This window comes from Nipponia nippon, unplaced genomic scaffold (assembly GCF_047370975.1).
Source record: "Nipponia nippon isolate SJK-2023a ecotype South Korea unplaced genomic scaffold, ASM4737097v1 scaffold_1, whole genome shotgun sequence".
NCBI lineage: Eukaryota > Metazoa > Chordata > Aves > Pelecaniformes > Threskiornithidae > Nipponia > Nipponia nippon.
In genome coordinates, this window is record NW_028262290.1 from 161,965,485 (window position 1) to 162,230,584 (window position 265,100).

A 265,100-nucleotide genomic window follows, 5' to 3' on the forward strand; every position below is an offset into this window, starting at 1 on the left:
AAAAAAATTTAAAAAATCAAATCCAGATGCAACCTTAAAAACGTAAACTAGTAAAACATTAAGCCATAAAATCAACATAAGTCAGTGGCTGAAGTAATGAACGAAGTGGCAGAGCTGAAGCAGCTGCAGATACATAAGCAAGATTCTTCTCTTCCCAATTTGGAAAGTAAATATTTACTGTGAACCTGTTTGATACCCCAAGGGGTCGCTTTAAAACGCTGCTCTGGGCAGAACTCTCGCCCCTCACCCCAAGCACTGATGGGATCCGCTGGCCGCTGCAGGATTCAAGGCTAAGTCAAACGAGCACAGCAGTATCAATGTTGCTCCCAGCCTCAGTCACAGAAACAGCTTAATGAGCATGGGGGTTATTAAAATACGCTCTTTCCTATTAACGTAACATCAGCCTTTATATTTTCAACAGCCCAATCGATAATTTAATACACTCTTTATTCAATATTTATCCCTGTACCTTTGAGGCACCCCAAAAGCTGATGTCTCTTGGAAGGCTCTTCAAGGTGACGCAGTTTACGATCTGGACCCACTCAGGCGCACAGCTCTGTTCCTGCGCAAGTCACTGAGCAACAGCATCCTGCACTTCGGGTAGTAAGGAATTTCACTGAAAATACATATTTTTAAGACTGAATTTCTAAAATGCTGGTAGAAGGTCACTTAATCAAATGAACAGAGACAGACGTGACCACCATGGTACGAGAGTGTGTCCTTCCTGACATTTCTTGCTTTCAACGAGCAAAAAAATAACCACTTGCAGCAAATCTGAGGGACTGCCTCAGAAAATACTGGTGACAAGGGATTTACCTTGTAAATGACGAGAGGACGAGAGGGAACGGCCTCAAGCTGCGCCAGGGGATGTTTAGGTTGGATATTAGGAAAACTTCTTCACCAAAAGGGCGGTCAGGCACTGGCACAGGCTGCCCAGGGAAGTGGTTGAGTCCCCATCCCTGGAGGTATTTAAAAGCCAGGTAGATGTGGTGCTTAGGGCCATGGTTTAGTGGTGACCTTGGCAGTGCTGGGTTAACGGTTGGACTCAATGATCTTAAGGGTCTTTTCCAACCTTAACGATTCTATGGTTCTATGAGCACGGGGCAGGAATATTGCAATATAACTGAAGGAGGACAACATCCCCAGAAAATAAACCAAGCTCGGTAATTCTGCATTAGTTATAATTACAAGGATAATTGCTCTAATTTTGCAGATATTGCTAAGAATACTGGGAGACCCGTTCATTTCTTTGCAGTGCTTTAACAATTAAAATATGCTTCTGCTTTTCTCAAAACAAGGACCGAAGGAGACGGCCTGCCCTCAGAACGAGCGCGGGCTGGGGAGAGCCCACACGCGTTCCCCCGTGCTGCCCGGCAGCAGGGCTGCGGCGCAGGGCAGAGGACACCGGCCCCGACGCGGCTGCCAGGCTCCGTCACTCTCGTGGCACTGCCCGTGCACAAAGCAGGAAACGGAGTCTGAAACCTCAGCTCCCGCAGATCACCAGGCAGCCGTGGGATTTCGCTGGAATTTAAAAAAAATCCACCAACCCTAGACGTTACTATAGCCATTAAACAGCTTTTAAAATAATAGGAAACATTTGTTTAAGACAGCCTGTAGTCTGAGGCTCTGAGATCTTATTAAATGCTTACAATAGAGCCTTCTTGTATTAAGACACTCAGTCTTTAAATGTATATTTTCTATATTTTCAGTGACAGTGCTTATTACGCAAAGTGCTGGATGCTGTTGCGCGCTGACTCGAGCAGGAACCTCTACACAGTTGCTTTATTTCCCCTTCCGAGTTATAAAAAGTGCTAGACAAAAATTCTTTGCTCCCGGTCGCAGGCTCCGAACACCGATTGCAAGCATCCAGGTTCTGAAGCGGTAAAAGACCCCGCGCGAACAACACCGCGGTCCGAAGGCCCAGCCGGGATAGATTACAAAAGAGCACCTAGCTCTCATGACTTCGCATCACGGCAGCATGAGGGATTTTGCCAGTCTCGTCCAGAACCACTTTTTGGTGCAAGGATTGGTGTAATCGCAAATGGTAATGAACCGTAAGATACTTGGAAACTCGTTCTTCATGGTTTTGCACTTGACTGGAATCAGCCGTTTGAGACGAGCGCCTGAAAGACAGGTCAGACAGGCAGAGGGTTACACAGAGCCACAGCCAGATCCTCTACCCATTTTGTCCCCGCAGCAGCTCGCGCATCACGAGATCCAGGTTTGCTCCTGATTTTGTGTCATCGCATTATCGTGTAACTAGCTCTCACCCTGGAGAGCAAGGTTCTCGGTCCCAAGCCCTCCGCTGAGAACATTTCACTCAAATACAGAGCAGGGCCCCATCTCGCACGCGTAGGGCAGCCTGCGCTGATGGGAGCGATTAAGGCCTAACGAACTGCAGACATAAAAGAACACAGCGCAGTTTTTTGTGGAACGCAAACGGGAGTATACAGTCCCGACTACTTCCAGGTGTGTAGGAAGAGAAAATCAAAAGACTAAGCTGCTTCTAGATGGTCAGCTTTGCTGGGTTATCTCCAGTTCTTTGTCCTCCTACCCTGATTCTCTCAGGCTGCAGACAGTACCCGCCGATTCCAAGGGGCTGCGAGGAATCACTCCGCTAACATAGAACCATAGAATCGTTTAGGCTGGAAAAGACCCTTAAAATCATCCAGTCCAACCGTTAACCCAGCACTGCCAAGCCCACCACTAAACCATGGCCCTAAGCACCACGTCTACCCAGCTTTTAAATACCTCCAGGGATGGGGACTCAACTGCTTCCCTGGGCAGCCTGTGCCAGTGCCTGACTGCCCTTTCCGTGAAGAAGTTTTTCCTAATATCCAACCTAAACCTGCCCTGGCGCAGCTTGAGGCCGTTTCCTCTCGTCCTATCCCTTGTTACTGGGGAGAAGACACTGACCCCCGCCTCGCTACAGCCTCCTTTCAGGCAGTTGTAGAGAGCAATGAGGTCTCCCCTCAGCCTCCTCTTCTCCAGACTAAACAACCCCAGCTCCCTCAGCTGCTCCTCACCAGCCTTGTGCTCCAGACCCTTCACCAGCTTCGTTGCCCTTCTCTGGCCACGCTCCAGCACCTCGATGTCCTTCTGGTAGTGAGGGGCCCAAAATTGAACACAGCACTCAAGGTGCGGCCTCACCAGTGCAGAGTACAGGGGCACTGTCACCTCCCTGGTCCTGCTGGCCATGCCATTCCTGATACAAGCCAGGATGCCGTTGGCCTGCTTTTTCTGAACTGCGTTTTTTGAGGCATGCACAGTCTCAGACAACTTTCCCTGTGACTGCTGCCGCTTGAAGGAGCAGCTCTTCTAAAGAGGAACTTATCATTCTCCATAGGGACACCAGCTACCAGCTAAGCTACGCTGCCCAGTGCAAGTGATGACACCGAGACCTGAATTAGGCAAGAAACCAAGATTTTGTAACTGCAGCACATGCTCACGTAATCCTCGAAGCTCCCAGAACTTGCCACCAAACCCTTCTGTGTCTCAAGTAACTCTGTGATTTCTGTAAGCCTGTACTTACACGCAGGTTTTTACTGGCAGAGGTCAGGTCACTACAGACGGGCATTTCTGTTGTTCTAGTGAAAGCTACGATGCCAACAAAAAACTGGTGAAGAACTAAAAGGGCTTTGCTACAAATCTTGATGACTGGGGGCTGATGCAATGTGCTAGGGGTGTTCAATGGATTAACGGCCGTCATATGAAATTCTTGCATCGGGGAAGATGGAGCTAATTCCCAGCTCTGCCACTGGTTTCCAGTTTAACCTCTGGCACGTCCCCTGTAACACCATGTCAGACACCTCATCTAGAGAAGAGGCTTCACATGCAGACACTCCTACACGTATTACATACCCTCCACGCTATTAGGCTGTGCTGCACTTACTCCCCAGCAACACACAGAAGCGTAGGATAACTAGTGGTTAGAGAAAAGCAATCTGAACAAACCTGACAGAAGTAAACTGACGGCTTTTCAATTCAGAACAAAATACGTAACAGATTTTTCCAATGCAAGTTGAACATTCATTCCATATTTTGTTTACCTATCCACAATACTCAAGGATCTCTGCAAAAAGCTGCACGTTCATCACCTGCTACCCCATTTACTCACACCCTGAATATACTATACTACTTTTCTCTTTAGTAACGTATTTCCTGTGTGGATCTTAAAGCCCTTCAAAGCCTGACGTGCAGCCACAGCGTCTCCGGAGCAGGCAGCGTGAGCCCTGCAGCACAGACAGCTAAGCTGCTCGCTCGCGGTCACGCAGGAGGTCAACGGCAGGGCAAGGAACCAAGTCCAGATCCCTGCCCACAGCACAAAATGACAAAGCCACCGTTCGTTTTAACGGCTGCTTCTAATAGCGATAAATCTCTGTTTGCTTAGTGAAGGGCAAGCCTGGGCGGACTTTCACACACGTGAAACGTAGGTCAGTGGTGAGAACCCAGGTCTGAGACCGAGTGACCGGTTCTGTAACTATCAGTTATTTATTTTCTCCTTTCTTGCCTGTATTTATCTAATCTGTTTCGCCACATCCGAGGCTACCCCTCATTCTGCATTTGTGCAGTGCCCAACAGTACAGCGCTGATCTCCGCTGGAGGTGTTACTGTAATAACAATTACACTGTTGATATGCAATTTTAGATGGGATATTTGTGAGATCTTACCTGGGGAAAGACTAAGAGCAAATTTGGTCTGAAAATCACATTCATCGCTTTCCAGGTAATCATCTGAAATGACAACCACCATCCTCCGACACCTGAAGATAAAGCAGTCAAGGGAGAAAAAAATAAAATGTCAACAGAGATACTTCTCATCCTGACTGGTAGAAGTTCTGTATTCCTTTGAATCGCGCCGGTGGAGACACGAACCCGCCAGCTGTGTTCCAGCAGGAATTAACCACAGAGCCAGGACTACTGACAGACAGATAGGTACGTTACACACAAAAACCTGATTACAGACACACACTTATATACTAGAAATGAAGAAATAGCAAAGTCCAGATTGCCTGTGCAATCTTTGTTAGAGCCTCTCTCTGTATATTACAAACAATGCCCCCTTAATTATCTGCTTACGTGCTGCCTTTATTGACCGAGCATAACCGGTGCTTTTTCATATTAGAACGAACTGGACAGAGCTTTGTTGTATTCTTATTACCGTGAATTCACCTGGTTTCATAAATTTGAGCTTTATTCTCCAATTTGTTGCTTACAGTCACTTGAGGTGCCTGGTTGTAAGCTACACGTTAGGCTCTTTACGGAAGGCTACACTGTACAACAGCCAGGAGAGCGAGGCCTTATGAGGTCTCCGTTAAGGCCAAGCTGCCTCCCTCTGAAAGGCTGATGTTTCAAACCCAAACACCTGCCTTGGGGATTTTCACTCCCTATCTGGGGAGTTGCTTTTATGCCCCACAGCTCCCACCACGCCCGAGTCCCACACAGGCCTGAAGGATCCTTGAAGTCAGTGCCAGAGCCAACAGCAGTGCTGTCCCCTCGCCCTCCACGCTGTGGGGTGGAGCTAACGCAGCCCGGAGCTGTGTTCATTTCCAGCAGCCTGGAGCTGTGTTCGTTTCCAGATCGCCTCCAAAGATGCGACTGCAGGATATTGCAGCCGAGAGAAAAGGCATCAAACGTAAGCATCATCACTAGAGTGGCACCTTCCTCATGAACACAGTGTAGCGACATGTTGGAGAATGCTCGAGACTTCCCTCTGGAGCCAAGAGCATCAAACAAACCCCATAAAGACATCCTTGTGGATTTTTACTGCTTCGCTGGCACCGCACTGCAGACATCATGGTAAAATGAACGTAATGTTCCATTACCCTCAGCTGCCCCAAAGAGCCTCGGTTCACTTACCTCCTTTCTATAAGTTCTCCGCTGATGGACCACACACACGTTCCTGGCAAGACATCCCGATCAAATACACAGAGCTTCAGTTTGAACTCTGTTTGTTCCAGCTCCCTGATCATCTCCTGGACGAACTGAAGGTCTTTCTGACAGTAGCAGATGAAGGCATCAAACATCTCTGTTCCGTTCCCTGAAACCATTAAAAATTTAGCTGTCATCCTCTACTAAAAATGAAGTTAACTCCTGAAGTGAACTTTCACCAGCTCCCACAGACTTTGACTCAGACTCAGGAGCTTTGACAGACAAGCTCTGGCCAAACTTCCAAACGTAATTTAACATTTTACCGGACCAGCTACCCTTCAGCCCAGACCCCTGGCCGTAACAGGGCTGGCAGGAGCTAACAGATGTCTCTGCCTTGACCGCTTTGTTTCACAGTCCGGGCTATTCGCATAAACCCACTTTTGCTGGCAGCGGTTAGGGAAGGGTAGCTGAGATTCAGACATGCAAAATCTGCAGAGGCAGTAACATCCAGCCACAGGGAAGGCGGGGGAGACAGGGTCCGGGAATAATCGGAGGCAGCAGCGTAGCCCAGAGGATGCAGCTCAGAGCCCCGACGCTCTGGGAATTCACTGGGAGTTATGCATCTAAAATATCCTTGTGGCTCTGGGTCCTAGTTCTGTAGTTCAGGTCACAGAGATTCAAACTTCTCAACCAACACCTTCCCACAGGCCCTTCATCCAGCACTATCCTGACATCTGCTGTCCATTGAGCTATGAGGTAGGCCTTGAAATTTGGAAACTGTGATTTTTATGGCTAAGATGTCAAACTTGGGTACCTTAAGTCATATCCTAAGTAAATGGCCCTGTTTTCCAAAGCTGTTAATGGCTGGCAGCTCCTGTTTATTTAGCACTAATCCAAATATTAAAGTGCTATACTTTAAGGGCAATGTTTCTCATAATTAAGTGCCTTAATACTGCTGGATAGTTTCCCACTGTGTTATTTTTTTTCCGTATCAATGTCACTACATATATTTTCAAGTTTTTATGCCAGTTAAAGCCTACCACAGTGAAAAAATAGGTCAGGCTGTAAAAGCTGCTGAGAAAAGCATCAACCCGGCAGGCAGATCCAGCCCAAGAAGCATCCAGTCAAGCAGAAGGGTAACTGTCTGCCAGGTCAATCAAACTGAGGGTACTGCTTTAGGGGCACAGCGCTAACTTGGGGGTCACATCAGGCGAAGCTGCCATGCACAAACACCAGCACATTCGTCTACGGACATTTGGCGAGGTTAATGATGTCCCCACGTACAGCGAAGGTGGACACCCAAAGTCGGACGAGCCAGAGGAGCATCCAAAGAGGTGAGCTGACACATCTCCACTCAGCCTCAGCTGCTGCTCCATCCGCCACAGAACTCTATAGGATGCCCGCTTCCTCAGCCCACGGCTGCACACGCAGCCCAGCGTGCACACGTACGGCTGCATGCGCAGTTAGAAACACAGAAGACTGCGCACGCAGCCCGGCACGCAGTTGCACACGCATATGGCTGCATACGCAGAGCTGCACGCACAGCCCAGCGAGCACACGCAGAGAACTGCGCTTCCTCTCTCCCCCCCTTCACACCCAGCTGTACTTCAAACCCTGCTTCCTTTTTATTCAAGGTGGTTAAATCTGCTGAAGACAGGGCAGCGTAGCCAAGGCACTCAGCTCTGACATCCTTCCCCCTTGACTCCAGCCCGCTGTGCTTTCGGCAGCTGTTGCTCTGTGCCAGGCCGTGCTAAGGGACACGTTTCTGGGAAGTCTCCTCCCATGCATGTCCAGTGGGCTCTCTGCCAGCCTGGTTCTGGGTACAGCGTTCCCCAGGGTTGCTCTTCCTCTCTGCCCTCGGGAACAGGAAAAATGAAAATGCCTGCAGACTACCAGCTGAAGCATTCTGGCCTAGGTTAGGAAAAGTCAGGGGGAATAATGAAAGCAAACAGGTTTTCCGCACTTCTTATGGGGATCTGCTACAGCTGAAGGCAATTCCAATGTGAGGTACCACGCAGCGATGCAATCATGGGCACTTACCGTACGGATCGTCCCTGGTGGTGATGCCCATCAGTTCTGACGTCTTCGGCACACTGCTGTCTACTGCCGGCACTTGAAGCGGCTGGTCCGCCTGCTCCTGCTTTCTTTTCAGGTACTTCTTACAGTCCTCCTCTGCAAAAGGACACACACAACCCATGAGGGAGGCTGCTGCGACAGTGGTTTTACACTGCTGGAGTTCTTTAGAAGAGGAATAGCTATTTCATGGATCAGGGATATCAGAGGGAAAACCCTTGTCTGGTTTTTGGTACCTGTTTATGGACCTGATGTCCTGGAATTTCTCTCACCTTTTTGAGCCTCTTGATGCTGCCTCCTCCACTTCCTCTAGCAATTAATTCCTGAAGCTCACTCTTGCTGTGTAAAGAAGTACTTTCTTTTATTTGTTTTAAACCAATCTCCTCCTATTATCCTTAGTTCTAGTATATCCCAGTACACTTTAAACAGCTTGCATCACGTGTGTAACAGATCTCTGTCTACCATCTGCTCTCATTGTTATGCATTTTGGAGTATTTAAAATCATGAAGTAACTGGGGGAGGCGGATTCTCAATTAGAAGTCTTCATATTGTCTTTTACTAATAAATGTAGGACACACATTAGCCAATTCACACCACCGGCCTTCGTCAGACACAACTGCAGGTGACGGTGAGTACATACACTCACCACGTACAGGAAGACCGTGTAAAATTCTAGCGAGCCCCTGAAACGAGCTTTATGTTGTGCAAGAACTAGTGGAGATCCTCCTTAGCTGGGGCAGAGTGGGTGTGCACATCCCCACTGGGATCACCGAGGGGCAGGCAGGCCTGTCACGTTCGCTGCTGCCAACTTCCCAAACAGAGCAGTGATGGACACAGATCTATTAGAAACAGATTTTGTTTAAAAATGAATGATAAATCTAAATGTAAAGTCTTTGGAGAAGTGACAAGAAACCCTGCAGCCTCTGCCACTCTGCAATATGCAATGACAGAAGAACTTGAAAGTAAAAGGAGATTTGAAACCAGGAATTAACAAAAAGATGAAACTCCCTAGAGCCTTCTCCTTTACTTAAAGAAAAGAAAAATACAAGTATCAATCAGGAAAGTACTGATCGCTCAGAGGGTTTGGCTGGCACAGCTACAGAGATCACTGGCACAACAGCAGCAGCGAGTAAAGGATCTCCTGGTGGTGCAGGACGCGGGTGGGAGCCCGGTACGCAGTGGTTACACAGCCCCAGTCGGTAACGAGCGGGCCTGCAGGAAGCCCAGCTCCTGAAGCCCCCTCCTCTGCTTCTATTGCATAGTTTTGCATCTCGTGACTGGATTATCCCCAGTCTAATAAAGTGTCAGATCTGATCAAAACTTTTCCTGAGGCTGAGGCATTCCCAATCTCTCCTCCCCCTTCCTCCCCAGTCCTGCAGCGGAGAGAAGAATCCGCCGCGTTCTCTACCAAGCAGAAGGTTCAGATTTCAGGTCTTTCCTCACTAAAGCACAAACTCGCGTCCCACCTCTCTGCCAGCTGCCTGTTGCCGTGAGGCGTGTACATTTCGTGTCAGGTACGTCAGTGTCCTTCCAATCATGATTAAAGCCATTTCGAACAGGCCAACAGGTTCAGAAGTTCCACGGGAAGGACTAGCACGCAGGCACATGTGCCTCGGTCCCCTAGGCAGCTGCTTCACAATCCAAAATATTGCTGAATAGGCAAGAACAGGCAATTATTTAAAGGCATGCTAATACTAGTGCTCAACACAGAAACGTTCATTTTAAGTCTGTCTGCTCCATGTCTTCTCTCCTTGCTTCTCCCACCTGCAAAAGTGGCATCTGTGCTGGCCTGACCTGCGTTTTTCTAGGTTGGTGCCCAGAGCTCACCAACACCACTCATGGCTGACACACAACTCTCACCAACACAAGCATTCTCCTGATTCATCTAGTCAAGCCTGCGCGCACAGTTCTGATGTCATCATGCCGTAATCCCAGACCCCGTTTAACCCTACAGGATAAACCTGGGCAAACCTGGGAGCTGGGCAAAGCTTTCAAAACAAAACACCAGAGCCTCATGGTTTTATTACGAGTGCAAACTGGGGGCCCTATCGCACTGAAAGCGCCAGTTGGTCCAGTGAACCCGGATGAAAGGCGTTCAGTAATTTGGCAAGGATTAGTCCCCAGCTGGAAACAGTGCCTGACCATACAAGTTAACGAGAGTGAACAGGGTCAGAGATGACTTTGAAGGCCCATAAAGAAAAAGGATGCAAACCAACACAAAGAAGTAGCAAGAAACTCCCTCAGGTTAAGGTGTCCCGCTCCACCCCGCATCTAACACAGTACAGGCTTTACATTCCTCTAACGGTCAAACAAAAGGCAGAGGCATTGGAGAGGAAGAATAAAAACATGAAACCTAAAGTGCAAAATGATTAGCATGATGAGAAGAGAGAGAAAACGGACCCAGGAACTGTCAAGCAGGAAAGTAGCACTTCTGTAACAGGTCAGGAGGAAACAAAAATCTTCGAGTTTCCGCAGGAAAGAGTTAGCACAAATGTACCGAAGCAAAGAGCTTCACATCCCTAAAGATGATTGTACAACGAAATAAGCTGCTGAGAAAGATCACCCCTGGGGCAGATCTGCTATGATGGAAAAGCTGCACCCTGCAAGTGTCTGTGCTCCGGACAGTGCAACAGGGGAGCTGCTAAACACAGCCCCGCTGTACCGGGCGGCCAGAAGTAGAGCTACTCAAGGCCGCAGGAGGCACTGATTTTTAGCTTCCTAAGCACAGCCAGGAATGGAGCACGCGATGAGACAACAGGGAACTGCTTCTGCAGTAGAAACTACAAACCAAACACCTCCTCTGGAGCTGCACGGCACCAATGAGTTGTGTTTAAGGAGGATGCTGTGTCCCAAAGGAGCCTGGCTGGACACAACCTGGGACACAAGGGCATCAGGTGCCATTTGAGAGATCCCAGAGTGTCCGAGACCTCTGTTCTGGGCTAGCAGGTACGACACCGGACCTACGAATGACCGGTGTCCATCAGGAGGCAGAGGCCACGTGCGATATCCTGAGGCCTCTCAAATGACTTGAGATGCCTTCGTGTGGGCAGCCGAATCGTGCCCTAGATCTGCACCTCCTGTAATGAAAACACAGACCGCAGAAACCTCGGTACTGATGTTTTCTGATTCTGAGCTGAATCCCGCTGCAGGAGTCCCAACGGCACACAAAGATGCCCCTGGCATTAGGAAATACCGTGCATCAGCAGTGCAATCGCCCATTTCCTTTCCTCTTACGAGTGTAAATATCTCCAACCTCTGCAAGAGCTGGGAGCGCTAGCGACAGGTCACAGGCCCTAGCTGCAGTCCTCAGCCAAAAACAACGCAAGAGAGGAATGGCCACGCTGGGTCAGGCCGGGGGCCCATCTACCCTAGCGTCCTGTCCGCAGCAGCAGGCAAAAGCAGATGCCTAGGAGAGAACGTAAGAATAAAATAAGCGTACAGTGATATTTTCCTAAAATAATCTATCTTTTAGGTCTAATCTACAACCTATTTTTATAATCTATCCGTTGGACAATTTGCAGTTAAGGAATTTCCTGAGTCAGAGGCAATATTTTTGTGTTGACTAGCTCTCAGTGGGTTTTTTTTTCCAAGAATTTATCTGTCTCCTCTTATCAGCGTGACCCACCACCGGGCTAACCTTGTGACTTTCCTGAAGCCCAGGTTAGAATCATAGAATCGTTCAGGTTGGAAAAGACCCTTAAGATCATCGAGTCCAACCGTTAACCCAGCGCTGCCAAGGCCACCGCTAAACCATGTCCTCGAGCACCACATCTGCCCGGCTTTTAAATACCTCCAGGGATGGGGACTCAACCACTGCCCTGGGCAGCCTGTGCCAGTGCCTGACCGCCTTTTCGGTGAAGACATTTTTTCTAATATCCAACCTAAAGGAGGTTCCTCCCGCTCGTTCTGCTGTTGTCTACGCAGGCTCTGACAAGGACCGTCCGCCGCATTCCCCTCCAGCGGGCCAGCTCCTGAATTCAGGGCCAGGGGAAGCTGAGGTGATGCTCAACATTTTTGCGAAGCCCGAGCTCTCTCGCACAGCTGGAAGCTTCTGCTTTTTGTTATGAACCTCGGATGGGCGGATCACCAAGCACACTGATTTTTTTGTGTTTTTCGCAAAACCAAGTCTTCAGAGTGCGTTCTTGGTTAGGAAGAACGGCAAGAGTATGGGAAAGTCCTCAATCGCTTCTTTGTCAGGCTCTCTACACAGATGAATTTCTACATCTTCACTTATCTCCGTAAGTAACAGGAAATGAGATTTATTATTTCTTCATCACTAACCCAGTAAACTGTATTATACAACACAGGACTTCAGTGGAGTCTCTGGCTTTGGAAATCCTTCGGCAATGAATTTCCCTTTCTGATGACAGCTGGCTTCCCTCTGAACTTCTGTGATCGTGAAGAACACGAAGGATCTATAAAGAACAAGTTATCAAAACTGCACTGGGACCTTCATACTTCTCACTGACCTATCTCAATTTTTTTCAGTTTGCAAGGAGATTTTTTTTCCCTTCCGTTATCCAGTTAATTATTTTTCCCTTCCATAATCCAGGCGGCACATCCCTCATCTCTCCCTGCAAGTCCCTTCCAGACCCACACATCATAATTTCCACACTGTCCCATGTCCGTGCAAACTGACTCCTGGCTGACCTGACCGAAAGCATCCTTCGACACGCAGAAACTTTTATTATTGAAGGTCTGGGATAAGATGAGGCTCCAGATATTACTTTGCAGGGCTTAGGGCTAGCAGAAATAAGGCTCCTATAAGAACACCGAGGAGGTCACTCCACAGTCTGGGAAGGGCTTTTCTGTTTGCGTGTTTTCTGTTTTTTCTCAGCATCCCCCCGGGACAGAGCAACAAAGCCCGACGCAAACAGCATCGCCCTCCCTCCCAGGCAGCAAGGAAGCACCGAGCTGGGCTGGGCCCGGAGCAAGAGCCGCACGGCAGCGTCCCCGGGAGAAACCCCGAGCCCAGAGCCGGCCGACAGACAGGGCTGCCCCAGGGCGGGACGGGCCCCTGCGGGCTGTGGCAGGCCCTCGCTGCCTGAGGGCCGAGGGGCCCCGCTCCCGCCTCCAGCCTCCCCGTCCACTTCCCGCCCTCGCCTTCCCTCACGCTGGGCCCGCGGCCGCGGAGCCGGGCGGGCCCCCTGAGGGAAGGGGCCGCCCTGAGGGAAGGGGCCCCCCTGAGGGAAGCGGCCGCCCGCGGGAAGGGGTGGGGGGTCCCGCCGCGCCTCACCCACGCTGTCGGCCAGGTCGAGGAGGACGTCGTGGCGGCCCAGGCGGCGGAGGAGGTCGAGGAGGAGGCCGACGGTGGCGCCGCCGGGGCAGCGGCACTGCCAGTCCTCCAGCAGGGCGGCGGTGGGGTCGGGCTGCGCCTCCAGCCGCCGGATCTCCAGGTACTCGCAGCCCAGCGCCTCCGCCAGCGCCGTCCAGTCGGCGGCCGCCGCCGCCCGCGGGTTGAGGTAGAGGCCGAGCCGGCGCCGCACGCTGTAGTTAAGCGCTACCATGGGCACGGCGTGGAGGTCGGGCGGCGACGGGACGGCGACCGGGCCGGGGCCGGCATCGGGGCCGGGGCTGGGATCGGGGCCCGCCGGCGCCGTGGCCATGGCCGTGGCCGCGCCGCTTTCGCAACTTCCCCCCGCTCCGCCGCGCTCCCGCGGCCCTCTCGCTTCCCGCCTCGCCCCGCCTCGCCGCCGCCGCCCGCCCTCCCCGCCCTGCAGCCTCTCCGCAGCGGGGGAGAAGCCTGGCCTTGGGCTCCGCTGCCTGAACCCAGCGGCGGGCAGCCCCGGGCGGGCACTGTGGGTCGGGGGGACGCGTCTGCCGCGGAGGGAACGGCGCTGTCCCCGAACCTGTTTTCCTCTGTTTCCCCCCCAAAATCACCCCGTGACGGCTGCGTTCCCGTCCAGCCCCTCACACAACGGACAGCGGGGTTATCCCCGACAGTGGCGCGTGTTCAAAGATCACTGGATTTGTCTCCTTTTGGTAGAAGAACTTGCTTTTTGTGTTCCATGTCGGTTCTTTTCTCAGTCCAGTCCTGAACCTATCCCTCCACGTCAGCGTTCAAAGAGATTTAATGGAATTACGGTATTACTCTTTACGAAAGAGGCCCAAATGGGTGCCTAGTGGTAATAAATCTGCTGAGAGGGGGCTGCTTTTGGGATTGAGGAGTTCAAACCCGGGCTCTCCGTTGGGTGACAGTGCCCCCCGACAGCACAAACAGGGCTGTCTCCAAATTCCCAAACTCTTCCAGCAAGTACAACGTTCTGCATAAAAACAAAATCCTTAAAATGGCCAGGGAACTGTTTTAGACTGGATTTTGGTGCTGAGTACAAAACCCGGTTCTCAGCTATGAATTGAACAGTTTCCAGCTTCCAGGCTGGTACCAAAAAGAAGCGGGGGGCTGCAAGGGCTCCAGGGCAGTTTTTCAAGAGGAATTTGTTGTTTCTCCAAAGTACTGTAGGAGACAGATAAAAGAACATCCTCTGAAGTCTCACTCTGTCTATAGATCTCTGCTGCATCAGCGGAAATGAGAAAAGAGGAAATATTCCAGTAGTAAAACTTTTAATTGCACAATGGTCGGTAGTTTTAAAGCTTTAAAACACGAAATATTAGCGTAAGAAAGGTCACTAGAAAGAGTTGTGACTGACCACCTGCCACATAAACCATCTGCTCCGGTTTGCAAAGAGAGGTAGAAATTTGGGTGTAACAAACAGCTGTGAGCCCCAGTGCAAAGCAAGAGGCCCTGGAAAAGCAGCCACACCGCCTCCAAACAGAAAGGCCAGGCCATTTTGGTTAATTAAGATTAGTTAGACAGCTCCCTTCAAGCAAAGGACTTTGCGGCGTTGGGTGGCCCACGGTCCGCGGCAGTCAGACCCTCAGCACCAAAGGGCAGCCGCTGCGGGGGAGCTGCCCAAGCGCTCACAGCACCAGCCTAAGCACCCAAGCGAAAATACAAGATCCGACCACCACAATCCGTGCTAATACACAGCCTCCAGGTCCCCACGTCCAGCTCACGGCCCTGGGAACACTGGAAAGGCAGATCCCTAGTTACTCTGTCGTGGCCAGACTTCCATCATGGGCTTGGTTCAAGGAGATGATTAATCCTGGCCTCTTCGGCAGCGAAAGCTCCCACTGAGCGCTGCTCCAGCACGCACCTGGACAGCCTTCTTCATACATCCTTCTTGCGGGAGAAGTAAAAATCGATCCCCCTGTCCTTGTGCCGCGTCGGCGCGTGCGCAGGTCCTCTCCTGCCCCTGGGATGGGGGCTTCTTCCCTGCTGCAAGCGAAAGATGAACAGTGAGATATTTACTGATGCCGCGGAGCAAATCTGATCGCAAAGCAGCCTTGACACGCAGAAAAATGGGCACGTGGCACTTCTACCCCCAAGTCTGCAAAAAGGAGGGGAGGCCTGACAGGCACAGCTTTAGGCTTCGGCTTGGGGAACTAGGGCTTCTGGTAAGATGTGGGCTTGTATTTCCAAAGGGAGAGGTTCTTCTCCAGGCCTCAATAACGTTGGGCCGACAGTCCCTAACAGCAGTATTTAATTTCATGAGCACAGTGTGGTGGTGCAGGCCCACAGAGGCCAAACTGAGCCGGAAAGTTGATCAAAACGAAACTCCTGCCTGACGGAGGAGGTTTTTGGGTTCAAGTTTTGTCACTGCCTCAAACCAGTGTCTCACCGAGGGGTTCCTTCACAGGGTCCTTTCTCTGATCTCAGATGCACTCTTAAGCAGAAAGGTAATAATCCAGGCCCTTCAACAGCACGGCTGGAAGCAGAAGGCTTTGCTTCCGCAAAACTTCCTACTCATGGCGAAGGAATCTGGCCCGAGAAATTTGGTACTGCACTTTGGGATTAAAACCTGAAACGGGTTCTGCATGGGGGAAGGCAAAATGCTGAAAACCCCTTGAAATACGCAACTGTGGGTGACAAACATTTCTTTCTTCCCGTCCATCTCCACCACCACTGACCCTACCTCGACCTACAGAGCACTTTTCCCTCTGTACCCGTCTCCTCCAAGAACAGCGGCCCAGTCAGCAGATACAAGTCTTGACACGTTTCGGGATCCACATCTTAATCTGTCCCCGTTCTAAAGGGGAGATACACCCAAAAAGCAAAGTGCAAGGGCTAGTCCCTGTATTTACTGGTCTTGTTGACTCCAGTTTGGATGCGCTCAAGCATGGTAGGAAGTTTGTTGGGTTTTTGGGTGGTTAGGCCAGCGGAGGCCTTCAGAGGTAGCCCATCCCTCCCTGCTTGCCGTTGGGGCTGGCAGGGCAGGCAGGGCCTGGCGGGCAGGGAAGGAGGCTGGGAAGGACACGCTCTCTCCGTCTAAGCCCTGCTGACTATACCAGGCTGATGGGATAAAGAAGCAGTTACAATTTACATCATTCACCACAGTGGGTATATCTGGCACTACATATAGCCGGAAGGAAAAAACCTGAGTTAGAAATGGACATGAGCCGGCGGCGTGCTCTCGCAGCCCAGAAAGCCAACCATCCCCTGGGCTGCATCCCCCGCAGCGTGGGCAGCAGGGCGAGGGAGGGGATTCTGCCCCTCTGCTCCACTCTGGGGAGACCCCCCTGGAGCCCTGCGACCAGCTCTGGGGTCCTCAGCACGGGAAGGACATGGAGCTGTTGGAGCGGGGCCAGAGGAGGCCACAGAAATGATCCGAGGGATGGAGCACCTCTGCTGTGAGGAAAGGCTGAGAGAGCTGGGGGTGTTCAGCCTGGAGAGGAGAAGGCTGTGGGGAGACCTTAGTGTGGCCTTTCAGTACTTAAAGGGGGCCTACAAGAAAGATGGGGACAGACTTTTTAGCAGGGCCTGTTGCGATAGGACAAGGGGGAATGGTTTTAAACTAAAAGAGGGGAGATTCAGACCAGATATAAGGAAGAAATTTTTTACAATGAGGGTGGTGAAACACTGGAACGGGTTGCCCAGAAAGGTGGGAGATGCCCCATCCTTGGGACCATTCAAGGCCAGGCTGGATGGGGCTCTGAGCCACCTGATCTGGTTGTAGATGTCCCTGCCCATGGCAGGGGGATGGACTGGATGGCCTGTAGAGGTCCCTGACATCCCAAAGCATTCTGTGATCTTATTCTATGAAAAGCTACCTAGAAAATAGTGAACAACACCCTGGCTGCACAGTCGCTGTGCAGAGCTGGACCACCCTCTGCTGTGAGGTAAAGTGACTTTGCATTAAAGCAATCTTTCCCTTTTACACCTGAGAAAGAAGAGCAGAATTCACAGACACTCCTACAGCCACAGAGCAGCTGCCTGGAGCCCTCCCACCCCATCCGAACCTTCCCAGTACTCACGGGCTTCTGGTTGATGTGTCGGCTCCACTCTGGGGCTGTCACAACCGGTTGTGGGTAGGTCTCACCTAGAGTTACTCCCGCCTGGGAGAGAGCAGCACTGTTCAGTGCCCAAGGGGTGTGGATATCCGCTCCCTTTATGCCCTGTAGTTCTGGGACCCACAGCCGGACGTAATCTCCCTGCAAACAGAACCAACGGGACGCGATCCATTCAGTAACCATCTGTAAGTGCTTCCCAGCAAGGGTCCTTCTTAACATGAAGGAAAGAAGCCTGATTTCCAGGTAAAGCAGCTGGTGTACGACAGCATCAGTTACCTCTGCCAAGTCTTGGCCGCTCCTGCTAAACCCTCTACCCAGAATTAGTGCCTAAACACAGAGACCTGGATGCTGGAGCTCTTCTCCCCAGCTCACTCTGCAGGCAGAGGAGAGAGACAGAGGTGCTTTTTTGGTACAGTTCACCTGCCCTATTTAGGACATCGTGAGATGAAGCCTCTCACAAGAAGTCCTTTTTTCTTTCCAGTGACTGAAGCAAACTAGGGTGACTCGCTCAGCTGCACACTCTTGTGCTTGGCAAGATGAACCCCTCCCTCGCCCCTGAATCTCTCCCATTAACTCTGCTGCTGTGTCCCCTACTAGGACTAATTTCTGATTCCTCGCTAAGTCCTGCCAGCTACAGTGCCGAAAGGCTACAGCGCAGCTTGCCATGAAGCAAGATAACAAAAAAAATAGGACTAGTGTGGCCAGCAGGACCAGGGAGGTGACAGTGCCCCTATACTTGGCACTGGTGAGGCGGCACCTCGAGTGCTGTGTTCAGTGTTGGGCCTTCACTACCAGAAGGACATCGAGGTGCTGGAGCGTGGCCAGAGAAGGGCAACGAAGCTGGTGAAGGGTCTGGAGCACAAGGCTTATGAGGAGCGGCTGAGGGAGCTGGGGGTGTTTAGTCTGGAGAAGAGGAGGCTGAGGGGAGACCTTATTGCTCTCTACAACTGCCTGAAAGGAGGCTGTAGCGAGGTGGGGGTTGGTCTCTTCTCCCCAGTAACAAGAGACAGGACGAGAGGAAACAGCCTCAAGCTGCGCCAGGGGAGCTTTAGATTGGATATTAGGAAAATCTTCTTCACGGAAAGGGCAGTCAGGCACTGGCACAGGCTGCCCAGGGAAGTGGTTGAGTCCCCATCCCTGGAGGTATTTAAAAGCCGGGTAGACGTGGTGCTTAGGGACATGGTTTAGTGGTGGGCTTGGCAGTGCTGGGTTAACGGTTGGACTCGATGATCTTAAGGGTCTTTTCCAACCTTAACGATTCTATGGTTCTGTGATTCTATGAAGCTGAGGAACAGGGTGGAAACAGGTAATCCGGTATGTGAACACTGGCTAAGCACATGGAAAGGGCAATTTCTCTGCTCCCACGGCTTACAGAGGACAGTCAGAGGAGTCACAGGTTTAATCTGCTCTCCAGGAGCTCCCGAGGTGGCATGTGAGCAGCTCCGTTTCTCTTGGCGCTTCCGAGTTCTCCAAGAAGCTGCTCTGTGCTCAAGGAAATGGCTGTGTGAGATACGGTGGGATGTGGCTGTTAGCCGGAAGAAATGGTGATGAAACACTAAACACACAGAGCAAGGGCAGGGCAGGGAGGGCGTACAGAGCACCAGCCTCTTCGGGGACAGCAGCAGATTGTAAACGTCAGATCTTCCTGTACAACAATGAGGAACCTGTCTGACTGTTGGCAAGATCACAGAACTGGTTTTGCAGCAGTACCCACACAGCAGATTGATCTCCATTCCCTGACACTATCACATATGCTTTGCTGCACTCTTCATTGTAAGACAGCCAAACAAGACTCACATTGCCATCGTAATCCAGGCCTTGTTTAATCATGTTAAACTTCCTGTTGTCCCGTGGGTCGTTGCCAATACCAGCGCTGTATAACCAGTTGCCGTAATTGCTACAAACGTCATAATCCACCTGGAGATCAGGGGAAGAGAACAGTAAGAAGAGCTGGGCCGGCCCTTGGTGAATCTTCTCTCCCCACCCACCCCTCATCTCAAGGGAAGAATTCCTTGCATGGGAATCGATCTGGCCGCACCGGGGCCATCAGGGCTCTCCCAGGTAGGTACAGCCGTCTGGCTCACAAGAGGCCCATGCTGCATGGCTGGTTTGTACAGCTGCGATCAGCTTCCCAGGCTACTTCACTTCGTGGTCCTTAGGGCAATGAGATCAGTCAAAGTCCAACCAAAGTCCCTCTCTTTCTGCTTCCTTTTTTTAAAAAAATCCTTTTCTTTCTGCCGCCATCTGGCAGACTTCATGACAACTCGCCCTAGCTTTTGAGTGCTCATATTCTAAGAAACAGCCCAGTACATTTCAAATACAAGAGAAAATTCTTCCTGACCAGAGACCACAGACCACAGACTAACAAAATAATCTCTGCAGGTTCTATTCGGCAGATTGGAGAAAAGTCTAACTCAGACTGTACGGAGTGACCACACAGAGCGTATGAACATGCAAGCGATACAAACACTGCAGGTTTTTTTCCCCGCTATACTCGAGCTTCGTCAGGTGATAAGCCTCAGCTCACAGGGACTTGGCAGAGAGAGGTGCTTTACTACGGGAAACACTAGAGCTCCCATGACATACTCATCGTCAAGTTATTCTACATCTAAACAAATAAAAAGCTCTCAAGGATGCTTATGTGAAATGGAGCAAGGCTCCTGAAACGGCCACAAACGAGAGCTGAACATGGTTCAGTCTGAGTGCTCTTCAGCTGGGCAGGGTGGCTGAAATGCAACCACAGAAGCTTTCCAGTTGTAGGACAATTCAAACCTAGCTCAGGAGGGGAGTGGCAGTGATAGCAAACAGGGCATGGGATCTCGGCGCATTCCTAGGAGGGGTGTTCACATTGCGAAAGCGTAGCGCTGGCAGCTGCAGCAGAGAGAGTTTGCAAAGACACGTCACGAAGCAGGTTCAGCGCTGTTCTCTTCTCCCTTTACTGCAGCCGCAGCAACAACCTTTTCACATGGCGATGTTCCCAAAATCTCAGCCACTCCTTAAAGTGAGGAGCTGAACGCACCCAGACGGCAGAAGGCACAGGGGAATGGGCTGTGCCCAGTTCCCTCCCCCTTTCTCTGCAAAGCCGGGGTCAGGGTGATCAATAGCCAGCGATGCTCACTGTGCACCAGGCTTCCCCTTCCCAGCAGCACTTCCTCCAGGCAGTGAGATAAGGAGGGGAAGAAAGATGCCATCGGAGGCCTGATTGTGCGATTAACGTGCAGGAAAGCGTGTGTGGGAGGTGAGGGCAAAGCCAAGGGGGACTGGAGGAGGCAGGCTCATTTCCCCCTCAGCCTTGCCCCTTCCTGGCATTCTCTTCTCTTTGTTTCTCTCCCTCTCCTTGGGGCCTGACCCTGTGAATGAAATCATAGCTGAGATATTTTACAGGACACCAGAGGTCTCTGGCCTTTCCCCTGGCTTCGGTGGGTTGCAGAGAGCTTGCCTTAGTCTCCCTGCCCATCTGGTGTGGATGACAAACACCCTCTTTTTCACAGGCACGTGCAAACACTCGCTGGGCCTTTGCTGGAAGTATCAGAGATGAAATACGCATTGCTTTCCCTTTTTAGAGGCAAGTGAGACCAGTTTCAGTTCTGTACTGGCCTCTACCATTCTATGGCCGTATCTCCCCCATCAAACTTACATCTCCTGTATGTGACTCTGGGGTTGCCACCAGGTTAAAGTAACAGAGCTGTCTAGCAATATATCAGTGTGCCACAAGCTAAAAGGAAGGGACAGAAGGACAGAAGGACCAGCCTGTGCCACACCAACCTACAGTGGCGCTCAGCATCTGGGGCTTCCCGAGATGAAAGGGCTAGTGCAGAGTGCTAAATCCCGCGTCCAGCAAGGCTGGTAACACTCATGCCCATAGGAATAAAGGTAAATAACCCAGGGAGCAGCTTTCTAGTGTGAGACCTTCCAGGTCTTCCTCACTTGGGGAACAGGACCTGGAATCTTCCGTGGCCCTCTGAGTCTGACTGCAAAGTGACCCAAGCTCCTATCTGAGGAAGGCAAGGCTGCTCGCCCGCCAGAGCAAAGCCTCAATTCCTGACTCCCTGCTCTTAATCAGCCGGTGACTTTGAGTACGAGGCTTGCCTGTACATGAAGCAAGCTGCCCTCTCTGTGAAATGAAGTCACCTTTGTAACTACTCTGAAAGCCAGAGCTGATAGATGCCATCAAAAGCCAGATACTACACAACATTCAGAACGGTCCTAGGGGCTCACTGCAGGACAGGCACGCGCAGACGAGTTTGCACATTTGTGTGTGCCGGACCGTTCTGGAGGGGCACTGCGCGTCAGATACAATGCACTCAGGCTGCAGGAATTAGATCATCCATATTGAAATGCAGCCCCTGCTTGGCAAGTCACTGCTACGGAGCTTAGGGCACGCAGGGTATCAGCCATCTTATATGACCCACTGAAACCACAAAAGGAATGCACTCAAGGTAAGATTTTCCATCCCAAATTCCAGTCAGGATATAAAGGATAAAGCCACCACTTTTCTGATACAAGTTCTCTGGTGCCATGTGCTGGGGGCTCTCACTCCTATCTGGAAAAGCATCGCTGCATGGAGCTACCAGCACCACTTTCTGGAGGATGCTGCAGAAGTCCTGCACCATATTACTGTGCAAGCCCCACCACTGCTCGCAGCACTGGTGTGAGGCACAGCACTGGGAAAAGCACCCAGATCTTCCTGTAGATCTCCGCAGCCAAAGCCATGTCAGAGCCCAGCTCCAAGGAAGCTCAAAAAAAAACTACATTCACAAAAAAGGCTCTTTTAATTGCAGGTAATGGTGAGGTGACTGGGCTTTCTCTGTACCTCCAGCCATCCTAGTGAGTAGAGTTTCCTGATTACCAATAGCCTCTTGTATCCTACAGACAAGATCTGTAATGCGAGGCTGATATTAGTCTTTTTCAATCCCTACCGTTCAGTCTGGTGAAGAACAAATGCGGATTATCACCTCCTCAGCCTCAGTTCTCAACGCTCAGGCTGGTGCTACTGGCGGTCTCTCCATCAGTGTCACCCGAGCAACATCAGTATCAACCAAGCAACGATGCACAGAGCTGCGCAGAGGCACAGAGCCCGTGTCTTTGAGCTGGGACTGCCAGCCTGTTCACACCTTCCTAGGAAGACTCTGTGGGGACTGAGGACGGAGAAGCAACCCAGCTATTTAACTGCGCTTGCGTGGCTGCTGATTGGCACGAGAAAGGAATTGGTGCTCCAGTTGGCAGGGAGGCCTGTGACTCACCAGGATGAAGAAGGATGCCTCCAGCCAGGGCGGAGCTCTCTGGAAGCTGATCCAGCTATTGTCCGTACTCGCCTGTTCTTGACTAGATGAATTCCCTGTCCACAGCGATCAATGCAAAGACGCTGTGCCAACACTGCCTTCAGTGGCCAGAACACATTTCTTTTTATGTTCTGTTTCTGGGCTGTCCTCTTCCCCAGCCTCTGGGGTGAGCAAATCACACTGTTAACATAATTTCTGCTAGAAAGTTTTCTCAAGTGTGACAGATCTCTGGCTAAAACCCTGCAAGGAGAATCAAAACTGTCATTGAAAACTTCCTAGCTACATCTTGGTTGATGGATTCCCTTTTCTTACGTGAGCTTTGGGAAGTACACACCATGCAAGCAGGATATGCATGCCTTTTTATCAGCCTGAAAATTACTGATCATCTGCTGTATCTTTCCTTATTAGGCAGAGCTGTCCTCCTGTCTGTCAGTCAGGGCAGGGAGCACAAACAACTCCAGACACACAAAGGGTTCAGTCTTACCAGCAGGTATTCGAACCATTCTGCTCCCATCCTCCAGTCCAGACCCAGGTCCTTGGTGAGAAAGCTGGCGACATTCTGCCGCCCTCTGTTAGACATGAAGCCCGTCGCAGCCAGCTCTCGCATGTTGGCATCCACAAAAGGAACCCCTGTTTTGCCCTCTGCAGAGACAAAAGACAGCGCTGGGATGCGATGACATTATTGGGCACGCATAAACCAACCTGTGGTCACGCATTCACAGCCACCCAGGCAGGTAAGACAGTGCCAGGGTACAGCGCCAGGGAGGGATTTCAGTGAGGTTTAACTGGCGTGCAGCCACTAAGATCCACTGGAAATTAAACGGGAAATGATACTGAAAATTAAAATGAGAATTTCTGGCAAGAAAAAACAAGAAACAGAAAAATCTCAGACTGGACAAACAATGAATCAGGTGGATTGCAGGGAATTTTGCAGAGGAAAAAAAATACAGGCACAACAGTGAGGTGGGCCAAGAACAGAAAAATTCTTGACAGGTGACTAATAGCAGAGAGGAGCGTAGTGGACCAGTCCCCAAGGGTTGGCACCTGAAAAGGAGAGAGCCTTGTCTGTTGTTAAGGGGAAGATTTATTGCACCCGTGTGCACGTGGACACAGATGGCATTAATGTGAAGAAAGCTATACAGGTGTGTATTTCACCGATTCTGATACTTTAATCTGCTAGTCCCTCCAAGTTTTAATTTGAGATATTATGCTTGCTATTCATGTGACAACACAGTTATAAAAACTGAAGAAAAGCAAGGATTTTAAAAGGCTGTGGTATAACGAAAGATGTGATTTATTCTAAGGCTGTTTTAACCTTCTAACCAAAACCAATTGGAAGAACAATTTAGCATCGATAAGAAGGGCTGGTCAGCCTCTGTGTGACTGAACAGAAGGGACCAACAGGTCGTAGACACTTCCACCCGGGCAGGAAGATCTAACTGCGGTGCATCTCACAACGCACGCCCCAGCCGGACAGAGCCTGGCCGTTCATGACACCCTGTGGGCCTGCTCCTGCATGGTGCTCAGTCTCAGAAGAGAAGCCAAGTATCCTGCGTTACCAGCCAAGTGTTTGGTGATAACAGTTTAAATGACAGGGCCTGATCATGCTGACCGTTCCCCTACATAAATCTGAGTTTGCATTAGGGCGCACGTTAGCATGCAGACACGTGGAACCCAAAAGCAGACTTAGCCAAACCTGCGGTTTCTACTGACCTTTCCAACAGTCGAAGAGCTGAAGGTCCTTTTTCCAGGGGACCTCTTTGCTTTGAAGCCCTATTGAGGAAAAAAAAATGAACTGCTAATGAAGACAAATGCTGACACAGGCAGTTATTAATAAAACAATGACAGCCAGAGGCACCTTGGTTGAGACAAGACATTAGGCTGCAGCTAGCCCTCTCAGTGGTATTACAAACAAGCCACCTTCCTTCTGCAAAGGTTTAGAGATGACCTGTTCCTCCTTTCAAGTGTTGCAAAGGGTGTCTCATGCACACGGAGGATGCTCAAGCCCTAACAGATTTTGATTATTTGTTTTGTTGGTGTTTGCTCTTTTTACTTAAAAATGATTCAGGCCTCACAAGTGGCCGGAGACGTGCTCTGGCCCAAGCTAGTATTTTCTTGTTCAGTTTTACTCCAGGACAACGTTTATGTGAAATCTGTTTCTGTAGCAGATACTGAACCCAGAATTACCTGGCAGAAACCCCTGGTAGCACTTTGCTCCTGCAGTGGGGTGGGAACAGATGAGGGGGATGACTTCATGTTTGCAGGGGACCAGTGGCAATTGCAGTCCTCTGTACAGTGGAATGGAGGCAGCAGGGATGACTCGGCTCCAGCTCCAGACATCTAAGCTTAGGGCCACCACTGGCACCCAGTCCATTTGAGACGCTGTAGGGCATTCGAAACAGCCACGTAGGCCTGGCAGACGGGGCACAGGCCCTGACGGAGATGTGCTCCTCTGCAGCCACCGCTGGATGCCAGGCAGACTGCCCTAGGGCGTGTAAAAGAGTGCTGTGTGCTTAGGTGTGGGCAGCTCCGTCACACGGAGAACAGCTCACCCAACGCAGGCATCAGCTGTAGGGTTTCCTGACTGTAGGGACTAGGTATTTGTTGCTGCACTGAGAGTGCAGAGCCCCATTTCATGTGTAGTCACCCACACATAAGCGACTGGGCCTGGAGCTGAATCTCGTTCTGATTCCTATGTAGTGCAAGGCAGGAAAAATATCTGGTTTCTTGGGATTCGCGCTGCTGGGTCAGTTCCTGCTCGGTCCCAGATTCCATGGTGAACTTGGGCAAGCCTGAAGCCCGGATTCTCTCCGAAGGTGGAGTGTCTCCGGAAACAGCATCTTTATTCTTATTGTGCTGCTCTTTTCCACTGACATGTGCTAATACTACACCCCGTATCTAATCAGGTTTGGGGCAAAAGTCTCAGTGTCTATGCTGTGTCCAGCACCGTGGTGCTGAGGCACTTCTGTGCTAATAGTGAGTCCCCAGCAACATCCCGGGGTGGTGACAGAACCGCTACGAGAAGAACATTTGTACAACACAATGCCGACAGCCTTTTCTCTTACTTGCCCTGTTGTAGGACTATACCTTTCCTCTCCAAATATGGTGATCCGTACACACCTCTTAATGAGAAAATCCTTTTGCCATACTTCAGGGCCACAAATCGGAAGTAATCCCGCCACAGCAGTTCAAACAGGACCCTAAAACACAAAGCCATGTCTGTATTTCACTGTGGGTTAGATAAAATTACTGCATGAGGACATTCCTTCCGTAGCACCCATCATTAACACCGTGAGGTTTATTCGCAATGAGCGATTTCAGGTACCTTCCCGTTACACCATTCTTGCCCCAAGCCTCCTTACCCCGCTTGCACCTGGATGACTACAGCGAAAGCAAACTTTGCATGACTCACTTGGGAAGCTTTCCTTAACTCTAGCACAGGAGCAGAATTTCAGGAAACCTATTCCTCATCCATCCCTACTGAGATTTAATTCTCCAAAGAGCAGGGCGAGGACCTGATTCAGCTCCACGCTTCCGCACGAGCAAGCATGTCAGCACATTCCTAAGAGCTTTGCATTGATTTAAGCAATAATCCTTGTAAGGGACTTAAAGGCACCTTTCAAAACTGGTTTTGCAGTGGTCTAGCTCATGAGAGCAGGTGCTAGGCCCACAGAAAATAGACAGTTTTATACAAAAACTTTGATCTAAAAAGAGCTTCTTATAAAATGACGGCACCTCAGCCTCTGAGACCTGCTTCAGCTCTCTGGCGTATTGGAAATATTCTGCTCAGCTGATGTTTAGGCTTACAAGATCTTTCTGAAAATCTGATTACAAAAGAGGACACTGTCCAAATGCTAAAAACTGCTGTCATGATACTGAGGTTCAGTCAGTCCCTCACGTGCAGCCACCATGACCTGTACTTCGCTGTACAATTGACTGCAGCGCCTAGGAGCTTGACAGCTTCTTTTTTATAATTATTTATCACTTTAAAATGCTTAGATCACCATGGCACTCCGGCTGCAGGCAGGCTGGCTGGCTATTAGACAGAAAAACATGAGTATGTTCATTTCCTGAAATCTTTCCTCTCTTAATTGTCTTTGAAGAAAAAAAAAAAAAAGCCTACGCTTCAACAGGCAAAAGGTCGATATTTTATCTGTCATGTGAATTTTAATGACATTGAGTATTTTGTCCAGAATTGTTGGCAATGTTCTGCTTGTTCTTCACCAACCACTGTGCTGTTTGACATGTTGCAAATGTAACAAACCAATACGAAAACACAGTTCTACAGTTTGCACAGCCTTTCTGGTTTGGGTTTGTTCCCATCCAGGTCTAGTGTTAGGCCAGGCTCTAACATGAACCTGCTTCTCCGTAAGAGCTCCCTACCAGGCTCTAATTAACAGCGGCTGGGCAGATGGGGGTGCATGAGCAAGTTCAAGGCCAGCCCCGGGATGGATACACTGACCTCAGCTGTCCCCCAGACTCCTTCAGGACAACCTGCAGGCAGGCGAGCAGCCAGTGGCGGGGTGAGGAAGAGCACGGGTGACAAGGCACGATGCATTAAGCCCGCTTCCCAGTCCCCTCTTCCCCTCTGCTATGGTGCTGTGGCCACGGTCAAGCAGCCGAGCAAGCACGGGGCCGTTTGCTGGACTGTGGCCAGAGATCCTTCTGACACCATGTGATTCGTACAAGTCCCACAGTCGCTGAGCCTTTTGGGTGAAACCCTGCTCACATCCTTGGCGTGAGAAACCCTTTGGCTTTTATTTGTAAATGTTTCTTCTTCCTTCTCATCTAGCCCATAATAACAATACAGAGAGGGATGGTGATGGCTCACAAAGATCAGTTTTAAAATCATGAACCACAATTTCCCAGCAATAATAATAACAACTAGCATTAATAATCTTTACTTATAAAGTGCCTAAAGCCTCTGGATGTCAAAGGCAGACTAATAAATCCCTACTGAAACAGAACTGCAGTGCAACCCAGAGGAACCAGAGAGCAGGCACAGGAAAAACAAACATTAATTAAGAAGAAAGTTAACAAATCACTTTCTCCTGTGCGTGAGATGCCAGCTTCCTTTTCCGAGAAAACAAGCCACAGTGATCGTGCAGCGACATACCAGTATGTGCTCTGATTTGCTGTTCTCTCTTTTTCGTACTTCTGGATCTGCTCATAGATGTATCGAGGTGAAATGCAGCCCAGCGCCAGCCTGAAGGCAGAAGAACGATGTCCTGAATGCAAGGCAGGACTGACAGCTTGATGTCTGCGCCGAGGGAGTGGAGGGGCTGTTTTGTTTAAGAGTTGTTGTCTGAAAACTTTTGCTTGGTTCGCAGTTATGCCACTGACCTCCCAAACAGCTTTACTCAAGTTGTACGACTTTTTTTGCAACTCTGCAATCTCAGAATCAAAATCCGCCCCTCCTCCCAGCACATGACTGTTACAGCAGTCTCCAAGCTACTGAGATAAATAATTTTACAGAAGTTTGACAAATCTTGCCTAAAAGACTTGATCAGCTGGTGACTGAGCACACCAACAACAAACCCAGAAATGGATCTCAAATGTCAGTCTCTACATCATCTGCCGTAGCTGTTCATCAGCCCTCCTTTTACTACAAACCTGTTTATCACATGCCCAGGGCTCCTCTTGCTGCAGTACCTTAGTGTCTCATTTGAGCAACCACAGAAAGCAAGTGAGTTGCTGAAAATCTCAGGCAGGGTAGGAAAACTGGGGAATCAAACCCAGCTCTGGCATTTCGACCCACTGGGCTCCTTCCATTTGCTCCAAATCAGTGCTGTGCAAGACCAGAAAGAGCTTGTAGGCTCCAACCCCATGGCAAAAGGTGACAAGGAACAACTTTTACCTTGATTTTCCTAGAAATCTGGTTTACTGCAATTTCCCACGAGGGCTCGTGGAAACATTTGATGTTCTGATGAATTTTGGAAAACGGGAAGAAAGAGCCTGAAGAGTTTTTGCTGAAATGAGCAGCTCTAACGCTGAGAAATGGCCAGTATGAGGTGGCTGCAATTTGAACCGGTCTGATTTTGATTATCTGACAGAGGAACACTTTGGGGCAGGCAGATCAGGACCATCTGCTCTGGGCAAACAGCCAGCTTCAAAAAACTCGAGTGGAGGCCACCACAGAGAAAGAACTTCTGCAGTGCCAGGGGTCCTGGGATCCCAAAGTGCCACCAGGTGGAGCCATCCACTGCAACCACTGAAGCACAAAGCCAGTTGAAAATAAGAAATCCTGACCTGTAACAGCCTCAAAAAATTGTTTCATATTGCAATTCTGTCGGGAAAATGCTCCAGATGCTCTCAGCGTTAGGCTGAACTGAGTTCTGCTGCTGCAGTTTCAGTTTGGAATTAACTCTGCTCCTTCCAGCACTGGAGACTGAAACGCCGAATTAGAAGTCATCATATTTACCCAAACAAGAGATCCTTTTGCGATAGGAATAATCAGAAATGTCTCTTCACCCCACAGAAAAACAGGATGGCAGTGAGGTGAGGTGACTTGCCCCACAGTATTCAGCAAACCAGGACTGGATCGAATTCTGCTACAGCCCCATGAAGCGCTGAAGCTACCCTTCTTCCCTGGCTGCTCAGCCACCCCAGATACACACATCAGCACAAAGCCAAAGACAAGTTGTGTGTCTCCCCAGTGCCCTGTCCACATCGCTGCTCCCGGCACACTGGGCTTTTGGCACAGTATTGCTACACTTCAGCAATTCCTAATTGCAAGAATGTTCCCAGGGAACTGCTGCCTGAGGCTGCTCTACCCCAACAAAAAGGGCAAGGGAATCACACCCAGACCCCTCCCCATGCCCACTGAGCACTCAGCAGACAGGTAACATCAATTTGGGATGGGAGCAGAGACGGAGCTTCCAGTCTCACAACAAAACTCTTTACCACGGTGCAAATTTAGTTGAGTAATCCATTCCCACCAGTCCATTCCGAGTTTCCTTGTAAGATGCAACCAGGTTCTGTGCAAGCAAAAGAACAAAATGTTTTAGTACTTTACGTACGACCTGCTAAATAGGTTTTCTTTCCTACTGGAGCCAGGGCAATCTGGCAGGGCTGGGCTCCCCCTCATGGCTGCCTGCAAGGATTACAGAGCTGCCAAATTACTGCCTCCAGTGCACAGGAATTAATCAGGCCAGCAGTTTTCATTATAGTTCTGGGATGCGTGTCACAAGCTATGCTCCCCCCTTCAGCCTGCAGCACATCTCTTTCTACAAGCGCTATGAAACGGGCTGTACTGCTCCCTGCCCGTACCCGGCTGACTCCGGATCAATAATCCATGCACAAGCACCAGGGGGACTGGTGGCCGGTTCCCTTCTCCGTGTGGCTGCTTGCTTGGGTTTGAGAACCACAGCGTCTGACAGCACCCAACACTCAGCTGCAGGAAGCCTGATCGCTGTTATTCCTGGGCCACCCACATTTACAGCAGGGTGCAGATCTTCCGTTTTCTGGGCACTCCACTGGCAGTGCAGAGGATATAGGGAAGCCTGATCTCTCCTTGATCCCCTTCCCTGCACAGGTTACAGCTGCTGAAGAACTGTTCTAGCTCACCGGGGGAGACAATATTTGCATAACAAAAAAGAAGGAACAGGTTTTCCAGCACTGATCGTATTAATATTTGACCAAGAGTAGAAGCTATGCATGCTTGTACTGGGTTTGGCTGGGACAGAGTTAATTTTCTTCACAGTAGCTAGTATGGGGCTGTGTGTTGGATTTGTGCTGGAAACAGTGTTGATAACACAGGGATGGTTTAGTTCCTGCTGAGCAGTGCTCACACAGAGTCGAGGCCTTTTCTGCCTCTCCCCCCACCCCACCAGCGAGCAGCTGGGGGTGCACAAGGAGTTGGGAGGGGACACGGCTGGGACAGCTGACCCCAACTGACCAAAGGGATATCCCACACCGTACGATGTCACGCTCAGCATATAAAGCTGGGGAAGAAGGAGGAAGGGGGGGACGTTTGGAGTGATGGCGTTTGTCTTCCCAAGTCACCATTACATGTGATGGAGCCCTGCTTTCCTGGGGATGGCTGAACACCTGCCTGCCGATGGGAAGTAGGGAATGAATTCCTTGTTTTGCTTTGCTTGTGTGCACGGCTTTTGCTTTCGCTATTAAACTGTCTTTATCTCAACCCATGAGTTTGCTCACTTTTACTCTTCCGACTCTCTCCCCCATCCCACTGGTGGGGAGTGAGGGAGCGGCTGGGTGGGGCTGAGCTGCCGGCTGGGGTTAACCCACGACAGATGCTCCCCAACAGCAAGGGAAGGCAGGAACTTCTGTAGAATCCCCCGGGGGCTGTCCCAGTGAGCGCACTGGACACAGCACCCTTCTTAACCCATCTCAGCTGGAGGGGTGCTACCCCCTTTATCCACGAAGCTGCGCAGGGGCCGATGCTGTTGCAAATCAGCACGTGTCTTCGTCTAAATGCACACAAGGCAAATTTAAGGCAGTTTCTCAAACTAGACCAGGAAAAGGTTCAAAAACGGTCAGGATGCACAGATGAAATGCAGTCAGCAGCAGCTTCACTCCACCAATGTGAGGGAGCAAGAAGTAGCTGTAATTATTGGCTGCCAGTTTTTAAACCATACTAGGAACATCCTACTATTTTTAACTGCGGGCAGCAGCTTGGGTTGGTTGTTCCTCACCCCAATTGCAACTGCAGCCCTTCAGGCCACTTTTCACTCCTCCAAAATGGAGGAACTACATTGCTGATGACATGGGACAGGAGAGTAGAAAGGGCAAATCAAGGTAAAGGAGCTAAAAATTTGTCCCAATTCCCAAAAGTTGATGGAAAAAAAAACTTCAGAGGGCTGGCCACTAAACTAGGTTCCTAAGTATTTGGCTTACATTCACAGTTCCTGGATGACTTCTTTTTGATTTAGTTTGTCTCTCTGGAAAACTGAAATAATGCTAATTCCTTCCTTTGTAAAGTGTTATCCAGGAGCTAAGGAAATATTATTAGGAAGTGAAATTGCAGCCTCACCCACTTGCACAGCCGAATGTACAAGGGGGAGGATGCAGACAAGGAAACGTAAGAGTTACCGTGTCCCAAAAGTAATACTGCAGTCTCATTAAAGCCTGGGTCTCTCCTCCACTGCAGGGGAAGGCTGTTCGTGGATCAGTCACAGGATCTGCCACAGAAAACACCGTCCCCTCGTTACCCCCTTGGAAAGCATCTCAGAGGTAGGGAGCTGGAAATCTAGGAATGTTCAGCAGTAGGGATGTCTGCTTTGGGGACATAAAAGATTGTGCCCTGGTCTTCCTTTAAAACAAGGGCCACATCAAACATTAAAAATTACTAAGAGGATGTTTTCCACCCAGCTGCAGGGCAGGGAATTTACCTTCATTTGCTGTACGATTGAACAGAGGGTTAGTTACAGTTTGAAGGGCAACCACTGCCCTTGGGAGGCCTCCGTGTTTTGATTCTCAGTAAGAAACATCTCTACGTAGGATTTCATGGGAGCAACTGCCAAATTAAGTTTTCTTACCGTTCTGTCCCAAATCCTCCATTGTAGGGATGCACCCTTCTTCCACCCCCGGAGCCAGAGGCTTTAGCTGATCTGCCATGCGCAGGGTTGGCCGGACCTTCGCCGCTGATTCCACCGCTTTTCGGAAATGGGTGTAGACATCGGGCAACCTGCACAGATCACAGCGCAGTTAGATCTCCGCAGGATGGCTACCTTGGCCCCTCCACACAGCACCACACAGCTTCCACAGACAGAGGGTTAGCTTTTTAGGCTGCGCCCTCCTGAGGGCCCAGTTCGTATTTGTGACACAGGTTTGCACATCACCTGGCACAAAAGAGGCAGATGCCCCTGGGGCTAGCAGCAATAGGAAGCTCAGTCCTTCACCCAATTTCTTTCTGCTTCTGAGGCAAATGGTGCCTTTTCAATTTAAAGTGTGTCCTGATGGGGCAATCCATGAGGGTGAGATTTATCTCACCTAACTTCTGATTACCCACAAGGCTGACCTCAACGTAAAAGCGTCCAACCTCCCACTGCCTTTTCAGTCAATGGAGAGAAGCAGGCACTTTTATGGCCTGACTTTTCTGCCCTATTTTCTGTATTTTCTGTAGGATACCATGAATCACTCAAGTCCATCACCTACCCCTCAAGTGAATATTGAGGGATCCATGCAGAGTCCACAAGCAAAGGGCTACTGTCATAGGCAGCTGCATTTAGCCAGACAGAGTAACGGAGCAATCCAGTCCAATGTCACAAGGACTTGGCACAGTATCCAAACTGTGCTGGTGGAAGGGCAAAGAGAAATCAGTTCCTCAATAAACGGTCAAACAAACCCCTCGGCTTTATGCATATCAGAGTGTAAATCCTACTAGTACGGAGGGATGAATGTGCCCTTTCCCCTTGATGTGTACGAGCGTGACAGCGCTGTTCATAAAAGCAGATGGACTAACGGGACCAGATGACTAAGATCCCTCCTGAGCTGTTCACTGGAGTGAGAAACAAATGGGACAGTGGAGGAAGAAGTGCCACCACGGAGCAGCCCACCTGGCAACAGGCCCGAAGGGAAGGTCGTCCCGGTGATACAGCGTGGATGCCCAGAATGTCTGAATCTTCACCCCGTGCTGGCTGCACACCTGGCACAGCCCCTCCTCCACATCCAGCTCCTCCTGCGTGGCCTAGGGAGAACAAAACGCAGTGAGGCCACAGCTGCACGGCCTCAGCTCCCGCGTGCACACAGACCCTGGTCCCTGCTCTGGCCCTCCTCCCTCGTCTCCGCATTTAGCTTCATCCCTTTAGAGAGAGTTGCACACAGACAATCTCTTAGTATTTCCCTCTGCCAAACCCCACAAGTGTTTTCACTTCCATTAGTAGCACCAATGCCAGAATAAGGAACTCCTTGATGTACGATGTTGCAGATCTTTTAAGTTTAAATGGACTGGAAAGGCAACCGGGCAAATATAGGTGAAAGAAATCCACTGAGGGTTACTGAATATCGGGATAGCATTCCTGTTTCAAGAAGTACTTGAGCCACAGATTCTTGGGAGGCTGGGAAAGTACGCAGGGGAAGTATCTTTACAGACCTGTCCCACTCCTGTGGTCTTCTCTGGGCATCTGTTATTGGTCACTGTCAGGAAAAAGGCTATGGAGTTAGACGAGGCCTTTTGTTTGGTCCTCTGTGGTTGTTCTTAGTGCTGCATGGAGTAAGGCACTATGGGATGTGTAGGTTGTCAAGTTACAAGGGTTGTAGGCCTAACACCAGCAATATCTGCAGTGCAGGTCACAGACTGATTCCTGCATCAGGCAGTTCTGAGGCCCAGGGTCTGCTAATACTTGAGTGCACCTACGTACATACACGTGTGCGTACACAAAGCCTCCAGACCCAGCGGTTTGGATCCGGAGCCCTCCACTGAATTCAGCAGGCTCTGGGTCAAACCACTTAGCTCAGCAAAGACAGGTCAGTGATGTGCCAACCCCATCGGCAGTCCAGGACCAGACTTGTTTCGTTCTCCAACACACTGGTGGGCAACTGTCTAAATATAGGTGCTGTCAGCTCACCATGGGCCTGTTCTACCCTCGATACAATATGCCCCCTGGCAGCTAGCTCCCTGTGCAAGCAAGGCGCCAGGAAAAGGCAGCTTGATGCAAACAGAAGGAGAAATTAACTCAGCTGACCTAAAATGCCAGTTGCCGGAAAATCCTCTTCCTCAAGACACAGCACTTGCAAGTGATCAATCACAAATAGCCGCTGTCATCCAGCAAGGACTCCCACCCAGACACCTACACCGTCCCCATCCCATTCCCCAAGGTTAACAATACCATAGACAAGAAAGGCTCTGAACGTACAGGATCTACATCACCATTTGGTTGTGGAAGAAACCTCCACAACCTGATTTTATCTTTTAACAATGTCACTCAAATATTTCCCTTACCTCTTCATGGAAAGCCACAGCACTGACAGAGCCCAACTGAGTAATCAGATCACAGACCACATCTTCTGGCTTTCCCTTCCTCACAACCAGGGTACTGCAAACACAAAATATTGGCCTGAATTAGGTTTGATGTTATTGTTATTTATGTGTATAGGAGGCCCTAGTTCTGGCCCAGGCACCCATGTACTAGTTCTCTATGGAGCACGAACAGCATGCGGAGGCAAACAGACAGGATTTGACTAGCCTACATTTTTTAGGACCCAATGAACACATTTTGTAAGCTTCTGGGGCTGAGTTTGTGTCTAACACATTTCTACCACCCCGGATGCCTTAGAAAGGATGACTGGGCACAAAGCCAGGCTGTTACCTAAAAGTAAATCTGTCAGATCTGCTTATACTCACACACTGAGGCTGAGATTCAAGAACTGATTCCTCTTTGAATCCCCCTCACAGGTAGTGGTGGCCTGTGGGCAGACCCCTCTCTACTTTCATGTGGGAGTATTCAGAGGAATTCTTTCTTCTGAATGCCCTGTGCTCGTAAGAGTCAACAAAACTTCCCTCCCACCTTGCAACCTCACCAACTGCCCAGCTGTGTACCCAGGGCACCAGACCAAAAGAGAAGCTGTGGTGAGAAAGCTGGTCAGAGGTGGGTACAGAGGTCTGTGAGGAGCCTCGTATGTGACTCCGTCTCTTTCCCTCTCTCTCTCTCTCTCTCACACACACACACACACACACTACTGTGTCATCTAAAAGAGGCCTGTGCTGGAAAATAATTTCTTGAAGGGGTAGTACAGTGGTTTTTCCAGAATAATTTAAAGCATAACTGAAAAGCTTTTTCAAAGATGAGCTGGGTCTGAAGAAGGCAGGAGCAAGGGGTGCTGCTGAGAGAGCTGTTCCCCTTACATCCTACAGAAAAGCAGGGACCAAGCTGCCCACAGGGAACACCACAGACTGGATGTGGAGGAGATTTCTGTCTACCCCTCTAATCAAGAAGATACCAGGAAGAAGATACCATGAAGAAGATACTTCATGCTTGTGGAAATGGAGCCTAATTGCTCTCTACAACTGCCTGAAAGGAGGTTGTAGCAAGGTGGGGGTCGGTCTCTTCTCCCTAGTAACAAGTGATAGGATGAGAGGAAACGGCCTCAAGCTGCGCCAGGGGAGGTTTAGGTTGGATATTAGGAAAAACTTCTTCACCGAAAGGGTGGTCAAGCATTGGAACAGGCTGCCCAGGGAAGCGGTTGAGTCTCCATCCCTGGAGGTATTTAAAGAACGGATAGATGTGGTGCTCGAGGACATGGTATAGATGGACTTGGCAGTGATAGGTTAATGGTTGGACTCGATGATCTTAAGGATCTTTTCCAACCTGAACGATTCTATGATTCTAAGTCTTAGCATGGCTTTTCACAACCACACATCTCTCACTGCATAAGACCAATCTCTTATCAGCCACTGACAACAGCAGAGCAGCATTCAAGCAGCTCCGAATCTGTTTACTGCAGGGTGTGGGTGCAGATACCCACTGATCAGTTCTTTCAGTCTCCTATAACATTCACCATCTGCATGGTCCACGCTGCACTGCAAATCCAGAGCCATTCCTCTTGCTTCTACTCCCACTGTTATGCTGCTCTCGGACAAGACAGGCTGGCTGACGCATCTTCTGCTAAGTAAAGACAGATGTTATCTGATAATGGGATTCTTCAGCATGTAGACCTTCAAGGCCCTGGTCTACCTGTTATGGTTTCTACAGACATAATGAAGGAGGAATCCCTGAAGACCCCCTTCCCACAGTGCAGCCTACCAAAGAGATTGGGTTTAGCAGGACAGGGCATGAGCAAACTTAACTCTCCAGTCTCACAAGCCAGGATCCATGACGGCCTGTCTCAAGGCAACTCCTAGGGAAAACTCGCTAGGGACAAGGAAGGACGCATGCCACAGTGGCTAGTGTTGTTGCCTACATCTCGGACGACTGCCATTCATATCTTCAGTCGTCAGGACTCTGGGCAAAGCATTCAAGGCTGATGCCCATCTGTGGTATCTGACTTCAAGAAAGCAAAATCTCCAATGGCACACAGTCTGGGTGGCTCTTCGCTCCCTTGCAGGTGCCACAGCAGGTTGTCTGAGCAGCGGCTGTGTATGGCACCTTACCATATGTAACAGAAGGGCTGTGGCCCTCTGAAATGAGCCATCATCAGAGCCCAGAGTATCTGACATGATTTGACTCACAGCACAAATATGTGTTGAAAATGAGAAAGAAAACAAAACCAGACGTGTTATTTGCATGGTGCTTTCTCAACTACCTTCCTTTTTTCTTGAGCGTTTCCCTTAGATCCTTCACGCTTTCCAGCAAAAACCTGAGCCGATGGGGCCCTGTCTTCGGGAAGCCGTAGCAGTGGGTGCCCAGGTAGTGCCGCGGGTCGAAGCAGTAGAGGGGAATAATGAAATCTGCGTTGCTCTGAGCCCAGTGGAGCACCTGGAAACACAGAGAGGGCCATGACAGCTCTCGGGGGCACGATGCAGCGCACACCTCTCCCCAGCCTACCCCACAGCGGGGTTATTTATAAAGAAATACCCGGGGGGCCGCCGGCCGGGCCCTACCTGGTTATCGTGGGCGCGCAGGTCGCAGCGCAGCAGGCAGATGGCCGTCCTCGCCGCCCCCGACATGGTGCCTCGACGGGGCCGGACCCGCCTCACCCGGCCCGGCTCTGTCCTCCCTCAGCCCGGCCCCCTCAGCCGACTCGGCACTGTCCTCCCTCAGCTCGGCGTCCCTCAGCCCGGCCCGGCCCCCTCAGCCCGCCCCGTTCCCGCCTCACCGCCCCGCTTCCCCCTCAGCCCGCCCGGTTCCCGCCTCACCGCCCCGCTTCCCCCTCAGCCCGCCCGGTTCCCGCCTCACCGCCCCGCTTCCCCCTCAGCCCGCCCGGTTCCCGCCTCACCGCCCCGTTTCTCCCTCAGCCCGCCCGGCCAGGGAGGAGCCCTCCCGCCTCCGGCCGCCCCCAGCGCCTCCCCGCGGGCCCGTGGGACGGGCAGGTCCCGTCCCCGCGTCCCGAGAGGGCGGCGGGACCGGGAGGAGCCCTCAGCGGCGTCGGTGAGGGCTGTGCGGGCGCAGCGGAGGCGGCGGCGCGGGAGGCTCGTTTCCCTTGGTCGAAGGTCCCTGCACCTTTCCGTGGCAGCCCCTCACCGGAGCCTACTTATTGCTGAATTTGTGGGTTGTGTTTTTTTTTAACCTCCATAATCTCTTTTATCTTCCACATAACAGCAGCTGGGAGCCACCTCACACAGAAGCGCAGCCCCATTTGTGCCGCCGTGCTGGGGCACAGCCATGGTGAAATCCCTGCAAGGAGCCCCACTCACCCGGCCCTGGCTATTAATACCAATTACTATTTATCCTGTAAGTGCCGAGGCTGCGAGATGGCCGCACCCTTGCCCGCCAGCGTGCGAGCCAGCTCTGCAGATAGCTTGCTCACCTGTTGACTAACAAAAGCTGAGCTGTAGATCAGCAATAATTCGTGTCTTTGTCTTCCAGCGCTGACAGCGGCAGCCGAAATGAAAAGGCTTGCCTCATCCTATAGTTTCCATAAGTCGACGCTAGACACCCGTCATCACACGTCCCTTACTCACTGAATTGTCCCTCAGGATCCTTTTTCTTTGTTTGACAGCTCTCCTATAATAAGAGGAAATACAAAAAAAAAAAAAAAAAACAAAAAACCACAACAACCGCAACCCCTGCTTGGTTCCCTGGCAGAGGTCTCCAGCCACACGCTCCCCTTGTGTAACTCCACTGGTTCTCCTGGGGCGGCAGAGGATGGGGAAGGGGTTACCGTGTCGCAGCAAGGAGCTGGTGACGACTGGGGATCCAGGTTTACAGAAATGAATTGCTTCAGCTCATTTTAAGTACCTGAATTGCTGAAGTGGAGCTTTTGGTGGAGCCACACAGACTCTTAGGTGCTCACCAGAGATTAAACGTGGTACCCGAACCCCAGCGGGTCCCCGGGCTTTATTTCCATCTCCGCCAGGGTTGCAGGTCCTCTGCATGCAATCGTTTGGCTGTGGGAAGTGGTGCCGATTCCCCGTGTGACCCAGATGACACATCACCTCCTGATTCCCTTTCTGTGCAACAAGGGCTCCTTTTCCTGGCTCAGCAGGCTGCAGCCCGCCATAAGAACCGGTGACTCATCCCAGAGGGCTCATGTTTGGTGAAAAAAAACGTAGAGCCAAAACCTTGGCTCGCACCCAAGGAAAACACTTGTCAGCTTGTAGTGCATATGCCATAGAAGCAAACACCTCTCTTCATCGTATTAGAAATGGAGGGGTTTTACGAATCCAGTTTATAAATCTCCCCTGTTCGCCTTTGCCTTCATTTGGACAAGGACAAAGAGTGCAGTTGGCTTCGCTCTTGTTTGCAGTCAGGTCTCCCCCACAATGTCTTGGTCGACATTAAGCTGGGCCAAGTCTGGCAATAATGACATCCTCTTGCAGCTTACTCATGGCTGCTAGACAGCCACCCACTTGCACTGCAACTTAAAGAGGTCTTATTTAATGGGTGTGCAAGAGAGAGGTGCCCTACGGCCTGAAAAGGGTTTATTTCCCATTGGCAAGGAAGGCTGGTTTCCACTAAACAGAAACCTCTGCAACATGAAGAGAAGAGAAAAGATTTTAAACTCTTGATATGCCTATGAGGAAACAGAAGTAGGTTTAAAAGCAAGTGAGTCTCTGACAGCTTTCTATTTGCACAGATATCAAGGATGCAAGGTGTCCAACAGTGCAGTGGTGGCAAGAGCACCACAGAACCATAGAACCATAGAATTGTTCAGGTTGGAAAAGATCTTTAAGATCATCCAGTCCAACTGTTAACCCAGCGCTGCCAAGGCCACCACTAAACCATGTGCTCAAGCACCACATCTACCCGGCTTTTAAATACCTCCAGGGATGGGGACTCAACCACTGCCCTGGGCAGCCTCTTCCAATGCTTGGTAACTCTTTCCGTGAAGAAGTTTTTCCTAATATCCAACCTAAACCTGCCCTGGCACAATTTCAGCCCATTTCCTCTCATCGTATCACTTGTTACTGGGGAGAAGAGACCGACCCCCACCTCGCTACAGCCTCCTTTCAGGCAGTTGTGGAGAGCGATGAGGGCTCCCCTCAGCCTCCTTTTCTCCAGACTAAACACCCCCAGCTCCCTCAGCTGCTCCTCATAAGCCTTGGGCTCCAGACCCTTCACCAGCTTCGTTGCCCTTCTCTGGCCACGCTCCAGCACCTCGATGTCCTTCTTGTAGTGAGGGGCCCAAAACTGACCACAGTACTCGAGGTGCAGCCGCACCATGACAGGCTCTGCACCTACATGGCTGTTAAGTGTCACAGTCTAGGCAGCAAGAGCGGGCAGCAAAACCAGAGGTCCATAAAGGACACAGTTTGCTCAGGCCCAGAACGCAGACCTCCTTACACCCAACACCGCACCCTTTCTCTCACATGGTTGGAGGTCAGTTTTATTTCCTTTGCACTCTTGTAGGAGAGTACAAACCGTGTTGCACACTCAAGCCAGTGCTTTCTAAAATAGTGCTAATCGCATCCAGTCTGGAGTCTACCCTGACAATAAAGGGGTTTTTACTTACTTTTTTACTGTTTTTTACTTACACAGTTGTTTCTTCTTAGATTCTGCATGTACGTCTGCTCAGTCCCTGCTTCTGTGAGACGTTGTGAAATCATCCTCTGAAAATATGTGTAACGGGGGTGTTTAGGAAAAGCGGTAGTGAGGAACACTTTGTTCCAAAATTAGAAAAGAGGAGACCTGGCATTGTGAACTGCGGGCTCTCCAGTCTCCTCGCCTGGATTTTCCATTCAGATGAACACAGTTGAGAAGAACAAAAGCTTTGTTTTTTTTCCACCGACACCTGTCTCTTTACTCCAAGACGGTGTTCCAGCTTTCCATTCTCCCTTTGGGAAGCAGAGCAGCTTTGCCAACAGGCACTGCAACACCAGCAATCTCCACGCCAATATGGAGGGGAACAAGCTTTCCACCGTCATTTTTGTTCTTTTACGTATCCTCCAAGAAACGGCTTCCTTCCTGGAGCCCTGAAGTTGTTACTTAATTCATGGGACATGGGGAGATGTCTGTGAAGTTTGATCAAGTTGCACAGGGGACCTGCGATAAAAGAATTGGATAGCCATGGACTATCCAGACCTAGGGGAAACCTAGGGACCAGGCTAGACAGTACCTAGCAATTGCTTCTTGCAAATTGAACAGCGACATGCGATCCCTTTGTTTCTCAGACACAACCTCATGGGATACCAGGTCTTGGACAGACCCCAACTCCCAAGTAAATAATCACTGAGCGATACTCTTCCGCTTGCTGCTTTGGGTGTCCTTTTTCACTCATTAAAGCCATTTATCGTCTCTTGTTTATTCCCGGAGTTGAGTGTTACAGTCAGAAATGTCTGTTGTACCCGTCTTGGATAACAGCGCCATAGGATTGCACCTCATCACTCCTGCAGTAACCTCTCCTTTTGTGGCTTATGCAGAACAAATCTGTTAGACAGTTTCGTGATGGAGCAACTGGAGGTGGGCCAAGCTTCCTCTCCTCCTCTCCTCTCCTCTCCTCTCCTCTCCTCTCCTCTCCTCTCCTCTCCTCTCCTCTCCTCTCCTCTCCTCTCCTCTCCTCTCCTCTCCTCTCCTCTCCTCTCCTCTCCTCTCCTCTCCTCTCCTCTCCTCTCCTCTCCTCTCCTCTCCTCTCCTCTCCTCTCCTCTCCTCTCCCTTTCTGCAGCTTGCTTGCTGAGTTGGAAGTTCAACAACATGCAAACATCAATATTTTCATTTTCCTAGACAGAAACAGGCTGCGATGAAGCACTGAGGCAAGAGAAGGCAGAAGTCTTCCTCAGTAGTGACAGCGTCCTGTTGAACAGGAACAGTGTTCAAGACAGCAGATAAAGCAGCAGCCGGTCCACCCGTGCACTGCGCAGCACTGCAAACAATAAGGTAGAAGGGGATTATCACACATTAGCTGTGTATTCTTTTGAGAAGTTTTGATTACGTTAAAGGCTAGCACTTTATGGCCTTTCCCCAGGACAATAAAGCTTTTGTCCGATGGACAGTTTGCCTCCAGCATTGCTGTGTCTTTGCATCACCGATTTCAGTCTTTGACGTGTCATCCGTTGATGTCCATGTTCATAAGCATCTGTGCCCAACTTCATTAATGATGCAAGCCACCATCTTCATTCATATGGTATTTCACGTGTTTAAAGTAGCAAATTGGCCTGAATAATTTCCCCTCTCATTTTGGAAGCAACTCCCAACCGTTGCTTCTTTTAAGTCTCTGTGAGAATGACGCCTTTGCATTTAGCTTGTCATGCATGAAAAGATTGACATCATTACTTCATGTTTTACTGAGTCTCCCTCTGAGCCCTTTACAGACTCATGAATCATGTCACCATTAGCTGTTTTCATAAAAGCATAAAGCCTCCACCATCAACATATAGTGCAGCACTGCTCAGAGACACTGTAGTGATTCTGTTACCAGTCCCGCTGTGTCCAAGCATATGCTCTAATATCTCTTCGACTATGACAAGTACCATCTCATTTTCTTGGATTTGAGTAGCGTGCTAAATCCTGTCCACCAGCATGAAACACCTCTTTCTTTTCACGCATATCTGACACACTACGTAGATCTACCTTTCAGCCTTTTGAACCATTGGTAACAGTGGCAACCTGCCTTTAATGCCGAGGCCTCCCACTCCAGAGACAATGCTTTGATGTCTTGACTGCAAAAGACCTGGCACTCTCTTCTGTGGTGGACGCAGAAGGACACAGCCCTGTTCAGAGTTCGGTTCACTGCTGGCATAAATACAGCCACTCTTCTTACTGGTAAGAGACTTTTCCCTGGTGTCATTTGTCATGCCTTCTGGTTTGGAGGGGTCTTGCCATCAGGTACTGTGCAGGGACCATCTGGCCTTGGTTCTGCTATGACCGTTCTTGTAGGAAAACATACAGACCAGTTGCTCTTTGTAGTTCAGCTTGTGACCACTATTCATTAAATCTGTCATTTCCTCTTCTGCCTTTCAGCAGTATTTCCTCCATCAGGAACCTAATGACCCTCTGCAAGCTCTCATCCACCTCCAATTACTGGACCTGTCTGAGGTTTGCCAAGTGGCTTAAGTACTGTTTAGCATCTAGTGTCAGCTACTGCTTACGGCTGTCGTATGGGTTTGCAACACATTCTCACCTGAATTCTATTATGCCCTCAAAATACTACAAAAAATATTGACCCAGGTAAAGGATCAGACATGCACAACTGCAACTGAAGTAGCTTGGTATCAGTCAAGTGTACTCACATCCTTGGCTGCTGTAATTCAACATGGCTTCGATGGAGCTAACCAACGGTTTTGCTTCAACACTCAGTTGACTAAAAATGTCAGTTCGAAAGGCTTTTAAAGCAAAAAAAGAAATTGTGGTTTTGTGGTCACAACTAGAGCTGGGAACATCATGTCTTTCTTGTGTTCTGATACATGCTTCTCCCTATGTTCTTGGAACGGATCATTTCAACCCTCTATCTACAGCAGAATTTCTTCTGCTGTAAAATGGATGTAACATCACTTCCCTATCGCACAGGGCGTTTTGAGTGTTGACTGCCTTCATAATAGAGACCCATCTCTAACGATGCTAATAAAAGCACAGACTATTCTAGACACTAATATTTATACAAGGATACAGTCAAGTCATCTTAGACATTTAAAAACAGAGATCCAAATGTTACCGTCCACTGGGTTAAATCAACAGTCACTAGGCCATTTCTGACATGCAGGCTGTGATGCAAGGACAAGAAGAACTGCAGCCTGGGTGAGTCTCAGCATCTGCCCGGCTCAACAGCATGTCTACAGCAGATACGAGCACCGTCTGGGACAGGGGAAGATGTGAGAGTCCTGCCATGGACAGTGAGGAACATCTGTCCTACACAACATTTTCTTCTTCACATCCCCATTGGATAGAGTTGGTGCATGCTGAGTTTTGTTTTAAGGAAGCAGCAGTTTAGTACGCAGTATTTCTGGGAATCACATAAACACTTTTGCTGGGTAATCATTATCAGAAGGAAATGCCTTTACAAGGGCCTTTGTAGAGGTTTCACATCTATTAGAATTTTCTCTTGGAGACAAACCCCAAGGTCATCGTGGTCCTGCGGCCACCTCCTCCTTCCCCTGCAGAAAGTAAGGTTCTTTGCTGGAGATGGGAGGAACCAACACTGACCAAGGACGTGAAGCACTGGCCCGCAGGCTCAGTATAGAGAGCTTGGTCCTCACCCTGCAGGCGACACTGGCATCATGGTTTGACCATGTCTCGCCAGGGAGAATGGCAAACGAACAGAAATCAAAAAAGAGCTGAGAAAAAAGCCTTCACTTTCTCCACTCCTCCCCAAATCATATTTACTGTGGTCCCCACCAAATTATACCTAAAATAGCTTTTGTCTGTTGCTATTTAGCCATTTAAGTCGGATCTACCAGCTGCATTCACTTGCCCCTATTGTACTATTGCAGTTGGATTGTTGCCATCCTCCCCCCATGGGTTTTCTACAGATCTATATTTCAAAGTTATGGCTCTTGCAAAGCTCTGCCATGTGAGTTCAGACAAGCTAAAAAAAATTAGTCATGTTTCCTCTAGTCCTGCTGCTTTACTAGGCTTCCTATTTGCAATCAAATTATTTTTAATTTTGACTGTGTTCCTATTGTTTGCCAGGAAGATAATCATCTTATCTCGCTGCCGGGATACTTCTCTCCTTTCTCATGTAGTTTCAGATGGATTAAATAAATACCCCTTACACAAAGCACACCAAGCTGGGCAAAAGGGCATTTCACCATTCCTGGCTGATCTGAAATTTAGGAAATGTCTCCTTTTTAGAAAAAAAAAGATGGGAAGGACTCTGACACGCCATAATGGCAGCCGTGCTAATTGTACGCAGTCAGTTAATTTTCATCCATCTCAGAGTAGCTTTATGGGAACACGAGGCTGAAGTTAAAAGTTAGCGAGTGACATTGGCTTGGCCTGCCAGGGCTGAACGAGGGCCACAGATGACAGTCGGCTGAGCTTTTGGGAAGGGAGAAGCCAAAAAATGTCTGAGCGGTCCTGTGGGACCCTTCTGCCCCTTCTTCCAAGGTGAAACCATGGGAAGTGGGGATCCTCCACTGTGCCATCCGTCCGATGAGAAGGCTTTTCACAGGACCACCCATGGATGCTCCTCTCCCCCTCTACGTGTCTGGAGATCGTATCAAAGGGACTTAAATGGGAGCGGGTCAGTTCACTGCATTTTGAGGTCTGATTTTGAGTCCTTTTCAAGGGAAGGATAAATGCCCAGCAAAGCTGAGCAACCAGGCTGCCAGCTCAGAGAGAACCGAACAGGGAGGATCAGGCACCTCTCAGACCTTTCCAGTTTCTCCAGTATCCCCTCCGTGGAGGAACTGGCTTGTTAACACGCAAACGACAGTCGTATGATGGAAAGCTGCATGGACAAGTGACACCACTCGAAACCAAACTGCTCTGTTTTGTGTTTTGTAACCTTCACCCACATACACTTTCCGACTGCTGGATGCTGAGTGGTTTACCTCCAGCTTCCTAATTATTGAAGCGCCGCTGCTGGTGTTTTACCGCAGATGAGGAAATGAGGACATATGGCTTTTGTGATAAGAGATTTATGTGAGCTGTCTGTGCAACAGTGCTGCAACTTTCTATACAAGTCCATTTATAAAACAAAACATGTGTAAACAGTCAGGTTTTGATTGTTTCGGTGATTTCTTCCCCCTCATGACAGATGTAAAGGAAAAACTGTAGGTTTCCACTTGATGCGTGCAGATAAGTTTACGGCCAATGTGAGAGCTCTCAGTTGCGGTAAATCAGTCTCTACTTCCCTTGATTTCTGTCACCTAAAATCCAGCTCCACGTGGGTGGATGGGAAGAAATACAAAGAAACTCAGGCTCGATGGCTGCTCGTACATGATTCACTTTCAGCTGTAGGAGTACAAACATGCCCGAAGGGTTCTGGTAGGAGCTTCTTCCTCAACAATACAGGAAGGAGTGCAGAGTACCGACTGAAACGGCAGCTGTAATCCAGTGATTATAATGGGTGGCTTTAACTACACCCCTGTAGATCGGTTACCTTTCAAATCAGGAGAGGGATTAGAGAAATAGGGTCATATTCTCAAGGAGCAAAACCCTACTGAGGTCAGTGGCAACAAAGAAGAGGGCAGGCTGGATACACATACCTAAACCCGTGTCTGGACCGTGGTCTTTCAGTCCTTCTCTTATCCCGTAGACTCTGCTCGAGAGGAGCCAGTTGCAGGATGGAGAATCTTGGTTCTTTTCAGAAAAAGTATCAAGATTTTGTCTGAACTTTCTGGGAAGATGGGATGGAAACACAGGATGTCCCCTGCGATTTTTGGCTTTCTTGCAGTTTCAGCTGCGAATGCCACAAGGACAGCATTTCTTGTGCTATTTTCCACAATAGTCAGGTGCCAAATGAGTCCATAAATATTCTGGGATAGTTCTGACCTTACCTGAGAAAGTCTAAACGGGGTCTGTTTGCAGACAGGCAGTATAACTCTCCAGGGCTTTCAGCTGCACACCTTTCACCAGTGCGATATAGAGTCACCTTGGAAATAGCGTTTGGAGGACACAAGTTCCAAGCTCCACGCATACGTGAAAAATGCTCACAGAGAAATGCTCTCCGATGACGTTTGCTTAACAACCCACCCAGAAATCAGATCCTCTTCACTTTCACTTTGTCCTTTTTGGAGACGTTTTTCCCTCTGTTTGGGCAGAGAAGGCGAGCCATGGAACGAACACAGCGTAGAAAGTTACATTCACCCATGAAAGCACATGCAACGACTACCAGGAGAAAAAATTCATCCACCCAACTCAATCTCGGTGTAGTCACACCCAGCTCGTTTGAAATACGAGTTAAAATCTGTGTCTTTTGGTTGATCGACACTGCTGGCTGCTGCATGCTGCTTTCCTCTGCCTGTCACACTGAGCCTTCAGCGTTTGCTTCTTAAGATCTGAAAAATCCCTCCTCTCAGCTGCGTGGGGCTAGGTGGGTGGACACAAACGCTGCCACAGAGAGGGCTGGGGGCACCCCTTTGCTCTGACCCCTTCACACAGCAACCTTCTACCCCCGCCAAGATGGGGCGTTGCAGTATTCCCAAGCGGTCGATGGGTGATGGTGCATGGAGAGTGCTCCTCTGCTCGTAGCTCCTCATGCTCTGAACCCTCTCCTCTCGAATGAGGCCCGTGCATTTTATCTTCAAGTGCAAGACTCACCCTTTCCTTTTAAAATATGGTTGCTGCTGCTGCCACCTACCTTTTACGCTGGAGTGGATGCTAGAAATATCCCTGACATGGAGCCTGGGAAGGAGCCCAGGATTTCATCCCCAGCCTGAGGGGGTATAAACACAAGCTCTAACCCACGAAGTTAATCTGTTGTGTGGGCAGGAGGCCTTACCAGCTGTTTGTGAGAAACAGTTTTCTGCCACGGCAGAGGAAAGATTTCAAAACCCATCGAGCCGGAGAGATCACTTGTTGCTCTTACCTGGTTGTGAGGGCTTTCATACAGCAGATCTTGGCATCTGCCCCGCAGAGTTTATGGTTGTATCAGCCAGGGAACATTTCATGTAACAGGAGAGGAAGAGAAAAGCATCCGGGAGGCATGCGGCCCCTCAGCAACAGGGATCTGAACCTGACTCTCAGCCTTCTCAACCACTTTGCACATGTAGAAGTAGAGATGAAGTGCCGTCCCCAAACGTCTGTCCCCAGCAAACCTCTGCATACGTTCAGGCGTGTTCTGGGAACAGCACAAACCCCTCAGGACACGTGTGGTCTGTGGGTCCTGACCAGGTTTATCTAGCAGGTAGTGCCCAAATCAGCAGCCAGAACAGGTGGGAAATGGGGGAACATTTAAGCAAAATAAATGTGGCTTCTCTGCGGGTAGAATCACTAAGAGGGACATAGGATAGCTCTAGCCCTCTTTTTCCACGTGCTTTTCCACAGCAAACCACAGACCTGCGATCAGTCTTGGGTGAGGAGGAGCTGCAGCTGACGTGGGTCTGCCAAGCCCAGGCGCCGCCATGCAGAGGCTTCGGGATCGCAGGCTTGTGTCTATATGTGCTGAAATCCCACCCGAGTCCATTACCAGCTCCAGCCTTCTGCTGTGAAGCAGCACACATTTTCTGAGTGAGTAATTCGTTTCTTTTCTTTACACTGAGCCGGCATTATTCCTTTACAGTTTGCAGACTAAGTATAGGAATGATTTCACCCACCATTGATACGCAGCCATCTCGATGGGAGAGAAAGCCTGACAGACGTCTTACAGCACACAACAGCTTTCTGCTGCAGTTCAGGACAGGAAGCAAGAAAGGATATTATATCAAACAGCAGGCATGGGAGAATTTCAGGTTAGATGGAGCATACTTAGTCACAGAAGAATCGGGTCGGTGCTCTGGGACTTGTGTTCACTTCCTGCAGGAACCCTAACATAGCCCAAAATAGTAGCAGTTAGGTAAAAGCCAAATATCTTCCCCTTTTTCTCCCCACAGCAAATACTAATGCTTATGTCATTAAAGGAGAAGCATAAATAGAACAGCCTGGGGCTGTGATTTGCAAAGTTCTTGGTCTATAGATGAACCATCAGCTTTTCTTATAGCTCACTATTACCCACTTGTTCCATCAAACTTTTCACTGAAGATATTATCAGGATGATACAGCCACTGAAGATATTATCAGGATGATATCCACCCCAACATGTACACCAGTCAGCTAAGAAGAATCAGAGCACACATCTACATATTATACGCGTGGCATGGTTTTCCTCTCGCCCACTGGCACGTGCACCAGCACGGCATGGGACAGCATGCTCCAAAGAATGTTTCCTAATGGCAGTTTGGATGCCGTTTTGGAAAAGAAGGAAGAGTTTGGCTGTATGGGTACAAGGTATGCCATGCCTGTTGTCCTCAGGGACAGGGAATAGCCCCACGTCTATTTTATTTCCCCGTACGGAGCCACTACAACCACTGTCTCCAACACACTGGTTTTACCAGTGCTCTCCACTGTGCGCTGCCTACCAGGTTTTCACTCCTCTCCAGAAACGTGGCGAAGGCTGCCAGCCGGCGTTTGTAGGAGAACACACGAAACTATGCGCAGAGCCACACACCTCCGTCTGTTCTTCTGCCAGGCTTCGTAAATGTGTTCAAGAGCAACCCGAGGAGGCAGAATACGGGGGCAGATCCTTAGCAAGCCCATCAGCGGAGAGCTGTTGACATCAATGGGAAGAGGCTTTGCACACATGACGATCCTCATATTGTTCAGGGACACCCTAGAACTGAAATCCCCGTGCGGGATTCCTTGGGCATCAAACACATTCAGAAAAGAGAAGCCACTTGGAAGGAGTTTTCAGCAGTAATTGGTGCTTGCCTAACCAATTCCCATTAAAACCAGGAGGTTTTAAAGGAGCTGCTGGTCGCTTAGTGCCTTGTAATACTCGAACCTGAAGTCCTGGGGTCCTGTGCCTGGTTCCCAAGGTGAACACATGTGATTTATTTCAGAAAGGCATCTGCAGCACAAGAACTCATTACATACACCCCCGATGGGCAGGAGCCAGACCGTTTCAAATGTGCCAAGTTACCAGAATGTTATTAAAAGCTGTAAGAGTTAGAGGGAAGGTGCAGAGAAAGGCAACCTCCTTCCCAAAGCCAGGTGGCTTAGGCTAGACTTACGCCGCTTCCCAAATGGATGAGGCAAGCTGGAGTCAGAGGTTCCTTCCAGCAACAGCTCGGTCCCCCTGGATGTCTCTCCGTAAGCTGCACAAATATTCTGGGGAGGGGGAGGGAGAGAGAAAAGAGTGAAGCCTATTCAATTACATCAAGATCACGACTGGCCCTAGTAAAATCATTTATGGAGTGAGGGAACCCGGAGCGGTTTCGGCTGGAGCCATCTGCTGTTATTTGGTATATACAGAATTGGTTTCTATGGATTTTATTAATAGGTCACGCGATTGTATACGAGGATGTGAGATCTGAATCTCTCAGGAGGGGTCCCTGGTTGGGGTTTCTATTGCCTTTATAGGCAACAGCTCAAACTTTCTTGAAGCAGCAAGTCCTTAAAAACTGGAGGGGAATGGGTCTGGGTTTAGGACTCTGCTCATTTTTTTCTCTCCTCCCTCAAAATCTTTGTTCCTGTTCCTCTCCACAACACATTTACTAAACGGGGAAACAGGGAAATAATCAGAAAAATATCCTTATCTACTTTTTCCATTGTCTACATGAATTTTCTCTCTTTCCCACCAGTCTGAGCGTACCTGGTACAAAACTCATGTCCCGCTTCCATCTGTCTTTCAGGCACAAGACTCGCGCTGGCCCTTGCTCGGGGGTGAATTTTGCCTTTAAGCTGTCGATGTCTCTCCCTGTACGGAGAGCCAAGTCCAAAGGGATCTGGAGACCCAAAGGAGGCTTGGGACAGGCGGGTGTAAATCTCCCTCCCCTGGGGAGATGCCCACGGAGCTGTTCTGAAGAGCAAGCTGTGACAGCGGGTTAAAACCCCGGGGAACACCCCCCGGGAACACTTTGGCCTAAACTATGGCTCGCTTTTGCTTCAATTCCCCCCAAAAGAGGCAAAACCAAACCAAGTTATCAGAGAGCAAGCCCTTCGCCCCATCTTCACTGGGCTGCGGGTCCCTCCCCGGGCCGGGCCGGGCTCCGGGTCCCCCCGCTACGAGGGCGCCCCCCAGCGGCGCGGCGCGGCGCCCCCAGCTCGGCCCGCTCGCTCGGCGTCGGCGGGGCCAACCCGCCCCCCCCCCCCCCCCCGCCACCCCATTGGTCGAGGCCGCGCCGCGCGTCACCGCTTCCTCCCGCTTTTGTGCACCGCCCCGCGCCCCGCTGCTGCCGCCGCGACGAGCCGAGCCGAGCCGAGCCGAGCCGAGCCGAGCCGAGCCGAGCCGAGCCGGGCCGGGCCGGGCCGGGCCGGGCCAAGCGTCGGGACAGGAGTCGCTAGTCATGGCCCTTCGCGGGTAGCCGCGCCGCCGGACCGGTGAGTCTCTCCTCCCTCCCCGCCCCGGGGACGGGGCGCTCCGCGGGCCGTAGGTCCCTGCAGCCGCTCCGGTGCTGCTCGGGTTCGTTTCGCTCTTTTAAATTTCATTTTTTTTTTTAATTGTCTTTTTCGCAGCGGTCACCGAGAGTTTTGCAGCCGCGCCTGGCTTCGGTGGCTTTTTTTTCTTTCCTCCCCTTCCAGTCGTGGAAGTCGGAGCTTGTCCCTCCGGGCGAGTGGCTGGGCTGGGGGGCGAGCAGGGAGGGGGCCGTGTGCCTGGGTGCGGAGCCCGGCGGGGACCGGCCCCCCCCCCCCCCCCCGGGGGGGTTCACCCTCGTTACCGGGCTCGGGGAACTGTTTTTCCCAGGTTATTCCCTGGTGCCATGAGTCAGCCTGGAAGCCAGTCCCTGCCACCGCTGACAGCGAGCGCCAGGATTAGACCCTGATACAGCCCGTCCCAATATCGGGATCCATTAAACTATCGAGACAGCCGAGGCTGGGTCCTGCTTCGGTGGAAAGCGTCGTCTCCATGCCAGGGAGCTGCGGGAATGCCCGCCGGCCCTCGCCATCCAGCCTCGCCACGAGCAAAGTCCGCCTCGTACGGAGTCGGTGCCGGGCGGTGAGGATGGGGCGAGCAGCGGGGAGGAAGGCTCTGTGGCGGGCACCGACCCCCGTGGGCGAGGGAGGCCAGCACCCGCATGGCGCGGGTGGCCGTGCCGGCGGAGCTGGGAAGTTGGATTTCCACCTGGACGGAGCGAGCGGCTGTCGTGGGGGAGCGGTGCCATGAATCAGGCTGATGCTCCCGGAGTTTTTGCTCTATTGGCATCAAACCTCAGCCCTCCGCAGCCGGGCGGGACGAGGAGCGGAGGTGGGAGCCGTGTGCCAGGGCGAGTGGGCGTGCGGCGGCGGGCTGGCCGGGTCCTGCGCGGCGGCCAAGCGCATCTCTCGCTGGCCCCGGCACAGCTTGGAGAGCGGTTTCCCCCTCGGTTGCTGCTTTTATCCTCCTCTTCAATTCCTGTCTTGCAATCCGGTGGTTTTTGGAAGTAGACCCGCTCCCGGTTCGGTGCAGGGTCCGCATGCGTTGCCGGTGCACGGACCGAAAATCTAGGGCTCGCTTAGGATTTGGAGGCTTGGGATTGGTGCGGAATTTGAGTGATCCCAGGGATTTCCAGGGTCAAGCTCTTTTGCTTTTTTCGGTGAGTGTGAGCGGTTTGGGGGAATTTCCTTCTGTGGCACCTTGTGAATTTATTTCCAGTCCGGCACGTGCAGGATTAATTCCCGGAGTCCTCTCCTCGGGCATATGGGAGATCTGCGGCATTTGGGGGCTTGCCTGTGACTACCTGTGTCTTGCAAATGCCTGCACTGGATGGTACGCTTTCCAGAGCCCCGAATTTGACCCTAGTTATAACCGGGGGGCTCAATGTTTCCCAGGGCTCCTGCAGGTTTGGGGTGCACCTCCACAGCTTAGGAGGTTTAGGAAGGTTTCGCAGCTTGTAAAAGCTCCTCTGTTGGAGGACGTGAGGCTGGACGGGCTGCCAGCCTGGTGGGATGTGGATTTAAAGGCTCTTTTATATCTTGCTTCTCTGAACAGTTTTTGGTACTGCAATTTTTTCCGTGGGTCTTAAATCTCCATCAGAAACCCACAGCTCTGCCCTGTCAACGTGTGCTGGTGAGCGAAGCGTGTCTGTTTTTGGAGGCTGTTAGAGCCCGTGAGGGAGATGTGTTCACGCAAAGGGAGGTAGTCTGGATTTTCACCCAGGATGGAGAAACCGTGTCGTGAAGAGCCGGCGATTACGGCAGCCAGAGGAGCACGGTCCTCTCTCCATCCCTTCTGAAATGTTGCTCTCACTTGATGATGCTTCCTAGTGTTAGCGTGCAGCTTGGACTTGATGTATCATTTTCTGAATTTTCCCATCGGGAAGATGCCGGCGAGGATGGCACGGTGTGCCTGGCTCCCCAGCCCAGCAGTGGGATGGATTGTGCTGCCGCGGCACGAAGGCGATGTGCTTCCAGCCCTGCTCTCCCCAGCTGGACCAGTGTGAAAGCTGGCAGGATTTTCTGTACTGGTTGACCTGGCCTTGCTGTCGGAGACCTGCTGGTGGAGGCCAGAGGGAAGTGAGTCAGGATTTGCTGTTAGAAGGGATATCTTTTATTAGCCTGCTCGGTGAACGCAGGCTGGCTTTGGAGAGTATGAGCCTGTCTACACGCAGAAGCAACAAACCTCAGAGCTGAGAATTAGGAGGGAGCGATGGCTCTGAGCTTACCTTGGCTCTCCTAATTGAGGAGATCATCTGAAAGAAAAGGGGGGGAAAAAAAAGAAGGAAAAAGAGATATTCAACTACAGTTCAGCCTGTGTAGTTCATCTGGTTTAAGAAAACATGTTTTCTCTCTCTACAAATCTCTGGATCCTGACATGCAGCGCAGGAGAGGGACGTGCATCCCACGTGCCAGCCATTCTCAGGAGGTGGCTGGGCCCTTTGCAGCCCGGCTCCTGCGAAGGGGAGCTGCGGGCGACGGGGCTGGGGCTCGCCGATGCCTGACAGCGGCAGGAGGCTGCTGGGCTCGGTCGCTTCCACTCCCTCTTCTGCACGTAGTACAGGCCAAGTGCAGCGTGCGCAGAAATGTGCAGAATGTCAGCTGTGCACCGGGGAGATGGAAAATGCATTACAGAGCCATAAGAAGGGGAATATGGAATTCAACTTTTTTTTTTTTTTTTTTTTTATTTCCTCAGACACTTTTTAGAAAAGCTATAAATTGCGCACTGATCCTGAACCTGGCGGGTTCACTCTCAGTCCCCAGACTTTATTTATTTTCCTATTTAAGCCCCACAAGGGGAAACGGGTGACCAGGCGTTTTCGGCGGGTCCCTCTAGGGAGCAGTTCCCCATCCCCATGTGCGGCCGTGCACACTGGGTCAGGACCGCGTTTGCCTTTGCTGAGTGTGATATGAGATGCAGAGATGACGAATGTCATCTCGATTGTGCCTGAAAAACGCTGTCTCTGCGGGCTTGCCCCGTGCAGCGTGAGCCTTCATCCGACGTGGTGAACGCTGTGGCAAGCATCAGACGGACAAGACCAGTGCTTTTTTGTCTGTGAAGGCGCAAGCAAGCACGTGTGAGCGCGGATATGTGGGTATTTTTGTTTGTTTTCTGTCTGTCCCTGCAGTTCTGATCTGGTTTGGCCAAGTAATCTTCCCATTAGTCACTAAAATGGCACCGGTGTCCAACTGAATCAGTCTGTCCTAGCTCATCTGTAATGATGCAAGAAAGAAAAAGCAAAGATCCTCTTTAAAATAGATGCTCTTCAAAGCCACTGGGAAGCTATTCCCTGCAGAAAACTGATGATGTGGGAAGGGAGAGCAAGGGAAGAACGCTGTCTCAGGGCTAGCGGAGAGTTTCGGGGCTGCAGGCCGGGGGTACATGGCTCCCTGCTTTCTTGCAGCGCTGGGGCTGTTGCTCCAGGAGCTTTCCCTGGAGCCGCAGGGCTTGGGGCCAAGCTGAGCCTGGGATGGTGGAAGATGCAACATCAGCATGGCTCGGCGGTGGAGACCCGTGGAGGAGTTTGGCCCAAAGCCGGGTCACCCGGTGCCGCAGCGGTTGCGGTGGAAAGGTTCAGCGAGCCGAGGGTGTGTGGGTTCACGGTCGAGCCCTGCGGCTGCTCGCAGCTCTTCCATGCTTCCCTATCTCTGTGGACTGGGGTGGGACATGCTATTGCATATCGGTGCTGTGTCTGGTCTCAGGTTCCAGCTTCCATTCCCGGAGCGCTTGGGACATCTGGGAAGGCTACCCAGAGGGTTTGACCTGGACTTTCTGAGACTTTCAGAAGTCAGGGTGAAAGGTATACCTGTAACCCCCTAAAAGAGGGGGATTCAGCTCCCAAATGCATTCCCCAAACACTTTTTCCTACCCTGGAAGATCCTCCTATAAATGTTAGTGGAGACCAAGGGACTCTGAATTTAATGAGAACCTGTAGTAGGCTGGAGCCTGCCTTGCTCTCCTGAGTTAAAACCTGGGTTGGCCACTATTTTGCGCAGAACTAATTGTCACTTCCATGAAAGCTCCCCTAATTTTATACTCTCCACTCTGCAAGATGATCTGGGGCAGCCCCGGGAGGACAAGGCACAGCAGCAATGAAACCCAGGGTGGAGCTGAGCCAGGGTTTGGCACTGTAGAAGCTGCAGGGAACAAAGTCCAGTCGGCAGCGCGTAGTGCGTGCCGTGCCTGGCGGCACGGGCCAGATCCTGGAAGGAGCCGGCCGAGTTACTGCGTGGGCTGCTGTGTAAACAGCGTGTGTGCGGGCCAGGTCCTTGGAGAGGGTGGGAGGATGGCTTGAGTTTTCAGGTAGTGATTAAACACCAAATTGCTTGAAAAAATAGCCCTAGGTGGGTGGATTAGAGGCGCTCTGCAGACCTACTATGGCCAGGAGCTTGCGTGCTGAATAACAAAACGTCATCTGATGGATAGCTACATGATTCGGAGGAAAAAAAGACTGCGCAATTGCTTTGGGAAAATAATTTGTGAGGTAAGAAGTCTTTGTGAAGGAGGTAGGAATGTCTTAAATCCCACACTGCTGAAGGGTGTTTGTGGCCTCTGCAGTGCTTTGAGCGCTCCTGCATGACCAGGACTGTCCTGGAGCGATTGCATTTGTCTTGTCCACGTGAAGGTGTTTCTTGCATAGTGGCTTCCAAGCGCCCACAAATCCCCCAAGGGACTACTGAAAATTTTGAACGTAACAGTTGTTAGCCCGAACATCATGTGCAAAAATGAACATTATTGTGCCACAAGTTCTGTTGCTGCTGGTCTTGATGCAGAGGTTCGGAGGAAGACTTTGGGGTATCTGTTGAGATCTGTCTTCTACGTGGAAGTCCATCGTGATGAGGACAGTGGATTATTTGGATTGCGTAGTGTTTTTGCACTACAGCCTCTTCGGGTTTTTGTGGTTGAGCAGAGGTCAGATCATCGTAATCTAGTTGTAAACTGGAAATAGTGCAGTGCCCTCCATGATAAGAGCTTAAAAAAAATCTGGCAGAGGTGTAATCTTTTCATAGTGTGCTGTTTGCACCTTTTGCTCTGCGAGGTGGCAGCAGTGATGCCCCGTGCCGAGGCATGGGGACCCTGCAGAAGGGTGGTGGGCACAGGGTGGTGGGCACGTTTCTCAAGAACGGGAAAATCTCGCCTCTGATCCGGGTTAAAGGCGCATCCCCTGCGTGGGCCAACCCGAGTGCTGTGGTAAGGAAGACTTGGTCGGGGAAAATGGCTTGGGGAGAAAGTGTAGGGTGAGGTCTGTTACAGCTGGTGGTGAGGGTGAACTGAAGGAAAGGTGTGTGCGTGCCCAGAAACCCCATTTTAAATACCCTCTTCCTTTCAGCCTCTCTCATCTCTTCCTCTCTGCCGCTACCCCGGAGTGCCCTGGGGGGGGACTGTCCCTTTTTTGCATGCTGGCTCAGTGCAGTGTCATCGCAAAGGGCAGCTGATAGTGTTATCTATAGCTGGGTGATGCTGATGGGTTGATAACTCAGCTTGGTATCCGCAGCAGAAATAACGCGGTCGCTGTGGAAGTGGGTGGCTGGAGGGAGGTGTGCGGGCTGGGACGGTGGGGCAGAGCGGTCTGGGAGTGTGTAAGTGATGAACAACCGGTACTTGGAAATCAGAGATTTGGGCTTGGTTCTGTTGAGGTTGGTCAACGCATTGATGTAGTGTGGAGCTGTGGGGCAGGGCTTGTTTTGCTGAACTGGTGAAGCATCCTTCAGTAAAGATACCAGGCTGGGCCAAGCTCCTGGAAAGCTTTCCTTGGTGATGCAAGGTGCTCACACTGCAGCCTTGGTGCCGTCTGTTTGCCTTTCAGCGCAAAACTACAGCGCTGATCCCGCTGCTGCGATCCTTCTGCTGGCTTCCCGCTTGGAGAGCGGCTTTTGGGAAACCTGAGCACCCGATTAATAAACCGGTGGAATGCATTTGCTGCTCCTTGGTCCCTCGGTGCCAGTGCTAACAGAGTAGCAAGTCATTAGAGAAATATGCAAGATATTTCAGTTATTTCTCTTTGGATGGTGCTGGTGGCAAGTAAAAGAGATAAACAGAGGCTGTATTGGGCTGTGCTTAGCTTATTGCATCATTGGTTTTATTGAAAGGTTCAAGGTCCAGCTCTGAACGTTGTTGCTGCCTGAGATAAACCCAGCGCCAGGGTGAACTGAAGCTGTTCCCAAGCTGTGCCATGTTTTGCCAGAAGGAAAAGGGTAGGGAAAGGTGCTGTTTTAGTGCTCTCACTGTGTATTCCCTCTGAATGGTGGCTGCGGGCAGCCAGTTGCAATGCCTTGGAGGAATGATGATGGGGCAAGTCCTGTCATGCTTCTTTCTTGGGTTTTCACTGGAAAACATCATACTTGGCTCCTGTTAACTCCCAGGAGCTGCTCCTCTGATGGTGGCAGCCGGGGGAAGCCCTGCTGGCATCTCCTGTTGCAGCCTTCTGGGTGTTGAAGCTGGGAGGGGACCGTCAGATCTGCCTGGATGTGGGACCACGCAGCCCGATGCTCTCTCCCACTCCCCGTCCTTGGCTCACCCTGGCTTTGCTGGCTGGGGGATCTGCTTCACCGGTGGCCTGGGCTGATGCCCGCTTGCTCCCCATCTTGTGATACAGTCGCTTTTCGCTGTGCTGCCCAGGGAATACGAAGGGCTCCTGGATGGACTTGAGTCATGGGTGGCTCCGACAAAAGGACAGCTGTTTTGTTTTCTGCGTACCCTGATGATGGTCTCTGTTTGAAGACTGGCTTGGCTTCACCTCGCTTGGCTGAAACGATCCCTTGAGCGTGAAGGATTTGAGGAACCATGCCCGCTCTTGCCTGGTTTTGTTTGGGGTGGGGATGCTTGCTGGCGCTCTCCACGATGCTCTCCCCAAGGCGCTGCGTTGTTAAAGATACGCATGACGTGTGTCACTGTGTTACCTGGCTGATGACTCAAGAAAAAGAGAGAAAATGTTTAATCATCGCAATATTTCAGCAATTTCACCTACAGCATTACCAGTGTGACTAACATCTGGTGCGTGCCTGGTCGGCTTCGGGATGGGGCTGTACGGGGTGAGGATGTGTTTTCTGTTTGCAGTTTGTGTTATAGGAGGTGAGGCCAAACAATCGGCTCTTGGACCAGCGTAAAAGGCGCTGAAGGTTGCAACTGTCTTCATCTCTGGAGGGAAAGCTGGGGACAAGCTAGTTCAAGTCTTGGTCTATGTCCAGGAGATCCTGTGGAGGAGAACTTCCCTTTGAGGCCGGCGGTTGGGCTGTCCCGGGGAGGTGGTGTGGCACACTGCGCTTTCGTCCTGGACTGCCACAGAGTCCCAAGGCTGCTGGGGACTTGGATGAGATGGAGCAAGACTTGTAGTACCCAGTTGATCATTACACGGGAAGCTGATTTACCTTTCATAGCATGCATTGCCAGAGAGGTGCAGTTTGGTGTCTCACCTCTGCGGGAGCTTCTTGGACAGCGGTGGGTGTGTGTTTGCTATGGGAGTTGCCAAGAGGTGATGAAGGTGGGAGGTGTTTGTGGAAGAACATGGGATGTGGTGGAAAGGGTCTCCCCTTGCTGCAGGGGGAACCTCTCACCTCCCTGACCTGTCTTGGGCTGGACTTCCAAAACCTCAGCCCTGGGTTTTGACGGATGGGTGCCTTGGACAGGTATGGTTGAAGGGTTCTAGGCTGCATCATGGACACCACCATCTTCATGGCCATGTTCAGGAGTGTCACCGAGGGCTTTGAGTGGTGCCCCTGCAGTAGCCTCCCTCACCCAGAGAGGGTGGTAGGGAAATTATATATATAATACATATTTTGAAAGCCTATTTTTCCCATTGCAGTGCTTGGATAAATTGCATGTATTTTTATTGCATGATTCTTGAGATGGCGGTAGACACAGCGGTGTTCTGCTTAACCGCAGGTTGGCATCCTTCTGGTTATTAGCTTGCAGTCCTTGAGAAATGAGAAGAGCAAGCAATTTGGTCAGGGACTGGTGAAAGCTGAAGTACGTCTTTCACGCGACTGTGTGCATCGAGTCCCGTGTGTGTGCGCTCTGCAGTCACCACGGACCCATGGTTGGAAGGGGTCTGGTGGATGAAGCATCCTGCGATTCTTACTACAAGCCTGCTTGCCCCAGTGTTGGTTTTTGGGCTGGTGGGCAACAGGTTTCCTATCTACCCTGGCTCGTGGGAAGAGCGTGGGTAAGGGACTTGCCTTCTTCTCGCTAATCCCTGCCTCCATCTGTCTCTTCCCGCTCCGTTCGCTGCCCGTAGCGGGCATCTCTGCCTGCTCTGAGCATGGGCTGGGAGGTGGGGCACCGAGAAACACCTCTGCCACGCAGGGATCGGGACCATGGGGGATCCCGGCTGCTGAACGCTTTGCTGAATGCTTTCATAGGACACGCTTTGCATCATGTCCTATAAAACCTCCTGCGAGGTAAACTTGCCGCGAGGCTCTATTTTGGGGCCGTCTCTGATGTAATCTGTCATGAAATGGTCTGCTCTTTGACTTACTGCTGCAAGTCTGGTTGTGGATGGATGACCAGTTGCTTACCTAGCATTACCAAAGCAACGAGTTGTTGCTTTCCATGACTCATGAAAATGCACTGTAGGCTCTCTTAAGAATGGCTGAGATCATTTTTTGGCTGGGTTTGGGCATCTGGTTTCCTTAGCAAATAGCAGTGGGGGTGGAGGGAGGGGGATTTCCAAACTCGTTTCTTTGTATGTGTGATCTGGATTTTTGAGCTCGCCTAATAAAATACTTCATTTGAGAAAGGGGGGGAAAAAAAGACCTGTAACTTCCAGGTCTGTTTAGTTTTCATAGCGTATCTCATTTAGTCATGTTTTGCTATAAAAAGAGAAAAGGTACTAATAACATTACAGAGCCTCATGCTGTATTTTTCCTCTTAAATAAGCAGGCATAGAAACATTACGGGTGGTATTTTTCTTTTAAAGCAAATGCTCCTGGGGAAGGAGGTGCAGAGAAAATTCTGCAAACAAAACCATAATTGCACTGTGTTTTTTTGTTGATAATGTTTGCTCAAATAGAGGACTCTGATTCTATAGGGATGCAGAAAGGTGGAGTATTATGGAGAGGTGTTTTAGTGTTTCGTCAATCTGATTTTTTTTTTTTTAATTAAAAAAATTAATATTTATTTATTTGTAGACCCTTGATTCACTTTCTAGTTTTGTCTGCTCGGTCTAAACGCAGCAGCACTCACATTCCTGAGAACCAAGCGCTGCAAGATGAGCATTAACCAGAGGAGAATCAGAGCGGCGATAGCTGTGTGGTAACTTTTGATAGCAGGAGATCCCCAGGTGTTTTGTAACCTCTGCAACCAGGTTGCTGCAGCCTTTGCAGTATCTTTCCCAAGTCTAGCTACCCTTCGCAGGCACCTGAGAGCAGGCAAAGAGAAGGGAGGGGAAATCCTCCGTAGGCAGAAAGTCTGGAAGGTTTGAATAGGGAGAGATGCGGAGCAGTGGGTTTAATGTGCAGGTGGCGGAAAGAGCAAGGGTTAGGCTTGTCAAACACTGTTTGCAGCAATGTTAGCTGAGTTCAGGAATTTAATAGATGTGGACTGACCTCTTGTGCCGTCCATGTTCTCTGCCAGTGCTCGGCTGTGGTTAAGTTCCCCAGCTGGGGCAGGCAGAAACGTGTCCCAGTGTGCTGCGGGAATGGGTTAGAGCTGCCCAAGGGCTGCAAGGGGCAGCAGCTCAGCCCTGGGAACAGCAGGAACACAGAAGCGTAATGGCCCGGCCATTGGCCAGGGGTGAGCGGGAACAATGCGACTGAACAGGTTTGTGCTCACTTCCTTGTAATCTCAAAGATGAGATAATACAGAAACCCAGAAACGTTTGCCAGCGAGAACAGCGAGGCTTCCTTTTTCTGTCCCCGTGCATGTCCTGCAAGCAGGAACAGCTGACTTGCTGTCGTCTCTGGCTGTACGGCTGATGGAAAGCAAACCCTTCTTGCTCGAGGAACGGCACAGTTGAGCTCAAGTCGGGGGAGATGGGGTTGCTGCCTGCGCAAGCACCCTGCACCAGAAGCTGCTGTGTGCACCACGATTTCTCAGCTTCTTCCTGTTCTCCTCCTCCTTTGAATTTCTCTGCTTCTTATTTAGTTAGTTAGCTTTGGGCAGAGTAGGTAAAGATGACCGATTTAATCAAAAGCATAGGGTTTTACCCCCTTTTCCCATGGATGTTGGCATAGCACACCCCAGATCTGAGTCTTCTAGATCTTGATAGTCGTCTTCCATGCAAAAAAAGGAAATAAATGTGACCTGCGGTCTTCTCTTCATTGTGCTTGTGGATGCTTGAATACAGGGCCAGAGTTCATTGCTCTGAAGTGGTGGCTAGCTGCAGCCCATGTGCCTGTAGTGCCACGCTGGCTAGCACAGCGGGCTGCAGCACTGCCCCTGGGGCTCAGCAGCAGCATAGGATGAGCTCTGTAAGAGCCAACAAAGGCTTTTTCAGAAGGTCAAGTCCTTATTTACAGACTGGTTATTACCATAAGGTATTTCTGCTGGGCAAGACCCATCCGCAGCTATAAATCCGGTAGTTTTGGTGAGGGGAGGATGCCAGCAGATGAGCTGGCGTAGCTGACTTCCAGGGCTTTACCCTGCTTGATGCTGCATAAAATAAGTGGAAGCAAAATTTGGCAGGCTGTTCTGCTGTATTTTTTTTTTTTTTTTAAATTGCTGTGCCTTCATATTGTCCCCCAGTGCATAATGCTCTTTTGACTAGGGAGGCCAGCATCAGGGTACCTCGAAGGGGCTACCGAGTTCCCAGGCAGGTGTTGCTATGAAGGCTGTGTTTTCTCATCTGTAACTTACAGATGGGGATGTTGGAAACCCCCCTCCGCCAAATTAAGTCATTCCCCACCCAGTCTAAGTTTTCCAGTGTATAGTATTGGAGGAAAAGAATCTTGGATCACGTTCTTTCCTCCAAAAAATGAATAATTAAGTTTAAAATAGCGATTTTTTAAAAAAAATATTTTTTTCTATTTCTTTTTGTTTGAGCATTTCAAACTTCATGACTTACACTTCTTTCTTCAACATTTGACATCTACAAGTACTTCTTTTTAACCAAGAAAAAGGAAGTGTGGATTCTGATGTAATCATGTGACTTCAGGAACCGGGTACTTATGAAAAACACGGAATCCTATGAGAATTGGCAATGCTTAGGGTCATCCCCTGGTCCAGCAGCTGAACTAGGAACAGAAGCAAAACCTTCTACTCCTGACTCCCCTTCCAGTGTTGCTTCCCCATCCCTTGGTGTCTGTCTTGCTGCAAGAGATCTAGATTGTGTGGCTTTTGGGTTTTTTATGGCCTGTGGTTTTTTTTTTTTTTATAATTTATATGGTAAAAGATTTTTTTTCCTTACATGGTGAAATTTGCAGATCTGTGATACTGAGGCTCTCAGTTGCTCTTTGGATTATGTGTGAGGATGGTCTCTTGCAGAAACCTTGCATATTGGTGCATGCTTTGCTTGAACACGCTCTGGAGATGCTGGAGTAGTGCAGCTGCTGGACCTTTCTCTGCGTGACTGCGCTTCTTTTGCATTTTAAAACTAGGAGAGGGCCTTGCTGCTGCTAGTGGCATGAATCAATGCCAATGCAAATGGTGATGTAAGCTTTCAATACTTAAGGGGGCTTATAAGAAAGATGGGGACAGACTTTTTAGTAGGGCCTGTTGCAATAGGACAAGGGGATAATGGTTTTTTAGTTAAAAGAGGGGAGATTCAGACTGGATATAAGGAAGAAATTTTTTACGATGAGGGTGGTGAAACACTGGAAGGGGTTGCCCAGAGAGGTGGTAGATGCCCCATCCCTGGAAACACTCAAGGTCGGGTTGGACGGGGCTCTGAGCCACCTGATCTGGTTGGAGATGCTCCTGCTCATTGCAGGGGTGTTGGACTGGATGGCCTTTAAAGGTCCATTCCATTCCATTCCATTCCATTCCATTCCATTCCATTCCATTCCATTCTCTTCTAAGCTGCATTTGATTCTCTTCTCTGCAAACCCTTTGGTTCCTTGCATTTCCCCTTCTGGGTGGTTGTGGGTTTTTTGGGCTATTTTCTGACAGTGTGTTGCAGGAGACTTGAACTAGCTGGTTGATGGAGGGCATGCTTCTGTCTGTTCTCTTGCCAACCTGCTTTCTGCAAAAAAGTAAATTGCGTGCCTCTCCATGTTGGACAGGATTGGGTTTGAGTGCTCAGAGAAGCACAAGTGCTCTGATAACACAGAAACGAGGTTCCTGCGCTGCTTGTGGCTGCTGGGAGAGAAATTGGGGGGACTCGCTTGGGTGCCTCTGAGCTCACTGAAGCCGAACGCCAGGCAAATGCAAGCCCTCTTTTGCTTAACTCTCCTTGGGTAAGTCCTGTTAGTGTGGGCAAAATAACAGCTGGGAAACAAAATGTCTTCAGAGGGCAACGCTCTCCCAACATAAGCAGTCAAGCAAAGCCAGCGTGTTTCTTTACAACGTGGGAGATATTTATCCTGTGGCTAAGCATAAAAGTTAAGAGATGGAAAAGGTCCTATTAGATCATCTCGTCCACCTCCCTGCTGGCGTGCAAGTTCTCTCCCTGGAGTATACTTATTAGTAGGCTGTTGGGCAGACAGGAGTAGTTTACTCAGGGTAGTATAGAAGAGTAGCGGCCAGCCTGTGCAGGTGAGGAGCTCTGCCTGCGCGTGACTCCACTTGCACGTGCACAAGTTGCTTGCGGCAACAGGATTTTGTAGTAAAAGGGCCAAAAGCTCTAGGCTCGACATTCTTTGCATGCTTGGAGCCTTCCCGTTGACTTGCTGGGACTCAGTTTGTGCAGGCGTCAGCTCGTCTTTTTTTAACATTCTAGGAATAAGCTAATTTTACTTTACATTTATGATGGAGTAGGTGGTTTGAAAACTAATAATAATAGGGGAAAAAAAAATTAGAAGCCTTTTGGTAAGGAGAGGTCAGCCAGCTAAACATCTGCAGAGCTGGCCTGGGCTCCGTTGGCCATGATCTATGGCAGTGGTGCATGAAGACTCCCGGAGGAGACGTCAGAAAGGTGCAGGTGGAAATGCTATTGCTATGACAAACAGATCAGTGCTGGAGTTTCAGGCCTGAGCTTGGGGACCATCAACACTGCTTCGTTTATTACTCCTCAGTAACCATAGCACGGCCTCGTGCATGCGTACTTTTTATTTCACGCTCCCTGATTTCATTTGCAGCTCAGAGCACTTAGCATCTCCCAGATGGAAATTGCTGGGTGTTGAGTATAAAGGGACAGATTCTGTCCTTAACTAATTCAGGGAAGGACTAGAGCATGTGCTGAACACACGTCGGGGACGGGAGCAGAAGTTTCATACCTAGGCATGTGCTGAACTGCTTCTCATGTTGACACTGTTGGCTTTTGCATTGAGGATCAATCCACTGGCTCCAAAGGCGTCTCCTGGTCAACACCAGCGTGAGATCAATATTTAGGATTAGAGACCAGGATCGTTCTGTGGTACGGGTGACCAACCAAGCCTGCTCTGCCACCAGCGAGATGTTTTTGCTGGTGGTGGCACTGTGTTGAGCCCCTGGGGCTGTGCTGTGGCCTGATGATCTGTTTCCTGACACTGTGGTGCATTTTGTTATGGAGGTGCTGGAGGTGTTACGGGACATCTCTTGGCTAAGCGATTGCTGTGTTGAATCAGGAGAAGCTGTCCCCTAGATCCGTGGAGGGCAGGAGCGGGCGTTTCACGGTACAGACCGTGTCCCTGGCACCCATGGTCTTTCTCTTGGCATGTTCTGTGGAAGTGACAGTATCGCAGATGACGTTTTCCAGGAAAACTTCCAACACTTGTAAATCAGCTCTGAGATGGGCTTCGCCTCCCTTCCCTCAACAAGACATCTTCTAGGGAGGAGGGCACAGTGCATGCAGGGAGCAAATCTGCCTTATTATTATTTAATTTAGAGAAAATTTGGTCTAAAGATGTAAAAAGCAATTGCAAATGCTGTGTGGACACCACCTCTCCTCATCAATTAGCGGCATTAAACGCTCAGCAGGGAGGATTAATTAGAAAACTGAAATCTTTCCATCGTGACAGCCTTCTGGTTTCCATTGAAATGCAGCCGAAGAACTGGAAAGGCTTCTGTATTTTGTTTTGATATGCAGGCATATATTTCTTTCCATCCTGGAAATTAATTCTGTCTGTCTGTAATGGGACCGTGGGAATCAATATTGAGTTGAACTGTTTTTCTCCAGAGCTTTCTTCTAAAAGTAGTTGACTGTTTCCCCACTGTGCCTAATAAGTGATCTGATTTTGGAGCAGCCGAGCAACTGCTGCTCTGATGGTTTTCCAGTTCAGAAGTGTTGTGCGGCTGCCTTGACAGTTGAGGGTTGGTCCACGGTCTGTTGAGGGTGGTGGGCTTCTCTCTTCTGAAGGTTTTCGGGTCAGACTTCCTCCGAGATGGCTGAGAAGGCCCACAGCCTTCTGCTGCCTACCACTTTCCATTGCACCGCACCAGGCTGGATGCCGTAGGAGAGGAAATTACTCATCGCTCTGCCTCCCTTGCAGACCACTCTTGGCATCGGTGAGCTGTCGTGCTCAGCCTTACGCTCTGCAATGCCCTAAGCTGGGTTAGAGGCAAGATCTGCCTTTTCCTCAGCTTCCTCATCTTTTCTTCCCCCCACCGGGCTGGGGGAATGAAGGAGAGCCAGCACAGCAGCCGTGACCTGCTGCCTTGCACCGGGGGAGCAGGTCACCGTTACCGGATGGCTGCGGGTGGCACAGGTTGGGCAACTTGAGGTTGCTTCTCCTTCTCTGGAAGAAGCTGCCTCTTGTGTGCTGCAGCAAGCGACAGACTATGTGTGGGCTCTGCAGAGCCGCAACCATAGAATCACAGAATGCTTTGGGATGGAAGGGACCTTTAAAGGCCATCCAGTCCATCCCTCCTGCAATGGGCAGGGACATCTACAACCAGACCAGGTTGCTCAGAGGCCCGTCCAGCCTGGCCTTGAATGTTCCAAGGATGGGGCATCTACCACCTCTCTGGGCAACCCGTTCCAGTGTTTCACCACCCTCATTGTAAAAAATTTTTTCCTTATATCTGGTCTGAATCTCCCCTCTTTTAGTTTAAAACCATTCCCCCTTGTTCATGTGAAAATTGGATGGTGAAGGGCTGGCAGGAGAGGCAGGGCAGACCCAGGAGGGCCTGAGCACTTTGAGCCTTGGGCAATCCATATGGCTCCCAGACCTGTAAGGTTGTGTGACCATATGGCCGTGTGCTGCCCAGTCTGGTTCCTGCACTGTTGATGGCTCATTATTTTTATCGTGTTTAGTCACACACGAAGGCAAGCGTACTTGAGTTCATGTGATACTACAAGTCAAGAGGACAAAGAGAACAAAACCTCTGTGAAAGCTGACCCACGTGTTTCTCTTTCATAACCCTGTCACCACCCCACCGACGGCACACACAAACCAGCAGCTTGTGGAGACAGCAGTGTCCTGGGGCTATGCCAAAACACGGTCCTTCTGCCCAAAACCACAAGATATCTTTTAATTTTCACTTGCCACCAAGTGCTCGCTGAGCTCGGCTTCCTCCCCCTGGTCTAATCTCGATCCAGAATTACATGGCAGAAGTGGCGTGGGCAAGAAAAGGACCTTGCAAATTCTGCAGTGGCTCTTGGGGGCTGATCCTCGGGTCTTGGTCTCCCCACATGCTGTGGAGCTCACGCTTCTTGTCCGTGAGGAAGGAGCAAAATAACCAGGTAGCTGCTGAGAGAGCAGAAAGCGGTCAATTAGTCCTCATCCCTCGGCTTCGCAGTCGATTGAAAAGTCGTGTTGTGATCAATCAAATCTAGATGGGCTGCGGGGGTAAGGCTGCAGCTCGTTAAGGAGGACGCTGTGCGCTGGGATGGCTGTGAGAGGGACTATCGATCGCAGCCGGTTGAGGGTAAATGGTGGTATACAAAGGCTGGTAGGACAACTCGTAGGAGATACAGGCATTATCCTGTGTGCTGTCAGCGGGATGTTGCAAGTGAGATAAAGTGAGTCACTAGAAGGTGGGATGAGCGTGGAAGATGGCACAGTGGCTTAAAAGCCCTGGTACTGCCATGAGGTCTTGCTGCCCACTTAGGGCATGGGATGGACCTCCCTCCTTCCCAGTCCAAAGCTTGGTCATTTAGTGTTAACCTCCCTGTTAGAGCATGTTGGACCAGTCATAAAGTTTGTAATGCTTTTGATACTCTTAGAGGTCAAAGCCCCAGAGACAGGGTTGGTTCCTGCCTACCGTTATCCTTGGAGAGAAATGTGTGTCCCAGTCCCCGGTGCAGGTGCCGGCTGTCAAGCCAGGTTCTCCATGGCACGACGCTGGCTTTGCAGCTCTTTGATGTAAAGCTTTGTTGACAGAGACTCTTCATTTCTGATGCTGGATAGCAGATCGGTGCCGCGCAGATGCTTTTCTCCCAATTGCTTTTGCCAGGAAAGGTTTTGCTCTGAGACAGATGCTTTTCAGAGAGCATATTTAATCTGAAGGTTTTAGCAATTCCTCCTTTTTGGTTTCTGCTCCTTCTTCTTCCTCTTTTTTCCCCAGGGACATAGAAGAAAGAGGCCTGAATCCTTACTTTTCCAGATATGCTTTCTTCGTTTAATTTCCCCCCCACAAAGCCTTCAGTCATTTGAGGAGAAACACAAAAAAAAAAAGGCCATGAAAACCTGCAGGAGGAAGAAATTATAACTCTCTTCTGCCGTTGGCTTTTATCTTATACGTAGAGATACACCTTCCCCTTTGCCGTGTTCCCTTAAGGGGGTACGCTCATTGAAATCAGAGGGTTTCTGTTGCTGTAACTTGCATCAGGGTTTTTTCCTGCTTTATAAGTGCACGGATAACTATCGGAAGACATGATTTTGCCCTGTAAAAAGGGAAATGATGCAGAACAGTGCTATCCCCTAGCAAGCGGGGATGTGTGTTTAAATAATCCTGGCTTGGCTGGCTTCTGGGGAGATGGACGTACTGGGTTGCAGGAGATGAGGATCCATTAGACATTGTCACTTCAGTGCCTGCTTTAAAAATTCACATTTAGGCACAGCGTATGGTAGGACTGAGGTGGGCTTTAGGGTGTAATCAGGGGGTCTGCAAATTGGTTGGGCTCTGCTGGTTGCTGGAGGAGGCAGTTCTTCTGTAGCAAGCGCCATTTCAGCAGAGACGCAGTTCTGCGCTGTGCAGACCTTGATGCAAATGCAAAACCAAACAGAGGGGACCATGTGTGTTCTCTGGAAATTTGCTTTGCTTGACTTGTCTGTTATAGATATATAAAAAAATACATTAACTCTGACCTGATAGGGCTGTGTTGTTTGGTTTTTGCTGATGGAAGAGTCCTTTCTAATCCTTTTGATTTGCTTCCTCATTTTATGGGTTTCCAGAAGTTTGAGTTCTGTATGCAAGATCAAAGCTATTTTATATGCCAGTATAAATTACTGATTATTCCACTGAATTTGGTAAAAGGATTATTACTGTAAAGCAAGAAAAGACACTAACTGTAAAGCAAGAAAAGACACTAACTGAAAAAAACCCCAACCTTATTGGAGCATGCTGTCTGCAACATTTCACTTACAAAGTCATTTGCAGGAAGAGGAAGGGTTGAGAGGGGAGAGGTTTTAAGGTCTCAATGGCTGTTTTAAAGGGCTGTCATGGAAGTTAACAGCAGGAATCATGCAGGTGTTAAAGCTCTTATTCTACGTACACGTGCTGGAATCAACAGGATGGCTCAGGAGATTTTTCTTTGGAAGCAGCTGTTGAATACAGCTGCATTGGCTGGGTCGCTGACTAAAGGTATCCTCCATCGTGCGCGCTGGCTCTTAAGCACAGATCTCTTCTCCCAGCAAAACATGTTGTGAAAAAGATTCTTAAGCAGTTTTGGGGTGCCGGGCCCAAAAATGGGGAGAAGAAACCTCAACAGATGCATGTTCATATAGAATTGCTTGTTGGGTTTCGTGCGCTGTAGTGCCCAGAGCACTGGCTTGCTCCTTAGGTGAGCTGTGGAGATGCATGTATATCACTCCTTGCTTAGCAGCCTGATCAGTGCACGCTCAGGAAAGGTTTTTTCCTCCTCCTGTTGGCTCATGCGTTTTGTCCGTTGAGCCTTCTTGGGAGATAGGCCTGCAAACCTGGCCCCGTAACACAAATGTTTGCAAAAAGTCTGTCCCAGTTGCATGCTCATAAACATAGATGCATAGTCTTAAATGGCTACTTTTGACTAACCCTGTGTGACACATCCTAACCTGAGCAGAAAAACTCTATGAGAGCTGGGTCTTATGTGCCTGAAGTGTCACCAAAATGTAGCTGTTCTTTTGTGTAGCCCCTAAATATGGATCCCATTTCCAGGGGAGCTCTATGTGCACCAGGTCAAATGTCCTACAGCATCTAGAACAAAACCATAAGGATGAGGTTGAGATGATTTGAGGAAACCTGTAATATTTCAACGCTCTTTCTTTGCATTTGAGTCCATCTTTGCCAAGCCTGCAGGCTGTTTGACGGAGCTATCAGCATGCATACGTTTGTATTCGCAGTGTTAAAACAATCTCACTTGCTTTGCTGTTGTTTTTAACACTACCCCAGCCCTGGCCTCTGAAGCTTTTTGAAAATAACATTTACAATAATATTTTTAACAGTTCTGTAGTATACAAAACTCCAGCGCCCTGGCAGGACTCCCGGAAACTTGCTGAAAGTTAATGTGGTCAACTCTTAAAAAGGAGAGATTTTTTCCGCTTGACTCTTGCTTGTTAAACTCTCTGAGCCCAACATGTTGTTCCCTGCTGCTTGAAAAAACAAGGAAAGTCCCAATTTTAGCAATGCTAGTTTGAGTAGCTTTCCAGCTGAGCCATATTTCAGGGGCAACTGTGGCTTATTATTATTTTTTTTTACGGCGGTGTGTCCCTACACTTCAAACCAAAGTGTTAAGTGGTGCTCAGGAGGAATAAGTAGGTGCTGCTTTCCCTGGAAGCCTGGGGATGATAAACTGCAGAGGGAAACATCACCTGCAGTAGTGGCAAGACATCCCGGCTTGGAGGCCGTGTTTTATGTTGGATGCTGAGCCTCTGTGGGGTAAGAACAGCCCTTTTGGGGGTAAGTGATGCTGTAAATCCCATTTCACGTCAATGGTAGGCTGCTGGTTACTCCAGCTCTCGATGCTGGACTGTGCTCTTCAAGCTTTCCTAACCTCCATCTTGCATCCTTCCTCCCAGTAAGTCTCTTCCAGTCACGTTTTTGTCTTCCCTCACATCCCGAGAAAAATCGCTCTTCTCCATCCTCTCCTCCCCGCTTTGCTTTCCACAACTTCGATGCACAGAGGCTGGAGTCATGTCTAGCTGGGCAGAAATGTTGCTGTTGTCTCCCTTGAACTCAGTCTTGCTTAATCCCTTCCCAGTCAGGAGTATGGGGTGAAAAGGGAAGAACTGGGATTGATTTTTAAAGTGAATTAACCACCTTGCATATCGTTCTCGCGTGGATACTCCTACTCTGCACTCATGTAGCCATAATGATGTTGAGCTGCTTTGGGTGCAGAATTGAGTTCAGCTCAGTCAAATCAAAGCTGCTTTTTATTCCAGATGAGAGCATCTATACTGGGCTTTCCTGCAGGTTAAGTAACCTCCAGCAGCTTCCTGAGCAGACGGGAGCAGCCAAAGTTTCTTGCGTGCAAGACACAAACCTGGGATATGAGTACGGCATCGCCCCAGCATCCCTGGGAGCTGACGCTTTGCTGAGCTCTTACTTTCGTTGCTTGGTAGGAGGCATTTGTGCACGGTGAGGTTACCAGGGCAGTAGTTTGTACATGACGATGGAGATTTACAGTAGATTTACAGCTGGATCCGCCAGCTGTGGGAGCGGTGGAGTGCGAAGCAGGAGCCCTCTTTCAGATGCTCGCTGGTTTGTGTTGTAAACTGCCGGCACTTGAAGGCTCTGATCAGGGAGCTTAGTGGCAGGAGAAGGGGGATGCTGCTTTGAAGTGTATCAGAATAGAAAAAGGATTTTTCCTTCCCTCCTCCCCCTTATTTTTTCCCTTTTTTCCCCCTGTTTTTTAAGGGAGATAATAAAAGGGCATAATTTGTACTAGAAACAGGAATTTGTCCTTCTGTAACAGGAAGCTGCTGGTATGTATTTTTGGGAAGCCACGGAAATCGCCCGTGTTTGCAGTCCAATTTGAAGGCTGGCTGTGTTCAGGATTGAAGAGATCTTGCTAAAATAGAAAACCTTTTTTCTCCCGTGTATCCGTGGAGATTTCCCGCACCGTGCACAGGGGCTGGTTTGCTCACGAGAGCTGGGCAGTGGGGTCTTGGGGGCTTGCTGTGGCGGAGGTGATGGAGAAAGCACAGGGCAGGGCTCTGCCGATGGAAAGGTCACCTGTTTTTCCAGGATTCATTTGCACGGTTCCTGTAGGTGCATGCTTTTGTAACTAGACAGGGATTGCAAAGGTCTGGAAGGTCTCCAAATAAAGCCATTAGAAAAGTCTGTTACACTGATGGGAGAGTTAGCCGGCGCTAGCCCAGGAGTTTAGGGTTAATCCAGGCTATCTGCAGGTGGCCCTTGGTGCAAACTCTGCACACAGCTTAATTGCTGGAAGCATCGCATCAATTTTGAAAGCAAAATCAGTGAAGATTTGGGCTGTTTCCTGCTCTTGTTGTAACCAGATGGAATTTTTACACTACTTTTTGGTGGTTTTCTGCTCTCTCTTGATCCACTTTTGCATAGACTGACCGGTTCCTTCTCAAGATGGGATTTTAAACCTTTCCAAGTCTGTTAGTTAGTTCCTTGCCTCTTCTTTTGCCTTGAAAACAGACAGTCCTGGGCGGCCGTGGGCTCTTCGGCTAAATGGTGCTGTCCTTGAGAGGAAGCTGCAGCAGCAAAAGGAACAACGCACTTCGGGGCACATGTACGTCTCCGCCTCTGCTGCTTTCTTATCGCTTTCCTTTCCTGCTCGTCTCTCTCAAAATAGGCTGGATAAATATCCTCCTGCTTGCCAGCACCAAGGCGCCAGAGTTGCAGAAAATCATTTTAATCCAGCCTATTCCCGTTCCTGGTTCACTTCAGATGTTTTTAATTGTGTTTAAATTGATTTGACCGAGCTGGGAGATTTTCAAAGTGCCTTTTTCTACTGCTTCTGCCCAGTCTGCGATGCGTAACACTGCAGAATTCATGTCCGTGTCCTGGCACACTCAGCTCTCGTTGGCTGTGGGGCAATGTTGCCCTGCAAGTCAGATGAAGTCCTTGAGATGTCTGTCCATTTACTCACGCTATCACGCAGGTTTATGGCCAAGAAATCTGTGGGCTTATCAGTCAGCTAAAGCGGACTGGTCTTTGCTCATCACTTTTATCCCATTGCTGCTTAAAAGGTGCCCATCTTGAGGTGCGTTATACCTTTGTTCCGTCTAAAATGAGGTTTTCCACTAGTGAGCAGGACTGACTCCACCAGGCTCGGGTTTACACTCTAAGTTTCTTGGTGAGCGAAAAAACCCACCCCTTTGCTGGGCACAGAGCTTTGGCTAAATGCAGCGTGCCAGGTAGCTGAACCCCCTCCTGCATCAGTTTTGGGCAAATTAGCGGATAGCCATGAGGAGCTCTTGGCAACAGGGGCTCTGGAAGGGCTGTAGGGGCACGGCCTGCCAAGAGGGATGTATGGGGCATACGTTCCTGCCGAGAACTGCCCAGACTCAGGGTTTTTTTTTTCCCATGCGGTCAGAGGAAGGCTGGTCCAGCCTTGAGGAACCTTGGCTGGAATTTGGAAGGCCTAAATTTAGGTTTCTGCTTCAATACAGGCTGCCTCTGGGACTGACTTTCCATGTCCTGCTGTCTGTCTGTTCCCCAAGTGAGTGTTATTTCATAGGGATGCTGCAGAATGTAATGCGTTAAAGATGGTATTGCTTTAAGGTTACATTTAATAGTGAAAAAATACATTAAAGGTGTAATGTATTAAAGATGGTCTGCCCTTAACAAAAGGAGACCTGTGGCACAAGTATAAGGTGGTTACTCCAAGATTTTAAAAACAAAAAGGTACCAGGTTTGTAGTGTGTTACCTTTGGGGTGTGGAGAGGAGAGCAGACTTCTGGTCTCAATTCCGAACTAAACGGTTCTCCTCTTTCCTCCAGCCCAGGTGATGGTGGGGAAATGCTTTGTGAAGGGTGGTCCTGTTCGGTCTCTGTCACTGCTGACATGTCAAAATTCATCTGTAAACTCTGTGTATGTTTGTTATTACAGGGTGGATGCTTGAGAGTGGAGGATAAGGTACAAGTGTCTGGGACCGGTGGAATGGAGGCCTGATGTAGATGGAAAGATGGGTAAGAACTGGATTCCCCTGAAGCAATTAATTTTCTGCAGCCTGCTAATTTTGGTTGGGGCTACCAAGCATGACAACAGAGTGGGAGACATTGCCAAGATGGTCTGGCTGAATATTACATTGCTTTCTCATTTTTTTTTTCCCTCCAGTGGTGTCAAAATTGGACAAATTCTCTTCTTACCATCAGTGTGATCTGGTGGGCCATGTTCTAGATGGAGCCTCTTCCCAAATCTGCCTTGTATTTCTAGGCAGAGCATCTTCATTCCCTCTATCTCTTCTCCCAAGGAAGCTTCTGTTTCAAACAGAGCCTGAGTATACTGCTTTTCTAATCGGTGACCTGGATTACGTGCACCTTCTCCCTCTTCCGCTGAACAGTTGTGTATCAGATGCTCTGTGGTGCTGAGGGAGACTTATTTTTTTAAAGTGGAAATTATTTGTAGCTCTGGAGGTACATAAGGATCTTGATCTTATCTCTGCTGCTAAAGAAAACTTGTTATGTCAGAAATCGGGACCGCTTGGAAGTGCTGGACTCTCTCAGTTTTAGCACGTGAATAATCAGATCAGCGGTGTTGTCTCACGTGAGCAGATGAGTGTGAGAGCCCCGGCCTCCTTCAGCTTCTCACGCCATTGGCCATCAAACTTACCACATTACTCTTCCAGATCATACCTTACTTGCAGGAAAATGTCCATGCCCTGCTTCTGTGCTTGTAACCTGTCACAGAGGTGGGACACAGCTGGAGGGACTGCCTGGTGTCTTCTCATCCCTGCTAAAGGGCTTCACAGAAGACGCATGTCTCACTGACAGCAGCACTGATGGGTTTGGCATTCAGCCAGCATTTCATGCATTTATGAGCATGGTAAAGTATGAGAAAGCTCTTTGCAGAATGAACATGGACCACAAAAATAATTCCAAAGTGGTCTACAAGCCATTTTGCCAGCCAGCAGCAGTCCCAGCAACTGTAGGGGTTTCTGCTCCTTTTCTTTAATTTTGCTGAAAAGAGAAAGCTCAGCAGATTGAAGAACAAGGCCAGGTCCTACCTCACATGGGTGTCAGTGCTCGATTAACACGTGGAGCTAATTGAGCTTGGGTTGTCCTGTTGCCATCACCAAAAGAGGCAGGTTACAGAGGAGCCTAAATTCATCTCCTGACATGGCTTCCTGACCTGGTGACCCAAGAAAGGGAAAGAGATCTTGGAGGGTTCCTGGTTGAAGCTGAGAACTTCACTTTTACATTTGCAGCATTTACACAAGTTCACCCAAAACTTTTCAGGGCTGGTTGAAATGGTGCTTAAAAAAAAAGAAAAGGATGTGGGGGGGAATACCAGTAAATTTAGGGATTGTCCTTCCAAACTTGGTAGAAAAGTGATTCAGAGTTTGACAGTGGTTTGAATTTAAAAAATGAAAAATGTGAAGCCACTGCCACACCTTAACCGTTTGTTAAGGAGAAAAAATGTGGAGAAAGGAGAAAAAACATGGAGAAAGGAAAAAAAGCAGTGTTTACCTCATCCCGGCTTTACCTCTCTGCTTTTTTCTCTTTCTCTGTTACCTAGAAGAGAGATTTTGTGGGGAGAGGACTAATTTAAAGCCAAGTAAAAAAAAAAAAAAAAAAGGAAGGGAGTAGAAAGTCCAGACTTACTTCTTCAATATAAAGAATGACAAATTACAGTTTAAAATCCCTGGTGAAAAACCCCACAATTTTTTAGAGACATTTTCACTCTGAAGGTGAAAGCCACTCCCTTGTCAATGCAATATTTTTTTTTTTTTTTGAGAAGGAAAGTTCAGACTTGCTCTGAGCACCACTAGGGAATGAGTTGCTGACTCCAGTCCGGTTCTCAGCAGATAGTGTGATGACTTCTTTTACAGAGAGCACGGTTGATACAAACTGCTCAAGGTGCCTTCAAACTGTCCGCTGTAAACACAATATGGATGCACTGGAGAGGCAGTAACTGTGGGAATACTGTGCACCCTATTGCAAGGCACTGTGACTGTTTTCTGGGAAGGCGAGCGGAATGGGTAGGAGTCTTGTGCAGATTTGCAGTTCTGCTTACACCTGTGTGTGTGGGGAAGGTGCTGTGCATGTCCCCTTCCCAGGTGTCATTGCTTGGAGTGTTGCTGTAGCTCCTCTTAGCATAGCCTCAGTGCCTGTGTAAGGACCAGTTTAGACCTGCCAGGCTGCTTTCAGAAAGGATCATGGTGCGGTCCTGAGTCTGGTCTCTGGCTTGACTGTTGGGGCGAGACGGATGAAGTGATGCCTATCTTGATCAGTGTTACTGAGTGGTGTTTGTTAGTTAAAGGATCGTTGCAACAGCTTTGCTGACGCACAGAAAATCAGGCTAAATTTTGAGGTTTTATTAGTTTCACTTCCCCCCTTCCTTTTAGATGCGTGTTTTTTCCTCTACGCATTGGGATGGGGCAGTGTTTTCAAGGGAAGAGCCGGGAATTTGCAATCATGTCATTGATTCCGTTCTGGTAGACCACAGAGGAGATGCGTTGGATGAGGTGATCTTTGAAGGTCCGGTCCAGGTCTACCTTTCTTCCTAGGAATGTATTTATAGTCTGCTCAGTGTCTCAGAGTTCAGCATAGGACTGTTCACTCCTGGACACATTGTAGGGAAGCTGCATGACCTTGTGTGGGGACCACAAGATGGGAAGTGGGGACTTCTGGCGTCTCCGTGGGCTGCACCTCTGACATAGCAGTTTGGTTGTGTCATGCGGAGCAGTGGTGCTTGGACTAGCCCTCTGCAGCCATGGCATCCCGCCGCTGCAGGTAGGTTCTTCTGCTGTGGCAAGTCCATGACAGTATCTCTATATGTGTCAGCTTGGGGCCAGCCTAAGCAGAGGTCCTTGGCGCTGCGTGGTCTTATGATGTGTAGACGCAGCCACAACCATGTCGATTGACACATATTCTCTTAGTGCTGTCTCTGAATGACCTGGGCATCTCTCTGCAGGATAGATGAGAGGGCTTAATTTCAGCCAGAAGAGCAACTGGGTACAGCATAGGATCTCAGGACGGAATTGTTCTGGTTTTGCTTCACACTTTGGTCCTCAATAAGTCACTTGGGCTCCCATTTAGTGTTGTCCTGGGACAGTTTACTCCAGATGTGTTAACGGTTGTTTTTTGTACTGAAGCATTTGATTTTTTTCTTTGTGTGGAAAAGAAAGGCGGTGAGAACAGTGGGATGGTTGGCATGTGGAAATGGCGTTGGAAAGACTTCGTGATTTCTGGAGGGAGAGATGTGGTCGTGTTGTAGGTGTTCAGTCACTGCTTCAGAAGCTGACCACATGTTTCCTAAGTGGGTCAGGTCTTGGGTACGGAGGTGAAGTGGGGTAAGATGACTGAGCATGGTTCTGAGAGAGACATCTTCAGGAAGGCTGGTCCCCAACACGCCTCGCCAGACACTGATCATCCAAAATGGTGCCGGAGCCTGAAGTGGTTGTCTGCTGTCAGTTTGGTACTGTAATTCCTGCTGGTTGGAAGAATAATGAATTCATTTTTAACATGGTTGTTGGGTTGCCATTCTTCTCAGGCCTCAGAGAGTCCAAGTGACGTGTGCCTCTCACGCTGGTTTTCTCAGCCTTGGTAATGGGAGAAAAATTGGGGTGGAGAACCATGTGCCCTAAAGCAGAATGTCCCACCTCTCGCTCCTGGCACAGAGCAATTGCTCCAGCTCGCAGTCCATTTCCAACTGCCATCTATCCACAAGTGTCAAAGACATCTTTATAATTTAATCAAAATGTAGCTGTGCACTAGTGAGTGCTTATGACACTTCTAAAGATGTCCATGTCTCCAATACAACACAGTGGAAGGACCACGGTCAATGGTGGTTAAAAATTGCTGTGTTTAAATATGACACCGCAGTAAAAGTAATATTAAAAAACTGCAGAAGTTGGTATAAAAAGCACCAGCATGTTTATTGCCTAACGTTTTTCTTTGTGTTTAAAAATGAGCTAAGTATTCTTAATTCTGGTTATGAAATGCTGTGTGTGTGCACGTGTGTTTCTGATGATAAAAAGTCCAGGAACACGTATATATTCTGTTCAGCGTATGTATGCGTAACTCACAGGTTTAGGTCTTTAGTACTTTTCTGGAGCAAATGTGACTTTTGCTTCAGCAGAAAGGTAATCTGAGGTATGGGAGATGGGAGAATGATGCTTATTTACAGTATTGCCTTGACAGAGTGGGTGTGTTTGGAGAAGACGACGCGCAGGCTGGGCTGGCAGAAGGCACAGCAGCTGGCTGAAGGAGGAGGGGGCCTGTTTGCACAGCCATGGTCTGGCCGCTTAACCCAATTTAGTGGTTTTTGGGGGCTGTTGAGACAGAAAGAACGGCCCCAGTTGGATAGGGAGAACAGACCGACTCTCCCTATCCCCATGCATGCAGGCATTGATGTCTCAGCTCTCCCATGCCTTGTTTTCCTCCTTTCTCAATCTAAGGCAATGGTTTTGCTCTTCACTTGCTCTTTGCTCTTCACTTGCTCTTTGCTCTTCACTTGCTCTTTGCTCTTCACTTGCTCTTTGTATGCTGAGAGCTATTAAAAAAGAAAAAAATCAGGTTGAATTGCAGCAGTTTATCTTATAATAAAGCACATCAGGCTTTCTAGCTCAGGTTTTGTTATTTTCGAGAGGTGTCCGAGTTGAGGTGTCCATGTCTCCTTCTCCCTTTCCTGGCACTGTGCCCATTGCACCCAGGGCTCCTGTTTAGGGTCCCGCCAGGAGCTTTGGGCACCTGGGGAATGCGGGACCGGACCTGCATCGCTGTATTTGGGTCGTTGCAGCCGTTACTGCAGCAACAGATGAGGAGTTGACGGGCTCTGGGCTGTGGCTTTGAGCATTGAATGTAGCTGGGCTGGGAGGGAGAAAGAGGTCTTTATGAGCCTGCAAATAACCTTCAAAGGTATCGGAGGCAGTCAGGGGAAATAACTTGCCAGCTATGTTTCTCGCTGGGTAAACATTTTTCTCCTTTCAAGTGTGCTCAAGAGAGGTACGGATTGTGGGGAGAAGTGATATCTTTTATTAGAGGGAACTGATAGAGGTGGAAAAAAACAGGCTGCCTTTTAGGCACATAAGCCCTTCTTCAGAAGGAGTAAATTTTAATCATAGCAGGAAAACAAGCTGGAAAAATAGCCCCAAGTTTAATTTAATTATGTTAATCCATTAAAATAAAAGGTAGCTAGTGTCTGTGGAGCAAAGGGCAGGGTTAGCAAAAAAGCTGTGGAAGTTGTGGAATGAGAGAGAGAAACCAGTACCTGGCGCCTTTGAAGTGGCGAGGAGTTTTGCAGGCAGATGCTGTGGGACAAAATGCATCGTGCCATAAAACCAAACAGCCCCTGTAGTTAATTTTTTTTTAATGCTCAGCGGAGCTATGGGCATACAAAATTTTCCTAAATGTGGCTATTTTTGCTTTTTAAGAGTCTAGCCCCTGCTTGCAGCTCTCCTGGACTAACTAATCTGCAAAAGTAAATGAGAAACCATGGGTTTGTACAAGAGGCAGAGATTGAGCATGGCTTTTCTAGGAAAGCCCTGACTCTCACTGCCATATCCCTGTCTCTGCTTCCCGTCTTCCCCAGGGCCGCCAGTGGGAGCCACCCAGTGCAGGAGCCACTTCAGGGCTGGGAAGCCTTTGGCAGCTGGAGTGGTCGAGGCTGGGTTAAGTTTCTCTTTGGTGCTCCGTAGGGTAAATGCTTGCTCTTTGGCTAACAGAGACTTGCTTATTTAATCTTTGCCATGCTTTAGATCTCTTCATGAGCTTCGGTAGCAGGGGACTGAGCTCTCGTCGTTCCCTGCACGCCTCAAATGGGTTTGCGAACACAGTCTGCGTTATGGTTCCTGCTTCACAGCCAAGTTTAGAGGTGCCTAGAGGCAAGGCGGCGTACCCAGTTACACCTGTGGTAGCCAACAGAATGTGTCGTGGGCCGTGCTGTGGCACTGCGTGCGTGGGTATGGCCAAATTCCTCCCCCAAAATGGGGTGGCCTCATCTGCTTCCATTACAGGGAGCAGCCCAAGGGGTAGGGGAGCTGTCTGGGGCCCGCGAGGTGGCACGGACGAAGCAGGCGGCAAGCTGGCAATTAGCTATGGAAGGTCAGAGGGCAGGGCTTGGGTGCTGGTCTTGCTTAGTTGTCTAAATATAAAAATAGTCTAAGGAGCGTAGAGCCCATCAGAACACCTCCTGTGGGTCCCAGCCCTGCGTGGTGTGCTCGGTGCTGGGGACTGCTTCTGGGCTAGGTGCCATGCTGCTACCCTTTTGGGAGCAAAATCGTGCCTGCTGGGGGCTGGAGAAGAGTTTGAGGGGTGACTTCTTAGAGGGATGGTGGGTATGACTAGCACACCAGGGTCCTGTCCTGTCCCCCATGGCATGGGGACGCGGCTGGGCCTGTGCACCCCGCTGCAGCCCGGGTGCCATCATGGCTGGGCCTGGGCTGAGCCCCGCCGCCCTGTGATGACAGGGTGCGGGGTCAGTCAGCGAGTGCTGGAGAAGCACTGAAACCCTTTATATCACTAGAAAACAGTGTGTCTTTTATTACTGAACCATCACATCTCCTGCTCCAGGATCCAAGTTGCTGGCTGGATACGATGGGCAGCACCTGTTTTCCTCAACTCTGCCCTCTTCAGCAAATCTCCCCCCCGCCACCAAATGCCACCCGATTTTAACCCTGGTGTTTGCCCCGTTAGCCGAGGAGGGTTGAAGGGTGTGGGGTGCCATGGCTGGACCCCGTGGTTGTTACAGGACCCAGTGGCACTGCGCTGCTGGAGGAGGAGGGCTGTGAGAAGGAGGGAGGAGGCCAGGTTTTGTGCCTGAGCCTTTATCTGAAAGCCACAGGATAAACCCCTCAAGGGCAAAGATTTTTGCCCATCTCCAAGCTTTCCAGCTCGGATGCCCACCACGATGCAGCCTCCGAGCAGCTCTCCTCATCCTGTAACGCCAGAGAGTTTGCATGCCCTCATCCCCGAGTTGCTTCACCCTAACCAAATCTGGCTGTCGGGATGTTGCACAGGCTGTATCTGGGGGGGAAAATGGCTTCGTAGCCGGGCTTGGCCGCCCTCCGCGTGTGCGGGGATGTATGGGGGACGTGTGGTGACGAGCGTGCACAGGGATGGGGCCCAGAGGAGGACGGTGAGTTGCAGAGCACGGGAAAGCTCTGCCGGCGCCTCTGATCCCATGGAATTTTACTGCGCACGGCGCTGTCAGAGGGATGGCTATTTTGGGAGCAGAGGGTTGTAATGAACCGCAGACGTAACCCTACTTTCCCTCCCTGCTGAGCTAAACCAAACACCTTTTGGATCCTGAGTCCTTTTCCATCGCAAAAGTCCCTGGTAAATCTCTGGGATGAGGGCATGTCGGTATTATGCCACAGCCCTTCACGTTCATCAAGAGAAGTTTCTGGTATGGTTTGTGGATTAGCCACTGAAACTTCTACATAAGTGGTAACACTTGCCATTCTGGGGCCTCGAAAGGTTTTGGTTTTGGTGTTTGCAAGGTACCGATCACTCAGTGTTTTAAGGGCATCACTCTCGCCTTACCTAAACTGAGGTGAATTCCCAGTAGTGTTCCCTTAGCTTTTTGTTTTCCCTGGGGAAATTCAGAGGGCAGTCGAAGTTCTTCGTTATCACACATACTGTATCTCAATACGTTATGACATAGCATATATATTTGCTAGTTTATTCTCTTTTGTTGTTTTCTCAATGCTCTTACAGACATGTTAAGAGCCCAGTCACTTAATGTTACATTAGAGGTGTTTGTTTATTTGTGTACATGATTATTTTGGGGACTGGTTGGGTCCTGTCCTTGTGCTGATAAGAATTAGTTATATGTACGATATACAGTTTTACTAATTATCATTTAAAAAATAATTGGTTTAGCTTTTTTAAACAGATTTTTGCCTTCCCCTCAAGCCCAATCCTGAGCACTAACTTCTATCCCCTTTTGCAAGGGGATGTAAAGGGAAGGGTTGTTTTTGATCTACAGAGGTTCTCTGATCCATTGACTGTGTAATTTTACCAATAGTTATATGGGTCACCTGAGGGACAGCATGGCGTAGAGGGGGAACAGGAGGCAGGAACTCTCAAAATGAGCTTTACCCCTGAGAAAAGGGTCTGTGAGATAGTATAACTGTGCCCTAAAACCACAGATGGTTTTTATTGGGCATTTGGTGCGATGGACGTCTGGAGCTGTCAAAAGCCTCTGATGGGTTTGGCTTTGTTTCTTTTCACAAAGCCGTTACTGGTTGTGCTATAAAAGCAAAATTCAGAATCCAAAATGACATCATTTGTGGAGAGCAAACGTTTACCATCGATTTGTCAGGTAAAGTATTAATAATCTTCTATACCTATTAGATGGCGCACCCTTTAGCATCGTAACTCCTTGATGAGGAGAAACGTGCTTTCAAGAAACCCCAGCACCTCACAGCATTAGTTATCTATGTGAATTTGTGCGTCCCAAGCTTAAGACGTCAGTGAGCAAACTCCTGCCAAGAAATCCTGCATATCAGAAGGGTCTTTCCTCACTTCCTCATGTATAATTGCTCGGTGTGACCTGCTGAGCTGCGCCCTGGCCTCGCCGCGTACACAGGGGTGACCTTGCCATCCCTTGGGTGGGGTTGCAGGAGGGTGAACGACAGCAGGATCCAGCTGCTGGCGAGCCTTTGCTGATTTGCAAAAAGGAACGGGCTCCGCTGGTGCGTCTGCTGCGGTGCACAGTAATCTGGACTGGGGGAGGGTAATTGGATAATTCTTCTCTTTATCAGATACTGAACGCTGCTCCAGACAGTGGCAAAATGATTTGTGCATGTGGGTTTAATTTCCATGGAGGTTTATCTGCATCTCCGTCACTAGATGGATGCGCGCAGCAATCTGTTTGGCCGCGGGTCATTCACAGCCGGCCCTTCTAAGGGGGGTGAGTTACAAAGCAGTGTTTGTAGCTGCCTGTGAGAGTGTCTGGGTCCCTTCCTATGGGGCTTTTGTTATGGTCCAAGTCAGGCTCTTGAGCTTGAACTTCTAGCTCTCCTTCCTAGTATTGACTGGGACAGTCGCTGTGATAGTGTTTACTTACTAATTGATCCCTTCTGCTATTTAGAATCATGGAATCATTTAGGTTGGAAAAGACCCTTAAGATCGTTGAGTCCATGCTGTCTTCGTACCTCTGCCCCTGGTATTTTGTGCATGGCCTGAATCCTGGTGGCAGGACATGTCTGTTGACGGTGTTTGCAGGTACTGAAGAAACCGAAAACTCCTGGGTTTCTCTTCATCTCCAGGCTTTTTTCCCCTCTAGCTTTTGGAGAAAAGGCAGCGTTTGTCTTCACAAGCAAGTTCTTTGACACCTGCTTTCGCGCAGGTTAGTGCTGTCTAGTTCCCTGGACCAGGAAAGCAAACCCAGGACTGGTATGGCATTGACCTTGTAACGAAGGCAGTGGGCAGCCCAAGTTGCTGTTGGTCCAGTAGACATGAACTGTCACTGTAACACGTGGGCCCAGTTTGCTGTTACCCCATGCTCACACTGCAAGTAGAAATGAAAAGGTGGTGTGGCCATTGAACGTTGTACACTACTCTGATGTTTGCTCTGCTCTTCATAAAGAAAAAAAAAAAGGCAACTAGAAGGAGCTGTAGGAATGAATTAAGGATTATTGTAATGTAAGAAGCTATGTGTTTCCATTTAGTTAGATGAAGAAGGGCTAAAAGGGGATGAGATCGCAGTCTGAATACCTGCAGAAGATGGGGGGGGATTTCTCTTAATAGAGGGGTCTTCAAGGTACAGGGATGTCAGGATCTAATGAGTACAGTACGAAGTGAGCTATACTCAAACTGGAATTGAGAGGTATTTGTTACAGAGAGAGGTTAGTGGAATAAGTGCGTGAGCTCTTCAAGCTGAGACTTTCTGGACAGCTTTCTGAAAGAGGCTGTTTTGTGTGATTCTAGGTCAAGATCATGATGTAGAGGCTGATAAATAAATTTCTGTGGCCTTTGTATACAGCCAGGGAGGCTAGATCAAGTTAAGTCCTTTCTGAATTTAAGCTCCGTTAACGTATTTAGTTCTGGCTGCAGACTTGTGTAGTCTTCGGCAAGACTTTTGTCTGTCCCAGATTCCTGTCCATAAAATGAAACATAAAAATGAGCTCATCTCTCTTTCCAGCTGACAGTTTAGCTGAAAGTCCATCAGGAAGAGACAGCCCTTTGCAGGTGCTGAGCGATGCTGAGGCAGTGAGTCTTGGCTTTCCGTTGAGGGTTCTCTTTGGTAAATGATAAATGTCATATACCAGTGAATCAAATAAATGTATGTTTTCCAAAACCAGAGAAAATGAAAGGCTGATGCCCTTTGTAGGCCAAAATTAAGATTGTTAGTGTCATAGTCATGTGGTTCCATATTTCTTTTCACTATGTTCAATGGTTTTTTTTTTCTTACTATATGTTCAAAGCCTTGCCTTTTGAAAGGGCTTTCGCTGAAGGCGACAGTGTTTCTGTGAGGCTTCCCACCCTGTCCTCATCCCCTCTCAGCCTTCACAGACCTCTCCCCTCTGCCCGGGGATATCCCCAGCAGTTGCATCACCTTCCAGAGAGGTGGATGCTAGCGATGGAGGGTGCTGCTGGAATTTACACAGGCACAACGGCCGAACGGGGGTATCAACGTGACAGTTGCGAAAAGCACAGTGGGATCTTTAGTGACCACAAGCAGTCACGTCTGTGGTTTTACGTTGGATCCAAGCGGAAGCGTATATGACAACGTGCGGCCCCTTCGCTACACGCTCCAGCCTTGCTCAGTAATGACTCAGAGGACAATATTCTTCCCTTCTGCAACACCCAGGATTTTTCCCCGACTTTTCCCAGCCCCGGCTCTGCCTGGTGTGTGAGAAAGGCCAAAATCAGAACTTGCCGCGTTTTACAAGACTCTGTTTTACTTCTGCAGGCTTTTCTGTGTGCTTCATCCAGCTGGTGCCTTTTTTTTTTTTTTTTTTGCAGTGTGGATGGAAGCAGCTTCATGGAACTACCGTAAGCTGCCTCTTAGTAATGACCTATTAGTGAAGCCAACAATAACAGCACTGTCTAGACCATCTGAACACAGCTAAATTATTCCTTTGTCCCGTCTTCATTTGCTTTCTCTCCTGACTGTTGAATTGTTTTGGGTGGTCCATGTTGACCTTCAGGCTCGCTATTTCTCCCTTGCCTTTTTTTTTTTTCCCCTTCTCGTTCAGCAGTCAGCCTGCTGTACTAAGACTGAAACTCCAAGTTCCTCTCTCCCGCACGCACGTTAGAACCGGAGCCGTGTAGCAGTGCCGGAAACGGGTATCTGAAGGGCTGAGAGATGTGTCATCTTGTGGCTTTTTGATTTCACTTTGTAGTTGATTTTACTAAGTGCTGAATGCCCTAGATTCACATTGGTAGTGCCTTGGACCTGTGAGCCTTAACATCTTACAGAACTGAAAACTTGATGAGAGAAGGTACTCTGTTTTTTATAAGATCCTGGCAGAATGGATCAGCGTACTTTTAATGAAGTATAAAACCAACCTTCCCACGTCCGCTGTAGCTCTGCTTGTCATTGCTTCCTGGGAAGGCCTCTTGCCTGACTTCTTCTGTGTGTTCATCTCCTCTATGTGACTATGGATATTTCCCCCTGCCCCCAAACCTTTGGGAAATTAATATCTTTGAGACCTCTAGTATACTTGGTTGGAAGTGGTCCTTGATTGGGTGGGCTGGCGATGTGATCGAATGAGCTTTGTCACACCAAGATGATTTAAAAAGTACAAAATCGGGGTGGTGGTGGGAAGGAGGGAAGAAAGAAATGAGTTTCCTACTAAGGGAAATAGCTGGACATAAAGAAGGAGCTGAGGATGGAAGAAGAGACACTGGGGACAAAGGGACAGTGCCAGACACAATTGATTTTTACAGTTCATTTTTGCTGTCTGTGTAATCAGCTTTTCTTTGTCTTGCTCCTCCATAGTAGAAATATTCCTGTTTACATGTCGTAAGAGCAGGCTTCGTTGTACAAGTAATGCATCCTGCCAACCTACAATACCTTAAGAGAATTTGTACAAAACAGTGCAAGAGTGAAGCTGGGCCAGAAGGTCGTTCAGGAGCAAGAACCTGCTCACGTTGCGCAAAGTCCATGGTTTCCATGAGTCTCCGAGTCCATCTGAGCTCTGTGGATATTTCATTGGTGTTGTGCAACTTGCAGCTGTTTTGCTCTGGAGCCGTGGCAGAGCCTGGGAAGATGTTTGCTGTGTAGTCTCAATGCTGCCTTCTCACAAGGCTGAAGCTTATTTGGGTCCTGCCAGTGCTAGATCAGGAGAACCTGATCTTGCACGTCCCTTGGGCATGGGATTCCTATCGATTCCCTGGCATTTTCCCAGGGGAGAGCCATCCATTCTGCAGCCTCTGCTTGCACAAACCAAGCCAAACGGAGAGCGAGCAGCCTGTGACGCCCCTTTCGCCGGAGAGGCTTGGGAGTGCCATTTGGATTTAATTATCCAGTAAGTTTCAGTGCTTGTTTGAATTTTGACGGAACTGGCTGAGCTGGCTGCTTGTTTCCATGGAACAAAGTTCTCCACCCTTCTTGGGAGTCAGCTCGGAGACCCCAAGAGCAGTAATTAGGATGGGCAAGAGGCTTAGTCTGGAAAGCATCAGTTCCTGTGCAAAGCTGTCATAGAGAGGACTGGGAAGTGTCAGTTTTGCAACCGATGGTGCAAATTGTGCTCCTGCTCTGAAGTTGCTTCAGAGCATGGTGTGGGTTTTTTTCGCTTTGTTTTGAACAGTTGAGGCTTCGGTCATAGTCCCTCTGAAACTGCAGTTCTCTTAGACTAAAAACACGCTGTTAAAAGCAGTTAAAAAGCTACTTAAGCGCACAGAAATACATTACTTCAAGGAAATAACGTATTTCTGCTTGTGCTTAAGTCATGTTCTTTCAGCAGCAGCAAACAACCTTTCTTGTTCATATAGGAAGACGTTTTCTTATCCTATTTTGTAGCAGTGATGGCATAGATGTGTATTTTAGTTTTTTTGACAAGTACACTCATGTTTTTTAATAAAAAAATTCTCAAATGCTCTTCAGAATGCTTCTTTGGCATAGGCTTTTTAGTCGATGGAAGAAAAAGGTGCTGAGTTCACAGCCTAAATATTAGGAATACCTTCTCTTTCCTTCTTTTTTTCTTCTTCTAGTGCCTGATTCCGGACAGCCAGGGCCCAGTTTTACACCACTGATTCTAGGCTGATTAAGTTGATGGTTGGGTATTTCTGAAAACAGGCTAAACTTAATCAGCTGCTGAAAGTGAGTGGATGCTTCTTGCTTTGCTGTGTTGGGAGAGATGCGAAAGGACGCTTCTGGCAGAGATGTGTAGCCTGGCTTTCTAAGGAAACACGACTTTCACAATCATGCAGGTGGGGTTGCAGCACCAGGAATTCTTAAAGCTATGTTTGATGGACTCAAAAGACTGTGTCGCAGAAAGTTTTGACAAAATTGATGGGTAGGTAGAGGAGGAAGACTCAGTTACTGCTTTGAGGGCAATGTAATATAAACCCAGCCTTTCCTGGACATTGGAAGCCCTTTGGTGTTTAAGGAGAAGACAGAAGTCCATAGGAAATTGGCCTTCCTTGCTTTCGCAATCAGCAAACAACTTGTCACAGGTTAGTTTGAATACCCTGACTTGCTGGCCAGCAAAAGCCCCATGTGGTAGGAGGGGCAGCAAGGACATCCAGGTTTTCTGTACACCCTGCAGAGGTGATTTTCAATCGCAGCCTCTCTGCGTTTTGCAGGGTTGCTCACTTCCAGCTTCCTTCTGGTGAAATAACATTGCAACCTCTTGCAACTACTGTTTGTACGAGGGACAAAGTAACCTACCCTGTAGGAATAACACTGAAGCAGTGACCCTGAATACTCATCTCTAGTGGTAGTAGTGATAGGATCCACTTCAGCTCAAAGATCTCTCTTTTTTGATGTCTTCAGTGATGCCATGTGCTCGTCAGACGTCCTAGCAAAAGCATGGTTGATGCTATTGCTCTCGGCCGCACGGTTCATCCTCGCGGGTACCCACGGGATGTGGTGGGAGCTCTCTGGAATGTGGTCTGTGGGGGGTTTGGGCCAGCTCTTGGGGGCTGCCACGTCTTTCTCTTGGGAGGAATGGTGGGAGCAGCTGACAGCACTCCAGAAAACTCTGAAGTTACGTGTTTAGGGACATGGTTTAGAGGTGGACCAGGCAGTTAGGTTAACGGTTGGACTCGATGATCTCAGAGGTCCTTTCCAACCTTAACGATTCTATGATTCTACTCTGTCCCTGTTTGTTGGTTTATCATTATTTTTTATTATTATTACTATTAACCTCCAGCAAACCCTGCTGTCCCTCTTAGGAGTCCTGGAATAACCTTGCAGGGCAGTGGTGGGCTAACCAAAGATGCATCTCCTGGCAGATGCTGCCAGGTAGGTCCAGGGAGGTTTGGGGTGGGAAAGCGGTGGTGAATCGGGTGGTTTTGCTAGCAAAAGCCTGGCTCTGCCACTGCCTGTTGAAGCCCTGTTTCCCCATGACATTAAGGACTGTGTTTTGTGTCAGTGAGTTCAGGAAACTTTTGTTGTCACTCGGGTTGGAAAAAAGAAAGGGGTGAGGGGCATTTTAGAGATTATAGCTCTGGTGGAAAATTCCTGGAGGGTGGTGTGTGGGGCTTTTGGTTTTGTTTTGTTTTGTTTTTTAACTTGTCCCTCCCCCCTTTCCCTTCCCCCTCCATAAAAAAGGGTTTTTTTCATCTTTTTTGTGTTTTTTTTTTTTTTTTTTTTTTTTCCTAGTACAAAATCTGTCTGGAAAACTGTGCTTGTCCCCAGAGGTCCCTTTTAACCAAAAAAAAAACCACCCCAAAAAAGCCCCAACAAAAACCTAACCCAAACTATGGGAACATTTGTGTTGGTTTTTTTTGTTTTTGTTTTTTTTTTTCCTGAACTAGAACTGAAAGTTATCTTTTTCTTGAGTGTTTTCTTGTAGCATTTCAGGTTACACTCCCTGCCGCCCCTCTGAGAAAACATACCTGTGTTTTTAGCGGGTAGGGAAATGTGGAAGGGAAGAGGAATTGCACTTTAATGTACTTTGACATGAATTTTGTTATTTTATTAATTATATATTTATTATTGATTAAATATATATTTATATTCTATTTTAAATATATATACACACACATTGCCTGCAAGAAAATGTAGGCATGTTCCTAATGCCTGATGCAGACATTAAGAGCTCATTTCTGAGCTCTAAAATAAAAGTGACACTGGATTTTAAACATTTTCCCCCATTTTTCCCCTTATTTCTTTAATGAGATGGCTCTGGGTGCACAGCATGCATGAGAAGTCTTTTTCTCACACCTTTTTTTTTTTCACAGCTTCAGTCCTGATACAACCCAGCAGGAGGAGCGGGAAAGAGGAGATGATGTTGTATCGGAGCATGAGGATCCAGGACATATACCTCCCTGGGGAAAGAACCTCAGTATTTGGGTCCAGTCCTGTCCAATTTCATATAGTTTTTGTCATCTTTCACATCTTTGCGGACTTTGAGTTAAACCTGCAGGCTGGCTCGGTGTAGGGGTGGCTCTGTCCCTGGAGACACTTGGTTTTACACAAAACGTGGTAGCTGTATTTGTATTTTTATAATAATAGCCGCCTAATACCTGCCCGTCTTGACTGTGTCATGAACATGGAGCATGCAACGGGTGCTCACACCCTCCTAACGAGTGCGCCGTGCCCTAGGTCTTGATAGGGTTTTTAGTGCTCCTGGTTGGTATTTTGCAATGTACGGTCTGTAGCTGCTTTAAGAGACCACAACCACAGATGTGAAAGTGTTGAAAAGGAGGAGATTGGTTTCAGTTCGAATGGGTCCTTCAAAGCTCTCTAGTTACTGCAGAAATCAGACATACCATACGTGCTCTCAGTGTGTGTCTCTTCTATCCAGCCTAGCTGAGTTTGTTACCTCTTCTAATGAGTTTCTTGCCCTCTCCCATGGTTTCTCACTGGCTCTAGTTTTGAAAATCAATTGTGGCTCTTGAGCGTCTTTCATGAAGAGGGAGGAAAGGAGGAGATGAAGAACTGTGTCGTACTCCATCACCTGCTGCGTGGGCTTTCTGGGCCCTGAAAGGTTTCTGTCCACCTTATACCTCACAAACTGGATCCAGCCCCCTGGACAGTGCGTCTGGCCTGTGGGTCCCTCTCCAAAGGGCCCCATGGGCAGCAGATCTGGGCTACGAGCTGGAGGAGCTGGAGAAGCAGTGGTCACCCACACTCAGCCACTGGCTTTTCTGAGGATCTGTCTGACCTGGTGATGAAGAGACCTGTATTTCCAAGACACGATGGGCTGGGAGGGACTGTGGCATAATCTTCGAATGCCTCTCTTAACAAGAAGGCTAGACATCGTGTCTTTTGACCCATTTCGGTCAAAAGATTGTATTTGCAGTGCTGTATTTTTTCCTCTGCGCTTCCAGGGGCGAGGTTGCCTTCCATACTTCAGTTGTCTCTCCTTCTTTTGCAGATGAAGAAGAAGCTCTGAACTCTATTATGAAGGATTTGGCAGCATTGGGCAAATGTGGGGGGCTGCTGGACAACAACAGGAATAAAAACAGTGTCCACTCCAGCAAACAGGTAAGGCATTGCTTGAGTCCACCTCAAACTCCAGTAGACCAGAGAGGTGGGCATGGCGCTTACCATGCTGGGAGAACAGAGTTGACGTGTTAGAACTGAAGTTAACAAGTGTTGCACGAGCTCAGCACATCAGAAATAACATCGTTTTACCAAGGCATAAGCTTTAGGATCTCTTTTTGAAGAGCTGAAAAGAGGTTACAGGCATCCCTGTATCACAGAGGAGCAATGGCAGAGCAGAGAAGAGCGATACCCCAAATCATTCACAAATATAGCGACAGAGCCTGAAACTGGTTTTAAATCTCAAATCCCACCCCAAGGCACTTCTTTCTCTTGCTTAGCACTGAAAGTAGTAGAACTTGTTACAGGCTATGCAGCTTTAAGATTTGGATTAGTCAAATGTTTTCTATTGATAGCGTTGATGAAATACGGTATTTATCATGTGCACATTTTACTTCAGATATTTGAAAGACAGACTGCCAACTTTGAGCTGTAGACACCCAGGGTCTTTTGGGAAGAATAATGTCATTCTTATATAAAGTGTTTAAATATTAATTATTGGTGTTTATGCTCCTAAAACCAAACATTTTGGCCCTGTTGCGCATTCAGAGTTGATTTGGTGAGCAAAAACGTTGTCCCTTGAGCAATGTCAGAAATTATTCGCTGACACTGATATAATAGCTAAAGTGGATGTAATAGCCTGTTTGTGTATGGAACAAATATTATGCGAACACGAAAGTTGTGAAGAAGGAATTCAGTTGTCAAAATAGCAAGAAAAAAAAAAGAAGGGGAAAATAATTAAGAGGACCGGGAAGCTGCTGGAGAAGCATGCGAGCAAATCTACTTGGAATTCCACTTCTAGTGCTATGGCTTAGAATAAGCTTGCAATCAACTTTGCAACTGCTGAATGCCTAGCAAGGAAGAAAACAAATTGTCATTTACTGTCGTCATGCATATTTTAATGGCACTTGTGCTACTAACAAAGAACTCTGGATGCAGAGGGGAAAAGTGCGCACGTAGCATGTCTGTTTTAAAGTGTGTCCTGGCGGTAGCAGCTGTCCAAGTTGAATCACTGGATTTGTGTTCAGCTCATGCTGAAATAAGTCCAAGATGTTTACAAAACTGACCAGAGAAATTCAGAGCTGGCTCTCTGCAGCTGCAGGCAAAGCAGGGAATCCAACGCAGCTTTGGATGGCTCCAAGGGTAGCATTTTCTGCAAGTTGATGGGTGGGGACCATACCAAGCCACCTCGGGTTGCTTTCAGGATAGCAAAGCTTTTTAGACTTCTCTTAAATAACATACTTATTTCTCACAGTGGGGGAAAATCCCTGCTGTCGTTTTTGAAGACTGTTGCTGTAAATGCTGTAGATACACAGTTAACCAGATAATTAGTTGAAAAGAAGGAAAAGAATAGTTTTCATTGGCTGAACTCTTATCTACAAAAGTTTCATGAAGTTGATGTCTTGCAATCAAACTCATATCCACAGCCCACCCCCTCTGTATCTTCATTTATAAATCACCAACAGAGTTATGTTGTGCTCTGATATCAACTTCAGAATTGTTGGCTGCCGCTTGTGTTTAATTTTATTATATTAGGAATCAAACTTTCCTTCCCAATTACAACATTGATGCTTGCAAAAACGTTGCCTCCTTTATGGTTTTTCTTTTTATCCGTAAGCTCACCAGCCGTAGCCGCGTGCTCATAGTTACTCAGAGATCTCTGATGGAGGAGAAGCAAATAGTCAGCATCCCGCTCTCCTCGTGCATCCGGGGTTGAGGATTCAGACTGACAAGCCCCACGAGATGAAGGGCGTTGGAGTATGTTGAATTGTTGCTTCACTAAATTGGACTAGCTGGAACAAGTCTGGCTCGTGGGACGACGGGAGTCTAGTCTGCGAGGTGGGGAGTGTCCAAAGTAGGTGGAATTAGTGGGGACTTGGTTCATGTTTGCAGCTCAGAAACTTTTAATTGACTTGTTTGGGTCACTTTAAGGTTTTTTTTTTTTTTCCATGTTTTTTAGCACAGAAGTTGATGGGGGGGAAAGATTGCTCTGGAAATGCTGTTGTCATGCCTGTGATTTGTTATTCCTTTAGTACTTGGTGTTCCCTCTTTTTTTTTTTTTCTTTTCTTTCTTTTTTATTTTTTTCTGTGATCAGGTTGGCTGTTTGGGCTGACGGATGCACTGCGCATTCTCCCTTCTTGGAGAGGGAGAGTGAGGCATGGGGCATTTAGATGCTAAATTTTCCTTTTGGGAATCTCATTGTAGGTGTCTCTTATGAGGCCCTGCAGCAACATGCTCACATTGAAATACTTGGGCCTGGACATTCAGTTGTTAGATTAAAAAAAAAAATCTTTTTTTTCTGTGGAAAAATGCTTTTCTGAGGCATGGGAATCCTTTAGTCAGTGTTCCAAATTTCCACTGAAAAGCACTTTGTGGCTTGCAGCAGTTTTTTGGTCCACAGAGAAACACAACCAGAGTGCTATCTCATCCCTGTCTCCTGGAGGGGTTCCTTAGTGCTCTCTTGACAGCAGTTGAAATTTGGAGCCTGGCAGATAGTCTTCCTGGTAGGCCTGGGCCACACAAGAAAGTAGTCTGTGGTTGTGTTTGCTGCACAATATTTCTTCCCAAAAATATCGACAGTTTTGCTTCAGATCGTCTTATGAAATGAACGTCCTTTGGCAAATTGCGTAAAAATCTTTCTTTTCTGAATTTGCTTTCCTTACAAATGAGTTTAGGACTAAGGCCGAGTTTCTGGATGTCTAATGCCTCACGGTAGAACAAGCTGGAGACGAGAAGAGCAGTACTTGGTGCACGGTGCGGGCGAGTTTCCTCCTTTAGGTTGCCCAGGCAGCTGGCAGCAGATGTGATGGCGGAGCTTGAATCTCCCGAGTCCTGGTCCGGTGTGTCGGTCACTACGTTACGCTGCCTTGTGAGAAAACAGGGTAGAGGGATAGAGATGGACACCCTTTTCCTTCCGCATGGAAGTTACAATCTTTAAAACAGAGCCGTTCTTCGGGGACAGAGGGAGCATCCTGACATTGTTCCTAGTGCATCCTCTGCACTGTTATTCCTCCATTATTCCTTTTATCACTCCATTATTCCTTATGCATCCTCTGGCGTGGCTCGAAAGAGTCCTTTCAGGCAGTGTCCTGGACTGGACAGACAAAGGAGTTTGTTTATGGCAGTGGCTCGGAAGAGGGGAAGGAGGAAACGGCAGAATAAAGATCTGCATTGTGATCACTAAGGAAAAAGATGAGTGGGATAAGAAGGGAAACCGCAAAGAATTAGAAATCCCAAACAAAAGCATGGAGGAGAAAGGAGCAATTATATTAACATTTATTTCGCATCTGTCTATGTGCACATCCATTTATTTATATAAATAGCGCTTGACAACTCGCAGTATGAAGTTGGTTGTCAGTGCTGCCTTCGGTCTAATGGCAAGGCATCGGTGTGGGCCTCTATCACAGCTGATGACAGCTAGCAGTTCCTCTGCCACGTTAAATTTTGATTGCAAGTTCTCCCACGGCAATAAAGTCCAAGACTTGCGAGGAACGTTTTCCCATGCACAACAAATGTCAGACTGACCTAAAAGTTGTTCTTTTAGGAAATTACCTCTTTTCTTTGGCAAGTTGGATGCAGGACAAGGCTTGCTCATAACTAGAATAAAAGACAGCTCATGTTCTAGGGCTCTCTGTTTGGAGGTCTCCAAGCAGCCTAAAAGGAGTTTGGCTTTATCACCTCTGTTTTACTGTTGGGGAATATGATGAGAGTCTATAAATATCACCTTGAAGATGGGATTCTCTGGGAGGAGATCTGCAGGGATTGCCCCACCTGCGGTCCAGAAGCAAGGGACCAAGAGGGCAGCAGCACCGGTTGGGAAAGGCTTAGCTGGAGACGGCAAAGGCAGTGGAGTTCCAAGGATCTGGGGAAGAGGCTTTCCCTTGTCTGTGTGTGGAGCTGACTTGGGTGCTAAGAGGGTAATACCAAGGAGAAATCCAGCTGGAAGAAAAGCTATTCCCTGCCAGGTAGGTGGTTTTGGATAAACATTTTGAAGCCTGTGATTTCTCCTGCTGTGTAAACCAAAAATATCTAAAAAAGGGAGCAACGAACCCTCTAGACATCATCTTTCTGCTGGCCTCTGAGCTGCTCACGTGCTGGGCTTGCTTTTTTGGAGGAAAAGAGCTGTAAGGATCCAGGGGGACCAGGCTATCTCGTAACTTCCACCCCCTGAGAGGAGAAGGGGGCAATCCCAGACAAACCCCTTTCTGTCTGATTGCTGAATAACCCGAAGCGCGTGGGGGTTCTGTGCAGATAATTCCTAATGACGAGGATTAGTCATCTCCTATTGCGGTTCAGGGACGCGGTCCAGCTGTCTGGCTTGTAACGAACGTCCCGTTGCTAAAAGCAGGGGCGAGCACAGGACTAATGCAAACAACGTGCACGTCGGGGAGGTGCAGAAGTCCCCTCGGCCTGGCCCTGCGGTGCTGATGTCTCTTGGCCGAAGCCAGAAGTTGAGGAGAAATCCCACCGCTTTGTGGCTTTGTACAAAGGAGTAACTAGAGCACTAATGTTTGAACGCCGCACCGCTCAGCGGGGTTTTCTCACTGTTTCCTAATACAACAAGTAGAAAACGAGAGAAGTGAATATAATCGCTCTGTTTACCCTCCAGCATGCAGAAACGGGTCTCCTTCATTGCCCCTGTTTTACCCAGGGGGGAAAATGAGGCAAAGTAAGTGCCCAAGGTCTCGCGAGTGGCTAAGAGCGAAGCTGGAACGAGCCCCTCTTGGTGCAGCGCTGAAGGGGAGGCCCCTTGTGATGATTTTTCCTGCCTTTCTTGACCTCAGAAGGGTTAATGCTGGAGTCAGAGGCTTTGTCCCAGGTGGTTTGTGAGGCAACCATGGATTTGGATGGAAGGAGTGATCCAAAGGCCCTGTCCCTGTGGTGTCTCAGCATGGGCAAAGCTGTCCTCTGGTTAGGTTTGACAAGAGCAGCTTTAAAAGCGAGCCACAGAGGTGGAATCCGACCAGAACGCTGTTTCTGAGGGCGGCTGAATTTGGGAGGTGGAGAGGACGTGATGGGGGGAAGTCTTTGAACTCGGCGCTCATCCGGGATTTTACAGCGTGGCAGTTTTGGGTGCTTCAGCTCTTGGTGCCACACCAGGGCACGGGCAGACGGGGAGGTGCGGGGCTGTCTCCCCCCCTGGGTCCCTGCCCGCCGTCGGTGGCATCGAGGCGAGGCAGCGAGGGTGTCCCTGCGCCATCGGTCGCCCTTCTCCATGGGCACGGTATTGCTCAGCTTGGACTTGTGCCCCCGATCTGTTCAGCAGCCGAGGGTGCACAGCACCTCCTGTTCCTCCAAAGCCACTTCCATTTTAGGCCTAACCGCATGTTTTCCTGCTCTCCGTGTGTGCTTTTATTACAAACAGCAGTCAGCTCTTCAGGGATCTCTGTATAAGATCATGATTCACCTCGTTTGGAAACACTTTTTTCCATTTTTTTTCCAACGTTTTCCTTAATCTAAACCAGCATGCAGGGCTGCTTGCTCCAGCTCCGGGGGCCGAGCTTGGCCGAGCCCGCCAGGGTGCACGGTCCCCAGCCGAGCGCCTCACGGGCAGAAGTGGTTGTACCCCCTTTCCCCCCCTCCCCGATTCCCATCAGTGCTTCCTCTGAAGCTCGGCAGTTGTGGTCTTTTCGTGAAATTAGAAGTTTTGAGGAAGGAGCTAAAAATACCTCAAGGAAAGCCTGAAAAGATGGTGATGTGTTTGCGGCCACGGCGGTGGCTTTGCTTTTTCCTTTCCGAGGCAGATGGCAAGAAAGAGTAAAATACCATTTGTTAGCGGGGCTGGAGGAAATGCCGGTACAAGTATCTCGGAGAAGAAATTATTCCAGAAACGAAGGGAATTACTGTGGTATTTCCTGTCAGGGTTGTCGCTTATTTTGTTTGTGTCGCAGCAGGGCCTACAGGCGCCAGCCGAGACGCGGGCTCCTCCGTGCCCCATGTCATACGGAAACGCACGTGGAGAGGGGAAAGTTGCTTAGTCCATACGACCCAGGAGATCAAACATCTAAATTTTGTGCTTGGCTCTGCCAGTCAGCTTCATAGAATGAATCACAGAATGGTTTGGGTTGGGAGGGACCTTTAATGATCATCTAGTCCAACCCTTCTGCTGTGGGCAGGGACATCTTCCACTAGATCAGGTTGCTCAAAGCCTCATCCAACCTGATCTTAAACATTTCCAGTGATGGGGCATCCACAACTTCTCTGGGCAACCTGTTCCAGTGCCTCACCACCCTCATCATAAAAAATTTCTTCCTTATATCCAATCTAAATCTACCCTCTTTCGCTTTAAAACTGTTTCCCCTTGTCCTGTCACTACAGGACCTGGAAAAAGTCTCTTCCCATCTTACAAGGCCCCTTCTATGTATTGAAAGGCTGCAATAAGGTCTTCTTGGAGACTTCTCTTCCCTAGGATGGGTTTTTTCTTCACACCCTTAGGAAAAGCACCTCGTGCCTCAGTTTCCCCTGCTTGCTCTGTTACCTGCCTCGGCTTTCACAGTGCTCCATGAAACCGTCAATGAAATCCTCTGCCAGAGCTCAGTGTTTAAGGCTGGTGCGGCATGGCCTTACCCCTCTCCTCCATGCCCTTCTTGGATGTCTCAGCTTGTTCTCCGACACCAACTAGTGACCTTTTGATTGTGGGGAGAACAGGGCTGCCATGAACCTCATTTGACAGCTGATGGCAGGGAGGGTAAATAGCACAACTCGGATTGTGCAAGGAGGAGTCGCTGTTATCTTCATTCCTCAAAAAATTGCAAAAGTGAGTAGGACCCGGCAGCCTCCACCACCTGCACCTCTTCCAGAGCCTGCTCTCAAGCAGTTGCATGTTGTGTTGAGGTCTGTACGCAGGAGATGCTGATCCTGCTTTCCCCTTGATCGTGCGTTTGAGACTCTGGGTGCAGACTTGTGTGAGATTTTGCTCCAGCACTTGGCAGTGCCCCAGGCTCCCTGTGTAATCTCAAACCAGTTGCTCCAAACCAGATTTCCATGGGTGTAAAAAATCACAGCCTGCTCCGGCATTTAGGAAGTGCTTTGTATCCCCCTGGGATTTCCTAATGCTTTGGGCACTGCCCACTTTTTTATTTAATTTTTTTTTTAAAAGGAAAAAAGTATTTGTTGCTGATAGCAGTGGTGAATTCAGCTTTAGCTGTGGGTCAAAAACATGAGCAAGCCAAGGGAAGACTGCAAAATAAAACTGTAACCAACTTTTCAGACTATAGATAAATATATATTTATCCCTCTCCCAAATGCTTGTGAGCTTAAGGTCTTGGTTTCTTTGAGGGAGGCAAGAGGTTAGTGTGTTTTATATCAGAAAAAAAAAAAAAATCCGATTAACAAATGAAGTGGGTTTTCATTCCCCTCTTGCAGCCCATGTGTTTGTTGCTCTGCTCCGAAGCAGAGCGGAGCAGTGCGGGGCAGCTGGCTTACTTCTCTTGGCTTCGGGCCACAGCACATCAGCCCTGTTGTTGATGTAGAAGAAAAGGATGCAGCAGGGTCGTGGCTCTTTCCCCCCCCCCCCCCCCCCCTTTTCTTCTCTCTCTGGAGCTTTATACGAGTGTTTTGACATTTTCCAGCCACAAGCTGTTTTTCCAAACTTATTTGTCTGCGAAATCTGTGTTGCTCAGCATAAACAGGCAGTGCGTGCTACGTCCCAGCTCGCTGCAGCGTTCGGGTCTGTGCTGAAAGTGAAACCTGTGTTTTGAAAGGTTTCCTGCAGCAAGGCCGGAGCTGCGTGAGCTTTTCCCCTTACACGTCCTGCTCCTTTGTAAGGAGAAACCTCGAAAGTTCCTCGCCCTGATTTTTTTCCCTTACTGTAGAGAAGGGCTTTGCAGAGCTACATGCAATGAACCCACGCCGGCTGATTTACTGCCAGCATCCAGGAGGGGTGAACCAGCCAGGCCCTGTTCAGAAAGGCTCGTGCAAATAAAAATTGGCATAAAAGAGCCCATATCTTTTTTCTTTTCCAACAGAGATAATCTAAGGTGGCAATCCCACCCGTATTTGCCTGTCTCTGTGGAATGATTTGGCCCTTCAACACTAGGCTACTTATGGTCATCTCTTCTCCTTTTGAATTTTCGACTGGTTTAGAGTTAGTTTAGTATTTTTACGGGTTGGGCCTGGTTCTAGAAGTGAACCTGGAGTTTGTCCAAACATTGTGGGTCTGGAGAACTGGCTGGAAACACCAAGGTGATGTAAGTGCCTGTTTAGCACAGGCCTGTAACACTACTGGAGTGCCCCATTTGGTGACTGTCCTGGCACCGGTTCTTCCCAGCCTTTCTGGAAACAGAAAATGCCACGAGCAGAAATAAAAAGGATGCGTTTCGGATGATCCAACATGTTTACCCTGAATCTGCTGGGTTTTTTTAAGCTTTTCAACCGAATCGCCTCCAGCCTTGACTTCCTGAACTTCGATGGGTGTTTGCAGAACTCAAGGAGGTGTCAGTTTAAAAATAAACCTAAGGACGCCTGTCCAGCTCATTTTCCTCATTAGAGACAAAGCTGTTTCACTGTGGCTCTGCTTTCCCTCTGAGAGGATGGAAAGTGTGCCTTCACGCGCTGGCAATCCAGGGTTAGAGATAAGGCCCTTGCTCAGGAAGGGCCGTCACCCACCCATTCGGGGATTATCCCTGTGAGATGCAGGCGGTGTGGGACCGAGCCCTCCATGGGTGTTACACCTCGGAGGGAGGCGGAGAGCACTTTTTTCTCCATGGGAGGAAAACCACTATTTGAGGAGGCTTGTGTGCACTAGCGGGGGCAGAGCCCTGGTTAACTGGGGTGATTAAACTGGTCTGGGAAGTAAAGGGGGTTTTGATCTGCCTTGGAGACCATCGGAAAGTCCTGGAATGAGCCAAGGGATGCTAGAGGGGTGCTTGGCTCAGGCTTGGTCTGAGAAGCTGAATGAATGAAAAGGCTCCTTGTGGTCTCGATCGCTGCTAAATATGCACAAATAGAGGATGGGAGAACTGGCTTTTACTAGTCCCAGCGCAGCTGCGTGCCCAGTCTGCCCGTGACTCTGCTGCCTCTTCTTTGGGCAAATTTAATTCTTTCTCTTGAGGTGAGCAACAGGTCAGTTCAGGGTGGGCATTTACTGTGTATAGTGTAGTGATGCCTGATATAATTTGCATTTTGTGTGTCCTAAGAAAATAACAGCCCCCCCCCCCCAGCACTGTTGGCTTTTAAAATCCAGGACTGCCTCTCCACTTCCATTACAGCAGGCTTGCTTTTACTTCTTATTTCTTTGCCCGGGATATTCCTGTGTTCTATTAAACATCCTCTGAGCTTTGCTTGTTGGGTTTCCAACAGAAAAGTACTGGGGTAAAACTATGGGAAGCACTGAAGATGGACAGACATCAGACATTGACATGTTTGCCTCCTTGATAATAGTGCCTTGTTCCCAACTAAGTTCAGAAAGTTCAGAGCATTCAAAATTTTCCACTTTTATTAATGCATTTTATTAAAACTAACAGTTATACAGATGAGTGAGTGTCCTCTTGTTTACAGAACACCTCATTTTCTACAAGCACATTTATCAGCAACGTGGAGTTTCCCCAAAGCCCGTGGAGTTTCCCCAAAGCAGGCAGCTTGGCCCTAAACAGACCAGACGCCCACTGGAGTTAGGGGAGTCTCCCTGGGGACTGCGGCGGCTTTGGGTCTGCGTGTCAGTCTGGGATGCAGTTTAGGACCTAACCATTTTCTGCTTTTTCTTTCAGCAGCGAAATGTCAGGATCAAGTTTGAATATGAAGGAGAGAAAAGGTACGTGCCCAGCCCAGTCCCCCACATGTACAGGGACAAATTACCCTTTTTACCCAACATCGTCCTACTGCCTTCAGCCAGCTGCAGATGAGCTCACAGCAGGATTCGTTCCCCTAAAATCAACTACAGTTTTATATACAAGAGCCTTGCCTCGTCATCCCATTTGCCACAAGTACCTCCTGGGATTTGCACGCAGGCAAAGTAGTTCCAAGCTGGAAGTCATTAAATGCCTCTTACCAGGGACATAGGGTGCACGCTTGGATCCTTTTCTCGTTTTAATTCTTGAGCCCTGCTGAACCACCGCTGAGCTGCAACTCTACACAAATGTGTCCTTTGATTAGCAGCCTATGACACTTGAGATAACCAGATTTTGGGCATGGGTCCCATAAAAATAGAGCTGGGAGTTAAAGCTTGCCCGCCCTTCCCTGCTTGACATTTTCATGGAATCACCTCTGCTTGGTGCTTGGTGACTGTGGCAGGGCAGGACACAGGGCTGGAAACTCGCAGGCTGATGGTCCAAGTTGCATGTTAAAGCCAAAGAAAATTTAAGTAATGTCACCGTAGGGCTAGGCTGTACCTGCTGATATGTACCTATAGAGCTGCTGCATGTGGGGGTACAGGAGAGTCACAGGATGCCCAACTGCATTATTCTCTCTTCCATCCCTCCTCCCTATTCAGAGCCACTTGCTGAAAATGGAGATGATAAATCACTGACCAGTGCCTGATCCTGGGTCTTCTCCAGTGAAGGGCTGCTGGACTTTCTTCTTTTCCACCTGTACCTCACATGAGGGGGAGAAGCAGAGGAGCTGCAGTAGGATTTTTGGTAGATATTCTTGCAGGGTAGGTCAAGCCTCCTCTTGGGCATAGCAGACGAGCAGTATAAGCGTAAAAGCAAGGAACAAGCTTTATGCTTCTTGATAGAAGCATACAGTTCCTTGCTTCTGAACTGTCAGTCTACTCCGAAATTCCAGTATGCTTCTACTAAACTGAGACTATTGTTGTATTTGTTTGTGTATACAGGATTATCCAGTTTCCAAGACCAGTCAAATTCAAAGAAGTGGTGCAGAAGGTCACGGATGCTTTTGGACAGACGATGGACTTAGTCTGCGTGAACAATGAGGTACTCTTCTCCTTATCACTAAGGGAGAGTTTTAGGGTGCCTGGTGCCCACTTCAGAATTGAGCAGTGGTTTGTTCTTAAGGCACTAACTTAGCATTGTACATGGATGTGAAGAAAATTAATCTTATTTTGTGGTTCCCAGCTAGTGAGCGTACAAGAGCTGTTGTCCAGACACAGTTCAGTTGGACTCTCAGACTCCAAGCCAGGCTTGCTCCTTCTCAAAATTATTTCAGTTAAGGCCTATTAAATGGTGACACAGGAACATTGTCTTTTCCCTCGAAGAAGAAATCCCCCTAACTCAAACAGGGGGAGGAATTAAGTAACTGAGATGATGAAGACACTGTCAGTTCAGCTACACAGTCAGCAGCAGTAGATGTTTTCCCGTGAACACCCTTGGGGCAATAGGACCGACTTTCAGAGTATATCTGGCTGGTGAGAGCTCCCACAGGGCAGAGAGGAGAACAGCTGAGACCAAATGGCTTTCTTGAGAGCCGCATGAAGTGACTGTAGGCTACTGCGTGTTTGGTTTGGATGTGAAGCCTTTCTGTCTTGGGGGCAGTTGCAGGAGCACGGTGAAGTCCGGAGCATGAGGGACAGTGCTGCTAACGCAGCGTACTTTTATCCATCGCTGACTTTGTTTCACCCCAAAACCCCAGAACCATGTGCATGTTCTTGTGGTTAGGTCTGCAGTGAAATGTGCATCGCTGTAGGTTCCTCTAGCAGGTCCTGTGGCCACGTACAGGCAGCCAAGAAACCCCCCCTCTGTGATCCTTGCATTTTAAGGCTTGAAGATCTTTCTCCTCCAACCTCCTTCATAGCACAGGCCACTGTGGTTTTCCAACTTCTTTGAGCCCAGCACTGTGTCTGAAAGGACACTGATGAGGACACTGATGAGGGCCTTTACCTAGAAGGGGGCAATCCTTGGCATCTGTTTTGGTGTGCTTAGTGTTTTCTTATGAGGCATCTTGCCATGAACTGGGCAGGCAGCTGGAGCCACTGGACTCTTAAGGTGGGTTTGGCTTTGGGAAGGAGGAGAGTGCCAGATGACAAATAGGTAGGCTTTTAAACACCAATTCTTTTGGATCTGTCCTGACAGCTTGCTTGTTCCAGTATTAATTGTAAAAGACTAACAGCCTTTCATTAAAGTATGAATGGAGAGAGAGGTCATGAAGAGAGTTTTCTCTCTTTTTTTATTCTTTCTTTTTTTCTTCCTTCTGTTTCAATGGAGATTTCATCCACAAAAAGGTTGCTATTCTTTTATAATAGGTACCTCACGATACCAAAGTGTCCGCTGGGTTTTGGCTTTGAATGTGGTCAGGTTTCTAATCTTGGGCATTCTTTGACAGCCCTCCCGGGAAAAGCCTGCCATTGAATTCTCCAGGAATGACTCATTTCATTCCAGGTTTCTTTCCACTGGAAGAGGAATTTTTTCCAGCAACAGCAAACAGAAGCATAAATAATGCATTTTATCCCATGTTAGAGATTGTCTTCCTGGGCATGTGCACAGCACATAGCAGGACCATGAGCAGGCCTTTGGGTAGTCCTAACTTCCTAGGGCTGAGAAGGACCTTCAGTGTTTTGTTTTTCTATGCATAAATATTCCTCCTTGGGGGAACCCACACCTTTGGGAAGAGGTCTGAGCAGTAGTAATTCAGGGTTATCATTGTGGAAACACTATAAACAGACAAAAGTGACCTCTGGGGAGATAGCCTACGTGTCCACATCGTGACACCCCGGCATCTGGCTCCTAGCATGTTCTGGGTCAGGTTTTGAATCTCATGGCTGCAAGTCCCAGAGGTAGCCTGACCACAGACTCATCGCACTTAAATGTTTCACCCTTTCTTCATGCTCAAAGGGAACTGTGCAGTAATTCTTTGTTGCCGTCAGATGTTTCTCTTGCAGTAGCACCTTGTAGACCAAAATTACACTGAGGTCAACAGGCCCCTACAAAAGCTCACTGAATGGCAGTCCCTGTCCCGGTGAAGCAGGAGTCCTGAAGCCAAGATCAGCGAGATGAGCATGCCAGTTGGGTGGAGCAGGGGCACGCATGAATCACATCCTGGTGGGACCATGGAATCAGCGGGCTTGGGCTGGTATAGATAAGAGCGGGGCCTGGCCGTGGGTGTACCACATGGGGCATGTCTGCATGTCTCCACTAGGCTGGGCTCATCTTTCTGATGATCGGGACGGCAAAATCTGGCCTGGCCATGGACAGCACGGCGTGGTGTTTGTGAGACAGTGGGCTGTGTTATGGATTGAAAGACTGGCTTCTACAGCAAATGCTCTGTCTGAATTTGATCTGTATGCACTGCTCAACAGCTGCTCCAGATGTGACTGTTACCTTGCCGTTTGTCCCTTCTCCATCACCAACTTATGACCTTGGGCAGAACACTGAACCTTGGCGTGACGCCAGTTCCCTCCTGCCCTCCCCTTGCTTGTCTCCTCTGATGCTGACCCTCAGCACCATTTTGGAAGGTTAGGGAGAGTTAAAGCCTAGGGAAGTGGTAGAAGCTCCGTTATGGGGGGGAAGGGGGGTGTTTAAAAGCATATTTAACAAACATTTGTCGAGAATTGTTGATGCCAGTTGGTCCTGCATTGGGCAGGAAGATGAACTAATTGACCTCTCAGATTTTTCCCCAACCCTGTTTCCTACTATTCTTTGGCTTTCTGCAGTGTCTTACAGAGTGAGGTCTAGCAATACTGCTGCAGTCGGTGAAAACTCACCCTTTGCACTCACTTTCTTAGACTGCAGTGGATTGACTACCAAGTCCCATACTAAAACATTAGGCTCCAGGGGAGTATACTATTTAAAAGCAAGAAGGAAATCTAATAAGCTCTATTTAGTGAAACTTCTGTGTAGGTAAACTTTGCTGTTCATCATGGCTGCTCGTTCTGTAGACAGAATAAACCCAGTTACTGGCAGTGCACCCTGGCAGTTACTTCCATGGGTTTGCATGAATCTATATTTAATTTCGTGCCTAGTAGATATCTGTTCCTGATACCCATATGTGCCACAGCCTGGAAGCCAAATGGAGCAAAATTTACTTGCCAGGTGTGGGTAATAGGTAAAGCCAAGCTAAATACTGGCTCCAGTCCTTTTTACAGGAGGGCAATTTCTGCCTGATGTTTTTGGCTCCTCCGAAGCAGGCATGCAAACGTGTTAATGTTGTGATATTGGAGTGAGATGGAGTGACCTGCAGAACATTCTGTTCAAAGCAGCAGCTGAGGGACTGCAGCTCTGAACACTTGTGAGGAGCTCAGTAAAAGGATGGGTGAGCAGTGGGACTCTACTTACAGTTCAGAATTAAATTCTGCTTGGTGGCGAAATGAGGGGGAGCAGCTCTCCACCATTCCCAGTTCTGTTTGGGTGAGCATAGGAGAGAGCTTTTCTGCTTGATGCACCTGTGGAGCCCTTGTGAACTTCAAGAGGATTAAGCAGTGCACCAAGAGAATATCCCTTAAGCTCTGCTGCTTAAGGAAGCAGACTGTGAGGACAGCTGCACAGCATTTGGGAGACTTGTTCAATACCATCTTTGTCTGGTATCTGCTGTGACTGCGGGTGATTCATCCAGATCCCAGAGCTTAGCCATGAACCATGGTCTAACCATGTACTCCATTGACCTGCTGAAAACCCTGAATAGTTGATAGCTACCTGGTGAGTACTTTCATTCCTGTCCAAGCCCTGTCCCAGACTGGGAATCTATTTCCAGCCTTGCTTGTGAGGCCCAGCCCAGACAAGACTGGTGTTAGTGTTCTCTGCACAGCCCTCAGCTGGTTAGGTCCCTTGCTTGGGAGGTAAGGGACATCTTCCTGAACTCTTCCCCATCTGGTTTGGCTGAGAACTCAAGTCCCTACAGCCTGTAGGGTATCCCGGGGCAAGGCTTCCTCAAGAGTTCGTCTTGGAATCTTTTTCCTACACACAAATAACTAAGTAGTTGTCAGACAAAGGCTGCACAGCCTGGTTATCCCTCTTCCTCGGCAAATGTGCTAAATGCTTTGCTCTAGAGTCTCTTTTCCTGTCTTTTTGTAGAAATTTCTCAACCACGTTTATGTACCTTACACCAGAAGAGCACTCCTAGCTCAACCTGGAGTTCTTTGCTTAAATATCTTTTGAGAACTGGTGTTGTCTTTCCTCAGCAATTACCACTGCTTCCAGCAATTACACCTGGCAGCTTCCTTTTCTCACCTGTTAATCCTGTTTCTGGATATCTAATTCTCCCATGCAAGCTATAGGGGTCCTGGTTATCTAATTTGGGACTGTAAACTCTACAGAATAGCAGGTTGCATTATACTCAGCTATTGCAGTGCCCCTTTGCAGACCTGGCTTTCAGTATCTCAAAGCTGGGTGCCTAAGCAGGACCACCTGCTATCCCCAGCTGCGGGAGCTTGGCTTTCTTGGTTAAGCCTGATGTTTATCATATGAAATAGGTGGCCTGCATGTGGCTCCGTTCCCTGTCTGCAAAATGGGGATGAAAGATAAGCTTCCTATCACACAGGAGAGGAGAAGCTCAATCCAAACCTTGAAGTGCTCACACTGAAGAAACAGCAGCCACGCAGACATCTAAGATGGAGCTTGGCAGGCTCAGGCTGCAGTCCTTGGGTGGAGGAGGTGACCGTAGCAGTTTCCCAAGGTGAAACCTCATCTCTCTTGGCCAGAGCCCACAGCCTTCCCTTGACCTGGTCATCCCCAAAGTCCTAGCCTCAGTGCACACAGTCTGAGGTGTATTTATGTACAGGACAACAGCCAAACCCCTGGCAACACCCTGGCATCAAAAAGGTAGACACAGGAGGCTTTTGAGTGTCGTCTTCTGGAGCGGTTGACCTGAGGTGTGTTTGCTGTGGCTGGTGGCATGAACCCTGATGACCCAGAGGGCTGAGCTGCCTTTCAGGAGTGTTGGGCAGCTGTGGCTCCCAGTAAGACCCAGTGAGAGCCTGCTGGGAGCTACTTGGTCCCTTCATAGGTGGAAGTGCTATGTAGTTTGGCGCAGGCATGAGTGTAACGTGCTGTGTTGGCTGGATTCAGTGCCAATGCCCGAGGCAACCTACAGAGGCTGAGGACTGTTTTTTGTGAGATTAGGCAGAATGCCCCTGGAGGGGGGACAAAAAGTTGTGTTTTTAATCTTAGCCCAGGGCAGCAGAAGGCCACAGAGCTCCTCTAAAGTGCAGCTGTGTTGGGCATTGGAAGCTTTGCAGGCTGTCTGCAGGACGTGGTACACCACACAGCAATGTCAGGAGGTTCAGATTCCCTCTAGAGATATGAGGGCAATAGTCTGCCACTTACCAGGAAAACATCGGGACCTTTAGCTGCCTGGTAGACACGGCACTGTGGAGCTCTCTCTTCTATTTACCTTATGAAGGGCAAACGCTGAATTTGTCCTGCTGGGAGTCAAAGAAGTGGTTCTTGGAGGGAGAGCAATGCACACCTTTCACATCAAAAGGGAAGACACTCTTGCTTCTGAGATGTTCCCTTATTTCACCTGATGCCCAAACACTAGGGAGATGGTGTCAGTGCGCAGGAACACAGGCTGCAACAGTAGGGAAGGCCACTGAGGATTGCCAGAATAAATCCTTGGGTGCAGCTCACTGCTTTCTTGGAGCACCATTGCATGACCGTCTTCCCAGGAAGAAACCCAGGAAGAATGTGTGGGGCTGTTTTCAGGCCGGGTAGCAGCAGGTCTTGCCTACAAACTCCAAGATCAGAGCAACCCCAGAACAGCAGGCAGCAAGCCTAAGGTTTCATCTCAGCCCTCTCCTCTTTCCACTGGCTGAATTGGTGATATGACCTTTAAGCTTTCTCCTTGCATATGTTTTTTGTTGTGATTTTTTGCGTCTGTTCCTTGGTAGATGAGAACTTGGAAGAAAACGTTAGAGCTCGGCAAGCTGGAGGGCATGGGAGCTTTGTTTTCCATCCACTTTCTCAGGTTCCTCCCTTGTCCCCCGATTCCCAAGCTGTAAGGATCTGGCTTCCTCTGTTTACCCAAAAGTGTGACACTGCCGTGCTCTGGTGTTTGTTTAATCCCTTCCAGCTCCTGATCCCACTGAAATCCCAGGAAGATTTGGACAAAGCGATGGAACAGTTGGAGCTGAGCCCTTCCCTGAAGAGCCTGCGGATCCTCGTGAGCGCTCCAAAGAAAGCGAATGTGAGCCCTTCACCTTCTCTGCTCTTTTGTGTCCGGAGCGAGATGCCTTGTTATTGTGTTGGGGAGTGGAAATGAGTCTCCTGACAGTGCAGAGGAGAGGGGAAGCTGTTGATGAGGGGGGTCAGCCCTGCTCTGGCTCAGCTGCTCGGAAATCCTCCTGTGGTGGCAGCCCAGAGACTGAGCTCAGCTCCCTCTAGCTCCTCCTGCAACCTGTGAAGGGTTAAATACTGTACTGATCCTCAAACAAGGTTAAACCCCAAGAGAACCCCTTGCGCTTTGGGCCGAGGGATGTTGTCACCATTCCTCTGCAGCCTCTCCTCTATATACAGGGTGATGCCCTCGTCCTTGCCATGCTGGGTGGCAATGTGGGGACTGTTCCCTCCGTGTGGTGCTGCAGTGCTAAAGGCCAGGGAGAGCAAACTGGAGAATCCTTCAGCCTCATGCAAGACTGTCTTTTTTCCCATTATTTATTTATTTGTTTTTCCTGAGCTCAGTGGTTTTGCAGTTAAGCCTGTTAGCTTGACCTCGCCTGCACAGAGTGTCTTGCCAAAGCACATGTCGTGCTGCCCCAAGCACAGGCTGTAAAGCAAGGGATTTACTGATGTTGCAACTCCGTTTCTTCCTTGTATTTCCTAGAAGTACCAGGGAGACTGGGAGTCTTCAAACTCATAGTGCTTGTCCTCCTGCTACCTCTGGTGCTCGCAGCCCCTGGAACTTCTCTGCTGCTTTTGAGAGGCTCTCAAAGGGTGCAGGGAGCAGAGTCACAGGGGACCACTGAGCCATCGGCTGGAGTTCCCTAAATCCTGGGCAGAAATGGGGCGATCTGCCCTAGCAACTGCAGGAACATTGCAGTGTTGCAAGTCAGCTACTAAGAGCAGGGCAGCCAGGTAGATTCATGCATACCTTTGAGAGTAGGTCCAACTCTTCCTGAAGCATGTAACCATGCAAGAACATATGGTTCCGAGGTCATACGTAGAATTATCACAAAATCACAGTGCATTGTACCGTGTTAACTTAGTAAGACTTGGCCACTGCCAGTTAAGTTACCAGTTGGATTGTCATTTCCTTGCTTTCCCCCTTACCTGTCTTCCCTAGCAGAGCCTGATCCTCCGCTCTGTTCCTCTGCTCTGTTGCAGAGGAACCGCTGCAGTGCCTAGGCTGCCCCTGAAGTCTGGGGAGTGTGGAGGAGAGGCTCCCATTTTGGGACTGCAGACTTGGGTTCAGGGCAGGGATCAGTCTCTCCATCTACCTGGAAATAATGCCAGTGTGGGAATGGTCTTTTATGTCAAATATCTGTATTTATCATTATCAACTGGAGCTCAATCTTATCTTATTAGAGTATTTTAATAACAGATGTGAATTGTTTGTGAATGATTTTTGGATCACCCTAGATTATATGCGTGTCTTCTATATTTTTTTTTTTTTTTGGTTCTTGGCTGATATGGTCATGGGGAGCCAAATACATGGTTTCACATGGTGTATCTGCAAGGGCTCTGGCAGAGTCTGAATATTCCCTTTGTCTGATTACCAGCTCCTCCAGCCAAACAACAGTAAACAGCACGAAATGAGGATCTCCAGATCCATGGGTGATATCATGGGATCCCTGTACAAGGACTCTGAGAGGACGCGGAAGTATTCAACAGGTCAGTGAAATGCAACACTCTGCGGGGTGGTTTGTGCTGTTACAAGCTGGCCACCATCCCCTTTCTCTTTCCTGTCTCAGCCCTGTAGCTGCTACAGTCTGGACCCCCACCCTGACGTCTCCCACCAGTAGCTCAGTGCAGTCGCTGCTTATCCTCAGCCTGAGGAACAGACTCTGCAAGCTGCACAGGTTGGACGAGGTTGTGCTGAGCAGAGAGTTGCGTCGGGCATGAAAATTAAGAAAAGTAGGGGATCTGAGGTGTAGTTTGAGGGGGGAAATGCAGTGATAAAAATCTTCAGTGAATTCGATGCTACTGAGCTTCATCAAAGTGAAGAGTAAGGATCTAGAGAAAGCCAAGGCTTTTTGAGACCTTGACATACTTATTCCTTTAATCATCTGCTGTCGTTCTCTCGCTGTCTTTCCCCCTTCCCCAGTTAGCAGAATAATGTAGCTGAATGGGCTTGGGTTCCTTAGCTCCTGAGCTGGGACCAGCTCCACCACATAAGGACCAAATATGTGTCTCTGTGCCACCAATCTGTTCTTGTTGGTCTGTGGTAGTTGCTTTTGTGGTTTCTCAGGAGAATGGATGCACGCAGTGTTTTTCAGTGGTCGCGTTTCAGATGAAGGGGAGCATCCCTTTCCTTCAGAGGCACTGGGAGCAGATACCTGCAGCCTCTGAAGCCAGGCTGGCAAATGCCTAGTTTCTTCTTGCAGCCCTGCAGGGACTGGAGTTTGTTCATAGCCTTGTGCGGTCTTTTCTTTGGTTTTCTCTGCTTGAGTTTATGCTTTTCTTGCTTTCTAAAATACTCTGAGCTTTTTGAAATGACAAGTACCCTCGATAAACTGTCTGTAGGACCTTTTGTGTGAAGAACCTTGTAGAATTTTGTAGAGAGCAAGGTGCCTTGTGCAGAACTGGTAAAGCAGCCCGTAGGACTGTATAGCAGGGGTATAATTATTCATATTATAACCTATAGGCAGGATCAATGATCTTGAAATACAGTGAATATTCTCTGCTGCATCTGTGGGTGCTGGTTACAGGGTAATTTCAACAGATCCCTGTTTTCATACAATTATTCGACAAATGGAGAAACAACAGAATCAGAGGCCTTGAGTGAAGTAGGATCCTCCTATAGAAATATACATGAAGATATGCTTCATTCTGCAACGATCCTCTGTACTTATATGGCAGTAACCACTTAAACTCTTTTCTATGGGCAACAAAGAGTATTTTTCTCAAAGGATTTGTCCTTCCTTTGTCTCATAGCCTGTGCTGCCTTGATAACATATCCTGTGGTTTGCTGCATCTCAGACAATGATATGTAGGAAATGTTCTTCTAGGGTAGGTCCAATATAGCCCCTTGTGCAGCCGTGCCCAGATGTTACTGTAGCCAGGGGTGGGTGGTACATGTGCAAGAGCTCGCTTTGGGCCTGTTGTTTGGATGTGCCAGGCATGTCTTTTTCTGTTGTGGTTTTTTTTTTTTCTAGCTCACACGGCTCTTGAGAGTTTGCCCCGAGTCTGGCAGAGTCACTAGATGATTCTGAATGAAATGCACACACAAACACATGGTAAGGCACAGAGCCTCAGCAGAAACTGTGCTTGAGCAAAACATCTCTGCTGCTCTTTTTTGGCACTTGTTAAGCTGTTAACGTAAGCCAGCTAAGAGCTGTGGCACTAGGAGCTGTCACTGATGCGTGAACCCAGAATTGATCCCATGTGTAGCTGTGCTAGCGAGATGAGTTCTTGCGAAGTTAGACTTTCCTACTAGCTTTTATGCCATGTTTTGGCCTTCCCTTACTGTTTTGGAGCTACTGTAATACCAAGAGAGTCCCTGACCAGGTCCCTGCTGACTGTGAGGTGTCCCTGCCTTGAAGAGCATCCCGTAGATAAGGCAGACAAAGGAAGAGACGTCAGCTCTGCAAGGGTGCGAACCTGAGGTACAGATGGGTTTTGAGGGAATCCCTGAATAGCGGAGTGGAAGAATGGGTATAGCGTGCTGGTTTAATCTAGATAATGGAGGAGGAGGACTGGGCAGCACCAGATGTAGGGTGCAGAGTGTGCTAATGTTGGGATCTTCAGGAGAGTCTGCATGCCAATTGCTAATGCACCAAAACCAGGGTCCTCAGTCCTGTTACACAGGTAGCAAAGGTAACCAGTCGTCGCTCTGTTTTTTTCCATGCAGACCGTCAGTCTTGCTCTTAGTTTGAAAAGAGGTTGCGACAAACCCTCTGCATGGTAACAGCACACCAAACCTCTCTTTGGAGTTACCTGGGGTCTGTATGAAGCTACTACAGCCCTACTCAGGAGGTGTTCACAATCCAGCAGATGCAGTTTTTTGATCTCCTGAGTCAGAACTGGGTAATCTAGCAGCTGGGCAGAAACTCCAGTGAGCTGAAAGGGAGAGCGGTGTTTCAAATGGAGCATAAAACTGAAAGTCAGGCAGTAGACAGACAGAGGTGATCCTGTGTTGTGGTTCCCTGAACAGGGGATTTCACTGAACTTGGTGGATAGTCAAAAGGCAGCCTAAGAGGCTGGGATTTCTGTAGGAGCAGCTATTCTTCATTTGCAGTTGCAAGGTATTTCACAGTGTTTACTTCTGCTGTCATCAAAGTGGTTGGTATCAAGAGAGGGTCTTTACTTAGCTTTTTTCTTGAAACCACATTTAAAAGGAGATTTAAAGTGACTTTATAAAAAAAGGTGGTTTCGGGTCACGTTCTCAGTGTTTCTGAGATGTCTCATGGTTTTCTGCTGACTCTGCCATGTTAGCAGCAGCAAAAAATAAAACTGCATGTTATTGGCACAAGCACATTGGAAGGGGGGTTGATGTTCTGGGGAAGATTTGTCTATTTTTGCTTCTGCTGGACAGAAAATGTCTTCACTCCATGTCCCTGAAAAACCTTATACAAAGTCAATATTTTCTTTATTTTTTCCCATAAACTTTTTCAGTGGAAATCCCCCCGCCCCTTTTTTTGGGGGGGGGGGGGGGGGGGAAGTGGAAAACGTTCCAGTCTCTTGGTGACCAGCATCTGCAAATGTTCAGCTCAGTGCCAGGAAACTTTGGCTAAAATCTATTTGGGTTCTGGACTTTCAGATAACTGAGGGTTGTTTTTATTTACTTTGAGGAAATACATGTTTCAGAACATTATGCACAAATTATTCAAGAGCCCCATTCCAGAATCACCATTTCAGTGGAAACACTCCCTGCTAGCACGCTGGGAGGATTTGAATGCAGATCTCCGGAGACGGATGGTACAAAGACTTTGCTGGTGCACAGGCCAGATGACTCTGAGCAACAAAGGCTTGGAGGTGATACCTGTGCCATTAAATTCACAGGGCCAGGACACGAGCACTGGCTGGCTGTGGATGGGGTTGATTAATCATTAGCACATTGCCTGGCCAACCCTGTACCAATGACTGCCGTCCCAGCATTGCCTGGGTACGAGTTGGGGTAGTGTGGGCTAGGGACTTGTTGGAGGAGTTGGGATGGATGAGGCCCCCTCTATTTAGAACCACAGAATCATTTAGGTTGGAAAAGACCCTTAAGATCATCGAGTCCAACCGTTAACCCAGCACTGCCAAGCCCACCACTAAACCATGTCCCTAAGCACCACGTCTACCCAGCTTTTAAATACCTCCAGGGATGGGGACTCAACCACTGCCCTGGGCAGCCTGTGCCAGTGCCTGACTGCCCTTTCAGTGAAGAAGTTTTTCCTAATATCCAACCTAAACTTCCCCTGGCGCAGCGTGAGGCCGTTTCCTCTCATCCCATCGCTTGTTACTGGGGAGAAGAGACCGACCCCCACCTCGCTACAGCCTCCTTTCAGGCAGTTGTAGAGAGCAATGAGGTCTCCCCTCAGCCTCCTCTTCTCCAGACCAAACAACTCCAGCTCCCTCAGCCGCTCCTCACCAGCCTTGTGCTCCAGACCCTTCACCAGCTTCGTTGCCCTTCTCTGGCCACGCTCCAGCACCTCGATGTCCTTCTGGTAGTGAGGGGCCCACTCTTTTGAGAAGAGGAGGAAAATTTGGCTGCGTGCATCATGCCGGCTGCTTTAAGACTAGAAAATGGGCTCTGTCCTGCTTATTAGTATAGAAGTACCCTAAAGTTTGCCTTAAATCAAGATGTAGGATCCATCCTCAGAGGATCAGCATGGAGTGGAGGGAGACTTGTAAGGGTCCCACTGAAAAAGAAGAAATTGAGGGGGATTTTGTCCATCTTCTGACACCTCCCCTTGACAGTCACAGAGTGAGAAATTTCCTGCAGGTTTCTCTCTTCTTCTTGTGCTGCTGCGTCCTGAGCCCCACGTTTCTGCCAGGGCTCAGAGGAACGGCACATCTTGACGTCATGTCCCTCGTTTGGCTCTGCGGTGACGTCACCCCAGGGCTGGGCTCTGCGTGACTGCAGCTGTGAGCATAGGCGGCTGCCAACAAACCCTCCCCAGCTCTGACTTTTAAGGGACTTCTATTCTCCATCAGGACCCCTGCTTGATGCCGATTGGTGATGGATGAAGTTTTGGGAAGGACCTGCCAGGGCAGGGAAAGGGTGAAGCCAGGGAACGCGGAGGCGGAGGGAAGCCAAGCCTGGCACAGGGGAGCTGGCTGTACGTGCAGCACCACAAACTCTGCACATACTGCATGAAAGACACTTCTTAAATAAAAATAACAGAAGGGAACATGAAAGACCCCAGTAGATGCCAGCAGTGACTGTAAGTCTCCGTGCTGGCCTGGTTCACTCTGGTTGGGACATGCTGTGCTCTTGTCTCAAATATATGGCTTTACATTAGTGCATGTAACATGGAGCAGGAATCTCTTCCCAAAATACCTTGCTCCAAAGGGTAACTGAGGTCAGATGCTCAACCGGTGCCAGTCTGCAGTTTCTCTGAGTTCAGGAATCCTGAATAGAGCTGCTGAGATCGGCCAGCATTCAGCTTATAAAGAAGCGCCTCAGAGCCTGCCCCATCCCTGCTGGGTCTGAGGACTGGAGCTGACATGTAATCCTGTAGACCCCAGGAGGACGGTCCCTTGGGGGTCTCCTCTCTCTGCCTCGTGCTGCTGCTGTTTCTTCAGTATTAGGTCAAGCGTGAAGAGCATCCGTGATGTGTCAAACAGGCACATCTGGGCTTGTCTGTCTATTTCTTCCTCTGCCTCTGGGTGGGTAAAGCAGCATTATCTAATATATCCAATATGCCTTGTGTTGCCCCCACTATGAATTAAGCCTGCCATTGAGTCCCACAGTTGCTCTCTCCCCCTGACCCCTATTTTCCATTCCCTCCCCACCAGCAGCACTGGGATTGCCTGAGGTTTTGTTAACGGGGTAGGGCAGGGCTGGAGGGGGGAATCAACCTTGGGCTCCAGGGCTCTGCTCCCGCCACCTCCCCGTGTGTGTCCCGGGTGGATGGGCATGCATGGATGTGAAGCAGCAGCAACAAGTGCTCCTGGAGGTGTGAAGCTGCATAAATTATTTAGAGCAGCTCTTCTACCCGAACAGCCTGGCTGAAAGGGATCTGGTTTAATCCAGCAGTTTCCAGGCGTGCAAAAGCCTGAGCGTTTTGTTTAACTTCCTTGCCTGCTGGGAAATGGCTAGTGTCTTATCCCCTTTTACAGTTTTTGGCAGGAAACATGACTCTGGAAGGTCAAACACAACTGACCTGATGACTGGGAGTAGTTGTTACAGGCAAAGGCTTAATGTGAGATCATGCAAAGTCTTTATGCTTGTGATAAATCTCACTTAACTCTCTGGGTTCAAAATCAAACAGGGCATGTCCAGCTCTTTGTAGAACCCGAGTTGAAGACTTCCTGGGCAGTGGGTGGGTTGTTGCAGCGAGAGATCCCAGCACTGCACGAGCAGACCCACACCTCTTAGCAGCAGTAACAAAACATATATACTCTTCTTAGCAGAGCTAAGATACAGCGGTTACACCACGTCAAATCCTCTAGCAGCTTTTTGGAGCAAGAGCCACCCTAACGTCTTTATGTGGCGTTCTGGATTGACATCTGCTAAGCAAATGAGGGGATGATAACGCAGTGATTTATCCAGGGTGCCCAAACTGTTAAATGGTTAAACATTTGTTTATTTATCTTCAAAGAGAGGATGCCGTACTTCCCAACTGGTTTTGTTTTTAGGGCTGGTGGAAAGCCAGTTCATTATGAGCGCCGCAGCACTCGAGAGATTCTCTCCCCCTGATCTTGGCGTTACTTCAGTTGGGCTTTTTTCGCTGTGTTCTTATCCTGCAGGAAATCTGTGAAGGAGAAAATAGGAAGAAGAAAAAAAAAGTAACTCAAAGCCGTATGATTTTTATTTTTACAATCGGAGCAAGGAGTCTGGAGGGAGATGTACCGTGGGACAGAGATATCTATGTATTTGGTATAAATCCAGCGAGCCTGATTTAGTGATCTTTAATGCTGTGTGACACTGTTAACGTTAGCAGCTCCTGATGCGTATCAGCTTAAGTGAAAGGTGGGGACTTGGACTTGAAGTGTTGATCACGCCGATGGATTTACGCCAGAGATCAATCTGGCACAGTAACTGTGATGCAAAATAGCAGCAGAAGAGGCAGAAGTGTTGTGTTGATTGATCAGCGTTGACTTTTCACGATGCGATAGGCCCCTTCCTGGTACCTTTCTCTTGCAGTATTGTGCTAAGCCTAGGCACGTTGTTACCAAATGGTAGTGACAAACCAAAGAGTTGGCAAGAGTGCCGCAAAAGTGGGTAAGAAGCGTAAGGAAGGGCATCTCCGTGTGCTTTCTAGCTCTCCAAGGATGTGTGCTTTTTAGAAGTCTGCTTAAAACCAAGTTGTTGTGTTGGTGTGAAGGCTCACATTGCACAATACCAACTGGTTAAAGCTCCAGCACAGAGCAGCACGGACCTCCGTCAGCAATTCCTTGCCATGAAGTGATGACAGCCCAGGGATGGAGGGGAGGGACTGCAGAAAGACAAGCGGAGCCAAGCCTGCGCATCTGGGCCAAGCGAGGGCAACGCTCCCTAAATCCTGAAAAGGCACAAGGAATCAGTTAGGGTTGATTTGGGGGAATAATGGGGAGGAATGGGCTGTCGACATCGGTGGAGTTCTCTCCCAGGTGCAAAATAGAAACCCCCTTTGCTAAAGAGGCCTGGTGGGGTGCCTGGGAAAGCCTTGCTCCCTGTGCCGCGGTGCGTGTGATGCACTGCAAAGCCACAGGGTTTTCCAGGTGGCTCTGCCTGGTGTGGAGGCTCTGCCAGCTGCAGGCATGGAGCCACCGGGGCTACAGATGGGGAGACAACCCTCCCTCGGCAGGAGATGGGATGAGCTGATCCCGTAGGTCTTTCCCCTCCCCGTGATTCTTGGGTTTGAGGGCTGGTTTTCCTTCCCCTTTACTTTTGTATAGGGAAGGGAGAGAAAAGAGGGGTATTTGAGTGCAAATTGTTTTCCGTATAAGTAGTGTTTAACTGATGTTGCACCACGTTCACCCGGGCTGTTTCCCAGGTCGCTGACCGAGTCAGTGATGTGATCCAGGGAGGAAATGCCCGGAGGTCAAAGCGGGGAGGTGGGTTTGGATTTGTGTTTTGCTCTGAGATTGCCTGATGGTATTGCAACAAAACTCTGGAGCCCTTTTCTTTTTGGTGTCGACAGAGCACCTGGATACAGTGCACAGCTCTTAGGATCCAGGATAGGTTGAAGGCCAAGTCTGCTAGATGTTGTGTGGCCCCACAGTAACAAACTGTCCCTGTTGCAAAAGCTTTGTAGGATGCCCGTAAACAGTATCACATCTCTAGCTCCTCCATTCCCTTCCACACAAGCTCAAACCCAGCAGCATCTCCAGGAGGTCTGTGATCACTGGAACACCGTCTCTCTCTCCTTGACCCATGCCTTTCCCATGTCCTAGGCTCTTTGCACACTGGCCGGAGCTCTCCACCCCCGGGGAGCGTTCCCGAAGAGCAGCAGCAGATTGCTCGCCAGGGATCCTATACCAGCATCAACAGCGAGGGCGAATTCATCCCTGAGACCATGGATCAAAACGTAAGTGGGGCCGAGGCGCGTGGGTTAAACTGGAACAGCATCAGGCATGAGGGAGGCTGCGCTGCGAGTGCCGGTCCCACCGTTAAATCCCCAGTGAGCCCTGCACATGGGGCTGAGGCCAGTTTTTTCCAGGAGTGAGTGCCCCCGGGCTTGATATGCTCAAGAAACAGCGGGCCCGACATCCAGGAACCCTAAAAGCCAGCTTCAGCAGTGATGGCAATGTGCTCAGGTAGCTCTGGAGGGGCGTAGATCTGGCACACACGTGCATGCCAGCTGCCGGGCCCTCATGGCTGTGGCTGTAGCCTTCTCAGATCCCGGGGACCACGAGGGAGTGTGCCAAGCAACCGATTGCCTGCGATTGCAACAGCCTGGGGATGTCAGCAGCTCTCACTGCTTCCCATGTGCTTTTTTTGCCTGAGCTCTGACTACAGTTCTTGGCTCTGCCCGCAGCCTCTCTCTGTGGTTTTGTCTCTCTCCCTCCCCCGTATATTTTTTTTTCCCTCTCTTAATAAGGAGTTTGTATATTCCAATCCCTCAGTAATAAAAGAGCAGCTAGTTCTTCAGCACACTGATGAGCAATACCTCTTTCTCTAGTCAATTTGGTACCCATGATGGGGGAAACTCTGGAGTGTCGAGGGACCAGAGCGGGAGCAGCTTACATCTCTCTCTCCATTTGCACCTCTGCTCAAACTATAGCTCTGAAGAGCTTAGTGTAGGTCCTATGAAGTCAGCTGGGCTAACTGGGCACACAGTTCATTCTTGCAAAGCTCTTGGAAGGGCAGGACCGGGATGCATAATTTGCAGGAGGGCTGGCCATGCAGGAGGGACATGGAGGGACATCTGGAAGGCACTAAGCTCACTGCAGCAGGCTGCTGTGACAGCCCCCAAGGATCTTGCCTAGGGAGATGTGCATTTCCTACACTCAAATAGCACCCACTAGCTCCACTTTTGTGTGCGGGCTGTGCTAGTGTTTCCATGGCAAAGTTGTGTTTTCAATGGTTTATTATACAGCCATTAATAAAATACGAAGTCACTCCGGGTGAGTCTTGGCAGCATCAGAGTGCAGATGTATCTTGTGCTCCTTGCAGCCAAAAGTTGGCTTTCTATTATTTTCACATGCCTTCCAAACACGTTTGGTAGGATTAAGACAAATTGTGTGTGCGTGCAGGGGGAGGGTCCACATGAACCCCCTCGTGGGTGTAAATCGGCGCAGCTCCACTGGCTTTTCATGGAGCCCCGTTAGCGCTAGCTGAGCTCTGAGCCGGCTCCTGATGAAGGTTCCCAGATGCTCTCCTTGCTTTTCCGCAGCATCACGCTGTGGGTGGCCTGCTGCCCTTCTCTGGCGAGTTAAATGCAGGAAAAAGGGGATTTGGGGATGAGTGTTTTTTTTTTTTTCCTCTTCTCATTGAGCAGCCATGGTTTTCCCCATATGGGCTTTGCCCTCAGAACATCCTTGTGCTGCAGCTTCCATATGTGCCTTGTGGAAAACCACTTACAAGCTAGTGCTTGCTGCCTTTTGGGGGATGCCCCTCTGCAAGCCTGTGGTATAACTGCAGTCTTTGCCTTGAGACCAGCTTGGCAGATGGACAGAGCTTGCTTGGATTCCCAATTTATGCTTTCGAGAAATGAGTCCCTTTCAGCATTGTTTTAACTGCTGGGGGAGGCCTGCCATGGCTGGCAGAGGTGGGGAGCGGGGTCTAGCAGAGGTCTTGCTCCTTTTTGGCTGGTGCACTTTGATGGATGAGGCTTTGGGGTAAAAACTGGGAAGCAGAGAAAAACCTCGCTTTCCAGTTGGGACTGTCCTGCCAAAACAATGCGAGCTGTTATGACAACCGGTTGAGGAGGTCTAACGCAGGAACAGCACATGGAAAAGGAGGCTGTTCCCGTACGTGGGGAAGGAGGAGCGAACGTGGGTCTGGGAGCCAGTGAAGGGTGACTCCACGTGGTGTTTAACCCTCGTTGCTCAGCTTTCCCGGGAATGAGCTGGGCTTGGGGCTGGCTGTGGAGTAGGGGTTAGCGAGTGTCCACAACAGGTCTGCAGCCAGGAGGAAGCATCGTACCGACTGCAGCACAGCGTGGACCTGAGCAAGCTCTGCTCTGCGTAGAAGTGCACATAGCCCCTAGGTTTGCCACTCAATACAAAACCTCTATTGTTACTAACCGGCTATAAATAACCCCATCCAGTACAATGTCTCATCCAGGAAGCAACATAAATGCAGCTTTTGACTCACTGAGCTAGTGAGAGCCAAGCCAGTTCCTCCAGCCAAAAGCCCTGATGATGCTTTGCTTATCACCGGAGAGGAAGGCTGGTCTCGTGTGCCGGGGCAGCTTGGGGAAGTCAGGGGTCCAGGGCTGCAATCCTGGCTGCGGTGCACAATATCCACTCGGCCTTGGGCACATCATTTGTGTCCTGATATTTTTTTAATTATTATTATTATTATTTTTCACAAATACTTTGAGCACTTTGAATCTCATTGACTTCTCAGCATAGTTCAAACACCAGGGTGCTAATTATCTTTGCCTCGGTTTCCCTACTAGCAAATAGCAGTTGGAAAGAAAAATAATCCGGAGAGGGCATCATAAATGGATTTCCATTGGGAAGAAATCTTTTGTTAGGTTGGATCTCATCTCTAGTGGGGCTGGCATCGGTTGGTGTAAATCAGCCGGCCTCAGTGGAACCTTGTTGACCCTGCAGAGGTCTGCTAGTACTGGAGCTTGAAGAACGTGGTTTTATTATTTTCCCTTTTTTTTCACTCCCAGATGCTTGAAGCTTTCATCAGCCCTGATGAGTCGCTGTCTGGGAGCTGCCAGTCGCTGGACAGATCTGTGGACAGGTGAGTCGTGCATATCACCATGTTCACAAGCTGAAATGCAGCCTCCGCTCCATGGCGGGAGAGGAGCGGGGTCAGTGGCATCCCCTGAGGTGCCTGTTGGGATGAGGATGCGCCTGAGAAAAACAAATTTATCCTGAATGCTAAAAACCAGATCCTAGCACAGACTTCTGTGCGATGGTATGATTTGAATTGCAGTAATCTGAGCTGGACAAAGTAGCTGGGGATCTGCGGACAGCCTGGCTTTGTGTGCCCAGGTTTTCTGCTTCAGTCAGATCCCTCTCCTACCCCTCCGGCTTTCTGCAGTCACCGGGTCAATACTCCATTAACCTCTCCATGCCTCCTCCTCCTCCTCGGGCATGCTGTCTGCTTTCCATTGACTGCTTGTGAATTCGGCAGCCCCTGTGCACTGCTAGCAGCCACAGACGTGTCAGTTAGGGTGCTGAGGACACCAGAGGAGCAACAACTAAGTTTAGCTTCTCAGCAGGAAGCAACCAGAACACGTTGTACTAACACAGGCTGCAGTTCAATAGTTGGTGTGGCTGGTTGGTTCAAGCTCACACGTGCGCAGCAACTGTACATTTGCTGCTGTGCGTGGTAGGCTGTGTATAAGACACGGTGTCCTTTTGGGAAGCAATATATATTTTTTTTTTCCATCCGCATCAAAGATTTTCTTTTTTTTTTTTTTCCCCCGTTGCTTTTGCCGTACAGCATCAAGGCTGTGTTCCAGCAGGTCTGCGGTGTGTTGATTTGATTGTGTAGCGTGCTTCGGGTTTGCAGCTCTGTGCGCTTTGGATCTGTCTCAGCATCAAGGTCCATTTCCTTTTTGTGGCTTTTAATAATTTCCTGTGATGTATTTGCTCATTGTTACGGCTGTAGTGAAGCTGGATTCCTTGTGCTCCCAGCCTCAATGCCCCAGCTTCGCTTTTGCATAGACTTTGCAAGGAGGAACAACAGAAGGAGCACAGCCTGGTTATAATGCTTTTTTGTGAACCAAGAGTAGAGCGTTAAGCATGTTTGCAACAGGGTACTATGGCTTGGTTTCCCATACAAAGAAGCAGGCAGCTGTGTTCAGTCATGGGGTCTAGGAGCTGGAAAAGGCACGAGGGCTATATTTTTCAAAGGCAGAAAGAGGAGTAAGTATGACTATTCCTGCAAAGACGTAGCTGAGCCGTTGCTGCCAATTGCTTGAGATGGCATTAGCCTCAAGAGGGCAGAGCTAGTCACCAGGCGTGGTGACCAGTCTGATGCTAAGAAATAACACAACAAATTTCTCATCACCGTAGCAAAGCTGTCGCGATCAGCTTTGACATGAGTAGATTTCAGAGCACTTTACAAAGCAGAGTTCTTCTACTATGCCCATTTTGTTAAAAGGGAGAGTGGAAAAGCAACCTGTCCAGATCACCCTGTTGGCCCTTACAGAGTGAAATTAGGATTGCTGAGATCCTCTCGCAGTGCTTTATCATCCTCTCAGTGTAGTTCAAAGACCTTGAGCCTTGAAGCACCAATCCCTCACCCTTCCCTCCTGGTCTCCTGGGAGGGTTTGTGTGCCCGGTGGTGGTATGGACCCTCCTGTGTAAGGAAGGTCGGGATGATGTTGTGGAGGAGGGGAGACCCGCATAGAATCATAGAATCATTAAGGTTGGAAAAGACCCTTAAGATCATCGAGTCCAACCGTTAATCCAGCACTGCCAAGTCTACCACTAAACCATGTCCTTGAGCACCACATCTACCCATCTTTTAAACACCTCCATGAACCAAGCGTGGCTGAAGGACTCCAGTGTGTACATCTGCAGCAACTAAGCAATGTTCTCAGAAAGCAGAATTGCATGGTTGAACACTTGATGTTGAGAGAAGAGAAATCTGCATCCCTCCTTCTGCGCCGTCTTGTGCATAGGTGTTGTGATGCGATCTTTGGCTACTTCATTTCAGCCTGGTGACTGTGTTTTCTGCAGCATCTCTTTTGTTTGCCACAGGAACAAGCTGTGATCCAGCAAGAAAACAGTCTTCATTCTGGTGCAGGTTGGGGATGGAAGCTCAGTTGGGCAGACTGGGCTGATCAGTGATCAGTGCGTCTCGTCGTATAGCCTGTGCTTTCTGCGTGTAAACACTTCCTAATTCATCCCACAGCCTTTCTGATATAATAAAGTGTATTCTTTTTTTTTTTTTTTTTCATCCCTTTGCAGCCCTCCCTTTACCCAAACCCCTGTTCCTGGAAGGAAGAGCCATCCCAAAGACAGTCTTGATTGCATGGGTAAGCATTCTTGGAGGTTTGTATTTGCTCAAAAGTATAAAAAGCATGTAATAAAGAAACTGGATAAAGGCTATTAGAGGGGTGGCACTGCATGAAAAGTAATTAAAAACAATGAAGCAAACCAGCTCTATTGCTTAGGTTACACTGCAGAATGACCCTGCAATGATCAAACATGAATGTTCTCTAAAATCAAAAGACCCAAAGCATCAAACACAGGCAGGGCTGCTCTTGTCATCATTAACCCTTCTTGGCTCTGCAGCAATGGTGGTAGCACTGAAGAACCTTTGGGCCTGTTTGGGAATCAGTTTACAGCAACAACAGTCCAAACTGGGTAGCAAGGGCCCTGAAATACATGGGTGCAAGCAAGTAAAGCTGTTGAAAGATCAGTGATGAGCTCTGTGTTGGAAGAAAGTGCTGAGGGAGCCTTGCTCTTGTATTTGGAGACAACTGGGAGGTGCTGAGAAGCTGGAAACAGCCTTGTGGCAACACCTTTTGTCTTTGCTAGTACCCGTGAGTTGGACTTTCAGCATCCCGACCTCCTACATAGCAAAACCCGAGTCCCAAACTCTATAGGGAGTTATACCTCTTCCACTTGCATTAATAATCTGTAATACTGCAAGTGCTGTTACAGAAAGTCTATTGGTAACTTGCAAGGATCATAGGTTACTGCTTAATCACTTATAAACGTCCAGCTGGTTAAATCATGGAAACTCTGTAATATTGTAATGACTTCCACTATTAAAAATGAAGAAATGGCAGTCAGCCTGTAGCGTGATAACTCATTTCTGGCCCGAGGCAGGATTTCTAGATTGAAATGTAGAGCTGAAGCTGCAGTCAGTCCATGTCGCTGAAGGTTTTAATACATCCCTAGTGGTAGGGGAGGCATTTTGCTTTGAGACACCACTCGGCATCGTCGCTCACACGTGGCTTGACGAGAACCTCTTGACCTGTCCGTGTTGCTTTTCTTGCTGACCATATTTCAGCCATTATGTGCTCCTCTTGCACGCTGCTGTAATGGGGAAATCATGCTGCAGCACGGCCGGGGCCAGGAATGGTCTCCAAGGAGCGGCTGCTGGCCCCAGGCTAAGACAAACAAACAATCAGAATGGACTGTGTCATTAGAGTTAGATGGAGGAAAAACAGGAGGTGAAAGATGGGGGGGAAATGACAGATATTTTAATCTCAAGTTATTCAGTGCTACCAGCAATGGCTTCCTCTGCTGCGTTTTTTTATTAAAAAAATATGTCCTTATCTCACATGTCCATCCATCTCTCTCATAATCTCCTGTCTGATCTAAACTCTGATGGTCTTTAATCCCTTCTGTATATCCTGTCTATCTTTCTAGCATTTAATCAAAGTAAATATAAAAGTTTGGAGCTCTGAGGGTATAAAATGGTCTCTGGCTTTCAGAGATCAGGAGTTGCATCTGAGAAGAAAGAGGGGAGGTGTTAGCCAAGTCCTGGATTTTTGCATTTCCCTGGAAATAGCTGATATCAGAGCAGAGGTTTTGGAATAGATGGATCTGGGCCTGACCCTGCCTGGCAGTTCTGTTTCCACACTAGTTTTTCTGTTTTCCATGTGCAAATAAGATGTTTAGTGCTCTGTCTTGGAAATCAGGCATGGTCTATGTTAATCCCCTGCCTTTTATTTGAACAGTATGGGCCAGGGTCCATAAAGTCAGCAGTTAAACCTCTTTGCTTTAGGGGGACCAAGACCAGCATGTCTAACCCTTATTTTCGACTAAGGAGTGTGTGGCTGTGGACAGATTTCAGAGTGAGCCTTGGGGAATGTGTGGTCGTGTAAATGAACAGCTTGTCACCTTGTTCTTGCCTGTAATTTAGCGTGAAGACCAGAACGCTTTCCCATAAGAAACGCTCTGGGCATTTGATACTGAGCTGATGTCAGAAATGCGTCTCTTCTTCCCTCCTGACAGATTTCGACATCCCGTTCTGCGAGAGGTTTGGGAAAGGTGGCACCTTCCCGAGGCAGTACCACCTCTCCCAAAGCCGCAAGGACTACAGTGACGGTAAGAAAATGATGGAGGGTCGGGGAGGGAGGTGCTCAGTCCAGGATCTCAGTGGCTTGTGACAGTGCCTAGGACTGGAGAGACTTGGGAGGGAGAATTTTCTAATGAAAGGAGAAGAACCAAGTAATCTGGGATTCACTTGCATATTCTGAAAAGCATGCTCTGTGAGACCTTGCTGGTCTGCTCTTGGGAAGTGCCGAGCATCTACAGCATCTATCACAGTCAGTGCTCAGCTCCTCCTCTGCTTGTACCTAGTGTTTTAACTTAGCCACATGGATGGGTAGCTTTTCTCATCCCTGGCAATATCAGCCTTTCTGTTCCCCTAAATTGCTTGCTTTTGAGGATGCTGGTTTCTCACCGAGCTGTACAAAATGCCCTAGCAATTTCAGGGTAGCAGTATCTGTTCACATCTCTGTTTTAAGCTGGTGAACTCTGAGCTTCAGGGACCACTGCATCACCTCGTTGCTGCTCTGTCTTTTGCTGTGTGAGACTGCAAGTGGTGGGAGGCAAAACTGAATAAGGCTCAAATTCCCTTGGAAAAAAAATACCGAGGACATGCAGACAGCATATTGAGCCTTCCAGACTGAACTTCTTCTCTCAGTGACACCACCCTTGTGCAAGCAGTTATCACGAGATCTGGCATTGCTTGTGTGGTCGTTTGTATTGTGGTCTTAGGGGATGGCAGGGATAATTTGCAGTGTAAATCCCTGCCCGTTCAGAGTTTAATTGTGATTAACAACCAACAAACCCCCTAACATAATTAAACTGTTGCAAACCCCTCTGGAAACATCTGCATTAGATGTAATGCCTAATGCCTGCTGTTAACAACTCTTAAATTGAATTAAAGACGTTCACGGGGCTTTGCTTCAGTTTCATTAAACTTGTTTTGTTTAATTTGAAGAGGTGCATCGCTGGATCTGGGCAGTGATGTGAGAAGGTGGTGATAGGTAGATCCAAGCTGGTGTGTGCGTTCTTGCCATAACTCTCCCCCTTTTCTCCTACAGGCCGGAGGACTTTCCCCAGGAGTTACTTCCCACAGGAGAACCTGTTTCAGCTTGTCCCTTCTAGCCGAACCAAGAGCTTTAATGGGGACAGCAAGCTCAGCACCTTGCAGTATGATGAGTACAGGCCCAAATGGTGGAACAATTGTGAAAAAGGTCTGCAGGTCTTCAGCACCTCCCCTACGAAAGCTAGGAACTGTAAGTCAATCAAAGCCACTAGTGTCTGAGGTCTCAGTACATCTGGGTCTCAACACAAAATTGAGTTACCGTCCCCTGCTGAGTTGATGGGCATCAGCTAAGCTAACCATGTGTGAATGCACCCTGATTCCATCCCCAACACGAGCCGAGCTGTGCCAGCTTACGTCTCAATGAGGAAGATTTAATACAACACACTGTATCTTACCTTGACTTGAGGGCGCGTGTGGGGTCAGCTGGTTTTCGTCACTTGCTGAGTTGCAGAAAATCGCTTTTGTGTTGGACTGTCAACGTGCTCGCACAGCAGAAGCTTCTGGGAGACTTGGGATGCAGGAGCAAATGGCTCTAGAGGTTTTGCAGGCTGCTCTGGTGTTGCAAGACTGCCCATACTGTAGAAATTGGTGCATTCTGGGCCTGTTCAGTGATGGATAACAACCTAGAAATGAGTAATGAGATAAAACTCTTTACTGCTCCCTGCCTGGGTTGCTGCTCAGCCATGCTGTATCCTGCTAACCACTCCTGTAGCAGAGGGAAGTTCAACTTTAGCTAAGAACGCAGTTTCTAGAGGAAGGACTCTAAAGAAATATGACTTTTCTGGGATTGTTTCTGCTTTATACTAATGCAGACTGGGAGACATCCCCCACACACACCAGTAGCACTCGTGCTATTAAAACTGGTTTGTCGTGGTGCCCCTGGGAGAGGGTGGCTCGCTGCTTGCCTCGTTGAGCTCATTGCAAGCCTGATCTGCGCTCTGTAGGGTCAGATGGACCCTGATGCTGAAGCCTCCCTGCTGTGCTCTTCTCTCAACCCTCTCCTCTCTCGTGTAGCCCTGCAGGCACCTGTGAACTGGAGGCTGGGGAAGCTGCTCGGAAGAGGAGCTTTTGGGGAAGTTTATCTCTGCTACGACGCCGACACTGGCCGGGAGCTGTCGGTGAAGCAGGTGCCTTTTGACCCTGACAGTCAAGAGACGAGTAAAGTGAGTACGAGGGCAGGACTGCGTTCCGCAGCACGTTGGGGGATTGTGGGCTGGAGGCTGAGGGTAGAGGTGGCGGAGGGGTCTGTGTCCCTGGCGGAAGGCAGCGTGTAAAGACAGTGTGTGTTGTTTGCCCTCTTCCGTGTGGTCCCCAATGGCTTGTGGCACCAGTCAGTATCCTCTGGTGGCTTCTCTACCTCCCAGTTCCTTGGTCGTGTTGGGCCGCTCTGTCTCGGGTATCATCTCTTGCAGGTCTGTCTGCTCTTCCTTAGTTTCAGCCTTCTTGCTCCCTTCACTTTCTTCCTACTCTGGGCTCCGCATTAGCTTTGCTGGTGTCTTCATTCACACCTTTCCAGAAAAACTCCTTGAGCACGAGTAAATAAGTAAACCTGTCTCAAATCCAAGCCCTTGTGCATCCCATCTCTTGCTCTCCTTACTTGTTTCTTCAGACACTGGAACAGGCTTCCTAGAGAGGTGGTCGATGCCCCAAGCCTGTCAGTGTTTAAGAGGCGTTCGGACAGTGCCCTTAACAACATGCTTTAACTTGGCCAGCCCTGCATTGGTCAGGCAGTGGGACTAGATGATTGTTGTAGGTCCCTTCCAACTGAAATAGTCTATTCTATTCTATTCTATTCTATTCTATTCTATTCTATTCTATTCTATTCTATTCTATTCTATTCTTAGGGCAGCGCTTCTCATTTCTGAGCCTTGTGTGGCTGATGTCCTCATGGGCAGCTTCGCAGGTGCTCTGAAAAGAGTGCTCAGCATCGCGCAATATTTGGATAATATGGCCAAAGTAACCGTTCCCTTTCGTCACGAAGCCCGTCTGTTTTGTTGCAGGAGGTGAATGCCTTGGAATGTGAGATTCAGCTGTTGAAGACTCTCCGTCACGACAGGATAGTGCAGTACTATGGGTGCTTGCGGGATCCTGAGGAGAAGAAACTGTCTATCTTTGTTGAATACATGCCAGGGGTAAGTGTGGTTCCTGCTAAAGATTATCCTGAGAGATGGAGAACAGATTTAGCCTGCCCTGGAGTTTGGTGGAATTTGGATCTGGAGTTAAACTGTTGAGCTGAGCTGCTCTGTATCTGATGAGCCAAAACAAACCAGTGGATGCATCCCTAAGGCTTGGAAAAGCTTAGGTTGTGAGTCAGATGTCATGGTGAAGCCCCTCAACGTGCAGTGGGTGAAATCAAAAGCCTTGAAGGCATGTTTTAGGTTTGAATCCTGCAGCAGGGTGTGTTCACGGTCTGGAATCTGAACTTGGTGAATGTGGGACATGATCCAGATCTGGCTCCAAACGCTGTGGCCTGAGCCCATCCTTAAGTATTTATTGCAAATCCCTGCAGGAAAAGCTAATAGTACAACTGTCCACCCACAGCTGTCACCAATTATTTATGACTTTCAGCACGTGTGTATTAAAAAGTGTTACTTGTAAGTCTTCTTCTGTTCAGGACAGAACTTTTTGTTGGTAGCATTATCCCCTTGTGCAGGACTGGTGTCCATTTGTGGCTTTGCTGATATAGGAGAAATAGCCCTAGGGAAAAAGAAGATCAGAAAGCTCTGAGAGAGTCTAAGCAGGGGCTGGAGAATGTACGCAGATTAGTTGAACATCTCTTTCTCTGTTTGTGAGCATGTGAATTACATCAGCCATCTAGACAAAGTCATCAGTTGGTATGAACCAGCATAACGCTATTTACATTGCTGGAGGATCTGGTCTCCTAAGTCCCGCCTGTCCAGCTGGTTTCATTCCCCAGAGTGTGGGAGAATAAACCCTTGTTTGTACAGAGATTTGTAAGGTCAGACAGGACTATTAAGTCATCTGGTCGCAAATAATTTTGATCATTAGTAAACATGCTAGAAGGCCTCCTAACGCATCTTGCACGTGGGTAATCAGGTGGACTTCCACGTCTTTGAGTCCCTTCCAAGCCCTGTCCTCCCTCTCTCCCTGCGGGCAGGCATCTCGCTTTCAGGCCTTACCACAAGGCATGGGCCCAAAGGAGTAAACCCCGGGAGTTTCAGCAGTCCCCTTGCCACTTACTCTGCAGTGTGCCGATGTTTGTTAGCAGCCAGGAAACCAACATTTGATGCTGGGGCAGTGTCCAGCAGGGCTGGAAGTTGAATGTTTGTTTTTTTAATGATAAACCAGAGCTCTGACCAAATACAGATTGACTTTCGTGTTGCAACAACGGCTCATTTCACAAAAGCAGCTCAGCTTTGGTTTCCAAGGCCAGTGGAAGTGAATGAGTTCCCAAACCTTGCAGGGCAGCAGCTCTGCAATGCTGGATCTGGCCAAGCTTCTGACTGAACACAGCCAGCTTGGCAGAACCTTCACGGGGCCAAGCTTGGGTGCACCTTTAGGCTGGCATTCTTAGGATTGCCCCCATTAAATAGCTGAGACTGTATTTTCTGTCCTGCCCTGCCCATCAACTATTTTTTTGAATTTATGCTTGGAAAACGGAATGGTCTGTTTGACCAAAGGCCTTGAAGACCCTGTTTCCCCTTCCTCGGTATCATGTTTGATGTCCCCCCATCAGCGTGAGGGAGGCCAGGATAAGAAAGCTTGTTCGGGTTGTGGGTGAGGGAATATACCCTGCATACAAATTGTACAAGGGGGTAATTTCAGAGCATCCTGGGTTACTTCAGCAGCACTGTGAAAGGGAAAGGAGAGGCCCATCCACAGGATCACCACCAGCCTCAAAAGAAAGCCAAAACAGTAGCTGGGCAGAGCAACAGCAGAGGTGGGTGGATGTGGAAAAGTTGATACAGTTTGAGTGACTGACTTGGAGCAGAGCATCCCACTGTTCCCAGAAGAGAGGGACTATGGCAGTCTTGGATCAACCCTGGAGCTGCAGGACAGGCAGAAACAGGAGGAGTTTCCCCTCCTGCTCTTCAGCTAACCTGAATGCTGGAAGTAGATCTGGGCGTGACCTCTCTGGTTGAACCCCAAATCTGCCTCTGGTTCATCCCTGCTAAAACCCAGCTCTGGCATAGTGAGGGATATCCATTTCCAAGTGGACAGAAAATACAGCTAAAACCAAGGAGGTCCATGTCCTGCAGATGGTAGGTGGCTGCACCTCTGCTACCTTTCCTCTTTGATTAATAAAATCAAACCTGTAGGAGCCTGCATGCCTGGGTCAGAAATTCAAGGCTGAGTACTTGCAGATTGTCTACCGTGGGTCTTCTTGTTGAAGCAGTCGCATGTGGGGCTGATCATGTCCCTCGTGAGTCTGTCCGCCTCATGGCAGTGGGTAGTCCTTGCTGTGACAGGTTGCAGGGGGGGAGGCTTCATAGAAGACTGACTCATCAGCTTGGCCCTGAAGAACTAGTCAAGTTCATCTTCTCACTTGAGTTGTAACTCCTCAGTTTGGTCCTTCTCCATGAGCTATTGGTGATGTCCTGCCACTAGAGGGGGAAAAAGATCTGTAGCATTGGCAGAAGGTAGCACTGGTACGCACCGGAGACCATACCTCTTTCTCTGGTGGGATCTGGGACACTGGGAAGAAGTCCTTGCTCTATTCAGCACTTAGTGGATTTTTATCTTGCTGTTTCTACAGCAGAGTGGCTTTTTTAAGCTGGGAGATAGAGCAGTCAGGAAAGTTTAAAAAGTCACTGCAACGTGATGCACCGGGTTCTGCTGGTCCTTACGGTTGGCGCGTGTTGTTTCTTTGCAACAGGGCTCAATAAAGGACCAGCTAAAAGCTTACGGTGCTCTGACCGAGAACGTCACACGGAAGTACACCAGGCAGATCCTGCAGGGAGTCTTCTACTTACACAGCAATATGATTGTCCACAGAGACATTAAAGGTGAGTAGATAATACAGAGAGGCTTCTTGCTTGCTTGGATTTGTTCAACCCAGCCTCCTCCCACCCCAATATAAATTCTTGTGCAAAACATAGTGCTGGGATCTGGTATTTAAAGTATTTTTGCCCCTGGCCTTCACCAGCTTGAACCATGAGAATCTTGAACAAGCAGCTGAAACCAAAATCTTGTGTGGTCTTTCTGCCTGGGAAGCCCAGATTAAGTACTCTTGAGAGGGATTATTGTTAACTGCCCTTACACATCTAAAAACCTGGTGTAACATCCCAAGAATTGAGAGGCCCTGGCATTCTGAGGCATCTGAGGCTCTGTCCTGCTGTCTACACGTTGGGAGGATGATCTGTCGTCTCCCATTCACTGCTCACTTTTGGGAAACCTGCTGAGTGAGACTAGCCAGGAGAGCCGATGGGAGTCAGCCCTCTCGGAGGGCAGCTGCCTTAGGAGAGGCGGGTTTTGTGTAATGCTGAGTCCAGACCCATCAACGCTCCCTCATGTCCAGCTCTTTGCCTTTGCCCTTCCTGCTCTCCTTGCTGTAGCCGCTTCAATTCAGGTTGCTGCTTCATCTCTTCGCGTTTTTGGTTTTGCTTTTCACCCCTAGGTGCCAATATTTTGAGAGATTCTGCTGGAAATGTGAAACTTGGAGATTTTGGGGCCAGCAAACGCATCCAGACCATCTGCATGTCTGGGACTGGGATTAAATCTGTCACGGGAACACCATACTGGATGAGCCCAGAGGTTATCAGTGGAGAAGGTTACGGAAGGAAAGCTGACGTGTGGTAAGGAATACAGTAGAAACCTCACCACTGCCGCTTAAACGAATGATCCCTTTGGGAAGCTGGGATGAGAGCAACACGTATAGCTAGTAGTTGGAAGACGGAGCAGTACAAAGGATGGAAATGGGAGCTAAATGTTAGGATCAACGGTTCGGATATCCAGAGAGAGCATGTTGTAGCTGAAAGTCCCAAAACAAGAGCACTCAAAATCACAACTTTCTTTTAGAAGCTTTTCTCATGTCGGAGGGGCATGCGCAGCTTGACCGTGTAGCTGCTCTTTAATTCTGGAAAGCGGGTTGATAACAAAGTTTGCTAAAAGAGCTGTTGAGTTTTGGTGGCCCTGATTTTAGGTCAGCTAAACCCAGCTTGGAGGCTCAGGGGGATCTTGTGCGGCCTCTCAAAAACTGCTGCTGGGTGTTTGCACGTGGTTCAGGCACAAAGGCAACCAAAATCATTGGCTGCTTATGAATGTTTTGATCTGCGGAGATCCACAGATGTCAGCTGGAGCTTAAAAGAGTTGGGATAACGCTGCTAATCCTCCCAATAAATGGGGAGGAGGCACTGTTTTCGCAGTGTGCTTTCCATTGGGTGCCCAAGCAAAATAGGGTCAACAAAAACTAGTCCCTCCACCACAGGCTGGGGGGGAAAACCTAGGGCGTCCTTAGCAGGCAGCCCTGCACCGTCTGCTCTGGCCGATGGGAGGGTTCAGTATTTTAGGAGCAGCTATGCATGGAGGTGGCAGAGAGGGTCCCTGCTGAGATGAGCTCTCCTCAGCAAGCACAGGGAAACCTCTCAGGCTCTTTGCTGCTCGTCTGACGTGCTCCTTCTCAGAGGCAGGTCAGAGATGAAGTTGGATGTAGGTGAACACGTTTCATTTTGGCTCAGCTTCCTGGGGAACTACGTGCTATTGCTTTGTCTGAACTTGTGCCTGGGTTTCCCTTCGGGGCATGCTCCGATAAAGTCTCTCATATGCTTTTATAAAACTTAGTATCTGCCTGTTAACATAGGCAGAAAAGCCACCAGCTTTAGGGCAAGACTTGCAAGTTCACTCTTGCTAGTGGGAGCGGAGAGTCCCGTGCCAAGGAGCTGTGTGAACAGTGAGCTTCGGGGGGCCACGCGTACGGGAGACGTGCGCCCATCTCTCAGGCAGGTTTGCTCCCCGCACAGTCCGTTCCAGGCAGGCGCAATCCTAGAGCCGATTAGACTTCAGATGCACAGCCACCCCCGTCCCTTACCCGCTGCCTCACCCCTGCATGCTTGGCGTTGTTGCAGGAGCGTGGCCTGCACCGTGGTGGAGATGTTAACGGAGAAGCCGCCGTGGGCAGAGTTCGAAGCCATGGCGGCTATTTTTAAAATCGCCACCCAGCCGACCAACCCCCAGCTCCCCGATGGCGTCTCCAACTCCTGCCGCAACTTCCTCAAGCAGATCTTCGTGGAGGAGAAGCGGAGGCCGACGGCCGAGGACCTGCTGAGACACCCCTTCGTCAACTGCGGGCTCTGAGCCCCTGGCAGCGGGGATGGGGAAACGCCGGCAGGAGGGGGGCGGCCGCCAGACCCGCGGCCTTTTGCGCTCTGCGGTTCAGACCTCCGCCCTGGGCTGTCCTGGCGGTGGCCCCCGCGGGTCCCTTCTTGCTCGGCACCGGCTCGGCACCCGCCACGTTGTTGGATTTCCAAGCTGCGCTCGGGACTGTCGGCGCCGGGTATTCAGAGCGAGGGGTTTCCCGGACTGTGCGGGTGCTGGCCTAGGACCAAGTAACCTTCTTGCCGCCAGCGATGTCGGGGTCGTCCCCCCTCGCCATGTTGCTTATCTCCTGGGGAAAGTGCGGCGAATGGGCTCTGTCCCCCCCAGCACGACAGCGACGCTGGCAGCATCCCTGGGAGCAGCGGAGGAATAAGATGCTCGGTGGCCATCACCGCCTTTCGCAGGGGAACAGACACGGGCTTCAGCCAAGCCGGAGAAGATGATCCTCAGACCGCAGAGTCGGGGGGACCCGGGTGGCCCATTCACAAGGGGACTGAACCCTCCTGGAGGTCATGGGACCAGCCAGCACCTCCAGCGGGGCAGCATTTAATACTGTTCTGTGCCTTAAGCGGTTACAATCAAGGAGTGATGCTCAACTCGGCACGAAGCATGGAGTCGGGCTCAGTGATGCAGCGGCCGTGTTGACTTTGCCTTTGCGCGTGTGTGTGTGTGCGTGTGCACGCGTGCGTGTGCGAATCTTGGAAGAAGGGGTCTTCTCGGGGCGCAGGAGGTCTCTGTGGGGTGCACCCACGGACGGATGCCTGGGACCTCTGCCACGGGCCGTGCGGAGGGATGTTGGAAAGCTGTTGATGCCCGCGACGGGCAGGGCTGAGCACCAGCCAGGTCGCGCTGGGAACCATCGGGGTTCAGGTGGGAGCTGGAGGGGACCTTGGCGAGGGCGGCTCTCTGCTCATAGCCCTGCTATAACCCCTGCCCATGCTGCTACGCTGGGGCTGGAGGGATGCCAACGCCTTTGGGAAGCCGCGCTGCAGGAGGAGCCCAGTGGGTCTCCGTAAAACCCAAGCGAGTGCCTGAAATTAGGCAGAGGGGACCGGCGCCTGCGGATCTGGGCTGCTGAGGGCTGGGTGCCTTCTCCTCCACGGCTCGTGGGACCAGCCCCGGGTGCAGGGAAGGGGGACGTCACCTCCGTGGCGGTGCCTGAGAGAGCGGCTGCAGGACCGGGAAACCTCGGAGCGGGAGAGCAGAGCTGCGTCGGTCGAGAGCAGCTGGAAACAGATTTCTTCCCGCGGTGTATTTGAAGTGGTAGGAGAAAATGGGCCAGTTGAAAGCAGAGTTGGGCTACAGCCTCTTTCCAGCGCTCCCCTGCTGGAAAACCCGGGCAGGGAGCATGCACAAAGTCCCTGGAAGCTAATTAATTAATCAGCTCTTGGTTATTTTGGACAAATTAATTGCACCATCCCGCCTCCCCCTTCCCTGATGCATTAGCTATTTCCACCCGGCTCAGCAAAGGGTTAAATAAACCGTTACCTGGAGATTGCCATCTTCAGCCAGTGTGTCAAACGCAGGTTTATTTTAATAGTGTTTTTAATTGAAAATGAAAAGTGTTGCTTGGACTGAAGAAGAAATTGAGAACTTGGTTGTTCGTGTGACTTCACGCATCCTTGAATTCTTCCGCGTGGAAGAGATCAAGACTTTGCACCGCCAGCGTGGCGGTGGGAGCGTTTCCTTGTCCACAGCTCCGAAAAGAGAAGCAAAAATCAGAGTTATTTCAGTTTAAAAAACAAAAAAAAAACCCAACGAAAAAACCACTGGTACTGTTAGGGCAAATTAAAAGAAATAGCTAAAAAGATTCCGTATACATTTGCCTGCAAAGCTGCAGAGGCCGGTTATTACGCAGGCTGGGCTGCGGTGAAGCCGGGGGTTTGTGCCGGTGGACCACAGCGGCGAGGGGCAGCTCGCCTCCGGGGGGGGGGGTGAAAATTTTATTCCGTGAATAGGACCAAATCCCTCAGTCTGTTCAGTAATATGGGATGGATGGGGAAAAATACAAGGGAAAAAGTAATCAGTGTTGACTGGGAAGGGTTTTGTCGGAAGAGGGTAACAAAGTTTTTACCAAAGCTTAACAAAAAAACAAAAAACAAACGTTTTTAAGCTGTTTCCTCCTCTTTCATTGAATCTGTTTGGGTTTGGGTTTGGTTTTCTCAGCCCTTCAGCGGTGGGTGGGCGTTTTCCTTCTTTCCAAAGCCTTGAAGAGCAAAGCGGGGTTCCCGGCTGCCCCAAAACGCTCCCGGGGCCCCCAAATCGTCCCAGTCCTCCCGTGGATGGATGCGGCGCGTGTGTGCGTGCGTGCGTGCGTGCGTGTGTCTGCACACGTGTGTGCGTGTGTGTGCGTGCACCGTGTGGGCGTGTGTGTGTGTGCACCGTGTGTGTGCGCGCGCGTGTGCGCCTCGCTCCTCAGGTGCCTTTGCCGTTTTATTTTTTAAAACCCTTGCAGTGTTCTGATGTACAGAATGGAACTAGGAAAAGAGAATGTAAAATTATGCCGTGTAAAGTTGGGTTCTGTTTGTTTTTTGGGTTTTTTTTAATTTTATTTTATTTCGCCTGTTGCGGGCCCGGCGGCTTTCCCTGCGCGCCGCATCGGCAGGTACCCGCGGAGAAAGGAGAGGCTGGAGCGGGAGGGGGCGGCTGCCCGCCAGGACCCCCGCCGGCCCCGGCTGGCAGGGCTGGGGGGAGAGGCAGGGATGCAGCTGCCGTCCCTGGGTTTTACTGGGAATAATGGATCTGGGCAGCTCTGGGCCCCCACGGCTCTGCGGGGCCCCTTGTCGTGCCATCCCGCTTCCTCCCAATGCTCCGGATCCGCTGGGGTTTATATTTTTAAGATTTATTTGATTTTAATTTCTTTTCATATCTTTATTTTTATTTCAAAATTTCCTTTATTTTTCTTCTGTATTTTTATTTATTTATTTTTCTTTATACTTTTTCTTTATACTTTATCCTTTTTCACTTTTTCTTTATACCTTTTACTTGACTTTTTCTTGTTACTTTTTCTCCTCTTTTTTCTTTTTCTTGTCTCTTTGTCTTTTCTTTCTTGCTTGCTTCTTTCTTTTTTCCTTCTTTTTTCTTTTTTCTTCTTTTTCTTGTTCTCTTTGTCTTTTCTTTTTCTTGCTTGCTTCTTTCTTTTTTCCTTCTTTTTCTTTTTCTTTATTCTTGTTCTCTTTCTTCTTTTCCTTTTATTCTTTTTCTTTTTCTCTCTTTTTTTCTTTTTTTCTTTTTATTTTTCTTTTTCTTTATTCTTTTTCTTTTTCTTTTTCTTTTTCCTTTTATTCTTTTTCTCTTTTCTCTCTTTTTTCTTTTTTTCTTTTTATTTTTTCTTTTTCTTTATTCTTTTTCTTTTTCTTTTTCTTTTTCCTTTTATTCTTTTTCTCTTTTGTCTCTTTTTTCTTTTTTTCTTTTTATTTTTTCTTTTTCTTTATTCTTTTTCTTTTTCTTTTTCTTTTTCCTTTTATTCTTTTTCTCTTTTCTCTCTTTTTTTTCTTTTTCTTTTTGTTTTACTTTTTTCTTTTTTCTGTTTCAATTTAATTTTTTATTTTAAATTTACTTGTTTATTTTAAATTTACTTGTTTATTTTAATATATATTTGTCTCTAATCAGGTTTTTTGTTTTGTTCTGTTGGTTTTTTTCTTTTACGTCTTTATTTTAATCGTTTCTCGCCCCCATGCGCGGCCCTGGAGCCCGGGTTACGCCGTGGGGGCGGGGCCATGCCGGGCGGGGGCGGGGCCATGCAAAATTAGGGCGTGGTTCCCGCCGCGTCCGCGCCCCCGGAGGGGGTGGTGACAAGATGGCGGCGGGGCCGGGCGGCGGAGCGGCGCGGCGGGTGCAGCTGGTGCTGGGGCACCTCGCCGCCTCCCCCCCGGGCGCCGGGGCCGGGGTTGGGGCCGCGCCGTGCGGGAGCCGCGCCGGGGTCTCGCCGCGGGCCGCCAGCCCCGACGATGTGGTGGTGGTGCACGGGCGGAGGACCGCCATCGGCCGCGCCAAGCGCGGCGGCTTCAAGGTACGGCCCGGGCGGGGGGGGGGGCCCTGCCCGCCTGCCCCGCTCCCTCCCGGCTGCCGCGGGTCCCGGCTGGGGCCTCTCGCTCCCCCCGGTTGCCGAGTGTCCCCCCAGCACCGGGAGGGGGACCCCCGCTTGCCTCCCCTCCACACACGGCGGGTGCTGGGCTCCCGCCTTCCCCCTCTCCCCCGCCCCGCGCCCGGCCGCGGGGCTCCGCTTCACCGCGGCCTGAAACACGACGTTTTCTGCTGGTTAGGGCGCCGGGGGAGCCTGGCCCGGGAGCGGCAGCACCGCTGCCATCCCCAGACAAGCCGGCCAAGGCACCGAGGAGTTTCCTCGCCCTCCGAGCCGGGTCCCGTCGCGGCGGCGGGGCGCCCCGCCACCCGAGGGGTCGCCCCCTTCCTTCCGCTGAATACATCCAGCGGCTCCGCTCCCGAAGCCTGGCCCTGTCGCTCGCCGCAGTCGCTTGGCTGCGAAGGCCCTACGAGGCGCGCTCGCGTAAAGCCAAGCTAGGTGAGAAAGCAGCGTGCGTTACGGTGCTTGAAAGATAGCCAGGCTGAAAGCCGCGCCGAATGATCCTGCTGTCGGAGGAAAACGACGGCCATCGGGAGCTGAGAAGCGGAGTAAAGCTGCCTGAGCATCGCGCGCTAGCCCTTTGCAGTACTCCGAGGGCGGACGGGGCGGTTTCTGGTGTTAAGTAGCGCTAATCTCCTGTGCCTTTAGGACACTACACCTGATGAACTGCTCTCTGCCGTTATGACGGCTGTCCTTCAAGATGTCAGTCTTCGTCCTGAGGTCCTGGGAGACATCTGTGTTGGTGAGTGAACAGCTTCCGTCCGGACTTGAAACTCTTGGTCTGGATCCCTCTGAGGGAGCTGGGGGTGTTTGGTCTGGAGAAGAGGAGGCTGAGGGGAGACCTCATTGCTCTCTGCAACTGCCTGAAAGGAGGCTGTAGCGAGGTGGGGGTCGGTCTCTTCTCCCCAGTAACAAGGGACAGGACGAGAGGAAATGGCCTCAAGTTGCACCAGGGGAGCTTTAGGTTGGATATTAGGAAAAACTTCTTCACCGAAAGGGCAGTCAGGCACTGGCACAGGCTGCCCAGGGCAGTGGTTGAGTCCCCATCCCTGGAGGTATTTAAAAGCCAGGTAGATGCAGTGCTTAGAGACATGGTTTAGGGGTGGCTTTGGCAGCGCTGGGTTAACGGTTGGGCTTGATGATCTTTAAGGTCTTTTCCAATCTAAACGATTCTGTGATTCTATAGCTCTCTGGGACAGGCTGCTCCTGGTGGCTCATGGGATACTTGTAGGTATCGTGGGGTGGGAAGGGGTTAGAGCGTAGCGTTGGGTTTATGAAATCAGTACATCCTTCACGACTGGGCTGTCAAGCAGTGGGGCTCTGATCTGGGTGCCGGATGGTACCAAGCCATGGCGATGTTAACATCCCTTCAATGCCTGCAGCAAATAGAGAGGGAAATGCAACGGATTGACTGGAATCATGTCTTTGCATTCAGGAAACGTGCTGCAGCCTGGAGCTGGCGCTTTGATTGCAAGAGTTGCACAGTTTCTGAGGTAAACTCAACCAGATCGAGGTTCCTCCTCCCCTTCTCGGGCCTTGGCTGCAGAGCAGCACTGGGTCAGATGTTGTGATGAGGCTCATGCGCTCCTGAGAAGTTACAGCAAATCACCTTTTGCCTAGAAATTGGACTTTGATCGAGCATTTGGGGTTTGGAGAACCCTGCTAGTAAAGGGACAGGGAGGCCGAGGTGAGGCCAGTTAAACTTCCCCTGGTGATATTGAGCAGATTAGGTTGGATATTAGGAAAAACTTCTTCACCGAAAGGGCAGTCAGGCAGTGGCACAGGCTGCCCAGGGAAGCGGTTGAGTCCCCATCCCTGGGGGTATTTAAAAGCTGGGCAGACGTGGTGCTTAGGGCCATGGTTTAGTGGTGGGCTTGGCAGTGATAGGTTAACGGTTGGACTCGATGATCTTAAGGGTCTTTTCCAACCTAAACGATTCTATGGTTCTGTGAATCTGTACCGCCTGTGTTGAGGCTCTGAATGGGAGATCTCGTTTTGTGGCTCCCAGCTGTACCTGCTGCTTCTCCCTACTGCAAGGCTGCACTTCTCTCTGCTCTGCGTGGGCCTGAAACCATGGAGTTGTCTGAGGTCTTTCTGTTCATTTCCCAGTGCTGGTGGTCGATGGCTTGTACTGAGCTGGATCCCAGCTTCCAAATAGTGCAGTCAGCGTCTATTGCCAAGTGATGTTTGCTTCTGTAGATCAGTGTGCAACCACCGCTTTAGAGAGGTGCAGACACAGCCCACCAGAAATTACGAATATTGCAGAGCTTTTCAGTATTTCTGGCCCCAGTCGGAGCTCAGGAAGGAGGCACACGAGAGGGCCCTGCTTACAGAGGACCTTCTGAAGACAGACCTGTGGGGAAACCGCGCTCAGAGCCACTTGTAAATCAGATTTGGAAATTATCTATGAACTTTGCTTTCTCTTGGTGCAGGACCAAGTAGGTCAACAACTGTATAAAGGGATCTGTCTTGAGCTTGAGGGTTAAAGTTTAATCAAGTGGCTTAATGCTCTCTTTAGAGGTTTGGTTTGTCGTGTGGTTTTCGTCACTGAGTCTTTGCCAACACTGTCTTTATTTTCTAGTGGTATTCCAGAGACGGTGCCGTGCTCGAGCGTGAACCGGCAGTGCTCCTCGGGGCTACAGGCCATTATCAATATAGCTGGTAAGCGTTATGGGCGCTCGGATCGGAGTTGATGCCTGCCCCACGCCAACTGCTCGCTTCTGTCCTCAAATCTCTCCGAGCAGTAAAAATAGCGATAATGTCTTCTGCTGTTAGGAGTTTTCAGCGTGGTGTTGGTTGAATGCTTTTATATACTTGAGTGGCTGAGTTTACCCCTAGAGAAATAACTTGGTTTTCTGAGGATAAGTTCTACAGTCACTTCCACCTCAGGCAGCTTCTAGAAGAGTCCCTGCTGTCCTCGCTGGTTGCGTGCCAGCTCACGTTAGTCTTCAGCCCCATCGGCTCCTTGACCTGGCTCACGTCCTGGCAGGGGGGAGGGCGGCGGGAATGCACCTTCCGGCTGCACTGGGTGCCTCGGGTGTTCGTGAAACCGCAGCTGGGATGGAAGTGCTTTTGCTGCTAACGATGGTAAGGATGTTTATGCACTGCTGTTACAGGTGGCATCCGAAGTGGATCGTATGACATTGGCTTGGCCTGTGGGTAAGAAAGGCTTTTTATGGCACTTGCTTAGGCTGCCTGAAAGTAGTGCTCAGTCCCTCTGCAGTAGCTCTTGTGTGAGGAATTGGAAATCCCTTCCAAGCAGATCTGTCCCCCCCCCCCAAGGAAATAGATGCTGTCCTCATTTGACAAATGGGTAAATAAACTCTAAAATTAGGACCTGGATTTAAGTGGTGGCTGCAGATGCAATTCATGTATTTCCAGAGCCTGCTGAGTACTTCCGCAGACGATCGGGTCGTCTTAAAGGGTCTGTGAGAGGGTGCTTGAGAATCCTTTAGTTCCCCTGGAAGCTTTGGTCTTGGTGAGATGTCTGCTGGGGTTGCAATAAGAGGCTGAGTGTCTCTTACAAGCATGCAGAGAGCCTGTTTTATTAGGGTCCTCTGGCTCTGCTGTAGGATACCGCTTGCGCGCAGTGCTCTGACAGCCTGGAAGAGCCTGCTGTGATTAGCTTTTTAACTAACCTCCAGTTCGCTGGTGTCTTAGAATACCAGCAGCTATCCTGGATAAAGAAATTAATGTCCTTGCCAGGCTAAGAACTGTTGTACAGACTTACGGGAGATGTTCTTCTGCAGTGGCCGGGCATGCTATTCTTCACTTCTGTCCAAACAGCACAAGAAATGTTTGTTTTCTAGAGGATTATGTAAATGTTAAGTTGCCTTTGGAGAAATACGAGTGACCACATACACATTCACTTCAGAAGGACAAATAACAAAATAAGTATTCAGTAATCCTGAGGCTAAAATACGGGGTTTCTCTTTTTCTTTACCTTGGTAACTCTTTCTTGAATTACTACTGTACACAGTCCTCTGGCAGCCCTTAGGGAAAATATTTATATTTACAACTTCTCAACACCTGCACATACTTGGTCGAGCAAGATCTGATGCTGCGAACGCCCTTCTTAGCCTGCTGTGAAACAAACAGCTCTGTGAGACGGGCGTGCTCTGATGGAGGCCGAGCGCTTGCTGTTCACGGGAATGCTTCTGCTTGAGCGCGTGATGCTTTTCACTCGTTCGCTTCAACACAATAGTTTCAAGAAGTTGCTTGGCCCCACCAAAATGATACGCTTAAAGGTATTGAAAGGCTCAAAGGGTTTGGGATCCGGCCTTGGCACCTTTGGGTACGCAAGCCACCGCGTCTCATCGTGGGAAGTTTTCTGGCCTCTGCCCTGCAGGGCCCTCTGTGGAGACACAAAATCCATACGTTACAAATAGCTTTTGGGAGTCGGGATTATCTGGAGTCGCGCTCTTCCCCTGAGTGGACTCGCCCGCTCTGTAGGTGGAGAGAGACTGGATGAGAGCACAAAACGCAATAGCTGTGGTTCGCTCTTACTTAAAACCTGATTCTATACCTCCCTTCAGGGAGCAGGTGCAGCTGAAGTCAAGTAGTGCAGTGTCCCGTATTAGAGTTAGTTTAAATTCCTGATAGCACTTACTATAAGCTGCTTGGGGAAAAGCCTTATTTTCTGCTTGTCTTGCATTTTCCAGGAATAGTTTCTTTCTTATTTACTCTTCGTGAGTGCATTTGTGTGGTGCAGAGTAGAATTGAAACCCTCTTCCCATCAGAGGCTGCAAGGTCCAGAGTGCCTTTACAAAAGCTCCCTACTCTTACGTGATGGCTGTCTATTTAGGCAGCAAAATGGGATATCTTCAGTGTGTTAACTCACTTGTAGGTGAAAGACTGCAGCCTCTGGGATCCAAGTCTTAAATTTCTTTGTGTTGTGAAATACAAATGGCATAATGGTTTGCTTAATAGTTATGCTGCCAACCAGTCCTTAAGCTGTAAGTGGCATTTTTATAGCTGTTGACAGTCTCGTTGGAAACTCCAGTCCTAGGACCTTAGGTTTCTCGCTATGTTTGAGGACAAAAGTGCCAGAATCATTAGCAATTCCTTCCTAGCTGTGGAAACAAGAGAAGCTAACTGCTGACGCTGGTATCCTGGTTTCAGTGAAACAAGGAGCAATTTAATCTAGCAATCTGTTGTCAATTTGTGGTAATCCTCATACTGATGATTGAAGAGCTTCTGCCTCAGCCAGTTCTTAATTACTAGCTGCATTTCTGTAGGGTGATAGGAAAGCGTGTTGTCAAGATACTGAGTTTTGATCAGTCTTAACTGGGCAATTACCACAAACACAGAGTGAAAGCACTGGTAGCGAATTCAAATTTTTCTTGTGTTTAGCGTGGAAACGATGTCCCTCAGAAATGCAAATAACCCTGGTGATATCGGTTCCAGCATGATGGAAAACAGCAAAGCTCGAGATTGCCTTATTCCTATGGGGTAAGTGTTCCCCCTTCCCCAAGTTTAAGGGGTTTCTAGATGGCCTGTCTCCTCAGTGGCTGCACTGCTTCAGATCAATCTGAACGCCGGGAGCTCGGATCCGTGTGGGCTGGCATCCTCCTTGGTTGGGGTAGAAGATGAATCACGTGAAATGGGGGGAAGATCAGCGACTGATGAAAGATTTCCTCGTCCTATGTCTTAAGCTCAACGGCTTAACGAGCAATGAAGGTGGATTTGAACCTTGCTTTGGCCCTAGATTTGGTTCAGGATTTGCTTCTGCCAAGCCGTTCTAGGTTGAGAAGGCAGCAGTTAGCTTTGAGACTAAAGCCAGTGCTTGTATCTTGTGTTGTCTTGGTAAAAGCCAACTGCAGCTCCACTGGATGAGTCTTTGGATTAATTGCGGTGTTGTTTTCCCCAGAATAACCTCAGAAAACGTGGCAGAGAAGTTTGGAGTTTCCCGAAAGAAGCAAGATGCCTTTGCCTTGGCTTCCCAACAAAAGTAAATGCCTTTTTTTTTGGTTTTTTGTTTGTTTGTTTGGTCTTTTTAACCTTTTAGTTAAGGAATAAATACAGATAGAAAACACATTGCTACCTCCCAAGAGTGGTTAAGCACAGCCTTTGTGTTGCCTTCCAAACCTTAATAGTGAGTAAAGAAGCTTGAGGCGGTCGGAGCAAAGAGCAGTGCGTGTCCCGGGTTGTGGGATAAGGAAGCCTGAGCCCAGAGCTGTACTGGGGGTCGCGGGACAGATCTTGCGCAGGTAGCACCAGGCACACGAGCCTTGAGCAGTGAGTGCCCCTGTGGTTTTTACAGCATCCGGAGGACGCAGCCTCCATGAGGTTTCCGAAATGAACATATGGTTCAATATTTTCACAGTGGCTTTGGCTCAGTATCATTTGAAACTGAACATGGGAGTGGCAGCAGAAGGAACCTTTCCTAAGAGAGGATATTTAAACGCAGCTGTTTCTAGAGAACTGCCGAGCTTATGAGAAGAGCAGCTTCTCTTTGCTGCAGGTGTTTGGCTCCAAGTGAGTCCAGTTCTACCTCTAATAACCTTCCTCGTAGGTTAAATCACTGCCAAAGTCAGCCGGCCCTGGAATCCCTGCGGCTGTACTGGCAGTCCTGTGTCAGGCGACACACTAAAGGTGCTGCCATCAAAGAGTTAAACAAACTTTCAGAGCTCTGTTTAAGCATTGCCCCGGTCCAGTTATTTATCTAATACAGGAAGCCACTGCACAGGCCAGTTAACCTTTAAATTCTGGCCCTGCTGCTAGGGAACTTGGCATGCCAGCCTTTCTCACTGACATTGAGCTGATAACGCGAAAGGGTATGTGAACGCGATCCTCGCCTCTCACGTGAGGAAGGGGGCGATTTTCTGGCCTCGGGCTCAGGATGTCTGCGGAGTTACTGATCTGCCCCTCAGCACTTCGCCCTAACTCGCGCTTACCTGGGAGTATTAAATATTTTCATTTTATTAATAAAATTGTGAAGTGATGAAAGGAGTAAAACAAGCTTTCAGTCTCCTATTTACAAGGGTGCTCTGCTGCTGGACAGTAAATCTATATCGGCTCTATTGTGGGGGCTCTTAAATACCTTGTTGATATGAAAGATTAAAACTGTGTGTCCTGAGCTAATTTAATTTAGCTAATTGCATTCTGCCTACCTATATCAGTCCGGTCGTGGCGGTTGTTCCCTACTGCTAATGCTGCTGTCTCGGGGACCAGACCCTGTCTTCGCTGCGCATTTACTGCTAAATTAAGTGATACCCTTCTACGTAGTCACGCTGAACTACGCAACATAAGTGGCAATCATTTTGGGTTGAAAGGTTACATTTACATGCAGAAGATTATACCTGAGGTCTCTGGTCTAAAGCTCAACTTGTCTTTAGCAGGACAAAACCAGGCATGAGTGAAACTTTTGCCATTCCTTAACTTGTCACGAATTATTAGCATTACGTAGAGGCTTAGCCCGCTTGCCCTGTTTAAACTCAAAAGTAAGAATTGATGTTGGAACATCAGGATTCATTTACTGTCCTACAGTTGTGATGTGACTGTACCACCGGACGAGCACAACTTCATGCTGCGGGCTGGTGGTGGTCAGTCAGTCACAAAGGTGTTGATGGGAACAGAACGGGGATCTTGCTCAGAGTGTGTGATCCTGTGAGCCAGGTTTGGGGAGAATGCCCAGAAAGTTAGCGATACGTTTCCCGTGATGTAGAAATAAGAAGTTTGTCTTCCCATGAATGGAAATAAGTATTCGCCTGTCGTTTTGTCCGCTACTCAGCGATGATGTACCCGTGTACCAAGTCACCCCTTAGGTCATTCTCATCCGAACTGGTTTCCTTGACGTTAGTTCTCTTGCAATTCACCTCCAGAATATTTTAACCTTTCATGCTCTTCTTTAACAGAGCAGCAAAAGCTCAGCAGATGGGACTGTTTAAAACCGAGATTGTTCCAGTGAAGACCACCGTACTAGATAATCAGGGCAACCAAAAAACAATCACCATGTACCAGGATGAGGGGATTAGGCCCTCCACGACCCTGGAAGGCTTGGCAAAGCTGAAGCCTGCCTTCAAAGAGGATGGTAGCACCACAGCAGGTCAGCTCTGTTGTGAAATTTGTGGTGTTCTGTGCTTTACCCGCCTTGTAATAGAATGTGCTTAGGCAAAAAAGGTGTTAGCAGATCTCTTCCAACAGGTAATGCCAGCCAGGTCAGTGATGGAGCAGCGGCTGTTCTCCTGGCAAAACGCTCCAAAGCAGCGCAGCTGGGACTCCCCGTCCTGGGGGTGCTCAGGTCCTTTGCTGTGGTGGGAGTCCCGCCTGATGTCATGGGCATAGGACCAGCCTACGCCATCCCTGTCGCTGTGGAGAAGGCGGGTGAGAACCACGTGTCGTTGGTACAGTGTTTGGCACAAGGCACATCAGACTCTGTGGACGGAAGTTTAAGCTGATGTTATTCTAGCACGTGCAGCTGTCAGCCGTAGGAACAGGGAACTTAAATTCAAAACCTTAAAAGAGATCCCAGCTGGGATCATTGTAATGCTGCTCACTTGTACTTGTGTGTAAACTGTCATTCACTCACCTCTGAGAAGCTCAGGATTAAATCCCTGCACAGTCTCACCATCAGTTAACACGTGGCAAGTGATGCAGTGTTCATTTAGTGCTGTTTTCCTTAATATGACCAGCGTGTGGGGGGGTGGGGTTGGGGTTTTTCTCCTCACAGTTTTGGCATCTGACCAGTGGAACAGGCTTTCCTCAGGGATCTTCTCATACTCATCAGGTTAAATAGCTTTTATAGCTGACGATCATTGTTGTGTCCGCCTGTCATTGCTATGGTCGCACGCTCACCTATAGTTTTATCTTTCAGTCTCGAAATACCCTTCAATCTTTAATCCCTCTGCAAAGAAATCGCATTTAATCTAAGGAAACTTGGCAAACTCAGTGACACAATACCATGAACTGTGACGTTTTGCAGTCTTTAGACATTGTTGTACGTGAATGTGCGTACAGGTGGAGATACCCCACACGGAGCCAAGGTCCCCCTCTTTTTGTCATCAGTGGGGTAGAACTAGCATTCATAATGGGAGGCTGTGAGTGAATTATTCTCTTTGATACAGTCATAAGGCAAAAACATCTCCTTTTAAATCCTGACTTCTCTGAACCATAGGTCTGACTCTGAATGACATTGATATCTACGAAATTAATGAAGCCTTTGCAAGCCAGGTGAGTGATCATCCTGTTTGAGTTGCTACATTGCTTGGTAGCTGAATATATTTCAGCTTGGTCTGCAAATTAAGATTTGAACTTGTTCCTCATATTACATCTTCAGCCAAATGTAAATAATGCACGCAGACTGTTTTCCCTTTCCTTCAAGTAAAAATAAGCAGGGCATTGCTTACACAGCTTAATATTGAAAAACAAAACACAACAAAAAAGCCCCAAACAAAACAGAAAAATAGGTCCACAGAGTAAGAATGTAATCTTTACTATCGTATCCTCATACCAGCTTGCAAAATCTGTTTCAGAAGGGCTGTAATTTGTTATCGGGTGGTGTTAGTGCGAATGTGTTGCACTCACTAATTTGGAGGTCCTTAGTGAAAGGTAGAAACTTCGCTCCTGTGTCTTCCACAAATCTCTGGCCTGCCTGCCAGAAAGTACGTGGGCTCAGGCTGAGGTGAGGTTGACAGGCTCAGCTCACTTCTCCGTGCTCTGGATTTGTAATGTAGTTCTGCTCCTTTCCACTGGGAAGGATGGTCCAGCTGGAGTCAGGCCTCCGAGTACTGCTTAATGCTTTAAGAGCAGCGGACACAATGATGTGGAGTTTGTGTAATAACAAACGTAGTTGGAGCTAAATTCATTTTAAGCACAAACCTTCTGAGGTTTAAGCACAAACCTGTAGAGCTGCTGAGGGTGGTCTGCTGTCCCTCTTCACGTACGGGCGAGATCACCAGTCTTCTCTGCAGTCCTCTTAGCTCTCTCTTGCAGGAGAGCTGGGAACTAAGGGAGGCGGGAGCATCTCCGTGCAACCATTCCCTCTGTCTTCCTAGGCTGTGTACTGTGTTGAAAAGCTGGGCATTCCCATGGAGAAGGTCAATCCCCTGGGAGGAGCGATAGCACTGGGGCACCCGCTGGGCTGCACTGGTGCTCGGCAAGTCGTCACTTTGCTGAATGAATTGAAGCGCAGAGGGAAAAGGTGAGCACTGAGGAGCAGTATTAGCCTTAACGCCTTAAATGCGTGTAAGTATCTTAGGCTCAGAAGTAACCGTCAGTTTGGGTTGAGCTTTCTCCATCCCTTTGATCGCTTTGAAAATGAATTCCCGATGCTCTCTTTAGGGAGGGCTGGGTAATGTCTTGCTGCCCATGAATGCGGAGTCTCTCCTGGTCCGTGGTGGTGCAGGGCCCCGGCGTGGACATCGCCACCCTGCAGCAGCAGAGCAGCGAGGCAGCGGTCGGAGCTGGCAGCTCTGCGAGGCTGAGCTGCATCGGGCTGTGTGAGGGTTCGGTCCAGGACTCGGGCTCTTCCCGACGTGTGGAAGAAACGCGGTAGCTGCTGCTGGCGGGCTCTGGCTCTGCCACCGCTCCCGCTGGGGCTGGCACAGGCAGCGTGACTGGACCACACCTTAGGGTGAGCTGTGCCCTGGCCGAGCGGGGAGGGTAACAGCGATGGCGAGCTGTTAAATGCCGAACAAATCACAGAATGCTTTGGGATGGAAGGGACCTTTAAAGGCCACCTAGTCCATCCCCCTGCAATAAGCAGGGACATCTACAACCAGATCAGGTTGCTCAGAGCCCCGTCCAGCCTGGCCTTGAATGGTCCCAAGGATGGGGCATCTCCCACCTCTCTGGGCAACCTGTGCCAGTGTTTCACCACCCTCATGGTAAAAAATTTCTTCCTTATATCTGGTCTGAATCTCCCCTCTTTTCGTTTAAAACCATTCCCCCTTGTCCTATGGCTACTGGCCCTGCTAAAAAGTCTGTCCCCATCTTTCTTGTAGGCCCCCTTTAAGTACTGAAAGGCCGCAGTGAGGTCTCCCCGCAGCCTTCTCCTCTCCGGGCTGAACACCCCCAGCTCTCTCAGCCTTTCCTCACAGCAGAGGTGCTCCATCCCTCGGATCATTTCTGTGGCCTCCTCTGGCCCCGCTCCAACAGCTCCATGTCCTTCTCGTGCTGAGGACCCCCGAGCTGGATGCAGGGCTCCAGGGGGGTCTCGCCAGAGCAGAGCAGAGGGGCAGAATCCCCTCCCTCGCCCTGCTACCCACACTGCAGGGGATGCAGCCCCGGAGACACTTGGCTTTCTGGGCTGCAAGAGCACATTGCCGGCTCACGTCCAGCTTTTCATCCCCCAGTACCCCCAGGTCCTTCTCAGCAGGGCTGCTCTCAATCCCTTCATCCCCCAGCCTGTAGATACGGGGGGTTGCCCCGGAGCATGTGCAGGACCCTGCACTTGTCCTTATTGAACCTCATGAGGTTCACACAGGCCCGCTTCTTGAGCTTGTCCAGGTCCCTCTGGATGGCATCCTGTCCCTCAGGCGTGTCAACTGCACCGCTCAGCTTGGCGTCATCTGCAGACTTGCTGAGGGTGCTCTCGATCCCGCTGTCCGTGTCATTCAGCACCTCAAACTGAAGTGGAAGAACTTGCTCTGAAATCAGGCTTTCCGCTCTGTTTCTCCACAAATCCTCCTGCACATCATCTGACTAGCCAAGTTTACCTTGAACTTTTTACTTGAACTTTATTTGAACTTCCCAAATTTACCTTGAGCTTTTACATAGCAAAGCCGCGTGAAGGGCAGCGGTAGGAGGCAGGAAAGGAGGAGTTTCTTCCTCAGCCCATCTGAATCAAAGCAGTTCTAGCTCAGCCTCGCCGCTAGTGTGTCTGGGGCAGGTGGCTAAGGAGCTTGCTTCTGGTGCACTGCGCCTGTCCAGAAAACAGGCAGAGAAACGTGTGTCCACGTGCTCTGCAAACAACACCCTGCAAGAACTCCAGGGCATCAGAGGTAGAATCTCTTGGTGCCACAGGAGAGCAGTGGGTAGCTCAAATGTATTTTTTTTTCCCCAGATGATCTAAACCAGATCGGTCTTAATTCCGTGTGTTCTTTCGTTTCAGAGCGTACGGCGTTGTGTCGATGTGCATCGGGACTGGCATGGGCGCTGCAGCAGTGTTTGAGTACCCAGGGAACCGAACTCCAGTGCACTGACGAAGCAACGCAAGAGCTGGTTCTCTGCCTTCTCTAGTAATAACAAATGATTTGCACTGTGAAATCAAGCAGATTCAGGGATTTGTTACTAGATCTACAGATTTTAGGCGCAAATTGTGAAGTAGAATAAATCATAGAGATCTACTAAGCAGGTGGGAAAATGTAAAACTGGGAAATGGCGTCCTCACGTGAGAAATTTAGTTCAGCTGAAGTTCAACTACAGGCCCTTGTGTGGCAATTGTGAGTGAATATTTCTGATCTCATTGATCCCTTTATTTGGTGAATATTATCAGAGTAGTTCACGGTACAGTGTTTTTGTCTGACAAATTGTCTAGAACGGTTGCTCAAAATGAAAACACCAGTGCCTGTGAAAAGGGTTTTCCAGGGTTTTCTTAAAAGATTTCACCATCTCGCAGGAAGTCTGGAAGGGCTTGTTTTGAAAGCCGTGCGAAGACTTCACGTCGTTTCCTTTACGACGCTGTCTGTCCTATCCAGGTCATAAAAGTTGGCTGTGTCTTAAATTGTCCCTAAACTGTCCCAAAAGCTGGAGGATGTGCTTCAGCTTTCTGCTTTTCACCAAGCTGCTCTGGGGGCAAGTGGAGGGACGGGAATGTCATGACACAGGAGCAAACAAACTGTTGAGGTGCCTGACTGTAAAGGTGGTGATGAGTTCTGAGAAGCCAGGAATTTGAAAGCAGCCGTTCCATCTTTTACAACACATTTCTAATTATCAGCTTGTTTGACTAACTTAAAGGACAAGCTTATCCTTAGTAATATTTACTTACCTAACATAAAATGGATTTCAGCATTACTCTTGCTGCAAGCGCTACGTGAACATCAGTGAAATGCGTGTTTCATCTTGTAAAGTTCTCCCTCTGGTATTCCTCTTTTGAGCAGAAAGACCACTGAAACCGAGAGCTGATGGCTTGAAAAAGCCGTGCTCGTCATCTTTGACGTGGTAAAAAAAGGTTTTACATTTGTAACACGGACTGAACTTTGTCCTGGCTCTTGGTTTTGCACTTAATACAGTTGGGTTCTTGCAATATGTTTGGTTTGTTACAAGGATGATTGTTAGCTGAAGGTCGTGATTAGCCAGAGCTGGTTGATGCTTGCGTCCCTGGGCCGTCGCCTGTCTCGCCCACCCAGCAGTCACGCATGCTGTATTTTAGAGCAAAAAGATGACATTATTGAGAGGGGGCAGAGATTTGTTAGCATCTTCAAGGGTCCTTTTTGCACACTCAGGTTCCTGTGTATAAAATGAGTTCTCGGGGCTAGTACCAGCCTGTTCTGGAGGAGGCGGAAGGCAGCGATCGCACGTCTTCTGTTCTCCTCACGTGGGGGTTGCAGCCCCCTCCTCTCCGCACACGCTGCCTTCAACAAAAACCTTTTATATGATAGGAGTGGAAAACTTAACAGGCTCCGAAGTGGGAATTTCAGTGACCTTTAGCTAAAGTAATACTAAAAACATTTAAAGAGAAGTGGGAGTAAATGGGAACCATGTGGGGGGAAAGAATGAAAAGGAAGAAGGGTTCCTCCCTCTGTAGCTGAAGGGGATGTTCTCAGGACCCAAGCGTGATGAAACACGCAGGTTGGTCGTTTTCCAAGGAGTCCAGGGAAAGCTGGCTCTTCCCCTTTTCATGTAAGGCACTGAGGAAACAGCCAGAGGAATGCTGGCCTATTCACTAATTCTTGCTTTTATTATGTGTCAATGTCCATTTTAATGTCAAACAAATAAACAAGGCAAAACAAGAGCTGCTTTTTAAGGTATGAACAGCCTTTAATTTGAGACACATGGCGATAGCGAAGGGTTTTGGCCTAACTGTTGCCATAGCTGCTTTGCAGTTTAAAACGGATTATTTCGCAGAGCCGGGTTCTGTGCGTAATGGTAAGCTTATCGCAGCAATAAAAGTAATAGCACAGAAAGAGATTATGACTGTTTTCTTTAAAGTACCATGAGCTTTTTTTCCCCTCATAACTTAAAACTTCATTCTGCTAAAATTCCAGTCCACGTTAAAACAACTGAAGGAGATGAAAATACAGGCTCAACTGATGGCACATCCGCACCCAACCCATTACTTGAGATGTCCCACATTGTCTTGCTTAAATTAAACACGGGTCTTCATACTTGCCATTGCGTGTTCCTCGTCCCCTGACGCGTAGCTCGCAAGGCTCCTCTCCCAGCATCCCAGTAACGGTCACGATAGTTTCGTATTCAATGTCTCTCCTAAAATGCAGAGCAAAGAGACAGTTCAGTTACAGCTAGGTGCGATTCTGTGTTTCAGGATGAGATCAGTTACTCTGCGGAGGAGGAAGGGGAGAGTGGTGCCCAAAGACAGAAACTGCTCCTAGTCACAAGCGCTGCTCTCCGACGTTGGTGTCGAGTCTGCAGGTGCCAACCACGCGTCATAGCGTCGCGTCCCACGACTCCGTATAGGGCGTTTGAAAAGAGCGGTCCAGTCTGTACCTGCAGACAAGCCATGGGATTATTAATGTCTGAAGGAAGAACTTGAGTATCTTCCTACTTGTGAAAGTCTGTTTTCGTTAAATAAATAAAACGAAGCTCTGCTGGGGGCTGGTGGTGGGGAGCAAATGCCTGCGCTGCCTTGATTTGAAAACTTGTCCCTGTGACAGACAGAGTTTGAAATGGAAAAGTTTCTGTCCGCTCCCCTAAGACAAGAGTCAGCGGAGCCCAGCTTGCACACGAACATCACAAAGCTTACAGCAAGCGTAGTTTTTCACTAAGTGGAAGTCTTACAGCATAATTCGCCTCGGGCTAATGCTACCCAGCGCTCCTGAGACCGTGCATCGGAAGGGCTGCTCTGCGTCTAGGAGACGGCTGTTGTAAAGGCCTGAGGCAAGAGCCTGTTCTGCCAGGCGACTCTTATTTTTTCCTTCTCATACAAAATTCCCCTGCAGGGAGACCACTGATTTGGGGAGGTGAATTATTAAAATCACCTCACACCTTGCATATAATTATTTACTAATGCCACGCTGGTCCTGAGCTCTGCTGCGTCGGGAATTCTTCATCTGGAGCTGAACAGCCGAGCTGGCTGCTGTACAGCAACAGCTTTGCTTTCTGGTACTCCCAGGCACTTGCAGGCATGCTGATTAGCATGTCTCTTGTCAGACAAAAAGAAGTGCTTCAGGCATAGTCACAGGCACTCCAGGAAAATTTAGGCGGTCCAGAGCCTGGGGAGGTCTCGGCCACCGCGCGGCTCGGAGCAGGGACAGCGCGGAGTGGCGGCTCAAGGCTTCGTCCCGCTGAGATTTCAGTAGCTCGGTGATGGAGCTCTCACGGCGCACGTCTGGGAGGTCGAAGTTAGGACGGTAACTCACGTCACCTGTATGCTTCCCGAAACTTCCCTGTCAGCAGCGTTCAGAGTTCACCGAAATCACTGGGGTAGACTTAGAATCACAGAACCATAGAATCGTTAAGGTTGGAAAAGACCCTTAAGATCATCCAGTCCAACCGTTAGCCCAGCAGCGCCAAGTCCACCACTAAACCATGTCCCTAAGCACCACGTCTACCCGTCTTTTAAATACTTCCAGGGATGGGGACTCAACCGCTTCCCTGGGCAGCCTGTGCCAGTGCCTGACTGCCCTTTCGGTGAAGAAGTTTTTCCTAATATCCAACCTAAACCTGCCCTGGCGCAGCTTGAGGCTGTTTCCTCTCATCCTTTCGTTGTTACTGGGGAGAAGAGACCGACCCCCACCTCACTACAGCCTCCTTTCAGGCAGTTGTAGAGAGTGATAAGGTCTCCCCTCAGCCTCCTCTTCTCCAGGCTGAACACCCCCAGCTCCCTCAGCCACTCCTCATAAGCCTTGTGCTCCAGACCCTTCACCAGCTTCATTGCCCTTCTCTGGCCACGCTCCAGCACCTCGATGTCCTTCTGGTAGTGAGGGGCCCAACACTCAACGCAGTACTCGAGGTGCAGCCTCGTCTGACTTAAACTTTCTGCCACCATGTGATAACTTCCAAGAAAACACTTTGTCATGGAAGCTGAATTTTCCTACAGGAGTTGCATCTCTCTGATTAGAGCAAAGAAATTAAAGGCTTTAGCTCACTTCCTCTGCCATTCACAAGTAATCTCTAGCCTCGATGAAAGGTTATAAGATCGCCATAAACATAATTAGAACAATATTAGATGTTTATAGGACAAAAAGAAAGTCATTTTCATCTGCTCTCTTCTGTTCTTTGCTGTCATTTGCCCGCAGTTCACATTACCTTTGTTGTGTAGAAAACGCTTGGACTAGAGGCAACAAAGACATGGATGTTTTTCTTCCTCATCAGACATCAACATGACTGTGACACTAAACATTGCGTCAAGCTAAGCAAGGGTAAGACAGATTGTAGCACTGCATTAGAACAACATTTTGCTCTATTTGCTTCATCAGGAGGTACTCTGAATGCATGCAGGGACATAAAGGCCTTCAAAAAGCTACCTTTAGAGAGAAGCCACGTAAGTGATAATGAAGAATCCCTGAGACTGACTGCAAAAGACATTGCGCTTCCCTGCACAACAGACGCCTTACTGGAATGCTGAGATGCTCCTGGCACATTTCTGCCTCCGTCCTAATAAAGTGCTGAGTGCATAAAGGACTCGACTCTCGTATTGGCTTCTTCATTGATTTACAGGCCTGAGATTTGCCCTCTGTTGAAGACCTCACCCTAAAGAGAGGGATTTTATCCGGCGGTACATGGTCTGTGTGTCATGCCAACTGTTGGAACAGCATGATTTCGAGTGGGTTAATCTAAAGGCTGAAATTCTGGGTGCCAATTCCAAAAGAAATCCCATATATGGGAGCGGTGTAGGGAACGTCGTTATATAGAAAAAGTACCAGCTGGAAGCCCAGGACTGGCAAGTCTTGGAAGGAAAATGAGCAGCCTGGTAAGAACACAAGGACGGAGCAGAATTGCTCACTGCTGTCAGAGACTACTCACACCGTAAGGCTGGGCTTGACAGGGAATAACAGCAAGATTTCAGCCCCGCTAACTGTACCTTGCAGTAAAGCTGATCTGCAACACCGCTTTGGGAGGTCGGTCCCCTTCACGTGCCTCCAGAATGCCGTTAGTAGGGGAGACGGAAAATACTTCCAGGTCGTTATGCCTTTCCCGTTCACCTGCAGTGAAAGGAGCAAATATCAAACAAAGCAATACGAGACCCGTTTTGTGTAAGTTTGTACAGCACGTAGCACTCAAAACAATGTGCCTCCTGGCTAGCCAACTAATAAATCACATCTTGCGCCATCAGAGGCTTTCTGTGCATGTGGCCGGTTTCTGTTTTCATCCTCTAATCAAGGGGAGGGATCAATGGCCTCCACATCAAAATAGTAAGGCCCTGATCTTCTCTCTTTGAAGCCCATCTGTCGTTAACATCGTTAGGCACAAGCTCAAACCAAATTCATGAGGAGCTACTGCTTCTTGTTGCCTCTTAGGGTTGTATTAGAAATGAGCAAAGCATGTCCACTACTTGTGAGGGTTGTGATTCAATATCTTTTGGTTAAAGCTGGAGTAACTGCTGAAATCAGTGGAGATACACTGATGTCAAAAAAAAAAAATAGAAAAAAAAGAAAAAGCCCACAAAAGTAAGAACAGCAGCAGACCTGATATGTTTGCAGCCAACATCATCATATATTGGCTATACATTGAGTGAGTGCATGCAGTCTTATTAAATAAAAACACTGAATAGTCATACTATGTAACAAGGAAATCCAATTGCAAAACCAGAATACCCAGCAAAGCAGTCCAGTAACTTCTACAGCCACTCCTGTTACACAGGACGACATGTTGGGTCTTGGTCTGTGCAACAAAGCAGGTCTTGAAATCAACCGTGTCACAAGAGAGCTCCAAAGCTGGAACAGTGAGGTACGCAGTCACTGGGACCAGCTGCAAAACAGAGGAAAAGGAAAGGAGAAAGAAAACCCCACCTTATTTTTGTAGAGCTTTAATAATATCTGCTACAGCTGGATCATTCTTAACCTCAAGCACTGAATCAAGAGTAGTTGTTCTGTGTTCTGTTGTAACAGAGTCAATTCCCCGTTGTACAGCTTTGAGTGAATTAAGTTGTTGCTTGTTTTACTGTTCTGGGATAGGTTTTCAAACCAGACACTGTGGTCTTAATCAAGTAACACGGAGTGAACATTCTCATTTGTTATTAGGGTTTTCTGCGGAGAGGCAGACGTTACAGCATCTCGTCGTCCCTTAGGACTGTGTATGGCCCGCTGTGAGTCATTCCATTTGTGCAGATTGCCCAATATTATTACTAAATTGACTATCTTAGATATGGTGCTCGGATCTTACACAGATTGGTCCTCAGAAATACCTGGTAGGAAAAAAAAAATGCCTGCAGTGTACTGGAACTGCTGAAGACTTGAGAGGGGTTTATAGCTTTCCATCTGGAAGAGATCGGTCTTTAAACGTGTGTGGGCTGTGATCACACCACATGAGTTAGACAGACGCAGGAGACTGTCAAGAAGCGCTCGGGTGCTGCAGGAGGCAATGCCTGGTGACTCAGCCGCTGGCATGTTCGCTGAGAGTCCTGTCCCTGTGCCTCAGTCAAGAGTTGTACTGTGGTTGGGTGTGCTGCCCTCTGACTGAGCCATATTGCCCCGGCCGTCAGGCCGCGCAACAAGCTGGGGTACGAACACCAGGGTGCTGCCCCAAAACTGCTCTGTCCCTCTGAGCGTCACCTGCAGTCTCGATAAAGGGCAAAATTTGCATCTCCTTTTGCAAATCCATGGCCATTCACTGTAACTGGACGGCACAATTTACTCTAGAAATGGCTGTATTGCAAAGCTGAGTAAATCCTAAGGCACATTCATTCTGAGTCACAGATGCTGATAAAACTTGATAAAAAAATGCTGGTGCTTTCTCAGGGCTCAGAGATCTCGTTCTGATCTTACCTGGGTCGTGCCGTTACTATGTTCAATGACCAGATTTTGATTAAACTTCAGCTTTCTCTCTCCGTTCTCAAACTGGAGCACTTGGAATCCGGGAAGCAGCTGGGTGTCTGGCAAACGTTGATATGTAAGTAACTCCAGAGTGGTGTGGAATGACACTTTCACCTGTGGGAAGAGGAATTCGGGTGACCATCACATAAGAAGACACCGTGTGCAGGAAATCCAAAGTAAACACTGCTCAAAGGCCCAGGCACACATTTTCCCGCTGGAACCCAAAGGTATCATGCCAGCAACTGAATTCCCACTGGAACAAAGCATTATAATTAAAGAAAAAACACAGCTATTTCCTATGAATCCAGTATGCAGAGATGGAGTGTAAAGGTGAACAGCTAATCTCTGAACCACAGGGGAGAAACAGTCTCAAGCAAGACAAAGGTTCTAAATTCCTGTGGTTACAAACACCATATTCCCAAAGCTGTCTTAAAATTGTAAGTCTTTTTTCTTCCCGCACACGCAGAATTAAGACGTGTGTCAAAATGAACACTGAAAAGTGAGAAGCACACTTCAAAAATGCAACTGTTACTCATTCTTTGCACCCTAGCTAATTCTTGACTCCAGGACTTTGTTTCCTTTAGTGTCATTGTGTACACCCAAAACAAACCAAATTTTTTTGTGTTTGCACTGCCTGCATCTAATTTAAGGAAATGAGGGACTGCAGTCTTTGGAAGTCTTTTAATTTGTCCAGCATATATATGGCTATTGATTTAGGTGAGCTCCAAAAACCACAGGATTTTCTGCAGGAGCTTGCAACAGGTCAGAGTTGATGAGAAAAGCACATCAGGGCCACTGTAGAAAAATATTTTGTACCCGCAATATAGCAGGCAAAATTGCAGTAATTAGCATTTGCTAATTTACCACTATTTCCCCTGAAATTGGGAGATTTCTATACTGGTTGTGTTTTTCTTGTGGTTCATCTGGACCACGCTAACACACCAATTACTAAACTATCTATTCTGGCACAGGATTATTATTTTTGAGCCTACCAGCATGTTTTGCTGTGGATAAAGTACGAGTTGCGGTTGCTGTTCTTTTTCCTCCTTCTTGCTGTGGGATGTTTTGGTGCTCTTTTTGGGATCTGTGCTGGACAGGCTGAAGGGCGTAGACAGAAGGAGCCTGAAGTACAGAGGAACTTTAGTGCAATTGATGAGTTTCAAACTCTGAGTCATTACCGAATCTGTCAAAACCTGGTGGAGAAATGATTCCAAACTGGTTAGTTTTAGCTCCCTTGAGAGGTTTGTGCTAGCCTGGTCATTCAGCACCACCGGGGATCGGAAGGACTTTACCCCAAAGCAACCCAGTATTTTCTACTTGTCTTTTTCAAAACTTCTTAAGTAAAAAACCAAAATACAAATAATGCAATAAAGTTTAAAAGTCTTTGAATGTCAAGGGTCACAGAAACTGACCGCACTGCTCTAAAAGTGACTCATTCTGCTATCAGACCTTTATGTCCTGAAAATAAGTACTTATTTTTCTACTTACAAACTCCTCTACAAAGAAAGAGAAAGATATATAAAATAGGCATTGTCTGAGCTCAGCTTTGCTTATTCCTGGCTAATGAGTATTGCAGTCCTTTTGTTTTACCTGTCTTTTACCTCAACATGAGGCTACTGGGGAGAAAGATGCATTTTAAAAACCATGTGCATACAGCTCTGAATTCTTACAGTAGCACAGCAGTACAAAGCAGATGAATACATCGGTGCGTGAAATACTTACTCCTAACAGAGGCTGATCCGGTAGGAGATCACTTGCCATTGAATAAAACACCATTCCTCTGTCATGATCCATGTCTACTTTTAACCTGAGCGTAAAGAACCAGAGCTGGTCAGAGCCCTGCCCTCCAGATTAGTTCTGCGAGCGCAGGAGCCGTCAGCGTGATGGTACTTACAGAGCCTGCCCTATGAAAGCTTGCAAGTCTATTCGTAACGGTGGAGCTTCATAGCCATGTCTGCGGCGCACTTTGTTAGGCACCATCTTTGCGAGCTGACAACAAAATGACAACAGAAATGATGTATAGAGTGATAGCACTAAAACCTGAAACCCTACTTTTAGCCTGAGAGGCTGCTAGCCAAAATAAGATTCTGCTTGACAACGTATTGCCTGTTTGTAAGACATCACGGCAACGTGCAAGGAACAGCAAAAGCTAAGCAGTAGTTGAACTCTGAATGGCTGTGGTAAATACAGACACAGATGTTTCTTCCTCCAGGAGTCAGGAACATTAGGGATGTTTTTATTAAATATTCTGTTATCATTCATTCATTATACCTTGTACCTTTGCAATGATTCATGTCAGAGAATCACGGAGCAATTCATAAAATGCTATTCAAGCCTCAGGTTAGCCTGTGAGCTGCACTTGCAGTTGTTGAAGAGGAAGTTTCCCAGAGGAGAGATATGCTGTCCAAATTCACACAGGAAGGTAGATGCAGAGCCAGGAACAGAACTCAGCAGTCCTGAGTCTCCGTCCCATTGTTAACTATTGTTATCAACAAAACCTGATGTTGTGATAGCATTTCAAACCCTGGGCTTCTGTCTGGGGTCTGCTGCACCAGACAATGTAAGAAGATGGTGACATTCCCACCCCAGAATGCTTCCAAGCTAAAAGGCAAATGCAACAAATGAACAACCCTAGTTAAGGAAGGATGTACAGGACTGTTTATACAGACCAGCCAGGTACACAGCAGCCTGTGCATAAATTACAGGAAGGGAAAAGACTACTTTCTACTCGTCTTTAGCCTTGCTGTGATAGCTCACCTTGTCGTCTAGGCTCATGAAACCCAGCACAAACCCTTCACACTGCACTTCAGGCACGGCCTCTGGCAGGACGCGTGGGGTGAAGGAGATGCAAACGGAGATGCTGCCACCTCCTGGAACCATCTGCAGCCGAGAGACAACTGGTCAGCAGTGCAGGGAGCTGCCTGGGATTGCACAAGCAAAAACTGAGTTGCACAAGCAGCATGACATCTCCCAGGGATGGGCTATGCTCAGGCTTGCATTAAAATGACAACATGTGACAATAAAACTGACTTAATTATTTCAGCTGCAAATATCAGTGTAGCCACTCTTTAGTACCAAGAGAGTTCAAGCACAGTCACAGACCAGCTCTCCAAGTACACAAACATATGTACACACCTGATTGTTTTTAAAAATATCCAGTTCTGCCCACTCTTGCTCCATGGCTAACTCAGATGATTCTCCCACAACTGATAGCACTCACAGATACAAGAAACATTTTTTGAAGAGTTACAAGTATGACTCAAGAGTATTTTACTGTTCAGTTTACTCTTGGCTATTTTTTTTTTTTTATTTTACATGACAGCAGGGAATGTAATTAAATGCGCTAGCCAGCTACAGTGGATTTTCTGGGATTTACAGGTTGAATAGATTCTGCTTTCTTTAGGTGCATTATGCAGGTTATGATTAAATCCTGCAGGAAAACCTCTGCCACCTCCCTACAGAGCCAATTCATGCCTAGCTGAGTTTGTAAGCTCAGGGGCCATGTGGCGTGTACTGCTTTCAGGCTAGGGCTGTGCAGACACAAACTCCCCCGTTTCATGTGATCACAGGGCGAGATGCGTGGTCCTGCTGGACCTACATTCAGTAGAGGCAAACCTAGCTCAGCTCTCCTACGTTCCCCTGCTCAGAGTGGTGAGGAGCATAAGAAAGGTCTGCCTAAGGTCTAGCAGGGCCAGAGCAGAGCTAGTAAGCTCTGTCACGTCCTACAACACTGCAGGGTCTGTGCATTGTGGTCATAGAGAGCTTAGTTGTTCATGGGCTTAAGCCAGGTCTGGCCAGCTGTGCTGCACACCACCTGAGCTAACAGACCTTCCTGGAGCCATAGTAGAAACACAGAGAACATTTCTGCAGAGGAATACCTGAATGGCTCCAGAGGCATCAACTCCATTCCACACGGGCCAAGCTCACTGCTGGCTACGCCTGATAGAGGCAGTCTTCAAAATGAGGCACTTGTTTATCTGAGCTATCTCAGCCTCAGTCACCCCAGAGCTGACTGTAGGCTTCGTTGCTTTGAGATGCTATTTCTGTAATTATTCCTTTTATGTAATCTTTAGCTCATTCTAACTCGTAACTGAAACCCTTTGCAAAAAACTTGCTAATATTTAAAGAATCAAAATTGAAACACTGATGTTTTGGGCAACCCTGTCACTCATAGTTAGATCTTGCCAGCACTGTCTTTATCTTATTCCTAAGGAATTGTGACACTGTGGCCCCTATTTGCACCAGTTGTTTTGAAATACTGTGGGTTACAACAGTTCATCCAAAAAGAGTTGTCTACAGAGCCCCCGTTTCCCAGCAGGCTGCTTTCCAGCTCTGCCACGTCTACTTACCAAATCTACCCTGGTTAAACAACATGCTGCCAAAGCTTCAGGCTGGATGCCTCCCACCTAATGCCACACCTTGCACCGAGGCAACCCAAATGAGAAGACCAGCGATGCCACTCTAGAGAGCCTAGTACAACTGAACACCTAATTCCAGTCATCAGTTAACTGCTCAAATGTAGGTGGGATGCTTTCTTTTTTCTGTTGTCTTTGCAAACTCTACTCATTGTCATCGTTGAGATCCCAAAGCCTCCAGCCTAGTGTTCCACTGTTCAGTAGTCTCTACCCCAAACCACAACTTCCTCCTCTTCCTTCTCTGTCCTGCATAAACATATGGTAAAATGTAAAAGCTTACTATCTGTCTTGGAGTAATGGAGTAGGGGCTGTCTGCAGGAACACCTTCATGAGGTCGTATAAGTATAGAGACGATTTTCTGTATTGTAGGTTCTTGAGTGACAATTTCCTTCTCTTTGCTGTTCATGTCCGAAGACTGCAGGGACACAAGGGCGGGGAATGGTTAAAACTGTTACGCTGCAAAGGAGGAATGCAAGTGAAGTGTACAGGGAACTGCTGCACTAGTCAGTAAGCATGGCCAGCTCCAGTTTCCTTCTTTCTGGCACAAAAGCTGGACATGTGGATGCGTCCTGTACACGAATTTTTTCATGCATAGGTTTTCTCTCCTGAAAGTGCTCCTGAACTCCTTGGAAAATGTGCATGCTTGGGTCCTGTTCTGCCAAGAGAAGCACTCAGCTGTAACATATCTGGCCCATTATACAAACCAGCACTCTAGGGCAATAACTTTCCCTTATTGCACAAGAAAATTGAGAGATGTATTCAAAACAACTATGCCTGCTGAGCTGAAACAGAGAAAAGGTGATTTTAATATCTTTTCTGTAAAGCTTTTGCTGGAGAAATATATATATCCTGTATCATACCTTCTCCCTGTCACTCCCAGCCTTCAGGACACTAAATGGCCATATTATAATCAAACTTCACATGTAATAGGTGCTACCATATTCAAACAGAGTAACCAATCTAGGTTTGGCACTAGGATAAATACCTCCAAAACATTAGCTGCGATTTGAACTTCACAGGTTAGATTTTGCTCCCTGACTACAGCACACATTGACACTATAAAGCACCCATGAGAAAAGGAGACCCAAATTGAGGAGTTTTAGTTATCTTCACACTTCCATGTAAAAATGGCATTAGTTTGTCAATGACAGTATTCTAAAAAGTATCATCTGATCAGCCTCTTTAACAACTTCAAGAAAAGGAGAAGCTGAAGAGCTATTTGATAATAGATCATTCTGGAAACTGATTGCTGATACCAATTGCCATTTACCCATGTATTGCTTTCTTGACTGTGAGAGGAGCTGACATTTCTCTTAACAATCCAGCTCTTAGTTACAAGTTATATTGCGTGTTATTGTTTTCAGCCTTTCATGCCAAGAAACCCATCATGTATCTCAGCAGCAGTATAAAAAACAGACTAACAGCTGACCTCATCTGTGGTTTGCGAAGCTGAATAAATGCTTCTGCAGGGAATGGCAGTTTGATCCAACTTTAACACGATCTCTGACTCTGAGTTGCTACCAATTGATGCAGTCTCATTTTCATCCGTGTCCTTAGGAGGAAAAGGGTCTCCAAAGAACGTCAACAGGTCCACCAGCTTTTTATCATCTTCCTCTTGATTGTAGATTTCCCAGTCCAGGCGGATGTCTGAATTGAAAAAGAGAAAGGACAATTACTTCTGGTCATTGAGAAGACTCACAGCTTAGTCGGTACCAGAGAACAAGAGGATCAAGTAAAGAATTTGTGTTTAGCAACTGGATTTGCATTAAAGCACATCTTAAGCTTTCCATGCTTGCTGTAAACTAAAATGATTTAAGACCCTGTGTGCTATGCCCTTATTATAGCTTGTCTGCTGTCTAAGTCCTAAATTATACTTTTATTAACATTAAAATAAATTATGAGTGTTTTGTTTGTTAAGCAAATGTGTTTGGTGGCATTCAGAAAAAAAAAAAAAAAGGTGATTGACCTTTGCTCTGAAGAGCTTAAAATCTCACTCAAGAGAGATAAAAAGACTAAACACAGAAGAGCCAGATGACGCAGGTAGTGTATGTGATTGACCAGGGTTAGTGCTGTGAGAGATTTACAAAACCAGGATGGAAAATGCTGAATTCCCATCATTTCAATGAGCGGAAACCCAAACACATCAGGATAGGATGCGCAGTTTCATAGTAACAACACATTGAGTCACTTACATATATCCTAATACACTCTGGCTGGCGCTTACCTGCTTTACTGTTACAGAAAGCAAACTAATATTCATGACAGAAATACCATAATGATAAATACTGCTATGCATATAAAAGACCTGACAACATGAATTATTGTTCTGTACTAGCTAAGTTAGAAAACAGCTTAGACACTCTATTATTATTATTATTTTTTTTTTTACTATTATTATTTTTACAAAAACCATCTTGATTAGGAAACAAGTAAGCCCGTTAATTAACATGTTAATGGGTTCTTCTGTTTTTATTATCATTAGCAGTGCAATGCAAGTGTCGATGTTTGCTGTGCAAAAGTCATTCTTACCAAAGGGAGTGGGATTGTTGAGCCGGACCCTCCGAAAGACAGGAGGCCCTCCAGAGACACGAGTGCCAAACCTGAGGGGGGGAACCTTGCTGTCAGTACATGCAGAAAATAAATGTCTGAAATCATTAAAGATTTGTTTAAAAGTGGAAACATATCTGGCTGCACTGGCAGGCTGTTAAGAGTGGGTATCAGGTAAAGTGTGGTCTATACTGTGAAGTACAATATTGCTTTAATCAGTCTCTTTTTTCCCAGTTTTCTTTGTTGTCTCGGATGTTTCAGGGTAAACCTGTGAAGTCAGCTTTTGTGAAACACTCTGGCAGCGGCAGCAAATGGCTGCACAGCAGTGGAGTGACCTGTGTCAGACACAGATTTCCAGGTGCGTAAGGGGTTTTTTTATGCTGGATAGCTAAATCCATTTTCTATGCCCCGTTACAGAGCTGACATTGCAAGTGCTCTTGGCTGCAGTGTGACATACAATGCTAATTCCTCTGGAGTCAGAAAGAAGCAGTCACGCTGTATGGCAGCTGGCCAAGTGTGTAGTGCCATGGTCCCCATAAACCAACCCTTGCCCCTCACCCAGATGTGCAGAGGCAACTCGCTGTATGAGAGGGCTTAGACCTTCCCCTGCCCCTGTTTACCTCGGGGCTGCATTTCTCCTGGTCTGGGTAAAGGGACAGGGAGAAATGAACTGTGGATGATGATGGGAACTGCCGCCGTGTACCAGTTTCCATCTCCACAGAATCGGATGAGGCTGGACTGGGTGAACTTCTATGACTGTTAGCCCAGAACAGTGATGGCCGGTAAACCTGAGAAGGCTTGTGTGCAGACTCTTTTCTAATTATGCTGGCAGAGACAAATATATTGGTGTTACAGAAGCAGATAGTGTACTTTGACGGTCACTTTGCTGACCTCATTATAGCACAAAAAGATGGGAACAGGTGTGTATCTTGGCCATAGTCCAAGAATATTTAATTCTCTGACAGTATTTTGTGCTATACCTGATTATGGGTTGGTCTGTTTGTGGTCCTGTCATCTGTAGGAAGATTGGACAGCCTTTCACAGTCATTTGCATAGGAATTAATTTAGGTTGTAAGTCTCCCACCTATTAAAAATGAATTTTTGCCATTAGAATCAAGATAAAACTTTAGTTCCCTGGGTTACAAAATTATGTTTTGAAAACTGATTGGATTTTCAAATATTTTAGATGCTGTCAAAAGAAACCAGTCAAATTCATGTGCTAACGAAAGCCCTTCTCAGCAGGAGAATGCAATACCTCATACACTCATCAGCTTTCCTGCAGCTTTTCCATACAACACAATATATTGTATTGGTAGAGCAGAGTAGTGCACTGGCCAGCTACCAAACAGATTTTATAAATCAAAACTGCTCCAGTCATTTTAAGGGCACATGAAAACCTCCCAGGGGATAAACATGGTACCCCAAAACTAAACCACACATTGTAAGAGCAACCAGTAGTTCCTTACATGTCATTGGAGGTAGTGGTATAGCAATATCTACCCTGAATTTTCACAGAAATCCTAACAAACTAAAAAAGTATTTTTGACAGAAAGGAACGTGGGAAATATAATTGGTGTAAGATCTGCCGCAGCAATACTTCACCTAAAACCAAAGCCCCACCTACCTTACAGACAAGATCATCCCGGTACTCTCCCCACATGTTGTTGTAAGCTGTTATTTCTACGATTAGCTGCTGGAAAGCTTTCAGAGTTCCTGTGGAAGGTTGTATATGGAAAGCTACTCCCTTCCCATGAGACAGCACTGCCGCTGCAAACTCTGAAGGAGCACAGCAAAGAAGAATTTGATGAATTTTGAGGAAATGGAACAAAGTTAGTCTTTCAAAGAATACATAGGACCATATTTTCAGCTGGTGTTAATCAGCCTAACCTCAGTGGCTTCAGAAACACCTGGGATCATTTACACAACCCACATGTATACCACTTTACCCAAGTTCCCTTCTGCAGTGGGTCTTAATCTGTTTTTTGAGAGTTGGTTCTTGCAGAGATTATTTCATAGAGGGACTCCCTTACAACAACCTGATCCAGGACTCTTTGGGATATGCAAGGCACTAAGTGGCTATGTGAAAACACACCCTCAATTTGAGAAAAATAAGCTGGAATTTGTGCTAACTGGTTATCTTTCTATTAGCAGCTGCCTGTTTACCTTTGTGTGCTCTTCAACACAAAGAATGAATTACAAAGAGCGAAGCCTTTCCACATTCTGAGTCACCTACCCTTCTAAATCAATAAGCTTGGATGGAATCTGTCAGAACAGCATTTTTCCAGTCTTAAGCACTAATTCAACAGCTGAAAAGCTTTGTCTTTGTAACAGATACCAAACACTATGGCAAGGTACCAATATGTCCAAGTTTTATTTTGGATACAGAAGACACATTCACACTTTATAGCATTTCACTCCCATTTCCCCCCTCCCTGGGTCTCATGTGGCTCCAAATATTATTATTTTTCAGTACAACACATCAGAAATGATGGATGGGCTGTGCTGCAGCTTTCCACAGTGGGAAGGGTATATAAAAGGGTTTGAGGGAGAAAAGCCTGCTGCAATGGTACTGGAAGACCAGGTAGAAGGGAAATAGCCAAACATTATGCATGTCATCCATACTGTGTGCTGGGAGTGATCCTGGGAGCGAACTACTGCCAGAACCACCCATCTTTGTTTCAGACTGTTGGTTTTGAGAAAAAGAAGAGGAAAGAGAGAGAGAAAGAAAGGGAGGGGGTGAGAGAAAGAAGGAGGGAGGAAGAGAGTAAAAAGAAGCGGGGCGGGGGGAGAGAAAGATTGACCTAATGCTTATGCAATGTGGGCTTTCAAACTCAAGAATGAACTGAGAAACTAAGTAATTTAACAGTGTGGACTTAGCCAGATACTCCAAGAATGAAATGATGTGCCTGACTGGCACATTTAATGCTGAATATGGTAGTCAGTTGTCTTTTTGCCTTCACTCTACTGCAGGGATTAACAGCTATTCTCATACCTGACTGTGCTCTTCTGGCTGCATGTTTTGTGACAGGCCCTCTTCTTTTCACCAGGTAGCTTGATGAGCTTGAAAATATAAAAAAATCGTAACGACATTTCTGTGAAATGAGCAGGACTCTGCTACAGTAACAGCTGCACCTTGCTCCTAAACTAGTAGCCATTATAACTTAAAGAAGGACTTGCCTACAAAGCATTTTTTGAAAGTAACATCCTCAAGAGTGAATCAACTTGAGAGCTGTAAGACTGTGTACAATCTAACACAACAGAGCCTTGGCTGGTGTAAACTGGCTTACATCCATTGCCAACAATAGCGTTTTGCCATTTACACCAGCTAAATTTTCCATCCTTGCATTGCATGCTATCTGTTTCTGCAGGAAACCTCACCACCAGGTTTCATTACCACAGTCGGAGTCAGAGCTTAAAAAAAACCCACCAGAGCAGAGCACTGCAGAAAGCCCATCTTGTGACAGAGGCAATACACTCTGTCCCGATTTCAGATTTAATCCAGATCTAAATTAGTATTTGAGTCATTATGCAGAAAAGCAAGACTTACGGGCAGATTCCTTGTTCTGGAGTAAGTGAATATCCAGTAAAATACTCAGCTTCTAGTGTGAATGGAGCACTGATTCTGGTGTGATTGGTAAGAATTAGCTGACGCTTTACTATGTCTTTGAATGCAACTTCGGATCCAAAGTCCAAAAGAAGATCACATGGGCTTTGTAACATTTGTCTTTCATCACTGTCAGAAAAGGTTACAGTAGTATTAAAACATCAGTCTTATTTTCCTGCGCCACAGATAACTTCAGTAGATTTTAACACGTGCAATATGCAATGTGGTTGTGATGACCAGTGTAAAGAGACCATGCAGGCTATTATTTTTGTCATCAGCATTTTCTGCTTTTCATTTTTTCACTTCTATCCATATAAGGATTTATTTTGGGTAGAATTTTTATCGTGTATAACATGGCAACCTACTCCAAGAGAGAATAATCATGCTACATATCAGAAAAATAAAATAAGTATCAGTCAGATATACCGAGTCAAAGAGAAGTATATTTATCTTTCTTTAATATCGTGTCTCACAGTACAACGACAAAACTTAATGGTCCAAAATACCAGATTTTGGGTATAATTCTGTAACTCACATCTAAGAGTTGAATTTGCAGATTTTTGGCATTCCAGAAAATAGTTGTCACACTCAAACATGTGAGGGACTGCGGAGGTCCCACACTTTGGTTACCAGGGAGAAAGGTAATTTTTCATGGTCTCTATACACAAAAGTGTCAAGGCAACTGGCAGGTTACAAGTGCCAGGAGCACAAGGGAGAACAGATACAACACATGAACATGAGTTTCACTAATGTGCAGTTAACTTCACACCAATTTATTATTCGTGAATTAATGCATTCACAGTTGTTAATTTAATTTGTTTCAGCGAAACAATGGTGGGAGTGGAGTAGTGCTCTTCTCCAGTCTTCTCTTGGGCTTATGAAGATGCTGAATTTGGCTACGGTGTAAAGCCAGTACCTTTTCTTCACACAAGCACCTTCAGTGAATTGTACCAGCATATTTTACTGTCCTTGCTGCCTACAGCAGGAGGAAGAATTCAGTTTACATAGATAAGTGGGGTTTTTTTCCCCCTCTCTGTTGTATTTTTGCTTTGGGAAGAAGTAATTTTTGTTCAGTTCAGGGATAAACGCTTGATTTACCTGGCAACTCCACTGTCACAAGGTACTGAGTAGGTGACATGCAGTCCTTTCACTTCTCCAGAAATGCTCAGGAAGAGGGGTTCAATCATGTCTTCTACGCTACAGGAAAGGGCAAGGTCTTTCAGCTCACCCTGAAAGGAGAAGAGTCAAGTTTCCTTGTGAATGAAGCAAACATCACAGAGGGAAGCCAGCCTCATTAAGAAATTTACTTGGAAAACATGTATAAACCTCACTGGACTAAAACCAGAACTACAACAGAATCTTGAAAAGTTTCACTGAATTGTTTTAAATGCATTCTCTGCTAGCATCAGATTTGCTTAGAAGGCAGTACCAAAGTAAAAACCTGTGGCCATTTCTTGGCTTTGTACTCGCATCAGTCTATAAGCTTAAAACTGCTCTATTAGTGATTTTTGACACAATTTCTATACTGCAAGTGTTGAAGCTCTAAGCATTAATCAATTCTAGTCATGCTTAAATAATCTTCCAAAACCAAGATTTTATTTCTACCTGGGTTTAAAGCAGGACTTGTAGGATGAATTATGTGGCCCAGTTACACCAGTACTCCAGCTAATTCAACACTACTATTCTTTTTTGCCTTATCAATACATGAACCAGTGCATCCTGCATAGAATAATAGACTGGGATTTAGCTCCAGATTCAGACTTCTAAATGTAACTGTCCACATGTGAGCCTGTATTGTGTTTGCATGGCAAGGTTTTGGTAGCTGGAGGGTTACAGGGGTGTCTTCTGTGAGAAGCTGCCAGAAGCTTCCCCGACGTCCGACAGAGCCAATGCCAGCCAGCTCCAAGGCAGACCTGCTGCTGGCCAAGGCCGAGCCCATCAGTGATGGTGGTAGCGCCTCTGGAATAACATGTTTAAGAAGGGGGGAAAAAAAACCCGCGCAACTGCAGCTGGAGAGAGGAGTGAGAATATGTGAGAGGAACAACTCTGCAGACACCAAGGTCAGTGAAGAAGATTCCCCTGCAGCCCCTGGTGAAGACCATGGTGAGGCAGGCTGTCCCCCTGCAGCTCACAGAGGTCCACGGTGGAGCAGAGATCCACCTGCAGCCTGCGGACGACGCCACGCTGGAGCAAGGGGATGCCTGAAGGAGTCTGTGACCCCATGGGAAGCCCACGCTGGAGCAGGCTCCTGGCAGGACCCGTGGACCCATGGAGAGAGGAGCCCACGCTGGAGCACTTCATGAAGAACTGCAGCCCGTGGGAAGGACTCACGATGGAGAAGTTCGTGGAGGACTGTCTCCCGGGGGAGGGACCCCACCCTGGAGCAGGGGAAGAGTGTGAGGAGTCCTTCCCCTGAGGAGGAAGGAGCGGCAGAGACAAGGTATGATGGACTGACCACAACCCCCATTCCCCATCCCCCTGCGCCGCTGGAAGGGAGGACGTAGAGAAATTGGGAGTAAAGTTAAGCCCAGGAAGAAGGGAGGGGTGGGGGGAAGGTATTCTAAGATTTGGGTTTATTTCTCATTATCCTACTCTAATTTGATTGATAATAAATTAAACTAATTTCCCCAAGTCGCGTCTGTTTTGCCTGGGACAGGAATTGGTGAATGATCTCTCCTTGTCCTTATCTCAACCCACGAGCCTTTCGTTATATTTTCTCTCCTGTGTCCAGCTGAGGAGGGGAGTGATAGAGCAGCTTTGGTGGGCACCTGGCATCCAGCCAGGGTCAACCCACCACAGAGCCCTTGAGTTCATCTATAAAGGTGAACTCCAAATATGAGCTCTGAATCTTCACTGATTCATTAATGGTACTTGGGCACCTAGCTCACCTACAATGCAGACAGCCTTTCTTGTAGGCGGCTCGGATGGCATTCAGTTCCCCAGCCACATGCAAAAGTGCCCTTCCAGATGCCCAATGTGTCCTGTTGAGCTTCCAGCTTTCCATGAAGAAAGCTCAAGTTTACTGGGATCCTGTGCCACATACGCCAGACATACATGGGTATCTGAGATCTTCTAGGGCATCTCTGATAGTACTGAACACCTACTTTTAAGTGAATAAATGAAACTTAGGTCTCCAGTGCCTGTAATGGGAACTAATACACCACACCTACAGGAAGTTCCTTTATTTAGTTGCATTTAATCAACTGTTTGAATATCCCTATGAAGTCTGTGGCTGAATTCCTGAAGTTTGTAAACTCTACAATCTACACCCTATTTTGCAGACACTCAGTCCCATCAGCCCCTTTTAACTTTTCAAATATCAAAATCTCATGAGCCCAGTTGCATTCAGAAAATCAAATGCATACTACATATGCCAGTCTGCTACATTTCATTTGGGATAGTCTGAAGTGAGGATCTGTATGCTCTAAGAAAAGTGATAAGCATTAAGAGTAATTGAATAGGCATTCAAGAAAGAAAGAAAACAGGAACAGTCAGGAAACAAAGAGGCAGGGTAGAAAATTGCACACCATGGGGACTGCTTTAATTCTGGCCTTCAACCATGGTTACCTCTAAAGCAAAGCAATTTCAGAGATATTGCACGGAAAAAAAAAGCATTATATTTTGTATATAAAAATCCTTTCTTTTGCCAGATGGAGGTGAGACGAGAATGCCAGTGTTGCTGTTTTGATAAAATTGCATTAATTTTTAAACTTACCACGACGTTAGCTGACAGCTCTATGCAGAATTCTTTTTCTTCATTTGGGCCTAAGGTGCCACTGGCTGGGGAGACAGTGGCAGAGCAAAAATCTGCCTGACATCCAATCAGCTGCCGAACAGAAAGGACAGACATTCTCTTAATTCATTAACACTGATTCTTTCAGATTTTCTCTTCAGATCAAGGAGGACTATAAAAACAGAGTTATTCTAAGGTTTAGGACACTTTCATGTAGCAACACATACAGTTTCTTGAGACAAGGCTCGTTTTACAATTCCCCCATGGCTGATAAGATCCTCCTGTTACATTTATTCCAAATGACTTCAGGTGCCCAGCTGAGGCACCTGGGCTGGGAGGAGAGTCACTGTGATCCCTTTCACAGTCACAAGCCTTTCCAGGGTTAAGTCAACCTATCTGATATTGGGGCAGGATCCTACAGGTGCCATATCTCTCTCCACTGACTACACAGACAATCCTGGTGTTGGCATCTTCCCTAACTGACTAAATACACATGGCATGAATCCAGGGGTTCAACTTGGTTGCTCACATGCGAACATCAGATACCATGTAAAATGCTGTGGATATCCCTCCTAGGCTCCAGCTGTTCCAAAACATTTTCCCATAGGTCCTATATCATCCACACAGTCCATTAGGATGTCTTGGGCGCCTAAGGACATCGATGGCACTGAATGCTTTTATGTAGGCAACCGAGCTGAACCCTGGATGTCAGAGTAGATCCGAATGACCAAAGCACTGACAGCAGGATTCAGCTTACAGGCTAATTAACCTAATTGTATGCATACTGGGTGTCAACACTACCATTGTAGCCAACAGACATCCAATTAGTATGTGCTAGAGAGCATTTTGCAGACCAAAATAGGTGTCCATTTTAAGGGGAGCTGAATACTTCTCTGGACTCCATTGACTGTATAGATGGGGTAGGATTCGGTTGCCTAAACACCGGCGCATAGGGTAGCCAAGCCATACAAGCGTGGCTGGCTGGTGTGAGAGGACTTACAAGAGACCACACTTCTTGAGTGACACCTGGAGGTGAGGAAGAACACTCTACAGCACCCACAACAACCCTAGACATATACATTCTAGTGACTGACTTCCTGCTCAGACTTCCATTGACTGAAAAGAGAGTTCAGACCATAGCTTACACACTGACATTAAATTTAGGGGTCCTAATCTGTGAGCTGAATCCCACCCAGAATGTAAAATTTAAGCAAAATTTAGACACAATTCAAAAGCACCATTGTTTCTTTGCTCTACTGAATTAAATGCAAACCCTAAACTGCCACAGTACTTTGTTTAATACTCCGGTAGCTTACATCCTATTTCCCCTCATACCTCTGCCCACCCATTCTCCTGGGGATGATCCACAGACAGTAAGAGCATACTAATATCAACTGGTAGTTAATCTTTTCAAGGCTGGTCTCAAGTTGAAGTCTTGCTCATAAGCCAGAAAAACAGGAATCACTACTCAAAGGATACATCAGAAAAACCTTGAAGAGTAGTCTGTATTTTGATAGAAATTACAATTTCCATCCCTGCTGTATTCTTCATCCATTAGCAGCGCATTTACCTTTCCCCACAAGTATTTTGCTGGCAGCAGTGTCTGGTTAAAAAGTCTGCTGGTTGCTTTGGCAGGAACTCCAGTATAAATTTCAGTGAATACTAGATGACTAGATATCAGACACACTTGGGGGGTCTGAACTTCAACAAAAACAGGAAGATGACTGGAAATAAACACACAGATGGTCTATTGTTACCGTTAATGAAATGTGCTAGACATACAACAGCATGCTGGAAAGAATGATGATTATGTTTATTTAGCAATATTAGTGATTGGATAGTTCATTGATGGGTTACACAACCCCACTCTGAGTTCCTGCTGCATATTTTTGCTTTAGGAGATAAAACTACCTAAAGTGAAAATCACATGCAAATCTCAGGAAAACACAAAGCAGAACGCCACTTTCCCCCCTTACCTTCCTTCTCCATTTTCTACCTCTAGTTCTAATACTGTCTGGAGACGCTGGCACAGCAACGATGTGAACTGTACTGACACACTGCATATACCCAAAGGAGGTATTTCTCCAGCAGATGGTTGAATGTTAAAGGGAGATACCTAGGAGAGGAGAGAGGAAACAGAAAATTCTGTGACACCTGCAAAGCAAGTGTAAAATGCTGAAGCCACACATCTGATTAGGACTTGCCTGTGTCTAGTTTTTCCTCAGACATGTCCTTTCTCTCTGCCTCTGGAGTCCCACCTGGGTTGATTTCAGTAAGCACAGTGCTACCTTTGTGGAAACCTGGCTAGACAAGGAGGCAGGACTTTGCTTCTATAGGGACAGCTAATAAAAAGGCAATCACCTAAGAGAAAGGTAGTCAGAGCCAAGGGCATAACAGGGACGCCTGTGCTTGGCGTGCAGGGGAATGTGAAGGAGAAGCAGCCAGCAGCAGTAGCAGGTCTCCTCCCAAGCAGAGGGGCTGAGCAGCAGCTGTGCAAGGTGCCACAAGTTGGGGAGATTCCTGGAGAGAAGGTCGAGAAAGGAGGGCTGGAGGAGTGCAAACAGAAAGAGCACCAGTGTGGGACGAGGGCTGGAGAGGTTCAGGAACGGAAAGGGGTAGCTCTTATGCAGGAGGAATGGAGCACTTGATCTATGATCATCACTGGGATATGAATGGGCTCTGGGCTGACAAATTCAAGAGATTAAGTCTAAAATCTCTCTGGGGTTCTGGGAATTGTTGGGAATGGCAGGGGACAAAGGAATAACAGTGAGAAGTAAGGGCCCGAGGACTGTGAGGACAGGGTCTCCTCCAGGGTACCTCTATCCCGAATCAGGCACTTCTGATTACAATTGTTCTGGGGGAAAAGGGATAGACACACGCGCACACACACAGAACCGTTCTGCAAGGCTGCCATAACCACCACTCATAAATCTTTTCTTTTTGCCATCAACTTTCACCCAAAGTTGGTGAGATATCTACATGACACGTAGAAAAGAAAACAAAGCTCAAGAACTCATGGGGATACAGTCAGCTTCTCACAGGCTTCCATCTCCTGATGGTCAATGGAAAGTTCCTGCTTAACAAGCTCCTCTCTCTGTTGCAAAACTGACAGTCTGTCCAGAAAAACAGAACATCTGAACAGCATTTAGACTAATTTTGCCATGAAACACCTTCCTTGCATGGGTAATTATGTAAAGAGCCCTACAGGCAGAATTTGGCCTTTCATTACAACAAAAAGCACTTACCCAAGTCCGGATTTCCTCACTTCCCTTTAATGTATAATACCAAAGAGAAATCTAGCTACAAAGCCCACTGTGTGCCACAAATAATCAAAATAAGCATTTTGTCTTTTTTCTTTTTTTTAATTTTAGGAACATGTGATGGTCTGCAGATAGCAGCTCTCATGCAATTCTTTGCCACCAGTTATTACCTCCAAGCTGCTTCAGTTATTTCATATGAAATGGTGGAATGAGCTCCAAAGCCAAAGACTGGAATGGACTGCATTTGACAACATCACAGCCTAGATAATACTAAACAACAGTTTTAGTATTCATTGTGGTAAGAAGTTATTTTGGGAGACACCTGCGTGTTTCAAAGCTATTGCTTAAAGCCAAAAGGCCCAATTCAGTAGGTGCTGAGATTCTTATCTGAGATGCTGATGCGGGTGCATGAGAGGAGTGTTTGGCAGCCTCAGTTCTGATAAAGTCTTGCCCCCTTATTTAGATCAGCAGCAGATGAAATCACTGTCATACAGGAAATACTCCGTGTCTCTTTGGATCAGGCTGGCAGGGGATTTGTAATAAATTCAGAAGAACTTGTGCACTTCTGGAACTGTGCAGAACCAGTTTCATAAGAAGTTACAGAAATCAGACCTTTTGATATCTGGAATGAATATTACAATGCCTAAGCATAAGGAAGAATTAGCTAAAGAGGGAGCATAGCCAGCTATAGCAGTGACTTACCTCTTCATTCCTTTCAGCTAGACAAACCTGGCTTTCTTGCATTCTCCATTGCGCTGGCAGCTGGCACAGATTTTTAATCTCAAAGGTCCTTAACACACTCTCACCCTGCTTAATCAAACCTAACCGGAGTGATGGAACATCAATACAAAGAAGTGGACCCTAGGACACCAGGAAACAGATGTCAGAATGGACACTTCTGCCAAAACTGCCTAATTAAGAAGCATACATTAGCTAAGATTAATGTTCAATTTCACAGAGAACAGCAGAAAGCAAATGCATTGCGTGTAATACAGAAAAAATAATCTTAATGTCATGGGAGTATCAACATTGACTCAATAGTTATTAGACAGCAAAAATACCTCCTGTTTGTAACTGCTTTAGATTTGTCAGGCCTTTAAGAGACAAAAAGCTTTTTATGGACAATAGCGAGGCCCCACAGCTAGTCATCCCGCAACACTGAACTGTTCCTTACCTTAAAAGCAGCCTCAACATGCAGTACAACTGGCTCTGGACAGTGTTCAATTTTACACTGCAGGTTACGGCTGATGCACCCAGGTTTGCTTCTAGTAATTGCCAGTTCAAATTCACAGCATTTATTCATATCTATGAAAGAAAAATTCAGTGTCCTGTCTTACCATTTTGCAAAGAAACCACCTGCTGCAAGCCTGTTACTGTAACTCCTGGAACCAAATTAAGATCCCCTGGGGCTGGGGATCGGGTCTTGCTTTGCAGCTTGCTTTATAGCGCTCTGTGACTTTTCTCTTCCACTCATACCAATTTAAGTATTTCTGCCATTAACCGATGCTTGCAAGTCACAGAAACTTTACCTATGACGCCAGTGTGAGGTTCAACTTCCATGATGTCACAGGAGATTATTTTCTCCCATGTGTACTTGATCAATGATTTGCTGTTATTCCACATCTAAAACAATTAAAATCAACAAGACAATTAATGCACTTTAAACTTTCACAGCAACAAGCCAATTTGCTGAGAGTACCGATGCACTGCAAACTAGGTATTGCAAGTCTCACATCACATACTTTGCAAACTCTGACCATATCCTGTTCACCACTAAACATTATGACCTACTAATATACCTTGAATCTAGCTACAATATACTGTATCTTCGCCTGAATCTTGAAATAAACTGAGCGTGGTAAGAGTGTAAAGGCACAGAACTTCATCTAACCTCTGATTTGAACAGCATTAACCCAGTGCCATCCATTAACTACCATTATTTTCATGTGTTCTCCCTTTCCTTTCTCCTCTGTGATGTAAATCAAGGACAAGAATAAGTAGGATTCACCTGACTGGATTTCGGGTGTCTGCAAAACAGATAAGAGCTCTGCATCTGACCTCATCTCCTAGGAATTGTCTTCTCTGAAAATAAAGCCAATTAGACAGTGCTGGGAGCAATTCCTCTGACCTATTTTAGCCTGTGGGATGAGATGAATCAGCCCCTGGATGCTGCCAACCAGATCTCCAAGGACTCTAAGGAAAGTTTAGAGCAGGTAGCTCAGATGTGGAGATCTATGCTGAAAGCACTATATTTAGTCAGATGAACTCAGTGGCTACCTTCACACTAGTGAAGTTTTCTGAAACTTAAAGAAAATCCATTAACTGTTCTTTTCAAGAACTTTATCATGTTAGAAGCCTTTTAAACTTTTTCTCCATTTTTCAAAAATGTTACAAACCTTCAAAGCTTAAACTTTGAATTCTTGTTTTGAGAGCAGCCTTCTTTTTTACCAAAGGATCTGTTTGTGAGGGAGACGTAAGCTCTTGAAATCTTTGGCCTGCTCTTCAGATCTATTCAGACATTATTTCTTAATCACAGCAAATAACTTTGTTCTCTGACGCACAGTTCTCTCTGAGCACAGTTCAAATTCTTATCTTTTTAAGACTAAAAAAACAATTGGAAACTGCGAGGAATGTCATTATATTATCAGTAAGTGACTTAATTATCTATACCACACATGGAGCTATACTGGATTACTGGACAGTATGAAATGGCTGTCTTAAGTTGAAAAAGAACTTCTAGGAAGAGAAAGCATAAAACAAAATGCTGACTAGCAGTATCTTTAAGAAAAAATGGGAAGACGATTAACTGGGAAATGTCTTCCTATCTGGCTCTTGCTAACAGGCCATTTTTCCCAAGTGAATCTAAGATCAAAACGATCCTGATCTATAGTGAAGAGGATGCTGAGTGAGTGGACAATTGCAGCAGCAGTCTGTCCCATAACGGTCAAACAGAAATTATCAGAACCTGCAGGAAAGAATAAGGTCTAGTAAGATACAGCATATCTGACTTTTGTAGCTCTACTGTGCTTGCCGTAGAGGCATGAACAGCGCCTGTTAGAAAATACTTTAATCATCCACTGACTATTCCTCCCAACTGGAAAACTTTTACACTACAGGAGAGACAAAGTGCTAAGCAACAGGTTAGCGACCCAGAAAAACATTTAGAAGGGTAAAACTATGTGATATCAAACTTGAGAGATGAAAAAAGAACTAAGCCTGCTGCCTGGAGCGTAGGGCTACAGAGACTTGCTAGGGGATTTCAGTACAGACCCTCCTGGAGTCACAGCCTCCTTTGAAAATATTTAAGAAAAACTAAAATAACATGGATTGTCTAATAACACCTATGACATCTAGTGACACAAAGCACATGATAATAATGAAGCCAAAAGCAAACAAACCTTAAATGTTTTTCTGACATTTACACCAATAAAGTTTTCTCCAGCGATGATAATGGCGTATGGTTCCAGAAGAAGATGAAATGGTTCTGTTGATCCTTTAACTTCTATTTCCAATGCTATTACATCCTCTGCTTTGTATTCTGGGATGTTTTGAAGCATCCCCTCTTTTACTAAACTTTGGGAGGAAATACAGTAGAATTATTAAGCATCTTAAACTGGTGTTTAAACTGGATCCATCTTTTAATTGCCAGATCAAAACAGAAAATCGTCAGAAGTTTCTCAACTACAGACTGCCCACGTGCAGTTAGCTCAGGCTGGGGACAATTAAAATCTGGAAAAATTACAGTATTTCTTTAATGTACTCTAGTCGTCCCAGTCTGTTCACGAACAAGTATGTAGACAAGTCATAGACTGCTGTGAGAAACAGTAATAACAGGAAAACCTGCTGGAAATCTCAGCAGAAAGCTGGGAAATGAACAGACAAAATGACAGTATTCTCTTTTTCCAAGAGAGGTGCAGCCCTAGCAAGGGCACGTGTTCAGACAGGAAGATCACAGAGACGCCCTCTGTACCACCATTAGTTGTGCAGATAAAATCCTTTATAATTGTCAGTCCATCATCACCAGAAGGATGAAGAATGCCACTAACTTAATGTAATAGCATAGCTAAAATGTGGCTACACATCTTACTACGAAATACTCTTTCTCAGCTTACCAAGGTGATTCTGGGATGTCCTTCAGTACCATCTGAATCACACTGTGATAATTCTTCAGCTACACACACAAAGGAGAGGATTTTAATGTCAAGTAATCAGTTATGTTGTGCATTAAAAAAAGATGAAAAAGTAGCTTACATTTAAAGGATGAACGATCATCATCGGAGTACTAAGCTCTGATAAACAATATTCAAACTTTAGAGTTACTAAAAGAAAACATGTTTGACTGCAAAATATCCAGCCAGATTCTGATCTCATGGTGTATGGTTCCAAGAAAAATACTCATTTTTGACATGCTTGTTATTATTTCCCTAGTATATTGCATACTACACACAAGCATCTGCAAAGGCTCCCCAAATTAAGATCAGTACTGCTGTACTAATTTAAAGTTTCTTCTAACCACTCCAGGATATTTAGCTTAATTCACTATCAATCTGATTTTGAGTAAGAAACTTTACTTTCCTGTCATGGGAAAAGAGGATTCCTTCTATATTCTAATGGGGAAAAAAAAAAGGAAACACAGAAGCAGGCCTTAAATTTGAAGGGCTTTGCAAAAGATTAATTTGTTTGTAGAGAGATATTAATTTAAGTGTATATGTTAATTCAATATATTTTTGTTAACAAATTAAAATCTTTAAAACATCATTAATATATTTTTCTATTAACGAATTAAAATATTTTAAAAACCCAGTTAGTTTCTCTTCCATACTTGTTTGAGGTATTCCCATATCTGTCAATCACCACAGCATGGGATATTCCCACTCTTGGGCTTACTTTGGATCGAGTTTCTTTAAATACAGTGAGCTCATGCTTCTTATTCACACGGACAGCAGAACAGAAACTAAGACAACAGTCACTGCTACAGCTGCATTCAAACATCGTTGCACCCCTCTTTACCCACAGCTGCATACCATCGTTTCTCTGCCAAGGGCTACTACTACCCCCTTAATTTATCACACAGCTGTTCATAGGACCCATTTCAGCCCAAAAAAGCTACAGTTGGAAACAGTTTAAATAATCACTCTTTGCTAACCAGACTTGTTTAGGCTGGAGCAAGTATGGAGCAAAGCAGCTCACTCCGCAGATGGGAAGGGTCAGGAGATTGTGGAGGAGCTCGTAATGCAAGAGTGGTAACTTTACCAGCCAGCACAGCTGCAGCTATGAGGATGTGTCCACAGTTTCACTGTAAAATTAATCGTGTCCAATCAGTACCAAAAATGACATGAGATCAGAAACTGTCTCATATTTTGCAGTCAAAACATGTTTTCTTTTAGTAACTTTCTACATTTTGAACACTGTTTATCACAGCATAGTACCAGCTAATTAAATTTAATTCAGAAAGCTGCACAGCAAGGACTTTATGACTTGCATAAAAATACACAGCTGGAGTTTGTAGATAGGAAAGAATCACAAGCCGTACCTCCTGTGGAGTGTAAGTGAGAATAAACTCATGATCAGCTTCGGGAAGCAAAACTCCCTGCTCAGGATTTAGGGAGAAGGCTGACTCTGTGTCTCGATTGTATTTGAGCTTCATAAAGTCTGCAGTTTCTTCTGGTATTAATGGTTTCAGATTAGGCTTCATTATCTGCCAGTAGAAAGGAAGTTCTATGTGGCTGCAAAGACATCAAGAAACAACAAAAAGCTATGATTAAAAAAATCAGATATTTTTGAGTAAAATATTGGGAGAAGATTTTCAGTTCCTTTTTCCATGTAGGGAATTTTTCTCCTTAAAAATTACAGGGGTTAGACTTACTAGTCTTTGTGAGCTACAAAGCTGATGAGGCAGCATAGAGTCAGAGTATACAAATTGTACAAAGAACATGCTAATATATGGAAGTAAATTATATAAATGAGCAAGATATGTTAACGCTTTCTTGCCTTATTTAACTTGTCATGTAATGCAACTTTTAGAAAACTCTGTAATTCTTCTTTCAAGAAGCTGAGATCAACAGGACAATTACTGCTGATATCAGTATGTTTGCACTGGACCACTGCTGACGATCTACATAACAGTCTGAATTTAATCCAAGTGCAAGCTGTGGTATTTAACATACCAAGAAACACAGGGGCTCCAGCTAAGATGATAGCAAAGGCTCTGCAATATTCATTGTAATCCAGAAAAGGTTGCTTCAGCCGAAGTGTGTTTCATGGAATGTGTTCGTGGGTTTTAAAACCTTGCTCATACTGACCTCAAAAACTTTGCCTTCCTAAGGATAGGAAGGACACTGGAATTTGAAAGTGAGTATCAGTGACATAAAACCCAACATGTACAATTTCTCGTATCACTTTCTATAGCAGTAGAAAGTTTTCTCTTTCCTGCTTCTGTGGCGTTCAGTCTCAGCCTGTCCAGCTTTGTTTCATACCAATGCTGACAGCAGATGTGCAGGGACTGCTGTCATGATTATAACACAGAGAAAACATGGAAACTGGCAGAGTCACATCCTTCGTCAGTTTACAGTGTCCAGTTCACTGAATCACAGTTTCTATACCCAAACAGCGTTCTGTTCTGGTATTATGCATGTGTGGTTTCCAGGCCCCCCCAAAAATGTCCAGAAACTCACTGTAGCAAGTAGCAATTTACATGAATATATCTAAAACCAGCACTGACCTCCTCACCGCTTTGATGGTCTGCAGCCTCTAACTACTGCAGTCGTGCACATTAGTGTACTTCTATCATTGTCCGACTGATTTTCACCAAAATCGGGATTCCACTATGTTCAGTACAATGTAATTGCACATAGGGACATATTCCTTGACTTACACAGAGTTTATATTTAAATCTATTAGGACTCAATAATAGGAATAATTGGGAAGTTTTAATATGAGCTAGTTACATCGGGCTCCCATTTTAATTAGTGGAGATCCAGTGGAGTCCAGGATGCGTTGTGTCTTGTTCTATGGGAGATATCTACAGGCAGAATGGCATCCTTAAAAGCATATATTTCCCTGCACTATGAAAGGAAAAGAGTATAGGGTGCTTAGTGCAGTTGCCCAAGTATACACTGTAGACATGTAAAGTTAGATAAATCCCATCTGGATGACCCTGTTAAACCTGCAACCATTCATATTTATAAATCTTTTTCTCTATACTGAGGCAAATATATTGACCTTGGCAGTGTATGAACCAAGTGGTCTGGCTAATGGTTGCCATAATGTTTGATCTATACATAATGTTCCTGCTCTTACAAGTATATCCTCGAACCTTAATTCCTAAAGAATGGAGCAAAAAGAAGCAAAGCTTCTGCACAAAGTTTATCAAGTGCATGAAGGTTTCTCCAGCTTGAGCGAGGATGGTATCACAAATGAGATCCTGACCAGTACGTTCAGACTGCAGAGCATTACTCTCTTAATAGTAGCTACGTACGTAGAGTTTCTTATAACCAATTTCTTCTCCTCGGTGATGTGTGGGTTTTGGGGGTCAAATCGTATGAGATGCTGTGCTGTTACATCAGTAACTTCACCGGGTTCAGGTTTGCTTTCTCCACCCGTGACGAACAAAAGCTCCAGAGCTATCAGCTCTCCAACCCCTTGAAGAAATAAGTAGGTATTACTGTTTACCATCTGGCTATTAACATTGTTCATATTACTCATTAACAGCAAATGCCAGCAATGGCCATTACTGATTATATCTGATGTTTCCTCAAGTTTCAGAACTCCAATGTGTTAATTGTACAATATTTTCCTGATGTTCTTTGTTCATCAACATATATCAACAGAGATCTTCTCTTCACGAATTTAAGAGATTTGGATTTCATGGCCACAACCTCAGCTCACTTACATCAGCATCGTTTCACTGAGCGGAGCAGAATGTTTGCAATGGTTGATAACGTGGCTCCCAGATGTTTTGAGTAGTATATTAAAATAAAAATAAGCAGCAAATGCACTATTAAAATTTTCCAAAGGAAATACCTGTAATGAAGTGATTAAATAGACTGCAAGTCAAGCCTAATGTTATAGCACTCACAAATACATTACGGGACAAGCACTAACACCTACAAGAATTTCAACTGGTTTCATGAGCTAATCCAAAGACTGTCTGTCTCGCATGAATACCCTAATCCAAGATGTGCCCCAAATTTGCTTCACACCCAAATGTATTTCTGCCCTGTTAAAGCTGATGGTTTAGAGTTTGTCATGTTACCTTATTGATACAAAAGCCTAAGAAATGAATTGCACCTGACTACAGGTGTTCTTTTCTGCTGCTTGACGACATTTTACATTTGGAGTTTTGGCTACAGTGGGTTAAGAGCTGAGTGCTTTCTGAATCCCCTGTATTTCATGCACTATGGGATGGGGTAGTAATAATAATAATAGTAATAAAAATGCTTAGCATTTAACACTATCAGGGGACAAAGTATTTGCTTAATCCAATGACATAAAATCTTACTGTTACTTCAAGCCATCAACCACCGCTCACATTATTTGAATATCTACAGCATTAGAAACGTGACCTCTGAAAGGCGTTGGAAACAAACCTGTGACTGTAACATCATTGACTTGGCAATTGTCACAAACAATGGTGTATGTTTGCTGTGAGACTTCTGGAAAAGAAGGGAAAAACACCACCTGAAAGAGAGAAGTGGAATAGCAATGTCTGATTTCTCTCCAGGAAGTAATGAACCTCAATTCGTAACTGTTCACTAAAGGACAGTTCTAGTGATTAGTAATTAAATCTTACACTTGCAAGAAACAGACAGTGTCACATTCCCTTAATACAGACCAGAAAGAAATAGGAGTTTTCTGGGCCATTAAACTTACATGTGTGTATCTGGATGGTCACCAGAGGCTGCCTTTATAGTCACTGGAGATGTGGGCAGTCTACTGGGCTAGTTGTATGAATCGCACCCTCGGAATCGACTCTGCCCTCAGTCACTGACTGAACAACACCACCGCTGCCTGTCAAGCTACAACAGTGTGACCAGGGCAGCTGCTGTGTGCCTTTCCTGAGCTCCACCTCCACAAAAATCGTTCAGGGGCCAAAACCTTTGGCTGTGTAATGTGCACCATGGTTATTCTACCTCTTCTCTACTACCGCCTGCAAACCCAACCCATGCTAAATCCATCTCCTCTTTCTCTCCCACATTTGCTTGGCCCTGCTGAAGCAATGCACTCGGGGAGACATAAAGGAGGAGAAATATTTCACCTGCCTGACTCATTCCTCTTATCATCAACAGCCAGGAGATACTGGAGAAAGGATGGGCTGGAGGCTAGCCGTACTCTCCATATCTATAATAAAATGTGGCCCACATCAGAAAAAGCAGTGGTGGCAAGCAGTAACGCACACCTACTGCAGGATCTTTTTCAGGAAAGAGCACAGCATAAGTGAAGGATTTGTACCTGCTGCTCTACACTGAAAGATTTTTTTTTCCCCTAATGTCCTTTTTTTCCAAGGAAGCTCGGAAAGGAGAAGTCTCTTGGACTTGACACCCCAGCTGGAGTGAAATAAGGACTCCTGTGTTCTCAGATTCCTGTTTTCTCTGACAGGATTCTTTGTGTGGGGAGAATCTGACTGGTCTCTGAGTGGCTAAGTGAGACCTGAAAGTTGCAATGACAGACCCTCCAGTAAGACTCACAATTGCAATTCTTCCAGCATAATTGCACAAAAGGATTTGAGCATTTTTGCTCACACAAACCCAAATTCGCAAGGCCAGCCAAGATCTTCTAAAATAATCTTGTTTGCTAATGTATTTGGTAAAGTACAAATACTTTCTATAGCAGTTGGTACTAACCTCTACTGTTGTACTCTGCCCTGGAGCTAGCTCAAAAACAGCAGGATGGATCCCAAAAGGATCTTGTATCACAAAGCCAACAGTGGCAACAGCCTAAATTGTTAAAAAAAAAAAAAAAAAAAAAAAAAAAGATTAATAAATTAAATTGATCAGGTTGTTGTTTTTAAAATAGAGGGTTACCTAAACCAGGCAGTATACTACATAACTGTTCTACCTCTCACTGTAATTTTTTTTCACACACCTCAAAAGTATGTAGCTCATGTATATGGCTTAATTAGAAGAAATGCTCCATGCTTTATAATTACCTTGGTGAAAGAAGGAGGGAAAGTGTTGTCTCCAAAGACAAACGATAGTGTCAGGAGCCATAATACGCGTGTTCACAGAAGAACAGCTATGCCTGAGCATAGGAGCTCTGTCTGTTTCTCCATGCTTATAACTCACTTTGAGTTGGAACTGTAAAGCGTTTCAGGAGGGACCACCTGGCACATCAGCCTTTTCTCCAGCAGATAAAATGCCAATCTACCAATCACATCGTATCTTCTTTGTCCGTATCACTTAGACCCTGTTTTGTGATGGAAAGCTAAAGACAGCAATACTGGAGTGGACTGCTAGGGTCTACAGGTGCAGCAAGGTCAGTAAGTGATATCTTTGGTGGGGAGGAAATTAGCTCAAGCAATGCTAGAACTGATTGCATTTCTATTTGCTTTAAGGATAAGATTAAGGTTCAAGCCAGTTGTCCTTTCCCTGATGTTTGCCTAGGTTTACCTCACCACTGAGCAAGACAACTTCTTCCAGAGGCAAGCCAGAGCACAAGCAGGAGGTACGGACATTGAGGGAGACTGGGCTCGAGGATAAATGTGAATCCCTGAGGGAACGGAACAATACAGATGTCCCCAGCAAGGCCTTACAACTTCTGTGCTCATATACCATGACTACATCAAAGGCCTTCACGTCAGGGCATCTATACCATACCCTGTCCAGTATTCCCCTTCTAATCACTCACCCTGAAATTAGGAGGTGGCCAGGCTTTCTTTGGCATTATACAGAACTCCCCAGTGCGAAATCCCTCATTTCTGCACAAAATCATCATCACTTTTATTCCTCCAACAAGACAGGAACCACAGTCTATAATGTGAGGCACTGCAATGAGTAACACAGAAAATCAGACTACACAGACAGTGAAGGCTAGCAGCTGGCAAAGCCAGTTCTTAAATAACTCGTTAAAGACAACATTATTGCACATGAATAAGCTAGGTGCTGCAATCCTAAAAAGCCTTAAATTCTTTCCATTTGAAATTTACACAGTATGAGGTCCATATTTCTACATTCATCTTACATTTGAATGCTGCTTCCTATTTAAAGACTCCATTGAATGAGGACAAAAAGTAAGATGACTTTTTAAAAAGCTCAGTATAACAGGAAAGGTGAATTTACAAAAAATCAAAGCAAGTTTCTGCAAAAGTAATCCTGGTTGTTACAGTTGACGCTAGATATCTGAAAGGTGAATCCTGCAGATATGTCATATCTATATATAATTAATGTAACATTCCATGAATATTAATTAATAGCATCAAATATTTGTAACTAAATCATAATTCCTTAATATTTAGGATTGGTAATTACAGTTAGTAGTTCAGGAATCAACAAGACACAAACCTCAAAAAGTGGCTCCTGCTCACTCCTCTAATACAGTGAAAAAACTGAGCTTGATATGGCAAGCAAAAATAATTGAGGAAAAATTTGACAGGATTACATTTTAATAACTAATAAATCTATTATGAGTGAAAATGAGATAGAAATCAAAATGTAGAAAAAGCACTGCCAAGTTTCTCCACATTTGTTTTGTGACATAAAATTGCAGACAGTAAAATAAAAAAAAAATCAACAAATCCATTTAACTTTAGAGAAAATTAAGAATTGGGCATTACTGACATGTTAACACTGGAGGTGTTCTTTTAGCTTGGATCGGGATCAGAAGAGGTTCTGATACTTGAGTCTCCACTAATATACAATCTTCATAATCTCCTAGATATTCAGGAATAAATTGGACCATATACTGGCATGTCATCCCAGGAGCAATCATTCCTCCCTTTCCTGGAAATTTTCCTTAGAAAAAAAAGTGCAGGGAATTAAAAAAATTAAAACCTGCCAAAGTTGGTATATGTATTTATGATCACATCTCCCTCTGGAAAGGTGCCTGTAAACTCTCCCCATTTATTGCCTGAGTCAAGCTGATAAAAATGAAGGACCACAAAAGGCCTGCCAGTGTAATCTCTGTATGTGCGTTATCTTCCACTGAACTCAAAGAATTTTTTGTTTGAAATATGCTTCTCGTAACTACAGAAAACAGAGTGAGGTGAAACCTAGAGACGTTACCCAGTTTTCCTCTGCCACAAGACAAGACGGTTGACATGGGGGAATCTAACTTCTAAATATTCCTCCAATGCCGTGACTGAAATACCACAATCTCCTTAGGCAATCTATGCCAGTTCCTGGCTATCCTACTATAGGAAAGATGTTTTTCTTACCTTTCCTCTAACCTAATCTTCCTTGCGGCAATTGAAGGTTGCTATTTCTTGCCCTCTCCCCCTACTGATTTCAATGGACACTACGTCTGTTCCTAGATAAATTTTGGATAAGACTCAATCTAGGTACTCCATGGATATATTTCAATCTAACTTCAAACATTTTAATGTTAGTTAGTCTTCTTTAATTCCTCATTAGACTATTTGAATCTGCTTATGACTTGCATGTGAATGGCCCTAGAGACATAAGACAACCTTCAGTCTCCAAAGAACTGAGCAGATTATTGTCCTACCCCAAGCACTATGGATAGCAGAACCAAACATAATGTCGCTGAAAAATCTTTGCTCAAGCAGGTAAATTAGATCTCTTACATGTTAACATCTTAAAGGCAGTAAAAATAACCCTTACCTGGCCCAATGGCAAATGCTGAAGTAGAGGGGGGGATAAGTCTTACACGATGACATGTTGAAGTGATGTTCTGCAGCTCTATAGTCATCTTCATTTAAAAAGAAAATACAATACTCCATTGTATTTATCATCACTCATCATAATGGTTGCATTTCCCTAGTACTCTGCTAGTAGTAGCTAATTCATCATCACAACCGGCCTAAAAATCTAGGTTTATTCAATAAAGTCTGAGTCAGATACTACCAAAACCAAGCAGAGACTGAAATGGGTCCCTTTTAGCTTTCACTGGTTAGTGTGTCAGTGGCATGTGTGAAAGAGTATCTTGAAGGAAGCTAAAGGGTCATTCATTCACTATAAAGAAGAAACTCAGAGTTTTGTTAAACTGCAGAAAGCCAAAAGATCGGGTGAAATATGTAGATCATGGCAGGACATAATGCTTCTCAGTGGTAGAACTAACTCTCTACAAAGAAGTAAGTCCTCACCTCATAAACGTGGCCAACTTCATAATCAGAAAACAAAACAGTAGGTGGATTGGCAAGAAACACAGGAACAAATGAAGTATCACTGAAAGATAAAAAAAAGGAGACCTTATCTTACTGCCTAGTTCTTTAAATACTGACAAAATCAGAAACTGCAAAATGTATTCCTTAGCAAAACCGAAATGTCATACAGACATACTTTGTTTCCTAAGAGACTATACAGACATTTAGCTCAAAATATCTACGTGTTAATCCACAGTAATTCTATAGCGGAGCTCTCTCTGTGCTCCAACTCAGAATCAAGAAACTGTATATACTGCATACCCTTTATTATCTTCTGCTTTTCTTCTGGCTATGGTTTGTTCCACTTTTTCTTGAGAAATGACAAGAGATTTGCCTCCTTGAAGAGCATTTGGTGGGAAAAAGCGGGGGTTCTTCAAGTAATTCTGTCTTTTCTCAAGTTCGGCAAGGTAAGCACACTCACTTTCTCTCTCTGCTTTGCACTTACTATCTTTCCAGGCTAGCTTCTGTGAGGCATTAGTTTTCTTTGAAAAACAAAGAGATCATGGTGCAAAAAATTAAACACGGCAATTTTGATGATGAAAAAGGTATCTGTACATGTCTAATTAAAGCTATACAGAATGAAAAATTCATATAGAGATATTGTCTTTCTCTTAACAGATGAAATAAAATCAGTACTGGAGCCAAATCAACAATGATTTGATATTTACCCTTTAAATATAAAATAAATCTGTAAAATGTACCTTACTTGTCTTTTTAGTCTGGTGGCTAGAGTCTGGAGTTGAAGGCAGAGTTAATGTGCATAAAGACACATTTGGCAGATTACCAGGTATTTTCTGTAGGTGTGCAATCCCTGCAGGCATCTGGTCCTGCGAGCCTGAAGAAACATGCTGATTAAAACTAAATGTCTCTCTGATGTAGCCAGGTTCTGATTTTCCTGCAATTCAAAGAAAAATATAATTCTATAAGAGAAAAGCATCAATTATAAGCATTTATTCTATGCACAGGTATATGAATTTATTTTAGTCTTGTTGATGGTAAAAATACACTTCAAATCCTCTAGAATTCATTTATATTTACAGTTTATTTTGCACAAATGAAGCATAGTGCTTTAATACGAAAGATTTTCGAAATACTAATTAAACAAGCTATACACAAAGAAAGCTATATTACTCTCAGAAAGCTATGTTAATCTTACCAGTGAGTGCGACTTAGAATGTCCTGTTCAGTTTACAAAAAGATCTATATGATGGACTTATGACAGTCAGAAAATTGACATAAACAGGACGTACCATCTAGTCCCATGTTCCTGTAGTTAGACCACAAAATTGCCACCTCAGAGGAAACTCTGAGATGTTAGATTTTTGGCTTTGTTTGGAATTACAATGGGAAAAAAAAATGGAATCTTGGAATTTGTGACTACATTGATTACTCTGAAATGTTTGTTTTGACTTGACTGGAAAATTTCATTTTAATGATACTAAAACCTTTCACATTCTCTCATCCATGAGTAAAAGAAGTAAAGAAGTCTTGACGTTGCCCAAAAGATTTTTCTTACTCATCTTCATTTATAAATTAAACTGATACATCTCCAGAACTGGAAAATTTTAAGCCCAAAATAAAGAATACAATTTTATTTCACTGAAAATAGTTTTTACTTTAATGTAACCACTTCCCTTCTCTGTATACAAGATGTAGTCGCAGCTTTGTGCTAATGAAATTGAATAGAGGCAGAGCAGCCACAATTAATGTAATTTTTGTGTCAGATGGAAGGAACTGTACACAAACGTGCAACCACCATTAAATTTCACATTTAAGCACATTTAAACTCAATAATTTTTAATTTATCAATTTTATTTTGACAATGACCCTTTAGGGGAATTTTATGCTTGTAATACTAGAGTCCCTTCTGCTTTGGTAGAAAACTATAAAAATATACTCAGATCTGCTACATCCTCCAATGCTTCAATTCTTATAGAGTGTTCTACAAAGTCTAAATTATTCTCTGCTTTAAAAGTTACCTTTCGGTGCTCTAGTAACAGGTAATTTATCAGTGATATAATCATCAGGGCAGGTTAAATGATTTTTTCTGAGAAGTTCATTATCCACTATCCACCGAAAAGAAGATGCCACTGCAACAGGAAAACAAACAAACAAACAAACCCATAAAAAAAAATGCAAAAGCTTAGCCCCTTAAGATACACTGTTTTGATCAATCCAGAGTAATGTTGTCTTTATAACTCATCACTATCAGAAAATAATTTTGGACAGAGAAACAGTCTGATATTTTAATCCCAAGACTTGGACATGTATCTCCACGATTCTAAATTCAGTTCAAACCCAGCTATGCAGCCATTGGAGAAACATTTAATTTCTGTTCGTTGCTGCTATATATCAAGGTGTGTATGCTTGTAATAAAGTGAGGTGGTAAGCCATTTATTGCAAATTTAATACCTTGAAAATGACCCAGTTGTTCAGTTTCTTACAGTGTTAAACAGATGTTACTCTGCTTGAATCTCTGCACAAAATCCTTCAAAGTTGCTCCACTGATGCAAAGCCAAACTAAAAGCTCACTGAGTCTAGTGTCAGTCCTACCAGTGATTCAGACAAACGTTGCGTTGATCTCCAGGTACCATAAGCATGTACTTGGGAGAGACAGTATTTCCAGAATCCTCACCTGGTGGTAATACCATTTTGTGGAAATCTTCCCCCGCATCTGCCTTCAGCACGTTTAGGGCCCTTTCTTCTTCAGCTTTTGCTCGATCCTGGGCCTGAATGATGTTCTTTTCTACTATGTCAGCTTCTGTCAATCGGCACTCATATTCAGCAACAAGCTGTCACATGTATGGGTGAATGTAGAGAAATGAGTCTGATTTGAGCTGTCACAAATTATTAAAGATCTTGTTGCAGATAAATGTTTTCTATTTGCCTTTGAGAGGTAAACAGAGATAGACTGGTAAAACATCATTACTTTACAAGCATAAACACCGTCATTCCTATCATTTAACTTGTGCTGGGTAAGAAGCACTACCCAAGAAAAATGTGTCAAAGATGAGGAGACTCTCTCAGAACAAGAGAAGGTCTTTTACCTTCTGTGGGACAGTAGCAAGTGCACTGCCTTTTGCCTAGAAGTGTAGGATTAAATTTAAAGTGAATGCTCCCTCCTAGTGACTAGGAAGGTTTCTATAACTCCAAAATATCCCAGCAGTGAAATTTCACTTCTTCCGATATATTTTGGGTCACTCTGCCCAGTATGGTAAGTGCTTTACAAGCACAACTCAAAAAGAAAAAATCCTGCCTCAAAGAGGTATCAATGTAAGTTAAAGAGAGAATATAGCAGAGGCACAGCGGCATACAAGAGCAACACCAAGAGAAACTGATAGATATTGGTCTCAGGAGCATCTGTAGCCTACCTGAGCTTTCTGCAGAACTTTTCTGTAACAACGTTTAATCTTTTGGCTCATTTAATAGAATTAAATAATTCATTTAATAGAATTAAAGAATTCCATTTCATTTTTTAAATAGAAAGGGTAGGATGCATCACAGCTACAATGAGATGCTTCCTCCTGTCCTGCTCATTCTGGGATCCCTCCACTGTTACTGGAACCCAGGATATGATCCCACCCCATGCGAAAATTGCTACCTAAAATGGATCAGGTGGATTGTGCCCTAAAAGTGCCTGGTTTGGTGGGTTTTTTTTCCTTTTTCTGATGATACAGAGAGCCCTGGGTGACTAGTTCAGCTGTAACATACATGTTACAGACATGTACTCTCAGTGGAAATGAACCTTATCCAAGCAGAAGTACTCCCATTTATTACTCAGATCATACTGTACCCACCAATATACTCATAAATGATTCAAAAGAAATACAAAACTTCAGATTTTTCATGTCTGATAACCTTTGAAGAGGGTATGATGACACAAAATGGAAAAAATACCTGTTGCTCAAGTCATCCAGCAATAGCCTCTACTTTTATACACTGACAATAAATATCAGAGCAACGATTAATACAAGTATTTTGCATTTCTACTGTTGATTTCATCCAAGAATTCCAAACAGCCTTGCAAATGCTAACGGATTACGCGTCATAGCACACCATTAAGGTAAGCACATCTAAATAATATTTGCAGCATCTGGTTTCAAAATGCAGCACATGAGAATACTTTATTGCAAGATAGGAAGTGTAGCACACTGACCAGCAGTTACATGGAGAAGTTGTCAGCCAGTAGAATAGGCATTTAAAGGGCTACTGGTTTTACTGGTTTTACTCTGTGTCTGAAAAGCCGTCCAGAGCTGAGAATATCATGAAGGAGCATGTGGTAAATATTAATTTGTATGAAAGGTTCTGTGGCAAACTGTGCTCAAGTAAATTTCCATTAAAATGTCAGTTCTGGGATCCCCCCCGACTTTTTTATTTTATTTTACAGAAGATGTAGAAATTACGAAGTAGCAATGGAAGCTGAACAGAGCTCCAAACTCTGACTTGGTTTCAACTTGTACCTTCTGTAGCTCCTCCGTAAAGGCTTCGTGATAAACACTGTCTCCTCCTCGGGACTTGATCCAATTTCTCTCCATGTCCACCCCGATAACATCTCCCGTGTACAGGTCCTCAAAGGCGCTAGCGAGCAAGTGGGAGATGTCCTGAGGACAGAAAATGAGGATATTGGTGTTTACGGCCTGAGACAGGATCAGAGGAGATCCCAGGGTGCGTGCAAATGGCGGGAATTAGCAAACTGAGGAGGAAAAGTGGGGAAAAAGGGCTGGGGATGGCACCTGGGAAGGACCCCAAAAGGGGAAACACGGTGTGTGCGTATGTGAACAGTGAGGTGTGGAGGCGGGTAGGCAAGTACGTGCGTGTGTGGGTGTACACAGGGTTGTGCACGCACATAGACCGTGTGTCTGTGCGGGCTGGCTGGCTGTGCAGGCGATGGTGGTGGACACAGTTCTCTGTGTGCACGCAGCGTGTGCCACGGTTTATGCAGGGGTGTGCATGTACGGGGCTATGTGAGTGGTGTGTGTGTGACGGAGAGAGGTACAAGCACTGTGCAGGGTGTGGGGGGGTGTGTATGTGTGTCTGTGTGCAGGGCGGTGGGTGTGTGTGTGTGGGGTGTATGCAGGGGTGTGCATGTGAGGCCGTGTGTATGTGTGTGCAGGGTGTGGGGGTGTGTGTACGGTTGTGTACAGGGGTGCGAGGCTGTGTGCAGGGGTGTGTGGAGGCGTGTGTGTATGTGCGTGTGAGGCTGTGTGTGTGTGTGTGCGTAGAGCTGTGTACAGCAGTGCAACGCTGTGTGCAGGGGTGTGTGTCTATGTGTGTGTGAGGCTGTGTGTATGTATGTGTGTACGGCTGTGTACAGGGGTGTGAGGCTGTGTGCAGGGGTGTGTGGACGTGTGTGTTTATGTGTGTGTAAGGCTGTGTGGCCAGGGGGTGTGAGGGTGTGTGTGTAGGAGTGTGCGTGTGGTGTGTGTGAGGCTGTTTGCAGGGGGGGTGTGTGTGTCGGGGGGGTGTGTGTGGTGTGTCTCAGGCTGTTTGCAGGGGTGTGTGTCTGTGGGTGTGTGTGAGGCTGTGTGCCAGGGGGCTGGGTATGTGTGGGCGTGTGTGCTGTGTCTCGGGCTGTGTGCCGGGGTGTGTGTGTGTGTGTGTGTGCGTGGGGGGTGGTGGTGGTGTGTCTCAGGCTGTTTGCGGGGGGTGTGTGCGTGTGAGGCTGTGTGCCGTGGGGTGTGCGTGTGGTGTGCGTGAGGCGGTGTGCCGGGGTGTGCGTAGGGGCGTGTGTGTGAGGTTGTTTGCGGTGTTTGTGTCTGTGTGTGAGGCTGTTTGCGAGGTGTGTGTGTGCCCGACCGGCCCAGCCCCGCTGAGTTACCTGCGTGCCGGGGCAGAGGCTGCGCTCAGCCATGGCGAGCCCGGCGCTAGGGTCTCCGGGCCGGCCCCGACCCCTCAGCCTCCCGCCGCTCCCTCCGCCTCCCTCCAGCCGCGCCGCCGTTGCTGAGCGACCGGGAAGGGCCAGGCGCCGGGCGGGGGAGCCGGCCCGGGGCGGAGTGGAGGCAGCCGGGGGCCGAGCTCCGTCCGAGGCCACCCCGGAGCGGCATAGCGGGGGGCAGCCCCCCGTTCCCCTTCCCGGCTTCCTCACCCCTCGCACAACCCCGGGCCGCCTTCCCGCCGCCATACGCCTGTACCAGCGCTCTAGGAGGGCTGAGGGCGGCACCCCGTGCCTCTGTGAGGCTCGTTTTCTGCCCTGCTTCTGTCAAAATAGGTACTTTTTGTGCTCTGTTAAAGCAGAAGAGCTGTATGAATTAATAAGAAACGAAATAAAATCTTGATTTGAAACTTTTGAGGGGATTTGGGTTTTCCAGGCGGCCTGGCTTGCCCCTCGGCCGCTGTCAGGCTCCCGTGCAGGCCGCGAGTTTGGCAGCTGAGGGAAGAAGATAAATCCTCTGCTTCTTCCCCAGCTGCCACACGCTGCCCGGAGAGGCAGGGCTCGTCCCTGCTGCTCCAGCCGGGCTGCGAGGGCTGGGACCTGGGGTAATTCATCACCAGCCCGAGAAACCACCCATCTTCCCCTCTGCCTGCCGGAGCGCCCCGGCTGTGCATGCCGGTTGCTAACAACAGCCGCCCACTCCTGCTGAAGCAGGTGATATTTTCCTTAGAAACCATCCTGGTGTAGCATTTTCTGCTTGTCCTGCCTCCTTTTTTTTTTTTTTTTCTTTTTTTTTTCCCCCTCCCCCTTGCATCTTGCTATAGCGTGAAGGAGCCTGTGGGCTTCTCAGTCACTATCAGGGCCATTGGTCTCCTTTGGGGTTCCTGTAAAGGCGGTTTGTAGGGGTTGGAAGTGGATGTGGGCAATGTTACTGCCCTCTGATGGTACTTCACGGAAAATAACCATCACAAAAGTAAATGTATTTCACCAACAAGTGTTGTTCCACGAGCAGGTAAAGGCCTGGGGTGCAAGCCCCACAGCAGCTGTTGGGGGTGGTTGAAAAACCCATGCTTGTAGGCATGCGGCTCATGGGCTTGTGCCTACACGGTGACACAAACTTTACTTCATCAGCTCACTAAAGTCTGCGTTTGCAATAAGACACCAAATTAGACTCGGAGGCAGTGCTGTGTTTTTAGTTTCCCTGTGAAAAAGGGAAACTTACCCAAGGGAAAGCTCGGCAAATCTGCAATATCCTGTTCCAAAGGTTAAGGCAAGTCAGAGAAATCGCTGACGTCTGGCAAGGGTAGGACCAGGTACCTGTGTTTTCCAAGAGAAAAGGTTCACGGCTTTGTTTCTGTGCAGGCACGTAGGTGTGTCCTTGGCTTTAAAAGTAGGTTGGAGCATCCACATTTTGACACGTTTCCATATCAGAATTCCAACTTTTCTCATCATGTGCTATTACGATTGATTATAACATCTGTTTGCTAACTGGAATGTTAATAAAATCCAGCATTTTTTAAAGAACTCTTTCCCAGCCTTTAAGAAAGCCTTAGAGTAGTGGCAGTAAAGCAGATGTTTTTGTTTAAAGGAGTATATAGATGTACATGAAAACTGACGGTGGAAAAAACTTTCTGTACTTTCATCTTTACTGTCTTTCAGTAACTTGCCAAGCAGATCATCTCAGTTTAGAAGCTGGATTTTTTTTTCCAGCTGAATTCCAGAAACGCGCCATGAAATCTGGAAGTGAAGGTGAGATCCATCTGCCCAGTAGACAAATGCAAGATGAGAAGGGAGGGCTTAAACACTGGTCCAGAGCTACACACAACTGTTTCCCATGCGACACTGCTATATTTTTCATTAGATCTCCATTTCTATGCCATCATCATTTACTCATACAAACTCAAAAAATAAATGCCACTGTTGCCATTGTAAAGCTGTTTAATTCACACATATATTCACATTTCCATATAAATATGGTGAACATTAAGAACAATTTGCATATATATCATCCTCTTTATCACCATGCTAAGATATTTGACTTCCAAAGGCTGAAGAGAGACTCATGCATGTAGGAAATGGAAAAAAACAAACAAACAAACAGAAACTTTAGCCTACTTTTGTAAATATAAATGTAGATACTTCCTCTAACTGCCATGTATGACTTCCATCAGACATTTTACCTCGTATTTCCCCTCTGTACTGTGTAAGGTTGTTTTTTTTGCTGATGCTTTGATTTGGATTGGGTGTGTGGATCTGAAGAGATTCCCGAGGGCCCCACTTTATATGCTTGTGTGCAGTGTGGAGCACAATGGCATTTCTCTTGGAGGAAAAAAAGTAGTCTCTGTGTCTTTCCAGGATTGTATTGCTTTTCTATATTTATTTTGTTCACACTCCCCAGGTGGTCCCCACACATTCATTGTTATCCCACAAGGACTCTTCAAAGTTCAACTGTTGTCCAAAACCATGCTTTCTTCTGGTAATAACATGTTCAGAAAAGATCCTTCCCGTTGTAACCTGACAAAATCACTTTACAGTCATGGAGGCGGTTTGTCAGGCATCCAGGTGCCAAATGACACTATGGATAAGGCAAGCCCAGCTCCTTCTTTCTGCTTGTTAGCTTTGCAAGACTGTCAGTAACAGAACACATTTGTCTATAAAATGGCCAGATGTGATTTGAATGCAATCAGGGAGCTCAAGTACTGAGTAAGAGGCGAGGTGTACGTAACTACATTGCAGAGTGGAACTGTATCTTACACTTTTTACAAAAATAGCAAGCTCCGTAGCAGTTTTATTTACCTTGCTCTTATTTTATCAAAAGTATAGATGGTTGTTATGACCTGGGTTTGTAAGTCAGCCAGTATATTTCTTTATATATATATTTTAAAGCAATGGACAGTTGCGTTTGACTAACTATAATCTTAAATTATTGTCAACTTGTATTCCTTAAATGTGTAAATATTGGGCTAATAATAGCACCCTTTCACTAAATCAAAACAGCTTGCAGAAGCATTCATACATTTATCTTCACGGTGACCCCAAAATCTTCACTAATGTGAGTGGACTTCCTTACAGAGGGAAGACTCACTAAACTGATTCCACTCACTTGATATTTGAAAGGTTTCTTTGAAATTATGACATTTAGGACACTCTTAAAAATAAAAATCAAAGTTAAAAATTCTTCTGAACGTGCCGCCCCCATTATATTAATGCAACAATATGTATTCATTTGGAAATATGTATCTATACATATTTCAAATGTAAATATAATTCAAATTATATATATGTATTTAAAAAGATACACAAAACAGTCTTGGGTTGTATGTTGATTTAAAACCCCCCACAAATCCATAGGGTTCAGAATGCGTCAAGACTCCAAGTGTTTTTGGATGTTTTTAGCATTTTCTGAAAACAGGACAAGCCATGCAGCCTTCAGGTGGCATTCTTCAGGTGCAGGGAAGTAAGGGAAATTATATTGCAGTACTGCCTTTTGCACCGGAAGAATTGCACTGTTTTACATATTTGCATCGGGGTAGCAGAATATTATTTCTAATTATTTCTATTTCCTTGCTAGGGTTTTCTTCTTGGGTTTGGGTTTTCACGAAGCAATTCCCAAAAGTACGCTGATGAATGCTTCACTTTGACGTTGCCGCCCTCCAGTGGGCTTACTAAGGTTCCCATGATTTCAGGAAAGCCTTTAGAAACAAACATTGCATTAAATCTTTGTTCTGATCAGGCAACTGAGCAGGTAAAAATACTTCCATCGCAGTCTAGCGTGTGCCAGTGTATTAGGTCAAGTGTGTTTATTCACTACACTGGCAAAACTATATATTATCCTGTAATTGTTGCAGGTGCAGCCAAACAGGTATCACTGGAATGCAAGTCTCCATTGCATGTTCCCCTGTGTATCTTGAAGATGAACTAAAACCAGCATCCACAGTCTGACTTTAAAACCCAAGTAAAATTTGAAGACATGGAAAATGGAGAAATAACCTTTCAGTTTCAGGTGAAAAATGCCAAACAGCTCAGTTTCTGAAAGGTGGCTTCTCACACTGCACTGCTTCCTTGTCCTGCCGAAGTTGTTTTTGTCTTTAAATGTCCTACTTAGTTTAAAGACTATCCATTTCTTACAGACCTGGCCTTGCTGGCTGCACTTAGATCATCTTCAGTTCTCTTGGAGACAGTTTGAAATAACCTGCGATTGGCAGTTCCACCTGGATACTCTTCGTTATTTTCTCTCTTAACATCTTGTGTGGTGTTATCCTGATGTGAGTCAGCCCTTTCACTTGCTTCCAGTTTACACTTCCTGACTTTAAGCTCTTCTTTGTTTCCCACGCCTCTCTCCTTTATCTACGCATCTGTCCCTCGCTAAAACGTGTCAGTCGGTATTGCCGTACTTCTGCTGAAATACTTAGGCTGTAATTTCACTCAAGCGGCATGGGATCTTACAAAGCAGACACACCCAACATGTAGGAGAAGCATGTGGAAAATGCATACACAAAGGAGCCAGTCATTCCTTTCCGACAGTGTCTGGGCAGATCCACCACGCTCTAATTAAGCTGGAAACAGGCTACGCCTCCGGCTGGAGCGTACAGTACTGGTGTGACACTGGGACGCTCAAGCAGAGCAGAACAAGGGGCTCACGCTCCACGGTCACCAACACGTTCCCAGGTCCCTGGGTCAGAGAGGGTTATTGGACTACAGAGTCCGATCTCCTTTTGTCAAAAGCTATTACGTGTAGCCCAAAGCAGTTTACCCGGTAACGTGTTTTGTTAAAATTAGTGGTTTTCATTCTGTGCTCTGTGACTAGCTGGGGGTCCACTGATTATTTCTAAGGAGTCTATGAAAGCTAACTAGGAAAGTAGCCTCTGTTTAGATTCTCAGCCCAATATTTGGCTTCTGCTTCTGGATATGCCTTTCTTCCCCAAATTAAAGAATAAGGTTGGCATTTTCACACTCCACATATTTTTTTTCTGTCATCATAAAGGGTCTTCTCAGTGCTATTTTTGGTAAATGAATCCATTTCTTGGCACATCATCTACATGGTGTTGGACCACAGACTTCATCTCTCCAGATCTTAAAGACTTTGCAGTAACAAAACAGATTGATGCTTAATGGCGTTCTTCCACCCTTCAGTGACATCACTGGGGATATTTCCGCGTCTCGTACCTGTGCTGCAGACTCCACGTTTGCACAGATATACGTGGACTAGATTTGTGTCAGCCTCTTGTGTCCTGGAAGCAACCTAGCGTGGCATGGCATGGCATAACGCCACGAGAGCTAATTTATGCTGCTGAGAATAACCTGCTGATTGACTCTTTTCAGGAGGCAATATGGTTCTCTCTTCCCTTGATTCCCTTCTGGGTTTCAGTTTCTTTTGGAAGTTCTCCTTCTTCTTACAGAGCAGCCAGGATTTCTATAGATGCAAAGAAACCTTGGAAGAGGAGAAACTTCGGGCCTGTTCCTTCTGTTTTTCTCCTTACCCTTGGGATCTCCTGTCTGAGATCACCCTGCTACTTTCTTTTTACCCCCTTCTGACTTATCTGGCTGGGGATTTCCTAAGGACAGGCTTGCCTCATTTTCTACTCTTGCTGCCCAAGTTAGCTCCAGACTGTGCCTTAGCTCCTCCAGACTGGGAGGAATCTCACTGGAAATAGTGTCTGTAGGAGTACGGTCAGGGAAACTCGGTATGAAAGAAAGAAAACCTGTCCCACCGGGATGGGAGAGTGCAAGAGGTGGTGGTGTCCTGAGAGCATGTCTGTCATCAGAAAAATGTACAGCTGTGTTATCACCTCGCTTTCCCAGCGTATTATTTCATTTTTCCTGGTAGGGAAAGATAAGGCCGGCTCAGCCAAACCAGCAGGCTTGCATATGCTTTTCCTTGGGAGTCTTGCAGCGGATCAAAGAAAGCGAGGAGGCAACTCGGTTCACCAGCCAGATGAACTGGTACCTGCCTGCAGAATCAGCAGCTTCTTTTCTGCCCAGGCTAGCAGGACACATGCAGTAGTAGCCTTTCCAGTGCCCAGAAAATCATGAAGCGAGGGATATGTTGTTTCCATTTACCTTCACTTATTGCCATCTAACTGGCCTTCACCTAAGGCACTGAGACAAGGGCAAGGAATTGCTCTAGTGGGGAGGTCCCAGAATGTTTTTTTTTCTCCCCATTATGCCCTGCTGTAAACTGCACCCAATAACTCTTCTAGTAAGCTTATTACTTGTGTTTGTATTATGAAATATCTCTAGGCAGGCTACCCTAGGGGCTAGTTACATGACCTTTTAACATTTCAGGGCTTGTTTCTAACATAGGAGCTTCCTTAGGGTTCTGAGCAAGGAAAGGTCTCCCAAGGGAAGGTTTTGCTCTTAGGACAGTGTTGCCTACAGTTGCCTACATTTAGGTGCCTGTCATGTAAGATGTCCAGGGATACAAAATGCATTTGCCAGGGACTGGCAGACATTGACGCAGGATCTACTAAGGACTGACAGCCTCTGGAGCAGGAGCAGGAGCAGAAGGTCAGCTGGGACATCCCACAGCACTTGAAATGACACAAAGACTTCTGCGTTTAGGCAGCCAAGTATTGTTTTTAAAGTCCTTAAGTTCAAGGACCAGCACTTTTCCCCCACAGGAGCACCCAGAGGCTATCAGTGACAGATTAACAAACTATGGGTTGACGCTCAGTGCTACAGTTTAGCGTGGAACCCATTACGGTGTTAATTTTGACCTGAAAGCAACCAGTTTCCTAATGCAAGAAGAAATGCTTGCATTTTGAGGGCTTCACCATATTTTTCATATTCCACAGAAAGGGTGAATTCTTTTTTTTAATTGTACTTGGCCTGAAAAATACACATCCTTTCATCTCCGAAGTGCAGCCCAGAATTATCCCTGATGCATTAGAAAGTAAGCAAAACCATTCAAAAGCTCATTTTAACCAGGGATGCAGCTGGCACCTTGGAATTAAAACCATCAGGTCTGCATCCTCGTTGGGGCTGAAGAATATAAGGCATAAGACAGTGAGAACATGTCCCATCACGTCCAGCTGGAGTGTTCTTGTGCTGAGACACCACACGGTTGCAACACTTTTAAGTGAAACTGTTCAATAAGCAGTCAAAGCTGGTTTGTTGGGTTGTGTTCTGTTGTGGCAGAGCAGCTCTTTTTACCTTTCAGCTGAAGGAGATCCACCACTGATACAAGCAGGAGTGTGTCAGCTACAAGCGCAGTTTCTGTAGAAAAATGTCGGTGGGGATTCTCACCTTCTGCTCCAGTAAGCAAGCGGCCAGAGAGAGCGGGGAGGGTGAAGTTTTCAGCATTCAAGGATCACACTGCGGGCACAGGGGCAGCCGATGGCATAATTTGGACTAGGTGGATGAGGGAAGCCCTGGGGAGCTTAGGCAGGTGCCTGAGGTGCCACAAACTCAAAGGCAAGACCCAGACCACAGCTTCAGGGTTTTCTTCTCTAGTTCTTGTACGGCCCACAAGCTCGTAGCTGGGATCCCACTGGTATATATTAATAGCAATCGGATAGCTCTGTGTTTTGGTTTCCAGGTATTGTTCTCACAGGCACGTCTGCAGGCCGTTGCACAAACCAGGTCTCCTACAGTCGGAGGGGGTGCGCGTCTGTGTAAAGGCTGTGCGGGTTTAGGTGCCCTGCAGCAGGAGCAGGAAGGAAATGAGTCACTTAACCTTTTTGCTTTGGCTGCACCAGGGTTGCAGAACTGATGAGGAGGCACCAAAAAAAAATAAAATACTTCCTCAGCGGGCAGCTTTTATGGTTCTTTCTGCACCCTGATATGCCCGTGGTGCTTTCTTTTCAAAAATCCAGATAACACCACTGGCCAGAGAAACGTGGCTGCATTTGGTTCTATCAGGAGCATAAAGTAATGATTTTGGAAGTAGCAGTTGCACCTTTATATATAAACTTGAGTTCTACTTTGCACTTGAAGCAAAGGTTCATTATTCCCTTTGTAACAAAGATATGATCTCAGACTCACAACACTACCTCTCACGGGGTATGTACTGTGTCTGTTTTGAGATACTTCAGCATCTTAATTTGGTCCCCTTCATTCTTTTCAAAGGCTTCCCTCTCTTCAGTGACAGCTTATTGAACTGTGCTCCTAACTTTCATCTTATGAAATGAAACTAGATACTAAAAGAAGCTAAATTAGAGGTTATGATACTCTTTTTGAATACATTTGATGAGATTTTACAAGTTCATCCTTTTATTCATTTAGGAAATATGTTCATCTAAAAATTAATCTAGTAATAAGTTGTCACCTTGTCTGATCTTTTTTTGGGGGTCCTAAATTATTTCAGTATGTGCTTTTCTCTTTGTCTCATGTCTGGCTTTTCAAAGAGCATGGCTGATTATAAATTAACACCAAAAATGCTGGCCATTCATTAGGACTCTGCGAGACACAGGAATTCCTTGCATACTTTCTGCATAAACATCTGCTCTGGAGGTGGTAGCAATTCAAGAACATTTTCTACTCTGCATGGATTGTTCAGATGGGGGTGGAGGGAAGTCTGATGTCACTGAGCTTGTGCGAATTGTAGTTTTAACTCTTTAGGATCAGAAATAAAAATGCCTTACTTGTAACATCACTGATTACCTGTGTTACACTCTGGCATCACAAGATCCTCATGTGCAGTTTAAACTTGTGGGGCAATCTTATACATAATAGGGTTTTCTAAAATGTAGGGGTAATTCAGACTTTCCATATTTTCTGGGCATTTAAAATTCACATGAATTGGCTACACTGAAAAAAGCTGCAATTAGGTAATGATATGAACAATTGCATCTAATTATTTTGATTATCCCAGCTACAGAGAATTAAGCTGACAGATGAAGTATATTAAAAGGAACCATTATGACATTAATCATCAACCCTCCTCCATACTTAACGTGTATACCCCAGTGCTATTGGCTGTAAAGAAGCAACAGTGCAAGAAAGAAGAGACACGTGTCAAGCATTCCTGACAGCAGATGGCTTGGCCTCATGACTGTGGTCTTTTAAGGTTAGAAATGTGCTTGCTAACCTGGATGTTAGTGGTTGTGAAGCTCGGTGTCTGAGGTCCGTTGTAATTTGGGATTTCTCTGAAGGAGCCATTAATGGATAAAAGTGGCAGGACCCTGGGACCAGTCCCCCACTGTTCTTCTTTCCTAAGAGTGATAATCACTCCAAGTAATGTTTTCATACCAGTAAGTCTAGTACATTACTAAGTTCCTCAATTAGGTTATTGTTTCTCATTGATGCAATGTTAACTTCATATTAAGGGTCAGATTTACTAAATCATTCACACAGTTATAAATCATATGTAGTTGTCTACTATTGTGTGGCTGATCGGTGCTGTTTACTGATGCACTGAACTGAGAATTTGATGAAATGTGTACATGACATTTTCTTTCAGCTTCTCATTCACTGTTAATAGATGAGATTTTCATAGCTTTAGAAGAAGTCTCTGGGGTCCCCTCCCCTGAAAAAATCTTGCTAATAAGTGTTTAAGACTAAATGTACTTTTCTGCACAGCTCTCTGGTAAAGACATTTTCATTATCCCAGAATCAAAATATTTAAAGTCAGGGAATTCAACATTAGAGGGCTCACTTAAACCTAAATTTGTTAAAGCATAGGAATGCACAAAATGGCCCTCAGACACTCATAAATCTATCTTGTAGTGACAGAAATTAGGTAAACAAATATGAAATAAAACTTTCAACACAAGTTAAAATTAGTCTGAAGACAAAATTAGTGAGATGTCTAAATCATACCTAGTACTATTGGGCAGAGGTCAAATTATTTAAGTGAATCCTTTACACTGAAATTCCTAGAGTTATAATGAGCTTTTTGGAATAACTAGAGAAACCTAGGTCTTTTATTCCTAAATCTTATGCATAATCTTGCTTTTCCCTCTATTTTCATATAATTTTTCAGTCTGAAATCAGTGTGAGACTTGTTGAGCTGGTAACTCTTTAAGTCTTTAATTGTGACCAATACAGTAATAGATGACACTCTTGATTGCTTTATTGCACTTTTGTTGGTGGTTAGAGCTGCTCTTGATTACTTATACTAAGCAAAGGGAAAACCCCTCCAAATACTTCAGATATACAGAGTCAGGTAGGCATATTTCTGGCTTAGTAAGTCAAATTTATCTTCTGCTCAAGCAGAAATACCTCATTAACTTTAATGGGACTTGTATGGGATTTTGCCAGCAGTAGGTTTAGCTTTACATATCCCAGCATCTGTCGCTTCTTTTTCCTGTGGCCATGTACTACTCTCCTGAATGGGAGTAACTAACTGTTGCAATAAATGGTTTAAATGCAGATGTGTACATCAACATCATTCAGTCTGAAGATATTTTGGTGATAAACAAGGCATCTGGCTGCCCTACCCGTTCTCTGAACTTTATGATACTGTGTTGTGTTAATTCCATTCCAGCCTAGCTTATAAACTACAGTGAATTACTTTGTCCAGTGAGTTGTCCACAAACCCAATAATCTCCCTGTTCTTCCAGAGTCGTAAATCCCACTCCTGAGCCTTTTCCAATTTCTCTCCTAAGGGAAACTGATTTCCAAAGGTGCTGAGCTCTGCCAGCTCCTGTCGAGCCGTGAGGCTGCTCTTCTCCACACTGCAACATGTTTCTGGTGAAGGACCAGAAACCTGGCAGTGTTGGGAAAATTCACTGATAGGTAAATGTTGGGTGGAGCAGACTCAGTGGCAGGATCAGTCCTTTGAATCCCAGATCTTGCATAGGAAGGGAGTGCAACCTGTTATCAACAAGAACCATGTCCACCTAATGAAAGACAGTACTGATAACGAGTAATGATACCTTTACAAAAGGTGAGTCATCAGGATGACTGGAGCTGGTCTTACAAATTGATATATAGACTACTTAATACGAGCCCTGAGCAGTTCCGGAAATGTAAAAGGCATTTACATTTTGCTGTCCATCTATTATTGACTTATTTACATGGCAGTTCAATGGAGAGAGCCCAGACGATCTGAGGACGGTAAGACACCCCATCTAAAACAGTGAACAGACTGGGAAAAGACATGAAAAAACAGTTCAATGAAAATCAGTTCAATGAACAGCCAGACCATAACAGAAGTATCTGAAAAATTCCAGTCCCACTTCTGCATTGACATGAACTCTATTTAATATGACATTTTCTTTTGTGCTGGTTTCAGTAATTCTGCTGACAAAAAAAAAATAACACGTGGCTACCAAAGCTCCCTGCTGGCCATATAACCTTCAAATGCTTCTCACACTCCTGCTGTGCAGCAGTGGCAGAGATCCTGAGTCGTTTTTGCAAAGCAAACAAAGCACCTTGCTGTTATCTTTGGGAACGGCGTTTGGGAACATTTCTGTGTGATGAGGAGGGTGTGTGTCAGAGTCTGAAAGGCAGAGGGAGCCAGGAGGCATCTTCTCCATAGGAAATATTTGGTGATGGGGCGGTGTAGCATTCCTCTGAGATGAAAAGCTACTCCTTCCACTGTGTACAATTAAACCAACACTTGAGTCATACTTTCGGAGCGGAGACAGGTAATCTGCTTTGCTTTGGGTTTGCTGTCATTTATGGTTCGCCGTTGCATTGAACCCTGCAAACATTTTTTGCTTTGAACACTGCAAATGCTCGTTGCTGCCTGGGCTGGGCTGTGTGCGCACAAAGGCGATGTAGGTGTGCAAGAAAAGGGAGCTCTCCTTGACTTTACGCAACTCCGGTTCAGCTGATGATTTTGGCAAGCTGTGTGGACACGTGTTGGAGGCAGGCTCCTCACCCAGCCTGGCTGGCATTTAGCTCCTTTCAAGCTCACTTATATGGCTAGAGAGCAAGTGGGTTAATCAAGGTATGTCCTGGCTTTAGGACTTGTCCCTTGGTAAAATATCATGGCGCTGACCTCTCACTCTTTAGAAAGTGGCAGCTTTGCTTTGGGCAGGCTGTGCCAATCCTACAGCCTGTTTCCAGGCCTAGAAATACCCTGACTCTGCTACTTGATGAGCTCAGAAAAAGTCTGTGTGGACAAGAAAAAAGCAGGGTTCCCAAAGCAGGTTTTGGGGTTTTCTATTCATTTGAAATGTAATTACTTCTGTCTGATGGCGTGCGCTTTGGTGAGTGAGTCTCTTTGGCTGGAAGGTGAGTTGGTGCAATGAAAAGGCCTGTCTGAAACAGCCACAGCAAAGAGCTGAGTGTGTCTCAGTTCTTGCTGTCTTTGCTGGGAGGTCTTTGAGCCCGAGTCTGGGCTGTGACTGAGCCAAATTAAAGGGGCTGTAGAGAAAAATGGTCTTTGTAAGGCCCTTGTGCCTCCTTTCATCAGGATCTGGGGGTACCAGAGTTGTCACTGGCCTTAGCCTGAAGCTCAGGACTGACAAAAGGCCTTTTGTGATAGTCCGGGAGGATGATGCGTGTATTGTGATATGTCCTCTCTTCCCTTCTCCACCTCCCAGGAGCTTCATCTCCCCACCCTGAGAGCAACTTGGGAGCAGCAGCTCCTTCGCTCCCGCTGCCACAGGCATGTTTGTGCAGCAAATCCATGTGCACACAGTCCAGGGAGAAGCGCCAAGGAGGATCTCACAGCACCTCTGGCCTCCTCCTGTTTGGAGATTCCCACTCAAGAGATGCGTCCTCCCTGCACCCCTCTTGGGTGCGACTGAGAAATGGCGGTCCTCGTCCCTCCTCCAGCCCTGAGAGCTCTCTCCTGCAGCCGAAGGGAGGGGAGGGATGGCAGCAGGATGAAGAAGCTGTGCTTTCCCTCCCTCCTGGGTGCCAGAGCCTCAAGGGAGAATTTCCCTTGGAGGGGAAAGACTGAGGAGAAAGGAACAAAAAATAACAGGTTGCTTATTTCCTGAGTCATTGCCGTGTCTAGTTTGCTTTCCACACCTGAGGAAATTTTGTGATGTAGACATTGGGTCCTTTCTTATCCTCTCCCTCCTGCACTGGCATTTCTAAATATTCCCTTTAATGCATTATTCTGCCTATGGGTCCCATGCAAACAAGGAGAACAAACCCTGTGCATCGAGGCCAAGAAGCCCTACAACAACTGCCTGCTCCTCTCCTTGATTTACCTTCCCTTATCCTATCATTTTAATTTTTCTTGGTACTCTACTTTTTCACCCCAACCTTGCCTTCCTTTTGGGAAGGCAGTGGGGAGGAGCCTAGGTCCAGGTACAGCCGTGACCAGCCAGGATCCCGACTCCAAGAAACACCGGAAAGGTGGAGAGAGATGTGGCTGAGACACCACAGGGAATTCCTCACATTCCTCTTCAGCCTGGCAGGATGATTTGGGGATTAAAATCCATGACAACAAAGGCAGGGAAATAAAGCAGCTTCCTAAATCTCGGGGAGCCATTAAGCATAATAACCTGCAGCGTGCGGAAAGCTGGGAGACACCAAGCTGGGCTCGGTGGTGAAGTCACTGCTTGTGGGTGGTGCCAGAGGGAATAAATCCATCCCTCCTTGTAATCGATAATGTACTTGTGGAATTCAGGAAAGCAGGTTTTTCTGTTAGGTGTTGTCTTTATTGCTACAAAAGGTGTGTTCCTCCTGCGAAACAATCAGTGCATGTTAACTCGCCTGCTGTAAAATCCTGGAGAAGGCAATTTTATCAAGGAATAAACAGAGATAAGTCAGCATGGGCAGAAAGTATGCAGTCACCTCACTCAGTTACCTTGCAATAAAAGAAAAGCTTTTACAGTCCTGTTGTCACCTCACTGTAAAAGTTAATTTTTAAAGCAGAGAAGACAAACCTGCAGTGCCTAAAAAAGGTATCGAAATGCCACCTTATGGATGCCAGGACCAATCTGCTCATAATAAATTGTATGTATTTAACTCTGACCCTTAGCAACGGTATTGCTGCTGTGAGTAGAGACAACATGCACAAAGGAGTGCTGTTTAATTTTAATCCTACTGAACTCTCCCCTTCAAATCCCGGCTTGATCTTGAAGATCAAGAGCCACAAAACTGGTTGCGAGCAAGTTGGTGGATAGAGCTTAGGAGCTGTATTCAGAACAGGGAAGAAGCAGTCAGAAATTCAGACAGCTTTTAAAAAATAAGCAAAGATGCAGCAACAGTCGGCTGCAGCGTCTCTTAATTACGCATTTTGTTATAAAATGAATTGCTCTCTTAGGGCTTCCAGATGAATGCCGACTTTTTGCAGTTCTGTCACTAGTTTTAAACTTGCCACTCAGCTGTGATGCTGGTTTAACTAGGCAGAGGGCAATCCCCCTTCACACCTTGCACCTTCTGGATCTGCCAAAATCCAAACCAAGAAGGAATACACGAAGTGCAGTGATGCAAAATGGGGACCAGAGACTTGATTCATACGACATTCTTAAACTGCTATATTATTCTTAGACTACTGTTTGTTAGTAGGATTTCTGCAGCTCGCAGGAGCCCTAGCTCCTCATGTCACTTTGGTTTCAGTGTTATTCTGGACATATATTGGTTTCAGCAATGCAAAGGAAAGGAAATTCAAGCACATATGGTGTGTGTGCAGAAATACAGCTAAAAGGACTGGTGTCTTCTGAAACAAGGCTCTGATGAGACTCGTGCTGTGCGATCTTGGCTTCTGGGTGTTTGCTGCAGGATATCACCGGCTCTGATGGTGACTGCTCTACTTTCTGGTGAATGCAAGGAATGCAAGGCTGCCTGGGAGTGCCAGGCTTGCTCTGAGCACACGTACAACAAGAAGCCCATCAAGGATTTAGGAATAGTGATGACTCAGCTTAGGGTGGCAGAAAGGTGCGAAAGCACTCAAAGCAGCCAAAATGGTGCTGCTTCTGGATGTGTACAGAAGCAGGGAGAGCAAGTGTAATGGGGAAAAGTGAAAAGTTGGGCAAGGTTGCGTGAATCCTCCTGACAGGCACCATTTCTGCTACCACTTGCTGTCATGATGGAGAATGCAGCACAGCAAGAAGGAAACACAAAAAGATACAGTAGGCTGTCATGAAGGGGTAAATGCAGGGGATCATCTTCAAATCTCAAGGGACGATAGCAGAGAAGCTCGGTCTTGCTCACTGGAGGATGCTCTGCCCAGCCCGAGGCAGTCAGTGCAATCACGGTGGTGGGCACAGCAGTGCAGGGGAGCGACGGTCATGACTTGGTGCCGTCGTGCCTTGCGCTACTGTGAAGGGGTTCTGTCCAGAATATGGTCTTCATAGTTTCTGGGACTAACATAGCTCTCTCACATCTCCCATCTTTGCCAGAAAGGGCATAGGGGTACTGGCCGGCACCTCTCTAAGTGAGAGATTTATGTTAGGCAGTGGGAGGACGCAATGGGGTGCGATATAGAGAAGAGCAAAGGAGTTATTATAATGCCATTTCCCGTCACCACTTACAAACTGCCCTTCTCTACTTTTCCTCCCTTGTAAAAACCATAATGTCCTCATCACCTCAGCTTTACCGGAGTTTCTGGTCTGGCTGACTCATCCACCAGCCTCTGGTACACTCCCCCCAGTACTTTTCCCCATCCGCTGAAAGGGATGGTGCCCCATCCGCTGAGGGTGGTGCCCTCCAGAAATCCCCCTGCCTTGAGGTGTTTAAGGCTGTACGAGGAATCTCTTGGGTGCCTCCAGCTGCTGTCCTGCCTGCCAGCAGCTGACCTTGCTGCCAAACAGTTTGCCCCTCACCAAGCCAATGCCTCCTTCTCTGTGGGTTTGCAAAAGGGATGCTCCTTCCCGGGTCCTTTGGCAAGTGTCTATCAGGAGATGAGCCCCCCCATGCCACGCTGGTGGCCATGAGGTAGAAGAGTGGGCTTTTGAGGAGTCATGGGGTGCAATCTCTGCTCTTTTTTTTTTTCTCTACTTGTTTGGTTTTGTTAGTTTTGTACTAGCACAGAGGAGGTTTGCTATATTAGGGCAATTTTCCTTGGGTGGTGGCAGCAGCCCTGTGTTTGCGGACTGTAAAACTATGTAAAGCAATGTCTGTGCCCTCAAAGGAGCAGCCCAGTTTCTGGCAGGGAGGGACAAACAGTCCTAGTCCCAAAGTGTTTTTCACCATGTGCCTCCCACATCTGTCACCATCAGAGAGGGACTTTTTCCTTCTGTCGGTGGAGCTGCTGGGTTTACAGCTGCTGAGGAGCGAGTGCTTTGAATCTGCCAACAGCTCCATCGATTGTTTGCATCAAGATAACCTAAATAACCAGAAACAGAAATAAACAACAGCAAAACAATAACTGAAAACCTCCCCCAAACATTCAAGTAGAGGGAAACTTTATTTTCCCACATAGGATTCCCTTTCTTTCCCCCTCCCTGTTTGCCAGCATCATCTTTCTACCCTTAAAAAATACCTAATGCAAGAGTAGGGGACAGAGTGGAAGAAATCAGTTCCACTCAGTAAAAGCCTCAGGACAGTGCAGTTTTTTCTGCTTTCTGTCTCAAACACAAAGCTTGTAATTTTTCTTCTGCTTTAAGCTCATGCCTCTGCGAGTGCTTGTGGTTACAGCTTCTGTTTCTACATTGGCAATTTCTGACCTGTTTTTTTTATATCCTTGCGAAAAGAAATGTGCCCCTACCAATATCTAAAAGCCCTTTAGACCTGGACTCTGATCATTGGCGTCTGTTTAAGGCCCTTTCCTTGATTTGGGGACCACGGAGGACAGATTCACAGCATTCGGTGTCTTCTGGAAGCCTTGCTGGAAAGGAGCGTAAAAACGTGCCAGCAACAGGAAAAGAGGCATCGTTGTCAGGCTGCGGCGGTAGCAAAAGCAGGAGGCTGGGCCAGCGGTGAAGACGCCAGATTTCAGCGGGGAGGAGCCAGGGCCAGCGCGGCGCTGGGGCTCGGGCGCTTGGCCTCAGTCGATGCGCTGGGCAGGCGGCGGCGTGCGGATGCGGGAGAGAAATAAATGAGGAGTCATAGCGAAGAGGCATTTCCAGCCAAGGGGAAGGAGCAGGCCTCGCCGAAGGGAGCTGACGTTGGGGATTACTGGAGTGGAGAGCAGGGGGAGCCGTGCGGGTCTGGCTTCCACCCCAGGCCAGCGCTAACATCTGGGCACAGCTGTTTCCCGGAGCCCTTTCTGCTGCTGCACATCGGCTTGTTTTGCAGCAATGGAATCGAATGGCACTTTCCTTGCTTGCAACAGTAAGTCTGTAGAAACATCCTGCATTTCAGCTCTCTTATCTTGTGCAAGAGCTTTATTTTTCCTTCTCTCTTCTCCTCCCTCCCTTGCATCCCCATTCTCTCATTTGGAAGTAATGCAGCATTTAATCCGTGTTACAGAGAGAGATGACAGATTTTTCTCTGTTAATGGGGTTAGCTGTGTTGGTAGAATGAGTGTCTTGTCTGGATAAGTGTCTGCAAGTCCAGAAAAGTTGATCCAAATCTCCTTCCCTTTATGGTGAACCTGAGAGCGGGACGGGTGCTCAACTTAGTGAACACTCTGGGCTCTGGTGAAGACAGCAGAGCCAGGATAAATCACCTCGGCTCAGGGTCTGCTCCCAAGACTCTATAAATGTTAAGTACAAAATAAGTAACATTTCTAAAAAAAGAAGAAATCCTCTCTGCCCTTCCAGCATGTGAGATTTAGGAAGATTCAACTGATACCAAGACTGAGAGGCTTGTCTGATAGACAGGGTAATGAAATACCCCTTATCCCCTCGCCTGACTTTAATATATTGCTTTGTTACCTCTTCATTGTATTTTACTTACTCTGATGAGCAGAAACAACTCGGGGCTGTGATAGCTACAGATTGAAATGGGATATTGTGATCCCACAGAAATGGGAAAAGTCTCCAGTGCTTATTTCTATTTCATGAGATAGGTGCTTTCTTACTATAGATGAGCTGTAAACAAAAATAAACTGATAGAGCAATAAGCGATTGACCATATACACAATCAGTGTAGCATTACCAGGAGAAATGCGAAAAGATTCCCCCAGGCTCAAGAAATCTTCCCCCTGATTTTCGCAGATGCTAGAAATCAGACAGGAAGGTGAAACAGAGGTTAACGTTACACTTTTTGTAGGTATCTCATTCATTATACAACCACTGGGGAAAGAAAGCTAAGAAATACATCTGGAACTTTAAAAATATTTCCTATTCTGGCTTGTGGGTCATTTTTCAGTGAATATTATTTAGTCTTCCGGGGTTAGGAACCAAGAAGAATTCAGTGGCTGTTTTTTAATCTTGTTTTCTTGTCTCAAGCAGAAAAATACACAAGTGTTGAATGAGCCAAGCTTTTAAAAAAGTATTTACTGAAATTCCTTGACACATAACACACAGAAGTGCCAAAGTCACTCTGAATGCCAGACTACTTAGACAAGAAAAGTTGCTCACATGTTGGTTTGTTAGCAGGATCAGACTTGTGCTACGTAGTTTGTCAGAAATTTCTCAGATACTATGGTTTATAGATATGCTTTGTCTATGGCTGTATGTTGAAACTTTTCTTTCTTTCAGTTTCTCTCTTTTTTTTTCCCAACATAGATACAACAACAGCTGTATTTACCGTGTCAGCATTAACCACAGGCACATGGTTCAGTCTCAGTAAAATATCTGACAGTCGGTAGGAGACACCTGAGATATCTGCCGGTAGCAGAAGCGGGTATTACTGTAGATGAGAGTTTCTGAAAAGTTTGTACAGTCTTGTTTACTCTGCATTTGGATGGAGATCTGAGTCCTGGGAAGAAAACTGAGCATGCTCCCTTGTCCACAGAGCCAGAGTAGCTGCTGTGATTTAGTGGTCTGTGCCTTTTATTTTGAATGCATTTCATTCAGCTGGATGGGCTTCTTGTTGCTTATTTTATAAAGGGTCATCTACATTTAGTATGCAATGAATCTGCTAGACTCTGTGGGCTATTAATAATCTTTCTCTTGCCTCATGAAGTTGGTTTGTTTCTGAACTGGGAGCCCTTGTGCTCGCACAGATTATAGAATAGCTAATTTGTACTATGCCTTATTCTTATACATCGACTTTTTCATCCAAGACACAGTGTACATTGTTCAGGGAATGCCACAGCCCCATTATGGGAAAACCCTCTGCCGCAGCCCAGGGTAAGAATCAGCAGGGAAGGGTTAGTAAAATCCTACAAAACTGGCCATTTCCTTTTTTAGAGAATAAACTTCTGGATTTAAATTTCCAAATGAATCATCTCCACCTGCCCTGCTTAGCTGGGAGCACTGAGGAGGCTCCCGGGCTTCAACCTCTCTGGGTGGAGATAGTGCTACTTGGGATCAGCTGGGATCTACTCTGAAGCAGCCGGTGACTTTGATCTCCTTTCCTACAAACAAAATGCTCCTAGCACACCCCATTTGATGCAGGTTGTGCCTGATGTGGTATGTGGGAGTTTTTTGAGCCATAGTGTTCCTAGTAATGCAGGAGAACTTGCAATACTGACACTTCTCAGTACATGAAACACGCAACTTGTCCCTTTTTCAGACAGGACAAGTAAAGTTCATTTTGGGGCTTTTTTTATTTTGACACAAAAGATGCTAAATTTCCAGTCTGAGCAATGTCTTTTAGTAAAACTAAAGCCCGCAGCTGGTTTTGAGATTGTTGCCAGTGTGCAAAGCCCCAACATCAGGCCCAAAAGCAAATGAGTTGGAGCAAGAAGATGCTTGGGGAAAAATAGATTTTAATGAGGAAATGAAAGAGGTGGAAGAAGGAAATGCAGTCGCTTGGAAAACTGCTGCAGGTAGCAGAGATGAAAGGACAGAGCCAACTACAGGGAAAAGCAAGAGGGAGAGGTGTGTGGGGAAGAGATGGTTTGTGCAAGATCCAGAAACTCAGCTGACTGGATAGGCAGCTCTGGGAGCCAAAGGTGTCAATGATTTGGGAGCAAAGTATAGCTTCCTTTACAGGGAGATCGAAATATATCAACAGGTATTTATGAAGGAAAGCTGCAGACAAATACTTGGTGATTTGATCATCCAGGGTGGGATTCAGCTCGCTAAATGTAGGTATCTGCAAGAAATTTTATGCTTATAAGGATCTAGACAGGTGAATTGTACCCTATCTTCTCCTGGCCCCTTGTTCAGTGCACTGCAGATATCTAAATACTGCGAGACTAAGCCCCGGCCCGTGCGTCTCCTAGGTCCTTACCATGGATGGAAGGGCTCTGTCCTTACTCAGTCAAGCCCACCAGAATGGAAGGCTGCAGACCGTGGGCAAACATGGAGGTTTCTCTTTGTCTTTATGCAGGTAGAGAAGATTTTGCCACAGTTTCTTCTAAACTGAGGTACTTCCACACCTTAAATGGCCCAGTTTAGACAATGTGGGGGGGAATTCTCACACCTCGGGCTGCCCCTCACATGGGTACCTTTTAAAGCCCTGTGCTGAGATACCACACAACAAGCCTCGTTGGCTGTTTTTGGGTAAAGTTACAGAGTGATGAAATTCCAAATAAATCACTTAGGGGGGAAAAAAGGATTTTTTCCCTAGTTTTGCATAATTCAATTGTGCAATTTAGTTATTGCACAAATTTTGCCCTGCTACAGAATTGTGAGAGTGACCTGCATTTTTTCTGTGGAAGAAATTTCAGCTCCTGAAGAAGATGTTGAGAAAAGCTGTTAAGTGGCCTTAAAAAAATGAAGCTGGGATGGGACTACAATTGTCTTTGGTTTTATGAAGAGAACATCTTCATCAGCATGTGCCCAGAAACTTGACATAGGAGTTAGGCAACTGAGCTGCATGAGTGCTCCTGGCTGTTGGTGCTGGTCCTATCCTTCAAGTTGATATCCTTCTTTTCAATTACTTTCTTCCCACTCTTTTCACACTAGCTACTGGAAAAGCTGTAATTTGCTGAAAGCCAGTGTTTGTTTTAGTGCCTCTCACTCCGCAGCCAAATCTCTGTGTGCACCGTGATGGAGGGAAGGCCCGAACAAAACCTTCAGTCTGGTTTTGAGTTCCTGAGTGCAATGAACTTTAGTTAGGTGTTTTACCTGGATTTCATCAAGAGCGCAGGGCAGCAGCTTTTGATGGGTCACAGCCAGTGCCATGCACGGATCCAAGCTCCCTTCGAATGACCCAGACTGGCAGAAAGATTTATGAAGATTTTCACAAATGAAGGTCACAATTTGAACTGTCTGTGAATGTCTGAGCAGGCAGCCTGGCTTCGTCTGTATAAACCAAGGCCAGGGCTCTGCACTGTTTAACTGCCAGCACATTCCCCAGCATGGTTTTGATCCACGGCAGGCTAGCACATAGCGTGATCTGGGTGACGGCATGGACCTGCAGTCCTTTCTGGTAGGCAGTCTGGATATAGCCAGCCTGTTTTGGGGAAAGATGGCTGTGCTGTGTGGCCTGAGCAGAGCAGAGCTGGAGAAGGGACCATTCTCCTCCCAAAGACCTTCCAGACAAGTCGAGACAGCCAAAGGATACAGAGGGAAAGTGGGGCTAAGCAATATTGGGCAGGGTGACAGCGCTCATCTCTGTGCACCAGAAACCTGTCCATCGTATGGCTTCTTGCCAACGTGCCAGCGGAGGAAGGTTTTAGGCAGTGATTTGAAGGACAGCCACAACATGATACTTGGGAAGAACTCCTCCTATATGAAACTTTAAGGTCATCCTGCCCCAGCTCAGCAGGACCTCTTTAGCACCCTCTCTCTCTTTAGCAGAGAGGGCAAGAAAAGCCAATGTAAGGAAGAGAAGGAGGTTTGCTGATGCTACCACTGGCTTTGTGGAGAAGCCCATTCTCAGTGTCACCACAAGGTGGAACTTGGTACATACCACATGCACCGGAGATGCACCCACTGTCAACAAGCAGAAGCATCTTCAGCCAGAGAGGCACGGATGCTTATGATCTCAGCACCCACTCCATGGTCCCCACTCCCCCGGAGGGAGCAAGAAGGGGAGCGCTGGTGTAGAGGAGACATCGGCGTTTTTTGTTGGTGGTGAGAAACTGGCTGCTCTCAAGCTCTGCTGTGCCAACAGCAAGGCCTGGTCCTTGGAGGATGTGAGGTGACTGGGGAGAATGAAGCTGAGAGCAGCGAGTGGTCTCCTGGAGGTAGCAACGAAGGAGGAAAGAGTGAGGTTTCTACAGGTGGGATGTGAGAGACCATGAATCAAGAAGAATGGACTCCAGAGGGAAAGGCAGGGCAGGTGGGACCCTGCAGACATGGAAGGAGCCTTGCTGTCCTGTCCTCCTGGCAGGGTCTCAGCTGGAAGACAACTTGCCGTGGCTGGGACCACATTGATCCCAGGCACAGGGCTGCTAAAGAGCTGATGTAAAAGCCAGGTTGGATATAACCATGGGGTGATGGCAGATGACAAAAGGGGCCTCTGCAGAGACACTTCACAGGTAACATCAGTGATTTGCAAAAGCACTGGAGAAACCAACTAAATCCTCATCACTTGACAGGTTTTCTGCTTTTCTGAACAGCAGCCACTGCCCAGTGCTACAGCTGGCTGTGCTCATTTCCAAGCAGCTGCTGCACTGACAATACTCCTCATATTAGGTGTGCAAAAGTAATGCTCAGTCTTTAGTTACCATCAGGAACTTCAGTTTCCGAGTGCTCCATCACCCTAACAAGTGATGAAAGGTTGTCGTGTTACTACAGGCCAGCTGAACTACAGCTTTCTCAAACTCTCATTGATTCTACGTTCACCTGGATTGAATGGTCTCACGCTTGCTGAGGACTAGGAATATGTAGGGACAGACATTGTAGTTCATTAATGAGCAATGATACTTTGATTGTGCTGTGACTTTTATTAAAATAATTCTATTGATTTTCACTGTGAGGGAGCCTGGGAGGGAAGGTGAAATTACAGTGTTTCTTCAAAGAACGGCATCATGTAAAACAGACCTAATTTTTTCTTCTTGGTAACCAGCGCAGAGAAAGACACAACCTTTGGTCTCTTTAGTGGGAAAATTTCCTCTTAAAATGACATGTGTTATGTGTTATGTAACTGCCATAGGCGTTACTAGTCATAATAGAGTCATTTACATCGTGTGCATGATGCAATGGGGAAGTGGTGAGGTCATCACCAGCACAGGTATTTTCATTCCAGTCCTGAATTACCACAAGTCTGGGCAAATCAGCAGCTGACTTCTGTCAAGTCATTCGTGTCAGTGTGGTGTAAAGAGACTGTGATCAATATTAGGGCTGCACCACTTTGGGTGTTGCCCAAACATGGTGGGAGACCAGGTCCAGCCTCAAAGAGCTCAAAACCAACCTGCTTCTTCCTCTGTGAAGTGGTAATAGAGCTTCCTTACCTCCTTTCATAGAATCATAGAATCTCCTGAGCTGGAAGAGACCCACGAGGATCATCAAGTCCAACTCCTGACTCGACCTCCTTTCTGGAAGGATGTGATGGAGAATAATTCATTTTGGAAAACTGTCTGAAGAGCAGCTTGTGCATTCATGGTTTTCTCACATAGCCCATTTCCTACCAGACTCTACAGCCTTTCTATCTCAAGTGCCTGTTTTGTGGATATTAAAGCACTTGCTAACTTTGGGACCACATTCTGACATCCTTGTTCACATCGATTTCCATTTGCTCCATGAGTAATCCAGCTGGAATCGATAGGATGATTAGCACAGCCACGATCCTGGGCACGGGGACACGAATAACTTCACTCATGTGACCAGTGCCATTGATTTCAGTGGGACTGGTCATATGGGTAAAATTGCGTGCTTGCATGCATGCTTCGGACCCACTCAGGTGTTACCTGCGGTGAATAAGGGTTGGGGAATTTGTCCCTAAGCCATCTGCAGGAATCACTTCCTCCAGTGCCGGAGCGTGACACAGCATCATGTAACATCAATAAGGAATGCCACGTAACCCACCGTGTCACACTTAGCCGTCAGGCTTCGTCTATGACATGCGACATTGTCTTTAAATGACTTCAAGACCACAATACATCCAGATCTGTTGTTTCCCAAAGCAGGGCATTTCTGGCCCGATGATCTCATCTTTGTTTTAAAAACAAACAGATTTTAACTGCCTTACATCTCTGAAGCCCTCGCAACAGCAAAACTCGCACATTGCTGTTCTGGAGAAGTATCTAAACTCAGTGAATGCTGATCCTGTGCTCTGTGTGTGTGCAAACTTCAGGGATAAGTACAGTAAAATGTTCTCTGAGGGCCTGGAAAGCTCCGAGCAGTGCTGTCACTGGCACTGTTTATTAGGAATTAATGAGAAAACAAAGCAGAGGGGCTCCGTGTGCTCCCGAATCGATCCCTATGGGACTCTGGCTGCTGCTGGACAGGAGAACTGGGGCACAGAAGCAAATTGTTTTGCCAAGGCAAGTGCGGGAGAACATTCTCTTCCCCACTCCTTTAATTAGATCAGTCCTCTCCAGTATAATGTGAAATACGGGAAGTGCTCAGAGACTGCTAGCTAATAAATATCATCTAGCCATCACACCATGGTGCCCACCGCCTAGCCAGGGCAAAAGCAAAGCCCCCAGCTCCCACGGGAGTGCTACAGAGATTACAGCTCTGACATCCAGCCCCTGTACGTGCAGGGGGCTCAGAAAAGGCTGGAGGTGTTTCCTCAAACACCTACTGACTGCCTGGCTAATATGTTCAGCAACATTCCATCCAGAAAATGCCTTTATTCTCCTTTGCTGTCTGTGATTTGTAGTTGCTATGTGTGAATAAGGCGTTATTAGTTGTACTGCTGTTCAAGGCCCTGCAATGGCTCTGCCTTGTCCTCAGAGAGGTTCTTACATGTGGCATATGGCAGAGGTTGATGAGTCTGATCCTGTCCTTGTGCTGGTCAAATAGCTCAGTCCTCTGTGTGCTTATCTGTGAGTGTTGGTAGGGCTTCCTTCAAAATGCAGAGAAAGAAGGGGAAGATGGCTGGATCGCCAGACACCAGAAATAGAGAATATGTTTCTAAAACCTGTGTTGAATATGATGAGGGGCTGGTGTTGGGAGCCTTCGATTAAGTCTCCAGCAGAAACGGTGACATGTGGTTCGCTGTCAAGTTTCTCGGGCATATGCTGGTTCTGCAGTAAGGGACATTCACCCCAGCTTGACTCCATCTCCCTGCAGTATCTTCACCCTTGGCTTGCCTGGCAGAGCAGCAGCTAGCAAAGGCAATGACAAAAAAACCTAGTCTGTAACAAGGTCTGTAAACTCCCTTAGGATGGAACAGCTTAATAAGTATAGCTGCTGTATTTCACCGCAGAAGGGGTCATGGCTAGGGAAGAGAAGGATTTTCGTCCCAGCCATTATGAGGACAATGGGCAATGGTCATGATTTTCAGCAAAGGAAATTTATATTGGTCATAACGAACAAATGCTTCACTAAGAACGTCTAAGCTCTTGAATAGGGATCTAGATTGGCTGGGGAGTCTCTGTCCTTAGAGATATCCAAAACTCACCTGGAGAAGGCTGTGAGCAACCTGGTCTACCTTTGAAGGTGACCCCAATTTGAGTGGGTGGTTGAACTAGAGATCTCCAGAGGTCCAGTCCAGCCTGAATTATTCTCTGATTCTGTGTAATCAGTGACTTGTTAAACCACTGATGGGGGCTTATTCCTGTACCAGACTGCAGGATAAATTTGACTTACAAGAATAAACCCAGAGCCATGCAGACACGCAGGGTAATCGACTCACCCACGTCATCCAGGAAATCGGTGGCAGAGGAGACACTATCCAGAGTCTTAGGAAAATGCTCTTCTCTAGGTGGAAAAAGAAGAGCATTAAAACAGTTTCTGAGCTGCTTTTAGGCTACATCTGCCCTGGCTAAAAGGTGCTTTTAGCTTCCTCTTCACTGCATGTCATGGGGAACAGCACGGAGCAGCTCTGCACAGAAGAGAAAGGGTGGAGCCACGCTCTCTCTGATCCAGGCATTTGTGGGCAGGCCAAGCTGACAGTCCCTAGGCACTGCTTAGGAGCCACAAACAATATTCATGACTCCTCCAGCCCCTGGAAATGATGCATAAAAACCTACTGGCCTATGACTGTAGGAAAACTTGTTCCTTCTACCTGGGCAGCTGCCGGCAGGCTCCTCGGTGTAATTTCGCATCCAGTGTGTGCTGGTAAGCAAAGCAGGAGGAGAGACTTCCCACGGTTCCACCCCCAGCTGGACTGTGCCCTCCCCTGCCTTCCTCTGCCTTCGCTTTCCTGCTGCCTGCACTCCCTCCTTGGAGCCCCGTTTGACACCGCGCACGCCGGAGGCTCCTGGATGAGCAGGGATCCCCGCAGGGGTGGCGTGGCCCCCCGTCCTTCCCGACGCCCGACACCTCTCCCTGAGCCCCACGCTGGATCATGCAGTGCTTCCGAAGGCAGCCCAAGCGCAGCGTGTCCCAGGAAAACATCCTACGGGAGCAGAGCCGTAGAGTGGCCGCGTTGAATGGCATCAGGCTGGGTAAGGGACAAGTTGGCCAGACCCTCGGCACTTCCACACGCTGGCAGCCGCTTCATTTCTGCCTCCTTTCCCTGTGCAGAGGCAGTGCTCCACCCTAAAGGCAACTTCAAGGTTATTTTTAAACTCCCAAGGTTTCTTTTCCTTTCCTTTGCCTGTAACCACCCGCCAGATGCAGAAAACCACTTCATTTGAGGCATCAAAGACAGTGGGACCTCTTTGGCAAAGGGTTGGTTTCCAAATCTCTTGCTGGGCTTTCTGAATTGTCGCTGCTCGAGGGTGTTTGGGGAAGGCAGTGCCCTTTTCCTGCCTGATTTTAGGACTTCTCGGTGGTGCATTGCCAGTTGCTGTTAAAGCCTGAGGAACCACCCAGAGGTCTGCATTCACCAGATGAAAAGAAAGAGGAAACCCAGGGAGTTTCATAACTTCTGTGTCTGGCTATGAACTCATCGCCGGTTCCTGCTCCCTGGAGAGACAGCCCAAGTGGATGTGAGTCCCTTGATTTCCGTGGCTACAGAGGGCAGGTGGAAATGGAAAATCGCCATTTACCCACCCGAGTTCTTTGGATTTTATCAGAAAGGCTTTCTGCCCTTTTAAACCGGCAAACCTGAGTTATGTCTGGTCTTAAACCGGGTGGGAGAGGGTGAGCAGGCAGGAGGAGGCTTGTTTTATCGCAGTTGTAATTAACGTGTTTATGTCAGATCAGCAGAATTGCGAGTGAGCAATGCAGAAATATGGATTATCGCTGTCTTCTATAGACATCATTCTATCTCCTTAGTGAACTCAAAGCCTGGCTTCTACTGTGACAGCTGTTGTTTTATTGTGTCTGCTTGCTGTAAACCCGAGATGGATAATACAAGGGTTAACATTTTTGATGTCTTAGTGTCTAAAGTTTCATAGTGCAGTATATTAACTTCACGGTTATTGCAGTGCTGTGTGTGCTGGAGGCACTCCTACCTTTGCCAAACATGATTTTCACTCTGAACATTACTTCACACTAAATATATTCTGTTTAGAAAGTGCGTGATTGATATTTTGCGAGGAGGGGGGCCCAACCCCTGAAATGCACTCTGCAATTCTGCATGTCAAGTATATACTGGTATTCCATAGAGGATGCTAAGCAAGACACACTCCTGCCACATATTTCAGGCAGGATTTGGACATCTATTTCAGTGTGGTGACTGTGCTTCTCCTGCCTAGTGTTGTTATACAGTTGGAAATCAATATCTTTGTCCTGCTGCATAGTGTTTTTTAATTTTTAAATGACGTTTGTGTATGATGACTCTGGTTTCTTTCATACAATTTTCCATTGCTGTGAGATGGAGCTCTGGACTGCAAACCTCCTCAGTTCCATGGGGCTGTTAGGCAGAAATCCTCAGGAGCTGGTTCAGGCATAAAACCTGAAATGAGGTTTCTTCTGGGAAAAGTTTTTTTTCTGGAAAGCAGTTCAAATGACCAGCTGAGAGTAATGTCCCACTGGCACATCGGGGGTGCGTTTGTGGTTCCTGTATCAGCAGATCAGAGCGTTTTCTGCTCCATCTCTGGCCTAACAAAATGCTGATGCTTTGTAGATAGGAATAGAGAAGCTAAGTGACTCACCCAAGGTCATTTAACAAGTCTGTGGCATAGGAGGCAGGGCCCAAAACACCGGCCCTCTTTCTGGCCAGTTTAGCTCTCTGAGCTTGAACTGCTGCTAGACAGACAGAGCGCAGGCCTGAAACAGGCTGTGCCCACTCGGTTAAGGGGATGTCCCTCCTTCCTCTGGGCCCACCGTTGGGTGGTTCAGGCAATACTTGGGGTCACCACCAGCAGAGGTGAACTCTGGGTGACCGCTCATCTATCTGAAATCTCCCACATGATATCTCTATCTCCCACATCAAAGGAATGACGGAGCTGTTAGACACCCATGATTAGCCCTCTCGCCCTTTCCTGGCCAAACCCGCTGTCTCCTAGAGGCAAGCTTGTCTCCATCCCCTCCCTGGCTTCTCTCACTGCCCTCTGACTCACACTCCGTGCCAGCTTTGATCTTTGCCATGCTTTCACCATGCACCGTCCTTCTTCGTCTTTCCCTCCTGCTCTTGCGAAGTGCAGTGGCCTGCTTTGCCGAGTCATTTCACCTGGCCTGCTCCTCAGGCACAGTGGCCAAGGATGAGTGGGAGGGATGCTCCCAACCCATCGCCAGATCCTCTGAAGAGGAAGGGGGGTTTTGACCCATGCTAATGCACTGACTGGGCTGTGACGGTGAGCAGGATGAAGGGCTCTGAGCTCCAGCTTGTGTCTGACATGTCTGGAGGAGAGGAATCTGGCCTTGACCACTGCCCGTGCCCATCCAGGTTTGCCTGTGTTACATTGGTGCAGCTCTTTGGGATGCCCAGGTAGCACGACACGTTACACGTGCTGCATGCTGTGTCTGTGCAACAAAACATGCCCCGGTCAACAGGGATTTCTCATTACATGCTTAAGCACATAGGCACCCAAAGGAATTGATGGTTTTCCTGCTTTCCTCCTCACGTCACCTTAGGATGGCATACCCTCCTCCTAGTCCCATATCGATGCCTCGCATGATTGGGATCTGAAGAAAGAGAGGGAATGAGGCTGGGAGCCAAAACAGAAATGTGGGTGAATAGAGAGAAAGAAGAAGTTTGTTTCCTCTTCAGGACCCTTGAGGGGTATCACAGTGATATGAGTGAGGCCAAAGTCTCTGGTATCTTCTCTGTGCTTGGAAGACCTTTGCCTCAGAGGGGAAGCCTTAACACCCCAACTCAGGAGACCAAGGATCTGTGAAGCTGTTGTGGAGTCTGTCCTTCCTCTGGATGGTCTGGCCTCTTGCCAACCGCTGGGTATGCCTGAACCTCAGCAAACCCAGGAGGGTGTCCCAGATCCCATAGATGGGGTCAATCTTTCACCCTTCCGTGCTTTGCAGGAGATGGCTTTTTTTCTTCTCTTTGTGAGTTTCTTTCTGAGGTTTCCAGAGGAGGAAGCATTCAAATTCTCCTCTTGGGAACCTCCAGACCAGACATAAGCTGAGAGGCCCAGGGGATGCTGTAGCATGGGAAGACACTTAATTAATGAGATAACTAATTGAATGTAGAGGAAAGAGAGAGGCCACAGCCACCTTTTCAGGATCTCCAGCTCCCACTGGGGCACTTTGAACTCTAGATGCCTCAGCCAGGCTCAGCTCCAGACATGCTCCTTGGCATCTGCAAAACCAGTAAAGTGGTGTGAGCGGCTCACTGCATGGACCCTGGACACCCCTAATATTTATCTCTGACAGAGATCTCAGGCTTTCTTTGGCAACCTAAAATGCTCTCTTTAGGCCAACGTATCCCAGCTACAAACACATGGTGCTGCTTTTTGCTGCTGCCACCATGTCCCACCTTGGTGGCCTGCACCACCGGCCACTTCAGTTTCCTACGTGAATTGTCAGGAGTCTGAGGTTTTGGCCGCTTGGATCTCATGCTGGGTTTTGTTTTTCAAGCAGGCCTGAAGTGATACTTGGTAGTTTATTGCCTTCCCCTGTTTAAAAAACAACAATTCAAGGCAGCTATGTCTTCCAGAGGAGAACAAACCCAATGTCACAGGGGAATGCCACACTGCAATATAAATGTTATTGCGTAACATTGGATTTCTGCTTTGCGTTATGTTTACGTAGCATCGGGAAATTTCCCATGATGTGAGTGTCAGGTGGCTGCAAGTGGGCCAGTGGTTATCTGCATTGTCAAGATAAGGTTAGCAAAAATCCCATTGAGTTGGGATGTGCTTGGTCAGTACTAGAGAGTTAAATGCTGTTTCACCAGCTTTGAACCAGCCTTTCATGCAATGTCAGAGGTGCAAGGTGCCTATTGCAGAAAGCCTGGGATGTGTTTCTCGTGTTTCATGCTCTCACCCTCCCCAGCCCACACGCTCTAGATCTGTACTTAATGGTTGGTTTGAGGGACAGATTCTCCAAGGTATTTGGGTATGTGGAAGTCATATACTGCTGAGACATTCAAAACCACGTAGAACGCCAAATCTATGTTTTCAAAGTCTCAGTAGATCCCTGTTGCCTCTCTAGATGTCTAAGTGCCTTCCTGAATCTAGCCCAAGATGTGAAATTTGAAGTTCCTGGAATGAGAAGGTCTGGTTATTATTACTTGCCATTGTGGTGGGTAAGAAAGATAAAGGTCTTCTCGAATACTAGTTGGGCAATGAGGAGAGCATGGTTGCTACCTTATTGCTACCTTATTGATGTGATGCTGCCTGTCACCAAACTTATCTGTGTATGTCCTAAGCTTCATAACACTGATCTTCAAAATTCCCATGTGGACAGGAGGAGACTGCTTGCCAGAGAAGGAAGAGATATCTGTGTGCATTCCTGTTTCCACAAAGGAAATCTGTGGCAGAATAGATTTGAAATCACTCGAAAGTTCCTGACCGTACTCCAATTACAAGTTATACAACTTTCTTTCCTCTGCTTTTACTGTTACGTTGTTGGTTTTGTTGTTGTTTTTGCTTCCTAACATTACACTATGTTTGCTGGGAAGAAGATATTTTATGTTTGTAAACCACCTGAGAATTATAGTACAAAAATCTTCGGACTCAATCTGAGAAATCTACAAGGCTCCAGCCTCTTTGGCTAGCATGAAGTGTGGCATGGCAGATTTGTGGGTCTCTCTGCTCTGCTGTCCTCCCCAGACCTGGCTGCTCTGCAGTGGTCTGTCTATGTCTGTGGTCAGCGTCCTGTGGAAGGGAAGACCCTATGTGCATCATTTCTTGAGCTGACTCTTACAACATTACCACTACTGTTTCTCCACAGGCCTGAAAGATGACAAGGATCTGAAGTTCCTCCTGAAAGGCAGCCAGCTGCTAAAAGTGAAGTCAGGCTCTTGGAGAAAGGAGCGGTTTTATAAGCTTCAGGAGGACTGCAAAACCATATGGCAGGAATCGAAGAAGATGCTGAGGTCTCCAGAGTCACAAATCTGTAAGTAAAGTTTGCTTCATCACAGGTGTGGGACACTGTGGGCAGAGGTGCTTGGGGTAAAGCAGGACCATCATGCTTGTGGTATGGAGGCAGGGCTTGGAGCAATGAGACCAGATCCTTCACACCTCCTGTAACACACAAACTGAGTGATGCTGTCAGCTCTGGAGACAGCTGGGAGGAATCTGCCGAGTCAGGAATGGCCACATTTCCCAAGCTCATGAGCTACCACTTAAAATTATTGTGGGGTGGGCTCAGCAGCCCTGCCTGGCTCGTTTCCTCCCCAAAGCAAGAGTTCAGGTGACTCAGGTGCCCGAGCCCTAATGCTCAGTGTGAGACATGGCTTGAGCATCTGCGATGTGATACGGTGTGCTTGGGCTGTCGGTCTGAGCTCTGCCAGGACACCTCTTTCCTGCCTGCAGCCCCTGGGAAAACTGGCATTTAAGCCTCACAAGGGAACCACAGAGATGTGGAGATCCAAGGGCTGGCAGGAGATCTTTCTGGGAAGAAAATCCTGTTCTCATCCTTATCTTGGAAACTCAGAATCTGCCCCATTGTAAAAAGTCCAGATACGACATTCACCCTTGTATGGACACAGGGAAAACCATTCTGTGCCAGCATCACACAGCGTGGGGCCATAATTGGGACCAGGAGCCCAATTGTGCAGTCAAAATGGGATCCGGAAGAATGTATGTCTGTTTATACCTCTTTATATCTATTTATATCTGTTTTTTATTCTCATTTGGTATTTTTCTGACATATTTCTCTGTCACTAACCATCACAGGCTTGTAAAGCCAGGAGGTAAATGAATAATGATGTGGAATATATTTTATGGCATGTTGAAATGTAAACATGCTGCCTGTGTTATTTACACAATTTTTTTGGTAACAATCACAATTAACTAAATGAAGGGTGGGTCTTCCAAATTACTCCCCTCCCACAAGCAGTGATAAGATCTTCAGTAGGAGGAGTGTGGTAGCAGGGCAAAATAGGTTTGGTTTATAACCTTGACAGCCATACTCTTCTCATGTGACCTTGGGCACCTTATTTAATCTCTTTGTGCATCCGTTTCTAAATTATGGGTGCTGAGAGAAACTCCAGTAACAGTCCTGACCCCACCTGGTCTTCTGAAGCAAATGGGAAGGGGTCCTTGTGCTGTGGCTCCAGGGACCTTGAGGTCTACTGGGAGAAGCACTGGTGGAACCCAGTGCCTCCATTGCTGGGGCAGTGGCATGGAGCTGGCGCAACGGTAGCTTTTTTATACACTGAGCTGCAATAAGAGCCCTGCAGCGAGATCAGATTGTTTGAGTTGGGTGTTGGGCACAGGTTGGGAGTGTGTCTGCGTGGGTGTGGATTTACAGTGCCCAAAATACACTTTGCTAACCGGGCAACGTTGCCACGCTGTGGAGATAGAGGCAGTGCCATTGCAAGAAGGAGAGCTTGCTGTGCCCTGGGAGTGTCCTCAGTGCAAAGTAAAGATGGAGCAATATTGCCTACCGACTCACGCCCACACGTATGCTCCGTAACGCCTCCATGCATGCACACCTTTCCCCAAGATTCCTTTTTTTGTCGTCGGGATAGCAGGAAGGGAGACAAAGCAGTTGAGGCAGAGCTTGTCCTTGCTGCTCCGAGAAAGCAAGCTCCGGCAGGGCTCTGGCCGGGCTGGCTTTGCACCCGTACGCCCGGCTGGCTGTGGGAGCATGCCTGGTGCCAGGTTGACCTGCCAGGCGTGCCGGGGAGGGCTGTGTCCCACATGCCCCTGGGAGGATATGAAGCTGTGCCTGCAGCTGTGGCGCAAGCTTTCAGGAGGGTTGGAGAGCCACCTCGGGGCTGCTTTCAACAGCTGCTCTGGACGCACCTGAATCTGGAAGTCAACAGGAGAGATGAGCACTGGACTGACACCTGCCTGGTCCCAAGCCATAACCCCAAGGACATCCATTTTCCCATGCCTTTCTCATCTGTTGATCCTCTGAGACCTTCCATTCCCAAGTTTTCAGAGTGATCGCTGGGTTTGAGTTTCTTTCTTGAGCTTTTAACTTCACCAGACTGCTTTGGGTTCAAGTATAGAGAGGATTACCTCTGGTTAGTGTTGTTTTCTCTGGTGGGCTCTATCACTACAGCTGCCTTCTCATTTGGTCTGGTGTGTGTAGGCGGTCAAAAAGCAGAGGAAGAGTGCCGGGGTCACAATTTGATACTCAATATCAGGGACTTCACGGCGAGTCTCTCCAGAGGTTCACCCCTCCTTGTTAACAGACAGTAACTTTGCCTTCCAGTACAAAGCCTTTCTAAAACAGCAGATAAGCTGCCTTTTTTTAGGAAGGAAAAAGAATGAGCAGAATGGAAACTCGGAGGTTTTAGCAGCAGGTCTAATCTTATCTGAAGCATTACAGAGAGCAAGCAGATGGAGGCATCTCAGAGGAGCAAAGTCCGGGCAGGTTATGGGTTATGTTTTTGTTAGGACAGTTTCCTGTTATTCTTCTTACTGGTCTTATAATCATGCAGAAAACCTGTCGGTAAACCATTGTGTGGTGGTGTCTAGTAGATAAAACTGGGGACTGCCAAGGTTAGACAGAAGAATCTCAGATGCTTGTAGTTAAAAAACCCCAACATATCAGAGTTGTCACAGGCACAGATGTTGCCTGAATTGGATACATGGGGTACAACCAGTACCTTCCTCTGTTGTCTTTATTTTAAACAACTGGAAGTTTAGGTGGATGCCGTCTTGATAGCTCTATTACCCAGGGCTTTTTGGGGGATAGGCTGCTATTCCAATATCATTTCTACACAGGTAGAACATAATCCATCTTTTCCTTATTATCCATAGCCCATTATTTTTCAGTATGTTCCATTTAGGCCCAGGGGAACATTTTTTTTCCAAAAGCCCTTGAAGCATCTTAGGTGGTCAGTTTTCCAACAAACATGTTATGTCCTGTGCTTACTCTCTGGTTGGCTCCCGCAGAAACCTAGGAGTGCTGGGCACGAAGGGCTGCACAAAAGCACCTTTAAAAACCCATTTTTCACCATCGCCTGCTCCATCCTGTGCCTGAGCTGCGTACCAGGCCCATAAAACACACTGCTGCTCTCTGTTATCTTAAATGTTGTGTAGAACCACGGTCAAGGTGAATGCTTCTTTGGCCCGTGAGGCTTTTACACATGGAACAGCTTTCTCCCTGGGGTGGAGACAACAGGGTTCAAGTGGCAGGATTAACAGTTTTGGGGCAAAGAAAAGGTTTGTGCAAGGGGGCTGGTAAATAGCCAGTTCGGTCAGAGCCAGTTCACTCCTGATCATCACTAAGGTGAGAGGGAGGGGAGCCAAAGGAGGCAGAGGGGCTTGTGTTCAAAGAGCAGAACACTGCCTTGTTTAGCTCTTGTCAACTATCAGGTCTCATCTATGCGGAAAAAAAGAGCAAAAAGGCATGTGCTGCTTTCAGTGAAATCAATTTTTGAAAGTCTTTTCTTAAACCAGCTGAAATCCCAGGCATGAGCTCACTTAAGCCAGACTCAATCCCTTTAAAAACTGTCTGAACTTGGGGATTTGTAGGGAGGGTTGAAAACTTTCCAGTGAAACACCCTTTTGAGCATTTGGTGAAGAAACAGAATATTCAAAGCCAGAAGGAAAAAACTGAATGAGTTGTTTAGATTTAGGGGTGCTACAGTGGAGCCCCAGAGAAGCTGGTGCTTTCCTACCTCCCGCACCCTTTCGCTGCTGGAGGCTCAGGGAGGTGACGTTTCCCATGACAGCCGTGAGTGAACTTCACAGGCTGCACCGAGGATGACTCACTGGGGGTGCATCGTTGAGTCACACACGTGTAGTCAAGGAAGAAGTTCAGGAGTTTTGGCTGAAATATTTCCATTTCTGGTCAAAAGCTTTACTTAAAAATTACTATTGTTGGGGTTTTTTTCCTGTATTTTGGTTAAAAGACTCAGTTTGGGGAGCAATTTACAGAGGTAAGCTAAATTCAGTTGCACAACTGAATGTTGCAAGTGATGATTGTATTATTATTTGAAGTCATGAAATTGATATTTTGATCTAAGCAATTAATTATCCTCACTATTAAAAATGCACAGATTTTGTACCAGTTCCTCTGACTTCTGACCCAATTATAGGATATTTTTGCATGGTTTAAACATAGTAGAAAAGCTTTATGTTTATAGCCTACTACCAGTGTTCAGCAGAAGACTTTTTCCTTCATTTTTGAGTTCCTGTGAAATTTAGGAATGCCCTCAAAATGCCATGCGATGAACATACCATACCATTTTTGTGGAAGAATGAACAATTGTCTCCATTGAATTAATGCCCTGAACTTGCTTGCAGAAGAACAGAAAGGACGTGATATTGCTCAAGTCAAGAAGTGAAAACTTTAAAAGTTGTTCCTGATAAGTGCCTAAAGTCAACAGAAACTCTCAGCAACCTGTATACGCACAGCAGGCAGTTGACCACACCGACACCTTTCTTCTGGAGCTGGTTAGGCAGTTTCTTTAGGAATCATTGCTTCACGGTCAGACATGTATTTGTCCCTGGAAAAATATTTGCTGATGTGAATGTGTTATGCAAGGCGGCCGTCAGCTGTGAAAACAAAACCGTCTGTCTGTGGGTCTCATTAGTTTTTATCAAAATCACTCAACCCATAAAACAAGTCATTTCAAATGCAGAGCTGCCTGGTTTTTCGATTTCATTTTGAATCAGGCCACCGCATGCGTTGCTGGGACAGTTTTCATCACAGGCAGCGTGCTGACAAATATTGACCTTATTCTCCATAGCATATGTTAAATGCAAAGACTGAAGTGTTGAGAGACTTAGATCCCAATTTAGTGGCACTGTAATGGCAGGAGAAGTAGGACTAGTTACAGAAATAGTTTGCAGGGCCCTGGTTGTGATGTGTGAAAGGAATGTAAATAGAGATCACTCTATTTACATCGACGTCCCAAGCTGTGATAGGGAGACAGAAAGATTGGGTAAAGATCTTATATTAGAAGGTATTTCCAAACAACCTGTGAAATTACATGCGCGTTATATCACTGGTTGGCAGCTGGTGACACACACCAGCAATGAGGGCAGACTGCTGTGCAGCAGATCTCAAGTTAAAACAACATGCTGAGCAAGTCAGTGGAGGGGGAGACAAGAAGAGAACGGATGAGGAATCAGCAGCTGGGACCTGCAGTAATTCACGCACAGGGAGATGAGAGAGCAACACGGTCAGGGCTAAGAAGGCACAGCACAGTGGGGCTCATGCTAAACCCACCCTTGAATCATTATGTTAAAGCATCCCTTAGGGATGAGGGTGATGGATAGCCTTTGGTGTTCCCAGTCCAGGGAGTTGACAGTGCTCCAGCTCCTGCTGATTACAAAGGTCCTGATCCCAACTGCATTTGGCCATTAGCATCAGCCTCCTGTGGTGAAACTGAAATCAGCTAAACTGCTTTTTCTGGGGTGAAACCAAAGAGAGAAGCAGCACGCAATGCCAGTTTGCCCCACGTGCTCCGTGTGTTGTGAAATCCATGTAGCCTCGCTGCAGCCATCCTGGCTGGCAGGGCAGTCCCGGGGTCAGGTAGCAGCTTTCATCTGTTCTTGACAAGATGCTAAGCCAGCCTGGCTGAGCTGCAGCTGGTGAAGGTCTGATCTTTCTGCGGACACGCAGTATTGTGTGCAAATACGGTGCAAGCTCTTAACAGCCGAGTACATTTCTCATCTGCAGTTCCTGACAGTAAACAGAAATGACTTGCTGAGACAATTAGAGTGGGATGCAGTAATTCAATGTGACTGAATGCCACACTGCAGAGAGCACTTGCTAATGACAGGGGGGTAGGATAAGGAAAGGGAAGGATCTGAGGAATTTTTCCCCTGGAGTGATAAAACTGCCCCCCTCCCCTTGTGAGTAACTCAAGGTCAGCTGTTTTGGCAGTGCCTCCAAGTCTCTATACGTTGACCCTCCTCTCTCTCTTTATCAGCAAAGGCAAAAGGAAGAAGAAGAACCTTTTGGTCCTGGTCCTTCACATGCCCAATGGTTTGCAGGAGATGTGGGTTCAGTTCCTTCTTCTCTCTTTTCTCTAAGACTCTTGAAAAAATAACTCCTCTCAAAGGGCTGCCTGTCAAACAGGAGGAAGGCAAAGGGTGATTGCTCTCTGCCTCTGTTTCTCCTTTCCCTGTATTCTTTAGGATCACCAAAGTGTTTTACTGTCCGTGCTCCCAGCACAGTCTGGACATTTCACCTTAGGAGCAGTGACTGGAGAAGAGATGGAGGGGCCAGTGGCCAGGGCTCATCATCATCTCAGACAAGTGCTCTAATCATTAGGCACCTCGCAGGCTTGTCCTTCTGGCTCCTCAACACTTGTATTTTTGGCTGCCCAACGGCTTATAGTGCATGCATGTGACTCGAATGCACTCCTGAAGCCTGAAAGCTCTGGGGTTACAGCTTTTAGGGTGATGGGGAGATCGAATTTGTGTCCCTCTCCCTACTGCCTCCTGTAGAAATGGTTCTCGCACAAGTGGCCATCCCCTCTCCACATGCACGTAGGGCTGAAATCCTTGCGCTGGGGTGTGTCTGAGGGCATCTCATGGAGGGTGGTCAGGCCAGGCCAGGCCCCACTGGAGGGGGGTGGGAAGCCTTTTGTGTGGGGGCCACTTGAAGGAAGAAACTAACTTCTGGGGCATGGGGGAGCTTTTGGGTCGGGCAGAGGCACAGGTGAGGCTCTGCACCTGCTCAGCAAGGTGTTGTGGGCCACTGTTTTGGACTTGGGTACTTGCAGACTCTCTAAGTCCGCTTACAGGCACATCAGTGTGAATCACAGCTTTTGTTTTCCTGTGAGAGGTGTTCCTCGTCCTTCTGCATGAGGAGATGGGCTTGCAAGTGTAACAGTAAGCTCCTTGAAAGCCATGAAGAGAGAAATCCAAATCAAAAGAGACACCCAAAAGATAAACCTTGGTTGCTTGAAAACGTCATGACTGTCAAAACTGGCCTCCTGCGTCCTGCAGGCCTGACTCATACCTGCCTGCTGATGCCACTGGTGAAACAGAAGGGCACTGGGCCGAGAATTAGCAAGGGAGGAGCACAAGGACAGTATCCAGTGATGAAAATTGAAAGGAGGATTAAAAAGAAAGTTCTCAACACCTTCCTGAGACTAGTTCAGACAGGAGTCATTTCACCGGCTCCAGGGAACGCTATTATATGTCCATGTCCGTGGGGAGCCTTCAGCTGTGGCACTGGCCGAACGGCATCTGCAGCAGCCGGGAAGGCTGACCAGGATGTAACCTGTTTGACTCGATGTCTGGAGGCCAGGAAGGACACAAGCTTCCTTGTCTTGTGCTTCGTGTTTTGGGCTTTACACAAACAACGCTTTCAGCAGACGTAAACACTCAGGAGAAGTAGATGCAAACTTTCCAGATCCTCTTCTGCTTGTGGTTACCTCCCCGCTGTGGCGTGATGGGAAAGGAACAGGGAGGTTGCAGGGATACGTGATTGATGGGTATTTGCTGTAAGTGTTCCTCTGCTGTGAAACGTCTCTGTCCCCCAGTTATTTCTGATTTCTCCTTGCAGATAGCTCAGCTGAGCACACAGTGAGTTTGGGACTGCCAATACAGTACGCTCACTGTCTGGGAGCAGCTGATAATGTACTCATGCTGGGTTAAGATTTTCCACAAAAGAGATAACATTTGCAGATGGCTTGGGCCGACTCCTTTGGCTTCAGCTTTTTTATTGATAGATGAAAGCAGTACACACAACCAAGCTATGGAAAGCTTTAAAAAGCGTCCTCCCTTACCCTGCTTTTTTAACAGTTCCTGCGTTGATAGTTTCTCTCCTTGTCTCTTGCGTGACTACAGTAGACACCAATCCTGTTCTTCAGCCTTCCTTGTACCTTTTCTGCATCCAGGAGCTCTGTGCCCTTTATCATCCTCCTCTCAGCATACCCCAAAGAGATCAAGGCAGCCCTTCCAGACACAGGTTTTCAATCTTTTTTTCCTCCCACACAGCTCTCTTTTCCAGTGGATTCACTTTGCCAGGTAATGGTTTCCAAAGAATCCATTCTAAATTTCCAATATTTAACATCAGATTTTCTAGTCTTGGAAACACTAGGTCGTTGCCAACTCAAAGTTTAGAGATTGATTGCACAAGCAGACTAGCTAGCCATTCTGAAAGGACAATAACTCTTAGGAGCCAAGCAGTGGTGAGCATTTGGCAGGTGATGAGGAACAACAGGATGATCGTTCCACTTGCACTGCCATAACCAGAAGAGACTGGGAGTGGAGGAGAATCACCTACTTATGGACCAACTGCATGGCACACGTCTGCATCTGAGATGCTCAGCCTGGACTTCCTTTTTGGTCAAGGGTCCATTGTAGCCATGGATTAAGGGTATGATTTATCTTACCCTCAAGTTTTTGTTTAAATAGGACAGAACATTTGTGTTCCAAAAGCTTCTTTTTTTTCCCATTGGCTGTAAAAGGAGCTTAACTAAACTTTAGACTTTTTGACTGAACTGCATCTGCCCAAACATGACAGCATCCTTTACGTTAAGGGTGTAGTTCTGCCTAAGGCACAATCACTATCATTTGCCCAGTGTCCTAGTTAACGGGCAAAATCACCAGCAAGGCAGCCCAGCTGCAAGGGAATTGCAGCCCTTTTCTTTCAAGGATGGTTTTAGTACTCAAAACCATAAACTTTCTTCACTCTAGGGTAAATTGGCCAGATAACGTAATTCCACAGCAGCCCCTCCCAACCCAACCTTTTCCTCCCCTCTGACTGATCAACTGTTGGCCTTTACAAAGCGATAATAAAAGACCACACAAAGGTAATTGCTCGTAATTGTCAGGGAGGAGCTTTGCCAGCTCCACGAAGGTCCTCATAGTATGTTCTTGTGTAGGAACCAAACCAGCAAAGTGCTGTGGAAGATGTCTGACAACCCCAACATGTGGTGAGAATTTAGAGCAAATGTCAAGAGTTGGTTTTGGAAAGTCTCTGATTTTTGAAGACTGATGTTTTGGGTAGGTTTGGGGTTTTTTTTTCTCTTTTTTTCCCCAGCAGCTGAGCATTATCATGACAGCCCTGGGAAAAAAGGGCTCTAATGAGCATCTGATGAATTTTGGATAATCCCAGGGCAGCCATGCTAAAAATGTGCAGGGTGGATACTGAGTTGTGTTTTTCTGCAGTGTTGACTTTGAATGAACTGGGCACTTTAATGGTGAAATTGCACCAATTTAAATGAAGGAGCCGGTAAAATGGATGTTTAAAGGCAAGTTTCTCCTATTCAGCTAAAGAGTGGGGATATTTTACACTTGTGTACTGCTTTTCAACAAAGCTCCTTCAAGATAAGCACAAATAAACACTTCTGTGACACAGGAAATAATTTTTACCTGTAATTTACAGGTTGAGATAAGGTGAAGTTAAGCCATTTTTTTTTCAAATTCCTGTGATTATATCTGGTTTTTGGCATGCTTGTTATAGAAGACGTCTGAATATCTCTCAGGTGTGTTGCCTTTTCTATGTGTGCCCTGAGATGGTATTGGTAGATGTTTGCAAAATGTTAACTGCTCTGTCTCCTACCCAAGAAAATGCTATGAGACTTTCTCAGCTCTGGACTCCAACACTGTTTGCAAACATTTTTGCCATCTGTTGTGTGTATTTAACCTTTCTTCAATGTTAAGTTTCTCAGCAGTCAAATGTGATTAAGGAGTTTCTGCTCTTTCCTCTCAGTCCTTTGTAGATGTATTAAGTGGCCTGGCAACTCTGTGAAAGACAAGAAGAGTCTGTGCATGCTGCTGTGAGCTTGCCTGATTTCAGCACAGTTTGAGGGCACCTGCATGCTCTCAGGGGCAATGTAGGAGTGTCTCCGTTACTTACATTTGTTTAATAATGTAGTCTCTTGAATGCATTGCTCTTTCTGGATTGCTTTGTGTCTGCATTTTGCAAACTTCAGGGCTCATTTCCACTAGCTGAAGGACAGAGGTGGAAATGGGGAAGGATGGTCTTGAAAGCAGTGTTTGGATTTCTTACAGCAAAGGGGATCAAGTCTTTACAGGGATGAGAATGGAGTATGGGTGACTCCAAACTGCTCTGAAGCTTTGGTCTTTGCCTCGCTAATTTGCACTTGTGTGACTGAGAAGAATGTATGGGATTTAAAATTTGCACTCGTGTGACTGAGAAGAATGTATGGGATTTAAAATTTTACCTTCTCACTTTTTTGCGAACTAAAGAATGACTATTTTGGTCCCTGCCCTCCTCTTACTGAAGTCACCTCTCGTTTTCCTGTGAGGTGATGTTCACAGGGAAGCACAGCGCCACTCTCCCTGCTCTCAGATGGGGGCAGAGATCAAATCAGGGATGCTCCAAGGACTGGAACCAAATTCTTGGCAGTTATTTGTATCTCATAAACATGATATCACAGTATGGCATCTAGCGCATATTCTGCTTCTTTGTTAAATAAAGAACATGGGGAAAGAGTTTTTTTTTTTTTTATTTTAAGTTTCTTGCTCTTTCTGCTCCTTTTGATTTGAGCTTTCTTTAGTACCCAAGTTTGGGGAAGGGGGGAAAGGGAACGGAATCCTCCAGAGGTTGCAGGAAAAGGAGAAAGAGTAATTTCTTAATATCCCTCACCAAGTAGAGATAAGGCTGACTGAACCCCTGCTGACAGCAAGCTCTGCTTTCTTTCCACAGTCTCCATTGAAGATATTCGGGATGTGAGGTCAGGCCATAAAACAGAAGGTATGGAAAAATACGCCAAGGATGTCCCAGAGTATCGCTGCTTTTCCATCATTTTCAAAGACCAGCGGAAAAACCTGGACCTCATTGCCAGTTCAGAGGACGATGCCAACCACTGGATCTCCGGCCTTGGGAAAATCATAGCCCACAGCAACTCAATGAACCAGAAACAGAAACTCCAACAGTATCCTTTGCTTTATAAAGTGAATAATTGCACACAAAGATGCACTTGTCTTTCTCTGTGAGTGGAGACAGTAGCCTAATCCCCTTTTTTCCTATTGGCCCTGGGCACTGAGTTTTCTCTCGCACTGATTTTGCACCCGGGCACACTCCCTGGTTTCCAATGCTTTTTTTCCCATGTTTTACAGTGATACAAGCAAGAGTGGATTCAGGCTTCACATAGCCCCTCAAGCAAAGAATTGCCTCTTTCAGGGAGCTCCAGATAAAACAATCATTATCTTTTGTATTCTTCAGGGGTCTGTTTCACTTGCTTTGTGGTAAACTCCAGGACAGGCACCTCTTGGCAAGGCATGAAAAGCCCGTACTGTTTATCATGTTTCTCAGTAATACAAGGCAAGGGAACTGATTACCCTCTTCTGAGTGCCAAATTTACTCTGGGGTAGCTCCACTGACTTTAGTGAAATTACTCCTTATTTGCCTCAGCATGGGAGGAAGTTTTGCCCTGAAAAAATTAGCAATTGCTCTAGTGGCAATGAAGACATTGGAAAGGAAAAGTAGCAGAGCACGAAAGGAGAGCGAATTAGTTGTGAACTGGAGAGTGAGTTAGTTATTGGGTGAAATCCTGGCTCTGCTGAATTCACAGAGAATTTTCCCCGGGGCTGCATTTCACTCAACAAGTTGCTTTGCGACCACAGATCTCACATCCATATAAAAAGGGAGAATATCTGTGGGTGCAGTTTTTGATGGATTTTCTGCAGTCCCTGTGTGTCTGAGGCCCTGACTGTGACACGTGAACCTGTTGGCCGATTTCACCCTGATTTGACAGAGCCGCAGCAGTAATAAAATATTAAGTTCCTTTAAGCCTCACAAAGACAGGCATCCAGCTATCAGAGAGGAAACTAGATAGTGCTCGCAGTGAGAGAAGGCTGCGTGAGCTTCATGCCTTGTTCAGCATCAAAGCATCTGTGGAGAGGAGGGGAGATGCAAAATCCTCAGTCAAGGCTTCACTCCATGTGGGTTTGCTGCTGGGTGATAATGTACTGATGATGAAGGAGATGGCACATAAATGCTGACCTTTTATTAGGCCTTACTCTTCTGTGGATTCTCTGAAGTCTAATAAGAACTTGCACAACCATAGTGCTGTTCGTTTGAAGGAATCAGACTCCATTAGTTCTGATGTGCATGGGATGCTGTGTTTATTTCCTGCACTATGGGTGTCTTTTTGGATGGTTTTTCAATCCCTAGGCTGTAAGGTCATTCCTCAGCAGTGTTATTAGTTGTGCGTTCATGGTGGTAGGGAGCAGTCCCTAGACAAGTTGAAATCTTGAAACTTTAGTGCTGCTGGAAATGTTGCACTCTGGCAGTTTTCCTTTGAAATGTGAAGGCTTCCCCCACCCCACAGTGTGTGGGGAAAATGTGGGCTACAGAAATTTGTCCCTGGAGCATGTCAAATTGAATATATTGCTGAAAAACTTCCCCATAAGAAGAGACAAGATCGCTAAGGGGGGAAAAATAACAATGACTTTTGCAAGGGAAGAAGGCTGTAAATTTCCAGCATGGAAAAGTGCCTCTGTGTCTTTGGAAAGCAGGATTGAAGCTAAATAGGGTGGGTAGGCAAGCCGTATTTCTGGAAGAGTAATTACCGTGCAGCGCTGGCTTCCAATCTGGGATTGTCTCAGGCCATTTAACGTAACCTGGAATTACAGAACAGCATGATTTCTCATTTGAAATTTGATGATGTTTAATTAAAGCCTGGGATTTTAAATTTAGTCTGTCTTCACTGGGTTTGCTTGGCAGCGTGGGCTTACTCAGATCTTCCTTAAACCTCAGAAGTGTTCTCTGCACCTGTGAGCGCAGACGGGGAAGCATCTGTAGATGAGAAGTGTTGGGTCCCCTGCCTGTCCCCCATGACTGGAGAATTGCCTTGCAGTGTATCTTTTCCAGCCTCCAAAACCTTGCAAAGCAAGTAAGGAATGAGCAAGATTTTGAAAACAAGTATTGAAAGCAAAAACCTTGCTAGTTTCAGATGGGGTTTGTTCAGTTTATGAGATGATGGAGTTGCCTGTGGTAGCAAGGGACTCGATTTAGTGTCTTATGTGTCCTTTCCAGTCCCGTATTACTACAAAGATGAAACTCCCACATGCTTGATGAGTACTTCTGGTGTTCTTATACAGACAGTATTGTTTTATTAAGCCTCAGGTTCAACCCTGCAACACGCTGGCATAGGTTATTTAACAAATATTGCAGGTATGTGTTCAGGGAAGACTTCAGACCAGAAAATACAGGGGACTTTTCATTTGAGTAGTGTGGCACTGTCTGCTTCGATTCTGGGATTTATGTGTGAGCTTTTCTTCTGGTTGGAAATCACTTACCAGAAGATTTGCAGCATTTCTGTTCCGAGCACATTCATGGGATATCTGCCAGATAGTTTCAGTCATCCCTCTCTGGTTTCTAATAGAAAGCTGGTAGCCCTGAAGCTGGCAGATCCTTTAAAAACAAGAGGCAAGAAGCAGGCTCTCTCTGGATGTACACAGGAATGGGAACAGCTTTTTTCTAGTCCACCCAGGCCCAAACAGGCACGTAAGGTGAAAGGAAGACCCACAACCAGAGCTGCAAAATGGTGTTTGCATCAGATGAGAAGAATTTAAGTGTAAGTAAGTGCTTAGTTCATCCAGCTCCTCTAAGCTCTCTCAAACCTGAGGGGATCGAGATGCATGGGGAGTTTGGGTGTTTTGGGGACTGAACACTGCTGTTTGCTGAAACAACAGGCTGAGGCCCCAGTTGTCTGCAGTCTCCTTTTTCTCTCTTTGCTGCTTGCCCTTGCAGCGAGAGGGCCCACTGTGTGCCTATGCTCTTCGTGGGCTCTCTGATTTCCCTCCTACATCACTCAGCCTCCCTGGGAGGGATATAACAGGAAAGCATCCTCTGCTCACAGGCAGGACCCAGGCATACTCTTTTGCAGACGCATTTACTGCCCACATATTGCCTTCCAGAGTCGACTTTGGATATGTGCGTGACCTCTGGGTGCTCACGATCAGTGGAAATGACTGCAGACTTTTAAAAAAAGGTGGTTTTTTGCAGTGGTTAGAGCAAAAAGAGTAGTTTCTACACACAATTAGTCTTATCCAACTCTGCTGCTCACCTCTGGCTGTGACAGACTGGATTTCCTCTTGGCACCCTAGAGTTGCAGGTTACTCCTGCCTGTTATTTTTAGGGAAGGCTGTGAAGGAGAGCTGAGGTGCGGGGGTCAGGTATGAATGGGTGGCACCGCCGTTGGCACCATGTTGACATGCTGAGCTCTTTGGAGCACAGCTGGTAGAGGTGGTCTTCTCCACCCTGGGGTGGATGGTATTGTGCTCCCAGCAGAGCATCCTCTGCACGTGGGAGCTTCATGACTCGAACTTGGTTTTCTGGGAAGAATCAGTCCAAGCCAGACCCTGGTTGAGGGCCCCGGAGTGTCCCTCGGAGCTGGGGAAATGTAGCCTCTCTTTATTTTCGTTTCCCTGTCTAAAGTAGGGGAATATTAATATTACCAAACTAAGATGGATGTGGTGTGAGGTCATTGCTTAGCACCTGCCAAGATTTTTAAAGACACAAAGTTCAACTTTCCATGAGGCAAACAAAGCTTACAAACAGTTTACACATATCTCCATAGTTCGGAAATATTTGAATGCAGTGGTAGCTGTGGTGAATACTCTGTTTCAGAGTTATGTCCACAGCGCCTAGGGCTGTCAGTTAATGGTCTTTTTGGGGGTTATTTTGAAAGGTCCAGTTAAAATGTTATGGTACTATATGCTTCAGCTGGTATTTGCTAATCCTGAGGTTTACTCTACTTAACATCCAGATTGTACATTTTAAAAAAATTTTTTTAGAATGAGTTTGAAGCAATGCTTCCTGTGCAACACATGGAAGGTTACACTCGTGGAGATCAAATTGTTACTTTGATCATTTTTCTATGGAAAATAGGAGATTTTTCTGGATTTCTTATTTGACAGTAAAGCAAATCAGAGAGAGTCAGTTGCATGATGCAAAAAGCATGGTTTTTTTGTTGTTTAAAACTGCAAGGTATCTCAACTGTCTAGCATTTTCCCAAGAGACTGAAAGAACAGGGGAGACCCAGTTCAAGTTAACTGGCATCATATTAAGAAGCTCATTCTTTATAGTAATTACTCCAGATCCATAGATATACTAAAGTTACTACAAACCAAGCTCTTATGAACTATTATCACTGTATGATACAGTAATAGATCCTGTGCATTTCACAAGGGGAAGCCAAGACCCACAAAGTTTGGTTTGATTCTGCTCACAACAAAGTTCTTAAGACATATAGGTAGAAATCCCTAAATAGATATGGAAGCTGAAGGTGAGTAAAAAAAATTAGTATTAATGCTTCTTTTGGAGAATCTCTGTTCAGTGTTCACTTTGACGTACTGAATATTGATCAAATCTGTAAGAATGAGTTTACCAAGCTCCACTTGGGACCTCTTTTCATCCTTCCTGTATCCCCTTTTAACAGTCTGGAGCAGAATGCACTTTCTGTCATAAAAGAGAAATCAGACTGTTTCTGGCTGTAGCCAGAAACTCCTACAGGGTAAAAAGCTGATCCAGCCTTGGCCAGATGGTGAAAAGCTTCTGCCGGGTCACAATTGCCTGTATTACAGTGCATTTCGCTTCTGCCAAAGCACCATTTTGCTCTTTCAGAGCAGAAGGTGAGATGATGTAAACTGTTCAGTGGTAGCATGCTGGTTTACAGCAGCTGGAGAGGTGGTTCAGAGTCTTTAGAGGAGATTTCTCCACCGCCATGGGCAGCAGAAGGGTGGTATTTAGGCTAGGCACTGACCTGGAAAGATTTCCTTACATCGTCCTGCAGCTGGATTCATACCTGCCTGCGGAAAGCTGATAAAAACAAGGACAACAAGATGAGCTTGAAAGAGCTCAAGAACTTCCTGAAAGAAGTGAACATTGAAGTTGATGACTATCATGCCAAGAAGATTTTCCAGGTAATGAGAGCAAGCAGATAAAGTATTTGCTGTTGGCTGAGGTCAAGGTCTCCCACAGCTTTCAGCTTTGGTTGGACACCTAAGCTAAAGTGAACTCCTAGCATCTTTTCTCGCACCAAGGAAGGACTCTTGGGTTTTCGTGCTCAGCAGATTCCCTCTAACAACTAAGTTAGGCCAGCACAATGCTTTTGATGAAGGTGTGTTAAGGTCTTTCTTTACCATTGATGCCCAATTTTGCCAGGATTCAGAGAAGATGAGATGCAAACATGGATAATGCGAGAAAAAGGGAAAAGCAAAGTTCAAGTGCACTTTGAGTCCCAGGTTTTTCAGGAGTTCTGCGTGCCACAATCACATGTCAATGCCTGAGTCTGGCTGAAATTGGTTTGGTTACATTTATGAACCCAGATCCTCACCCTCTCAGAGGAAGAGGGTGCCAAGTGACAAGTGGAAATGAAAAGAAAGTGCAAATTAGGAAAAAAAAACCAGATTCATGATAGATACGTAACATTGCACCCAAGCCTGGACTAGTCTGGTTGATTTAATAGCCCAAGGCATATTTAATCTGGTCAGGGACATACACTTCTAAATTCTCAAGATTCAGCTTGCTGTCTGAGCCTATCAGAAGATAAGAAAGGGATGAAAATTTGTCAGTTGTTAAGCTTTTGGTTTCTCTCTAAAGAAGCCTTCCTGCTGAGGTGAGATAAAACGTCTGGATAATTGCCAAACTTCCATCCTGTCCGAAGCAGGATTTGAATTCATGGGTGGGCAGTTTCAGAATTGCTTTTTCTGATCAGTGGTAAACGTGTGGGTGGTTTTGGACACTGGCAGTAGTTCTTCTGCTCCTTCCTGTAAGCAGATAGCAGGGAAGGTTGGCAAGATCTCGCTAGGACCTTCCCCCAGAGGAGGTACAAGTTTCCTAATCCTTGCTGTATGGAGGTCTCTCTCTGTCTCTGGTAACTCTGCAAGAATTGGGGGAAGGTCATCAACAGATCATACAGAATTTCAGCTTGCAAAATCTTCTACATGTACTGCCTGCTCTGGCTGGCGTATCCCATGCTTTATTCCCTGCTCAGGAAGACCTTGGAAGAATAGCAATAAGGCTGGATTTCCGCTGAGTTAGATGTCTCCAGTGCAGTCACCTGCATGGGAAGCAGTCACCAACACTTACACTTCCTTTGCAGTCTGTGTAGGCCAAGCCAGTAATGGATACCAGGGTGCGATTCACCTCATCCTAAAGGATACATCTCACATATCTCAGATGAATCACTCCCTACATCTTCAAATATCAAACATCTGAAAACACATCCTTTTTTTTTTCAGAGGCACAGTCTCCTCTTCATTCAATGAACCTCTTCTGCTATTGCAATAGTTAAAAGGGAGCTCTAGGAGTGGAAACTTGATGAAGTTCAATTCTCTTTTTGCTTGAGGACTCCAAGTAATTACTAAAACTTGATTCAGCCCATCTAAATGCAGGCAGCTAGTTGAAGTACTGTCATTAGGCATGTAATTGTTATAAGTTTCCTGGAGAGAGAAAGAGAGGCCAAAGAGAGGCTCTTTGGAGGTTAATTCAGATCTCTTGTGGGCTGAATTGCCTCCAGGAAGAGTCTGTCTTGCTCCTAAAGCAATTACATTTTCAGTTTACATAATGCCTAAACTTAGATGGACTGAGAGACATTACAGCATATTAAAAGGGTGATCTTTTCTGTCTTAGTGAGTTTTTCTTCATTCAGTCACAGGAAGGAAGGGTGATCAAGGATTCAAGAGAGAGCTACAGGGCGTGTTCTCACATTATTCTTGCTTTCCGTCACATAACTCGGTGTCCACATCTAGGTTTTAGACACACCTGAGTAAGACATATGCAATGCAACCAGAGACTGTGCAGAGCTCCTCTAATTGCTCACTTCATTTCAACCTGAATATTCATGCTGGTGCATCAGAAAGGTTCCAACTTTTTCTGGCAGGCCAAGGTTCATTCAGGACTCATGGTTCATGACCCGTACAAGTGAGGTAAAACACAGTATTTGGGGTTGAGATTCTCTTTCTAATTTGGAGCTCTTGTAGCCCAAGCAGAAGGAGATCAGTTTTATACCATGCATCTGATCTGTCCTGAAATGTGACTGTGATGCCAATGCTATTGTCCTATTTCTATCACAACCTTTAATGGCCACTAATGAACAAACTTCCCAAGGCACAACAGTTATAATGCCAGTTTTCTAGAAGTAATATGTCATTTTCCCTGTTGTGTCTTAAAGAAAAGAACGTCTGGCATTCACGGCATCCCTGCAGTCTCCACCAGTTGGTTTTCCCTCTTTATATTCCTTTTTCAGTTGCTAAGCATCATGCTCAGCTTAGCTTGTGACATCTGCCAAAGCCACAGCACAGGATCATACAGACATAGAAAGCAGCAAGGAAAAGACAGTTCCTGGACTGCTCAAACTGAATTTAAAGGTGTCTGTACTACTGAGCATTTCACAGGTTGTCCCATCCCTGAGATGAGCCCATAGCTTCTACCCAGCAGATTCTGAAGTCGGGACATAGTTGAACTTTTTGCTGTCAGTTCAGCTTGTGAAATGCTGTGCATCATGATAATTTTGTTTGGTTTTATATGTGCACCATAAACAGATAGTGAAGGACTCCAGTGGAGGATTTGCAGGGGATGAAAGTCCTTCATTATCATCTTGCTTGGGGCACTGCCAAAGCCACCGTGGCCATCACTGAGATCATTAGCAGAGTTAGATTGAGATCAGTGTGATGACTGGTTAAACTGAGACATGCATTTTGGTCATAAAACCCAGGACAATAGCTCTATCTGTCATAAGAGATCAAAGATTGAAAGCAATTTAATTCCTCTGGTTTGAGAAGTTACCATCTGTCAGCTAAGTCATAGTAGCTGATAGCAACTTGTCCATAGCAAGGGTGAAATGAAATGCACCACAAACTCCTCTGAGTGGCCTGGAGCACACTTTCTGTTTCAAGTTCAGGCCTGAAGAAGAGTTTTTAGGCCAAAGACTAAGTAAGGCAAGCCATGTCCTGCAGGGGTTTTGTCATCCATGCCAAAAAGGAGATTTTTCAGACTTACCTGAAATGTAAGATGTGAGTGGGCTGTATGAGATGAGGACACCACTGTTAAGGGTCTGTTTGCTTGCTTTAGATATTGAGAGAGAGGGAATCATCATAATAACAAGGCATTAACTAGAGGTGGGTTGATTGCTGAAATTTGCAGGGAAAACCACTTGGAAGCAGTATAATGCTCCCTGTCATCAGTGATTCCTCTGAGACAGGCTTGCTTTCCATTGCTGCTTCTTTTTCTCAGCCCATATTTAATGCAGAGGTTTACATCCCAGAGATGACTGAAAAATTGTTGTCCACCTCTCCATGAAGAATTCTGCTAGGAACAAACAACAAAATTCCTATCAGGATTTGCCACAGAAAAAATGTAATTTCTGATGACAAATTGAACCTGGGAATATTTTTAAATAAACTGGAAATATTTCTTGTTGGAAAAGGTGTTGTCCTTCATGGAGATGCTAACTTGCATATCTTAAATTCCTAATCTTTCATGGTCAGTCAAGTCCTTGGCTGTGGTGCTCTGTCAGAGCAGTTATCTAGTGGAGAAGTTCAAACCACAGAGGAACATGGGGGCATGAAGAATTTGAATTACAGCTCCTTGAGAAGCTGATATCTGATTTGAAATTTTGTGGAGATTTTGTTACCTGGTGGCTTTTGAGCAAGAATGGAAAAGTTCCATGGAAAGAGGGATTTTTTTCATACCTAAACATGCACGTGTTTAGCAGGATTTTTTTTAAACTCCCTTTTGATGCCATCTTTGCAATGAGCCCTACCACTAGCCTTGACAGGCTCTTGAGGCCTGAGCTCAAACCTACTAAGGTCAAGGGGAAGGCCCTTTTCACTTTACTTACTGGATTTTAGGCCACGGTCTTTCTCAATAGTTTAAGATGCATTGAGGTAATTGTTTCCCTATATTGCTCCACCTCTTGAGATCAAGAGGTACATTTCTCTTGAGCCTTGATTTGCATTTAAATTGTCAGGAGCTGTCCTTTTAACTTGTGGTTTGCACAGTACACAGTGCAGTGGAGCTCAAGGCCATGCCTGCTGCTTTTCAGTACACTGATAATATGAGTTAATAATAAATAATAATAATTGTAACTGTTCTATCAATGTTGGCCTTGTCAATGAGAACCATTGTTATTGACCAAGTGTTTCTCATTCACTGGCCAGTAACTGTTTCCAATTATTTTGTGTTCTGCGTTGTGTAGCCCTGGTGCAGATTACGGCTGGCATATGCCAGAAGGAAAGAAGGTTTTCACTCCTTCTCCCCTCTACGTTTACAGCACTGTGACAAGTCCAAAACAGAGGCTCTGGAGGATGATGAGATAGAGGAATTTTACAAGATACTGACAGAGAGGAAGGAAATAGACAAGATCTTCCAAAAGTACTCAGATGCATCAGGGTTCATGTCCTGCCAGAACCTGGTGAGGTTCCTCTATGAGACACAGCAAGAAGAAGATGCTGTTGTTGCTGCCCCTGCCTTAATTCAGAGATATGAGCCCAATGAAAGAGGTAGGTTGGAAACCCTGGCTGGTTTGGTTCAAAATCTTGCTTTCTTGATGAACTACGAATTGCTTTGCTGGCAGCCATGTGTGTCATTTTCTCCTTTCAGCTGCTTCTAAAACACCAGTCTTCTAGGGGTACATCAGCAGCTCTTAGAGAGGGGGGTACAGGAGAGCCTGGGAAATATTTCTCTTCAATTTTGGCTTGGGTACACTGAGCAGCTAGAGAGGGGGGGATATGGAGTTTGCTAGAAGGTGATGAAATTCCCGTGGGAAAGGCTCTGATGGCTTATTCAAATGACAAGACCTAACATGGTGTTGCAAGGTTAGGAATGTAGCAATATTTCTGTTCTTCAGAAGCAGGAACAGAGGCAAATCTTTTTGAATCTGGGCACCTGAAAAGCCATTGGGTGATGAAATCTCTGAGTAGAGGGCCAAAAAGGTGACAGCTGTTTAGGAGTACAATCACAGAACTGTCTTTCTGCTCAGAAATGAAGAGAATCACCAGTCTGGAGCACCTTGGAGGACATGTTCAAGAAACAAACACAGAATCATAGCCTGATTTTGCACTGTCCTGGTATACCTTCAGGAGAGAGACAATGCTTTGCAAATGTCAGACCTGGGGATTAGACTGAGATCTAGCTTAGTCCCTCAAGATGGGGAGACCCCAATTTGTCCCCAAAGTTGGGTTATTTTGCATTCACTCTTTGCAAATCACTTATTAATTGGATAATCTAGACAGAATTTGTCTGGCTGTGTTTAGACATTGACAGTTTCTCTGTGTTGGCATGAAGAAAGCTTCAAGTGCTCAAATGGAGATTTTTTTATACTGTAGATCTCTAGAGACAGGTGAGGTAAGTGCAATCTTTGACACTTTTTAGGTGTTATCAAGGACAGTAGGTGTCATAAAAAGCCGTGCTTGTGAAGGGGGTTTAAAAGCATTTTCAGGCAGATGAAGCTGTCATCATCTTCTGAACAGCATCGATATCTTTACTACTAGCTGAGTGCCTAGGAAGCCTGTTTTGCCTTTGAGATCCTCTGGAGATCAGCAGGCATCATGGTGAAGATGATGGCACAAGCTGGTGGTGTCAGATTTTCAGTGTGGGGTTTCTGTCTTTTTATCTGGCAGCCAAGAGGGGTAACGCCATGACGAAGGATGGTTTCCTGATGTACCTGCTGTCCGATGATGGGAATATATTCAACTCCTCCCACCGTAAAGTTTACCAGGACATGACTCAACCTCTCAGTCACTACTTGGTGTCATCCTCACACAACACCTATCTTATGGAAGACCAACTCACAGGTCCAAGCAGCACAGAAGCCTATATCAGGTAATGCATATGTGTGTGTGTTTCTGTGTGTGTGTGTGTGGTTGACCTCTTTCTTACAGAAGACATAGGGTGTATCTATACTGCTAGAAGTAAGAGGACCAAGAAGCAGTCTCCCACCCCAAGACCAGGTAATGTGAACTGGCCCGAGTTCACGTCAGGGTGAGCTGTTTCTAAACCAGTTGGCCATGCCCCCCTTTTCATAGCACTTTGACCTGGGTCTCTGCTGGGCCCCAAGTGTTGTCCACCTGACTGTAAGATGTATAATTACTACATTTGGGAGCAATTTAAAGTATCTGCAATCATGTGGAGACTGGATTGCAGCCCTGTTTTCAAAGCATGATGCTGAGGGGATCTGTTGCATGCCCCAGAATATGGCGTGAGATCATTTGTGCAAGGGACTTGTAGGGTGCAAAGATTTCTGGGGTAGAGCTGCAGGACTGTGTAGAGACTGGAAGGAGCAAAAATGATGCATACTGTCATGATGTTTACGATCTGTACTGCCTTTTGGGAGTAGCCCCTGGCGTGGACTATCCCTAGAACCATGCTGGGGTTTATTTTGGAGAGAGCTAGTTGGAGTGGTACAAAAAAAGAGGTGGGATGTGAGCTAATGAAGCAGTGTGGGTGATCAGGAAACTTATGGCTGGTCCCTCTTTGGCAGCTTAGATGCTGCCACAAGCATCTCTGGACAGAACATTAGGTGTTGCCTATTTCTCCCTTTAACGACGACTGCTGTCTGACATCTCATGGCCAGATGTTTGCAGTGGCCTTTACTAACTTGCACAACCACTTTACATTCCTTCTGCTATGACCTGTACTTTTATCAAGTGAGACAATGTTGCCTTATAAGCAAGCCACTGACTGCAATTTTGTCTTTGTTTATTACTTATCTGATTCTTGGGGAACAAGGGCTGTCTAGAGTCACAAGCTCAAAAGAGGAGAGAGTGAAATCTGGCACAAGTTGTTTTTCAGTAGCTGTTTGAATTCCTCTTACAGTATCTTAAAATTACAGAATTATGTTTTGGTTGTAAAAAAAATAAAAAATCCCGTGGTTCTTATTCAATGAGTTAAAGGAGTTGTGTTATTTGTTCCCTATATGAGGGAATTACTGTAGAAGAGACAAGATCACCTCCTAGACAGATAAGTTTGTACAGGGGGAACCTACCTTTGAAAGTAAATTAAAATGAAAGTATGGATATGTAGAGGCAGGAGTTTCAAGTGGAAATTCAGTCTGTAGACTCAGTTTGGGAAAGTGGCCCTCAGCAGTCTCCCCAGCTATGGTGGAGTTCCCACAGCTCCCTCCCTGACAGCTCTGAGGATTCATCTCTCATGTCTTATCAGATCTAGATGAAGAAGTCATATCATCCAGGCTTCGTGAGCTGGCTTCTAAGGCTGACTGTCTTGCTGTCTTTCTTCCAGCCACTCTTGATTTTCTCTTCTCTTCGTCATCTTTGGGAAAAGACCTGGGGCACAGTCATGAGTGTCCTTTCTGACCTGGCACTCACTATGTCGTCTTCTTTGGATAATTCTTACCTTGGACTTTCACTGCCTCCTTTTTCAGATCCCACTGTGCTTTTCTTGCTCAACCTTGAGCTCTCTTTGCTGACTCTGAGCTCTCATGATCCCATCCTTTCTCCATCTGCTTTCCTGTTTTTCCAAGCTCCTCTTTTCTCCCTTGCTCCCTAAACTTCCCATCAGCCTTCCCAGGCAATACCTGTGCCTGATGCACCCTCATTTTGAGACGGAGCAGAAGGTTTAGAACCCAACCAGCTGCCTTCTTTGTTTCCAGAGCCCTCACCAAAGGCTGCCGCTGTGTGGAACTGGATTGCTGGGATGGCCCTAACTCAGAGCCCATCATTTATCATGGCTACACTCTCACCTCCAAGATCCTCTTCAGCGATGTCATTAAGGCCATCAAGAACTATGCTTTCAAAGTAAGGACAAGGAACCTGGGACCCTCTAAGATTTCTCATATTGCACAGTCCAAGACTTATAGCAGGTCTCTGCCCTTCCAGCAGAGAGCATAAACAATGAAGACTTCACCTTAGCATTTCTCATGGGTACAAGATGTGTCCTTCTGTCTGGGCATCCATGTTCTGCTTTCTGCAGAGATCCATTCCTCGGAGTTGCTGAACAGGCAGAACACTATCTGAGGATGAGTTGGATCTATACCAGCATCCTGGACCCCACTGCAATGAAAATAATGCCCAATATCTTGAGCATACCTGGTGGGAAATGCAAACAAGCCCATGATTTGTGTAGCTTTGATGTCTCAGGGTCTGTTCCTAGTTTAGTGTAACCCATGTGCATGTGTTTTGGAGGGACTGATGCGAAAGACTGCTTCTACTCTGCTTTAAAAGGAATGAGCAGATCTGGAGTTTTGTGTGGCAGGGCTGGGCCAGCAGCCTTTAAAAAACCTTGGGTCTGTCCAGACTCACTGGGCTTTCTGCTATTTTTCTTCAGCACACTTGACTTGAGAGCTAGTATCAAGTTTCCTTGGGGGCTATAAAGCAGTGACAATGACAATGCCTTCTGCACATAAAACATCAAGGAGGGGCACAGGGAACCAGATCAGGCCTATGCATGAATGGAGGAAGGATTCGTGTCACCTAAGGGTTTGAGCAAACCCAGTAATTTCAAAGCCTTCCTTCCCAGTCCTTCCTCTGAGGTGTGCAAGTGGAGAATGGAGGCAAAGGGATCCTCATCAAAGTGCCCTAGAAAGTCTGTAGGAGGCATCCTGACCCAGCCTGCTGCCCTGTCCATTGGATCATCATCTCTGGAAGGCATCAGCAGAGATCTGAGTAGCTACTGCACAGTCAAATTTGTCCATTTTTAACAAATACTCATTGTAGCAGAATACTAGACCCTACTGTTGACCCATCTCCAGAGAAAACAGCACTGGGGTTTATATAAATTGCTATAGACTGGCAAAATTGCAGAGTTCACTGATGATGTATGTTGCTATCTTGTCCTAGACCTCACCATACCCTGTCATCATCTCCCTGGAGAACCACTGCAGTGTCGACCAGCAGAAGGTCATGGCTCAGCACATGACGACGATCCTGCAGGACATGCTCTTGGTTGCTCCGATTGATGGAAACAAATCCCAGTTCCCCTCCCCAGAGGTAAGCAAGGCCACTCCAGCACATTCTGCCTTCTGAGGTTGGGACAAGAGAGAAGTCTGTCTTCTTGCTGGGTGCCAAGTAGTTGACAATATGTCTGAGGACTGATCAGAACTGCGCTTGCTGAGGAGCAGAGATTGTCTGTGGGCAGCAGTGGAATAAGAAATAGCCAGAGTAGCTAGAAGTAGCCTGTGCACATCAAGCATCAGAATACCGTGGTGCTCCTTGTTTGTCGTGTAAGGTCTCAGAGGAGACATCCCTGAGGGCCTGGGGCCATTCCTGGTCCATTTATCAAGGCCAGGGAATGTCCTTCATCCCATGAGGAGGTTGCTTTTCTGGCTTGTCCCAAGGGAGCAGAGTCCTGAGGGTCTGTCTTGTGTCTTCTCCTCACACCCCAAAGCTGAATATGACCTTTTTTGGGCTAATCCTCTGAAGCACAGTTAGGTTGCTGCACATGCAGGAAAGATTAGCACCACAAGGAGTGACTACAAGGTGTCTCTGTGTTTTTAATCCAGCAAGACTGGATGCTTTCTGATTTCATGGTAGGTGAGATGTCTTACTCTGTGCTGTGGGATGTAGCATACGCTCCCCTCCTCCTTTAATGCCCTGGGTGCCCTACTGTGGAGATCCAGACTGCTGATTAGGAAGCAATGAGGTCTGGAAGGACAGCTGTGATTGCTTGCACCTCAAAACTCAAGGGGAAAACCAGTACAGGTAGCCTAAAACCGTATCAAGCATGAAGCGTCCTCCCACTGAAAATGGCCTGGGGTGGCTACTGAGAATGGCCTGGGGTGGTGGGGATGGAGATGTCCATGGAGGACAAGGGGAGGCAGGAGGCTGCATAGAGATGCCCCTTTGATTCCCATGAATCAGGGCAGCCGTGAAGCTGGGAGCTGAGCTCAGACCCTGCAGGGGGAAGGAGATATTCAGCCCTCAACAGTGGACCACCACTATAAATTATTAGCTGACAATTAGAAAAAATTGGAAATGGAATCTTGATATGAAAAAAAAGTTTCCAAAACAGAAGCCAAAATGAAACATTCATCTGTTTCCACCCTTTGGGTTTATGTTTTCATTTCTTTCATTCTTTCTTTTCTCTTAAGCACTTTGCAGAAACAGACTTCTGTGTGGATAGCTGCAGTCCCCTTTAAATTACATTTCTTTGCTAAAGAAATCATTTGCCAAAAATTGGATGAGCATGCCTAGCCAGAGCTGGATGGAGTTTGTGGGTGGGATAAAGCTGGCAGTCAGCAGGGGAGAAAGGAGAGGAAAACGATCCACCCAAAATATCTTCTATATTTGTTCTCCCTCTCCCTTTTTCTCTTTTCCCTTTCTGACTTTCTCCTTTTGTTTGGGAGTGTCATGCCTCGCTTAATACAATGCCTAGCACAGAGGGAAGCTGATCTGGGTTGGTCCCCAGGCACCAGTGCAATAAATTAGGATGAATCATAATTTTTAGTGCTGCTGCTTCAGCAGGACCTTTGCACTGGCACAGACAAAGTGCCTCCATTTAAGAAGTGACTCTCCCAGGGTGAGGATACACCCAGCATGGTGACAGGTCTCTACATGCTGTTACTGAGCTGGAAAAATCAAAGTCTTCAGTGTCACCTCCTGGCTCGCTATTTCTCCCTGGTGCAGGATCAGCAAAGCTGCTGATGGCTTTTCAAAACTGCCTTGTGACCAGAGGAATGATATGAAGAAAGAAAGGCGAAACACCAAGGAAAGAAATGTGTGATGTGAGTGTAAGGGAATGACCCCAGCTTCCCAAGGATGTTTTTCCCATTCCTGTGCTCATCTAACCTCCTGCTCTGATTGCCTAGATGGACATGTGGCCCCAGCTGGAACAAAATGGCCCAGATCTACTTCAGTGAATGGATTTGGGCTGATATGCTCCATTAGAGGAACCAATCCATTTAGTTTAAAGGGAGAAAAATTGCCAATGTAGCAAAACCTATCCTTTTCCCTCTTGTACTTTTCCGCTGCCTTCTTGCTATGTGGACTAGGAGAGTGAAAAGGCCTGAACTGCTGATTTTTTTTGGTGGAAAATACACTGAAGCTGAAACATTAAGGAAAAAAAACCAAAACAAACCAGAAACCTCTTGGACTTTCCACTTCCTTGTGAAGCTGGCACGGGGAAGCCCAGGACAACATACTATTTTTTAAACTAGAAAAAGGGTGGGATCTGTCACTGGGAAGAGGGCTGAAAGGCTGTAAATAAAAACAGGCAAAGAATTGCTGCAGAGTGTGTTAGCAGGGCCATGTCAGTAATTAAAGGAAGATCAACACAGTTTGGATTCACGCTAACGATTCATACCACAGCACAGGGCAGGCATGTGATTTATTAGGCTCCATTCAGGAACAGTGTTGGACTACACAGAGCATCTAAATATCTCCCCCAAGCTGCTGTCTTTAGGTTCCAATAGCAAATTAAAGGCCTATAGGATGAAAGGCCACAAGCCACACAAAAGCTCCAGGCGGTGCCAGGGTTGTAGGGAAGAGCTGCTCCAGTCTCTGCTGCTGATTGCTTGTTGCAGGCCCTTCTGCCCCATCCCTGATCTGCACAGGGGTCTGCCAGGGCCCCTTCCCCCTGTCTCTGCATCCCAGCTAGAAATGCTGCAAAAGCCCAGCCCTGGAATGAGACTAAAACAGCCGCCAACAGTGCATGCAACTATACAGCATATCAGGCATATCTGAAACCCCTCCAACTCTTTGTTGCTGGACTTCCTTGTTTACAACAACAGTGGTTTTGGGTTTAACAGACCTGTCTTGGTAGGTGACCCTTAGGACCACGAGCCCCCCAGCTGGGAACCCCAGTGCAGTGGCAGGGGCCTCTGCCATCCTGCACCTCCGCTCTCCCACCAGCTGTCCCATCAGTTACCTCCATTACTGCGTCCAGTGCCTCCATTCAACATCCCCTTGAGCCATGCAGCTCAGGAACCACGTCCAGTATAGCAGTGGCAATGCAGGGCGCACCACAACTGATCAGGGTGGCTGACCTGCTCTGCTCTGTGCTCACAGCAAGGCAGCAAACACCTCCAGGTCTGGCTCAGCTAAGTCCAGACTAGGTTCAGTCACAGGTCTCTAAGTCAACAGTGGACCCCGGGAGCCATCTGCCCAGAAGGGTTACTTTTGCACCATACACTCAAAGCTTCAAGTCCCTCTGCCTTATGCCTAACTCCACAGCTATGCCTTTCTCCAAGGTTAGCCCAGCTTGTGTTAGCCTTGTCTGCAGTGCATCTTCTTGGCTGAAGTTCTTAAGCTGATTTTCCCTCAAATCTCTCAAAACCTCCTTTGATAATATGTTTCTTCCCCTTTTCTGGAGACTCTCTTCATCCTCTGGTGCCACTCATTGTTAAACCCTGCAACACTTCAGTTTTCAACTGAGCTGAAAGACACACACAGATGGAGATGAGATATCAGTTAGTGCATCTGGTCTGCACATCTCCTTATGAATGTGAACATGTTAATCCTCACAGCTTCTCAGAAGTCTGGGGAGATGGATGTCTTCATCCCGAGTGTGGGATGTAAGGTGGAAGTGCTCAGACCCTGTATATCCTTGCACATGAGCACTTCACTTTGGGCTCCTTTTGAGAAATAGTTAATACAACCAGGGAAGTTGGAGGTGCGGTCCACCTCCTTGTAAGTGTTTGTCTAAATAGACAAGAACAATCACACCCTGGGAATGTTTAGTTTTCTCTGTTGACTCCAAAGAAGGTGTTGAAGGCACAGAAGGTTGGATGAGGTGGATCACTTTACAAATCTTCCCCTCCCACTGAGATGAAAACCGGATATCAGACCTTGCCACGGCTTTCAGGTTGCTAATAGGGGCAAGAAACTTTCAGGTAGGATAAACGTGTATGCAGATCTTTTAAAATCCTCCGCTCTTTACAGCTTTGCTCCTTCTGATAAAATCACCAGTTCTTTCATTTAAGGTGGTTGCCGTGTCCCAATTCACAGACTCACTTGCAGAGCTGAGCTTGTTCAGCATGCAGTAGAAAAGGTGGGAGAGCAGCAGAGCTCCACTTGTGGAAAACTAAGGCAATGCGACTTACAGGGCACATGAGGAAGGGAAAGAGTTGCATCCATTCCAGCAGGCACTGTACCATGTGTTATCAGTAGAGTCCAGTGTCCTCGTAGCCCTTCCAATTTTCTTAGGTTGTATTCTACCTTGGGCTCGCCACAGGCAGTTGGAATAGCTTTATGGTCTACTTGGAGAATATGTATTGAGTATTTCAGCTAATGCTTCTTCCTAAGACAAGGGATCTGCTCAACAGAGCTGAACTGATGAGCTGAGTGTCTTTCGCCTCAGGCTAGAAATACTTAATATCACATGAAGGGGAACCAAGAGAGATGGAACAAGTGCATGCGTGTGTTTGTGTCTGTGTGTATCAGCTTATTTAAAACCTTGTTAAAGAAGATAAGCACTCAAATTTAGGACTTTGCTTCCTAGCAGCCATATTAAATGAAGGAAGACAATGTTTGGGACTGGCAGCTTCTGCAGGATGGATCCAGTGCAATGCTACTACAAAATAGCTCCCTTTGCAGGAAACGGAGATGAAAATGCTCTGTTTTGGGGTGAATCTCACCTCTCATTGTGGACAAATAATAAGCTAATGCATCTCCTCTGGAGTTAGGTGGCACATGGACTGCTCTCCCTCGTAGCCACGGTGGAAGTCACCTGCACAGGGGGATGCTAAACCTCCGCAATGCAACATGACTCCAGAAGGGAGCCAGGCTCTTAGATTTGAAGGCCAAAAGGGACCACCATAATCTCCCTAGAGAGAGTCTTGTATAACACAGTCTGGGCTGACCAGTGTCCCTGTGCCCATGGGGAGCGTCCGCAGCATATCCGAGGTTTCCCAGAGTAACCACAGTCTAGACAGGATAACAGCAGCACCAAGGACCCACTGCTGGCAGCCCTGGTAGCGGGTGTGGTGAGGAGACAAGGTGGAGCCTGCATTGCTGTGCCTTCACTGCTGATGTTATTCAGCCATCTAGGATGGGTTTGTGCCAGAAATTACACCCCTCACTTGCTGGATGGGCTGTCCTGAACTGGACAAGCTTAAAAAGGGCTAGTAGCCCAACTGGTAATTAAAAATCAAGCAACCTTCCCCAAATACCTCATCCCTAGTTCTCTACTGTTGAGCTGTGACATGAGGTGGTAAGGTTTCTTACGGGATGTTAGAAAGTAGAGGCAGATAATATATTATATAGCAGGATGCTGTCTGCAGCCTGCGAAGGACAAGAGAGACTTCTCTGCTCGCCTTCCCGCTGTCCCCAGTGCAATCCCTCCAGGCTTGTCCATTCAAAGTATTGACAGGAGCACAGAAACTCACACAGAGCTGGATTTCACCTTCTACCCATGGATGTTGTGGAAGGACAGGGAAGAGCTGGATTTTGAGGGCAGGAGGGTGGCTAGAGACATGCGAGCAGCAGACTGAAGTGAGACTGACAATGAGCCGACCCATCTCCCAGCCGTGGATGTGAAGAAGCAGGTCACAGCTCTGCCTGGAAAAGGGCTGAGGGGCTGGGAGGATGGAGGATGGTCTGGGGATGGGGAAGAGGATACTGCTACGCTCTGACTGCTCCTTTGCGACTTTTATTCCCAGTAGCCGGTACATTCCTTCCAGCTGCCTTTGTGTAGCTTTTGAGTGACAGGGAAAGTGCCCCAGTGTAAACAGATCGTTTGTGGTAGCTGAAGAAAAATGCTCTCGGCTGCCAGTGTCAAATTTCAGCTCAAACCAAGCTTCATCCATGGCTTAGCTGGGTGGTGAGGAGTTGGACTGGTCTCTGAAAAGACGTGATGCAATTTGCTTGCACACACATAAAGGGGGAACAGTGTTCTTTGAAAATGCCTGTGCTGCTTTATAAAATATCTCTGTTTTTCCACAGTCCTGCCATTTGAGAACATTGCTTTTGCTGTTGTGGAAAGGGCAAATACAGGGTGTCACTGGGTGGGTGGAGACATGCCACACAGAGTGAGGGGTTGTATTGGCTGATTCTGAGATTGCATTTTTCTGGAATAACTAACACCCTCCAAAGCCAGGACTACTGAACACATTCATGTGGCAGCAAATCTCCTGCTGACTTCACTGGAAGCTGCAGGATCTAGGGGTGCTCCTGGGCTGAATTAACTGATTTTGTAACACAATCCTCTCACTTGGAGATTGCACCTAGGCAGGCAGTCACCCTTCACCCTGCTGCCAGCGTCGCTGCTGCCTTGTTTGGGTTCAGAGTCAGCCCTCTCCAGGCTTCAGCCTTCCTCCCACAGTCGGATCTTGCACAAGAGATATATCAGTGGTACGGTGGTCTGCGAGCAGCCACGCGCTGTCGGTGTGCTCCTTCACCTGAGGTTTTATGTGGACTTTGAAAGAGGCTGGAGAGAGTTGATTCAGCCCAGGAAACGTGTTCCTTGGATTAGCTCATCAGCCAGCTGCGTTACGTTGGCAGATGCTGCTGGTTATTATTAGTGTTGTACCACGGTAGCAGTTCTTTTCAGAAGAGGAGGTATCTTTGGAAGGGGTCTGGGAACTCTTCCTTAGGCTGTCAGCACCCAGAGGTTTCACCTGCAAGATCCTTACATATTAAAATCCCATGTCTGCTATGCATGAGGCACCTGTCCAGAAATTAATGGACCTCTCTCCCCATTAAAATGTCTAGTGGAGCAGAGGGCTGCACTGCTTCAGTCTCTGCATGGATCTCATACCATTCCCCAAAAGCTGTGCATGTGTTTATAACCATACATTGCAAAGAGTGGGGTAGATTAAATAACAGAGCCATACAGAGGAGCAGAAACAGTGCTGTGCCTAGCTCCCATGAGCCCTGACCTCCAGGCTTGGCCTTTTTTGCTGGGCCACATTCACTTTTGAAAAAAAGAGTATATTTTTATTGCTTCTAAGTTGTCTAGTTGAGGGGATGGACAGCTCTGTGTCAGAGGGGAATCCGTGGGCTATCTGGATTTTTCAGACTCATGGCTTGTGGTCTTAGAGACTGGCCAGAGGCAGGGCAAGGCCTCAGTAGAAAAACAGACTTATTTTTCATTTGTATCTATTGACAATAACCAGTGACTGATGCAACTCTAAAAGGCCCTGGCCCTGGTTGCAGCTGAGGAGCTGTTATACCCTTGCTCCTTCAGGGCAGGCCAGAATCTTTTCTAATCACCAGCTATTTTGTCCCCTTTTCCTCGTGCAGCAATTGAAAGGGAAGATCCTTGTGAAAGGCAAGAAGCTGAGCAGGCAGGAGGACCCCACCGGAACAAATGGAAACAACAACCTGGAGGCTGAGGATGTCTCTGATGAAGATGAAGCAGCTGAAATTGAAGATGAATCTGTAAAGACCGAGATACAGCAGAAGGGGAAGGTAAGTAAAAGAAGTAACTGAATCTCGAAAAGGGGCCGACCTGGAGATGCAGAAAAGCTATAAACTAGATTCTTGCCTGTTGCAGAAGACTCTGAAGTCCTATATCAGGAAATCCCATCTTGTTAGCTTGTCCCATGACTCATGGTGGGAAACCACTTCCTAGGTGGGCTTTGTACCATGCCAAAAAAAAAAAACCAACGCACAATTGAAATATACTGAGAGGGCAGTGATGCTCTGAGAGGAGGGATTAGCACTCTCCATGGCAAGGGCAGCCTGCCCCTTTTCCACCCTCTCTCTGCGTAGGGGTGCCACTGAGTGTTAATAGTGTGCATCCTTTCCATGTGAAGATGGTGGAGAAGAGAAGCCCCAGGGGTCCTAGACAAAACATGATTATTACTTTTGAGTTTGACTGCAGAAACTCCCCACAAACCTCTTCCTCTCCTGTTTTTAGAGTGACACCTTGAAGCTGGCCAAGGAGCTGTCAGACACAGTTGTCTACTGCAAGAGCGTCCATTTCAATGGCTTTGAGGACCCCAGCCATCCTCGGGCTTTTTACGAGATGTCATCGTTCTCAGAGAGCAAAGCTCTGAAACTAGCCCAGGAGTCTGGTATGTATGTTCTGCCCTGGCAAAAGGCCATCCTCTGTCCCAGTCCCCCATAAAGGGACAGCTAGTGGTGGTTAAGCGTGAGGAAAAAGCATCCTGAAAGATGTGGGTTATGATCTCTTTGGCCGTGCATGTCACTGAGAAACAGTGGGAATAACTTAATGTCATAGAGGCTGTTACCAAGAAGGGCATTTTATAGCAGTAGTTCACATTCAGCCAGACTCACTAGGCAGAGAAGTAGTATATACAGCAGCACCAAGAAGAGAGAAAAGTAGCCCTCATCACTGAAAGGGCCATTTTCTTCTTTTTTTCTGTAGGAACCAGTTTTATTCATCACAACATCAGGCACCTGAGCCGGATCTACCCTGCAGGCTGGAGGACAGATTCTTCCAACTACAACCCCATTGATTTGTGGAACGTCGGCTGCCAGATCGGTGAGTGCAACTGGGAGGTCGGAGAGGGTCAGCCTGGCCGGGTTGCCTATGAACTGGCTGTGGTGGGGCTTCAGCTGAGGTAGGTGTGCGATCTCAAGTTATTTGCAGACAGAGAAGCTCAATGGTCACTGGGAGAGATCAGCTCTTCAGCCAATGCTCAATGAGTTTTCATAGACCATTTTCTAGCCCACCTCAAAACCATTAGGAGAGCTTTTCCAGCACATTAATGTGCACAACCCTGCAATTTCACTGGAAGCAGAGTTATTGCTGTTTAACAGAGGAGGAGAGAGCCATGAGTTACAGTCACTTACTGAAAAACATGCTGAAATCTCTGGCAGAGGTGGAGATCAAACTCCGATCTCTTGAGTCCTAGAGCAAGGTCATAACCATAAGGGCCAACCGTGGCCTGAGCCCTGTAGTCAAAGCAGCGCATCATACCTCCTCCCAGGGTGTTGAGACCCTGATGGTATACTGATGTCTCAGAGATTTGATGAAAACAAGGGTCCCATAGCCTGTTAAGTGAATTATTTTGTAGTTCTCATCCAGGAAACGTGGTGCAGTGATAAGTGGGCAGGCTGGTGATGGCATGCTTGGCTCTCTTGGTGATGCTGGATGTTGGAGATCTCCCAGTTGTGCCTATGTGGCCCAGCCAGACAAGAGAAGCTGCAGATACAGGGCTCCCTGGCCCTCAGCTGTGTGGACCTGCATGGGCTGAATGTGCCTGGCAGCATGTGGACTCGCTGGGTCCTGCAGCCCCCGTGGGGACACAGGTATCGCTCATGGGTCTCCGCAGCATTGAGTCTGGCTCAGGAATGTCCCTGGGAGGCAACATCAGGTTGCTCAGGGTACGCTGAGGCCAGACTGGCATACTTATCTGACCTGAATTCAGTATTTGGGCACCCAAAATAAGATTTTTCAGAAGCCCTGAGTACTTGCAGCTCCCAGTAAAACCAGTATACTGCAGTTACTAAAGTCTTGCTTTCAGGTGGAAAGACAGGGGAGTGCCTTAAAATGCTTTTGGCCTTCAAATATTACAGGGTATGTAGGATCAGGATAAACTGCCGTCTGTCCTAGAGCTGTCTTAGAAGTAGCTAAAGAGGTTCGTATCACCCTTGAGAAATCAGTGGAGTACTGAGGAGGTGCTGGGGTCCATGCGAGCTCCCTGTGTGCTATGAGACTGTTCACAAAGACTGCTTCCAGATTTGACATCAATGCTTTTAAGAAGACAGTGGCAAATTGGAAAGAATACAAGAAATCTGCCTGGTGTTAGGACACCGGTGAGGCTTGATCTATTTTGGGCAGGGGACAATAAAGAGATGATTTGATCACAGCTTCTGTATTCCTGCATGAGGAGTTCAGACAGTGAGGAGCTCTCTAGGCTAACCAACAGAGGCATCAATGCCCTTCAGGATGGCGAATGGAAATAGGCATATTTGGGCTGGAAAGGAGGTTTTATAATGAGGCTAAGTAGCCAGAGAAACAATCTGAGAAGGATTTGCTGGCTTCACTGCGAGATAACTTCTTCAGCATAGAAATGAATAGGTTTATCTAAAAGATGCAGTTGCCCAATGAGGTGACAGAAATTCAATGCAGGACACTTTTTGACCCTGTGGCAGGCAGGAGGACAAGTGAGATGGCTGTAGTGGCTCCTCCTGTCTCTAACATCTCTGAATGCAAGAAATCTGCAGGGGTAGCAGACTGTGAGGGTCAGAGTTTATCACTGCTCTTTTGAAGCATGGAAAAGCCAATGTTTATGTCCATGAAGTGCAATTTGATGTGAACAGAATTAGTATAAAAAGACTCCCATTGAGTTATCTGAAAGTGACTGAATTTATTTATTTATGTTGCAGTTGCCCTAAATTTCCAGACACCAGGCACAGAAATGGATGTCTACCAGGGTCGGTTCCAGGACAATGGGTTTTCTGGGTATGTCTTAAAGCCGGAATTCCTCCGGGATGAGCAAACCAAATTCAATCCAAAATCCATCACAGAAGGAACATGGGGGACAAAGAAGAAGCTTCTGCTTAAAGTAAGAATAGAAGTTGGAAAATGTCTCAGTAGCATCCACCTGCAGGGGGGGTGTGTAGGTCGTACCTTCTCCTTGTGCCACCTAGGGAATGTTATCCTAACCCTACTCATTTCCCACTGCTGGGGTCTCTGCTTCAGTCCTGCGTGGGCTCTTATCCTCCAGGAACTTACTTACATGTTTAATATTTGGCAATAGGAGAGGTTAATGACAATATTCACTGTCGTTACAGAAACATACAGGCAGACACGCAGTCAACAGTCACCACTGTTGTTTCCAAGTATCATCTGATCACTGTGGGGACAGTTAGAAAAGTTGCCTACTCCCTAGCCAGCTGGCTGGGCTGGAGCAATGTTCATTAGGTGCTTTGGCTGACAACTTGCTCTGAAGGATGTCACAATGCTGGCTCTGAAAGACCAGCACCAGCTTGTCACAACAGGCCCTGCGCTCCTGCCAGGGAGAGCCCCCCACTCCCCCCAAGGATGTCCTGACCTCTTCCTCTGCTTCCTCCACAGATCATCTCTGGTCAGCAGCTGCCCAAGGTGAACAAAAGCAAAAACTCCATCGTTGATCCTAAGGTAACGGTAGAGATCCACGGAGTCCAACAGGATAACAACAAGAAGCAGACCAAAGTAGTTGAAAACAATGGTAAGGAATTTTCTTCCACGCTGTGCTCCCCTGGGGCAGTAACCCTGTGGTTTCATGTAGCAGAGTGTTCCTTGCCAGGATGCTGCGCTGTGGCCAGACCTGCCCAGGGGCACCCAAGCCCGCCACGCTAAGCAGATACAGGAGATGCTGTTGGCCTCCTTCAGTGCAGGGACCCTGGTTATAGACTGCTGGTGGCATGAACTAGCCCCACAGACTGATGTCCCTATGGAGAATTACTTTCAAGCGTTCTTTCCTCTCTTCTCTCTCTAAGATGTTTGGAGACAGAAATTCCCTACAAAACAACATCAGCTATCTGAGTTGTTTTGAGGCTGGCTGCCAAATTTGCAGAGCTAGAGCTTTGGAAGTGCTCCTTACCTCCATGCAGTTGGATTTAACCTGGGATGCACAGGTCCCCACTAAGATCTTCCCAGAGAAGGCTTCTTGTGAGGCTGATTTTATCCTGAAAGTATCACAAACTCACAGAAGATTGAGGTTGCAAGGGACTTCAGAGGTGTCTGTTCCAGCTCCTGCTCACAGTGGAACCATCCTCAAAGTTAACTCGAGTTACTCAGGGTATTGCCCAGATGAATTTTGAATATCTCAAAAGATGGAGATTCCCCAGACTCTCTGGGCTCTCTCAAGTGATCCAGTCTTTGACTGACCTCATGATAAAATAAGATATCCCTATTCTTAACCAGAAATTCCCCTGTTGCAGTTTGTGTCCATTATGCATCAAGCTTTAGCTGTGTACCTGTAAGAAGACCCTAGCTCTATCTTCTCTATAAGGAGGTGGTGGAGGATGGCAGTAATAACCCCCTTAGCCTTCTCCAGGTTGAATAACTTGACCTCTCTCAGCCTCTTCTCATATCTAACATGGTCTGTATAAAAGGAGAACCTTTGCTGTAGCTCAGAGCCTCCTCACAAGGCAGGGACACAGCATCTGCTCATCCTTTCAGCCAAAGTGGCACTGGTACTAAATTAATGCACATCACAGCAACGTTACAGGTGAGGGGTGAAAGCCATAAGCCCGTCTCCAAAGAGCTGGGCTCAAGGCTTACCCAGCACTGACCTCAGAGATCTCGCAGACATTTCACCTCCCCGTGGACCATTTCTCACCAGTCAAACATGGCTGTGATTTCCCTCCGTACAGTGAGGGTCTGAATACTGTGGCCTTCAGAGATTGCAGAGGGCCAGTTCAGCCCTCCCTCCTGTGGGAGTAACAAGGCAGTAGGAATCTGAAAAATCAGCCCTCGCCCTCCTGCTGACAAACACACATGTACACGTACACACCTACACACACACACACGCACGCGGCTTTTCTCTGTGGTGTAAGAGCCAAGACCTAGAAAGCCAATGCATATTTTCCTCCCTGCTAACAATGCTTCCCTTTTCCTCTTTCCTGTTTGAGTAAACCTGGCCCAGCTCCTAAAGCTCACGGCCATCTCCATCACCTACAATGATTTTTATAATGTCTCAAGTGAAAGCTGTGTAGGGAATGATTCAGACCTGCTGGGCCTGTTCCTCAGGGCTGCTCAGCACACCCAGCCCCATGGCCAACCCTTGGCTGGCTGGAGGGATGGTGGAGGGATGCTGGAGGGATGCTGGAGGGAGTGTTGCCCAAAGTGAATCAAAACCATGAAAACACTGATGTTGGAAAGGAGATCTACTGTCCTAGGGCCAATGACTTTCCCTCAAGTTTCATGATTTCTGCTCCCATGGGATCAGCAACACTGCTTTTTTTTTTTCCCCAAGAATGAAGGGGGTCATGAGCAGATGTGTGTTATCTGAACAGTCCAGTTGATTTAATCCCATGAAAGTCCAAATAAAGTGCACCAACTCAGCACAGGTATTAGGTATTTTGCTATGGCACTGTCCACAGGCCCATCTCAGCATCTTCAGGGCCAGCTGAAAGATCCCTGCCTCCTGCCGAATCATCCACAGACCCTCCATGACCAGCAGGCTTGAGCTGACGTTTTGTTGTCCTTGGGCGTCCACTCTGCGCAGGCTGGGCCGATGGCAGCAGGATTTCAAAAAGGATGTCCTCTCCTCCTGTTTGTTTCTGGGGAGTGGTTTATTGAAACTGCAGAGAGCACCCACCGTGAGCTGGAGAGAAAGCACTGATCTTGCTCTTCAGCTGTCATCTTTTTTTGCTTTTGGTTTTGTTTTGCTTTTGGTTTTGTTTGCTTTGTGAGTCCAGATCACAAGATCCTTAGCCATCACAGAAGTGGGACTAGTCTGGCTGTCTCAGACACTGCCCTTATACAGGGAGACATAAAACATTTTGTCCACAGACCTGATGATGCTTTTTGTAATCAGACACTCCTCATTAACCTTTCTTGCAGACAGGGAAACTGAGGCACAGAGTGGTGACAGAGGAGTGTACCTCGAGCACTCTGTGAGGCTTAAGGCCCCAGAAGGCTGTCACAACACAGAGGCACAGCTTTCCTCTCTGCTCCCCCACTGGTTTAGGGCTGTAAAAATTTGCAGCTGGTCCAATGACAACCAGACATCCACGTATCAGCCAGCGAGAGCCTGTGGGGCAGAGCTGAGTTCACCTTCCTCCTGCTCCTTGCTGCCTTCTGAGGGTGTGGTGCTGAGGTCTGCAATGAGCAGCCTAAGCTGAAGGATTAGGGAGCAAATCGGTGTCAGAGCTGGGAAGAATGGTCTCAGCACCTCCCAAGAGCTTTGGCTGGGTGGGATTAGGCTGGCAGTCAGGCAAAGTCTCCATCCATTTGCAAGCATCTCTGACCTCCATCCTTATCTGCCAACATCTCTGACCTCCACCCTTGCTTGTGAGCATCTCTTACCTCCTTCCTTGTTTGTGAGCAGCTCTGACCTCCATCCTTGTCTGTGTTGCCCAGGCTTTAATCCAAAATGGGACGAAGAGTTTACATTTGACATAGAGATCCCTGCACTTGCCCTGATCCGGTTTGTGGTGGAAGACTTTGACATGTCGACCAAGAACGACTTCATCGGGCAGTACACCCTACCCTTCACTAGTCTGAAGCGAGGTAAGGCCCTGCTCCCTGTTCCTCACAACCACAGAGCCCTCTGGGAAGCTCCAGTGTCCTAGATGAGAGGTCCACACCCATCACACCTCGGGTCAGAACAGGTTGTCTGTCTGGGGTATGGGCAAGATGATAAATGGGTTACTGGGCAGATGGGGAAGGGATCCCCTTGTCACCAGTGGCCTCGGGCTCAAAGCCATGTCTCTCAGACCTGCCTGTTCTGCAGGGTACCAGCAGCAAAACGCTCTCAGCAACAGGGAGATGTTTTTGCAGGGTCTTGGCAAATGTTAGCGAATGTTCTTCTGACTGGACTAAAGGCCACTTTCCATCTGTGTCTCTGCTTCCAGGTTACCGCCACATCCACCTTCTGACCAAGAACGGAGACCCGTACTCCTCCTCCACCCTCTTTGTGTACATCGATATCCAGGACTGTGATTAGCAGCTCAGCTCTTTCAGGGCACAGAGGACCTCGTTACAGACCTAGAAGGAATTCAGCGTGCGAAGCCTGCCAATGTCAGGGTCCCGTCAAATCCCCAGTGCCGTCTCTGGAGCAGCACACGGTGCCCCATAGGACCCCTGATGTGAAATAGCCATCGACCTTCTCCCTTCTGCGTGCTGGAAACATCCTAATGCTGCTGTTGAGACTAATCTTTTTATACCTGTTTGACCAATCCAGCTGTGTTTTTAGTTCACTTTATTTAGTGTGATTTTTTAATTCTGCTTTTAGAGAGAGGATAGGGATTCCTTTTTAGCAAAGTACAGCTCTTGAAGTGGGTTTGGTCAGACATCTGGACAAAACACTCAACATCTGTGCAAGAAAAAATCCACCCCACCACTGAAATCAGTGGCCAGATGCCAGGGGACTTCTTGCAATTTAAGATGCCAGCCATCTTTCACCATATGAAGTCTTAAACGGGGACACAATTCTCTTATCTGTTACAGATTAAAAAAGAAAGCTGCACTACAAAGGCCCGTGTTATATAACTCGACTTTCCTTTTGTATTATAATAAAAAATACATGAACACTACTCTGCCTGTGTGCCTGGCTCTCAGCCAGGTCGCTTTGCGTTCAAAGCCTGGCTCTCGTCCTGTGAAGCAGAAAGAAGCTGCCGAACGGCAGATTTCCCTCTAACCCAAAGTGAAACCCACTCACGGGGACCTCAGAGGATGTCTTTTGCCGATGACAGTGGAAATACGCTCAACTGACAGTAGGGTTTCTTTTTAATGCAGTAAAACTTTCTTTGTTTGTGTTTTTATAGAAAAAAACGTCATTTTTTACATGGAGGAAATGGCAGTAGAAACCATTGTAAATGTCAGCCTGGTCCCAGTTGCGCTGTAGGGGTAACCTAGCACAGACAGACAAGAGTGTTTTGAACAGCAACACAGTATTTATGGCAAAAGGTGATTTTTCATCAAGTACAACTACAGAGTTAAGGGAATATTGTTGAAATAAAATAATATATATTTTTGAAGTGCCAACTATGTTATTAACAATATGTTAGACTATTAAAGTAAAAAAAAAATCAGTAAAGTCCAATTACTTGTCACTGTTTGCCTCTTTGTCTTACTTGAATGCAACACACGTGAAGCTGGAGATAGACATGCTTCATTTCGTAAAGCTATCAGTCTTTCTGGGGCTTTTCATGCTTGGCGGTGGAGAGGACCGGCTGCTACCAAAGAGGTTAATGTCCTTTTAAACAAATTCCAGTCCACTCACAACGTCATCTATTTTTGAGTCTAAAATAGCCTGGATTTAGTGATCCTTGGGCCCACTGTAGAACTGGGTTTCATTTAGTCCTACCTGGAGTTCGTTATGCTGCAGTAATCGTCGCTGGACACATTGATTTTTCCTCTTCACTACAATACTGTGTGATGTTGTAAACCATTGCCAGATTAAATGTGAATTATATCCACAACTCAAAGGCTCATATTGAATTAATAACCAGCAGTTGAAAGAGTTGAGGAGTGGCAGAGGCCACCGAGGCAGAGCGGGCTGCCCTGCAGTGGCACGGGCTCTCTCTCAGCTCGCCCCTGGGCTGGGGCACGTCGTGTCGGGAGACGCATTTGAAGGCCAAGGCTGGAGCATCCTTGACTCCAACTCAAGGACAGCCTGAATTTGGTCCCTGCTCCCAGGATGCTCTGAGCATTTTGTTTTAAGGAGTCATGGGATAAAAAGCATGAACGAAGGATACCCGGGACTGCCCTGTACCACGCAGGGAGCCTGCCCCGTGCGGCCTGAGAGCAGGCATGACGGGAGGCATTCCTGCCCCCTCGCTTGTGTCAGCACCTGCTCTGGTGGGTGAGTTGCATCAGCCCGCTGAGTCAGCTGAGAACAAATTATTTGTGTTTTTGGTGTTGCAGGATTAGACTTCAGTTGGATTATTGAGCTAAACCGGCTCTCACCTGCTTGCTGTGGCCAGCACTTGGGAAGTGGGGGATAGGGAGCGGGAGAGATGTGGAGGCAGAACCGCATATCCAGGGTCAGAGCAGGCTTAAATGGACTACACAGAGAAGCCAGGGTTTCCTCTGCCTGTTGTGCACTTCCATAAAAGTAGAGAAGATCCATGGGAAGAGAGAATATCCCTCATCAGGTAGGTACAGTTGGGGGAAAACTACTGGAGCCAGGTGGGAAAGCAGCTGAGATGGAGGTGGGATGGACCAGAGCATGATGGACAATGCTGAAGGGTCCTCTCTCCCCCAAGGAAGGGACAAGGTCCATGCTGTCGTCGAGGGACCTCACCTCTGAGCAGATCAGGACATGCTGGAGCCCCACTCTAGGGAAGAGGTCTGGTGAAAAGAGCAGCCGCAACAGGACACGGCCCACCAGATGCCACAGCGAGAGCAATGAGCGGCATGAAAGGGAGGATGCGGGTGAGACGCTTTCCTTTAGAAACCAGAGGCAGAGAGTAAAACCAACTGTCCCCATGAGAAGAGGAGAGCAGCAGCAGTTTCCAACAGGCCCAAATATCAGAGGGATCTAATATCTGTAAAATCCCATGCTGGTTTCCGAGTGCGGGCAGGAGCACTCCGGTCACGTGTGCTGGTAAGCATCGTGGCAGCAGGAGTGACAGCGACTTGCAGGGAACCAGCCTCACCTCCCTAATCCAACTGTATTTCCACCGCGCTCCATTTGATCCCATGATGCTCGTCAGCCCTACAGTCATGGCTGATAGATGGAATCGCTGCATTTTATTGAGTAGCACGTGCAATTCGTTAATTTGGGAGCTGGCAGGAGCATGCCACAGCAGGGCGATGCAAATATTGTCGCTTCCAGCAGTGGCAACAGAGGCTGAAAGAGGGCTAATGTGCACTGATTGTATCTAGTGTGAACACAACAGGAGCAATCATGCAGGTAATTGGGCTGACCTGTGTCTCTGCTTGACTCTCACCTTATTCTGCATGGGGAAGGGTTCAATGGGTTTTGGGCTGGACCTTCAAGCAGAAATGGGACGAAATGGTGGCGGCAGCATGGAGGCAATGATGGGGTTGTAGCTTATTTGAAGTAACT

At 47.2% G+C, this 265,100-nt stretch overlaps 6 protein-coding genes across 16 annotated transcripts; 3 read left to right on the forward strand and 3 right to left on the reverse strand.

Moving 5' to 3' along the window:
* Positions 1 to 428: 428 nt before the first annotated feature.
* Positions 429 to 13,612, reverse strand: MYD88 (MYD88 innate immune signal transduction adaptor). The gene is made up of 5 exons (XM_087730988.1): positions 13,180 to 13,612; positions 7,911 to 8,042; positions 5,859 to 6,039; positions 4,671 to 4,762; positions 429 to 2,123 (listed from the first exon to the last, which is right to left on the reverse strand). The coding sequence occupies exons 1-5, from the start codon at positions 13,547 to 13,549 to the stop codon at positions 1,969 to 1,971; spliced, it is 930 nt and encodes a 309-aa protein (XP_087587114.1). The 5' UTR covers positions 13,550 to 13,612; the 3' UTR covers positions 429 to 1,968.
* Positions 13,613 to 14,524: 912 nt separating this feature from the next.
* LOC104021772 (cryptochrome DASH-like) lies at positions 14,525 to 37,254 on the reverse strand. Of its 2 annotated transcripts, none has more exons than XM_087765287.1 (14): positions 37,077 to 37,254; positions 36,779 to 36,951; positions 34,479 to 34,572; positions 33,094 to 33,224; positions 32,074 to 32,222; positions 31,628 to 31,716; positions 29,477 to 29,550; positions 27,690 to 27,779; positions 25,694 to 25,773; positions 24,287 to 24,346; positions 23,058 to 23,215; positions 19,089 to 19,208; positions 17,256 to 17,432; positions 14,525 to 15,216 (listed from the first exon to the last, which is right to left on the reverse strand). In XM_087765287.1, the coding sequence occupies exons 1-14, from the start codon at positions 37,140 to 37,142 to the stop codon at positions 15,112 to 15,114; spliced, it is 1,566 nt and encodes a 521-aa protein (XP_087621413.1). In that variant the 5' UTR covers positions 37,143 to 37,254; the 3' UTR covers positions 14,525 to 15,111. The 2 variants fall into 2 exon arrangements, with proteins under 2 accessions (XP_087621413.1, XP_009473648.1); XM_009475373.2 differs by having other exon boundaries at positions 14,525 to 15,219.
* Positions 37,255 to 50,377: 13,123 nt separating this feature from the next.
* On the forward strand, positions 50,378 to 134,000 carry LOC104021753 (mitogen-activated protein kinase kinase kinase 3). Of its 7 annotated transcripts, XM_087731014.1 has the most exons (19): positions 50,378 to 50,527; positions 71,322 to 71,415; positions 72,738 to 72,817; positions 81,559 to 81,707; positions 89,293 to 89,402; positions 99,168 to 99,211; positions 100,232 to 100,331; positions 106,357 to 106,470; positions 108,002 to 108,113; positions 115,971 to 116,104; positions 118,865 to 118,938; positions 121,122 to 121,189; positions 123,123 to 123,215; positions 124,220 to 124,414; positions 125,239 to 125,387; positions 126,225 to 126,356; positions 129,062 to 129,191; positions 129,803 to 129,980; positions 131,250 to 134,000. In XM_087731014.1, the coding sequence occupies exons 4-19, from the start codon at positions 81,647 to 81,649 to the stop codon at positions 131,476 to 131,478; spliced, it is 1,923 nt and encodes a 640-aa protein (XP_087587140.1). In that variant the 5' UTR covers positions 50,378 to 50,527; positions 71,322 to 71,415; positions 72,738 to 72,817; positions 81,559 to 81,646; the 3' UTR covers positions 131,479 to 134,000. The 7 variants fall into 7 exon arrangements, with proteins under 7 accessions (XP_087587140.1, XP_087587159.1, XP_087587129.1 ...); XM_087731033.1 differs by lacking the exon at positions 81,559 to 81,707; XM_087731003.1 differs by lacking the exon at positions 71,322 to 71,415.
* A 1,297-nt stretch (positions 134,001 to 135,297) lies between these two features.
* ACAA1 (acetyl-CoA acyltransferase 1) lies at positions 135,298 to 149,653 on the forward strand. Its single transcript, XM_087731073.1, has 12 exons — positions 135,298 to 135,511; positions 136,232 to 136,325; positions 137,019 to 137,076; positions 138,165 to 138,244; positions 138,700 to 138,742; positions 140,936 to 141,034; positions 141,453 to 141,533; positions 143,440 to 143,630; positions 143,729 to 143,908; positions 144,699 to 144,754; positions 145,579 to 145,724; positions 147,636 to 149,653. Exons 1-12 carry the CDS (start codon positions 135,299 to 135,301, stop codon positions 147,724 to 147,726), a joined length of 1,332 nt encoding a protein of 443 aa, XP_087587199.1. The 5' UTR covers position 135,298; the 3' UTR covers positions 147,727 to 149,653.
* On the reverse strand, positions 149,480 to 191,405 carry DLEC1 (DLEC1 cilia and flagella associated protein). Its single transcript, XM_087751564.1, has 38 exons — positions 191,373 to 191,405; positions 190,015 to 190,155; positions 188,190 to 188,346; positions 187,534 to 187,644; positions 186,256 to 186,287; positions 185,816 to 186,036; positions 185,495 to 185,576; positions 185,013 to 185,100; positions 184,011 to 184,184; positions 183,082 to 183,218; positions 182,079 to 182,171; positions 180,825 to 180,915; positions 179,714 to 179,876; positions 177,770 to 177,962; positions 176,349 to 176,407; positions 175,635 to 175,809; positions 173,766 to 173,859; positions 173,411 to 173,541; positions 172,939 to 173,097; positions 170,953 to 171,092; positions 170,547 to 170,700; positions 168,959 to 169,069; positions 166,342 to 166,472; positions 165,187 to 165,372; positions 164,632 to 164,690; positions 163,264 to 163,415; positions 162,620 to 162,723; positions 161,622 to 161,692; positions 160,522 to 160,739; positions 159,373 to 159,507; positions 157,435 to 157,557; positions 156,572 to 156,666; positions 156,400 to 156,484; positions 155,670 to 155,870; positions 154,630 to 154,791; positions 153,460 to 153,613; positions 152,722 to 152,847; positions 149,480 to 149,945 (listed from the first exon to the last, which is right to left on the reverse strand). The coding sequence occupies exons 1-38, from the start codon at positions 191,403 to 191,405 to the stop codon at positions 149,827 to 149,829; spliced, it is 4,860 nt and encodes a 1,619-aa protein (XP_087607690.1). The 3' UTR covers positions 149,480 to 149,826.
* A 16,803-nt stretch (positions 191,406 to 208,208) lies between these two features.
* PLCD1 (phospholipase C delta 1) lies at positions 208,209 to 263,139 on the forward strand. Of its 4 annotated transcripts, none has more exons than XM_087731116.1 (15): positions 208,209 to 208,490; positions 222,455 to 222,619; positions 233,267 to 233,495; positions 238,362 to 238,491; positions 242,844 to 243,072; positions 244,192 to 244,393; positions 246,180 to 246,324; positions 247,366 to 247,515; positions 254,704 to 254,871; positions 255,323 to 255,479; positions 255,794 to 255,910; positions 257,761 to 257,939; positions 258,452 to 258,584; positions 261,446 to 261,595; positions 261,940 to 263,139. In XM_087731116.1, the coding sequence occupies exons 1-15, from the start codon at positions 208,457 to 208,459 to the stop codon at positions 262,029 to 262,031; spliced, it is 2,280 nt and encodes a 759-aa protein (XP_087587242.1). In that variant the 5' UTR covers positions 208,209 to 208,456; the 3' UTR covers positions 262,032 to 263,139. The 4 variants fall into 4 exon arrangements, with proteins under 4 accessions (XP_087587242.1, XP_009473627.1, XP_087587231.1 ...); XM_009475352.2 differs by lacking the exon at positions 208,209 to 208,490 and adding an exon at positions 217,404 to 217,662; XM_087731105.1 differs by lacking the exon at positions 208,209 to 208,490 and adding an exon at positions 217,961 to 218,148.
* Positions 263,140 to 265,100: the final 1,961 nt, after the last annotated feature.

Excerpts from the sequence above, each read along its gene's own strand:
- MYD88 (XM_087730988.1), bottom strand. The coding sequence starts at position 13,549 with ATGGCCACGGCGCCGGCGGGCCCCGATCCCAGCCCCGGCCCCGATGCC. Across the intron at positions 6,040-7,910 it reads CACCAGGGACGATCCGTACG|GGAACGGAACAGAGATGTTT; the intron begins GTAAGTGCCCAT and ends TAATGGTTTCAG. Across the intron at positions 2,124-4,670 it reads TGCTCTTAGTCTTTCCCCAG|GCGCTCGTCTCAAACGGCTG; the intron begins GTAAGATCTCAC and ends CCTGTCTTTCAG.
- LOC104021772 (XM_009475373.2), bottom strand. The coding sequence starts at position 37,142 with ATGTCGGGGGCGGCGAGGACGGCCATCTGCCTGCTGCGCTGCGACCTG. Across the intron at positions 29,551-31,627 it reads AGTATTACTTTTGGGACACG|AACCTGGTTGCATCTTACAA; the intron begins GTAACTCTTACG and ends TTGCTTGCACAG. Across the intron at positions 19,209-23,057 it reads AATGGTTCGAATACCTGCTG|GTGGATTATGACGTTTGTAG; the intron begins GTAAGACTGAAC and ends CCTGATCTCCAG.
- LOC104021753 (XM_087731014.1), top strand. The coding sequence starts at position 81,647 with ATGGATGCGCGCAGCAATCTGTTTGGCCGCGGGTCATTCACAGCCGGC. Across the intron at positions 116,105-118,864 it reads CTGAGACCATGGATCAAAAC|ATGCTTGAAGCTTTCATCAG; the intron begins GTAAGTGGGGCC and ends TTTCACTCCCAG. Across the intron at positions 126,357-129,061 it reads TTGTTGAATACATGCCAGGG|GGCTCAATAAAGGACCAGCT; the intron begins GTAAGTGTGGTT and ends TCTTTGCAACAG.
- ACAA1 (XM_087731073.1), top strand. The coding sequence starts at position 135,299 with ATGGCGGCGGGGCCGGGCGGCGGAGCGGCGCGGCGGGTGCAGCTGGTG. Across the intron at positions 136,326-137,018 it reads CCTGGGAGACATCTGTGTTG|GAAACGTGCTGCAGCCTGGA; the intron begins GTGAGTGAACAG and ends CTTTGCATTCAG. Across the intron at positions 143,909-144,698 it reads TGTCGCTGTGGAGAAGGCGG|GTCTGACTCTGAATGACATT; the intron begins GTGAGAACCACG and ends TCTGAACCATAG.
- DLEC1 (XM_087751564.1), bottom strand. The coding sequence starts at position 191,405 with ATGGCTGAGCGCAGCCTCTGCCCCGGCACGCAG. Across the intron at positions 182,172-183,081 it reads GGCCACCTCCTAATTTCAGG|GCTGTTGCCACTGTTGGCTT; the intron begins GTGAGTGATTAG and ends TTAACAATTTAG. Across the intron at positions 179,877-180,824 it reads CAATGATGTTACAGTCACAG|GGGTTGGAGAGCTGATAGCT; the intron begins GTTTGTTTCCAA and ends TATTTCTTCAAG.
- PLCD1 (XM_009475352.2), top strand. The coding sequence starts at position 217,563 with ATGCAGTGCTTCCGAAGGCAGCCCAAGCGCAGCGTGTCCCAGGAAAAC. Across the intron at positions 233,496-238,361 it reads CAGAAACAGAAACTCCAACA|CTGGATTCATACCTGCCTGC; the intron begins GTATCCTTTGCT and ends ATCGTCCTGCAG. Across the intron at positions 254,872-255,322 it reads AGATACAGCAGAAGGGGAAG|AGTGACACCTTGAAGCTGGC; the intron begins GTAAGTAAAAGA and ends TCCTGTTTTTAG.